The sequence below is a fragment of the Thunnus thynnus genome, chromosome 8 (assembly GCF_963924715.1).
Source record: "Thunnus thynnus chromosome 8, fThuThy2.1, whole genome shotgun sequence".
NCBI classification, from domain to species: domain Eukaryota; kingdom Metazoa; phylum Chordata; class Actinopteri; order Scombriformes; family Scombridae; genus Thunnus; species Thunnus thynnus.
The window spans coordinates 12,033,301-12,247,500 of NC_089524.1; the positions used below are offsets into that span (position 1 = coordinate 12,033,301).

Genomic DNA, 214,200 nt, shown 5'->3' on the forward strand with positions numbered 1-214,200 from the left:
TTTCAAAATCTGATGGGAAGACTTAAACCAGAGGTGTGGAGGCTGTTATAGCAGCAGATTAATGTCCATGGTATCACAATCATTGGTCACTATCACATGTGGAGAAAATGTTTAGTTGTCCACGTACTTTTGGTCAGGCAGTGTGTTCAGAGCTTTTTAGGAGTTATACTGTAGGTCTATATGTTCTTTTTTAAAGTAAATCCTAAAAAACATTTTGTTTTAACATTTAAAAGAAATGGAAAAAATGACAAGGATGCAGTAGAAGTACCCCTGGCTTTGTTTGTTCTGGTATTGAAAAGGCGACTTCACTGTGAGAATTAACTTCCCATAGTTGTAAAGTGAATAATTTTTTTAAATAAATGTGGGACGATTGCTGTGTCATCTTGAAAGGGGAAATGTTGTCACATGACTTCCTTTATATAGATGACCATTGCGGTTGTGTGCATGTTGCTCAACCTGGTGCTCTTGATGATCTGGGTCCCCCACCCAAACATACATTCACACACTGTAAGTCCTAGATATGGCAGGTCCCTGTATTATCAAGATCCTGCTGCTCTGTGCTGGGATCATTGGTGTGGCTGACTGTAAGTAACCTTATTTATTATTTCAAATAAAATATAAGGTGCTGAAAGATAAGATAGATAAAGTAGTATTAGTAACAGAACACATGCCTTTTGTATTCTTCTAAGGTGTTGTAAAAGTGTCTCTAAAATTATTCATACACATTAATGCTTTTTATTTAATTGCATTTTCTTGTTCTCCCAAATCCACAATGGGAACATATTTGTTCAACAGAGTATCTGTTTTATCATTACATATTTACAATATATAAAGCATATTTATTTTGGTGTTTAGTATTTGAATTTCTCTCACTTTGTAAGAAATGCAATCGATGTAGACCTTGGTAACTGTTGAAGACTCACCAGCCTTTAATAAATGCACTAAAGGAATGGCTGTTCCTATCTCAACAAGATGCCAAAAAACTTGTTCATGAGTTTATTTCAAGTAGATTGACTGTAATGCTCTTTTGACCGGTCCTCCAAAACAATCCATTGATAAACGTCAGTTAAATCAGAACTCTGCTGCCGGGCTTTTAACTAGAACAAGAAAGAGAGAACATATCACCCCAGTTTATGCTAACCTGTGCTGGCTCCCAGTGTCTTTCAGGATTGATTTTAAAGTTCTTTTACTTGTTTACAAGACTCTTAATGGTTTGGGATCAGCCGACATTACTAATTCTTTGTTGTTTTATAATCCTTCAAGGCTTCTTAGATTCTCTGCTGCCGTTTTTAAAAAAAAATACACACTATCAAACAAATAAGAAAATCCACAGCTCAGCTTTTTTTAACTTTGCACCAAAACTATGTAATTCCCTGCCAAAGGATATAAGAGATGCAAACTCTGTGAAATTTTTTAAATGACGATTGAAAACTTATTTACTCAGCACTGCTTTTAACTAACTGTCACTCTTCTATATTTTGTTCTTATCTTTTACATATTTTATTGTTCATATGATTTCCTTTGTTTTATTTCTATCGTTCACATATTCTATTGTTCTAAGCATACTTGTTCTTGCTATTAGCTGCCTCTTTTGTTTGCTATTCATTTGATTGATTGGTTTTATCGCGCAGTATTTACACTTCTTTATTTTCTTATTTCTTCACTCTATTGTAAAGCAATTTGAGCTACACCCCCTGTACTGTATTATTATTATTATTATTATTATTATTATTATTATTATTATTATTATCATCATCATCATCATCATCAACATTCTGTTATTGAACATTGTTAAACTTAAAATTTTTTTTTTTTTTTTTTTAATGTATCGGCCCTCAGACCTTCATCAGGAAATGTTGATGATTGATTTTTTGGTCACAGTTTATGATCCAATGCACCTGCCCAAAAAACTTTTCTCGAGTGCAAGAATTTTGTGTTACCTACAAGATTTTGGGGGTTTTATGACCATGACTGAAATCATCCAATTAAGTCCTGTGCTTTATACACCCAAACAGGTTTAATAAAACAGGCAAATGCAATAATGCTTTATACTTTTCTGTTTCGTAATTCCATGTTAAAATGTTACCTAATATATTACATTTAATTGTATTTGTGATGTTTATAATTTGCATTCTAATTACTCAATGTCGCGGGTTCGCTTTCAATGATGGCTCAGACGACGAGAAACTTCAGCGTGGTGATTTTTTATTCACACCAAGTTCCCCAAACAAGAGTGGCAAAAATATTTACAGTGCAGGAGTGGAAAAAACCCAATAACAAAAAAAAGTATTTACACGACATGTTTCACACTGGCAGCTCGTCACCCACATTGTTACTCGGCCACGACCAAAAACCCAACCAACCCTAAATGAGCAGAGCTCCCCCTTATATATTCTTAGTCCCTCCCCCGGGCAAACCAATTAACAAATTATAGTGTCCTACGTTCAAATTTGACATCCCAACAAATATAAATTCAAAATCAATGATATATTTCGCATAAAGGAAAAATGGCACTAATCACCCTTCATATAGCTATGGCCAAATACCCCCAACGGTCACATGACCCTCCTAAGCGCGCCACCAAGCGCTATTTATGGGGTGTCCAGGAAGTGCCTCAGTTTGGCCCATGCCTGGAGGCAACCAGAGGCAGCAGCAGCAGCAGGTAAGTGTATATGTGTGTGTGTGTGTCGTGTCAGCGCCGAGTGTGCACCCTCGAACGCCTAGCGTGCAGAAAAGAGTTTGGACAGTGGGGAAAAGTTTGTGGGAGTGCAGGACCGCGGGACACAAGTGTCACAGTTTTAACCGGAGCATGGCTCCGCAGGAACAGTGGGAGCGCTGCGCGCTGTGCGCTCCCGGCACCGGCGCTCTCTCTCCGGCCAAGAGAGAGAGAAATGCACACCGGTTAGGGCATGACGGAGTGTTCACGGGCGCCCCGTCACATTATCCCCCTCCTCCCCGAGGTTGGTGATGTGCGGCAACCTGGAGAGATAATCTGCCACCACATTGGTCTTGCCAGCTCGAAGTCTGATCTGAAACTGGAAAGGCTGGAGGGAGAGGTACCAGCGAGTGAGACGGCTGTTATGATCTTTCATGGAGTTCATCCAGGTCAGAGCGCGATGGTCGGTCTCCAAGTCAAATTCCCTCCCCAGCAGGTAGTATCTCAGACTCTCCAGGGCCCATTTTATGGCCAGGCCCTCCTTCTCCACAGTGGAGTACCTGGTTTCACGGGGCAGCAGCTTGCAGCTCAGGTAAAGCACCGGTTGTTCTTCCCCAGGATCACCCTGGGTCAGGACTGCCCCCAGTCCCACGGCAGAAGCATCAGTCTGGATCAAGAACCGCTGGCTGAAGTTGGGACTCCTCAGCACTGGAGAAGAGCACAAGCAGGCCTTGAGGGTTTGGAATGCGGTCTCGCAGTCCTCATTCCAGGCAACCGGGTTCCTCTGGTCCTTCGCTGTCAGAGCTGTCAGAGGAGCAGCGATGGTGGCGAACTGCGGGACAAATCTCCTGTACCAGCCAGCCAAGCCCAAGAAGGACCTCACCTCCTTCTTCGTGCGTGGGCATGGGCAGCCGCGGATGGCCTCGACCTTGTCCACCTGTGGTCGGACCTCGCCTTGTCCCAGCCGGTAGCCCAGGTACTTAGCCTCCTCCTTGGCCCACTGACACTTGGCAGGATTCAGTGTCAGACCCGCCTGCTGGATCTGGCCGAGGACTCGCTCCAGATGACACAGGTGCTGCTCCCAGGTGTCACTGAAGATGACCACATCATCCAGGTAAGCAGCACTGCAGTCCTCGCACCCCTGCAGGACGCGGTCCATCAGTCTCTGGAAAGTGGCAGGTGCACCATGGAGGCCGAAGGGCATCACGGTGAACTGGAAGAGGCCGGCCGGTGTCTGGAAAGCAGTGTAGGGGCGACTGGATGCTTCTAGGGGTACCTGCCAGTAGCCCTTGCAGAGGTCCAGGGTGGTGATGAACCTGGCCCGGCCAATCTTCTCCAGTAGATCGTCAATCCGGGGCATTGGGTAGGCATCGAACTCCGACATTGCGTTGAGCTTCCTGAAGTCGATGCAGATGCGGAGTGAGCCGTCCTTCTTCACCATGATGACTATCGGGCTGCACCACTCAGACTGCGATGGCTCGATTACCCCCAGATGCTGCATCTCCTCCACCTCCTTCAGGAGCTTTGCCACCAGGTGTTGGGGCACTCGATAGGACCTCTGGCGAACCGGCCCCCTGTCTTTCAGGTGGATGACGTGCTCCACCAGGCAAGTCTTCCCTGGGTTAGCAGCAAACAGCTTGGAGACTCGCTGGAACACCTGGCTCAGCTGGCTGCACTGGCTGACAGAGAGATGGTCGAGAGCAGGTTCAGAAGACTGTTTGAGGTCAGCTAGGGTAGATTCCTCCTCCCCTTTGCTGCCCACCTCCGTCACCAACAGGGATGCCACGGGAACCTGAACTGGAGCCTCCTTCCACTCCTTCAATAGGTTGACGTGGTAGATCTGCTTTGCCTTTTTCTTGTCCGGGTGGTGGATCTTGTAGGTCACAGGGCCCATCTTCCTGAGGACTGTGTATGGGCCCTGCCACTTAGCCAGTAATTTGCTGTTGGAGGTTGGCAGGAGGAGCAGGACCTTCTGTCCAGGCTGAAACTCTCTGTGCCTGGCCTGTCGGTCATACCATGCCTTCTGGATCTGCCAGGCCTCACGTAGGTTGACCTCAGCCTCGTCTTGGTACTTTGCCAGCCGGTCTCTCATCTCCAACACAAACTGGACCACACTACGATCGCTGGCGCTGGTTGCAGGAGCCTCCCAGGTCTTTAGCAGCAGATCCAGTGGCCCCTGGACATCCCAGCCGTACAGTAGCTCAAACGGGGAGAAACCAGTGGAAGCTTGAGGGACTTCCCTGTAGGCAAACAGCAGGAAGGGCAACCACTGGACCCAGTCCCGTCCAGTGTCGGCGATGAACTTCTGCAGCATCTTCTTCAGGGTTTGGTTGAACCGTTCGACCAACCCATCAGTCTGCGGGTGGTATGGGGTGGTCTTGATCGCTGCAATGCCCAACTGTCGATGGAAGAGCTGCAGGAGCCTGGAGGTGAAGTTTGTCCCCTGGTCTGTTATGATCTCGTCCGGAACACCAACCCTGGAGAACAGCTGGACAAGACACCACAGCACAGCATGGGCAGTGACAGTGCACAAGGGAAAGGCTTCAGGAAACCTTGTGGCATAATCGCAGACCACCAGAATGTACTGATGCCCTCTACTGCTTTGCACCAACGGGCCAACAATGTCCATGGCTATACGCCTAAAAGGGGTGGAGATAATGGGCAGAGGCTGGAGGTGGGCACGGTCTGATTGGCAGACATAGCAGGTTTTCTGGCAGGTGGGACAGGTTCTGCAGAAAGTTTGGACATCTGTATACATGGAGGGCCAATAGAGTCTGGAGGCTATGCGCAGATAGGTTTTGTTGCGACCAAGATGACCAGCCCAAGGCAGGGTGTGTGCCAGGTGCATTATCATTGGTCGACATGACCCAGGAACCACAAGACGCTTGACCCCGTCAGCCAGTGCATACAGGACATCCTTGTCAATGACAAAACATTCTTTTCCCTCCTTTGCCATATCCAGCCCCCCAACTGCTTTGGTGAACAATAGCTTAAGAGTCCCATCCTCCCTTTGCAAGGCCCCGATGTCCCCAGGCACCTTCCATATGTCCTTTGTTAGTCCCTCTTTACAGTCTGGCTGCCTGGTTTTAAGCCCCTTTTCAAAACACCGCTGGCGGCGAGACTTCCTCGGGCCCTTTGTGCCCGCCTCAAACAAACTGCTGTCCAGGGTTGAAAAGGGTTCTGGATCTGGTCCCTTTCTCTGCCATGGGTCGGACATCACCCCCGCTCTGGCCTGGGCGCGGGTGATCACCTGACCTGACAAACCCTTAACCCCGTCACTGTCTTTGGCCTCCACATCCAGCAGCACATCAAGTAGCACCGGTAAGTCCCATCCCAGTATGGCAGCTACCGGCAGCTTTTCCACCACCCCCACAGTCATCAAATAGGGTTGCTCATCCACGACCACAGTCAGTTCAGCAGTAGGGTAGGAATGGCTGTCCCCGTGCACGCACAAAATGTCCTCCTGTCTGCTATAGTCCACAATGCCCGTTGGCACTAAATCCCTACGGACCAGCGTCAGAAAGCTACCCGAGTCAACCAGAGCAGTCACAGGTTCACCATTGATGGTAATGTCTTTAAAACGCTGACGCCTTCCCACAGCCCTTCCATCCTCAGCGCGGGGAGTGTAGCATGCACCACTCAGTTTAGCTTTTCTGATGGGACATAGAGAAGCTTTGTGGCCTGCCTGCTGACAGTAAAAGCAGATGAGCTCCTTACTGGAAGTGTGCTGGCTGAGTGCAGAGCGGAGTTCTCCTGGCAGATGTGGGTTGGCTCTGGCTGCTGGTCTGGGCTGGGAAGAAGGCTGACGACCGGGACCACCTTGGTATGGAGCTGGGCCTCCTCTTCGTGCGTTGATGTACTGTTGCGCTAGCTTGGCCGCAGCTAGTCCATCTGTGGGCTTGTGCTCCTTCACCCAGGTGCGGATGTCTGCAGGAAAGACACGTAGAAGCTGCTCCAAAATGATCTGCTCGCCGATCTGCTCCTTGGTGTGCTGCACCGGACAAATCCATCATCGGTAGAGACCCTTTAAGCGGTGGTAGGTCTCTGCTGGGTTCTCCCCGGATGGCAACGCCATGGACCGGAACTGCTGACGATACGTCTCCGGCGAGATGTCAAACTTGGTCAGGAGCGCCGCCTTCAGGTCCGGGTAAGAGTGAGCCCTCTCCTCGTCCATAGCCGTGTAGGCCTCAAGAGCCTTTCCGGTGAGTAGACGCACCAGGTGACATGCCCACTCACACTCTGGCCAGCTCCATGTTCTGGCAATGTGCTCGAAGCGAAGCAGGTAATTTTCAATGTCCTCTCCTGCCAGGTACTGTGGGATCTTGGGGTCGCCATAGGGTCTGCTCTCAGGCCTAGGGGATTCCGCTCCGATGCTCACCCTGTCCCTTGATCCCTCCATAGGTGAACTGCGGCGTGGCCGAGGGGCTGGTGTTGGTAAGTCCAGCCTTAGGCTCATTGTCGACTCCTCAGATGGCGATGTGGCTCTGGCGGGCGCTGGGCTAGGTGCTACCAGCCTCTGCTCTGCCACCGGCTGTCCTAGTTGCAGGGTTGGCATCGAAGCCCGTAGTCCTCTGAGCTCTGCCAGAAACCCCTCCTCTCTTCTCTGCTGTCCCTCCAGGAAGGTCCTCATGACGGCCAGCAGCTCCTCTCCGGCACTTGGAGTTCCCGGAGCTGCCTGCAGGGCTGGAGCAGCAGCTCCCCCTCCGTCCTCTTCCTCTGTGGCCCAGGCTCCCTCATCTGCCGCTTCGTCATGAGCCACTTCTTGCTTATGTGAGCGCAGTCCAGTCCGTTTTCCAGAGGACCGGATGCGCCCCCGTCGACTGGCCATCCCACTTCTGACACCAAATGTCGCGGGTTCGCTTTCAATGATGGCTCAGACGACGAGAAACTTCAGCGTGGTGATTTTTTATTCACACCAAGTTCCCCAAACAAGAGTGGCAAAAATATTTACAGTGCAGGAGTGGAAAAAACCCAATAACAAAAAAAAGTATTTACACGACATGTTTCACACTGGCAGCTCGTCACCCACATTGTTACTCGGCCACAACCAAAAACCCAACCAACCCTAAATGAGCAGAGCTCTCCTTATATATTCTTAGCCCCTCCCCCGGGCAAACCAATTAACAAATTATAGTGTCCTACGTTCAAATTTGACATCCCAACAAACATAAATTCAAAATCAATGATATATTTCGCACAAAGGAAAAATGGCACTAATCGCCCTTCATATAGCTATGGCCAAATACCCCCAAACCAAAATAAACCATAAAATATCAGTCCATACGATGTTGATGGTATAGTCCACGGTCACATGACCCTCCTAAGCGCGCCACCAAGCGTTATTTATGGGGTGTCCAGGAAGTGCCTCAGTTTGGCCCATGCCTAGAGGCAACCAGAGGCAGCAGCAGCAGCAGGTAAGTGTATATGTGTGTGTGTCGCGTCAGCGCCGAGTGTGCAGAAAAGAGTTCGGACAGTGGGGAAAAGTTTGTGGGAGTGTAGGACCGCGGGACACAAGTGCGGGCCTGCAAAGAACAGTTTTAACCGGAGCATGGCTCCGCAGGAACAGTGGGAGCGCTGCGCGCTCCCGGCACCGGCGCTCTCTCTCCGGCCAAGAGAGAGAGAAACGCACGCCGGTTAGGGCATGACGGAGCGTTCACGGGCGCCCCGTCACACTCAATTAATCCACTCACTTTTTGCTTTATGCTATTTCATCTCTTCATTACCACAGCAATGCCAAAGCCAGCATGTACCGCAAAATGTCATGAAATGATCACGCTGTTGTCAGATGGAAACAGTGTGCTCTGAGTCACAGAAATATGTTTTCACACTCTTCTTAAAGTTTGTTTGACATTTAAATTGAATAATATAGATTTAGAGTGTTGTATTTGGGGGTCTAAATTGTAATTACCTGGATATTCATATGAACAGCTGCCTCATACCAAAAACAGTTCCTATCCTCAACAAGCTAAACAAAGACTGGCTACAGAATCAACAGGTCAAAATTATGTTGAATTATTGCCATGAAATGTAAAGTATATTTAAGTAGGCAAAAGTACCAATTCAGCAATGTAGAAAGTCTCCATTACAAGTAAAGGCCCTGCACGAAAAATCCTATGTAAGTAAAAGTACTTAAATATTAGCAGCAAAAGATACTTAAAGTATCAAAGTAAAAGTACTCATTTCATCTCTCTGACTGATATATTTTTATATATGACATCATTAGATTATTAATACTGAAGCATCAGTGTGTAAGCAGCATGTTACTGTTGTAGCTGCTGGAGCAAGTTTCAGCTACTTTATTTACAGTTGGCTGTGTGTGTGTGTGTGTGTGATGGGTCATCCCGTGGTAGTGATAGCAGATCGCTACAGCTAGTTTAGTCCAGTGGTTCCGAACTTAAGGTGGCCTGACCAGATAACTACATGGTAAACAGATCAAAACTATATTGAATTATATATATTAAACATGTAATTTGCAATTTAGTTTGAAAAGAAAGCTTTGTTAAGTACTATTCAAGACCTACATTTATGCAACTAATTTGCAATAGCTATTTTCATTCACTAGTAACATTCAGTGCCGATGCATGAAGTAGTGTGATGTTCATATAGTGCAAAGAAAAGATCTTTTCAAATCTTAATTTATTTCTTGGAATTTTCCCAATTTCTTTCTGTCCTAATTTAACCAGTTAAACTTTGACCTTCAAATTATGGGATGGTCCCAGTGATCATACAGCACATAATGTTTCTGCACATTATATTTAGTCATATTGCTTCATTCTGTATTCATTCATGATAATGAAATATATTCATGTTTTTGCTTTCTGTCTAATTTGTCTGAATGCCTACAAAGCAAGTTATGAACAAAGTCAGATTTCTGATTTCTGCACCGATGATGAGATTTGCTCTGTTCATTCTCTTTGTCAAGATATACTGTAAGAAAGAGGAAACATTACAACAATAGAATATCTCATTGCAGTTTCCGTGTATGGGGACAAAAAAAAAACTTGATCAATGTTTCTTATCATGTTGATGTGTTTTGAATGTTTAGTTTGGATAATTTGAATTACGTGATTCAAGGATCCGAGAATTTAGTTTGTATAATATCTACATGTATTTATTTTTGTTTTTGGGCAATCTCTCACTCAAACAAAGATAGTGTGGAGAATTTCAACGCAAAATTAAATTTTTTACAAAGTTTGGATTTCAAACAGTCACACTCATCAAGGTTGATAATAGCAGCTTTCTCCCTCACAGTAGGTTACTGGTAGTGATAGTAAGGAGGCAATTTGAACATGACATTGTCAGGAAGGTATTATTTGGTTCTTCTGGTTTTATGGAATGAAATGTGAGAGTTTATTATATAGTTTTCACGAGCAGGCCAAAAAAATTTTCATTAAAGTTGAATAGGTCACAATTTTCCCATTGTTGGTAAACTGAGACTTCATCAGCTCTATCTAGTTTAATATTTGGCAGTATGAAGTGTACTCTATAAAGCATCTAAGCTACCTATGATATTGTGCATCTTGTTTGCACCTTCATCAATATAATGAGCCTCTGATATCAATCAAAGAAATGCAGCGTTCCTTCTGGTGTCCATCTCAGATTGCCTATTAGGGGAGGGAACAGATGCTACTGTAGATGACAGCAAAAGCAGAAGTTCAACCAGGAGAGACCAACGTGATAATATAGATCATTACACTGTATAGTTTAAATATATTTATGATGCTGAATAAATTAGCCAAAAACGCAGCAAGACCTTTAATACTCAAAGTGAAAGGGCTGAATTGGCCATCTTGGTTGCTACTTTATTATGCAGAAATGTGGAAATTGCATTACAGGGTAGGTCCAAACAAACAAGGAAGTGTTTGATTTTTTATAACTAATACACAACCAACTGCTATTTCCACTATTCTAGCTTTATAGTCCTACTCACAGCTGCCCACACACCGTCACTCACTTTGTCAACCCTTTTCTCAAACGCCTCAATTCAGACACCCATTTCAATTACTGCATCTGGTAATCTGGTTGTTTAACCTCAGCTTTGCCACATTAGCATTGCATTTGGCATGATATTTTCCTGAAATGGAAGTTATGATTCATGTCAGGTAAGGCTGTTGCAAAATAGAGTATTTCTGCCAGAATGTGACCTCCATGATCTCCGTCCTCCAGCCAGTATCAATCCTGCAAACACCTCAAATGAGACCACACCCACAACCACTTCAACCAGCAACCAAACAGTCTCTCGGGCAATTAGCACTCTAACTCAGACCTCACCTCCAGTCACCCAGTCCAACACCACAGTGACTCCTACCACCAAAGGTTGGAATTTTCTCATTTATATAGGATTGCAATAAGATTGTGTTGTGCATACACTCGCACTGTGGATGAAAGGGTTACAAAAACTCTATAAGCTAAAGGCACATACTTTACCTTTAGTGTGCTTTGGGAGTATTTTAAATTACTTGTGTTGTTTAACTAAATGTTAATGTTTTTTGTATTTTTTAATTTCATGTGAATGTGTCCTCCACGCCCTGCACCAGCCCCTCCACCTCCCCAGTGTGAGTATCACTTTAAAAGATAATCCGTCTAATGTTGTTTTAATGTTTGTATGTCTCTCTTACTTTACAATGAATATGTTGAAAGTGGAGTGTACAGAATGATCCTCGGCATAGACAGGAAGATTTTCAACACCTGTATGAACAAGGTTAAAATAAATGGCAGGTGGTTCATCTTACTAACAGATTTTACTGTGTATTGTTTGTACAGGTTCTTACACTGTTACACCTATCAAGTTTGGCTTCCAGATCAAGTTCATAAACTCTCCCCCTGACAACTACACCATAAATGTTAAAGAAGAAGGCAAAAATGAGACTGGCATCAAATACCCTGCTCAGCGCTCCAATCCAAACATAACAACACATAATATCAGACACCTGAAGCCCTGTACTGTCTACAAGTATGATGTGACATTTGACCATGCTGGCACAGAAATACTCTGTGACCACAGCGATAATAAAACTACAGTGAAGACAATGGAAATGAGTGAGTGAAAATAATTCATACTGTTGTATTGTATTTTTCTTTTAATTTTGGAAATGAATGAAAATGGGAGAGACATTTGTGCATCACTTGTGTATTTCAGCTAAAGATGACATTAAACTTAGCAGCTGCATCCCTGGATATCTTTGTTACAAGAGTGACTGGAACATCAGCTTTGTGCAAATAAATAATATCGAAGCTGTGCAATGCCCAAATGACAATAAAACGTTCTGTATCAAACCTGGTTATCATGACATTTGCACAAATTTGACGACAACCTTCACTCAAGAAAAGTGTGTGAAGTCTTCCTTTAACCACATCCAACACATCAGTGCTGGTATGTATAATACAGTCTACCTGTATTTTTAAATGCATGTCATGTAGACCTCCTTTCATCATGTTTTATATATGTGCTTTTTTCTCTTTTTCAGCTGAATTTTTAAATCCAAGTGAAATAAATCTGACTCTTCCCACTAAACTTCCTGCAAAAATAGAAGCAAATTTTCCTCCAAACTGCACTGATCTCACCATTGATTACATCTGTTCTGGTAAGTGGTCAGACTGAAAGTAGAGAGACTTTGTTTGTCAGCAACATTATAAATGGATTTACATGGATAAAGATGATGATTCAAATCTGCATTTCCATTGTTTTGTACTCATAGTGTAAAAGAGATGAAGATGTAAAGTGGAGTAATTTTTGCAGGAGTAGAAAAACATATTTTTCTAGGTGGTGGTGGTGAGGTATTGCTTTGTGAGCTCTGTGAATCAGTTTTGAATAGAATATTGGTTTTTGCTTTGAATGTCTAAATCTAAAATGTTTAAAACTGATCTTAAATTCTGAGGTACAGATATTAGTTGATTGAGAAATGTTGTCACCCTTCTGTCTCCTCAGATTCTTACAATAAGAATTTGTCTGAGCTGGAGCCTTTCACAGACTACACCTGTACTGGTCAGATCAAGGAAAATGATGTCACCATTAAAAACAAAACTGCTATCAAGTTCAAGATTGACTGTGGTATGTTGTTGCAATGATAGCTTGTAATCTAAGATACTAAAGACCAGATTACTCAGTTCAGTGTTAAAGATGTGTGATGTGTTTCAACAGATCTTAATATAATAACACAAAGCATCTTAACCGATACCTCCATTGAGTTGAACTGGACAACAACCAGTCAGAAATGTCAAGAGGTCCTTCCCGAACTCAAGGGGCTTTCATATGACTGCAGTTGTCATCCTGTGGGTTCAACATCGGACAAGAAACATGCAAAACGTAAGTAAAATTTTAAAAATCTTTTCCATTTTAGATCAATGTATATTTTGGAGTCTTGCAGATGAACTTGCTGGTCAGTTTATATGACAAGTGAGATATACAATGAAGACATTTAAAACTTCCATTGGCCTCAAGTATATCATTTTTCCTTCTGTGCTCACATTTTAGTACATTGAGGGATAATAGGTGTAAATAAGCTGAGATGAAACGACAAGTCACACTTTGGTATAAGTTATTAATAAAAAATAAAATCAATTAAATATGATACAGAAATAATATTGAGATGAAAGAGTTTAATTACCTTTTTTCCATAGAAGAACATGATGAGAAACTGTGGTTACAGCTAAAATTGTTGCACTTCATATGATTTGCTGGTTATTTATTTGAAATAGTTTTTAGAAAGTGTGATATTAGTTGATTCTCTGTCTGTCAGCCATGTAGTACATAGTGTATACAAAAGTGTTACCTTGCAGGACCAGTCAGTGATCTACAGTCGCAGTGACACATTGATGATTTAGATATCTATATTCTTGTCAGTTAATGGTAACTCAACAAATGTTTCTTAACTATAGGTTCAGTCTTTTTACATCTCTATATATGTTCCTGTTGTTATTAAATCAGACACCAAAAGCAGCTAATGAAAACTAAACTGTTACATCTACAGTTAACAAACAGCGACCAGGAGGCACATGTCATTTTTCTGGACTGAAACCATACACCGATTACACCTGTGAAGTCCAACCCACCTACAACAACAAGAAGGTTGCCAAACCAACTAGAGACAGAGAGAAAACTAAGCCTGGAGGTAAGTAAACAGCAAACTGTCTTTGGAAAATAATACAGTCAACACTTATATAAAGTTATATTTAGTTCAAAAGGGCTAAAAAGGCTATTTATTATATAATGTTCAGAGTTGAATATTAAGTTAAGATGACCACGAGCCAGTAAAAGTAACAGTTTTAACAACAGCACTGAAACTGTGAATATTTGGGGAGAAAACTGACATCACGTATTGAACTACAGCTACATTAAATTATGCTTAATATGGTTTCTAAATGAATCATGTCAATTTTGGACATTGACTCAACACAAGATTTACTGTAATGAATTATTTAGTTATTATTTAAGAAAAGGATAGTAATCATAATTATAAATGCAATTTATCTTACTTTTTATCATAATAATAATGATAATTAGGAATGATGTACTTTATATCACTACTTGTCCCATCTTATTTTAATTAAATGGTGATAAATACTTATAATCAGACAACATCTCATTCCCTGATAGCAATATCAATACTAATAATAATACCAATATATAGTATATTGTATATTATATAAGAAAATGTATTTTATACATCACACACACACATCCAAACCTTCCTCTTCCTCTCTCCATCTTCTCTACTTTTCCTCCGTTTTTGGCTTCTGCCCTCTGACAGGCTCGTATTAAGACTCACCTTCTTCACATTCGACAACCAGTCAGTAGGATAAATGACAACCTGTGACGGTGACAGTCTGACAACCCCACTGAGTTTCAGGCACTCTGATTAGCCAGACTCCTAACACAGCTCCGGCCAACACATAACAGCTGTGTGGGATAAATGGAATAACAAAAAGTAAAATTTTGAAAGCTGTTTTAAAATAATTTCGCAACTCCATTTCAAAATTCAGTTATTAATTAATCGTTTAAAGGAAATACTGATGCCCAAGACAATCAACACAGTAACATTAATGAGCTTAATCAGTGTTAAAACTGCTGGTATTTTAAACTCAACAATCACTTAAACTGTGAAGCATAAAGTGTTGCATCTAAAGGAAAATATGTTGTTTTTTCAATCTCTTACAGTACCAGAAGATTTTTCCATGTTTAAAATAAGTGTTCCAGAGCATAATGTGATTAAAGTAACCTGTCGTGTGGAAGATTTCCGTGGACCTAAGGAGCAATACAATGCAACTCTTAGTTATAATAATGATGTCATTGAGGAGAAGAAATCCCGAAACAAATGTGAATTTACATTCAAAGATCTAAGCTACTCTACGACCTACGACGTGGAGGTTTGTATAATCCTACTTTTCATTTAACAGTGTTGTTCAGTTTATTCCTCATACTTATATGAGTTCCATAATTCCTAAGTTAAAGGGATGATCTGTCTTTTCAGGTGGTTGCTTTCAACGGACACCTCTCCAGTAAAACCAAGACAGAACGTGTTAGCACTTCCTGTACGTGTGGTCTTAATTAATGCCATAAATTGCTCAGATAAAACATTTCATTCAGACTAACCATACATGTCAATTTCTGCACATTTTAATCTTTGATATAAATGCCACCCCTTTGATATTTTTTTTTTCATAACTATCATTTTGCAGACAATGACAAAGCTCTCATTGGCTTTCTGGTCTTCCTCGTCATCCTCACATCTGTGGCTGGGCTTTGGGGCGTCCACAAGATCTACATGATGAAGCGCAGAAATTCCGAGTAAGGATAATTTTGCATCTTACCTCCTGCATCAGTTTGACTGTAACGTTGCCTCTGGCCAGTTTTACAGTTGTAATGAGTTTTAATTTCCTGTAGAGGAGAGTTATTGTTCCAGCTGAACTCAGTTCTTTAATCAAATTGATAAAGACAGAGGTGAAAAATTAAATATATGGTTTACCAACATGAATATGCACTATATACAGCAGAATACAAAATTATATGCATTTCTCTGAAGCCAAACTTCATTATGTATTTTCTCCTCAGGAATGTGTATGACGATGTGATGCTTGAGTCAACAGCCAGTGAGTAAACTTAAGCTATCCTGTTCTTCCTACATTAGTCTTAGAGTAGGTAGCAAACAGCAATTACTTTCAGCAGCTGCAAATGATTGATGTTTTTTTAGCTGTTAGGTTATGGTTAGGTTAGGTTAGGTCACTTGTTAATGGTAGGAAGTTCATCAGGAATTCTGTATTGTGTACAGTATTACAATAGCTTTTAATATAACTTGTAGTTTTAAAGTCACTTAGACAAAACCTTTTTATGTAGTAAGTATGAAGTGTACTGCAGTTTGACGAGTACCCACACTAAGTTGCAGTATTTCCTGTTTTTCTTATTTTCTGTTGTAGTTTATGCTAATGTACCTTAATGGCATCAGAATGAAAGAAGATGAACGCAGGCCTGGCGGAGCAGCCTACCAAATCATCATTTACTCTTACTGAGTTCTTCAGTAAGTTCAATAGTCGGCATTTTAACCTGTGAACAATGGCACTCAGTGCACTTAGAATTGATACTGGCTTGCTTAACTCTGTTCTATTTGCTTAAACTGATTGTGTTTTTGTTAAATTTGTCTTTGTTAAATTATACAGATATTTTTTATTGTTTTAATGTGCGTTTTGCAACAACTGGAAGAGTCCTATTCTCATTGACATTTTAATCCAATCAAATTTGGACAGACTATGACTAATAAAATCATATAACACAAAGCATTAGATCCTGACCACACTTAAAGGCATCTTCGATCATTAATGGCTTGTAACAGCTTCAATGTGCTATGCTAAAGTCAAAACTGGATCAAGCATTTGCTATTAACATTACCAGTGTTTGACTGGCAGAATACGCAAGTATTATAAAATCACACTTTTAAATCTACCTGTATAGCATGGCTTTTACATTATTTTAACTTGTACTTTATTTTCTGCTTTATTTCTGTTGTGATCATGTTGCCTATTAATATTTCAATGAAGAGTTTTACACATGCTAATCAACGCCAACTAAAGAAAAGTAAAGTAAGAGCAGTAGCATGTAGATTTCACCTCCAGACAATTATTGTTACAGGTGGAGTTTGCAGGTGTATGTTGTGGTTTATGTCATGTCTTTTTTTTTTAAACCATGTTTTGTATGTGTGAGCTGTAACATTTTATGTTTGTATGACCCTTATGAACCAATATAATATAAATTGATGAAAATGGACCATGGTATCACACCAGCCTCTACTGGATACTAAATGATGAAAAATAATTTAGCTTTTATCATTTGTTTCACATCTATAACCTGGGCTCAATGTGCAGTCTTCTCATGCACTTGACCACCAGACAAGTGAGGCCAAGTTTTAATTGTCTGGAGGAATACTGATTTGTTCAGAGTTTACTATTATAACAATAAACAATAAATATGTAGGTTTTCCCCCCAATGACACCCAAGAACACTGTTTATTCTTTTTAGTCATTGGTATCCCCATAATTAACAGTTACGCAGTCATTTGTTTAATGGTGCAGTCAGGCGGTCCTTATTGGCTTGTAAAGTAAGGAAATGTCAGATGACAATATCATATTTATGAGGTATTTGTGTTCAGATGGACATCTCTGTATGTCAACGAGTGTTCTTGTTATTAGTCTGGATTACGTTCTTGGTTAAAAAAAAAAAAAAAAGCGTGAACTGGTAGTTTACAGGTTAAGATACATGCTAGATAACCGCTACATCTGTGGTTTGATTCTGGCAGCAGCTTGATGCATGTCACCTCCCCATCTCTCCCCCCCTCATTCCCTGTCTGCTCTCGACTGTTGCTATAATAAAGGCTTAAAAATGCCCTCTAAAATGTTTAAAAAGAGAAATGTGTGACAAAAAAATGGAAGTTATATATTTACCATTAACCTGTACCATACATTCCACTTTTGCTGAAATTCAAGTAGTGTTAAACTTGTTTAACACTGGTATTTACAACTTTGCAAAGAGGCACAAACACAGCCTGGCTTACGAAAGTGGCTTCTTCTCTACAAAAGACACAACTGGTCTGAAGCTGCAGGTCTGAAACTGCTGCAGTGTCTCTTGTGTGTTTCTTGTGCCTCACACAAATGTTACCACGTGTGTTCTTTTGTATTACTGTATTTCTTGGCAAAGCAAGTGATGCCCTGTAGGATACGTGTACAATAAAAACACATTGTGTCTCAGATTTGTTTGAATAATTGGATGGAATATGCAAATTACCCATTAAAACCAGGTAAGAGCTCCAAGCACATGTCAAAAAGAAATTTGAAAGCTTTATTGCATTTAGTTAGCATACAAGGCAAATGGTGATTTTACATGAAATGTTCAGAACAACCAAACTGCCAATACAATAAATACCAATTGCCTATAGTGCCTACTAATTTTACTTTTAGGAAAACCCCTGGACTCTTCAATAACAACTTCAGAGGGCCTTTGGAAAAGTAAACTGAAAGAATTAGACACAGTAGGTCAGTGGTTCTCAAAGTGGGGTCCAAGGACCCCCAGGGGTCCTTGAGAGGGTTGCAGGGGGTCCCCGGCAAAAAATTGGAATCATTTATTTTCAAAATAATTCCATCCATAAGTAACATAATGACAGAATATGTGACTATTTTGGTCATGGGTTTCATACACTTTCTGTAATAAAACATCTAAAAGCAAAAATCTAATCAGATGGGGGTCTGTGGTCTAATTTGTGTCAGTTTAGGGGTTCAGGGGGACATTGTGAAAGAGGTCAATGTAAACGTATCTTTCAATTCAGTACAAAAGCATCACTTGCTTTAGTTATATATTCTTGAAAGTACATTTGAAACTTCAGAGGTTATTTGCCCCTAAACACTGGAGAATCTATTTTTGGTATTTCGCTGTTAAATACTACCAATTTCTTGAGGGACAAAAATAAAGTACCTAAAAAAATATTTAATAGTAATAGCTCCTAGTGAAGTCCCACGGTCGAGTTCTTGCTTCAGTTTGTTTTGTAGTGGTGCTGGAACCCACCTGGGAGCATGGATGTACATATTTTAGTTGTATCTTGTACGTGAATGGTAAGACCATGGATGTCTTAAGAGAACTGAATACAGTGTTGGAGGCGGCGCCCCGTTCTTTCCTATGGAAGTTGCTACAGTTTTTTCCGCATTGCTTCTGCATCTGTGGGGCCCATACAGCAAGCGGACCAGTGACTTTCGCCGGCTGAGCCAGCTACTTCTGGTTTAGCCCTCCAGTTAACTTGAATGGGGACAAAACAATTCATTCGTGTGGCTCTTATAGACTTTCAAAATGTTATCGGACTAAATAGATCAAATTCTGATAGTGAGACAAGTCATTTCGCAGGGGTTGTGACGCTCAAAAAAAAAAATTCACTCATTTACAGACAACTCTATCACAATGTAAGTCTATGGGAAAAAGTCTTTTTGGGCCCAATAGCATCACGTGACGTAATTACACAGTTTGGCCACTATGTCAATTTGGCTTCACATCCCAGCACTGGATAAGACACCAAACCCTTTGAAGATGCCTGGATACTGATCCACTACTGACTCTACACTGTTCTATGCATTGGCATTGATGCAGTACACCCTCTTGACTTGGCCTAAATTTTCACAACTTTGTCACGTAGCAGTGAGTCATCTCCCTCTGGAACTACTACAAACATGAGATGGTGTTCTTTTCCTTTAACTCTCTCTTTGTGTCTGCATATGCCTTTGGTGTTGATGAGCCGTCCATTGCAGAATTTGAGCAGAACAGATTTTGGATGAATGCATGGCTTTACCTTCATGTCTCTAATGTTGAGCTAATTTCAATCAAATTGGCCTTTCCTCCTGTGTCCAGCTTGAGAAGAAGGACAGCTCCATTTATATACAATGGAACTGTCCACTTGTCCTGCTCAACTCTGTTCACACTTGACTTCCTGTGCTACCATGCCCACGAGGAATACATCACAGAGAGCAGTTTCTACCACGGTGTACACATGTTCACCTCGGCTTTGTTTCCCCTTGGACAAGCATTGCTTTGTGTACTGATTCTGTCCTTTACAGTTGTTGCAGACTTTGCTGTAGGCTGGGCATTATTTTGGTGCCTCAGAAACACCTAGCGGCGAACACTTGGGCTAACATACTTTACTACTTACTTTAGTGAAATTATGCCAACACAGCCTGTGTCGTTATCAAGTAATATTAAACTTACTGAAATATTGCGACTATAGTCTGACTCATTGCAATTCTCAGAGCTGGGGAGAGCAGCAGGTAAGCCAACTGTCAATCAACACCCACATAACAGACATCAAAGCTAGTGTATGTCTTCAAATCTTATTAATGGAACAATAATTTCCAAAAGGACCACCAGCACACTTATTAAAGGGCCAGAATTTAGCGATTGAGACCATTAATAAGAGAAGTTGATGCTTTTTGAATGGGAACCGGCTCAGCCAGCAGAAGTCTCAAGTGCACATGCTCTATGGACTTTTTGGCTTCATGTGCCACTTAGCAACTTTCATAGGACTGAGCGGGTGCCATCTAGTCTGGAGTCCAGTGCTCATAATACATCCATGATCTTGAGAGGCACCTGCCTGCAGCAACATGGTGGCTGACAATCACAATGGTCAACCATGGTGATCAACCGTATGCAGGAAGTCATATGACAACATGTTACCGTGGTCAGCAATAAAGCTCAAAATAAAGTAAAGCTCAGGGCACAGCGTAAACGTTATTGAGAGGCTGTGTAATATGTTTGCTGTCATATAAGGGAAATAAAGTCTCTGTTCCTAAAACGTGTCAACGGCTCTTCTGCTATTCTTCATTGCAGAGTTCGTCTGGGCTATTACAAAGCTAGTTACCAGCTACGAGCAAGGCTAGGCAGGTTTGGAGCTGCATATCTGGAAAGGTCAAAGTTCATGTTTGTTCAAAGTTGTAACATAAGTTAATGAAGAATGTGTAAAAATCTGAATATCAGTTGATTTGTGACCTAATGATGCATGGAAAAAGTGTGTGATTTAATTCCTTGTGTTTTTTAGGTGACAATCAGTGTCCTGGAGGGCTGTGAGGGCTTCAGCAGGTTCTCTGCAGAAAAGGCCATACAATTGGGTATCAGGCCATATTAAAATCTATACTTAAAAGACTTATAAATGAAATGATATGTGGACCTGAGTGACTTTTCAAAAAGACGTACCCCTGGCTTTGTTTGTTCTGGTATTGAAAAGGCGACTTTGCTGTGAGAATTAACTTCTCACAGTTGTAAAGTGAATAATTTTTTTAAATAAATGTGGGAAGATTGTAGTGTCATCTTGAAAGTGGAAATGTTGTCACATGACTTCCTTTATATAGATGACCATTGTGGTTGTGTGCGTGTTGCTCAACCAGGTGCTCTTGATGATCTGGGTCCCCCACTCAAACATACATTCACACACTGTAAGTCCTGGATATGGCAGGTCCCTGTATTATCAAGATCCTGCTGCTCTGTGCTGGGATCATTGGTGTGGCTGACTGTAAGTAACCTTATCTATTATTTCAAATAAAATATAAGGTGCTGAAAGATAGGATAAATAAAGTAGTATTAGTAACACTACACATGCCTTTTGTATTTGTCTAAGGTGTTGTAAAAGTGTCTCTAAAATTATTCATACACATTAATGCTTTTTATTTTATCATTACATATTTACAATATATAAAGCATATTTATTTTGGTGTTTAGTATTTGAATTTCTCTCACTTTGTAAGGAATGCAATCGATGTAGACCTTGGAAACTGTTGAAGACTCACCAGCCTTTAATAAATGCACTGACCCATTAAATCAGAAGTCATGAGCCTGGACATTAGCCTACACTTAGACTTGAATTTTAAATCCCACATAGCTTTCTTTCATTTAAGAGATATTATAAAGGAATGGCTGTTCCTATCTCAACAAGATGCCAAAAAACCTGTTTATTTCAAGTAGATTAGACTACTGTAATGCTCTTTTGACTGGTCATTAATCCATTGATAAACTTCAATTAAATCAGAACTCTGCTGCCGGGCTTTTAACTAGAACAAGAAAGAGAGAACATATCACCCCAGTTTATGCTAACCTGCGCTGGTTCCCAGTGTCTTTTAGGATTGATTTTAAAGTTCTTTTACTTGTTTACAGGGCTCTTAATGGTTTGGGATCGGCCTACGTTACTAATTCTTTGTTGTTTTATAATCCTTCAAGGCTTCTTAGATTCTCTGCTGCCGTTTTTAAAAAAATACAAACGATCACACAAATAAAAAAATCCACAGCTCAGCTTTTTTTTAACTTTGCACCAAAACTATGTAATTCCCTGCCAAAGGATAAATAAATCAAGGTTAAATCAATCAGACTAGAACTGCAAAAGTAGCTGGGTTTATGACCACAACTGAAGTCATCTAATTAAGTTGTCAGTCCTGCTTTTTATGCCCAAACAGGTTTAATAAAACATAACAAATGCAATAATAATTTATACTTTTCTCTTTTGTAATTCCAGGTTAACAATGTTACTTAATATATTACATTTAATTGTTTTCGTGATGTTTATAATTCTACATTCTAATAACTCAATTGATCCGCTCACTTTTTGCTTTATACTGTTTCATTGTCACAGCAACGCCAAAGCCAGTATGTACCACAAAATGTCCCCTGTGATCGCACATACGCACATAATGTTCCTGCACATTATATTTAGTTATATTGCTTCATTCTGTATTCATTCAAATGGAAAAAATAGAAAAAAACCCTACGGTATGCTTGTTTCTTTGGTGCAAACGTTATCCTCTGACCTGTACCTCATACACCTTCACTGATATCACTGCAAAGCTACAGCAAGTTTAGATAGAAATGGATGTTTTAATAAAACAAACCCTGTTTGTGATGTGCATATATTTATGTTATTCTGTTTTATAGTCGTATACACCCCTTCATTACAAGTGTGTAAATATCTTTCTCTTTTGTTATCCCAGGTCAAGGTCCATCAGGTGAGTGACAACAAATGCATTTTACTAACATATACATACATATACGTGGTGCTACGTATACAAACATATAACATTCAGTTGTAATTCTAATGTTTATAATGTCTTGTTCTACCATCAGCTGTGCTTTACCATGTGCCATACCTTCACCTCAGCCTCCTTTTACCTCAAGCTCACTTTTCACTGTCTCATGTCTTCATGTTCATAGTAGCACCAAAGCTATGAGGGGCCCTTAGGGACATTATTCAGAATTTCCAAGCATATACATGTACTTTTCCTCTCATATACACATATGAAACCAAAATCATTCACATAGTATACTAAAAACAACACACATATACAAGTGAAATGCTTTTACATACACAACTGAAACACTCTCACATAAACAACTGAAAAATTATACGCTTACATACATGACTGAAACGCTCTCATGAAAACTGTTGAAAAGCTTTCACACATACTAGTAAATGTGCTAACCACACATGCATACAAGTGAAATGCTTTACATACACAACAGAAACACTCTCACACAAACAACTGAAAAATTACACGCTTACATACACAACTGAAAAGCTCTCATAAAAACAATTTAAAAGCTTTCACAAATACTAGTAAAATGTGCTCAAATACACAACTGAAAATGTTCCTTTCACATACACATATGAAACCAAATCAATTCACATACTATACTGAAAACCTCACAGACATACAAGTAAAATGTTACCTTTTGAATACAGGACTTTCACTTGTATAAAGTTGTCACACATGTTTTCCCATGACACATAATGTCACAAACTGAACTGGCTGACAGTACAGTAATCCTTGCTTAACATGATGCTGATGTGTGTGATGTGTGAGAGGAAAAGTACATGTATATGCATGGTAATTCTGAATAATGTCCCTATCTGCCCCTCATACAAAGCCAGCATTTTGTCCAAAACTATGTGAAATGAACACAGCCTTCAAATGGACATTATGTACCCTTTGCACAGAAAGTGGATACCCAAGTTCTGGGAAACCATCATAGTTGCCAAAATTAAGGAAGGTTTAACACCAAAAAACAACAACCCCCCCCCCCCCCCCCCAAAACACATCTAACTCCACCAACAAGACACAAGTAAACTGTAGGAGGAAACACTTACTACATGATAAACAGGTCAAAACTATGTTGAATTATTGGCATATACACTAACATGTGCATGTATATATATATACACACACATATACCATGATATATATATATCAGTCAAACTGGTGTCCATCTCACAATACTTATTAGGGGAGGGGACCGATGCTACTGTAGATTACAGCAAAAGCAGAAGTTCAACCAGGAGAGACCACCAGTCTTAAATATATTTATGATGCTAAATAATTTAGCCAAAAACCCAGAATAACCTTTAATACTCAAAGTGAAATGGCAGGAAATTATTAATGTTGTTGTTGTTAATGTTTCAAAAATACATGTATGAAATGGGTGTTCAGTCTATGGAGAAATAATATGTGTGTGTAAGAAGTTCTGGGCTGAATTGGCCATCTTGGTTGAACTTCTGCCTAATTATTTTACTATGCAAATAGAAACTGCATTACAGGGTAGGTCCAAAGGTTTTTTTCTTCTACATCTAATACAAAACTAAGTGCTAGTTCCACTATTCTAGCTTCATAGTCCTATTTAACTCTGTCTTACCTCCTCTGCTCCTCAGGGCTACTATTTGTTTGTTTTTTATCATTTCTTACCTTTTTAATTTTAAGACAAATGTGCAGTTGACATCAATGAGGAAAGTTAGACAAGAAGCAATAACAAATTAAATAGTTTAACACCATGAGAAGCAAACTGCTACATGAAACATCTTCAGTGATGTAGGAGATGTTATTGTGATATTGTGTCTGTCCTGATTTTTCGTATTCTTGGAATGTAGATGTTGTTTCAACCCTCTCACCTGCACGCACTACCACAAATTTGAACTCATCTACAGTAGTCAGCCCAACTTTCACCTCCTCAACTCCACGCACCACGGCAATTCCTGCCGTGACTTCAGACACGCCTGCAGCTGCCAACACACCTTCACTCACCTTGTCAACCCTTTCCTCAAACACTTCAATTCAGACCATTTCAACTAATGCATCTGATGGTAACGTATTCAGCCTCAGTTTACAGTTTTGTTTGCCACATTAGAGTTGCATTTGGCATGATATTTTCCTAAAATGGAAGTAAGGCATCATGTCAGGTAAGGCTGTTGCAAAATAGAGTATTTCTGCCAGAATGTGACCTCCATGATCTCCGTCCTCCAGCCATTACCAATCCTGCAAGCACCTCAAATGAGAACACACCCACAACCACTCTCACCACCATCCAAACAGTCTCTCAGGCAATCAGCAATCTAACTCCGACCTCACCTCCAACCACCCAGTCCAACACCACAGTGACTCCTACCACCAAAGGTTGGAATTTTCTCATTTATATAGGATTGTAATAAGATTGTGTTGTGCATACACTCGCACTGTGGATAAAAGGGTTAAAAATACTCTATAAGCTAAAGGCACATACTTTACCTTTAGTGTGCTTTGGGAGTATTTTAAATTACTTGTGTTATTTAACTAAATGTTAATATTTTTTGTATTTTTTGATTTCATGTGAATGTGTCCTCCATCCCCTGCACCAGCCCCTCCACCTCCCCAGTGTGAGTATCAGTTTAAAAGATAATCCATCTAATGTTGTTTTAATTTTTGTATTTCTCTCTTACTTTACAATGAATGTGTTGAAAGTGGAGTGTACAGAATGATCCTCGGCATAGACAGGAACATTTTCAACACCTATATGAACAAGGTTAAAATAAATGGCAGGTGGTTCATCTTACTAACAGGTTTTACTGTGTATTGTTTGTACAGGTTCTTACACTGTTACACCTATCAAGTTTGGCTTCCAGATCAACTTCATAAACTCTCCCCCTGGCAACTACACCGTAAATGTTAAAGAAGAAGGCCGAAATGAGACTGGCGTCAAATACCCTGCTCAGCACTCCAATCCAAACATAACAACACATAATATCACACACCTGAAGCCCTGTACTAACTACGAGCATAATGTGACATTTGACCATGCTGGCACAGAAATACTCTGTGACCACAATGATAATAAAACTACAGTGACGACAGAGAAAATGAGTGAGTGAAAATAATTCATACTGTTGTATAGTATTTTTCTTTTAACTTTAGAAATGAGTGAAAATGGGAGAGACATTTGTGCATCACTTCTGTATTTCAGCTGAAAGTGACATTAAACTTGGCAACTGCACCCCTGGATATCTTTGTTACAAGAGTGACTGGAACATCAGCTCTGTGCAAATAACAGCAAATAATATTGAAGCCAAGCGATGCCGAAATGACAATAAAAGGTTCTGTATCAGACTGGATTACAATGACATTTGCACAGATTTGAATACGACCGTCACTCCAGAAAAGTGTGCAGCGTTTTCCTTTAAGAAAAACATCAGCGCTGGTATGTATAATACAGTCTACCTGTATTTTTAAATGCATGTTATGTAGACCTCCTTTCATCATGTTTTATATATGTGCTTTTTTCTCTTTTTCAGCTGAATTTTTAAATTCAAATGAAATAAATGTGACTCCTCCCACTAAACTTCCTGCAAAAATAGAAGCAAATTTACCTCCAAAATGCATCAATCTCACCATTGATTACATCTGTTCTGGTAAGTGGTCAGACTGAAAGTAGAGAGCCTTTGTTTGTCAGCAACATTATAAATAGATTTACATGGATAAAGATGGTGATTCAAATCTGCATTTCCATTGTTTTGTACTCATAGTGTAAAAGAGATGAAGATGTAAAGTGGAGTAATTTTTGCAGGAGTAGAAAAACATATTTTTCTAATAACTGTAGTGACATAAATTGTGTCTTCTGGTATGAGAGGGAGGTGGTGGTGAGGTATTGCTTTGTGAGCTCTGTGAATCAGTTTTGAATAGAATATTGGTTTTTGCTTTGAATGTCTAAATCTAAACTGTTTAAAACTGATCTTAAATTCTGAGGTACAGATATTAGTTGATTGAGAAATGTTGTCACCCTTCTGTCTCCTCAGATTCTGACAATAAGACCAAGAAAGTGTCTGAGCTGGAGCCTTTCACAGACTACACCTGTATTGGTCAGATCAAGGAAAATGATGTCACCATAAAAAACACAACTGCTATCTGGTTCAAGATTGACTGTGGTATGTTGTTGCAATGATAGCTTGTAATCTAAGATACTAAAGACCAGATTACTCAGTTCAGTGTTAAAGATGTGTGATGTGTTTCAACAGATCTTAATATAATAACACAAAGGGACTCAACCAATACCTCCATTGAGTTGAGCTGGACAACAACCAGTCAGAACTGTTCAGAGGTCCCCAAACTTTATGGGCTTTCATATGACTGCAGTTGTCATCCACCGGATCAGACACATACAAACTGTGAGTAAAATTTTAAAAATATTTTCCATTTTAGATCAATGTACATTTTGGAGTCTTGCAGATTAACTTGCTGGTCAGTTTATATGACAAGTGAGATATACAATGAAGACATTTAAAACTTCCATTGGCCTCAAGTATATCATTTTTTCTTCTGTGCTCACATTTTAGTACATTGAGGGATAATAGGTGTAAATAAGCTGAGATGAGACGACAAGTCACACTTTGGAACAAGTCATTAATAAACAATAAAATCAATTAAATATGTTACAGAAATAATATTGAAATGATAGTTTAATTACCTTTTTAGAACAACATGATGAGAAACTGATTACAGCTAAAATTGTTGAACCTCATATGATTTGCTGGTTATTTATTTGAAATAGTTTTTAGAAAGTGTGATATTAGTTGATTCTCTAGCTGTCAGCCATGTAGTACACAGTGTATACAAAAGTGTTACCTTGCAGGACCAGTCAGTGATCTACAGTCGCAGTGACACATTGATGATTTAGATATCTATATTCTTGTCAGTTAATGGTAACTCAACAAATGTTTCTTAACTATAGGTTCAGTCTTTTTACATCTCTTTATATGTTCCTGTTGTTATTAAATCGGACACCAAAAGCAGCTAATGAAAACTAAACTGTTACATCTACAGTTAACAAACAGAAACCTGGAGGAGCATGTCATTTTTCTGGACTGAAACCATTCACCGATTACACCTGTGAAGTCCAACCCACCTACAACAACAAGAATGTTGCCAAACCAACTGAAGTTACAGAGAAAACTAAGCCTGGAGGTAAGTAAACAGCAAACTGTCTTTGGAAAATATTACAGTCAACACTTATATAAAGTTATATTTAGTTCAAAGGGGATAAAAAGACTATTTATTATATAATGTTCATAGTTGAATATTAAGTTAAGATGACCACGAGCCAGTAAAAGTACCAGTTTTAACAACAGCACTGAAACTGTGAATATTTGGGGAGAAAACTGACATCACGTATTGAACTACAACTACATTATATTATGCTTAATATGGTTTCTAAATGAATCACGTCAATTTTTGGCATTGACTCAACACAAGATTTACTGTAATGAATTATTTAGTTATTTAAGAAAAGGATAGTAATCATAATTATAAACACAATTTATCTTACTTTTTATCATAATAATAATGATAATTAGGAATTATGTACTTTATATCATTACTTGTCCTGTGTTATTTTAATTAAATGGTGATAAATATTGATAATCAAACAACATCTCATTCCCTGATAGCAATACCAATCATAATAATGATACCAATATATCGTATATTGTATATTATATAAGAAAATGTATTTTAAACATCACACACACATCCAAACCATTATAATTAACTTTATAATGTAGCTCCAATCATAACTGAAATAGGAGCCATGTACAAAACATGTATCATGAATACACAGTAATTATAGACCTCAAATTCCAACAACAAACAACAACAATGGTTATTCTCTGTTTTTTCACAATGTCTCAGTGAGCAGAAATCTACAAGCTTTAGTTAGTCCTGAGCTGTTTATAAATGAAGCACAGGTGCTGTGGTGTACAGTAGTAATTATAAACTTTTTTGTGTTTAATTATCATCAAATGGTAAATTTAAAAAAAAAAAAAAACTCAAAGTAAAATATAAAAATCATGCATTTGCCAAATGGTAATAGGTTTCCTTGTATTGTCTTTCAATAGACAATATTTAATTAATTCAATTAATTTAAATTAAGTAATAGATAAATTTCAAAATGGAACCAAAAACTTAACTGAAAGGCTTTTAAAATGTGCTCATTATTCCATTTACTTATGTGTTTATGACACTACACAGGTAGTTCTGGATATAATATGTTAAATCTAGGTGATTTAAGTACCACTGAGCCTTACAGTTGTACCAACTACTAACAGGCCACAACATATATTGAATTCCTTTGGTTGCCAATGAAGAAGAAAAGATGCAGGCCTTACCTTACTTCCTGCAGCATCAACTCTTTGGACTGGGTGTTTAGGGTCGGGCCTGGTGTCCTCCAACTGTGCCCTGAGCTCAGCGTTGGCTTCATGGCTAACCCAAAATACGTAAATGATGAGGGCTGTCATTCACCGTACATCATGGTTTCAACAATAGTTCCTTCCTATCAGCAGCACGCTAACCTTCATGCGTTTATTTCTCCTTCCTCTTCCTCTCTCCATCTTCTCTACTTTTCCTTACTTTTTGGCCTCTGCCCTCTGAAAGGCTCATATTAAGACTCACCTTCTTCACATTCGACAACCAGTCAGTAGGACAAATGACAACCTGTGATCGTGACAGTCTGACAACCCCACTGAGTTTCAGGCACTCTGATTAGCCAGACTCCTAACACAGCTCCAGCCAACACATAACAGCTGTGTGGAATAAATGGAATAACAAAAAAATCAAATTTAAAAGCCATTTTAAAATGATTTTACGATACCATTTTAAAATTCAGTTATTAATTAATCATTTAAAGGAAATACTGATGCCCAAGATGCCTAACAATCACTTAAACTGTGAATAAGCTTAAAGTGTTGCATCTAAAGGAAAATATGTTGGGTTTTTTTTTTTACTCTCTTACAGTACCAGACAAAGTTCCCAATTTGTCGTCAAGTTTTCCAGAGCATAATGTGATTAAAGTTACCTGTCCTGATGTGACAAATTTCCGTGGACGTGCCAAGCTATACAATGCAACTCTTCGTTATAATAATGATGTCATTGAGGAGAAGAAATCACAACAGAAATGTGAATTTACATTCAAAGATCTAAGCTACTTAACGACCTACGACGTGGAGGTTTGTATAATCCTACTTTTCATTTAACAGTGTTGTTCAGTTTATTCCTCATACTTATATGAGTTCCATAATTCCTAAGTTAAAGGGATGCTCTGTCTTTTCAGGTGTTTGCTTTCAACGGACGCCTCTCCAGTAAAGCCACAACAGCATCTGTTAGCACTCGCTGTATGTGTGGTTTTAATTAATGCCATAAATTGCTCAGATAAAACATTTCATTCAGACTTACCATACATGTCAATTTCTGCACATTTTAATCTTTGATATAAATGCCATCCCTTTGATATTTTTTTTGTCATAACTATCATTTTGCAGACAATGACAAAGCTCTCATTGGCTTTCTGGTCTTCCTCATCATCCTCACAACTGTGGCTGTGCTTTGGGGCGTCCACAAGATCTACATGATGAAGCGCAGAAATTCCCAGTAAGGATAATTTTGCATCTTACCTCCTGCATCAGTGTGACTGTAACGTTGCCTCTGGCCAGTTTTACAGTTGTAATGAGTTTTAATTTCCTGTAGAGGAGAGTTATTGTTGTTCCAGCTGAACTCAATTCTTTAATCACATTGATAAAGACAGAGGTGAAAAATTACATATATGGTTTACCCATTCTGTATGTAGCAACATGAATATGCACTATATACAGCAGGATACAAAATTATATGCATTTCTCTGAAGCCAAACTTCAAACTTTCTCCTCAGGGATGTGAATGAAGATGTGATGCTTGAGTCAACAGCCAGTGAGTAAACTTTAGTTGTCCTGTTCTTCCTACATCAGTCTTAGAGTAGGTAGCAAACAGCAATTACTTTCAGCAGCTGCAAATGACTGATGTTTTTTTAGCTATTAGGTTATGGTTAGGTTAGGTTAGGTCACTTGTTAATGGTAGGAAGATCATCAGGAATTCTGTATTGTGTACAGTATTACAATAGCTTTTAATATAACTTGTAGTTTTAAAGTCACTTAGACAAAACCTTTTTATGTAGTAAGTATGAAGTGCACTGCAGTTTGACCAGTACCCACACTATTTACCCACAGTATTTCCTGTTTTTCTTATTTTCTGTTGTAGTTTATGCTAATGTACCTCAATGGCATCAGAATGAAAGAAGATGAACGCAGGCCTGACGGAGCTGCCTACCAAACCATCATTTACTCTTACTGAGTTCTTCAGTAAGTTCAATAGTCGATATTTTAACCTGTGAACAATGGCACTCAGTACTCTTAGAATTGATACTGGCTTGCTTAACTCTGTTCTATTTGCTTAAACTGATTGTGTTTTTGTTAAATTTGTCTTTGTTGAATTATACAGATATTTTTTATTGTTTTAATGTGCATTTTGCAACAACTGGAACAGTCCTATTCTCATTGACATCTTAATCCCGTCAAATTTGGACAAGCTAAGACTAATAAAATCATATAACATGAAGCATTAGATCCTGACCACACTTAAAGGCATCTTTGATCATTAATGTCTTGTAACAGCTTCAATGTGCTATGCTAAAGTCAAAACTGGCATTTGCTATTAACATTACCAGTGTTCAACTGGCAGAATACGCAAGTATTATGAAATCACACTTTTAAATCTACCTGTATAGCATGGCTTTTACATTATTTTAACTTGTACTTTATTTTCTGTTTTATTTTTGTTGTGATCATGTTGCCTGTTAATATTTCAATGATGAGTTTTACACATGCTAATCAACGCCACCTAAAGAAAAGTAAAGTAAAAGCAGCAGCATGTAGATTTCACCTCCAGGCAATGAATGTTACAGGTGGAGTATGTTGTGGTTTATGTTATGTCTTATTATTTTTTACAAACAGATGCCATTTTTCTATGTGTGTTTGTGAGCTACATATAACATTTTATATTTGTATTTCCCTTATGAACCATTATAATAAAAATCGTTGAAAATGGAACATGGTATCACACTAGCCTCTGCTGTGTCTCTGGTATATAATTACTAGTGCATTGCTGTTATTATAATTAACAGTTACTCAGTCATTTCTATAATGGTGCATTATGGTGGCAATCCTTACTGACTTGTAAAGTGAGGAAGTATCAGATGACAATATCATATTTATGATGTATTTGCAGATGTCAGATGGATAGATTTCAGATGGACATCTCTGTATGTCAACAAGTGTTCTTGATATTAGTCTGGATTATGTTCTTAGTAAAAGTGTTACAGCGTTTCCTGGTAACTAACTGATAAAGATACATGCTAGATAAACGCAACATTTGTGGTTTGATTCTAACAGCAGAGTGATGCATGTCACCTCCCCATCTCTCTCCCCCTCGTTTCCTGTCTGCTCTAAACTGTTGCTACAATAAAGGCTTTTAATATAGAGGCTTTTTATATAGATATACTTACCATTAAGCTGCTACAATTTGCCAGTTTTCCATTAATTGCCAAAGTGAAACATTCCATCCTTTGCTGAAATTCAGGTAGTGTGAAACTCGTTTAACACTGGTATTTAAAACTTTGTCAGTGCAAAAAGGCATCAGGGATCTGGCTACGTGCAACAGAGAAAGGACCCAAAGGAGGCTCACCTGGAGGTGTCACCCTACTGCGAGATGCACCAAAACATCAAGGGGAGAGGTCGGGACAGGATGGACATAAGGAGGGAGAAAGCATCTGAAAGTGACAAAGTTATTGAGTACGAAAAAGAGCCAATACTAGAATGGGTACAAGTAGATTTAAAGTTAATTGTAATATAATTGTACAAAACTGTGACATGGACTTCACTTTATCTAATGCTAACACAGGTGAAAGGAATATGGGAAGGAATTTTTCACACTTATTTGTTGGGTGACATAATGACAAGTTAATGATCCCAGTATCTGGCCATTCCATCAAAGGTATATATTATATACACAGCCTGTCTTTCTAAGGTGGCTTATTCCTTACAAAAGACACCAATGGTCTACAGGTCTGAAACTGCCGGCATGGTGTCTTTGTATTGATTGAAGTTGGTTTCTGGTGTCTTTACTGTATTTCTTGGCAAAACAAGTGATGCCCTGTAGGGTACATATACAATAAGTAGTAAGTAAGTAGTAAGTACATCCTAAAAAACATTAAGTTTGAAGATTAAAAATGAATGAAAAAATGACAGGGATGCAGAAAAAGTACTCCTGGCTTTGTTTGTTCTGGTCCTAAAAAGGCAACTTGGCCATGAGAGCTGACTTTCCACAGTTGTAAGGTTTATTTAAAAATCATGTTTACATGGGCAGATTGTAATCTTGTTTTGAAAGGAGGAAATGTTGTCACATGACTTCCTTTATATAGATGCCCATTGTGGTTGTGTGCGTGTTGCTCAACCAGGTGCTCTTGATGATCTGGGTCCCCCACTCAAACATACATTCACACACTGTAAGTCCTGGATATGGCAGGTCTCTGTAGTATCAAGATTCTGCTCCTCTGTGCTGGGGTCATTGGTGTGGCTGACTGTAAGTAACCTTATTTATTATTTCAAATAAAATGCAAGATGCTGAAGGATAGGACAGATTAAGTTGTATTAGTATCAAAACAGATGCATTTTGTATTCTTCTACGACATTACATTAATGCTTTTTATTTAAGTGCATTTTCTTGTTCCCCCAAATCCACAGTAGGAACTATAGCCAATTTATTCTCTTTAATTAAAGTGACAAAAGCTGCTATGTTTCATACCACATATAGAGATTTAAATTTCACATTTCAATTTTTTTGGCTAAGTACATTCAAATATGTTAAAAATAGATGCATTTTGAATAAATTTTTAATAGATATACAGAAAAAGTAAAACATCAGCTCTGGAACATTATAAACAACTTAATCTAAATATCCAGTAAATACAGGTACATTACAGACACTTTTTTCCTACTCTCAAGTCTACTTCCAGTGATCAGCATCTCACTACAACCCTTGGTATGCGTTACTTTTCCATTATTGACTGTTGAAGACTCATCAGATTTTAATAAATGTACTGACCCATTAAATCAGAAGTCATGAGCCTGGACATTATCCTATATTCAGACTGAAATTTTAAATCCCACGTAAAGACGGTGACCAAAGCTGCTTTCTTTCATTTAAGAGATAAAAGATGCCAACAAAATGTTGAAAAAATTGTTCATGGGTTTATTTCAAGTAGATTAGACTACTGTAATGCTCTTTTCACCGGTCTTCCAAAACAATCCATTGATAAACTACTATTAATTCAGAACACTGCTGCCGGGCTTTTAATTAGAACAAGAAAGAGAGCGCATATCACCCCAGTTTTAGGTAATCTGCGCCGGCTCCCAGTGTCTTTTAGGATTGATTTTAAAGTTATTTTACTTGTTTAAAAGGCTCTTAATGGTTTGGGACCGACCCATATTTCTAATTCTTTGTTGATTTATAATCCTTCACAGCAGCTCAACCTTTTTTAACTATGAACCAAAACTATGGAATTCCCTACCAAAGGCTAGAAGAGATGCAAATTCTGTAAACATTTTTAAAACTTATTTATTCAACATTGTGTTTAACTAACTGTCACTGTTCCTTTGTTTTTTCTTATCTTTTACATATTTTATTGTACTTAGAATATCTGTTCTTGCTATTTGTTGCCTCTTTTGTTTGCTATTCCTTTGATTGATTGGTTTATCACGCAGTATTTGCACTTGTCTTAATTGCCTGTTTTTTTTGTTTTTATTTATTCTCTCGTTTCTTCACTTAATGTAAAGCAATTTGAGCTACAACCCCTTTATTATTATTATTATTATTATTAACATTCTGTTATTGAACATTGAAAAATTATGAAAGACCCAAAAATGACTGCGCACTGTTGATCACTTGTTCTCATTTTATTGACAATGTATCGGCCCTCAGACATTCATCAGGAAATGTTGATGATTGATTTTTTGGTCACAATTTATGATCTGATGCACCTGCCCACAAAACTTTTTTGAATGCAAGAATTTTGTGTTACCGGCAAGATTTTTTTTTTTTTTTAAATCAACAGACATCAGACTAGAACTGAAAAAGTAGCTGTGTTTATGACCATAACTGAAATCATCCAATTAACTCCCAACCGTTTAGTGTGTTGTGTTTGGGGGTCTCAATTGTAATGACCTGGATATTCATATGAACAGCTGCCTCACACCAAAAACAGTTCGTATCCTTAACAAGCTAAACAAAGAATGGCTACAGAATACACAGGTAAAAAATTACGTTGAATTATTGCCATGAAATGTTAAGTATATTAAGTTAAAATACTCCATTACAAGTAAAAGTCCTATATGAAAAATCCTCCTTAGGTAAAAGTACATAAGTAATAGCAGCTAAATGTACTTAAAGTATTAAAGTAAAAGTACTCATTTCATCTATCTGACTGATATATTTTTTATTTATGACATCACTAGATTATTAATACTGAAGCATCAGTGTGTAAGCAGCATGTTACTGTTGTAGCTACTGGAGCAAGTTTCAACTACTTTAAATACAGTTAGCTAGTTTAGTCCAGTGGTTCCCAACCTAAGGTGGCCTGACCAAATTACTCATGGAAAACAGGTCAAAACTATATTGACTTATAAATATTCAACATGTGATGTGCAATTGAGTCAAGTTCTGGGAAATTGTAGTAGTTACCAAAATTTAGTAAGGTTTAATGCAAAAAAACCCTCAAAAACACATCTAATCCACCAACTATACACAAATAAACTATGTGAGAAAAAAATTACTTCATGATTAACAGGTCAATTCACATATACCTTTTAGGGTGTATATATAGTTTTTGTGTATGAAATATGTAATGTGCAATTTTGTTTGAAAATAAAATGTTTGCTAAGCAGTATGAAACTCAAACCTCTCCCACCACAATCAACCTCTTGCCAAATATTATTCACTATTTAAGACCTACATTTATGCAACTAATTTGTAATAGCTATTTTCATTCTCTAGTGACATTCAGTGCCAATGCATGAAGTAGTGTGATGCTCATATAGTGAAAAGAAAGGAAAGTGATCTTCTTTTAACCATAATATATTTCTTGGAATTTTCCCAATTTCTTCTGTCCTAATTTAACCAGTTAATTAAACTTTAACCTCCAAATTATGGGATGGTTCCAGTGAGGGTAGAGTACATAATATTTCTGCATATTATATTTAGTTATATTGCTTCATGTTGTGTTCATTCACATGGAGAAATAGAGAAAAAAAAACCTACAGTATGCTTGTTTATTTGGTGTGAACCACATCCCCTGTCCTGTACCTTGTACACCTCCGCTGATATCGCTGCAAAGCTACAGCCAGTTTAGATGGAAATGGATGTTTTAATAAAACAAACCCGGTTTGTGATGTGTGTATATTTATGTTATTCTGCATAATACTAATATACACCCCTTCATTACAAGTGTGTAAATTTCTTTCTCTTTTGTAATTCCAGGTCAAGATTCATCAGGTGAGTGACTGCAAATAATTTTTCCTAATATATAACATTCAGTTGTAATTCTTATGTTTATTATGTCTTCTTCTACCATCAGCTGTGCTTTACTATGTACCATACCTTCACCTCAGCCCACTTTTCACTGTCTCATCTCTTCATGTTCATAGCAGCACGAAAGCCAACATCTTATCTAAAATTAGATTAAATGAATTCAGCCTTTTAACAGAAATCAATTTCACTAATCTGGATAATACTTTTTGTGATTTTCCCAATAACCCAAAAACCATTGGAACTGGAACAGTCCATTTGCTATATTATAAACTGCAATGTGTCAACTACTGAAACAATGTATTTAAGTGGTTTTATGAAATATGTCCAGGTTGCAAAAATGATTTAAATACTGTCACTCCCAGTGTACAGGGACAGTTGCAACATGTCAAAGATATACATAATTAATCAATCAAATACTCAAAATGAAAAAGATTATTTATCATTCATGTTATTGTGACTGTTAAAAAAAAAAAAAAGAATACCTTTTTTCACACTACATGACAAAAAAGAGCCATCAAATTATAATGCAAGATAATTATTTAATGGGTAGAACACACATCCTCAAAAAGGTTTAAACATGAAATCAAAATGGATTAGTTTGAGGACAACATTCAGTACAGGGTCACATGGCAAATGCAGTATGATTTGGCCACTGTCCTGACTGATTTACCCTGTTTAATGCCATCTGAAGCCTATCTATCTATCGATATCTATCTATCTATCTATCTATCTATCTATCTATCTATCTATCTATCTATCTAGTTTATGTAGGCCTTTAGGTTTTTAAAATATAAATGAAACTTGGTTCAGGGATGGTTGTAACAAGGTGTTACAACCGTCCCCGTATCACCAGCCATGTTTTGACCTCATGTGAACTAGCTTGACTGTTAGTTTGACACATGTTAGTCATTTCTATTTTTAGCTTACAAAACAGTGATTCTAATAATACTTGTTTGGATTACTAGACATTTGATCTCAGGACAGTATCCAAAAAATACATTTGATAAAAAAGTTAAATTTTTATCTCAAAAAAACACTTTTGCTGATAACTTTCTCTGGGAGTTTCAAATGTGGCTCCTTTTTTGTAAGTAAGAAGACCATCTAACTGAACATTTGCAGAGTTAGTGTAATCACTGTAGCTTGTTTCTGATTTGGAGGAATTCAAGGTGTTACAACAGTCCCATTTTACAACTGTCCCTGGTGTCCCCTACATAATGTGTAAAATAAAACCCACATTATAATATTACTAAATATAAGATAAAATAAAGTGAAAATACAATATATAGAACATGTACTTCACCATGTTTACACAACCTGTAAATCAGTGCCTAGGTTTCTGAAGCCATAAGCATAACAGAACCTCCCTCTTCCCAACGGACACAGACTCACCACCGGTCTTGATTAACCAAAATAAGCCTCTTTCAGCTTACCCCAGAAAGTCGTCCTACAGGTTTAATGGCACTGTGGGTCTTATCTGTGTCGGATGCAACCCAAAGCTGCCCTGGAAAGAAATCATCCTTAGTGGCACTGTGGGAGTTAGAAAACACATCACAGTCTTTTTTCTCAAACCTACCAACCATTGACCTCAGTACCCATGTAACATAAGACGGAAAATAAACCCACTTGATAATAACAATAAAAGCAAGATAAAATAAAGTGAAAATACAATGCATAGAATGTATACTTTAGTGGTGGTAATTTGAGACTTAATAAGCGAAAAACTTAGAAAATATTTCACCATGTGTACACAATCTATATATCAGCGCCTAGGTCTCTGGATACCCAAGTTCGGGGAATTGTAGTAATTGCCTAAATTAAGCAAGGTTTAACACAAAAAAACCAAACAAACAAACAAAAAAAACCACCCAAATACATGTCTAACTCCACCAACTACACACAAATGAACTATAGGAGGAAAAAATTAATACATGATAAACAGGTCAATGCTATATTCACCGGCCACTTTCTCAGGTACACCTGTGCAATCTGATGCAATCCAATACAGCAGCACTGCTATGAATCTACATTTATGAATCTTAACATTAACTAAATGTTAATATTTTTTGTATTTTTTATTCCTTTCTAATTTCTTTTGAATGTGTCCTCCACACTCTGCACCAGCCCCTCCACCTCCACAGTGTGAGTATCCGTTTAAAAGATAATCCATCTAATGTTGTTTTAATGTTTGTATTTCTCTCTTACTTTACAATGAATATGTTGAAAGTGGAGTGTACAGAATGAGCCTTGGCATACACAGGAACATTTTCCACATCTATATGAACAAAGTTAAAATAAATGGCAGGTGGTTCATCTTACTAACAGGTTTTACTGTGTATTGTTTGTGCAGGTTCTTACACTGTTACACCTATCAAGTTTGGCTTCCAGATCAACTTCATAAACTCTCCCCCTGGCACCTACACCGTAAATGTTAAAGAAAAAGGCCAAAATCAGATTGGAGACAAAGCCATTTCTCAGCACTCCAATCCAAACATACCACATAATATCACAGCCCTGAAGCCCTGTACTGACTACGAGCATGATGTGACATTTGACCATGCTGGCACAAAAATACTCTGTGACCACAGCGATTATAAAACTACAGTGACGACAATGGAAATGAGTGAGTAACAATAATTCATACTGTTGTATTGTATTTTTCTTTTAACTTTAGAAATGAGTGCAAATGGGAGAGACATTTGTGCATCACTTCTGTATTTCAGCTGAAGGTGACATTAAACTTAGCAGCTGCATCCCTGGATATCTTTGTTACAAGAGTGACTGGAACATTATCTCTGTGCAAATAAATAATATTGAAGCCGTGCAATGCCCAAGTGACAATAAAACGTTCTGTATCAGACCTGGTTATTATGACATTTGCACAAATTTGATGACAACCTTTACTCAAGAAAAGTGTGTGAAGTCTTCCTTTAACCACATCCAACACATCAGTGCTGGTATGTATAATACAGTCTACCTGTATTTTTAAATGCATGTCATGTAGACCTTCTTTCATCATGTTTTATATGTGCTTTTTTCTCTTTTTCAGCTGAATTTTTAAATTCAAATGAAATAAATCTGACTCCTCCCACTGAACTTCCTGCAAAAATAGAAGCAAATTTACCTCCAAAATGCACTGATCTCACCATTGATTACATTTGTTCTGGTAAGTGGTCAGACTGAAAGTAGAGAGACTTTGTTTGTCAGCAACATTATAAATGGATTTACATGGATAAAGATGGTGATTCAAATCTGCATTTCCATTGTTTTGTACTCATAGTGTAAAAGAGATGAAGATGTAGAGTGAAGTAATTTTTGCAGGAGTAGAAAAACATATTTTTCTGTAGTGACATAAATTGTGACTTCTGATATGAGAGGAAGGTGGTGGTGAGGTATTGCTTTGTGAGCTCTGTGAATCAGTTTTGAATAGAATATTGGTTTTTGCTTTGAATGTCTAAATCTAAACTGTTTAAAACTGACCACAAGTTCTGAGGTACAGATATTAGTTGATTGAGAAATGTTGTCACCCTTCTGTCTCCTCAGATTCTTACAATAATCCCAAGAATGTGTCTGAGCTGGAGCCTTTCACAGACTACACCTGTACTGGTCAGATCAAGGAAAATGATGTCACCATAAAAAACAAAACTGATATCCAGTTCAAGATTGACTGTGGTATGTTGTTGCAATGATAGCTTGTAATCTAAGATACTAAAGATCAGATTACTCAGTTCAGTGTTAAAGATGTGTGATGTGTTTCAACAGATCTTAATATAGCAACACAAAGGGACTCAACCAATACCTCCATTGAGTTGAGCTGGACAACAATCAGTCAGAACTGTCCAGAGGTCCCCAAACTTGATGGGCTTTCATACGTCTGCAGTTGTCATCCTGTGGGTTCAACATCGGACAAGGAACGTGCAAAACGTAAGTAAAATTTTAAAAATCTTTTCCATTTTAGTTCAATGTACATTTTGGAGTTTTGCAGATTAACTTGCTGGTCAGTTTATATGACAAGTGAGATATACAATGAAGACATTTAAAACTTCCATTGGCCTCAAGTATATCATTTTTTCTTCTGTGCTCACATTTTAGTACATTGAGGGATAATAGGTGTAAATAAGCTGAGATGAAACGACAAGCCACACTTTGGTACAAGTTATTAATAAAAAATAAAATCCATTAAATATGATACAGAAATAATATTGAAATGAAAGAGTTTAATTACCTTTTTAGAACAACATGATGAGAAACTGATTACAGCTAAAATTGTTGCATTTCATATGATTTGCTGGTTATTTATTTGAAATAGTTTTTAGAAAGTGTGATATTAGTTGATTCTCTGTCTGTCAGCCATGTAGTACACAGTGTACACAAAAGTGTTACCTTGCAGGAGCAGTCAGTGATCTACAGTCGCAGTGACACATTGATGATTTAGATATCTATATTCTTGTCAGTTAATGGTAACTCAACAAATATTTCTTAACTTCAGGTTCAGTCTTTTTACATCTCTTTATATGTTCCTGTTGTTATTAAATTTGACACCAAAAGCAGCTAATGAAAACTAAACTGTTACAGCTACAGTTAACAAACACAAACCAGGAGGAGCATGTAATGTTTCTGGACTGAAACCATACACCGATTACACCTGTGAAGTCCAACCCACCTACAACAACAAGAATGTTCTCCTATCAACTAAAGCTACAGAGAAAACTAAGCCTGGAGGTTAGTAAACGGCAAACTGTCTTTGGTAAATATTACAGTCAACACTTATATAAAGTTATATTTAGTTCAAAAGGCTAAAAGGCTATTTATTATATGATGTTCATAGTTGAATATTAAGTTAAGATGACCATGAGCCAGTAAAAGTAACAGTTTTAACAACTGCACTGAAACTGTGAATATTTGGGGAGAAAACTGACATCACGTATTGAACTACAGCTACATTAAATTATGCTTAATATGGTTTCTAAATGAATCATGTCAATTTTGGACATTGACTCAACACAAGATTTACTGTAATGAATTATTTAGTTATTATTTAAGAAAAGGATAGTAATCATAATTATAAATACAATTTATCTTACTTTTTATCATAATAATAATGATAATTAGGAATGATGTACTTTATATCATTACTTGTCCTGTCTTATTTTAATTAAATGGTGATAAATACTTATAATCAAACAACATTTCATTCTCTGATAGCAATATCAATACTAATAATAATACCAATATATAGTATATTGTATATTATATAAGAAAATGTATTTTATACATCACACACACATCCAAACCTTCCTCTTCCTCTCTCCATCTTCTCTACTTTTCCTCCGTTTTTGGCTTCTGCCCTTTGAAAGGCTCATATTAAGACTCACCTTCTTCACATTCGACAACCAGTCAGTAGGACAAATGACAACCTGTGACTGTGACAGTCTGACAACCCCACTGAGTTTCAGGCACTCTGATAAGTCAGACTCCTAACACAGCTCCGGCCAACACATAACAGCTGTGTGGGATAAATGGAATAACAAAAAATAAAATTTTGAAAGCTGTTTTAAAATAATTTTGCAACTCCATTTCAAAATTCACTCATTAATTAATCGTTTGAAGGAAATACTGATGCCCAAGATAATCAACACAGTAACACTAATGAGCTTAATCAGTGTTAAAACTGCTGGTATTTTAAACTCAACAATCACTTAAACTGTGAATAAGCATAAAGTGTTGCATCTAAAGGAAAATATGTTGTTTTTTTCACTCTCTTACAGTACCAGATGATATTGTCAAGTTATCGATAAGTGTTCCAGAGCATAATGTGATTAAAGTTACCTGTCCTCATGTGAAATTCTTCCGTGGGCCTAAGATGCTATACAATGCAACTCTTAGATATGATGATGTCATTCAGAAGACAAAGTTACAAAAGAAATGTGAATTTACATTCAAAGATCTAAGCTACTCTACGACCTACGACGTGGAGGTTTGTATAATCCTACTTTTCATTTAACAGTGTTGTTCAGTTTATTCCTCATACTTATATGAGTTCCATAATTCCTAAGTTAAAGGGATGATCTGTCTTTTCAGGTGGTTGCTTTCAACGGACACCTTTACAGTAAAACCAAGACAGCGCATGTTGACACTCTCTGTACGCGTGGTCTTAATTAATGCCATAAATTGCTCAGATAAAACTTTCATTCAGACTAACCATACATGTCAATTTCTGCACATTTTAATCTTTGACATAAATGCCATCCCTTAGATATATTTCTGTTATAACCATCATTTTACAGACAGCGACAAATTTGTCATTCGTCTTCTGGTCCACATCATCATCATCCTCATATCTGTGGCCGTGTTTTGTGTCATCTACAAGATCCACATGAAGAAACTCAGAAATTCCCAGTAAGGATAATTTCGCATCTTATCTCCTGCATCAGTGTGACTGTAACGTTGCCTCTGGCCAGTTTTACAGTTGTAATGAGTTTTAATTTCCTGTAGAGGAGAGTTATTGTTGTTCCAGCTGAACTCAGTTCTTTAATCAAATTGATAAAGACAGAGGTGAAAAATGAAATATATGGTTTACCCATCCTGTATGTAGCAACATGAATATGCACTATATACAGCAGGATACAAAATTATATGCATTTCTCTGAAGCCAAACTTCATTATATATTTTCTCCACAGGGATGTGAATGAAGATGTGATGCTTGAGTCAACAGGCAGTGAGTAAACTTTAGTTGTCCTGTTCTTCCTACATTAGTCTTAGAGTAGGTAGCAAACAGCAATTACTTTCAGCAGCTGCAAATGACTGATGATTTTTTTAGCTGTTAGGTTATGGTTAGGTTAGGTCACTTGTTAATGGTAGGAAGATCATCAGGAATTCTGTATTGTGTACAGTATTACAATAGCTTTTAATATAACTTGTAGTTTTAAAGTCACTTAGACAAAACCTTTTTATGTAGTAAGTCTGAAGTGCACTGCAGTTTGACCAGTACCCACACTAAGTTGCAGTATTTCCTGTTTTTCTTCTTTTCTGTTGTAGTTTATGCTAATGCACCTGAATCTTAATGACATCATTAAGAAGATCGTTGATGAACGCAGGCCTGACGGAGCAGCCTACCAAACCATCATTTACTCTTACTGAGTTCTTCAGTAAGTCCAATAGTCGGCATTTTAACCTGTGAACAATGGCACTCAGTGCGCTTAGAATTGATAATGGCTTGCTTAACTCTGTTCTATTTGCTTAAACTGATTGTGTTTTTGTTAAATTTGTCTTTGTTGAATTATACAGATATTTTTTTATTGTTTTAATGTGCGTTTTGCAACAACTGGAACAGCCCTATTCTCATTGACATTTTAATCCCATCAAGTTTGGACAGACTAAGACTAATAAAATCATGTAACATGAAGCATTAGATCCTGACCACACTTAAAGGCATATTTGATCATTAATGTCTTGTAACAGCTTCAATGTGCTATGCTAAAGTCAAAACTGGATCAAGCATTTGCTATTAACATTACCAGTGTTCAACTGGCAGAATACACAAGTATTATAAAATCAAACTTTTAAATCTACCTGTATAGCATGGCTTTTACATTATTTTAACTTGTCCTTTATTTTCTGTTTTATTTCTGTTGTAATCATGTTGCCTGTTATTATTTCAAAAAAGAGTTTTACACATACTAATCAACGCCACCTAAAGAAAAGTAAAGTAAAAGCAGCAGCATGTAGATTTCACCTCCAGACAATTATTGTTACAGGTGGAGTTTGCAGGTGTATGTTGTGGTTTATGTTACGTCTTTTTTTTTTAACCATGTTTTGTTTGTGTGAGCTATAACATTTTATGTTTGTATGACCCTTATGAACCAATATAATATAAATTGATGAAAATGGACCATGGTATCACACTAGCCTCTGCTGGATACTAAATGATGAAAAATAATTTAGCTTGTAACTGTAAAACAAAATTTTATCATTTGTTTCACATCTATAACCTGGGCTCAATGTGCAGTCTTCTCATGCACTTGACCATCAGACAAGTGAGGCCAAGTTTTAACTGTCTGGAGGAATACTGATTTGTTCAGAGTTTACTATTATAACAATAAATATGTAGGTTTTCCCCCCAATGACACCCAAGAACACTGTTTATTCTTTTTAGTCATTGGTATCCCCATAATTAACAGTTACGCAGTCATTTGTTTAATGGTGCAGTCAGGCAGTCCTTATTGGCTTGTAAAGTAAGGAAATATCAGATGACAATATCATATTTATGAGGTATTTGTGTTCAGAAGGACATCTCTGTATGTCAACAAGTGTTCTTGTTATTAGTCTGGATTACGTTCTTGGTAAAAAAAAAAATTTAAAAAAAGTGAAAGCGTGAACTGGTAGTTTACAGGTTAAGATACATGCTAGATAACCGCAACATCTGTGGTTTGATTCTGGCAGCAGATTGATGCATGTCACCTCCCCATCTCTCCCCCCCTCATTCCCTGTCTGCTCTCGACTGTTGCTATAATAAAGGCTTAAAAATGCCCTCTAAAATATTTAAAAAGAGAAATGTGTGACAAAAAAATGGAAGTTATATACTTACCATTAAGCTGTACCAAACATTCCACCTTTGCTGAAATTCAAGTAGTGTTAAACTTGTTTAACACTGGTATTTACAACTTTGCAAAGAGGCACAAACACAGCCTGGCTTACGAAAGTGGCTTCTTCTCTACAAAAGACACAACTGGTCTGAAGCTGCAGGTCTGAAACTGCTGCGGTGTCTCTTGTGTGTTTCTTGTGCCTCACACAAATGTTACCACGTGTGTGTTCTTTTGTATGAAAGTATTTCTTGGCAAAGCAAGTGATGCCCTGTAGGATACGTGTACAATAAAAACACATTGTGTCTCAGATTTGTTTGAATAATTGGATGGGAGATGCAAATTACCCATTAAAAGCAGGTAAGAGCTCCAAGCACATGTCAAAAAGAAATTTGAAAGCTTTATTGCATTTAGTTAGCATACAAGGCAAATGGTGATTTTACATGAAATGTTCAGAACAACCAAACTGCCAATACAATAAATACCAATTGCCTATAGTGCCTACTAATTTTACTTTTAGGAAAACCCCTGGACTCTTCAATAACAACTTCAGAGGGCCTTTGGAAAAGTAAACTGAAAGAAATAGACACAGTAGGTCAATAGTTATCAAAGTGGGGTCCAGAGGAGAGGAGAGGGTTCCAGGGGGTCCCCGGCAAAAAATGGGAATCATTTATTTTCAAAATAATTCCATCCATAAGTAACATAATGACAGAGTATATGACTATTTTGGTCATGGGTTTCATACACTTTCTGTAATAAAACATCTAAAAGCAAAAATCTAATCAGATGGGGGTCTGTGGTCTAATTTGTGTCAGTTTAGGGGTTCTTGATGTGAAAAGGTTTGAGAACCACTGCAGTAGAGCACTGTGATTCCTTGCATGAAGACAAAGAACAATCATATAAAGGAATGGCCATACTGTATTCCTTAGCAGTGTATATGTTAAACAACCCCTTAGTGAGGAAGTAAAGAACAACCTGGAGCCTTTTCTGTACATAAACAGAAAACGTAACCATTCATTGCCGTGCTCAATGTACAAATCTATGTTCAGGAAATTCAATCTGACTTTGCACTGCATATTACATGTTTTTAATCAACAAGTTCTTCTGCTTTGCCAATAAGGGACTGGTCACCAATAGCAATATACTTGAAAGAGGAATGGTCAAGAGTAATAAGTATGGGAGTAACAAATATAACAGTTTAAGTACATACAAACTGCATTTTATAAATGCACCAGGTTGTGAATATTGCTGATTTTTGTTTGTTTCTTTGTGTGTTTTTTCTTTCTGTATTTGCGTTTGCTCTTGTGTTGTGGTTTTTGGTATGTCTTGTCTTAATTGTAGGTCTTCGTACAGTATTATGTTGTTATTGTTGAAACTTAATAAAGATAAATAAATAAATAATAATAATAATAATAAATACATTTTTGATTTTTGAGTAAACCCTAAATATATTTAGTTAAAGATTTAAAATGAATGAAACAATGATAGGTACTGGTACTGAAAAGAAGGCGACTTCGCTGTGAGAATCAGTTTTCCGCAGTTGTAAGGTAAGCAATTTATTTAAGTTTCTGTGCGATGATTGTAGTCTAGTTTTGAAAGGGGGAAACAACACATGATTTCCTGTTTATGGTTTATCATTGTGGCTGTGTGCGTGTTGCTGCAACCAGGTGCACCTAATGATCTGGGTCCCCCACCCAAACAGACATTCACACATTGTAACTCCGAGATATGGCAGGTCCCTGTAGTATCAAGATCCTGCTCCTCTGGGCTGCGATCATTGGTGTGGCTGACTGTAAGTAACTTTATTTATTATTTCAAATAAAATATAAGGTGTTGAAAGATAGGATAGATAAAGTAGTATTAGTAACAGAACACGTCTTTTGTATTCTTCTAAAGTGTAAAAGTGTCTCTAAAATTATTCATACACATTAATGCTTTTTATTTACGTGCATTTTCTTGTTCTCCCAAATCCACAGTGTGAATACATTTTTTCAACAGAGTATCTGTTTTATCATTACATATTTATAATATATTAAGCACATTTATATTGGTGTTTAGTATTTGGATTTCTCTCACTTTGTAAGAAATGCAATCGATGTAGACCTTGGTAACTGTTGAAGACTCACCAGCCTTTAATAAATGCACTGACCCATTAAATCAGAAGTCATGAGCCTGGACATTAGCCTACACTTAGACTTGGATTTTAAATCCCACATAAAGAAGGTGACCAAAGGAGCTTTCTTTCATTAAGAAATATTGTAAAGGTACGGCCGTTCCTATCCAAACAAGACGCCGAAAAACTTGTTCATGGGTTTATTTCAAGTAGATTAGACTACTGTAATGCTCTTTTGACCGGTCCTCCAAAACAATCCATTGATAAACTTCAATTAAATCAGAACTCTGCTGCCAGGCTTTTAACTACAATAAGAAAGAAAGAACATATCACCCCAGTTTATGCTAAACTGCGCTGGTTCCCAGTGTCTTTCAGGATTGATTTTAAAGGTTCTTTTACTTGTTTACAGGGCTCTTAATGGTTTGGGATCGGCCTACGTTACTAATTCTTTGTCGTTTTATAATCCTTCAGGGCTTCTTAGATTCTCTGCAGCCATTTTTTTAAAAATACAAACGATCACACAAATAAGAAAATTAACAGCCCAACTTTTTTTAACTTTGCACCAAAACTATGTAATTCCCTGCCAAAGGATATAAGAGATGCAAACTCTGTGAATTTTTTTAAATGACGATTGAAAACTTATTTACTCAACACTGCTTTTAACTAACTGTCACTCTTCTATATTTTATTCTTATCTTTTACATATTTTATTGTTCATATGATTTCCTTTGTTTTATTTCTATCGTTCATATATTCTGTTGTACTAAGCATACTTGTTCTTGCTGCCTCTTTTGTTTGCTATTCATTTGATTGATTGGTTTTCTCGCACAGTATTTACATTTCTTTGTTTTCTTGTTTCTTCACTCTATTGTAAAGCAATTTGAGCTACAGTACACCCTGTACTGTATTATTATTATTATTATTATTATTATTATTATTATTATTATTAACATTCTGTTATTAAACATTGTTAAACTTTAAAAAAAAAAAAAAATCATGAAGGAACCAAGAATTACTGCACACTGTTGATCGCTTGTTCTCACTTTATTGACAATGTATCGGCCCTCAGACCCTCATCAGGAAATGTTGATGATGGAGTTTTTCATCACAGTTTATAATCCAATGCACCTGCCCCCAAAAAAACTTTTCTTGAGTGCAAGAATTTTGTGTTACCTATAAGTTTGTTTGTTTGTTTTTTAAATCAACAGACATCAGACTAGAGCTGCAAAAGTAGCTGGGTTTATGACCATGACTGAAGTCATCTAATTAAGTTGTCGTCCCTGCTTTTTATGCCCAAACAGGTTTAATAAAACATAACAAATGCAATAATAATTTATACTTTTCTCTTTTGTAATTCCAGGTTAACAATGTTAATTAATATATTACATTTAATTGTTTTCGTGATGTTTATAATTCTACATTCTGATAACTCAATTAATCGGCTCACTTTTTGCTTTATGCTGTTTCATTGTCACAGCAACGCCAAAGCCAGTATGTACCGCAAAATGTCCCCTGTGATCGCACATACGCACATAATGTTTCTGTGCATTATATTTAGTTATATTGCTTCATTCTGTATTCATTCCAATGGAAAAAATAGAAAAAAAAACCCTACGGTATGCTTGTTTCTTTGGTGCAAACCTTATCCTCTGTCCTGTACCTCATACACCTCCACTGATATCACTGCAAAGCTACAGCAAGTTTAGATGGAAATGGATGTTTTAATAAAACAAACCCTGTTTGTGATGTGTGTATATTTATGTTATTCTGTATAGTAGTCGTATACACCCCTACATTACAAGTGTGTAAATATCTTTCTCTTTTGTTATTCCAGGTCAAATTCCATCAGGTGAGTGACTGCAACTAAATTCTCTTAATATATATCATTCAGTTGTAATTCTAGTGTTTATAATGTTTACTTCTACCATCAGCTGTGCTTTACCATGTGCCATACCTTCACCTCAGCCTCCTTTTACCTCAAGCTCACTTTTCACTGTCTCATGTCTTCATGTTCATGGTAGCACCAAAGCTATGAGGAGCCATTAGGGACATTATTCAGAATTACCATACATATATATACACTTTTCATCTCACATACACATATGAAACCAAAATCATTCACATAGTATACTGAAAACAACACACATATACAAGTGAAATGCTTTACATACACAACTGAAACACTCTCACACAAACAACTGAAAAATTATACACTTACATACACAACTGAAACACTCCATGAAAACTACTGAAAAGTTTTCACACATAATGGTAAAATGTGCTCATATACAGTTAAAATGGTCCCATACAGTATTGTGAAATCCTTTTATATAAACTATTGAGTGTTCACAGTTACTATTGAAAATATATAATTTTGTCAACGGCATTTCAGTATGTTGTGTGAGAGGATTTCAGTTAAAACAAAAGACATTTCATTTGAACCACAAGGTGGCTGAGAAAGAGAGCACATGTTGTTCATTCGTTAGTGACAATGATGTCTGCTCTACAGCCTGCAAGTAGCCTAATAGAAGCAGATAAAATGTTTTACTGATGTGTTTAAAAATATAGTCCGCAATTTGCCTTAGAATTAATTTTCTAATATGCTACTCTATCAATTTATCTACAGTACTGTGCAAAAGTTTTAGGCACCCTAGATGTTTAGATTCTTATCCATTATGCAATACCCTCAGGGAGGTGTCTGATTGATCCCAAATTTATTCATGACATGACAATGACCCCAAGCATACAGCCAGCTAGAGTCATGAAGAACTATTTTCAGCATCAAGAAAAATGATGCGTCCTGCAACAGATGGTATGGTATGACCCCCACAGAGCCCTGATCTCAACATCATGGAGTAAATCTGGGATTACATGAGGAAGCACCTGAGATGGCCTAAATAATAAATCCACAGAGGAACATTCTTTCTCCAGGATGGTTATAACAACCTACCTGCAAGTTACCATGAAAAACTGTGTTAAAGTATAACGAGGAGAACTGCTGCTGCTTTAAAGGCAAAGTTGCTCACAGCAAATATTGATTTTATTTAGGTTTCTGCTGTTTACTCAACTTTGTAAGAAGTTAATTGATAAATTAAAACAATTTATAGCAATATTTTTGCAAGCATTCTCATTTTACTTTTAGTTCCTAAAACTTTTGCACAGTACTGTATATCTTACTGCTCTTCTTCTCTTACCAGTTCGTCACACTCTCTTATGTTACAGTGGTAGAGAATTGAAGATGAAATCTGGAAACTATCATTGGACCAACACAATGTCAATATTTAATTCTGGTTGTTGATTGGTTAAGGAGGACATCCTCCCTTTTAGCGTCATTGTACTTGTCTTGGCCAATCATAGATTAGCATGAAAAAAAATGTACATTAAAAGTACATTAAATTGATGTAAGAGATCCCGCCCTAAGGAGGACAGCAGGAGCTGTTGAAGCATTTTAATCAGAATTTCAATAATGGATTTTTTCCAAAGAAGAGAGAAATAAAATGATAGTGAAATTTAGTAATGGTTTATTTCAACCAGATATTCTTTTTTATATTTTGATCTCCCTCTTGCCTCTCAAAAAACAGAGGAGAAGCAACCTCCTCTACCTCTATGGACCAGCCTCCTCTGAGATATATATAAATATATAAATATATATATATATATATATATATATATATATATATATATATATATATATATGTGTGTGTGTGTGTGTGTGTGTGTGTGTGTGTGTGTGTGTGTGTATGTATATATATGTATATATAGTTATTTGTATATGAAACATGTAATGTGCAATTTTGTTTGAAAAGAAAATGTTTGCTAAGAAGTATGAAACTCAAACTTCTCCCACCACAATCAACCTCTTGCCAAATATTATTCACGATTTAAGCCCTATATTTATGCAACTAATTTCATTCACCAGTAACATTCAGTGCCAATGCATGAAGTAGTGTGATGTTCATATAGTGCAAAGAAAAGAAATTGATCTTTTTGAATCTTAATTTATTTTGGGGGGATTTTTTTCAATTTCTTTCTGTCCTAATTTAACCACTTAATTAAACATTGACCTTCAAATTATGGGATGGTCCCAGTGATCATACAGCACATAATGTTTCTGCACATTATATTTAGTCATATTGCTTCATTCTGTATTCGTTCATGATATTGAAATATATTCATGTTTTTGCTTTCTGTCTAATTTGTCTGAATGCCTACAAAGCAAGTTATGAACAAAGTCATATTTCTGATTTCTGCACTGATGATGTGATTTGCTCTGTTCATCCTCTTTGTCAAGATATACTGTAAGAAAGAAGAAACATTACAACAATAGAATATCTCATTGCATTCTCCGTGTATGGGGACAAAAAAAATCTTGATCAGTATTCCTTATTATGTTGATGTGTTTTGAATGTTTAGTTTGGATAATTTGAATTACATGATTCAAGGATCACGGGATTTAGTTGTAATAATATCTACATGTATTTATTTTTGTTTTGGGCAAACCCTCACTCAAACAAATGTAGTGTGGAGAATTTAAACACAAAATGTATTTTTAAAAAGTTTGGATTTTAAACAGTCACATTTCAGAAGGGCTGATAATAGCAGCTTTCTCCCTCACAGGAGCAAGTAGGTTACTGATAGTGATAGTAAGGAGGCAGTTTGAACATGACATTGTCTGAAAGGTATTATTTGGTGCTTCTGAGTGCTGATTGCCAACAGTCTCTCAGGCAATCAGCACTCTAACTCAGACCTCACCTCCAATCACCCAGTCCAACACCACAGTGACTACTACCACCAAAGGTTGGAATTTTCTCATTTATATAGGATTGTAATAAGATTGTGTTGTGCATACACTCGCACTGTGGATAAAAGGGTTACAAATACTCTATAAGCTAAAGGCACATACTTTATCTTTAGTGTGCTTTGGGAGTATTTTAAATTACTTGTGTTGTGTAACTAAATGTTAATGTTTTTTGTATTTTTTATTCCTTTCTAATTTCATTTGAATGTGTCCTCCACGCCCTGCACCAGCCCCTCCCCAGTGTGAGTATCACTTTAAAAGATAATCCATCTAATGTTGTTTTAATGTTTGCATTTCTCTCTTACTTTACAATGAATATGTTGAAAGTGGAGTGTACAGAATGATGCTCTGCATACACAGGAAGATTTTCAACACCAGTATGAACAAGGTTAAAATAAATGGCAGGTGGTTCATCTTACTAACAGGTTTTACTGTGTATTGTTTGTGCAGGTTCTTACACTGTTACACCTATCAAGTTTGGCTTCCAGATCAACTTCATAAAATCTTCCCCTGGCACCTACACCGTAAATGTTAAAGAAGAAGGCCAAGTCAATGTTCAACACTTCAATCAAAGCCCACTGTATATCAGACACCTGAAGCCATGTACTGTCTACGAGCATAATGTGACATTTGACCATGCTGGCACAAAAATACTCTGTGACCACAGTGATAGTAAAACTACAGTGACGACAGAGAAAATGGGTGAGTAAAAATAATTCATACTGTTGTATTGTATTTTTCTTTTAACTTTAGAAATGAATGAAAATGGGAGAGACATTTGTGCATCACTTCTGTATTTCAGCTGAAGATGACATTAAACGTAGCAGCTGCATCCCTGGATATCTTTGTTACAAGAGTGACTGGAACATCAGCTCTGTGCAAATAAATAATATTGAAGCCGTGCAATGCCAAAGTGACAATAAAACTTTGTGTATCAAACCTGGTTATCATGACATTTGCACAAATTTGAAGACAACCTTCACTCAAGAAAAGTGTGTGAACTTTAGTCTCACTCAACACATCAGTGCTGGTATGTATAATACAGTCTACCTGTATTTTTAAATGCATGTTATGTAGACGTCCTTTCATCATGTTTTATATATGTGCTTTTTTCTCTTTTTCAGCTGAATTTTTAAATTCAAGTGAAATAAATGTGACTCCTCCCACTGAACTTCCTGCAAAAATAGACAGAAAAAATGTACTTCCAAACTGCACTGATCTCACCATTGATTACATTTGTTCTGGTAAGTGGTCAGACTGAAAGTAGAGAGACTTTGTTTGTCAGCAACATTATAAATGGATTTACATGGATAAAGATGGTGATTCAAATCTGCATTTCCATTGTTTTGTACTCATAGTGTAAAAGAGATGAAGATGTAGAGTGGAGTAATTTTTGCAGGGGTAGAAAAACATATTTTTCTAATAACTGTAGTGACATAAATTGTGTCTTCTGGTATGAGAGGAAGATGGTGGTGAGGTGTTGCTTTGTGAGCTCTGTGAATCCGTTTTGAATAGAATATTGGTTTTTGCTTTGAATGTCCAAATCTAAATTGTTTAAAACTGATCTTAAATTCTGAGGTACAGATATTAGTTGATTGAGAAATGTTGTCACCCTTCTGTCTCCCCAGATTCTTACAATAAGACCATGAATTTGTCTGAGCTGGAGCCTTTCACAAAATACACCTGTACTGGTCAGATCAAGAGAGACAATGTCACCATTAAAAACACAACTGCTATCCAGTTCAAGATTGACTGTGGTATGTTGTTGCAATGATAGCTTGTAATCTAAGATACTAAAGACCAGATTACTCAGTTCAGTGTTAAAGATGTGTGATGTGTTCTTACAGATTTTAAAATTGAAAATACATCAAGCAACTCAACCAATACCTCCATTGGGTTGAACTGGACAACAACCAGTCAGAACTGTCAAGAGGTCCTTCCCAAACTCAAGGGGCTTTCATACGACTGCAGTTGTCGTTCACAGGATCGGACACATACAAAACGTAAGTAAAATTTTAAAAATCTTTTCCATCTTAGATCAATGTACATTTTGGAGTTTTGCAGATTAACTTGCTGGTCAGTTTATATGACAAGTGAGATATACAATGAAGACATTTAAAACTTCCATTGGCCTCAAGTATATCATTTTTTCTTCTGTGCTCACATTTTAGTACATTGAGGGATAATAGGTGTAAATAAGCTGAGATGAAACGACAAGTCACACTTTGGTACAAGTTATTAATGAAAAATAAAATCAATTAAATATGATACAGAAATAACATTGAGATGAAAGAGTTTAATTACCTTTTTAGAACAACATGATGAGAAATTGTGATTACAGCTAAAATTGTTGCATTTCATATGATTTGCTGGTTATTTATTTGAAATAGTTTTTAGAAAGTGTGATATTAGTTGATTCTCTGTCTGTCAGCCATGTAGTACACAGTGTACACAAAAGTGTTACCTTGCAGGACCAGTCAGTGATCTACAGTCGCAGTGACACATTGATGATTTAGATATCTATATTCTTGTCAGTTAATGGTAACTCAACAAATGTTTCTTAACTATAGGTTCAGTCTTTTTACATCTCTTTATATGTTCCTGTTGTTATTAAATCGGACACCAAAAGCAGCCAATGAAAACTAAACTGTTACATCTACAGTTAACAAACAGAAACCAGGAGGAGCATGTAATGTTTCTGGACTGAAACCATTCACCGATTACACCTGTGAAGTCCAACCCACCTACAACAACAAGAAGGTTTCCAAACCAACTGAAGTTAAAGAGAAAACTAAGCCTGGAGGTAAGTAAACAGCAAACTGTCTTTGGAAAATATTACAGTCAACACTTATATAAAGTTATATCTAGTTCAAAAGGGCTAAAAAGGCTATTTATCATATAACGTTCATAGTTGAATATTAAGTTAAGATGACCACGAGCCAGTAAAAGTAACAGTTTTAACAACAGCACTGAAACTGTGAATATTTGGGGAGAAAACTGACATCACGTATTGAACTACAGCTACATTAAATTATGCTTAATATGGATTCTAAATGAATCATGTCAATTTTAGACATTAACTCAATACAAGATTTACTGTAATGAATTATTTAGTTATTTAAGAAAAGGATAGTAATGATAATTATAAATGCAATTTTCTTACTTTTTTATCATACTAATAATGATAATTAGGAATTATGTACTTTATATTATTACTTGTCCTGTGTTATTTTAATTAAATGGTGATAAATATTGATAATCAAACATCTCATTCCCTGATAGCAATACCAATAATAATAATGATACCAATATATAATATACTGTATACTATATAAGAAAATGTATTTTATACATCACACACACACATCCAAACCATTATAATTAACTTTATAATGTAACTCTAATCATAACTGAAAAAGGAGCCATGTACAAAACATGTATCATGAATACACAGTAATTATAGACCTCAAATTCCAACAACAAACAACAACAATGGTTATTCTCTGTGTTTTTTCACAGTGACTCAGTGAGCAAAAATCTAAAAGCTTTAGTTAGTCCTGAGCTGTTTATAAATGAAGCACAGGTGCTGTGGTGTACAATAGTAATTATAAACTTATTTTAGTGTTAAATTATAATCAAATGATTGATTAAAAAAAAACTCAAAGTAAAATATAAAAATCATGCATTTGCCAAATAGTAATATGTTCCCTTGTATTGTCTTTCCATAGACAATATTTAATTAATTCAATTAATTTAAATGAAGTTGTTGTGGATTTTCGGCAACGGCAGCTAAATGTCTTTTCTTTTCCTTTCTTTTCTGGCTTTTTACCTGTTTGAATGACAAATTAGCTTTCTTTTCTTTTTCTGCAGCTTTCCTAGCTTTTTCTTCGTCGGCTCTATCTTTCTTTTCCTGTTTAACTCTTTCCCTTTCTCTAGCAGCCTGACTGTCTCTTTCCCTTTCTCTAGCTGCTATCTGCTCTTCTCTATTTTCTACTTCAGTCTGTAGTCTTTGTCCCTCAACAGCTGCGGCTAGTAAGAGAAACTCATCGTCAGTCTTTGCTTGTTGTGAAATGGTTTGATCAGTCATGTTAGCAGCTGAAAAGGGGTTTGAAGGTGAAAGTTGTGGAAAAATTGAAATCATTGTTTTGTTTGTGTGTGACTCTTGCAAAGGCACTCCAGCTTTGGATACAATGGTCAACAAAGTTTGTGGAGAGGGAGCATCAGTTTGCCGTTTTGCCCAACCGTATATGATAGCTTTGGAAATGGCCTTCACATTCTCACCATGCCTCTGTTTAATTTTCATCATTTCTGTAGCTCTGGTTTGCAACTCTGCTTCCAACATAGGCAAGTGACATGCTGTCACACATTTAACACAGTTCTCCACTGCTGCTCTGAACTCATCAGAAAAACGATCAACTCTTTTTTTATCCAGACTCACTCCACACCTCTGACGAGCAACAGTTAACCACACATTTACACAATCTTTCATATACGCACTATCCCAAGATGGATTTCCAAAATCTGGGTTAACATTGTACTCAGCAATCTGAAGCTTATCTCTATCAAACGCTCCTTCGTATGGCCATTCGCCATCTGTCCACTGATTCAAAATGGAAACACAAAAGTCCATCCTTTCAATCTACCAACAACTCCCGCCGGAGATTGTGGAGAAAACATCGCTCTATATTGTGCATCTGTGAGTGTGTGGGGGTTTGCTTCGGGAAGCTTATCAATGGCAGATTGACCTTTTACTTCTGAATTGGTGCGTTTGTTTCCTACTGAAACAGATTTGTTCTTTCTCTTGTGTTTTGGTGAATGAATTAATTTTGTAGTAGATTGTGTTCTACTCACTGCTTTAGACGTGTTGTTGCCCATTTTAACACATTTACATTAAAAACATCACACAAACAAACACATCAAACACAAAACAGACACATCAAAACTTTCCCAGCATCACCGAAGTTCTTTTTTTTTTTTTTTTTTTTTTTTTTTTTTTTTTTATTTTACACCTCTCTTCCTGGTGCAATAGCAGTGATCTGAAGCCAAACCGACGAAGCAACTCTTCGTCTTGTGTACACTGTTTATTGTTTGAAAAAATTTTTACCGGCGCCCGACTCTAGGACTTAGAATCCCAAGTCTGAAAACATTTCTCACAGGACACAGAGTGGATGATCCCCGATCTTGGCTTAAACGAAATAGGCCAAATCCTACCCCGAAAACGTCTTTTCTATAGTTTAAACCTCAGGTGGGTCCCCCTGTGCCGGACGTAGCCCGAAGCTAGCCCAGAAATCCCAGCCACTTTTGTGGCACTGCAGGAGTTAAGACTCACTCAACTCTGCCTTTTTTTTACCTCTTCACAACCACATGCTTTGCACCTGCTTATCACTGCACAGTTTCAACACATTTTCATGTGTTTAGATTCTTTAACCATCAGCTTTTTGCTTTTTTTTTTTTTTTTTTTTTTTTCACTTTGTGACCACCTTTAAAGTGAAAGTGATGCACAGTTTCTTTGTGATTTCGTCAAACGCAGACATGGTAAGGCACAACAATAAAATAAAATTATGCACTTACCACGTCTTTGTTGTGTTGAAATCCTGTTCGTGACGCCAAATTGTTGTGGATTTTCGGAGCTGATGCACTGGCAGTTGTCAGTTTGAAGAAGAGAAGACCAAACCAAACTTCGTATGATGATTCTGGGAAAACTTTAATGAAGAACCTTGCAAGGGAGAGCGACTCAAGGGACACCTCCTGTTCGTACGGTGTCCCCAAACTCGTCTGACCCTCACAGTCCAAAACCAGCCTTTAAGCCAATCATAGAAACTAGTTCGTCAGTTCCGAATCATAAACCTATGACCTAAATCTGTATCTTTGGTTTGTCTTGTTGCGTCTGATGATGACCTGCATTCTGGCCTTGGTTCGCCTGTGAGGCTCCTGGTTTATTAAACAACATGTGTTATCTTCTGTTTGAGAGAACAGAAGAGTACAGCTTGACATTCTGTTGTCCTGGTCAGTTATGGAATATCCATAACAATCCCCTCTTATTGATCAAAAGATCAATACAAATTACCAATTTATGACTGGACTGGTGGACTGTAAGGGCACAAACAGAGTAGAAACAACATCCGCACAACAGATAACAATTCTCACACAAAAGTAATACAAGAATCAACAATTGCATTGAACAAAATCAAAAGTAAAATCATCAAAACACATAATCATTTAAACACATAATGCAATAACAATAAAAGCAAACAATCAGTAAATTAGATAAAAAAAACCCCTCTTATGTACCCCTTTAAAACAACTGTCATGTGACCCATGAGTTCTGTCTTCCAACCACCAGGGGCAGTAGTGAGGCAAATCCTCAAAGAAGATCTCCTAGAACACCAAAGCGTTAAAGGAGGTCATTGACAGAGGTCACCAGTCACATGCGCAAACAACCTAAGACAAGACACTTCCTGCCTCTTACTAGATGAAATCCTAGCAACTTAAAGGGGAGTCATACAAACATTTGATTACATCATAACAATAAAACAAATCAATCACAAAGTGAAGTCTTCAACCCATGCACTTTGCGTACAGTAGAGGGCCATCACCATGGAGAGGTTACTAGCACATACGATGCATGGTGATGTGGAATCCATCCTCCTGGAGTGATCCTAGATTTTGAGTTTCCTCCTCCTCATCTGAAATGATCCTTCGTCGACGTGGATGAACTCTGCTTCGTCTCAAACAGTGTTTTATCATATGTAGACCACCGCCATCTACCTCGAGAAAAAGTAAAGTGTTGTAGAGTCCCAATGGGCTCATTGATTTGTCCGTATGTCCAAGATCTGGCTCTTGGTCTGCATTTTCTGGATCATTCTGCAAAGGGCGCCCCTGTCCATGGGGCACTGGGTTCATGGCACCGACTGTGTCATGAGAAGGAAAGCCTTTCCGCTCTCCTTCGCCTGGAATCAGAGAGACTCCTGTCTCTCTCTCATTTGGACCGACTTGACCTGTCCCCTGCCCGAACCTACTAAACAGGAGAGAAAAAAGGAGTAACCATCCGGTTACCTGCCAGGGCTCTGCTCTCCTCCGCCAGTGGTTGGGGGGGCCAGTCTGCACCTTGTGGCGTGGATCCATTCTGCTCTGCCTTCGACCTTCAGGGCCGTCCTAGTAGTCAGCAGCACCTGGTATGGACCTTTCCACCTAGGAGACAAAGACACTTTTTCCAGAGATTTGATTAATACCAGGTCACCTTCTCGAAAGGAATGAATTGGTTCTTCCGATGGTTTGGGGAGTCTGTCAGCCACCTGTAAATGATACTTTCTCAAAATCTCTGTTAGTCTTTTCACATACTCAGTCATGAACTCATCCGTCCAAAGCAGAGTAGCTTTGTGTGGTGTCAGTGGGGGACTTGTCCCTGTGGACATTGGTCTTCCCATCAGCACCTCGTGAGGACTCAGTCCTGTAGTTGCACTTGGTGCACTCCGAATGGAGTACAGCACAATCGGCAGTGCATCAGGCCATTTCAGGCCTGTGGCTAGGACTGTTTTGGTCAATCTGTCTTTGATAGTTGCATTCATTCTCTCAACTTGACCTGAACTCTGTGGATGATAAGGAACATGTAACTGCCACTTAAATCCTAAGATTTCTGACAGTCCCTGAGTGATTTTTGACACAAAAGCTGGACCTCTGTCGCTATCTATTCCCTGCGGCACTCCGTACCTAGGGATTACCTCTTTTAGCAGACACTTTACAACTGTTCTTGCATCTTCTTTTTTTCGTTGCAAAAGCTTCTACCCACTTCGAGAACCTGTCGGTTATGACTAGCAAGTATTTGAAGCCTTGTGAGCTTGGCATATGTACAAAATCTATTTGCATATTTACAAAAGGACCTGATGGGGGTTCTAAGTGGTCATGTTTCACTGTGCTATTCTTTTTTCTGGTCTGTTGACATATCATACAACTATCCACAAGTGTTTGTGAAACTTGAGTAATGCCTGGAGCAAACCACTGTGAGCGAATAACATCATTCATCACCCCTCTTCCAACATGCGCTGGACCATGCGTCACACTTGCCAGTACATGAAGGAGAGCTCGAGGGCAAACCGGTCGACCGTCAGGGTGGAGCCACAAGCCAGACTCCGCGTCAACTTTACAACCTTTACGCAACCAAAGACTTCGCTCCCTGTCATCAGCGTGATTTTGCATTGTCACGACATCATTAGCGGAAGGAACTGGAATTGGATTGGTAGGTTGTGTGGAGGCACATTGAAGTACCAAAGAGGGAGAGGAAAGTGCCGCTTGTTTGGCTGCAGTGTCAGCCATTGCATTTCCTCGTGAAACAGGATCAGTTCCATTCGTGTGAGCAGCACATTTGATGATTGCAAGCTGAGATGGGCGCAAAATAGCATCTAACAGGTCATTAACCAAAGTGTGATGCTGTAGTGGTTTTCCAGAAGATGACACAAAACCTCTCATCTTCCATAACTGGCCAAAATCATGAGCAGCGCCAAATGCATATCTTGAGTCAGTGTAAATAGTAGCCACCTTACCAGAAGCAAGAATACACGCTCTAGTTAGAGCATACAGTTCTGCTGCTTGAGCAGAGGTACCTGGAGGCAGTGCTTTTGCCTCTACTACCCCCCAATCGTTAACTATTGCATAGCCAGCTAGATGTGTGCTATCAGATGGTCTGCTAGCTGAACCATCAGTGTAAAAAATCAAATCAGAATTGGGTATTGGTGTCTGCAACAAGTCTGGCCTTGGGGATGTACACAGGTCAATAGTTGTGATGCAATCATGCTCATCATCTGTGTCAATCAATGGAAGGAGAGTAGCTGGATTCAATGGAGGTGAGCGTTTTAAAGTGATGTGTGGACTATGAAGAATGATTGCTTCATAGCCTGAACGACGTGCAGCTGTCATGTGTTGGGTAGCAGATGTGTTCAAGATGTGAAGTACTGCATGTGGAACGTGCACAACACAGTCATGAGCCAGTACAATTGGAGAAGATTTCTCAATCATGATGGCAACGGCGGCCACCGCTCTTAAGCAACCTGGCATGCCAAGAACCACAGGGGTTAGTCGAGAGGAGTAGTACGCAACTGGACGGTAATGAGACCCATGTTTTTGCACGAGAATGCCTGTAGCAAAGCCATCTCGTTCATGTACATGCAGATGGAACGGCTGATGATAGTCCGGCAGCCCCAATGCCGGAGCCAAGGTGAGAGCATGTTTCAGGTCCTGAAAAGCTTTGTTCATGTCCTCAGTCCACTGCACCTTGGGAGGAGCTGATTGCAGTGTGGCGTTTCGCAAAACAGAGTCCATAGCAGCATACTCAAAGATCCAATGTCTGCAATAATTCGCCATCCCCAAGAACGAGAGCATTTGTTTCTTGGTTGTGGGAGGAGGCATGTTAACCAGCAGTTTCAACCTCTCCGGTGACAACAGGCGCTGTCCATTTTTCAAAACATGACCCAAGTATGTCACCTCAGACCGACAAAATTGCAGTTTGGCAAGTGATGCTCTATGACCACACTCAGCTAGTCTCTGTAGGAGCAAGATGGAGTCCGTTCGACAAGCTTCCTGTGATGGTGAAGCTATCAGGAGGTCATCTGCATACTGTAGGAGAGTGGAGCCCCCTGGAAAGTGGAGGTCATCCAAGTCCCGTTTCACTGCTGCTGCGTAAACTGTAGGACTCTCGACAAAACCCTGAGGCAAACGCTGCCAGGTGTACTGTTTTCCTTTGAATGTGAATGCAAACAGATACTGGCTATCTGGATGCAACGGGATTGAGAAAAAAGCTGAACTCAAATCAATGACTGTGTAGTGTGTTGAGTTGGATGGTAGTGAAGCTAAAATCGAATTTGTGTCTGGCACAATTGGAGCTGTTGGCACTACAATGCTATTAATAGCTTGCAAATCTTGTACAAAACGCCATTCATCTGGGCGGTTTGCTTTTGGAATGGGTAAAATGGGTGTGTTACATGGGCTTGTTGTTTGAACCAACACACCTTGATCCAGTAAAGACTGAATTACACCTTCAATACCAGCAATTGACTTGTGTGGCAAATTGTATTGCCTGACCATTGGTAGTTTAGCACCAGGTTTGAGTGTGACTTCGTGAGGTGGAGCCGAATTCACAAAACCCACATGGTTTTTATGTTTAGCCCATAAAATAGATGGAACCTCTGAAAGCTCTGATGGAGGCCCATACTGTGTGGGGAGGGGTGGTTGTTGCAAAACAAACCTACTCTGAGGTAGCTGGATGTGCTCAGTTAAAGATAACATGTACAGCTCAAGGCCCAAGTGTGTTATTGTTTGAGTTTGAGGAGTCTGCGCAGCTCCTCTCAATGCCTGGCACTGTGCCACCATGCTTTCAAGCTGTTGTGGGTCACAGCCAGGAGAGACAGCTACAGTGATGTATGGAAATGAATCTTTATCATTAACCAATTTGCGCTGTGCGTCAGATAACCGAATTGGAATTGCACATCCCTGTGGACCAACAAACAAACATTGTTCACACTCCAACCCCTCTTGTGTATTCAAAAACACATCAGCTAATTGTTTGTACACCTCTGGGGGGTTAAATGCTGCTGTACAGTGACACTGTAGTACAGGCCTCATGGCAGACATCTGTGTTGCACATGCTGGTGAAATTTGAGCAATTTTTTGAATGCTAGATACTGTGAAACTGGAAGCCATGTTAAAATCAGTCAATGACCAACAATACAAACAATCAGCAATAGTTTTCAAAAACTGAAGTGCATGAGCAGCCTTCACATCAGGTAGGCTTAAAAACAATCCATCAGGTGTGCATTGAATGGTGGCATGTAGCTTGCAAAGTAAATCTCGTCCCATGAGATTAATTGGACTTTTCTCAGAAATCAGGAAAGAATGTTGCACATCTGAACCTTCAACAGTTATTTTAGCTCTCTGTGATAGTGGCTCAACAACAGGAACGCCGGAAACACCCACGGTGGTGACAAAATTAGGTGTTGGTGTACATACATGCTCATCAGCTTTAACAGTGGAAATTGTGGCCCCACTATCTACCATAATGTCAACTCTACTACCATTTACTTCAACAGGCATTATTGGATCTTCTGAAGGATCTTTTGAAAGTCGAATTACAGCTGCTTGAATGGGAAATGTTTTTTCTGATCCTGCCCCTCTATGGCCTCCCTATGCTTGATTGTAATATTGTCCATGATTCACATTATCAACATGTGGAGGAGGTGGTAGTGGTTGTTGTTGTTGTTGTGGTAAAGCAAGGGGGGCTGTTTGTTGGAAATTCCTTGTTTGGTGATCCTGGAATGGGTAATTTTGCTTGTTCTGACGACGACCACTTCTACACTCATTAGCCCAATGTCCCGCTTTCCCACATTTGTGACACTTTCCCGGTTTTCGCTTGTTATTGTTTTTGAAATGCTGTTGTCCACCCCCCTGTCGCGCATGCTGTAACATTTGTTTTGGGAAGGAGGCAGATTTGTCTTCAGCAAAAACTTCACACCTATCTAGCGCCATCATTTTGTTTACCGTTGCTTTCCAGTCTTTGGTTTGCCAATCGGTGACAGACAATTTGTATGCAGCTGCAACATTTGGTTTTAGATTTTGCACAAAGGTTGTAACAACAAAATATTCATTTCCTTCTCGTCCTATTCCTGCATTGCTATCCCAAGTACGTGTAAATCTGTTAACAAACTCAGGTACAGTTTCATATGCATCTTGGACACAGTGAATTACTTTATTAAAGTCAGTGCGCTGTCGTGCACATTTTCTTATTGCTGTTTTTGCTTCTTCATTTAACCAGTCAATCATGGTTCTATGAGGAGGCCACTGGCCATCCTCTGTCCGAGCAGGGAAAAGAAATTCACCTTTGCACAAATCCCACTCCGTTCTGTATGAGCCAGCAAGTAATTGTTCAACATCAGGTATCAGACAGTTATACACAGAGCATACATATCTTAACCATCCCCAGTATTCATCTGGGTTTGTGGTCGGATTGGGGGCATTTTGTGTCATTCCAACTATCTCAGCAGGAGTCCATGGTTTGCAGACAGCTGTGTTGCCAACCATGATTTTTGGAGCATTTATTGAGGTGGATGTAATGTTTAGAGGGGGCTCTAAAATGTTAGTTTTCGATCTTGTATGTCTTTCCAGATGTGAATGTGTCATTCTAGTTGTACCTCGTCTCTGTGTCATCTTTGGCCTGACTGCAGGTTCTGTGTCGTCACTATGGTCTGTGTCAGACTCCTCCCCCTTACCTCTGGCTCCTTGTAACTCAAGTTCTACCTCACTTTCTCCTGAGCTGTCCTGAGTGTCTATCTCTGTTTCTTCAGCAACGGCAGCTAAATGTCTTTTCTTTTCCTTTCTTTTCTGGCTTTTTACCTGTTTGAATGACAAATTAGCTTTCTTTTCTTTTTCTGCAGCTTTCCTAGCTTTTTCTTCGTCGGCTCTATCTTTCTTTTCCTGTTTAACTCTTTCCCTTTCTCTAGCAGCCTGACTGTCTCTTTCCCTTTCTCTAGCTGCTATCTGCTCTTCTCTATTTTCTACTTCAGTCTGTAGTCTTTGTCCCTCAACAGCTGCGGCTAGTAAGAGAAACTCATCGTCAGTCTTTGCTTGTTGTGAAATGGTTTGATCAGTCATGTTAGCAGCTGAAAAGGGGTTTGAAGGTGAAAGTTGTGGAAAAATTGAAATCATTGTTTTGTTTGTGTGTGACTCTTGCAAAGGCACTCCAGCTTTGGATACAATGGTCAACAAAGTTTGTGGAGAGGGAGCATCAGTTTGCCGTTTTGCCCAACCGTATATGATAGCTTTGGAAATGGCCTTCACATTCTCACCATGCCTCTGTTTAATTTTCATCATTTCTGTAGCTCTGGTTTGCAACTCTGCTTCCAACATAGGCAAGTGACATGCTGTCACACATTTAACACAGTTCTCCACTGCTGCTCTGAACTCATCAGAAAAACGATCAACTCTTTTTTTATCCAGACTCACTCCACACCTCTGACGAGCAACAGTTAACCACACATTTACACAATCTTTCATATACGCACTATCCCAAGATGGATTTCCAAAATCTGGGTTAACATTGTACTCAGCAATCTGAAGCTTATCTCTATCAAACGCTCCTTCGTATGGCCATTCGCCATCTGTCCACTGATTCAAAATGGAAACACAAAAGTCCATCCTTTCAATCTACCAACAACTCCCGCCGGAGATTGTGGAGAAAACATCGCTCTATATTGTGCATCTGTGAGTGTGTGGGGGTTTGCTTCGGGAAGCTTATCAATGGCAGATTGACCTTTTACTTCTGAATTGGTGCGTTTGTTTCCTACTGAAACAGATTTGTTCTTTCTCTTGTGTTTTGGTGAATGAATTAATTTTGTAGTAGATTGTGTTCTACTCACTGCTTTAGACGTGTTGTTGCCCATTTTAACACATTTACATTAAAAACATCACACAAACAAACACATCAAACACAAAACAGACACATCAAAACTTTCCCAGCATCACCGAAGTTCTTTTTTTTTTTTTTTTTTTTTTTTTTTTTTTTTTTATTTTACACCTCTCTTCCTGGTGCAATAGCAGTGATCTGAAGCCAAACCGACGAAGCAACTCTTCGTCTTGTGTACACTGTTTATTGTTTGAAAAAATTTTTACCGGCGCCCGACTCTAGGACTTAGAATCCCAAGTCTGAAAACATTTCTCACAGGACACAGAGTGGATGATCCCCGATCTTGGCTTAAACGAAATAGGCCAAATCCTACCCCGAAAACGTCTTTTCTATAGTTTAAACCTCAGGTGGGTCCCCCTGTGCCGGACGTAGCCCGAAGCTAGCCCAGAAATCCCAGCCACTTTTGTGGCACTGCAGGAGTTAAGACTCACTCAACTCTGCCTTTTTTTTACCTCTTCACAACCACATGCTTTGCACCTGCTTATCACTGCACAGTTTCAACACATTTTCATGTGTTTAGATTCTTTAACCATCAGCTTTTTGCTTTTTTTTTTTTTTTTTTTTTTTTCACTTTGTGACCACCTTTAAAGTGAAAGTGATGCACAGTTTCTTTGTGATTTCGTCAAACGCAGACATGGTAAGGCACAACAATAAAATAAAATTATGCACTTACCACGTCTTTGTTGTGTTGAAATCCTGTTCGTGACGCCAAATTGTTGTGGATTTTCGGAGCTGATGCACTGGCAGTTGTCAGTTTGAAGAAGAGAAGACCAAACCAAACTTCGTATGATGATTCTGGGAAAACTTTAATGAAGAACCTTGCAAGGGAGAGCGACTCAAGGGACACCTCCTGTTCGTACGGTGTCCCCAAACTCGTCTGACCCTCACAGTCCAAAACCAGCCTTTAAGCCAATCATAGAAACTAGTTCGTCAGTTCCGAATCATAAACCTATGACCTAAATCTGTATCTTTGGTTTGTCTTGTTGCGTCTGATGATGACCTGCATTCTGGCCTTGGTTCGCCTGTGAGGCTCCTGGTTTATTAAACAACATGTGTTATCTTCTGTTTGAGAGAACAGAAGAGTACAGCTTGACATTCTGTTGTCCTGGTCAGTTATGGAATATCCATAACAGAAGTAATCAATAAATTTCAAAATGGAGCCAAAAACTTAACTTAAAGGCTTTTAAAATGTACTTATTATTCCATTTACTTATGTGTGGATGACACTGCACAGGTAGTTCTGGATATAATATGTTAAATCCAGGTGATCTAAGTACCACTGAGCCTTACAGTTGTACCAACTACTAACAGGCCACAACATATATTGAATACCTTTGTTTGCCAACGAATAAGAAAGGATGCAGGCCTTACCTTGCTTCCTGCAGCATCAACTCTTTGGACTGGGTGTTTGGAGTCGGGCCTGGTGTCCTCCAACTGTGCCCTGAGCTCAGCATTGGCTTCATGGATAACCCAAAATATGTAAATGATGAGGGCTGTCATTCACTGTATATCATGGTTTCAACAATAGAGTTCCTTCCTATCAGCAGCACGCTAACCTTCATGTGTTTATTTCTCCTTCCTCCTCCTCTCTCTGTCTTCTCTACTTTTCCTCCGTTTTTGGCTTCTGCCCTTTGAAAGGCTCATATTAAGACTCACCTTCTTCACGTTCGACAACCAGTCAGTAGGATAAATGACAACCTGTGATGGTGACAGTCTGACAACCCCACTGAGTTTCAGGCACTCTGATTAGCCAGACTCCTAACACAGCTCCGGCCAACGCATAACAGCTGTGTGGGATAAATGGAATAACAAAAAGTAAAATTTTGAAAGCTGTTTTAAAATAATTTCGCAATTCCATTTCAAAATTCAGTTATTAATTAATCGTTTAAAGGAAATACTGATGCCCAAGACAATCAACACAGTAACACTAATGAGCTTAATCAAATTAAACTGCTGGTATTTTAAACTCAACAATCACTTAAACTGTGAATAAGCATAAAGTGTTGCATCTAAAGGAAAATATGTTGTTGTTTTTTTCACTCTCTTACAGTACCAGACGATTTTTTCAGGTTTAACATACGTGTTCCAGAGCATAATAGGATTGAAGTAATCTGTGGTGTGAAATTCTTCCATGGGCCTAAGAAGCTATACAATGCAACTCTTAGTTATAATGGTGTCATTCAGAAGACGCCATCAAAAACGAGCTGTAACTTTACATTCAAAGATCTAAGCTACTCTACGACCTACAAAGTGGAGGTTTGTATAATCCTACTTTTCATTTAACAGTGTTGTTCAGTTTATTCCTCATACTTATATGAGTTCCATAATTCCTAAGTTAAAGGGATGCTCTGTCTTTTCAGGTGGTTGCTTTCAACGGACACCTTTACAGTAAAACCAAGACAAGATCTGTTCGCACTTCCTGTATGTATGGTCTTAATTAATGCCATAAATTGCTCAGATAAAACATTTAATTCAGACTAACCATACATGTCAATTTCTGCACATTTTAATCTTTGATATAAATGCCACCCCTTTGATTTTTTTATTTTTTTTTGTCATAACCATCATTTTGCAGACAATGACAGAACTTCCATTGGCTTTCTGGTCTTCCCCATCATCCTCAAATCTGTGGCTGTGCTTTGGGTCGTCTACAAGATCGACATGATGAAGCACAGAAATTCCCAGTAAGGATCATTTTGCATCTTATCTCCTGCATCAGTTTGACTGTAACGTTGCCTCTGGCCAGTTTTACAGTTGTAATGAGTTTTAATTTCCTGTAGAGGAGAGTTATTGTTGTTCCAGCTGAACTCAATTCTTTAATCACGTTGATAAAGAAAGAGGTGAAAAATGACATATATGGTTTACCCATTCTGTATGTAGCAACATGAATATGCACTATATACAGCAGGATACAAAATTATATGCATTTCTCTGAAGCCAAACTTCACTATGTATCTTCTCCTCAGGGATGTGTATGAAGATGTGATGACAACAGCCAGTGAGTAAACTTTAACTGTCCTGTTCTTCCTACATTAGTCTTAGAGTAGGTAGCAAACAGCAATTACTTTCAGCAGCTGCAAATGACCGATGTTTTTTTAGCTGTTAGGTTATGGTTAGGTTAGGTTAGGTCACTTGTTAATGGTAGGAAGATCATCAGGAATTCTGTATTGTGTACAGTATTACAATAGCTTTTAATATAACTTGTAGTTTTAAAGTCACTTAGACAAACCTTTTTATGTAGTAAGTCTGAAGTGTACTGCAGTTTGACAAGTACCCACACTAAGTTGCAGTATTTCCTCTTTTTCTTATTTTCTATTGTAGTTTATGTTAATGCACCTCAATGCATCAGAAAGAAAGAAGATGAACGCAGGCCTGACAGAGCAGCCTACCAAATCATCATTTACTCTTACTGAGTTCTTCAGTAAGTTCAACCGTCAGCTTGTTAACCTGTGAACAATGGCACTCAGTGCGCTTAGAATTGATAATGGCTTGCTTAACTCTGTTTTGTCCTCACTTTGTTGAATTATACAGATATGTTTTATTGTTTTAATGTGCATTTTGCAACAACTGGAACAGTCCTATTCTCATTGACATTTTAATCCCATCAAATTTGGGCAAGCTAAGACTAATAAAATCATATTACGTGAAGTATTAGATCCTGACCATACATAGGCATCTGTGATCATCTCTTTGATCATTATTGTCTTGTAACAGCTTCAATGTGCTATGCTAAAGTCAAAACTGGATCAAGCATTTGCTATTAACATTACCAGTATTTGACTAGCAGAATACGCAAGTATTATAAAATCACACTTTTAAATCTACCTGTATAGCATGGCTTTTACATTATTTTAACTTGTACTTTATTTTCTGTTTTATTTCTTTTGTGATCATGTTGCCTGTTAATATTTCAATGAAGAGTTTTACACATGCTAATCAACGCCACCTAAAGAAAAGTTAAGTAAAAGCAGCAGCATGTAGATTTCACCTCCAGACAATTATTGTTACAGGTGGAGTTTGCAGGTGTATGTTGTGGTTTATGTTATGTCTTTTTTTTTAACCATGTTTTGTATGTGTGAGCTATAACATTTTATGTTTGTATGACCCTTATGAACCAATATAATAAAAATTGATGAAAATGGACCATGGTATCACACTAGCCTCTGCTGAATACTAAATGATGAAAAATAATTTAGCTTGTAACTGTAAAACAAAATTTTATAATTTGTTTCACATCTATAACCTGGGCTCAATGTGCAGTCTTCTCATGCACTTGACCACCAGACAAGTGAGGCCAAGTTTTAACTGTCTGGAGGAATACTGATTTGTTCAGAGTTTACTATTATAACAATAAACAATAAATATGGTTTTTCCCCCAGTGACACCCAAGAACACTGTTTATTCTTTATAGTCATTGGTATCCCCATAATTAACAGTTACACAGTCATTTGTTTAATGGTGCAGTCAGGCAGTCCTTGTTGGCTTGTAAAGTAAGGAAATGTCAGATGACAATATCGTATATTGTGTTCAGATGGACATCTCTGTATGTCAACGAGTGGTCTTGTTATTAGTCTGGATTACGTTCTTGGTAAAAAAAAAAAAAAAAGTGAAAGCGTGAACTGGTAGTTTACAGGTTAAGATGCATGCTAGATAACCGCAACATCTGTGGTTTGATTCTGGCAGCAGATCGATGTGTGTCACCTCCCCATCCCCCCCCCCCCCCCCCCCCCCATTCCCTGTCTGCTCTCGACTGTTGCTATAATAAAGGCTTAAAAATGCTCTCTAAAATATTTAAAAAGAGAAATGCGTGACAAAAAAATGGAAGTTATATACTTACCATTAAGCTGTACCATACATTCCACTTTTGCTGAAATTCAAGTAGTGTTAAACTTGTTTAACACTGGTATTTACAACTTTGCAAAGAGGCACAAACACAGCCTGGCTTTCGAAAGTGGCTTCTTCTCTACAAAAGACACAACTGGTCTGAAGCTGCAGGTCTGAAACTGCTGCGGTGTCTCTTGTGTGTTTCTTGTGCCTCACACAAATGTTACCACGTGTGTGTTCTTTTGTATGAAAGTATTTCTTGGCAAAGCAAGTGATGCCCTATAGGATACGTGTACAATAAAAACACGTTGTGTCTCAGATTTGTTTGAATAACTGGATGGGATGTGCAAATTACCCATTAAAAGCAGGTAAGAGCTCCAAGCACATGTCAAAAAGAAATTTGAAAGCTTTATTGCATTTAGTTAGCATACAAGGCAAATGGTGATTTTACATGAAATGTTCAGAACAACCAAACTGCCAATACAATAAATACCAATTGCCTATAGTGCCTACTAATTTCACTTTTAGGAAAACCCCTGGACTCTTCAATAACAACTTCAGAGGGCCTTTGGAAAAGACTGAAAGAATTAGACACAGCAGGTCAGTGGTTCTCAAAGTGGGGTCCAAGGACCCCCAGGGGTCCTTGAGAGGGTTCCAGGGGGCCCCCGGCAAAAACTGGGAATCATTTATTTTCAAAATAATTCCATCCATAAGTAACATAATGACAGAATATATGACTATTTTGGTCATGGGTTTCATACACTTTCTGTAGTAAAACATCTAAAAGCAAAAATCTAATCAGATGGGGGTCTGTGGTCTAATTTGTGTCAGTTTAGGGATTCTTGATGTTAAAAGGTTTGAGAACCACTGCAGTAGAGCACTGTGATTTGTTGGATGAAGACAAAGAACAATCATATAAAGGAATGGCCATACTGTATTCCTTAGCAGTGTATATGTTAAACAACCCTTTAGTGAGGAATTAAACAACAACCTGGATCGCCTTTTCTGTACATAAACAGAAAACGTAACCATTCATTGCCGTGCTCAATGTACAAATCTATGTTCAGGAAATTCAATCTGACTTTGCACTGCATATTACATGTTTTTAATCAACAAGTTCTTCTGCTTTGCCAATAAGGGACTGGTCACCAATAGCAATATACTTGAAAGAGGAATGGTCAAGAGTAATAAGTATGGGAGTAACAAATGTAACAGTTTAAGTACATACAAACTGCATTTTATAAATGCACCAGGTTGTGAATATTGCTGATTTTTTTTTGTTTCTTTGTGTGTTTTTTCTTTCTGTATTTGTGTTTGCTCTTGTGTCGTGGTTTTTGGTATGTCTTGTCTTAATTGTAGGTCTTCGTACAGTATTATGTTGTTATTGTTGAAACTTAATAAAAATAAATAAATAAATAATAATAAAAAAAATAAATACATAAAAAAAGGAGTAATAAGCAATAAATAGGAGTTATACTGTAGGCCTATTGTTCTTGTATGGTCATTGGAAATATTGCAAATTTAACAAAATAGAATATTAAAGTAATTTTGTAAAAGTTCCTCATTAAAAGAAAACAATGTTTAATGATTTTTGAGTAAACCCTAAATATATTTAGTTAAAGATTTAAAATGAATGAAACAATGACAGGGATGCAGAAAAAGTACCCCTGGTTTGTTTGTACTGGTACTGAAAAGAAGGCGACTTCGCTGTGAGAATCAGCTTTCCGCAGTTGTAAGGTAAGCAATTTACTTAAGTTTCTGTGCGATGATTGTAGTCTAGTTTTGAAAGGGGGAAACAACACATGATTTCCTGTTTATGGTTTATCGTTGCGGCTGTGTGCGTGTTGCTGCAACCAGGTGCACCTAATGATCTGGGTCTCCCACCCAAGCAGACATTCACACATTGTAACTCCTAGATATGGCGGGTCTCTGTAGTATCAAGATCCTGCTCCTCTGGGCTGCGATCATTGGTGCGGCTGACTGTAAGTAACTTTATTTATTATTTCAAATAAAATATAAGGTGCTGAAAGATAGGATAGATAAAGTAGTATTAGTAACAGTTGTTTTCTTCTAAGGTGTTGTAAAAGTGACTCTAAAATTATTCATATACATTAATGCTTTTTATTTAAGTGTGTTTTCTTGTTCTCCCAAATCCACAATGGGAACATATTTTTTCAACAGAGTATCTGTTTTATCATTACATATTTACAATATACAAAGCATATTTATTTTGGTGTTTAGCATTGGATTTCTCTCACTTTGTAAGAAATGCAATCGATGTAGACCTTGGTAACTGTTGAAGACTCACCAGCCTTTAATAAATGCACTGACCCATTAAATTAGAAGTCATGAGCCTGGACATTAGCCTACACTTAGACTTGAATTTTAAATCCCACATAAAGAAGGTGACCAAAGGAGCTTTCCTTCATTAAGAAATATTGTAAAGGTACGGCCGTTCCTATCCAAACAAGATGCCGAAAAACTTGTTCATGGGTTTACTTCAAGTAGATTAGACTATTGTAATGCTCTTTTGACCGGTCCTCCAAAACAATCCATTGATAAACTTCAATTAAATCAGAACTCTGCTGCCGGGCTTTTAACTAGAACAAGAAAGAGAGAACATATCACCCCAGTTTATGCTAACCTGCGCTGGTTCCCAGTGTCTTTTAGGATTGATTTTAAAGTTCTTTTACTTGTTTACAGGGCTCTTAATGGTTTGGGATCGGCCTACGTTACTAATTCTTTGTCATTTTATAATCCTTCAAGGCTTCTTAGATTCTCTGCTGCCATTTTTTTAAAAATACAAACGATCACACAAATAAGAAAATCAGCAGCTCAGCTTTTTTAACTTTGCACCAAAACTATGTAACTTTTTACTTTTTGCGTTATGCTATTTCATCTCTTCATTACCACAGCAATGCCAAAGCCAGCATGTGCCGCAAAATGTCATGAAATGATCATGCTGTTGTCAGATGGAAACAGTGTGCTCTGAGTCACAGAAATATGTTTTCACACTCTTCTTAAAGTTTGTTTAACATTTAAATTGAATAATATAGATTTAGAGTGTTGTATTTGGGGGTCTAAATTGTAATTACCTGGATATTCATATGAACAGCTGCCTCACACCAAAAACAGTTCCTATCCTCAACAAGCTAAACAAAGAATGGCTACAGAATCAACAGGTCAAAATCATGTTGAATTATTGCCATGAAATGTAAAGTATATTTAAGTAGGCAAAAGTACCAGTTCAGCAATGTAGAAAGTCTCCATTACAAGTAAAAGCTCTGCATGAAAAATCCTATGTAAGTAAAAGTACTCTTTTGCTGCTACTAATATTAGCAGCAAAAGATACTTAAAGTATCAAAGTAAAAGTACTCATTTCATCTCTCTGACTGATATATTTTTATATATGACATTATTAGATTATTAATACTGAAGCATCAGTGTGTAAGCAGCATGTTACTGTTGTAGCTGCTGGAGCAAGTTTCAGCTACTTTATTCACAGTTGGCTGTGTGTGTGTGTGTGTGATGGGTCGTCCCGTGGTAGTGATAGTAGATCGCTACAGCTAGTTTAGTCCAGTGGTTCCGAACTTAAGGTGGCCTGACCAAATAACTACATGGTAAACAGATCAAAACTATATTGAATTATATATATTAAACATGTAATTTGCAATTTAGTTTGAGAAGAAAGTTTTGTTAAGTACTATTCAAGACCTACATTTATGCAACTAATTTGCAATAGCTATTTTCATTCACTAGTAACATTCAGTGCCGATGCATGAAGTAGTGTGATGTTCATATAGTGCAAAGAAAAGATCTTTCAAATCTTAATTTATTTCTTGGAATTTTCCCAATTTCTTTCTGTCCTAATTTAACCAGTTAAACTTTGACCTTCAAATTATGGGATGGTCCCAGTGATCATACAGCACATAATGTTTCTGCACATTATATTTAGTCATATTGCTTCATTCTGTATTCATTCATGATATTGAAATATATTCATGTTTTTTCTTTCTGTCTAATTTGTCTGAACACCTGCAAAACAAGTTATGAACAAAGTCAGATTTCTGATTTCTGAACTGATGATGAGATTTGCTCTGTTCATTCTCTTTGTCAAGATATACTGTAAGAAAGAAGAAACATTCCAACAATAGAATGTCTCATTGCATTCTCCGTGTATGGAGACAAAAAAAAAATCTTGATCAATGTTTCTTATCATGTTGATGTGTTTTGAATGTTTAGTTTGGATAATTTGAATTACGTGATTCAAGGATCCGAGAATTTAGTTTGTAATAATATCTACATGTATTTATTTTTGTTTTTGGGCAAACCCTCACTCAAACAAAGATAGTGTGGAGAATTTAAACACAAAATTAAATTTTTTAAAAAGTTTGGATTTTAAACAGTCACACTCATCAAGGTTGATAATAGCAGCTTTCTCCCTCACAGTAGGTTACTGGTAGTGATAGTAAGGAGGCAATTTGAACATGATATTGTCTGGAAGGTATTATTTGGTGCTTCTGGTTTTATGGAATGAAATGTGAGAGTTTATTATATAGTTTTCACAGTTTTCACAAGCAGGCCAAAAAATTTTTCATTAAGTTGAATAGGTCACAATTTTCCCATTGTTGGTAAACTGAGACTTCATCAGCTCTATCTAGAGTAATATGTACACTTCTGGCAGTCTCAAGTGTACTCTATAAAGCATCTAAGCTACCTATGATACTGTGCATCTTGTTTGCACCTTTATCAATATAATGAGTCTCTGAGATCAATCAAACAAATGAAGCGTTCCTTCTGGTGTCCATCTCAGATCACCTATTAGGGGAGGGGACCAATGCTACTGTAGATGACAGCAAAAGCAGAAGTTCAACCAGGAGAGACCAACGTGATTGTTTGTTTGTTTTTTTTTAAATAACTAATACACAACCAATTGCTATTTCCACTATTCTAGCTTTATAGTCCTACTCAGCTCTGTCTTACAGAGCTCACAGCTGCCCACACTCCGTCACTCACCTTGTCAACCCTTTTCTCAAACGCCTCAATTCAGACACCCATTTCAATTACTGCATCTGGTAATCTGGTTGTTTAACCTCAGCTTTGCCACATTAGCATTGCATTTGGCATGATATTTTCCTGAAATGGAAGTTATGATTCATGTCAGGTAAGGCTGTTGCAAAATAGAGTATTTCTGCCAGAATGTGACCTCCATGATCTCCGTCCTCCAGCCATTATCAATCCTGGAGGCACCTCAAATGAGACCACACCCACAACCACTTCAACCAGCAACCAAACAGTCTCTCAGGCAATCAGCACTCTAACTCAGACCTCACCTCCAGTCACCCAGTCCAACACCACAGTGACTCCTACCACCAAAGATTGGAATTTTCTCATTTATATAGGATTGTAATAAGATTGTGTTGTGCATACACTTGCACTGTGGATGAAAGGGTTGCAAATACTCTATAAGCTAAAGGGGCATGCTTAACCTTTAGTGTGCTTTGGAATTATTTGAAATTACTTGTGTTGTTTAACTAAATGTTAATATTTTTTGTATTTTTTAATTTCATGTGAATGTGTCCTCCACGCCCTGCACCAGCCCCTCCACCTCCCCAGTGTGAGTATCACTTTAAAAGATAATCCATCTAATGTTGTTTTAATGTTTGTATTTCTCTCTTACTTTACAATGAATATGTTGAAAGTGGAGTGTACAGAATGATGCTCGGCATACACAGGAACATTTTCCGCTATATGAACAAGGTTAAAATAAATGGCAGGTGGTTCATCTTACTAACAGGTTTTACTGTGTATTGTTTGTGCAGGTTCTTACACTGTTACACCTATCAAGTTTGGCTTCCAGATCAAGTTCATAAACTCTCCCCCTGGCAACTACACCGTAAATGTTAAAGAAGAAGGCCGAGTCAATGTTCAGCACTTCGATCAAAGCTCACCGTATATCAGACACCTGAAGCCCTGTACTGTCTACGAGCATAATGTGACATTTGACCATGCTGGCACAAAAATACTCTGTGACCACAGTGATAATAAAACTACAGTGACGACAATGGAAATGAGTGAGTAAAAATAATTCATACCATTGTAATGTATTTTTCTTTTAACTGAAATGAGTGAAAATGGGAGAGACATTTGTGCACTTCTGTATTTCAGCTGAAGGTGACATTAAACTTGACAACTGCACCCCTGGATATCTTTGTTACAAGAGTGACTGGAACATCAGCTCTGTGCAAATAACAGCAAATAATCTTACAGCCAAGCGATGCCCAAGTGACGATAAAACGTTCTGTATCAGACTTGATTACAATGACATTTGCACAGATTTGACTACAACCGTCACTCCAGAAAACTGTGTGAACTCTTCCTTTAACCACATCCAACACATCAGTGCTGGTATGTATAATACAGTCTACATGTATTTTTAAATGCATGTTATGTAGACCTCCTTTCATCATGTTTTATATGTGCTTTTTTCTCTTTTTCAGCTGAATTTTTAAATCCAAGTGAAATAAATCAGATTCCTCCCACTGAACTTCCTGCAAAAATAGAAGCAAATTTACCTCCAAACTGCATCGATCTCACCATTGATTACATTTGTTCTGGTAAGTGGTCAGACTGAAAGTAGAGAGACTTTGTTTGTCAGCAACATTATAAATGGATTTACATGGATAAAGATGGTGATTCAAATCTGCATTTCCATTGTTTCGTACTCATAGTGTAAAAGAGATGAAGATGTAAAGTGGAGTAATTTTTGCAGGAGTAGAAAAACATATTTTTCTAATAACTGTAGTGACATAAATTGTGTCTTCTGGTATGTGAGGAAGGTGTTGGTGAGGTATTGCTTTGTGAGCTCTGTGAATCAGTTTTGAATAGAATATTGGTTTTTGCTTTGAATGTCTAAATCTAAACTGTTTAAAACTGATCTTAAATTCTGAGGTACAGATATTAGTTGATGGAGAAATGTTTTCACCCTTCTGTCTCCTCAGATTCTTACAATAAGACCATGAATGTGTCTGAGCTGGAGCCTTTCACAGACTACACCTGTACTGGTCAGATCAAGGAAAATGATGTCACCATAAAAAACGCAACTGCTATCCAGTTCAAGATTGACTGTGGTATGTTGTTGCAATGATAGCTTGTAATCTAAGATACTAAAGACCAGATTACTCAGTTCAGTGTTAAAGATGTGTGATGTGTTTCAACAGATCTTGAAATAACTCCACAAAGCAGCTCAACCAATACCTCCATTGAGTTGAGCTGGACAACAACCAGTCAGCACTGTCCAGAGGTCCCCAAACTTGATGGGCTTTCATACGACTGCAGTTGTCATCCTGTGGGTTCAACATCGGACAGGAAACATGCAAAACGTAAGTAAAATTTTAAAAACCTTTTCCATTTTAGTTCAATGTACATTTTGGAGTCTTGCAGATTAACTTGCTGGTCAGTTTATATGACAAGTGAGATATACAATGAAGACATTTAAAACTTCTGTTGGCCTCAAGTATATCATTTTTTCTTCTGTGCTCACATTTTAGTACATTGAGGGATAATAGGTGTAAATAAGCTGAGATGAAACGACAAGTCACACTTTGGTATAAGTTATTAATAAAAAATAAAATCCATTAAATATGATACAGAAATAATATTGAGATGAAAGAGTTTAATTATCTTTTTTCCATAGAACAACATGATGAGAAATTGTGATTACAGCTTAAATTGTTGCCCTTCATATGATTTGCTGGTTATTTATTTGAAATAGTTTTTAGAAAGTTTTATATTAGTTGATTCTCTGTCTGTCAGCCATGTAGTACATAGTGTATACAAAAGTGTTACCTTGCAGGACCAGTCAGTGATCTACAGTCACAGTGACACATTGATGATTTAGATATCAATGATCTTGTCAGTTAATAGTAACTCAATAAATGTTTCTTAACAATAGGTTCAGTCTTTTTACATCTCTTTATATGTTCCTGTTGTTATTAAATCGGACACCAAAAGCAGCTAATGAAAACTAAACTGTTACAGCTACAGTTAACAAACAGAAACCAGGAGGAACATGTCATTTTTCTGGACTGAAACCATACACCGATTACACCTGTGAAGTTCAACCCATCTACAACAACAAGAATGTTCCCCAATCAACTAAAGTTACAGAGAAAACTGAGCCTGGAGGTAAGTAAACGGCACACTGTCTTTGGAAAATATTACAGTCAACACTTATATAAAGTTATATCTAATTCAAAAGGGCTAAAAAGGCTATTTATTATATAATGTTCATAGTTGAATATTAAGTTAAGATGACCACGAGCCAGTAAAAGTAACAGTTTTAACAACAGCACTGAAACTGTGAATATTTGGGGAGAAAACTGACATCACGTATTGAACTACAGCTACATTAAATTATGCTTAATACGGTTTCTAAATGAATCATGTCAATTTTGGACATTAACTCAACACAAGATTTACTGTAATGAATTATTTAGTTATTTAAGAAAAGGATAGTAATCATAATTATAAATGCAATTTATCTTACTTTTTTATCATAATAATAATGATAATTAGGAATGATGTACTTTATATCATTACTTGTCCTGTTTTATTTTAATTAAATGGTGATAAATATTGATAATCAGACAACATCTCATTCCCTTATAGCAATATCAATACTAATAATAATACCAATATATAGTATACTGTATATTATATAAGAAAATGTATTTTATGCATCACACACACATCCAAACCATTATAATTAACTTTATAATGTAGCTCCAATCATAACTGAAATAGGAGCCATGTACAAAACATGTATCATGAATACACAGTAATTATAGACCTCAAATTCCAACAACAAACAACAACAATGGTTATTCTCTGTGTTTTTTCACAGTGACTCAGTGAGCAGAAATCTAAAAGCTTTAGTTAGTCCTGAGCTGTTTATAAATGAAGCACAGGTGCTGTGGTTTACAATAGTAATTATAAACTTTTTTTAGTGTTAAATTATAATCAAATGATTGATTTAAAAAAAAAACTCAAAGTAAAATATAAAAATCATGCATTTGCCAAATAGTAATATGTTCCCTTGTATTGTCTTTCCATAGACAATATTTAATTAATTCAATTAATTTAAATGAAGTAATCAATACATTTCAAAATGGAGCCAAAAACTTAACTTAAAGGCTTTTAAAATGTACTTATTATTCCATTTACTTATGTGTGGATGACACTGCACAGGTAGTTCTGGATATAATATGTTAAATCTAGGTGATCTAAGTACCACTGAGCCTTACAGTTGTACCAACTACTAACAGGCCACAACATATATTGAATACCTTTGTTTGCCAACGAATAAGAAAGGATGCAGGCCTTACCTTGCTTCCTGCAGCATCAACTCTTTGGACTGGGTGTTTAGGGTCGGGCCTGGTGTCCTCCAACTGTGCCCTGAGCTCAGCATTGGCTTCATGGATAACCCAAAATATGTAAATGATGAGGGCTGTCATTCACTGTATATCATGGTTTCAACAATAGAGTTCCTTCCTATCAGCAGCACGCTAACCTTCATGTGTTTATTTCTCCTTCCTCCTCCTCTCTCTGTCTTCTCTACTTTTCCTCACTTTTTGGCTTCTGCCCTCTGACAGGCTCATATTAAGACTCACCTTCCTCACGTTCGACAACCAATCAGTAGGATAAATGACAACCTGTGATGGTGACAGTCTGACAACCCCACTGAGTTTCAGGCACTCTGATTAGCCAGACTCCTAACACAGCTCCGGCCAACACATAACAGCTGTGTGGGATAAATGGAATAACAAAAAGCAAAATTTTGAAAGCTGTTTTAAAATAATTTCGCAATTCCATTTCAAAATTCAGTTATTAATTAATCGTTTAAAGGAAATACTGATGCCCAAGATAATCAACACAGTAACACTAATGAGCTTAATCAGTGTTAAAACTGCTGGTATTTTAAACTCAACAATCACTTAAACTGTGAATAAGCATAAAGTGTTGCATCTAAAGGAAAATATGTTGGTTTTTTTCACTCTCTTACAGTACCAGACGATTTTTTCAAGTTTGACATAAGTTATCCAGAGCATAATAGGATTGAAGTAATCTGTGGTGTGAAATTCTTCCATGGGCCTAAGAAGCAATGCAATGCAACTCTTAGATATAATGGTGTCATTCAGAAGCCGAAGCCACCAAAAACGGACTGTCATTTTACATTTGAAGATCTAAGCTACTTAACGACCTACGACGTGGAGGTTTGTATAATCCTACTTTTCATTTAACAGTGTTTATTCCTCATACTTATATGAGTTCCATAATTCCTAAGTTAAAGGGATGCTCTGTCTTTTCAGGTGGTTGCTTTCAACGGACACCATTACAGTAAAACCAAGACAGAAAGAGTTAGCACACTCTGTACGTGTGGTCTTAATTAATGCCATAAATTGCTCAGATAAAACATATCTGCATAAATGCCACCCCTTTGATTTTTTTTTTTTTTTTGTCATAACCATCATTTTGCAGACAATGACAAAGCTCTCATTGGCTTTCTGGTCTTCCTCATCATCCCCACATCTGTGGTTGTGTTTTGGGGCATCCACACGATCTACATGATAAAGAAATTCAGAAATTCCCAGTAAGGATAATTTTGCATCTTATCTCCTGCATCAGTGTGACTGTAACGTTGCCTCTGGCCAGTTTTACAGTTGTAATGAGTTTTAATTTCCTGTAAAGGAGAGTTATTGTTGTTCCAGCTGAACTCAATTCTTTAATCACATTGATAAAGACAGAGGTGAAAAAATGAAATAAATGGTTTACTTATTCTATATGTTGCAACATGAATATGCACAATATACAGCAGGATACAAAATTGTATGCATTTCTCTGAAGCTAAACTTCATTATGTATTTTCTCCTCAGGGATGTGTGTGAAGATGTGATGACAACAGCCAGTGAGTAAACTTTAGCTGTCCTGTTGTTCCTACATTAGTCTTAGAGTAGGTAGCAAACAGCAATTACTTTCAGCAGCTGCAAATGACTGATGTTTTTTTAGCTGTTAGGTTATGGTTAGGTTAGGTCACTTGTTAATGGTAGGAAGATCATCAGGAATTCTGCATTGTGTACAGTATTACAATAGCTTTTAATATAACTTGTAGTTTTAAAGTCACTTAGACAAAACCTTTTTATGTAGTAAGTATGAAGTGCACTGCAGTTTGACCAGTACCTACACTAAGTTACAATATTTCCTCTTTTTCTTATTTTCTATTGTAGTTTATGTTAATGTACCTCAATGGCATCAGAAAGAAAGAAGATGAACGCAGGCGTGACAGAGCAGCCTACCAAATCATCATTTACTCTTACTGAGTTCTTCAGTAAGTTCAACCGTCAGCTTGTTAACCTGTGAACAATGGCACTCAGTGCGCTTAGAATTGATACTGGCTTGCTTAACTCTGTTTTGTCCTCACTTTGTTGAATTATACATTATATGTTTTATTGGTTTAATGTGCATTTTGCAACAACTGGAACAGTCCTATTCTCATTGACATTTTAATCCCATCAAATTTGGGCAAGCTAAGACTAATAAAATCATATTACGTGAAGTATTAGATCCTGACCATAAATAGGCATCTGTGATCATCTCTTTGATCATTCATGTCTTGTAAGAGCTTCAATGTGCTATGCTAAAGTCAAAACTGGATCAAGCATTTGCTATTAACATTACCAGTGTTTGACTGGCAGAATACGCAAGTATTATAAAATCACACTTTTAAATCTACCTGTATAGCATGGCTTTTACATTATTTTAACTTGTACTTTATTTTCTGTTGTATTTCTGTTGTGATCATGTTGCCTGTTAATATTTCAATGAAGAGTTTTACACATGCTAATCAACGCCACCTAAAGAAAAGTAAAGTAAAAGCAGCAGCATGTAGATTTCACCTCCAGACAATTATTGTTACAGGTGGAGTTTGCAGGTGTATGTTGTGGTTTATGTTATGTCTTTTTTTTTAACCATGTTTTGTATGTGTGAGCTATAACATTTTATGTTTGTATGACCCTTATGAACCAATATAATATAAATTGATGAAAATGGACCATGGTATCACACTAGCCTCTGCTGAATACTAAATGATGAAAAATAATTTAGCTTGTAACTGTAAAACAAAATTTTATAATTTGTTTCACATCTATAACCTGGGCTCAATGTGCAGTCTTCTCATGCACTTGACCACCAGACAAGTGAGGCCAAGTTTTAACTGTCTGGAGGAATACTGATTTGTTCAGAGTTTACTATTATAACAATAAATATGTAGGTTTTCCCCCCAATGACACCCAAGAACACTGTTTATTCTTTATAGTCATTGGTATCCCCATAATTAACAGTTATGCAGTCATTTGTTTAATGGTGCAGTCAGGCAGTCCTTATTGGCTTGTAAAGTAAGGAAATATCAGATGACAATATCATATTTATGAGGTATTTGTGTTCAGATGGACATCTCTGTATGTCAATGAGTGTTCTTGTTATTAGTTAGGATTACGTTCTTGGTAAAAAAAAAAAAAAAAAAAAAGTGAAAGCGTGAACTGGTAGTTTACAGGTTAAGATACATGCTAGATAACCGCCACATCTGTGGTTTGATTCTGGCAGCAGCTTGATGTGTGTCACCTCCCCATCTCTCCCCCCCTCACTCCATGTCTGCTCTCGACTGTTGCTATAATAAAGGCTTAAAAATGCCCTCTAAAATATTTAAAAAGAGAAATGTGTGACAAAATAATGGAAGTTATATACTTACCATTAACCTGTACCAAACATTCCACCTTTGCTGAAATTCAAGTAGTGTGAAACTCATTTAACACTGGTATTTACAACTTTGCAAAGAGGCACAAACACAGCCTGGCTTTCGAAAGTGGCTTGTTCTTTACAAAAGACACAAGTGGTCTGAAGCTGCAGGTCTGAAACTGCTGCGGTGTCTCTTGTGTGTTTCTTGTGCCTCACACAAATGTTACCACGTGTGTGTTCTTTTGTATTACTGTATTTCTTGGCAAAGCAAGTGATGCCCTGTAGGATACGTGTACAATAAAAACACATTGTGTCTCAGATTTGTTTGAATAACTGGATGGGAGATGCAAATTACCCATTAAAAGCAGGTAAGAGCTCCAAGCACATGTCAAAAAGAAATTTGAAAGCTTTATTGCATTTAGTTAGCATACAAGGCAAATGGTGATTTTACATGAAATGTTCAGAACAACCAAACTGCCAATACAATAAATACCAATTGCCTATAGTGCCTACTAATTTTACTTTTAGGAAAACCCCTGGACTCTTCAATAACAACTTCAGAGGGCCTTTGGAAAAGTAAACTGAAAGAATTAGACACAGTAGGTCAGTGGTTCTCAAAGTGGGGTCCAAGGACCCCCAGGGGTCCTTGAGAGGGTTCCAGGGGGTCCCCGGCAAAAAATGGGAATCATTTATTTTCAAAATAATTCCATCCATAAGTAACATAATGACAGAATATATTTACTATTTTGGTCATGGGTTTCATACACTTTCTGTAATAAAACATCTAAAAGCAAAAATCTAATCAGATGGGGGTCTGTGGTCTAATTTGTGTCAGTTTAGGGGTTCTTGATGTGAAAAGGTTTGAGAACCACTGCAGTAGAGCACTGTGATTTGTTGGATGAAGACAAAGAACAATCATATAAAGGAATGGCCATACTGTATTCCTTAACAGTGTATATGCTAAATAACCCCTTAGTGAGGAAATAAACAACAACCTGGATCGCCTTTTCTGTACATAAACAGAAAACGTAACCATTCATTGCCGTGCTCAATGTACAAATCTATGTTCAGGAAATTCAATCTGACTTTGCACTGCATATTACATGTTTTTAATCAACAAGTTCTTCTGCTTTGCCAATAAGGGACTGGTCACCAATAGCAATATACTTGAAAGAGGAATGGTCAAGAGTAATAAGTATGGGAGTAACCAGTATAACAGTTTAAGTACATACAAACTGCATTTTATAAATGCACCAGGTTGTGAATATTGCTGATTTTTCTTTGTTTCTTTGTGTGTTTTTTCTTTCTGTATTTGTGTTTGCTCTTGTGTCGTGGTTTTTCAGTATGTCTTGTCTTAATTGTAGGTCTTCGTACAGTATTATGTTGTTATTGTTGAAACTTAATAAAAATAAATAAATAAATAATAATAATAAAAATAAATAAATAAAAAAATGAGTAATAAGCAATAAATCTTTTTAGGAGTTATACTGTAGGCCTATATGTTCTTATATGGTCATTGGAAATATTGCAAATTTAACAAAAGAGAATATTAAAGTAATTTTATAAAAGTTCCTCATTAAAAGAAAACAATGTTTAATGATTTTTGAGTAAACCCTATTTATTTAAAGATTTAAAATGAATGAAACAATGACAGGGATGCAGAAAAAGTACCCCTGGTGTGTTTGTACTGGTACTGAAAAGAAGGCGACTTCGCTGTGAGAATCAACTTTCCGCAGTTGTAAGGTAAGCAATTTATTTAAGTTTCTGTGCGATGATTGTAGTCTAGTTTTGAAAGGGGGAAACAACACATGATTTCCTGTTTATGGTTTATCATTGCGGCTGTGTGCGTGTTGCTGCAACCAGGTGCACCTAATGATCTGGGTCCCCCACCCAAACAGACATTCACACATTGTAACTCCGAGATATGGCGGGTTTCTGTAGTATCAAGATCCTGCTCCTCTGGGCTGCGATCATTGGTGTGGCTGACTGTAAGTAACTTTATTTATTATTTCAAATAAAATATAAGGTGCTGAAAGATAGGATAGATAAAGTAGTATTAGTAACAGAACACATGCCTTTTGTATTCTTCTAAGGTATTGTAAAAGTGTCTCTAAAATTATTCATATACATTAATGCTTTTTATTTAAGTGCATTTTCTTGTTCTCCCAAATTCACAGTATGAATACATTTTTTCAACAGAGTATCTGTTTTATCATTACATATTTATAATATGTTAAGCACATTTATTTTGGTGTTTAGCATTGGATTTCTCACTTTGTAAGGAATGCAATCGATGTAGACCTTGGTAACTGTTGAAGACTCACCAGCCTTTAATAAATGCACTGACCCATTAAATTAGAAGTCATGAGCCTGGACATTAGCCTACACTTAGACTTGAATTTTAAATCCCACATAAAGAAGGTGACCAAAGGAGCTTTCTTTCATTAAGAAATATTGTGAAGGTACGGCCTTTCCTATCCAAACAAGACGCCGAAAAACTTGTTCATGGGTTTATTTCAAGTAGATTAGACTACTGTAATGCTCTTTTGACCGGTCCTCCAAAACAATCCATTGATAAACTTCAATTAAATCAGAACTCTGCTACCGGGCTTTTATCTAAAACAAGAAAGAGAGAACATATCACCCCAGTTTATGCTAACCTGCGCTGGTTCCCAGTGTTCTTTTATTTGTTTACAGGGCTCTTAATGGTTTGGGATCGGCCTACCTTACTAATTCTTTGTTGTTTTATAATCCTTCAAGACTTCTTAGATTCTCTGCTGCTGTTTTTTAAAAAATACAAAAGATCACACAAATAAGAAAATTAACAGCTCAGCTTTTTTTAACTTTGCACCAAAACTATGTAATTCCCTGCCAAAGGATATAAGAGATGCAAACTCTGTGAAATGTTTTAAATGACGATTGAAAACGTATTTACTCAACACTGCTTTTAAATAACTGTGACTCTTCTTTATTTTATTCTTATCTTTTACATATTTTATTGTTCATATGATTTCCTTTGTTTTATTTCTATCGTTCATATATTCTATTGTACTAAGCATACTTGTTCTTGCTATTTGCTGCCTCTTTTGTTTGCTATTCATTTGATTGATTGGTTTTATCGCACAGTATTTACATTTCTTTATTTTCTTGTTTCTTCACTCTATTGTAAAGCAATTTGAGCTACACCCCCTGTACTGTATTATTATCATTATTATTAACATTATGTTATTAAACATTGTTAAACTTAAAAAAAAAAAAAAAATTATGAAGGAACCAAAAATTACTGCACACTGTTGATCGCTTGTTCTCACTTTATTTATTTATGTATCGGCCCTCAGAACCTCATCGGGAAATGTTGATGATGGAGTTTTTAGTCACAGTTTATAATCCAATGCACCTGCCCAAAAAAAACTTTTCTCGAGTGCAAGAGTTATGTGTTACCTATAAGTTTTGGGTTTTTTTTCAACAATCAACAGACATCAGACTAGAACTGCAAAAGTAGCTGGGTTAATGACCATTACTGAAGTCATCTAATTAAGTTGTCAGTCCTGCTTTTTATGCCCAAACAGGTTTAATAAAACATAACAAATGCAATAATAATTTATACTTTTCTCTTTTGTAATTCCAAGTTAACCATGTTATTTAATATATTACATTTAATTGTTTTCGTGATGTTTATAATTCTACATTCTAATAACTCAATTAATCTGCTCACTTTTTGCTTTATACTGTTTCATTGTCACAGCAACGCCAAAGCCAGTATGTACCGCAAAATGTCCCCTGTGATCGCACATAATGTTTCTGCACATTATATTTAGTTATATTGCTTCATTCTGTATTCATTCAAATGGAAAAAATAGAAAAAAAAACCCTACGGTATGCTTGTTTCTTTGGTGCGAACCTTATCCTCTGTCCTGTACCTCATACACCTCCACTGATATCACTGCAAAGCTACAGCAAGTTTAGATGGAAATGGATGTTTTAATAAAACAAACCTTGTTTGTGATGTGTGTATATTTATGTTATTCTTCATAGTATTAATATACACCCCTTCATTACAAGTGTGTAAATATCTAATCTCTTTGGTTATTCCAGGTCAATATCCAGCAGGTGAGTGACCACAAATACATTTTCCTAACATATAACATTCAGTTGTAATTCTTATGTTTATAATGTTACTTCTACCATCAGCTGTGCTTTACCATGTGCCATACCTTCACCTCAGCCTCCTTTTACCTCAAGCTCACTTTTCACTGTCTCATGTCTTCATGTTCATAGTAGCACCAAAGCTATGAGGGGCCATTAGGGACATTATTTAGAATTTCCATGCATATACATGTACTTTTCATCTCACATACACATATGAAACCAAAATCATTCACATAGTACACTGAAAACAACACACATATACAAATGAAATGCTTTTACATACACAACTGAAACACTCTCACACAAACAACTGAAAAATTATACGCTTACATACACAACTGAAACCCTCTCATTAAAACTACTGAAAAGCTTTCACACATTATGGTAAAATGTGCTCATATACAGTTAAAATGGTCTCATATAGTATTGTGAAATCCTTTTATATAAACTATTGAAAAGTGTTAACAGTTACTACTGAAAATACTAACCATACATGTCAATTTCTGCAAATTTTAATCTTTGATATAAATGCCACCCCTTTGATATTTTTTTGTCATAACCATCATTTTGCAGACAGTCAAAAAGCTCTCATTTGCTTTCTGGTCCTCACCATCATCCTCATCATCCTCACATCTGTGGCTGTGCTTTGGGTTGTCTACGATATCCACATGATGAAGCGCAGAAATTCCCAGTAAGGATCATTTTGCATCTTATCTCCTGCATCAGTGTGACTGTAACGTTGCCTTCGGCCAGTTTTACAGTTGTAATGAGTTTTAATTTCCTGTAGAGGAGAGTTATTGTTGTTCCAGCTGAACTCAATTCTTTAATCACATTGATAAAGACAGAGGTGAAAAATGAAATATATGGTTTACCCATTCTGTATGTAGCAACATGAATATGCACTATATACAGCAGGATACAAAATCATATGCATTTCTCTGAAGCCAAACTTCATTACGTATTTTCTCCTCAGGGATGTGAAAGAAGATGTGATGACAACAGCCAGTGAGTAAACTTTAGCTGTCCTCTTCTTCCTACATTAGTCTTAGAGTAGGTAGCAAACAGCAATTACTTTCAGCAGCTGCAAATGACTGATGTTTTCTCAGCTGTTAGGTTATTAGGTCACTTGTTAATGATAGGAAGATCATCAGAAATTCTGTATTGTGTACAGAATTAAAATAGCTTTTTATATTACATGTAGTTTTAAAGTCACTTAGAGAAACCTTTTTATGTAGTAAGTACGAAGTGCACTGCAGTTTGACCAGTACCCACACTAAGTTGCAGTATTTCCTGTTTTTCTTATTTTCTGTTGTAGTTTATGCTAATGTACCTCAATGCATCAGAAAGAAAGAAGATGAAGGCAGGCCTGACAGAGCAGCCTACCAAACCATCATTTACTCTTACTGTGTTCTTCAGTAAGTTCAACAGTCAGCTTGTTAACCTGTAAACAATGGCACTCAGTGCGCTTAGAATTGATAATGGCTTGCTTAACTCTGTTTTGTCCTCACTTTGTTGAATTACACAGATATTTTTTATTGTTTTAATGTGCATTTTGCAACAACTGGAACAGTCCTATTCTCATTGACATTTTAATCCCATCAAATTTGGGCAAGCTAAGGCTAATAAAATCATATTACATGAAGTATTAGATCCTGACCATACATAGGCATCTGTGATCATCTCTTTGATCATTAATGTCTTGTAACAGCTTCAATGTGCTATGCTAAAGTCAAAACTGGATCAAGCATTTGCTATTAACATTACCAGTGTTTGACTGGCAGAATACACAAGTATTATAAAATCACACTTTTAAACCACCTGTATAGCATGGCTTTTACATTATTTTAACTTGTATGTTATTTTCTGTTTTATTTCTGTTGTGATCATGTTGCCTATTAATATTTCAATGAAGAGTTTTACACATGCTAATCAACGCCACCTAAAGAAAAGTAAAGTAAAAGCAGCAGCATGTAGATTTCACCTCCAGACAATTATTGTTACAGGTGGAGTTTGCAGGTGTATGTTGTGGTTTATGTTATGTCTTTTTTTTTTTTTTAACCATGTTTTGTATGTGTGAGCTATAACATTTTATGTTTGTATGACCCTTATGAACCAATATAATAAAAATTGATGAAAATGGACCATGGTATCACATCAGCCTCTGCTGGATACTAAATGATGAAAAATAATTTAGTTTGTAACTGTAAAACAAAATTTTATCATTTGTTTCATATCTATAACCTGGGCTCAATGTGCAGTCTTCTCATGCACTTGACCACCAGACAAGTGAGGCCAAGTTTGAACTGTCTGGAGGAATACTGATTTGTTCAGAGTTTACTATTATAACAATAAACAATAAATATGTAGGATTTCCCCCCCAATGACACCCAAGCACACGGTTTATTCTTTTTAGTCATTGGTATCCTCATAATTAATAGTTATGCAGTCATTTGTTTAATGGTGCAGTCAGGCAGTCCTTATTGGCTTGTAAAGTAAGGAAATGTCAGATGACAATATCATATTTATGAGGTATTTGTGTTCAGATGGACATCTCTGTATGCCCCCCCCCCCCCCATTCCCTGTCTGCTCTCGACTGTTGCTATAATAAAGGCTTAAAAATGCCCTCTAAAATATTTAAAAAGAGAAATGCGTGACAAAAAAATGGAAGTTATATACTTACCATTAAGATGTACCAAACATTCCACCTTTGCTGAAATTCAAGTAGTGTTAAACTTGTTCAACACTGGTATTTACAACTTTGCAAAGAGCCACAAACACAGCCTGGCTTACGAAAGTGGCTTCTTCTCTACAAAAGACACAACTGGTCTGAAGCTGCAGGTCTGAAACTGCTATGATGTCTCTTGTGTGTTTCTTGTGCCTCACACAAATGTTACCACGTGTGTGTTCTTTTGTATTAAAGTATTTCTTGGCAAAGTGATGCCCTGCAGGATACGTGTACAATAAAAAGACATTGTGTCTCAGATTTGTTTGAATAATTGGATGGGAGATGCAAATTACCCATTAAAAGCAGGTAAGAGCTCCAAGCACATGTCAAAAAGAAATTTGAAAGCTTTATTGCATTTAGTTAGCATACAAGGCAAATGGTGATTTTACATGAAATGTTCAGAACAACCAAACTGCCAATACAATAAATACCAATTGCCTATAGTGCCCTACTAATTTCACTTTTAGAAAAACCCCTGGACTCTTCAATAACAACTTCAGAGGGCCTTTGGAAAAGTAAACTGAAAGAATTAGACACAGTAGGTCAGTAGTTATCAAAGTGGGGTCCAAGAACCCCCAGGGGTCCTTGAGAGGGTTGCAGGGGGTCCCCGGCAAAAATGGGAATCATTTATTTTCAAAATAATTCCATCCATAAGTAACATAATGACAGAATATATTTACTATTTTGGTCATGGGTTTCATACACTTTCTGTAATAAAACATCTAAAAGCAAAAATCTATTCAGATGGGGGTCTGTGGTCTAATTTGTGTCAGTTTAGGGATTCTTGATGTGAAAAGGTTTGAGAACCACTGCAGTAGAGCACTGTGATTTGTTGGATGAAGACAAAGAACAATCATATAAAGGAATGGCCATACTGTATTCCTTAGCAGTGTATATGTTAAACAACCCCTTAGTGAGGAATTAAAGAACAACCTGGATCGCCTTTTCTGTACATAAACAGAAAACTTAACCATTCATTGCCATGCTCAATGTACAAATCTATGTTCAGGAAATTCAATCTGACTTTGCACTGCATATTACATGTTTTTAATCAACAAGTTCTTAACCAACAAGGGGAAAAAGCTAGATATATGCAAGACAATACATTCCTTTCAACTACAATGTCTTCTGACATCTTCTGATGACAAACCTCCCACAACTATTAAACATCTATAACATCTTTGCTGGGAGGTTAGAACTGACAATGGTGATTTGACATTGTGAAAGAGATCAATGTAAACTTATTTTTAAATTCAGTACAAAAGCATCACTTGCTTTAGTTATATATTCTTGAAAGTACATTTGAAACTTCAGAGGTTATTTGCCCCTAAACACTGGAGAATCTATTTTTGGTATTTTGCTGTTAAATACTACCAATTTCTTGAGGGACAAAAATAAATTACCTAAAAAAATATTTAATAGTAATAGCTCCTAGTGAAGTCCTACCATCGAGTTCTTGCTTCAGTTTGTTTTGTAGTGGTGCTGGAACCCACCTGGGAGCATGGACGACTGGCTGTACATATTTTAGTTGTATCTTGTACGTGAATGGTAAGACCATGGATGTCTTAAGAGAACTGGATACAGCGTTGGAGGAGGCGCCCCGTTCTTTCTTTTGAAAGTTGCTACAGTTTTTTCCGCATTGCTTCTGCATCTGTGGGGCCCATACAGCAAGCGGACCAGTGACTTTCGCCGGCTGAGCCAGCTACTTCTGGTTTAGCCCTCCAGTTAACTTGAATGGGGACAAAACAATTCATTCGTGTGGCTCTTATAGACTTTCAAAATGTTATCGGACTGAATAGATCAAATTCTGATAGTGAGACAAGTCATTTCGCATGGGTTGTGACGCTCAAAAAAAATTATCCGTTCATTTACAGACAACTCTATCACAATGTAAGTCTATGGGAAAAAGTCTTTTTAGGCCCAATAGCATCACGTGACGTAATTACACAGTTTGGCCACTATGTCAAATTGGCTTCACATCCCGGCACTGGATAAGACACCAAACCCTTTGAAGTTGCCTGGATACTGATCCACTACTGACTCTACGCTGTTCTATGCATTGGCATTGATGCGGTACACCCTCTTGACTTGGCCTAAATTCACGTAGCAGTGAGTCATCTCCCTCTGGAACTACTACAAACATGAGATGGTGTTCTTTTCCTTTTACTCTCACTTTGTGTCTGCATATGCCTTTGGTGTTGATGAGCCGTCCATTGCAGAATTTGAGCAGAACAGAATTTGGATGAATGCGTGGCTTTACCTTCATGGCTCTGATGTCGAGCTAATTTGTCAAATTGGCCTTTGCTCCTGTGTCCAGCTTGAGAAGAAGGACAGCTCCATTTATATACAATGGAACTGTCCACTTGTCCTGCTCAACTCTGTTCACACTTGTCTTCCTGTGCTACCATGCCCACGAAGAATAAATCACAGAGAGCAGTTTCTACCACGGTGTACACATGTTCACCTCGGCTTTGTTTCCCCTTGGACAAGCATTGCTTTACGTACTGATTCTGTCCTTAACAGTTGTTGCAGACTTTTCCGTAGGCGGGGCATTATTTTGGTGCCTCAGAAACACCAAGCGGCAAACACTTGGGCTAACATACTTTACTACTTACTTTAGTGAAATTATGCCAACACAGCCTGTGTCGTTATCAAGTAATATTAAACTTACTGAAATATTGCGACTATAGTCTGACTCATTGCGATTCTCAGAGCTGGGGAGAGCAGCAGGTAAGCCAACTGTCAATCAACACCCACATAACAGACATCAAAGCTAGTGTACGTCTTCAAATCTTATTAATGGCACAATAATTTCCAAAAGGACCACCAGCACACTTATTAAAGGGCCAGAATTTAGTGATTGAGACCATTAATAAGAAAAGTTGATGCTTTTTGAATGGGAACCGGCTCGGCCAGCAGAAGTCTCAAGTGCACATGCTCTATGGACTTTTTGGCTTCATGCGCCACTTAGCAACTTTCATAGGACTGAGCGGGTGCCATCTAGTCTGGACTCCAGTGCTCATAATACATCCATGATCTTGAGAGGCACCTGCCTGCAGCAACATGGTGGTTGACAATCACAATGGTCAACCATGGTGATCAACCGTATGCAGGAAGTCATATGACACCGTGACACCGTAACATGTTAGCATGCACATAAAGCTCAGGGCACAGCATAAACGTTACTGAGAGACTGTGTAATATGTTTGCTGTCATATAAGAGAAATAAAGTCTCTGTTCCTAAAACGTGTCAACGGCTCTCCTGCTATTCTTCATTGCAGAGTTTGTCTGGACTATTACAAAGCTTGTTACCAGCTACGAGCAAGGCTAGGCAGGTTTGGAGCTGCATATCTGGAAAGGTCAAAGTTCATGTTTGTTCAAAGTTGTAACATAAGTTAATGAAAAATGTGTCAAAATCTGAATACCAGTTGATTTGTGACCTAATGATGCATGGAAAAAGTGTGTGATTTAATTCCTTGTGTTTTTTAGGTGACAATCAGTGTCCTGGAGGGCTGTGAGGGCTTCAGCAGGTTCTCTGCAGAAAAGGCCATACAATTGGGTATCAGGCCGTATTAAAATCTATACTTAAAAGACTTATAAATGAAATGATATGTGGACCTGAGTGACTTTTCAAAAATCTTCGGAATGAAATGGAACACCAATTGTAAGCTTAAGTTGCCTAATATCAGTGGGAGCAAATCATTGCTGTCAGGTTTCAAAATCTGATGGGAAGACTTAAACCAGAGGTGTGGAGGCTGTTATAGCAGCAGATTAATGTCCATGGTATCACAATCATTGGTCACTATCAATGAATATGTTGACAGTGGAGTGTACAGAATGATGCTCGGCATACACAGGAACATTTTCAACACCTATATGAACAAGGTTAAAATAAATGGCAGATGGTTCATCTTACTAACAGGTTTTACTGTGCATTGTTTGTACAGGTTCTTACACTGTTACACCTATCAAGTTTGGCTTCCAGATCAACTTCATAAACTCTCCCCCTGGCAACTACACCATAAATGTTAAAGAAGAAGGCCAAGTCAATGTTCAGCACTTCGATCAAAGCTCACCATATATCAGACACCTGAAGCCCTGTACTGTCTATGAGCATAATGTGACATTTGACCATGCTGGCATAGAAATAGTCTGTAACCACAGTGATTATAAAACTACAGTGATGACAATGGAAATGAGTGAGTAAAAATAATTCATACTGTTGTATTGTATTTTTCTTTTAACTTTAGAAATGAGTGAAAACAGGAGAGACATTTGTGCATCACTTCTGTATTTCAGCTGAAGATGACATTAAACTTGACAACTGCATCCCTGGATATCTTTGTTACACAAGTGACTGGAACATCAGCTCTGTGCAAATAACAGCAAATAATATTGAAGCCAAGCGATGCCGAAATGACAATGAAACATTCTGCATCACATTTGATTACAAAGACATTTGCACAGATTTGAATACAACCGTCACTCCAGAAAAGTGCTCGGTGTTTTCCTTTAAGAAAAACATCAATGCTGGTATGTATAATACAGTCTACCTGTATTTTTAAATGCATGTCATGTAGACCTCCTTTCATCATGTTTTATATATGTGCTTTTTTCTCTTTTTCAGCTGAATTTTTAAATCCAAGTGAAATAAAAGTGACTCTTCCCACTAAACTTCCTGCAAAAATTGAAGCAAATTTACCTCCAAACTGCACTGATCTCACCATTGATTACATCTGTTCTGGTAAGTGGTCAGACTGAAAGTAGAGAGACTTTGTTTGTCAGCAACATTATAAATAGATTTACATGGATAAAGATGGTGATTCAAATCTGCATTTCCATTGTTTCGTACTCATAGTGTAAAAGAGATGAAGATGTAAAGTGGAGTAATTTTTGCAGGAGTAGAAAAACATATTTTTCTAATAACTGTAGTGACATAAATTGTGTCTTCTGGTATGTGAGGAAGGTGGTGGTGAGGTATTGCTTTGTGAGCTCTGTTAATCAGTTTTGAATAGAATATTGGTTTTTGCTTTGAATGTCTAAATCTAAACTGTTTAAAACTGATCTTAAATTCTGAGGTACAAATATTAGTTGATTGAGAAATGTTGTCACCCTTCTGTCTCCTCAGATTCTTACAATAATCCCAAGAATGTGTCTGAGCTGGAGCCTTTCACAGACTACACCTGTACTGGTCAGATCAAGGAAAAAAATGTCACCATTAAAAACACAACTGATATCCATGTCAGGATTGACTGTGGTATGTTGTTGCAATGACAGCTTGTAATCTAAGATACTAAAGACCAGATTACTCAGTTCAGTGTTAAAGATGTGTGATGTGTTTCAACAGATCTTAAAATAAGGACACAAAACAGCTCAACCGATACCTCCATTGACTTGAGCTGGACAACAACCAGTCAGAACTGTCAAGAGGTCCCCGAACTTGATGGGCTTTCATACAACTGCAGTTGTCATCCTGTGAATTCGATATGGGACAAGAAACGTGCAAACTGTAAGTAAAATTTAAAAAATCTTTTCCATTTTAGTTCAATGTACATTTTGGAGTTTTGCAGATTAATTTGCTGGTCAGTTTATATGACAAGTGAGATATACAATAAAGACATTTAAAACTTCCATTGGCCTCAAGTATATCATTTTTTCTTCTGTGCTCACATTTTAGCATGTTGAGGGATAATAGGTGTAAATAAGCTGAGATGAAACGACAAGTCACACTTTGGTATAAGTTATCAATAAACAAAATCAATTAAATATGATACAGAAATAATATTGAGATGAAAGAGTTTAATTACCTTTTTAGAACAACATGAAGAGAAATTGTGATTACAGCTAAAATTGTTGAACTTCATATGATTTGCTGGTTATTTATTTGAAATAGTTTTTAGAAAGTGTGATATTAGTTGATTCTCTGTCTGTCAGCCATGTAGTACACAGTGTAAACAAAAGTGTTACCTTGCAGGACCAGTCAGCGATCTACAGTCACAGTGACACATTGATGATTTAGATATCAATGTTCTTGTCAGTTAATGGTAACTCACAAATGTTTATTAACTATAGGTTCAGTCTTTTTACATCTCTTTATATGTTCCTGTTGTTATTAAATCGGACACCAAAAGTAGCTAATGAAAACTAAACTGTTACATCTACAGTTAACAAACAGCGACCTGGAGGCACATGTCATTTTTCTGGAATGAAACCATTCACCGATTACACCTGTGAAGTCCAACCCACCTACAACAACAAGAAGGTTGCCAAACCAACTAAAGTTACAGAGAAAACTAAGCCTGGAGGTAAGTAAACAGCAAACTGTCTTTGGGAAATATTACAGTCAACACTTATATAAAGTTATATTTAGTTCAAAAGGCTAAAAAGGCTATTTATTATATAATGTTCATAGTTGAATATTAAGTTAAGATGACCACAAGCCAGTAAAAGTAACAGTTTTAACAACAGCACTGAAACTGTGAATATTTGGGGAGAAAACTGACATCACGTATTGAACTACAGCTACATTAAATTATGTTTAATATGGTTTCTAAATGAATCATGTCAATTTTGGACATTGACTCAACACAAGATTTACTGTAATGAATTATTGAGTTATTATTTAAGAAAAGGATAGTAATCATAATTATTAATGCAATTTATCTTACTTTTTATCATAATAATAATGATAATTAGGAATGATGTACTTTATATCATTACTTGTCCTGTCTTATTTTAATTAAATGGTGATAAATACTTATAATCAGACAACATCTCACTCCCTGATAGTAATACCAATACTAATAATAATACCAATATATAGTATACTGTATATTATATAAGAAAATGTATTTTATACATCACACACACATCCAAACCTTCCTCTTCCTGTCTCCATCTTCTCTACTTTGCCCTCTGACAGGCTCATATTAAGACTCACCTTCTTCACATTCGACAACCAGTCAGTAGGACAAATGACAACCTGTGACCGTGACAGTCTGACAACCCCACTGAGTTTCAGGCACTCTGATTAGCCAGACTCCTAACACAGCTCCGGCCAACACATAACAGCTGTGTGGGATAAATGGAAAGACAAAAAGTAAAATTTTGAAAGCTGTTTTAAAATAATTTCACAATTCCATTTCAAAATTCAGTTATTAATTAATCGTTTAAAGGAAATACTGATGCCCAAGAGAATCAACACAGTAACACTAATGAGCTTAATCAGTGTTAAAACTGCTGGTATTTTAAACTCAACAATCACTTAAACTGTGAATAAGCATAAAGTGTTGCATCTAAAGGAAAATATGTTGTTGTTTCACTCTCTTACAGTACCAGATGATATTTCCAAGTTTAACATAAGTGTTCTAGAGCATAATGTGATTGAAGTAATCTGTGGTGTGGAAGATTTCCGTGGACCTAAGGAGCTATACAATGCAACTCTTAGTTATAATGATGATTACATTCAGAAGATGGAGTCACAAGACCAATGTAACTTTACATTCAAAGATCTAAGCTACTCTACGACCTACAAAGTGGAGGTTTGTATAATCCCACTTTTCATTTAACAGTGTTGTTCAGTTTATTCCTCATACTTATATGAGTTCCATAATTCCTAAGTTAAAGGGATGATCTGTCTTTTCAGGTGGTTGCTTTCAACGGATACCTTTACAGTAAAACCAAGACAGCGCATGTTGACACTCTCTGTACGTGTGGTCTTAATTAATGCCATAAGTTGCTCAGATAGAACATTTAATTCAGACTAACCATACATGTCAATTTCTGCACATTTTAATCTTTGACATAAATGCCATCCCTTAGATATATTTCTGTTATAACCATCATTTTACAGACAACGACAAATTTGTCATTCGTCTTCTGGTCCACATCATCATCATCCTCATATCTGTGGCCGTGTTTTGTGTCGTCTACAAGATCCACATGAAGAAACTCAGAAATTCCCAGTAAGGATAATTTCGCATCTTATCTCCTGCATCAGTGTGACTGTAACGTTGCCTCTGGCCAGTTTTACAGTTGTAATGAGTTTTAATTTCCTGTAGAGGAGAGTTATTGTTGTTCCAGCTGAACTCAATTCTTTAATCAAATTGATAAAGACAGAGGTGAAAAAATGAAATATATGGGTTACCCATTCTGTAAGTAGCAACATGAATATGCACTATATACAGCAGGATACAAAATTATATGCATTTCTCTGAAGCCAAACTTCATTATATATTTTCTCCACAGGGATGTGAATGAAGATGTGATGCTTGAGTCAACAGCCAGTGAGTAAACTTTAGTTGTCCTGTTCTTCCTACATTAGTCTTAGAATAGGTAGCAAACAGCAATTACTTTCAGCAGCTGCAAATGATTGATGTTTTTTTAGCTGTTAGGTTATGGTTAGGTTTGGTTAGGTCACTTGTTAATGGTAGGAAGATCATCAGGAATTCTGTATTGTGTACAGTATTACAATAGCTTTTAATATAACTTGTAGTTTTAAAGTCACTTAGACAAACCCTTTTTATGTAGTAAGTATGAAGTGCACTGCAGTTTGACAAGTACCCACACTAAGTTGCAGTATTTCCTGTTTTTCTTCTTTTCTGTTGTAGTTTATGCTAATGCACCTGAATCTTAATGACATCACTGAGAAGATCGTTGATGAACGCAGGCCTGACAGAGCGGCCTACCAAACCATCATTTACTCTTACTGAGTTCTTCAGTAAGTTCAATAGTCGGCATTTTAACCTGTGAACAATGGCACTCAGTGCACTTAGAATTGATAATGGCTTGCTTAACTCTGTTCTATTTGCTTAAACTGATTGTGTTTTTGTTAAATTTGTCTTTGTTAAATTATACAGATATTTTTTATTGTTTTAATGTGCGTTTTGCAACAACTGGAACAGTCCTATTCTCATTGACATTTTAATCCCATCAAATTTGGACAGACTAAGACTAATAAAATCATGTAACATGAAGCATTAGATCCTGACCACACTTAAAGGCATCTTCGATCATTAATGGCTTGTAACAGCTTCAATGTGCTATGCTAAAGTCAAAACTGGATCAAGCATTTGCTATTAACATTACCAGTGTTTGGCAGAATACGCAAGTATTATAAAATCACACTTTTAAATCTACCTGTATAGCATGGCTTTTACATTATTTTAACTTGTACTTTATTTTCTGCTTTATTTCTGTTGTGATCATGTTGCCTGTTAATATTTCAATGAAGAGTTTTACACATGCTAATCAACGTCACCTAAAGAAAAGTAAAGTAAAAGCAGCAGCATGTAGATTTCACCTCCAGACAATTATTGTTACAGGTGGAGTTTGCAGGTGTATGTTGTGGTTTATGTTATGTCTTTTTTTTTTAACCATGTTTTGTATGTGTGAGCTGTAACATTTTATGTTTGTATGACCCTTATGAACCAATATAATATAAATTGATGAAAATGGACCATGGTATCACACCAGCTTCTGCTGGATACTAAATGATGAAAAATAATTTAGCTTTTATCATTTGTTTCACATCTATAACCTGGGCTCAATGTGCAGTCTTCTCATGCACTTGACCACCAGACAAGTGAGGCCAAGTTTTAATTGTCTGGAGGAATACTGATTTGTTCAGAGTTTACTATTATAACAATAAACAATAAATATGTAGGTTTTCCCCCCAATGACACCCAAGAACACTGTTTATTCTTTTTAGTCATTGGTATCCCCATAATTAACAGTTACGCAGTCATTTGTTTAATGGTGCAGTCAGGCAGTCCTTATTGGCTTGTAAAGTAAGGAAATGTCAGATGACAGTATCATATTTATGAGGTATTTGTGTTCAGATGGACATCTCTGTATGTCAACGAGTGTTCTTGTTATTAGTCTGGATTACGTTCTTGGTAAAAAAAAAAAAAAAAAAAGCATGAACTGGTAGTTTACAGGTTAAGATGCATGCTAGATAACTGCCACATCTGTGGTTTGATTCTGGCAGCAGATTGATGCGTGTCACCTCCCCATCCCCCCCCCCCATTCCATGTTTGCTCTCGACTGTTGCTATAATAAAGGCTTAAAAATGCTCTCTAAAATATTTAAAAAGAGAAATGTGTGACAAAAAAATGGAAGTTATATACTTACCATTAACCTGTACCAAACATTCCACTTTTACTGAAATTCAAGTAGTGTTAAACTTGTTTAACACTGGTATTTACAACTTTGCAAAGAGGCACAAACACAGCCTGGCTTACGAAAGTGGCTTCTTCTCTACAAAAGACACAACTGGTCTGAAGCTGCAGGTCTGAAACTGCTACGATGTCTGTTGTGTGTTTCTTGTGCCTCACACAAATGTTACCGTGTGTGTTCTTTTGTATTAAAGTATTTCTTGGCAAAGCAAGTGATGCCCTGTAGGATACGTGTAAAATAAGAACACGTTGTGTCTCAGATTTGTTTGAATAATTGGATGGGATGTGCAAATTACCCATTAAAAGCAGGTAAGAGCTCCAAGCACATGTCAAAAAGAAATTTGAAAGCTTTATTGTATTTAGTTAGCATACAAGGCAAATGGTGATTTTACATGAAATGTTCAGAACAACCAAACTGCCAATACAATAAATAAAAATATAAATAAATATTAATTGCCTATAGTGCCTACTAATTTCACTTTTAGGAAAACCCCTGGACTCTTCAATAACAACTTCAGAGGGCCTTTGGAAAAGTAAACTGAAAGAAATAGACACAGTAGGTCAGTAGTTATCAAAGTGGGGTCCAAGAACCCCCAGGGGTCCTTGAGAGGTTTGCAGGGGGTCCCCGGCAAAAATGGGAATCATTTATTTTCAAAATAATTCCATCCATAAGTAACATAATGACAGAATATATGACTATTTTGGTCATGGGTTTCATACACTTTCTGTAATAAAACATCTAAAAGCAAAAATCTAATCAGATGGGGGTCTGTGGTCTAATTTGTGTCAGTTTAGGGGTTCAGGGGGACATTGTGAAAGAGGTCAATGTAAACGTATCTTTCAATTCAGTACAAAAGCATCACTTGCTTTAGTTATATATTCTTGAAAGTACATTTGAAACTTCAGAGGTTATTTGCCCCTAAACACTGGAGAATCTATTTTTGGTATTTCGCTGTTAAATACTACCAATTTCTTGAGGGACAAAAATAAATTACCTAAAAAAATATTTAATAGTAATAGCTCCAAGTGAAGTCCTACGGTCGAGTTCTTGCTTCAGTTTGTTTTGTAGTTGTGCTGGAACCCACCTGGGAGCATGGACGACTGGCTGTACATATTTTAGTTGTATCTTGTACGTGAATGGTAAGACCATGGATGTCTTAAGAGAACTGAATACAGCGTTGGAGGCGGCGCCCCGTTCTTTCCTATGAAAGTTGCTACAGTTTTTTCCGCATTGCTTCTCCATCTGTGGGGCCCATACAGCAAGCGGACCAGTGACTTTCGCCGGCTGAGCCAGCTACTTCTGGTTTAGCCCTCCAGTTAACTTGAATGGGGACAAAACAATTCATTCATGTGGCTCTTATAGACTTTCAAAATGTTATCGGACTGAATAGATCAAATTCTGATAGTGAGACAAGTCATTTTGCAGGGGTTGTGACGGTCAAAAAAAATTATCCGTTCATTTACAGACAACTCTATCACAATGTAAGTCTATGGGAAAAAGTCTTTTTGGGCCCAATAGCATCACGTGACGTTATTGCACAGTTTGGCCACTATGTCAAATTGGCTTCACATCCCGGCGCTGGATAAGACACCAAACCCTTTGAAGATGCCTGGATACTGATCCAGTACTGACTCTACACTGTTCTATGCATTGGCATTGATGCGGTACACCCTCTTGACTTGGCCTAAATTTTCACAACTTTGTCATGTAGCAGTGAGTCATCTCCCTCTGGAACTACTACAAACATGAGATAGTGTTCTTTTCCTTTTACTCTCACTTTGTGTCTGCGTATGCCTATGGTGTTGATGAGCCGTCCATTGCAGAATTTGAGCAGAACAGATTTTGGATGAATGCATGGCTTTACCTTCATGGCTCTGATGACGAGCTAATTTGTCAAATTGGCCTTTGCTCCTGTGTCCAGCTTGAGAAGAAGGACAGCTCCATTTATATACAATGGAACTGTCCACTTGTCCTGCTCAACTCTGTTCACACTTGTCTTCCTGTGCTACCATGCCCATGAAGAATAAATCACAGAGAGCAGTTTCTACCACGGTATACACATGTTCACCTCGGCTTTGTTTCCCCTTGGACAAGCATTGCTTTGCGTACTGATTCTGTCCTTTACAGTTGTTGCAGACTTTGCCGTAGGCTGGCCATTATTTTGGTGCCTCAGAAACACCGAGCGGCAAACACTTGGGCTAACATACTTTACTACTTACTTTAGTGAAATTATGCCAACACGGCCTGTGTCGTTATCAAGTAATATTAAACTTACTGAAATATTGCGACTATAGTCTGACTCATTGCAATTCTCAGAGCTGGGGAGAGCAGCAGGTAAGCCAACTGTCAATCAACACCCACATAACAGACATCAAAGCTAGTGTACGTCTTCAAATCTTACTAATGGCACAATAATTTCCAAAAGGACCACCAGCACACTTATTAAAGGGCCAGAATTTAGCGTTTGAGACCATTAAGACGCGTTGAGAAAAATGATTGACTTAGTATTACAAAAGAGAAGTTGATGCTTTTTGAATGGGAACCGGCTAGACCAGCAGAAGTCTCAAGTGCACATGCTCTATGGACTTTTTGGCTTCATGTGCCACTTAGCAACTTTCATAGGACTGAGCGGGTGCCATCTAGTCTGGAGTCCAGTGCTCATAATACATCCATGATCTTGAGAGGCACCTGCCTGCAGCAACATGGTGGTTGACAATCACAATGGTCAACCATGGTGATCAACCGTATGCAGGAAGTCATATGACACCGTGACACCGTAACATGTTACCGTGGTCAGCAATAAAGCTCAAAATAAAGTAAAGCTCAGGGCACAGCATAAACGTTACTGAGAGACTGTGTAATATGTTTGCTGTCGTTTAAGAGAAATAAAGTCTCTGTTCCTAAAATGTGTCAACCGCTCTCCTGCTATTCTTCATTGCAGAGTTCGTCTGGACTATTACAAAGCTAGTTACCAGCTACGAGCAAGGCTAGGCAGGTTTGGAGCTGCATATCTGGAAAGGTCAAAGTTCATGTTTGTTCAAAGTTGTAACATAAGTTAATGAAGAATGTGTCAAAATCTGAATACCAGTTGATTTGTGACCTAATGATGCATGGAAAAAGTGTGTGATTTAATTCCTTGTGTGTTTTAGGTGACAATCAGTGTCCTGGAGGGCTGTGAGGGCTTCAGCAGGTCCTCTGCAGAAAAGACCATACAATTGGGTATCAGGCCGTATTAAAATCTATACTTAAAAGACTTATAAATGAAATGATATGTGGACCTGAGTGACTTCTCAAAAATCTTCGGAATGAAATGGAACACCAATTGTAAGCTTAAGTTGCCTAATATCAGTGGGAGCAAATCATTGCTGTCAGGTTTCAAAATCTGATGGGAAGACTTAAACCAGAGGTGTGGAGGCTGTTATAGCAGCAGATTAATGTCCATGGTATCACAATCATTGGTCACTATCACATGTGGAGAAAATGTTTAGTTGTCCACATACTTTTGGTCAGGCAGTGTATTCAGAGCTTTTTAGGAGTTATACTGTAGGTCTATATGTTCTTGTATGGTCATTGAAATTATTGCAAATTTGACTTAATATAATGTTAATCCTAAGTAAATCCTAAAAAACATTTTGTTTTAATATTTAAAAGAAATGGAAAAAATGACAAGGATGCAGAAGAAGTACCCCTGGCTTTGTTTGTTCTGGTATTGAAAAGGCGACTTCGCTGTGAGAATTAACTTCCCACAGTTGTAAAGTGAATAATTTTTTTAAATGAATGTGGGACGATTGCTGTGTCATCTTGAAAGGGGAAATGTTGTCACATGACTTCCTTTATATAGATGACCATTGTGGTTGTGTGCATGTTGCTCAACCAGGTGCTCTTGATGACCTGGGTCCCCCACTCAAACATACATTCACACACTGTAAGTCCTGGATATGGCAGGTCCCTGTATTATCAAGATCCTGCTGCTCTGTGCTGGGATCATTGGTGTGGCTGACTGTAAGTAACCTTATTTATTATTTCAAATAAAATATAAGGTGCTGAAAGATAGGATAGATAAAGTAGTATTAGTAACAGAACACATGTCTTTTGTATTCTTCTAAAGTGTTGTAAAAGTGTCTCTAAAATTATTCATACACATTAATGCTTTTTATTTAAGTGTGTTATCTTGTTCTCCCAAATCAACAATGGGAACATATTTTTTCAACAGAGTATCTTTTTTTTTCTTCTATTTTTTACATATTTACAATATATAAAGCACATTTATTTTGGTGTTTAGTATTTGGATTTCTCTCACTTTGTAAGGAATGCAATTGATGTAGACCTTGGTAACTGTTGAAGACTCACCAGCCTTTAATAAATGCACTGACCCATTAAATCAGAAGTCATAAGCCTGGACATTAGCCTACACTTAGACTTGAATTTTAAATCCCACATAAAGAAGGTGACCAAAGGAGCTTTCTTTCATTTAAAAGATATTGTAAAGGAAAGGCTGTTCCTATCTCAATAAGATGCCAAAAAACTTGTTCATGGGTTTATTTCAAGTAGATTAGACTATTGTAATGCTCTTTTGACCGGTCCTCCAAAACAATCCATTGATAAACTTCAATTAAATCAGAACTCTGCTGCCAGGCTTTTAACTAGAACAAGAAAGAGAGAACATATCAGCCCAGTTTATGCTAACCTGCGCTGGTTCCCAGTGTCTTTTAGGATTGATTTTAAAGTTCTTTTACTTGTTTACAGGGCTCTTAATGGTTTGGAATCGGCCTATGTTACTAATTCTTTGTTGTTTTATAATCCTTCAAGGCTTCTTAGATTCTCTGCTGCCGTTTTTTAAAAAATACAAACGATCACACAAATAAAAAAATCCACAGCTTAGCTTTTTTTAACTTTGCACCAAAACTATGTAATTCCCTGCCAAGGGTAAATAAATCAAGGTTAAATCAATCAGACTACAGCTGCAAAAGTAGCTGGGTTTATGACCATGACTGAAGTCATCTAATTAAGTTGTCAGTCCTGCTTTTTATGCCCAAACAGGTTTAATAAAACATAACAAATGCAATAATAATTTATACTTTTCTCTTTTGTAATTCCAGGTTAACAATGTTAATTAATATATTACATTTAATTGTTTTCGTGATGTTTATAATTCTACATTCTAATAACTCAATTGATCCGCTCACTTTTTGCTTTATACTGTTTCATTGTCACAGCAACGCAAAAGCCAGTATGTACCACAAAATGTCCCCTGTGATCGTACATACGCACATAATGTTCCTGCACATTATATTTAGTTATATTGCTTCATTCTGTATTCATTTAAATGGAAAAAATAGAAAAAAACCCTACGGTATGCTTGTTTCTTTGGTGCGAACCTTATCCTCTGTCCTGTACCTCATACACCTCCACTGATATCACTGCAAAGCTACAGCAAGTTTAGATGGAAATGGATGTTTTAATAAAACAAACCCTGTTTGTGATGTGTGTATATTTATGTTATTCTTTATAGTAGTCGTATACACCCCATTCATTACAAGTGTGTAAATATCTTTCTCTTATTCCAGGTCAAGGTCCATCAGGTGAGTGACAACAAATACATTTTACTAACATATACATACATATACGTGGTGTTACGTATACAAACATATATCATTCAGTTGTAATTCTAGTGTTTATAATGTCTTGTTCTACCATCAGCTGTGCTTTACCATGTGCCATACCTTCACCTCAGCCTCCTTTTACCTCAAGCTCACTTTTCACTGTCTCATGTCTTCATGTTCATAGTAGCACCAAAGCTATGAGGGGCCATTAGGGACATTATTCAGAATTTCCATGCATACACATGTACTTTTCCTCTCATATACACATATGAAACCAAAATCATTCACATAGTATACTAAAACAACACACATATACAAGTGAAATGCTTTTACATACACAACTGAAACACTCTCACATAAACAACTGAAAAATTATACGCTTACATACACGACTGAAACGCTCTCATGAAAACTGTTGAAAAGCTTTCACACATACTAGTAAATGTGCTAACCACACACGCATACAAGTGAAATGCTTTAAATACACAACAGAAACACTCTCACACAAACAACTGAAAAATTACATACTTACATACACAACTGAAAAGCTCTCATAAAAACCATTGAAAAGCTTTCACAAATACTAGTAAAATGTGCTCAAATACACATACTATACTGAAAACCTCACAGACATACAAGTAAAATGTTACGTTTTGAATACAGGACTTTCACTTGTATAAAGTTGTCACACATGTTTTCCCATGACACATAATGTCACAAACTGAACTGGCTGACAGTACAGTAATCCTCGCTTAACATGATGCTGATGTGTATGTGAGAGGAAAAGTACATGTATATGCATGGTAATTCTGAATAATGTCCCTATCTGCCCCTCATACAAAGCCAGCATCTTGTCCAAAACTATGTGAAATGAACACAGCCTTCAAATGGACATTATGTACCCTTTGCACAGAAAGTGGATACCCAAGTTCTGGGAAACCGTCATAGTTGCCAAAATTAAGGAAGGTTTAACTCCAAAAAAACAACAAAAAACCCCCCCAAAACACGTCTAACTCCACCAACTACACGCAAATAAACTGTAGGAGGAAAAGATTATTACATGACAAACAGGTCAAAACTATGTTGAATTATTGGCATATACACTAACATGTGGTATTCACATGTGCATATATATATATATATATATATACACACATATATATACCATGATATATATATCAGTCAAACTGGTGTCCATCTCACAATACTTATTCGGGGAGGGGACAGATGCTACTGTAGATTACAGCAAAAGCAGAAGTTCAACCAGGAGAGACAACCAGTCTTAAATATATTCATAATGCTAAATAATTTAGCCAAAAACCCTGAATAACCTTTAATACTCAAAGTGAAATGGTTGGAAATTATTAATGTCCACCTGCTCCTTTTCAGACATGTAGTATTTTTTGGTTTGTTTACTGAGAGTTTGTTTGTTGCTCATATTAAACTCTATTGGTCATTATTGTTTGTTTTTTTGTTTGTTTTTATGCATGTTTCAAAATACATGTATGAAATGGGTGTTCAGTCTATGGAGAAATAATATGTGTGTGTAAGAAGTTCTGGGCTGAATTGGCCATCTTGGTTGAACTTTTGCCTAATTATTTTACTATGCAAATAGATACTGCATTACAGGGTAGGTCCAAAGGTTTTTTTCGTCTACATCTAATACAAAACTAAGTGCTAGTTCCACTATTCTAGCTTCATAGTCCTACTTAACTCTGTCTTACCTCATCTGCTCCTCAGGGCTACTGTTTGTTTGTTTTTTTATCATTTCTTACCTTTTTAATTTTAAGACAAATGTGCAGTTGACATTAATGAGGAAGGTTAGACAAGAAGCAATAACAAATTAAATAGTTTAGCACCATGAGAAGCAAACTGCTACATGAAACATCTTCAGTAATGTAGGAGATGTTATTGTGATATTGTGTCTGTCCTGATTTTTTGTATTCTTGGAATGTAGATGTTGTTTCAACCACCTCACCTGCACGCACTGCCACAAATTTGAACTCATCTACAGTAGTCAGCCCAACCTTCACCTCCTCAACTCCACGCACCACGGCAACTCCTGCCGTGACTTCAGACACGCCTGCAACTGCCAACACATCTTCACTCACCTTGCCAACCCTTCCCTCAAACACTGCAATTCAGACCATTTCAACTACTGCATCTGATGGTAATGTATTTAGCCTCAGTTTACAGTTTTGTTTGCCACATTAGCGTTACATTTGGCATGATATTTTCCTGAAATGGAAGTAAGGCATCATGTCAGGTAAGGCTGTTGCAAAATAGAGTATTTCTGCCAGAATGTGACCTCCATGATCTCCGTCCTCCAGCCAATGTCAATCCTGCAAACACCTCAAATGAGACCACACCCACAACCACTTCCACCAGCAACCAAACAGTCTCTCAGGCACTCGGCAATCAAACTCAGACCTCACCTCCAATCACCCAGTCCACCACCACAGTGACTCCTACCACCGAAGGTTGGAATTTTCTCATTTATATAGGATTGTAATAAGATTGTGTTGTGCATACACTTGCACTGTGGATAAAAGGGTTACAAATACTCTATAAGCTAAAGGCACATACTTTACCTTTAGTGTGCTTTGGGAGTATTTTAAATTACTTGTGTTATTTAACTAATTGTTAATGTTTTTTGTATTTTTTATTCCTTTCTAATTTCTTTTGAATGTGTCCCCCACGCCCTGCACCAGCCCCTCCCCAGTGTGAGTATCACTTTAAAAGATAATCCATCTAATGTTGTTTTAATGTTTGTATTTCTCTCTTACTTTACAATGAATATGTTGAAAGTGGAGTGTACAGAATGATGCTCGGCATACACAGGAACATTTTCAACACCTATATGAACAAGGTTAAAATAAATGGCAGGTGGTTCATCTTACTAACAGGTTTTACTGTGTATTGTTTGTACAGGTTCTTACACTGTTACACCTATCAAGTTTGGCCTCGAGATCAAGTTCATAAACTCTCCCCTTGACACCTACACCATAAATGTTAAAGAAGAAGGCCAAGTCAATGTTCAGCACTTCAATCAAAGCTCACTGTATATCAGACACCTGAAGCCCTGTACTGTCTACGAGCATAATGTGACATTTGACCATGCTGGCACAGAAATACTCTGTGACCACAGTGATAATAAAACTACAGTGAAGACAATGGAAATGAGTGAGTAAAAATAATTCATACTGTTGTATTGTATTTTTCTTTTAACTTTAGAAATGAGTGAAAATGGGAGAGACATTTGTGCATCACTTCTGTATTTCAGCTGAAGGTGACATTAAACCTGGCAGCTGCATCCCTGGATATCTTTGTTACAAGAGTGACTGGAACATCAGCTCTGTGCAAATAAATAATATTGAAGCCGTGCAATGCTCAAGTGACAATAAAACGTTCTGTATCAAACCTGGTTATCATGACATTTGCACAAATTTGACGACAACCTTCACTCAAGAAAAGTGTGTGAACTCCTTTAACCACATCCAACACATCAGTGCTGGTATGTATAATACAGTCTACCTGTATTTTTAAATGCATGTTATGTAGACCTTCTTTCATCATGTTTTACATGTGCTTTTTTCTCTTTTTCAGCTGAATTTTTAAATCCAATTGAAATAAATGTGACTCTTCCCACTGAACTTCCTGCAAAAATAGAAGCAAATTTACCTCCAAAATGCATCGATCTCACCATTGATTACATCTGTTCTGGTAAGTGGTCAGACTGAAAGTAGAGAGACTTTGTTTGTCAGCAACATTATAAATGGATTTACATGGATAAAGATGGTGATTCAAATCTGCATTTCCATTGTTTTGTACTCATAGTGTAAAAGAGATGAAGATGTAAAGTGAAGTAATTTTTGCAGGAGTAGAAAAACATATTTTTCTAATAACTGTAGTGACATAAATTGTGTCTTCTGATATGAGAGGAAGGTGGTGGTGAGGTATTGCTTTGTGAGCTCTGTGAATCAGTTTTGAATAGAATATTGGTTTTTGCTTTGAATGTCTAAATCTAAACTGTTTAAAACTGATCTTAAGTTCTGAGGTACAGATATTAGTTGATTGAGAAATGTTGTCACCCTTCTGTCTCCTCAGATTCTGACAATAAGACCAAGCTGGAGTCTGAGCTGGAGCCTTTCACAGACTACACCTGTACTGGTCAGATCAAGGAAAAAAATGTCACCATAAAAAACACACCTGCTATCCAGTTCAAGATTGACTGTGGTATGTTGTTGCAATGATAGCTTGTAATCTAAGATACTAAAGACCAGATTACTCAGTTCAGTGTTAAAGATGTGTGATGTGTTTCAACAGATCTTAATATAGCAACACAAAGGGACTCAACCAATACCTCCATTGAGTTGAGCTGGACAACAACCAGTCAGAACTGTCCAGAGGTCCCCAAACTTGATGGGCTTTCATACAACTGCAGTTGTCATCCTGTGGGTTCAACATCGGACAAGAAACAAGCAAAGCGTAAGTAACAATTTAAAAATCTTTTTAGATCAATGTACATTTTGGAGTCTTGCAGATTAACTTGCTGGTCAGTTTATATGACAAGTGAGATATACAATGAAGACATTTAAAACTTCCATTGGCCTCAAGTATATCATTTTTTCTTCTGTGCTCACATTTTAGTACATTGAGGGATAATAGGTGTAAATAAGCTGAGATGAAACGACAAGTCACACTTTGGTATAAGTTATTAATAAAAAATAAAATCAATTAAATATGATACAGAAATAACATTGAAATGATGACACATTGATGATTTAGATATCTATTTTCTTGTCAGTTAATGGTAACTCAACAAATGTTTCTTAACTATAGGTTCAGTCTTTTTACATCTCTTTATATGTTCCTGTTGTTATTAAATCGGACACCAAAAGCAGCTAATGAAAACTAAACTGTTACATCTACAGTTAACAAACAGAAACCAGGAGGAGCATGTAATTTTTCTGGACTGAAACCATACACCGATTACACCTGTGAAGTCCAACCCATCTACAACAACAACAGTGTTCCCCAATCAACTAAAGTTACAGAGAAAACTAAGCCTGGAGGTAAGTAAACAGCAAACTGTCTTTGGAAAATATTACAGTCAACACTTAGTTATGGTTATATTTAGTTCAAAAGGGCTAAAAGGCTATTTATTATATAATGTTCATAGTTGAATATTAAGTTAAGATGACCACGAGCCAGTTTTAACCACAGTTTTAACAACAGCACTGAAACTGTGAATATTTGGGGAGAAAACTGACATCACGTACTGAACTACAGCTACATTAAATTATGCTTAATATGGTTTCTAAATTAATCATGTCAATTTTGGACATTAACTCAACACAAAATTTACTATAATGAATTATTTAGTTATTATTTAAGAAAAGGATAGTAATGATAATTATAAATGCAATTTATCTTACTTTTTACCATAAAAATAATGATAATTAGGAATTATGTACTTTATATCATTACTTGTCCTGTCTTATTTTAATTAAATGGTGATAAATATTGATAATCACACAACATCTCATTCCCTGATAGCAATACCAATAATAATAATAATAATACCAATATATAGTATACTGTATATTATATAAGAAAATGTATTTTATACATCACACACACATCCAAACCATTACAATAAACTTCATAACATAGCTCCAATCATAACTGAAATAGGAGCCATGTACAAAACATGTATCATGAATACACAGTAATTATAGACCTCAAATTCCAACAACAAACAACAACAATGGTTATTCTCTGTTTTTTCACAATGTCTCAGTGAGCAGAAATCTACAAGCTTTACTTAGTCCTGAGCTGTTTATAAATGAAGCACAGGTGCTGTGGTGTACAATAGTAATTATAAACTTTTTTGTGTTTAATTATAATCAAATGGTAAATTAAAAAAAAAAAAAACTCAAAGTAAAATATAAAAATCATGCATTTGCCAAATAGTAATAGGTTTCCTTGTATTGTCTTTCAATAGACAATATTTAATTAATTCAATTAATTTAAATTAAGTAATAGATACATTTCAAAATGGAGCCAAAAACTTAACTGAAAGGCTTTTAAAATGTACTTATTATTCCATTTACTTATGTGTTTATGACACTGCACAGGTATTTCTGGATATAATATGTTAAATCTAGGTGATCTAAGTACCACTGAGCCTTACGGTTGTACCAACTACTAACAGGCAACAACATATATTGACTGTCTTTGGTTTCCAATAACCAAGAAAGGATGCAGGCCTTACCATGCTTCCTGCAGCATCGACTCATTGGACTGGGTGTTTGGAGTCGGGCCTGGTGTCCTCCAACTGTGCCCTGAGCTCAGCATTGGCTTCATGGCTAACCCAAAATATGTAAATGATGAGGGCTGTCATTCACCGTACATCTTGGTTTCAACAATAGTTCCTTCCTATCAGCAGCACGCTAACCTTCATGTGTTTATTTCTCCTTCCTCCTCCTCTCTCTGTCTTCTCTACCTTTCCTAACAAAAAGTACAATTTTGAAAGCTGTTTTAAAATAATTTTGCGATACCATTTTAAAATTCAGTTATTAATTAATCATTTAAAGGAAATACTGATGCCCAAGATGCCCAACAATCACTTAAACTGTGAATAAGCATAAAGTGTTGCATCTAAAGGAAAATATGTTGTTGTTTTTTTCACTCTCTTACAGTACCAGACCAGATTTCCAAGTTGTCGCTAAGTGTTCCAGAGCATAATGTGATTAAAGTTACCTGTCCTGTTGTGGAAGATTTCCGTGGGCCGGAGAGGCTATACAATGCAACTCTTCGTTATAATAATGATGTCATTCAGGAGACGGACAAACAAAAGAAATGTAACTTTACATTCAAAGATCTAAGCTACTCTACGACCTACGAAGTGGAGGTTTGTATAATCCTACTTTTCATTTAACAGTGTTGTTCAGTTTATTCCTCATACTTATATGAGTTCCATAATTCCTAAGTTAAAGGGATGCTCTGTCTTTTCAGGTGGTTGCTTTCAACGGATACCTTTTCAGTAAAACCAAGACAGAACGTGTTAGCACTCTCTGTACGTGTGGTCTTAATTAATGTCACAAGTTGCTCAGATAGAACATTTAGACTTACCATACATGTCAATTTCTGCACATTTTAATCTTTGACATAAATGCCATCCCTTAGATATATCTCTGTTATAACCATCATTTTACAGACAACGACAAATTTGTCATTCGTCTTCTGGTCCACATCATCATCATCCTCATATCTGTGGTCGTGTTTTGTGTCGTCTACAAGATCCACATGAAGAAACTCAGAAATTCCCAGTAAGGATAATTTCGCATCTTATCTCCTGCATCAGTGTGACTGTAACGTTGCCTCTGGCCAGTTTTACAGTTGTAATGAGTTTTAATTTCCTGTAGAGGAGAGTTATTGTTGTTCCAGCTGAACTCAGTTCTTTAATCAAATTGATAAAGACAGAGGTGAAAAATGAAATATATGGTTTACCCATCCTGTATGTAGCAACATGAATATGCACTATATACAGCAGGATACAAAATTATATGCATTTCTCTGAAGCCAAACTTCATTATATATTTTCTCCACAGGGATGTGAATGAAGATGTGATGCTTGAGTCAACAGGCAGTGAGTAAACTTTAGTTGTCCTGTTCTTCCTACATTAGTCTTAGAGTAGGTAGCAAACAGCAATTACTTTCAGCAGCTGCAAATGACTGATGTTTTTTTAGCTGTTAGGTTATGGTTAGGTTAGGTTAGGTCACTTGTTAATGGTAGGAAGATCATCAGGAATTCTGTATTGTGTACAGTATTACAATAGCTTTTAATATAACTTGTAGTTTTAAAGTCACTTAGACAAAACCTTTTTATGTAGTAAGTATGAAGTGCACTGCAGTTTGAGTACCCACACTAAGTTGCAGTATTTCCTGTTTTTCTTCTTTTCTGTTGTAGTTTATGCTAATGCACCTGAATCTTAATGACATCACTGAGAAGATCGTTGATGAACGCAGGCCTGACAGAGCAGCCTACCAAACCATCATTTACTCTTACTGAGTTCTTCAGTAAGTTCAATAGTCGTCATTTTAACCTATGAACAATGGCACTCAGTGTGCTTAGAATTGATACTGGCTTGCTTAACTCTGCTCTATTTGCTTAAACTGATTGTGTTTTTGTTAAATTTGTCTTTTTTAAATTATACAGATATTTTTTATTGTTTTAATGTGCGTTTTGCAACAACTGGAACAGTCCTATTCTCATTGACATTTTAATCCCATCAAATTTGGACAAGCTAAGACTAATAAAATCATGTAACATGAAGCATTAAATCCTGACCACACTTAAAGGCATCTTCGATCATTAATGTCTTGTAACAGCTTCAATGTGCTATGCTAAAGTCAAAACTGGATCAAGCATTTGCTATTAACATTACCAGTGTTTGACTGGCAGAATACGCAAGTATTATAAAATCACACTTTTAAATCTACCTGTATAGCATGGCTTTTACATTATTTTAACTTGTACTTTATTTTCTGCTTTATTTCTGTTGTGATCATGTTGCCTGTTAATATTTCAATGAAGAGTTTTACACATGCTAATCAACGCCACCTAAAGAAAAGTAAAGTAAAAGCAGCAGCATGTAGATTTCACCTCCAGACAATTATTGTTACAGGTGGAGTTTGCAGGTGTATGTTGTGGTTTATGTTATGTCTTTTTTTTTTAACCATGTTTTGTATGTGTGAGCTGTAACATTTTATGTTTGTATGACCCTTATGAACCAATATAATATAAATTGATGAAAATGGACCATGGTATCACACCAGCTTCTGCTGGATACTAAATGATGAAAAATAATTTAGCTTTTATCATTTGTTTCACATCTATAACCTGGGCTCAATGTGCAGTCTTCTCATGCACTTGACCACCAGACAAGTGAGGCCAAGTTTTAATTGTCTGGAGGAATACTGATTTGTTCAGAGTTTACTATTATAACAATAAACAATAAATATGTAGGTTTTCCCCCCAATGACACCCAAGAACACTGTTTATTCTTTTTAGTCATTGGTATCCCCATAATTAACAGTTACGCAGTCATTTGTTTAATGGTGCAGTCAGGCAGTCCTTATTGGCTTGTAAAGTAAGGAAATGTCAGATGACAGTATCATATTTATGAGGTATTTGTGTTCAGATGGACATCTCTGTATGTTAACGAGTGTTCTTGTTATTAGTCTGGATTATGTTCTTGGTAAAAAAAAAAAAAAAAAAAAAAGAATGAACTGGTAGTTTACAGGTTAAGATGCATGCTAGATAACTGCCACATCTGTGGTTTGATTCTGGCAGCAGATTGATGCGTGTCACCTCCCCATCTCCCCCCCCCCCATTCCATGTTTGCTCTCGACTGTTGCTATAATAAAGGCTTAAAAATGCCCTCTAAAATATTTAAAAAGAGAAATGTGTGACAAAAAAATGGAAGTTATATACTTACCATTAACCTGTACCAAACATTCCACTTTTACTGAAATTCAAGTAGTGTTAAACTTGTTTAACACTACTATTTACAACTTTGCAAAGAGGCACAAACACAGCCTGGCTTACGAAAGTGGCTTCTTCTCTACAAAAGACACAACTGGTCTGAAGCTGCAGGTCTGAAACTGCTACGATGTCTGTTGTGTGTTTCTTGTGCCTCACACAAATGTTACCATGTGTGTGTTCTTTTGTATTAAAGTATTTCTTGGCAAAGCAAGTGATGCCCTGTAGGATACGTGTACAATAAAAACACGTTGTGTCTCAGATTTGTTTGAATAATTGGATGGGATGTGCAAATTACCCATTAAAAGCAGGTAAGAGCTCCAAGCACATGTCAAAAAGAAATTTGAAAGCTTTATTGTATTTAGTTAGCATACAAGGCAAATGGTGATTTTACATGAAATGTTCAGAACAACCAAACTGCCAATACAATAAATAAAAATATAAATAAATATTAATTGCCTATAGTGCCTACTAATTTCACTTTTAGGAAAACCCCTGGACTCTTCAATAACAACTTCAGAGGGCCTTTGGAAAAGTAAACTGAAAGAAATAGACACAGTAGGTCAGTAGTTATCAAAGTGGGGTCCAAGAACCCCCAGGGGTCCTTGAGAGGGTTGCAGGGGGTCCCCGGCAAAAATGGGAATCATTTATTTTCAAAATAATTCCATCCATAAGTAACATAATGACAGAATATATGACTATTTTGGTCATGGGTTTCATACACTTTCTGTAATAAAACATCTAAAAGCAAAAATCTAATCAGATGGGGGTCTGTGGTCTAATTTGTGTCAGTTTAGGGGTTCAGGGGGACATTGTGAAAGAGGTCAATGTAAACGAATCTTTCAATTCAGTACAAAAGCATCACTTGCTTTAGTTATATATTCTTGAAAGTACATTTGAAACTTCAGAGGTTATTTGCCCCTAAACACTGGAGGATCTATTTTTGGTATTTCGCTGTTAAATACTACCAATTTCTTGAGGGACAAAAATAAATTACCTAAAAAAAATATTTAATAGTAATAGCTCCAAGTGAAGTCCTACGGTCGAGTTCTTGCTTCAGTTTGTTTTGTAGTTGTGCTGGAACCCACCTGGGAGCATGGACGACTGGCTGTACATATTTTAGTTGTATCTTGTACGTGAATGGTAAGACCATGGATGTCTTAAGAGAACTGAATACAGCGTTGGAGGCGGCGCCCCGTTCTTTCCTATGAAAGTTGTTACAGTTTTTTCCGCATTGCTTCTCCATCTGTGGGGCCCATACAGCAAGCGGACCAGTGACTTTCGCCGGCTGAGCCAGCTACTTCTGGTTTAGCCCTCCAGTTAACTTGAATGGGGACAAAACAATTCATTCATGTGGCTCTTATAGACTTTCAAAATGTTATCAGACTGAATAGATCAAATTCTGATAGTGAGACAAGTCATTTCGCAGGGGTTGTGACGGTCAAAAAAAATTATCCGTTCATTTACAGACAACTCTATCACAATGTAAGTCTATGGGAAAAAGTCTTTTTGGGCCCAATAGCATCACGTGACGTTATTGCACAGTTTGGCCACTATGTCAAATTGGCTTCACGTCCCGGCGCTGGATAAGACACCAAACCCTTTGAAGATGCCTGGATACTGATCCACTACTGACTCTACACTGTTCTATGCATTGGCATTGATGCGGTACACCCTCTTGACTTGGCCTAAATTTTCACAACTTTGTCATGTAGCAGTGAGTCATCTCCCTCTGGAACTACTACAAACATGAGATAGTGTTCTTTTCCTTTTACTCTCACTTTGTGTCTGCGTATGCCTATGGTGTTGATGAGCCGTCCATTGCAGAATTTGAGCAGAACAGAATTTGGATGAATGCGTGGCTTTACCTTCATGGCTCTGATGTTGAGCTAATTTGTCAAATTGGCCTTTGCTCCTGTGTCCAGCTTGAGAAGAAGGACAGCTCCATTTATATACAATGGAACTGTCCACTTGTCCTGCTCAACTCTGTTCACACTTGTCTTCCTGTGCTACCATGCCCATGAAGAATAAATCACAGAGAGCAGTTTCTACCACGGTATACACATGTTCACCTCGGCTTTGTTTCCCCTTGGACAAGCATTGCTTTGCGTACTGATTCTGTCCTTTACAGTTGTTGCAGACTTTGCCGTAGGCTGGGCATTATTTTGGTGCCTCAGAAACACCGAGCGGCAAACACTTGGGCTAACATACTTTACTACTTACTTTAGTGAAATTATGCCAACACGGCCTGTGTCGTTATCAAGTAATATTAAACTTACTGAAATATTGCGACTATAGTCTGACTCATTGCAATTCTCAGAGCTGGGGAGAGCAGCAGGTAAGCCAACTGTCAATCAACACCCACATAACAGACATCAACGCTAGTGTACATCTTCAAATCTTATTAATGGCACAATAATTTCCAAAAGGACCACCAGCACACTTATTAAAGGGCCAGAATTTAGCGTTTGAAACCATTAAGACGCGTTGAGAAAAATGATTGACTTAGTATTACAAAAGAGAAGTTGATGCTTTTTGAATGGGAACCGGCTAGACCAGCAGAAGTCTCAAGTGCACATACTCTATGGACTTTTTGGCTTCATGTGCCACTTAGCAACTTTCATAGGACTGAGTGGGTGCCATCTAGTCTGGAGTCCAGTGCTCATAATACATCCATGATCTTGAGAGGCACCTGCCTGCAGCAACATGGTAGATGACAATCACAATGGTCAACCATGGTGATCAACCATATGCAGGAAGTCATATGACAACATGTTACCGTGGTCAGCAATAAAGCTCAAAATAAAGTAAAGCTCAGGGCACAGCATAAACGTTATCGAGAGACTGTGTAATATGTTTGCTGTCATATAAGAGAAATAAAGTCTCTGCTCCTAAAATGTGTCAACCGCTCTCCTGCTATTCTTCATTGCAGAGTTCGTCTGGACTATTACAAAGCTAGTTACCAGCTACGAGCAAGGCTAGGCAGGTTTGGAGCTGCATATCTGGAAAGGTCAAAGTTCATGTTTGTTAAAAGTTGTAACATAAGTTAATGAAGAAAGTGTCAAAATCTGAATACAAGTTGATTTGTGACCTAATGATGCATGGAAAAATGCGCGATTTAATTCCTTGTGTTTTTTGGGTGACAATCAGAGTCCTGGAGGGCTGTGAGGGTTTCAGCAGGTTCTCTGCAGAAAAGGCCATACAATTGGGTATCAGGCCGTATTAAAATCTATACTTAAAAGACTTATAAATGAAATGATATGTGGACCTGAGTGACTTTTCAAAAATCTTCGGAATGAAATGGAACACCAATTGTAAGCTTAAGTTGCCTAATATCAGTGGGAGCAAATCATTGCTGTCAGGTTTCAAAATCTGATGGGAAGACTTAAACCAGAGGTGTGGAGGCTGTTATAGCAGCAGATTAATGTCCATGGTATCACAATCATTGGTCACTATCACATGTGGAGAAAATGTTTAGTTGTCTACGTACTTTTGGTCAGGCAGTGTATTCAGAGCTTCTGCCTGGTAAACAGGAGTACTGTTACTTTAAAAGGAGTAATAAGCAATAAATCTTTTTAGGAGTTATACTGTAGGTCTATATGTTCTTGTATGGTCATTGAAATTATTGAAAATTTGACTTAATATAATGTTAATCCTAAGTAAATCCTAAAAAACATTTAGTTTTAACATTAAAAATAAATAGAAAAAATGACAAGGATGCAGAAGAAGTACCCCTGGCTTTGTTTGTTCTGGTATTGAAAAGGCAACTTTGCTGTGAGAATTAACTTCCCACAGTTGTAAAGTGAATAATTTTTTTAAATAAATGTGGGAAGATTGTAGTGTCATCTTGAAAGTGGAAATGTTGTCACATGACTTCCTTTATATAGATGACCATTGTGGTTGTGTGCGTGTTGCTCAACCAGGTGCTCTTGATGATCTGGGTCCCCCACTCAAACATACATTCACACACTGTAAGTCCTGGATATGGCAGGTCCCTGTAGTATCAAGATCCTGCTCCTCTGTGCTGGGATCATTGGTGTGGCTGACTGTAAGTAACCTTATTTATTATTTCAAATAAAATATAAGGTGCTGAAAGATAGGATAGATAAAGTAGTATTAGTAACAGAACACATGCCTTTTGTATTCCTCTAAGGTGTTGTAAAAGTGTCTCTAAAATTATTCATACACATTAATGCTTTTTATTTAAGTGCATTTTCTTGTTCTCCCAAATCCACAATGGGAACATATTTGTTCAACAGAGTATCTGTTTTATCATTACATATTTACAATATATAAAGCATATTTATTTTGGTGTTTAGCATTGGATTTCTCTCACTTTGTAAGGAATGCAATTGATGTAGACCTTGGTAACTGTTGAAGACTCACCAGCCTTTAATAAATGCACTGACCCATTAAATCAGAAGTCATGAGCCTGGACATTAGCCTACACTTAGACTTGAACTTTAAATCCCACATAAAGAAGGTGACCAAAGGAGCTTTCTTTCATTTAAGAGATATTGTAAAGGAATGGCTGTTCCTATCTCAACAAGATGCCAAAAAACTTGTTCATGGGTTTATTTCAAGTAGATTAGACTACTGTAATGCTCTTTTGACCGGTCCTCCAAAACAATCCATTGATAAACTTCAATTAAATCAGAACTCTGCTGCCGGGCTTTTAACTAGAACAAGAAAGAGAGAACATATCACCCCAGTTTATGCTAACCTGCGCTAGTTCCCAGTGTCTTTTAGGATTGATTTTAAAGTTCTTTTACTTGTTTACAAGGCTCTTAATGGTTTGGGACCGGCCTACGTTACTAATTCTTTGTCGTTTTATAATCCTTCAAGGCTTCTTAGATTCTCTGCTGCCGTTTTTAAAAAAATACAAACAATCACACAAATAAGAAAATCCACAGCTCACCTTTTTTTTTTAACTTTGCACCAAAACTATGTAATTCCCTGCCAAAGGATAAATAAATCAAGGTTAAATCAACAGACATCAGACTAGAGCTGCAAAAGTAGCTGGGTTTATGACCATGACTGAAGTCATCTAATTAAGTTGTCAGTCTTACTTTTTATGCCCAAACAGGTTTAATAAAACATAACAAATGCAATAATAATTTATACTTTTCTCTTTTGTAATTCCAGGTTAACAATGTTACTTCATATATTACATTCAATTGTTTTCGTGATGTTTATAATTCTACATTCTCATTACTCAATTAATCTGCTCACTTTTTGCTTTGGCGTTGCTTCATTGTCACAGCAACGCCAAAGCCAGTATGTACCGCAAAATGTCCCCTGTGATCGTACATACGCACATAATGTTCCTGCACATTATGTTTAGTTATATTGCTTCATTCTGTATTCATTCCAATGGAAAAAATAGAAAAAAACCTACGGTATGCTTGTTTCTTTGGTGCGAACCTTATCCTCTGCCCTGTACCTCATACACCTCCACTGATATCACTGCAAAGCTACAGCAAGTTTAGATGGAAATGGATGTTTTAATAAAACAAACCCTGTTTGTGATGTGTTTATATTTATGTTATTCTGTATAGTAGTCGTATACACCCCTTCATTACAAGTGTGTAAATATCTTTCTCTTTTGTTATTCTAGGTCAAGATTCATCAGGTGAGTGACTGCAACTAAATTCTCTTAATATATATCATTCAGTTGTAATTCTAATGTTTATAATGTCTTGTTCTACCCTCAGCTGTGCTTTACAATGTGCCATACCTTCACCTCAGCCTCCTTTTACCTCAAGCTCACTTTTCACTGTCTCATGTCTTCATGTTCATAGTAGCACCAAAGCTATGAGGGGCCATTAGGGACATTATTCAGAATTTCCATGCATATACATGTACTTTTCCTCTCATATACACATATGAAACCAAAATCATTCACATAGTATACTAAAAACAACATACATATACAAGTGAAATGCTTTTACATACACAACTGAAACACTCTCACATAAACAACTGAAAAATTATACGCTTACATACACGACTGAAACGCTCTCATGAAAACTGTTGAAAAGCTTTCACACATACTAGTAAATGTGCTAACCACACACGCATACAAGTGAAATGCTTTACATACACAACAGAAACACTCTCACACAAACAACTGAAAAATTACACGCTTACATACACAACTGAAAAGCTCTCATAAAAACCATTGAAAAGCTTTCACAAATACTAGTAAAATGTGCTCAAATGCACAACTGAAAATGTTTCTTTCACATACACATATGAAACCAAATAAATTCACATACTATACTGAAAACCTCAAAGACATACAAGTAAAATGTTACGTTTTGAATACAGGACTTTCACTTGAATAAAGTTGTCACACATGTTTTCCCATGACACATAATGTCACAAACTGAACTGGCTGACAGTAAAGTAATCCTTGCTTAACATGATGCTGATGTGTATGTGAGAGGAAAAGTACATGTATATGCATGGTAATTCTGAATAATGTCCCTATCTGCCCCTCATACAAAGCCAGCATCTTGTCCAAAACTATGTGAAATGAACACAGCCTTCAAATGGACATTATGTACCCTTTGCACAAAAAGTGGATACCCAAGTTCTGGGAAACCGTCATAGTTGCCAAAATTAAGGAAGGTTTAACACCAAAAAAACAACAAACCCCCCCCCAAAACACATCTAACCTCACCAGCTACACACAAATAAACTGTAGGAGGAAAACATTACTACATGATAAACAGGTCAAAACTATGTTGAATTATTGGCATATACACTAGCGTGTGCATATATATATATATATATATATATATATATATATATATATATATATATATATATATATATATACACACACACACACACATATATATATATATACACACACACACACATATATATATATATATATATATATATATATATGTGTGTGTGTGTGTGTGTGTGTGTGTGTGTGTGTGTGTGTGTGTGTGTGTGTATGTATATATACACACACACACACACACACACACACACACACACACATATATATACATATATACATATACCATGATATATATATCAGTCAAACTGGTGTCCATCTCACAATACTTATTAGGGGAGGGGACAGATGCTACTATAGATTACAGCAAAAGCAGAAGTTCAACCAGGAGAGACCACCAGTCTTAAATATATTTATGATGCTAAATAATTTAGCCAAAAATCCAGAATAACCTTTAATACTCAAAGTGAAATGGCAGGAAATTATTAACTTCCACCTGCTCCTTTTCAGACATGTAGTATTTTTTGGTTTGTTTACTGAGAGTTTGTTGCTCATATTAAACTCTATTGGTCATTATTGTTTGTTTTTTGTTTTTATTTGGGTTTGTTTTTATTTGTGTTTCGAAATACATTTATGAAATGGGTGTTCAGTCTATGGAGAAATAATATGTGTGTGTAAGAAGTTCTGGGCTGAATTGGCCATCTTGGTTGAACTTCTGCCTAATTATTTTACTATGCAAATAGAAACTGCATTACAGGGTAGGTCCAAAGGTTTTTTTCTTCTACAACTAATACAAAACTAAGTGCTAGTTCCACTATTCTAGCTTCATAGTCCTACTTAACTCTATCTTACCTCATCTGCTCCTCAGGGCTACTGTTTGTTTGTTTTTTTTATCATTTCTTACCTTTTTAATTTTAAGACAAATGTGCAGTTGACATTAATGAGGAAGGTTAGACAAGAAGCAATAACAAATTAAATAGTTTAGCACCATGAGAAGCAAACTGCTACATGAAACATCTTCAGTGATGTAGGAGATGTTATTGTGATATTATGTCTGTCCTGATTTTTCGTATTCTTGGAATGTAGATGTTGTTACAACCCTCTCACCTGCACACACTACCATAAATTTGAACTCATCTCCAGTAGTCAGCCCAACTTTAAACTCCTCAACTCCACGCACCAAGGCAATTCCTGCCGTGAGTTCAGACACGCCTGCAGCTGCCAACACACCTTCACTCACCTTGTCAACTCTTCCCTCAAACACTTCAATTCAGACCATTCCAACTAATGCATCTGATGGTACTGTATTTAGCCTCAGTTTACAGTTTTGTTTGCTACATTAGCGTTGCATTTGGCATGATATTTTCCTGAAATGGAAGTAAGGCATCATGTTAGGTAAGGCTGTTGCAAAATACAGTATACTGCCAGAATGTGACCTCCATGATCTCCATCCTCCAGCCAATGTCAATCCTGCAATCACCTCAAATGAGACCACACCCACAATCACTTCCACCAGCAACCAAACAGTCTCTCAGGCACCCGGCAATCAAACTCAGACCTCACCTCCAATCACCCAGTCCAACACCACAGTGACTCCTACCACCGAAAGTTGGAATTTTCTCATTTATATAGGATTGTAATAAGATTGTGTTGTACATACACTCGCACTGTGGATAAAAGGGTTACAAATACTCTATAAGCTAAAGGCACATACTTTACCTTTAGTGTGCTTTGGGAGTATTTTAAATTACTTGTGTTATTTAACTAATTGTTAATGTTTTTTGTATTTTTTATTCCTTTCTAATTTCATTTGAATGTGTCCTCCACGCCCTGCACCAGCCCCTCCCCAGTGTGAGTATCACTTTAAAAGATAATCCATCTAATGTTGTTTTAATGTTTGCATTTCTCTCTTACTTTACAATGAATATGTTGAAAGTGGAGTGTACAGAATGATGCTCGACATACACAGGAACATTTTCAACACCTGTATGACCAAGGTTAAAATAAATGTCAGGTGGTTCATCTTACTAACAGGTTTTACTGTGTATTGTTTGTACAGGTTCTTACACTGTTACACCTATCAAGTTTGGCTTCCAGATCAACTTCATAAACTCTTCCCTTGGCAACTACACCGTAAATGTTAAAGAAAAAGGCCGAAATGAGACTGGCGTGAAAACTGTTCAGATCTCCGATCCAAAAGTACCACATAATATCAGACACCTGAAGCCCTGTACTGACTACGAGCATAATGTGACATTTGACCACGCTGGCAAAGAAATACTCTGTAACCACAGTGATAATAAAGTTCCAGTGACGACAATGGAAATGAGTGAGTAAAAATAATTCATACTGTTGCATTGTATTTTTCTTTTAACTTCAGAAATGAGTGAAAATGGGAGAGACATTTGTGCATCACTTCTGTATTTCAGCTGAAGGTGACATTAAACTTGACAACTGCATCCCTGGATATCTTTGTTACAAGAGTGACTGGAACATCAGCTCTGTGCAAATGACAGCAAATAATATTGAAGCCGAACGATGCCCAAGTGACAATAAAACGTTCTGTATCAGACTGGATGAGAATGACATTTGCACAAATTTGACTACAACCTTCACTCAAGAAAAGTGTGTGAACTTTAGTCTCACTCAACACATCAGTGCTGGTATGTATAATACAGTCTACCTGTATTTTTAAATGCATGTCATGTAGACCTCCTTTCATCATGTTTTATATGTGCTTTTTTCTCTTTTTCAGCTGAATTTTTAAATCCAAGTGAAATAAATCTGACTCCTCCCACTGAACTTCCTGCAAAAATAGAAGCAAATTTACCTCCAAAATGCACTGATCTCACCATTGATTACATCTGTTCTGGTAAGTGGTCAGACTGAAAGTAGAGAGACTTTGTTTGTCAGCAACATTATAAATGGATTTACATGGATACAGATGGTGATTCAAATCTGCATTTCCATTGTTTTGTACTCATAGTGTAAAAGAGATGAAGATGTAAAGTGGAATAATTTTTGCAGGGGTAGAAAAACATATTTTTCTAATAACTGTAGTGACATAAATTGTGTCTTCTGATATGAGAGGAAGGTGTTGGTGAGATATTGCTTTGTGAGCTCTGTGAATCAGTTTTGAATAGAATATTGGTTTTTGCTTTGAATGTCTAAATCTAAACTGTTTAAAACTGATCTTAAATTCTGAGATACAGATATTAGTTGATTGAGAAATGTTGTCACCCTTCTGTCTCCTCAGATTCTGACAATAAGACCATGAATGAGTCTAAGCTGGAGCCTTTCACAGACTACACCTGTACTGGTCAGATCAAGGAAAACAATGTCACCATAAAAAACACATCAGCTATCCAGTTCAGGATTGACTGTGGTATGTTGTTGCAATGATAGCTTGTAATCTAAGATACTAAAGACCAGATTACTCAGTTCAGTGTTAAAGATGTGTGATGTGTTTCAACAGATCTTAATATAATAACACAAAGGGACTCAACCAATACCTCCATTGAGTTGAGCTGGACAACAACCAGTCAGAAATGTCAAGAGGTCCCCGAACTTGATGGGCTTTCATACAACTGCAGTTGTCATCCTGTGGGTTCAACATCGGACGAGGAACGTGCAAAACGTAAGTAAAATTTTAAAAACCTTTTCCATTTTAGATCAATGTACATTTTGGAGTCTTGCAGATTAACTTGCTGGTCAGTTTATATGACAAGTGAGATATACAATGAAGACATTTAAAACTTCCATTGGCCTCAAGTATATCATTTTTCCTTCTGTGCTCACATTTTAGCACGTTGAGGGATAATAGGTGTAAATAAGCTGAGATGAAACGACAAGTCACACTTTGGTACAAGTTATTAATGAAAAATAAAATCAATTAAATATGATACAGAAATAATATTGAGATGAAAGAGTTTAATTACCTTTTTTCCATAGAACAACATGATGAGAAACTGTGATTACAGCTAAAATTGATACACCTCATATGATTTGCTGGTTATTTATTTGAAATAGTTTTTAGAAAGTGTGATATTAGTTGATTCTCTGTCTGTCAGCCATGTAGTACATAGTGTATACAAAAGTGTTACCTTGCAGGACCAGTCAGCGATCTACAGTCGCAGTGACACATTGATGATTTAGATATCTATATTCTTGTCAGTTAATGGTAACTCAACAAATATTTCTTAACTATAGGTTCAGTCTTTTTACATCTCTTTATATGTTCCTGTTGTTATTAAATCGGACACCAAAAGCAGCTAATGAAAACTAAACTGTTACATCTACAGTTAACAAACAGCGACCTGGAGGAGCATGTCATTTTTCTGGACTGAAACCATACACCGATTACACCTGTGAAGTCCAACCCACCTACAACAATAAGAAGGTTGCCAAACCAACTGAAGTTAAAGAGAAAACTGAGCCTGGAGGTAAGTAAACAGCAAACTGTCTTTGGGAAATATTACAGTCAACACTTATATAAAGTTATATTTAGTTCAAAAGGGCTAAAAAGGCTATTTATTATGTAATGTTCATAGTTGAATATTAAGTTAAGATGACCACGAGCCAGTAAAAGTAACAGTTTTAACAACAGCACTGAAACTGTGAATATTTGGGGAGAAAACTGACGTATTGACACGTATTGAACTACAGCTACATTAAATTATGCTTAATATGGTTTCTAAATGAATCATGTCAATTTTGAGCATTGACTCAACACAAGATTTACTGTAATGAATTATTTAGTTATTATTTATGAAAAGGATAGTAATCATAATTATAAATGCAATTTATCTTACTTTTTATCATAATAATAATGATAATTAGGAATTATGTACTTTATATCATTACTTGTCCCGTCTTATTTTAATTAAATGGGGATAAATATTGATAATCAAACAACATCTCATTCCCTGATAGCAATACCAATAATATTAATGATACCAATATATAGTATACTGTATATTATATAAGAAAATGTATTTTATACATCACACACACATCCAAACCTTCCTCTTCCTCTCTCCATCTTCTCTACTTTTCCTCCGTTTTTGGCCTCTGCCCTCTGACAGGCTCGTATTAAGACTCACCTTCTTCACATTCGACAACCAGTCAGTAGGATAAATGACACCCTGTGATCGTGACAGTCTGACAACCCCACTGAGTTTCAGGCACTCTGATTAGCCAGACTCCTAACACAGCTCCGGCCAACACATAACAGCTGTGTGGGATAAATGGAATAACAAAAAGTAAAATTTTGAAAGCTGTTTTAAAATAATTTTGCAACTCCATTTCAAAATTCAGTCATTAATTAATCGTTTAAAGGAAATACTGATGCCCAAGATAATCAACACAGTAACACTAATGAGCTTAATCAGTGTTAAAACTGCTGGTATTTTAAACTCAACAATCACTTAAACTGTGAATAAGCATAAAGTGTTGCATCTAAAGGAAAATATGTTGTTTTTTCACTCTCTTACAGTACCAGACGATATTTTCACGTTGTTGCTAAGTGTTCCAGAGCATAATGTGATTAAAGTTACCTGTCCTCATGTGAACAATTTCCGTGGACCTGAGAAGCTATACAATGCAACTCTTAGGTATGATGATGTCATTCAGAAGACAAAGTTACAAGACAAATGTGAATTTACATTTGAAGATCTAAGCTACTCTACGACCTACGACGTGGAGGTTTGTATAATCCTACTTTTCATTTAACAGTGTTGTTCAGTTTATTCCTAATACTTATATGAGTTCCATAATTCCTAAGTTAAAGGGACGTTCTGTCTTTTCAGGTGGTTGCTTTCAACGGATACCTTTACAGTAAAACCAAGACAGCGCATGTTGACACTCTCTGTACGTGTGGTCTTAATTAATGCCATAAATTGCTCAGATAAAACATTTCATTCAGACTAACCATACATGTCAATTTCTGCACATTTTAATCTTTGACATAAATGCCATCCCTTAGATATATTTCTGTTATAACCATCATTTTACAGACAACGACAAATTTGTCATTCGTCTTCTGGTCCACATCATCATCATCCTCATATCTGTGGCCGTGTTTTGTGTCGTCTACAAGATCCACATGAAGAAGTGCAGAAATTCCCAGTAAGGATAATATCGCATCTTATCTCCTGCATCAGTGTGACTGTAACGTTGCCTCTGGCCAGTTTTACAGTTGTAATGAGTTTTAATTTCCTGTAGAGGAGAGTTATTGTTGTTCCAGCTGAACTCAGTTCTTTAATCAAATTGATAAAGACAGAGGTGAAAAATGAAATATATGGTTTACCCATCCTGTATGTAGCAACATGAATATGCACTATATACAGCAGGATACAAAATTATATGCATTTCTCTGAAGCCAAACTTCATTATATATTTTCTCCACAGGGATGTGAATGAAGATGTGATGCTTGAGTCAACAGGCAGTGAGTAAACTTTAGTTGTCCTGTTCTTCCTACATTAGTCTTAGAGTAGGTAGCAAACAGCAATTACTTTCAGCAGCTGCAAATGACTGATGATTTTTTTAGCTGTTAGGTTATGGTTAGGTTTGGTTAGGTCACTTGTTAATGGTAGGAAGATCATCAGGAATTCTGTATTGTGTACAGTATTACAATAGCTTTTAATATAACTTGTAGTTTTAAAGTCACTTAGACAAAACCTTTTTATGTAGTAAGTCTGAAGTGCACTGCAGTTTGACGAGTACCCACACTAAGTTGCAGTATTTCCTGTTTTTCTTCTTTTCTGTTGTAGTTTATGCTAATGCACCTGAATCTTAATGACATCATTAAGAAGATCGTTGATGAACACAGGCCTGACGGAGCAGCCTACCAAACCATCATTTACTCTTACTGAGTTCTTCAGTAAGTCCAATAGTCGGCATTTTAACCTGTGAACAATGGCACTCAGTGCGCTTAGAATTGATAATGGCTTGCTTAACTCTGCTCTATTTGCTTAAACTGATTGTGTTTTTGTTAAATTTGTCTTTGTTGAATTAGACAGATATTTTTTTATTGTTTTAATGTGCGTTTTGCAACAACTGGAACAGCCCTATTCTCATTGACATTTTAATCCCATCAAGTTTGGACAGACTAAGACTAATAAAATCATGTAACATGAAGCATTAGATCCTGACCACACTTAAAGGCATATTTGATCATTAATGTCTTGTAACAGCTTCAATGTGCTATGCTAAAGTCAAAACTGGATCAAGCATTTGCTATTAACATTACCAGTGTTCAACTGGCAGAATACACAAGTATTATAAAATCAAACTTTTAAATCTACCTGTATAGCATGGCTTTTACATTATTTTAACTTGTCCTTTATTTTCTGTTTTATTTCTGTTGTAATCATGTTGCCTGTTATTATTTCAAAAAAGAGTTTTACACATGCTAATCAATGCCAACTAAAGAAAAGTAAAGTAAAAGCAGCAGCATGTAGATTTCACCTCCAGACAATTATTGTTACAGGTGGAGTTGGCAGGTGTATGTTGTGGTTTATGTTATGTCTTTTTTTTAAACCATGTTTTTTATGTGTGAGCTATAACATTTTATGTTTGTATGACCCTTATGAACCAATATAATATAAATTGATGAAAATGGACCATGGTATCACACTAGCCTCTGCTGGATACTAAATGATGAAAAATAATTTAGCTTGTAACTGTAAAACAAAATTTTATCATTTGTTTCACATCTATAATCTGGGCTCAATGTGCAGTCTTCTCATGCACTTGACCACCAGACAAGTGAGGCCAAGTTTTAACTGTCTGGAGGAATACTGATTTGTTCAGAGTTTACTATTATAACAATAAATATGTAGGTTTTCCCCCCAATGACACCCAAGAACACTGTTTATTCTTTATAGTCATTGGTATCCCCATAATTAACAGTTACACAGTCATTTGTTTAATGGTGCAGTCAGGCAGTCCTTATTGGCTTGTAAAGTAAGGAAATATCAGATGACAATATCATATTTATGAGGTATTTGTGTTCAGATGGACATCTCTGTATGTCAACAAGTGTTCTTGTTATTAGTCTGGATTAGGTTCTTGGTAAAAAAAAAAAAAAGTGAAAGTGAACTGGTAGTTTACAGGTTAAGATGCATGCTAGATAACCGCAACATCTGTGGTTTGATTCTGGCAGCAGATTGATGCGTGTCACCTCCCCATCTCTCCCCCCCTCATTCCCTGTCTGCTCTCGACTGTTGCTATAATAAAGGCTTAAAAATGTCCTCTAAAATATTTAAAAAGAGAAATGTGTGACAAAAAAATGGAAGTTATATACTTACCATTAACCTGTACCAAACATTCCACTTTTGCTGAAATTCAAGTAGTGTTAAACTCATTTAACACTGGTATTTACAACTTTGCAAAGAGGCACAAACACAGCCTGGCTTTCGAAAGTGGCTTGTTCTTTACAAAAGACACAACTGGTCTGAAGCTGCAGGTCTGAAACTGCTACGATGTCTGTTGTGTGTTTCTTGTGCCTCACACAAATGTTACCACGTGTGTGTTCTTTTGTATTAAAGTATTTCTTGGCAAAGCAAGTGATGCCCTGTAGGATATGTGTCCAATAAAAACACATCGTGTCTCAGATTTGTTTGAATAATTGGATGGGATGTGCAAATTACCCATTAAAAGCAGGTAAGAGCTCCAAGCACATGTCAAAAAGAAATTTGAAAGCTTTATTGCATTTAGTTAGCATACAAGGCAAATGGTGATTTTACATGAAATGTTCAGAACAACCAAACTGCCAATACAATAAATACCAATTGCCTATAGTGCCTACTAATTTCACTTTTAGGAAAACCCCTGGACTCTTCAATAACAACTTCAGAGGGCCTTTGGAAAAGTAAACTGAAAGAAATAGACACAGTAGGTCAGTAGTTATCAAAGTGGGGTCCAAGAACCCCCAGGGGTCCTTGAGAGGGTTGCAGGGGGTCCCCGGCAAAAATGGGAATCATTTATTTTCAAAATAATTCCATCCATAAGTAACATAATGACAGAATATATGACTATTTTGGTCATGGGTTTCATACACTTTCTGTAATAAAACATCTAAAAGCAAAAATCTAATCAGATGGGGGTCTGTGGTCTAATTTGTGTCAGTTTAGGGGTTCAGGGGGACATTGTGAAAGAGGTCAATGTAAACGTATCTTTCAATTCAGTACAAAAGCATCACTTGCTTTAGTTATATATTCTTGAAAGTACATTTGAAACTTCAGAGGTTATTTGCCCCTAAACACTGGAGAATCTATTTTTGGTATTTTGCTGTTAAATACTACCAATTTCTTGAGGGACAAAAATAAAGTACCTAAAAAAGTATTAAATTGTAATAGCTCCAAGTGAAGTCCTATGGTCGAGTTCTTGCTTCAGTTTGTTTTGTAGTGGTGCTGGAACCCACCTGGAGCATGGACGACTGGCTGTACATCATATTTTAGTTGTATCTTGTATGTGAATGGTAAGACCATGGATGTCTTAAGAGAACTGGATGCGGCGTTGGAGGCGGCGCCCCGTTCTTTCTTTTGAAAGTTGCTACAACTTTTTCCGCATTGCTTCTGCATCTGTGGGGCCCATACAGCAAGCGGACCAGTGACTTTCGCCGGCTGAGCCAGCTACTTCCGGTTTAGCCCTCCAGTTAACTTGAATGGGGATAAAACAATTCATTCGTGTGGCTCTTATAGACTTTCGAAATGTTATCGGACTGAACGGATCAAATTCTGATAGTGAGACAAGTCATTTCGCAGGGGTTGTGACGCTCAAAAAAAATTATCCGCTCATTTACAGACAACTCTATCACAATGTAAGTCTATGGGAAAAAGTCTTTTTGGGCCCAATAGCATCACGTGACGTTATTACACAGTTTGGCCACTATGTCAAATTGGCTTCCCGGCACTGGGTAAGACACCAAACCCTTTGAAGATGCCTGGATACTGATCCACTACTGACTCTACGCTGTTCTATGCATTGGCATTGATGCGGTACACCCTCTTGACTTGGCCTAAATTTTCACAACTTTGTCATGTAGCAGTGAGTCATGTCCCTCTGGAACTACTACAAACATGAGATCGTGTTCTTTTCCTTTAACTCTCACTTTGTGTCTGCATATGCCTTTGGTGTTGATGAGCCGTCCATTGCAGAATTTGAGCAGAACAGAATTTGGATGAATGCGTGGCTTTACCTTCATGGCTCTGGTGTTGAGCTAATTTGTCAAATTGGCCTTTGCTCCTGTGTCCAGCTTGAGAAGAAGGAAAGCTCCATTTATATACAATGGAACTGTCCACTTGTCCTGCTCAACTCTGTTCACACGTGACTTCCTGTGCTACCATGCCCAGGAAGAATAAATCACAGAGAGCAGTTTCTACCACGGTGTACACATGTTCACCTCAGCTTTGTTTCCCCTTGGACAAGCATTGCTTTGCATACTGATTCTGTCCTTTACAGTTGTTGCAGACTTTGCTGTAGGCTGGGCATTATTTTGGTGCCTCAGAAACACCGAGCGGCGAACACTTGGGCTAACATACTTTACTACTTACTTTCGTGAAATTATGCCAACACAGCCTGTGTCGTTATCAAGTAATATTAAACTTACTGAAATATTGCAACTATAGTCTGACTCATTGCAATTCTCAGAGCTGGGGAGAGCAGCAGGTAAGCCAACTGTCAATCAACACCCACATAACAGACATCAAAGCTAGTGTACGTCTTCAAATCTTATTAATGGCACAATAATTTCCAAAAGGACCACCAGCACACTTATTAAGGGGCCAGAATTTAGCGATTGAGACCATTAAGACGCGTTGAGAAAAATGATTGACTTAGTATTACAAAAGAGAAGTTGATGCTTTTTGAATGGGAACCGGCTAGACCAGCAGAAGTCTCAAGTGCACATGCTCTATGGACTTTTTGGCTTCATGTGCCACCTAGCAACTTTTATAGGACTGAGTGGGTGCCATCTTGTCTGGAGTCCAGTGCTCATAATACATCCATGATCTTGAGAGGCACCTGCCTGCAGCAACATGGTGGTTGACAATCACAATGGTCAACCATGGTGATCAACCGTATGCAGGAAGTCATATGACAACATGTTACCGTGGTCAGCAATAAAGGTCAAAATAAAGTCAAGCTCAGGGCACAGCATAAACGTTATTGAGAGACTGTGTAATATGTTTGCTGTCATATAAGAGAATTAAAGTCTCTGTTACTGCAACATGACAATGGCTCTCCTGCTATTCTTCATCTCAGAGTTGGTCCAGACTATTACAAAGTTAGTTACCACCTACAAGCCAGGCTAATGTGACGGAAATGGGCCTAGAACCACTGGTTTCCTCACTATGGTTTGGAGCCGTGTATCTGGAAAGGTCAAAGTTCATGTTCGTTAAAAGTTGTAACATAAGTTAATGACGGACGTGTCAAAATCTGAATACAAGTTGATTTGTGACCTAATAATGCATGGAAAAAGTGTGTGATTTAATTCCTTGTGTTTTTCAGGTGACAATCAGAGTCCTGGAGGGCTGTGAGGGCTTCAGCAGGTTCTCTGCTGAAAAGACCATACAATTGGGCATCAGAGCATATTAAATATCTGTAATTAAAGGACTTGTTGAAATGATATGTGAACATGAGAGAATTTTTAAAAATCTTTGGGATGAAATGGGACACCAATTGTGAGCTGGGCTTATCGCCAAACGTCATCGGGAGCAAATCATTGCTGCCAGGTTTCAAACTGATGGGAAGACTTAAACCAGAGGTGTGGACGTCGCTATAACAGCAGATTAATGCCAATGGTATCACAATAATTGGTCATATGTAGAGAAAATGTTTAGTTGTCCACATTTTGGTCAGGTCGGGTATTTAGAGCTTCTGCCTGGTAAACAGGAAAACTGTTAAAAAGGAGTAATGATGATGATGTGATGTGGCGAAATGTATTAATGAATGTAAAGAAAATTACATGCTCTAACAAGTCATATGAGACCCAATACAAGATAATCTACAGACTACATGTAACCCCAGCGATTTGTTGTAAATATGCTCCCCATTATGTTTGAAATGTAAAAATAGCTTTGGTACATATAGTCATCTTATGTGGTTGTGTCCTAAAATTGCAATTTTTTGGCTCTCAGTCCAAAACGAGATAAAGAAAATATTTGGGATAGAAACCCCTCTAAATCCACATTACTTTATATTGGGGTTAGATACCAATCATGAATGCAAGCACAGGAACTTATAGAATTATTCTGTATACAGCACGACTCACAACATTACAAAAATGGTTGGGCGAAGAGCCCCCTAGTATCCTAACGTGGTATGAAAAACTTATATCCTTTTTGCCATTGGAAAGACTATCATATGTGTTAAGAGGCACTCTTGAGGAATTCACCAATAGCAATATACTTGAAAGAGGCATGGTCAAGAGTAATAAGTTTGGGAGTAACCAGTATAACAGTTTAAGTACATACAAACTGCATTTTATAAATGCACCAGGTTGTGAATATTGCTGATTTTTGTTTGTTTCTTTGTGTGTTTTTTCTTTCTGTATTTGTGTTTGCTCTTGTGTTGTGGTTTTTGGTATGTATTGTCTTATTTGTAGGTCTCCATACTGTATTATGTTGTTATTGTTGAAAATTAATTTAAAAATAAAAATAATAATAAAATTTTTTTAAAAAGGAGTAATAAGCAATAAATCTTTTTAGGAGTTATACTGTAGGCTTATATGTTCTTATATGGTCATTGGAAATATTGCAAATTTGACAAAATAGAATATTAAAGTCATTTTGTAAAAGTTCCTCATTAAAAGAAAACAATGTTGAATGATTTTCAAGTAAATCCTAAATATATTTAGTTAAAGATTTAAAATGAATGAAACAATGACAAGGATGCAGAAAAAGTACCCCTGGTTTGTTTGTACTGGTACTGAAAAGAAGGCGACTTCTCTGTGAGAATCAACTTTCCGCAGTTGTAAGGTAAGCAATTTACTTAAGTTTCTGTGCGATGATTGTAGCCTAGTTTTGAAAGGGGGAAACATCACATGATTTCCTGTTTATGGTTTATCATTGCGGCTGTGTGCGTGTTGCTGCAACCAAGTGCACCTAATGATCTGGGTCCCCCACCCAAACAGACATTCACACATTGTAACTCCGAGATATGGCGGGTTTCTGTAGTATTAAGATCCTGCTCCTCTGGGCTGCAATCATTGGTGTGGCTGACTGTAAGTAACTTTATTATTTCAAATAAAATATAAGGTGCTGAAAGATAGGATAGATAAAGTACTATTAGTAACAGAACACATGCCTTTTGTATTTGTAAAAGTGTCTCTAAAATTATTCATATACATTAATGCTTTTTATTTAAGTGCATTTTCTTGTTCTCCCAAATTCACAGTGTGAATACATTTTTTCAACAGAGTATCTGTTTTATCATTACTAAGTACTAAGCATATTTGTTCTTACTATTTGCTGCCTCTTTTGTTTGCTACTCATTTGATTGATTGGTTTTAATCGCACAGTATTTACATTTCTTTATTTTCTTGTTTCTTCACTCTATTGTAAAGCAATTTGAGCTACACCCCCTGTACTATATTATCATTATTATTAACATTATGTTATTAAACATTGTTAAACTTTAGAAAAAATTATGAAGGAACCAAAAATTACTGCACACTGTTGATCGTTTGTTCTCACTTTACTGACAATGTATCGGCCCTCAGACCCTCATCAGGAAATGTTGATGATGGAGTTTTTCAACAGACGTCAGACTAGAGCTGCAAAAGTAGCTGGGTTTATGACCATGACCGAAGTCATCTAATTAAGTTGTCGGCCCTGCTTTTTATACCCAAACAGGTTTAATAAAACATAACAAATGCAATAATAATTTATACTTTTCTCTTTTGTAATTCCAGGTTAACAATGTTACTTCATATATTACATTTCATTGTTTTCGTGATGTTTATAATTCTACATTCTAATTACTCAATTAATCCACTCACTTTTTGCTTTATGCTGTTTCATTGTCACAGCAACGCCAAAGCCAGTATGTACCGCAAAATGTCCCCTGTGATCGGACATACGCACATTATGTTTCTGCACATTATATTTAGTTATATTGCTTCATTCTGTATTCATTCCAATGGAAAAAATAGAAAAAAACCTACGGTATGCTTGTTTCTTTGGTGCGAACCTTATCCTCTGTCCTGTACCTCATACACCTCCACTGATATCACTGCAAAGCTACAGCAAGTTTAGATAGAAATGGATGTTTTAATAAAACAAACCCTGTTTGTGATGTGTGTATATTTATGTTATTCTGTATAGTAGTCGTATACATCCCTTCATTACAAGTGTGTAAATATCTTTCTCTTTTGTTATTCCAGGTCAATATCCAGCAGGTGAGTGACCACAAATACATTTTCCTAACATATAACATTCAGTTGTAATTCTTATGTTTATAATGTTACTTCTACCATCAGCTGTGCTTTACCATGTGCCATACCTTCACCTCAGCCTCCTTTTACCTCAAGCTCACTTTTCACTGTCTCATGTCTTCATGTTCATAGTAGCACCAAAGCTATGAGGGGCCATTAGGGACATTATTCAGAATTACCATACATATATATATACTTTTCATCTCACATACACACATGAAACCAAAATCATTCACATAGTATACTGAAAACAACACACATATACAAGTGAAATGCTTTACATACACAACTGAAACACTCTCACACAAACAACTGAAAAATTATACGCTTACATACACGACTGAAACGCTCTCATGAAAACTACTGAAAAGCTTTCACACATTATGGTAAAATGTGCTCATATACAGTTAAAATGGTCCAATATAGTATTGTGAAATCCTTTTATATAAACTATTGAAAAGTGTTCACAGTTACTTTTGAAAATATATAATTTTGTATAACGGCATTTCAGTATGTTGTGTGAGAGGATTTCAGTTAAAACAAAAGACATTTCATTTGAACCACAAGGTGGCTGAGAAAGAGAGCACATGTTGTTCATTCGTTAGTGACAATGATGTCTGCTCTACAGCCTGCAAGTAGCCTAATAGAAGCAGATAAAATGTTTTACTGATGTGTTTAAAAATATAGTCAGCAATTTGCCTTAGAATTAATTTTCTAATATGCTACTCTATCAATTTATCTACAGTACTGTGCAAAAGTTTCAGGCACCCTAGATGTTTAGATTCTTATCCATTATGCAATACCATCAGGGAGGTGTCTGATCGATCCCAAATTTATTAATGACATGACAATGACCCCAAGCATACAGCTAGAGTCATAAAGAACTATTTTCAGCAGCAAGAAGAATGATGAGTCCTGCAACAGATGGTATGGTATGGCCCCCACAGAGCCCTGATCTCAACATCATGGAGTTAATCTGGGATTACATGAGGAAGCACCTGAGATGGCCTAAATAATAAATCCACAGAAGAACATTCTTTCTCCAGGATGGTTATAACAACCTACCTGCAAGTTACCATGAAAAATTGTGTTAAAGTATACCAAGGAGAACTGATCTCCCTCTTGCCTCTCAAAAAACAGAGGAGGAGCAACCTCCTCTACCTCTATGGACCAGCCTCCTCTGATATATATATATATATATATATATATAGTTATTTGTATATGAAACATGTAATGTGCAATTTTGTTTGAAAAAAAAAAAGTTTGCTCAGCAGTATGAAACTCAAACTTCTCCCACCACAATCAACCTCTTGCCAAATATTATTCACGATTTAAACCCTATACTTATGCAACTAATTAAACTAATGCCGATGCGAAGTAGTGTGATGTTCATATAGTGCAAAGAAAAGAAATTGATCTTTTTGAATCTTAACTTATTTTGGGGGGATTTTTTTCAGTTTCTTTCTGTCCTGTTTCTTTAACCAGTTAATTAAACATTGACCTTCAAATTATGGGATGGTCCCAGTGATCATACAGCACATAATGTTTCTGCACATTATATTTAGTCATATTGCTTCATTCTGTATTCATTCATGATATTGAAATATATTCATGTTTTTGCTTTCTGTCTAATTTGTCTGAATGCCTACACAGCAAATTATAAACAAAGTCAGATTTCTGATTTCTGAACTGATGATGAGATTTGCTCTGGTAATCCTCTACGTCAAGATATACTGTAAGAAAGAAGAAACATTACAACAATAGAATATCTCATTGCATTCTCCATGTATGGGGACAAAAAAAAATCTTGATCAGTATTCCTTATCATGTTGATGTGTTTTGAATGTTTAATTTGGATAATTTGAATTACGTGATTCAAGGATCACAGGATTTAGTTGTAACAATATCTATATGTATTTATTTTTGTTTTGGGCAAACCCTCACTCAAACAAAGGTAGTGTGGAGAATTTAAACACAAAATGTATTTTTAAAAAGTTTGGATTTTAAACAGTCACATTTCATAAGGGCTGATAATAGCAGCTTTCTCCCTCACAGGAGCAAGTAGGTTACTGGTAGTGATAGTAAGGAGGCAGTTTGAACATGACATTGTCTGAAAGATATTATTTGGTGCTTCTGAGTGCTGATTGCCAACAGTCTCTCAGGCAATCAGCACTCTAACTCAGACCTCACCTCCAATCACCCAGTCCAACACCACAGTGACTCCTACCACCAAAGGTTGGAATTTTCTCATTTATATAGGATTGTAATAAGATTGTGTTGTGCATACACTCGCACTGTGGATAAAAGGGTTACAAATACTCTATAAGCTAAAGGCACATACTTTATCTTTAGTGTGCTTTGGGAGTATTTTAAATTACTTGTGTTGTGTAACTAAATGTTAATGTTTTTTGTATTTTTTATTCCTTTCTAATTTCATTTGAATGTGTCCTCCACGCCCTGCACCAGCCCCCCCACCTCCACAGTGTGAGTATCACTTTAAAAGATAATCCATCTAATGTTGTTTTAATGTTTGTATTTCTCTCTTACTTTACAATGAATATGTTGAAAGTGGAGTGTACAGAATGATCCTCGGCATAGACAGGTAGATTTTCAACACCTATATGAACAAGGTTAAAATAAATGGCAGGTGGTTCATCTTACTAACAGGTTTTACTGTGTATTGTTTGTACAGGTTCTTACACTGTTACACCCCACGAGTCTGGCTTCCAGATCAGGTTCATAAACTCTTCCCTTGACACCTACACCGTGAATGTTAAAGAAGAAGGCCAAGTTGATGTTCAGCACTTCGGTCAAAGCTCACCGTATATCAGACACCTGAAGCCCTGTACTGTCTACGAACATAATGTGACATTTGACCATGCTGGCACAGAAATAGTCTGTAACCACAGTGATAGTAAAACTACAGTGAAGACAAATGAAATGAGTGAGTAAAAATAATTCATACTGTTGTATTGTATTTTTCTTTTAACTTTAGAAATGAGTGAAAATGGGAGAGACATTTGTGCATCACTTCTGTATTTCAGCTGAAGATGACATTAAACGTAGCAGCTGCATCCCTGGATATCTTTGTTACAAGAGTGACTGGAACATCAGCTCTGTGCAAATAACAGCAAATAATATTGAAGCCGTGCAATGCCCAAGTGACAATAAAAAGTTCTGTATCAAACCTGGTTATGATGACATTTGCACAAATTTGACGACAACCTTCACTCAAGAAAAGTGTGTGAACTTTAGTCTCACTCAACACATCAGTGCTGGTATGTATAATACAGTCTACCTGTAGTTTTAAATGCATGTCATGTAGACCTTCTTTCATCATGTTTTATATGTGCTTTTTTCTCTTTTTCAGCTGAATTTTTAAATTCAAATGAAATAAATCTGATTCCTCCCACTGAACTTCCTGCAAAAATAGAAGCAAATTTACCTCCAAACTGCACTGATCTCACCATTGATTACACCTGTTCTGGTAAGTGGTCAGACTGAAAGTAGAGAGACTTTGTTTGTCAGCAACATTATAAATAGATTTACATGGATAAAGATGGTGATTCAAATCTGCATTTCCATTGTTTTGTACTCATAGTGTAAAAGAGATGAAGATGTAAAGTGGAGTAATTTTTGCAGGGGTAGAAAAACATATTTTTCTAATAACTGTAGTGACATAAATTGTGTCTTCTGGTATGAGAGGGAGGTGTTGGTGAGGTATTGCTTTGTGAGCTCTGTGAATCAGTTTTGAATAGAATATTGGTTTTTGCTTTGAATGTCTAAATCTAAACTGTTTAAAACTGATCTTAAATTCTGAGGTACAGATATTAGTTGATTGAGAAATGTTGTCACCCTTCTGTCTCCTCAGATTCTTACAATAATCCCAAGAAAGTGTCTGAGCTGGAGCCTTTCACAGACTACACCTGTACTGGTCAGATCAAGGAAAATGATGTCATCATAAAAAACACACCTGCTATCCGGTTCAAGATTGACTGTGGTATGTTGTTGCAATGATAGCTTGTAATCTAAGATACTAAAGACCAGATTACTCAGTTCAGTGTTAAAGATGTGTGATGTGATTCAACAGATCTTAAAATAACAACAACAACAATAACAACCAATACCTCCATTGAGTTGAGCTGGACAACAACCAGTCAGAAATGTCAAGAGGTCCCCAAACTTGATGGGCTTTCATATGACTGCAGTTGTCATCCTGTGAATTCGATATGGGACAAGAAACGTGCAGAACGTAAGTAACATTTTAAAAACCTTTTCCATTTTAGTTCAATGTATATTTTGGAGTCTTGCAGATTAATTTGCTGGTCAGTTTATATGACAAGTGAGATATACAATGAAGACATTTAAAACTTCCATTGGCCTCAAGTATATCATTTTTTCTTCTGTGCTCACATTTTAGTACATTGAGGGATAATAGGTGTAAATAAGCTGAGATGAAACGACAAGTCACACTTTGGAACAAGTCATTAATTAAAAAATAAAATCCATTAAATATGTTACAGAAATAATATTGAAATGAAAGAGTTTAATTACCTTTTTTCCATAGAACAACATGATGAGAAACTGTGATTACAGCTAAAATTGTTGAACTTCATATGATTTGCTGGTTATTTATTTGAAATAGTTTTTAGAAAGTGTGATATTAGTTGATTCTCTGTCTGTCAGCCATGTAGTACATAGTGTATACAAAAGTGTTACCTTGCAGGACCAGTCAGTGATCTACAGTCGCAGTGACACATTGATGATTTTGATATCTATATTCTTGTCAGTTAATGGTAACTCAACAAATATTTCTTAACTATAGGTTCAGTCTTTTCACATCTCTTTATATGTTCCTGTTGTTATTAAATCGGACACCAAAAGCAGCTAATGAAAACTAAACTGTTACATCTACAGTTAACAAACAGCAACCTGGAGGAGCATGTAATGTTTCTGGACTGAAACCATACACCGATTACACCTGTGAAGTCCGACCCACCTACAACAACAAGAATGTTGCCAAACCAATGTTAGTTACAAATAAAACTGAGCCTGGAGGTAAGTAAACAGCAAACTGTCTTTGGAAAATATTGTAGTCAACACTTACATAAAGTCATATTTAGTTCAAAAGGGCTAAAAAGGCTATTTATTATATAATGTTCATAGTTGAATATTAAGTTAAGATGACCACGAGCCAGTAAAAGTAACAGTTTTAACAACAGCACTGAAACTGTGAATATTTGGGGAGAAAACTGACATCACGTTTTGAACAACAGCTACATTAAATTATGCTTAATATGGTTTCTAAATGAATCATGTCAATTTTGGACATTAACTCAACACAAGATTTACTGTAATGAATTATTTAGTTATTTAAGAAAAGGATAGTAATCATAATTATAAATGCAATTTATCTGACTTTTTTATCATAATAATAATGATAATTAGGAATTATGTACTTTATATTATTACTTGTCCTGTCTTATTTTAATCAAATGGTGATAAATATTGATAATCAAACATCTCATTCCCTGATAGCAATACCAATAATAATAATGATACCAATATATAGTATACTGTATATTATATAAGAAAATGTATTTTATACATCACACACACATCCAAACCATTATAATTAACTTTATAATGTAGCTCCAATCATAACTGAAATAGGAGCCATGTACAAAACATGTATCATGAATACACAGTAATTATAACAACAACAATGGTTATTCTCTGTGTTTTTTCACAGTGACTCAGTGAGCAGAAATCTACAAGCTTTAGTTAGTCCTGAGCTGTTTATAAATGAAGCATACGTGCTGTGGTGTACAGTAGTAATTATAAACTTTTTTTAGTGTTAAATTTTAATCAGATGATAGATTTTTGAAAAAAAAAAAAACTCAAAGTAAAATACAAAAATCATACATTTGCCAAATAGTAATATGTTCCCTTGTATTGTCTTTCCAATTTAATTTAAATGAAGTAATCAATAAATTTCAAAATGGAGCCAAAAACTTAACTTAAAGGCTTTTAAAATGTGCTTATTATTCCATTTACTTATGTGTGGATGACACTGCACAGGTAGTTCTGGATATAATATGTTAAATCTAGGTGATTTAAATACCACTGAGCCTTATGGTTGTACCAACTACGAACAGGCCACAACATATATTGAATACCTTTGTTTGCCAACGAACAAGAAAAGACGCAGGTCTTACCTTCCTTCCTGCAGCATCGACTCATTGGACTGGGTGTTTGGAGTCGGGCCTGGTGTCCTCCAACTGTGCCCTGAGCTCAGTGTTGGCTTCATGGCTAACCCAAAATATGTAAATGATGAGGGCTGTCATTCACTGTATATCATGGTTTCAACAATAGAGTTCCTTCCTATCAGCAGCACGCTAACCTTCATGTGTTTGTATCTCCTTCCTCCTCCTCTCTCTGTCTTCTGTACTTTTACTCCCTTTTTGGCCTCTGCCCTCTGACAGGCTCGTATTAAGACTCACTTTCGCCACATTTGACAACCAGTCAGTAGGATAAATGACAACCTGTGATCGTGACAGTCTGACAACCCCAGTTTCAGGCACTCTGATTAGCCAGACTCCTAACACAGCTCCGGCCAACACATAACAGCTGTGTGGGATAAATGGAATAACAAAAAGCAAAATTTTGATTTTTTGAATTTTGTTTTAAAATAATTTCGCAAATCCATTTCAAAATTCAGTCATTAATTAATCGTTTAAAGGAAATACTGATGCCCAAGACAATCAACACAGTAACACTAATGAGCTTAATCAAGTGTTGGTATTAAACACTTAATCAAACTGCTGGTATTTTAAACTCAACAATCACTTAAACTGTGAATAAGCATAAAGTGTTGCATCTAAAGGAAAATATGTTGTTTTTTCACTCTCTTACAGTACCAGACGATATTGTCAAGTTGTCGCTAAGTGTTCCAGAGCATAATGTGATTAAAGTTACCTGTCCTCATGTGAACAATTTCCGTGGACCTGAGAAACTATACAATGCAACTCTTAGTTATGATGATGTCATTCAGAAGATGGAGTCACAAGACCAATGTAACTTTACATTCAAAGATCTAAGCTACTTAACGACCTACAAAGTGAAGGTTTGTATAATCCTACTTTTTCATTTAACAGTGTTGTTCAGTTTATTCCTCATACTTATATGAGTTCCATAATTCCCAAGTTAAAGGGATGCTCTGTCTTTTCAGGTGGTTGCTTTCAACGGATACCTTTACAGTAAAACCAAGACAGAACGTGTTCGCACTCTCTGTATGTGTGGTTTTCATTAATGCCATAAATTGCTCAGATAAAACATTTCATTCAGACTTACCATACATGTCAATTTCTGCACATTTTAATCTTTGATATAAATGCCACCCCTTTGATATTTTTTTGTCATAACCCTCATTTTGCAGACAATGACAAAGCTCTCATTGGCTTTCTGGTCTTCCTCATCATCCTCACATCTGTGGCTGTGCTTTGGGTCGTCTACAAAATCTACATGATGAAGCGCAGAAATTCCCAGTAAGGATAATTTTGCATCTTATCTCCTGCATCAGTTTGACTGTAACGTTGCCTCTGGCCAGTTTTACAGTTGTAATGAGTTTTAATTTCCTGTAGAGGAGAGTTATTGTTGTTCCAGCTGAACTCAATTCTTTAATCACATTGATAAAGACAGAGGTGAAAAATGAAATATATGGTTTACCCATCCTGTATGTAGCAACATGAATATGCACTATATACAGCAGGATACAGGTAGTAGGTAGCAAACAGCAATTACTTTCAGCAGCTGCAAATGACTGATGTTTTTTTAGCTGTTAGGTTATGGTTTGGTTAGGTTAGGTCACTTGTTAATGGTAGGAAGATCATCAGGAATTCTGTATTGTGTACAGTATTACAATAGCTTTTAATATAACTTGTAGTTTTAAAGTCACTTAGACAAAACCTTTTTATGTAGTAAGTATGAAATGTACTGCAGTTTGATGAGTATCCACACTAAGTTGCAGTATTTCCTGTTTTTCTTATTTTCTGTTGTATTTTATGCAATGTACCTCAATGGCATCATAAAGAAAGAAGATGAACGCAGGCCTGACGGAGCTGCCTACCAAATCATCATCTTACTGAGTTCTTCAGTAAGTTCAATAGTTGGCATTTTAACCTGTGAACAATGGCACTCAGTGCACTTAGAATTGATACTGGCTTGCTTAACTTTGTTCTATTTGCTTAAACTGATTGTGTTTTTGTTAAATTTGTCTTTGTTAAATTATACAGATATTTTTTTATTGTTTTAATGTGCATTTTGCAACAACTGGAACAGTCCTATTCTCATTGACATTTTAATCCCATCAAATTTGGACAAGCTAAGACTAATAAAATCATATTACATGAAGTATTATATCCTGACCATACATAGGCATCTGTGATCATCTCTTTGATCATTAATGTCTTGTAACAGCTTCAATGTGCTATGCTAAAGTCAAAACTGGATCAAGCATTTGCTTTTTTGTTCTTAGTAAAAAAGTGAAAGTAAGACCTGGTAGCTTACTGGTTAAGACACTTGCTAGATAACCACAACATCTGTGGTTTGATTCTGGCAGCAGCTTGATGCATGTCACCTCCCCATCTTTCTCCCCCTCGTTTCCTGTCTGCTCTTAACTGTTGCTATAATAAAGGCTTAAAAATGCCCTCTAAAATATTTTTAAAAAAGAAATGTGACAGAAAAATGGAAGTTATATAGGGATACTTACCAGTAAGCTGCTACAATTTGCCAGTTTTCCATTAAGTGCCAAAGTGAAACATCCCACCTTTGCTGAAATGCAAGTAGTGTTAAACTTGTTTAACACTGGTATTTACAACTTTGCAAAGAGGCACAGCCTGGCTTTCGAAAGTGGCTTGTTCTTTACAAAAGACACAAGTGGTCTGAAGCTGCAGGTCTGAAACTGCTGCGGTGTCTCTTGTGTGTTTCTTGTGCCTCACACAAATGTTACCACATGTGTGTTCTTTTGTATTACTGTATTTCTTGGCAAAGCAAGTGATGCCCTGTAGGATACGTGTACAATAAAAACACGTTGTGTCTCAGATTTGTTTGAATAACTGGATGGGAGATGCAAATTACTCATTAAAAGCAGGTAAGAGCTCCAAGCACATGTCAAAAAGAAATTTGAAAGCTTTATTGCATTTAGTTAGCATACAAGGCAAATGGTGATTTTACATGAAATGTTCAGAACAACCAAACTGCCAATACAATAAATACCAATTGCCTATAGTGCCTACTAATTTCACTTTTAGGAAAACCCCTGGACTCTTCAATAACAACTTCAGAGGGCCTTTGGAAAAGTAAACTGAACGAGGTAAAAGAATTAGACACAGTAGGTCAGTGGTTCTCAAAGTGGGGTCCAGGGACCCCCAGGGGTCCATAAGGGGGTTCCAGGGGGTCCCCCAGCAAAAGGGGAAAAATTTATTTTCACTATAATTCCATCCATAAGTAACATAATGACAGAGTATGTGACTATTTTGGTCATGGGTTTCATACACTTTCTGTAATAAAACATCTAAAAGCAAAAATCTAATCAGATGGGGGTCTGTGGTCTAATTTGTGTCAGTTTAGGGGTTCTTGATGTGAAAAGGTTTGAGAACCACTGCAGTAGAGCACTGTGATTTGTTGGATGAAGACAAAGAACAATCATATAAAGGAATGGCCATACTGTATTCCTTAGCAGTGTATATGTTAAACAACCCCTTAGTGAGGAATTAAAGAACAACCTGGATCGCCTTTTCTGTACATTAACAGAAAATTCACTCAATGTACAAATCTGTATTCAGGAAATTCAATCTGACTTTGCACTGCATGTTATGTTTTTAATCAACAAATTCTTAACCAACAAGGGGAAAAGCTAGATATATGCAAGACAAGACATTCCACTGAACTACAATGTCTTCTGACATCTTCTGATGATAAAAACAAACAAACATGTATTTAACATCTATAACATCTTTGTTGGGAGGTTAGAACTGACAATGGTAATCTGACATTGTGAAAGGGATCAATGTAAACTTATCTTTAAATTCAGTACAAAAGTATCCGTTGTTTCAGTTATATATGCTTAGAAGTACATTTGAAACTTCAGAGGTTATTTGCCCCTAAACATTGGAGAATCTATTTTTGGTATTTTGCTGTTAAATACTACCAATTTGAGGGAGTTCTGTTTTGCATCAAAACTAAAATACCTAAAAAAAAGTGCTTAATAGCAATAGCTCCCTTGTAATTACAACAAAATACTGAAAGTTTTGGTGCAATACAAATGCTTCTGTTTAGAGAGCGTCATAGAAGGTAAACATCACTGTGGGTGAACATGATAAATAATTAAGATGATCAATGAAATGGGAGGAAAAAAAAATTACTGTGGTGGGAGAGAAAAGTGATTTGAATGAACAAAATCTAGGACAAGAAGTACAACTGCAAACATAAATTGCAAACACTGTATTTGCAAGTCTCAGACAAATAACTGCTACAAACACACTATCAAAATATTCTGTTAACCATAACAAAATAACTTACATTTTCTTTCACCGTTAAGCTTTGAATTTGTATATAACAAATATTAAAGAGTATTAAATGTTAAAAAAAAACATGAAAAACATGGGCATACATGAACAATAACGCCAATGAACGGTTAACAGGCTATTTGATAATGTTAAAAGAGGATTCATAAGACACTGAAATAAAGCATTACCAATCATTGTTTACTTACTATACCTTCCATGCGGTATCATTGTCATTATGTAAACCAGTGGTAGTCAGTGCTGGTCATTTGCGACACACTGGTGTAAACCTATTCACTGTAAAAAATATATATATTACCAAAGAGTCACTAAAACCCTACAGTATTAAAACTATAGGAACTTCTTTGCTATGTACAGTAAAACAAAATGAGTCCCATTAGAGCTTGTTTTTTTGTTTGTTTTTTTCACAACAAGTCATTGATATACTTTACATAAAAGATACCTTAACATATATATAAACTGCTCTGCTCTCTTTTTGTGTGACTTTTCTCTTTGGTATCTCAACTGAGGACAGAAGTTAGGTAGGCACGCTGTGATTTTCACATGACGTGGACGGCAACACAAGGCAAGGATCTGCTATCTCTTCAACATATTTGTTACTTAACAAGACACATACACTGCAAACTTCCACAGCAACATTAACAATCACATGATTTCCTCAAAATAGACTAACTTTCTGATGGGTCAAATGCATCCACTGGATCAGTGGTTCCCAACCTAGGGGTCAGGACCCCCACAAGGGGTCGCTGGATTAATCAAAGGGGTCGCAAGATAAATTTTTGCTTTATTTCTTGTGGATTGCTGTGTTTTACCTCCTCAAGCCTCTAAAAGTTATTCAAATAAAACAAAATAAGTCCTCTTTATAGAGCTGCAAGGTTAGTCGATTTATCTATTAATCCATCGACAGAAGATTAATCAGCAACTATTTTTATAATTGAATAATCATTTTAGTCATTTGTTAAGCAAAAACAAAATTTAAAAAAAAGCTGGTTTCAGCTTCTTAAATGTGATGATTTATTGCTTTTCTTTGTTGAACATGATGATAAACTGAATATCTTTGGGTTTTGGACTGTTAATCAGACAAAACTAGACATCTGAAGATGTAAGAGAGCTTTATGGATATTTTTCGCTATTTTCTGACATTATGTGGACAAAATGATAAACAATGAATCAACACAATGATCTGTAACTTAACTGGTAGACAATGTAACATGTGACAAGGGGTCACAGGCCTAAAAGGTTGGGAACCACTGCACCCAACCATGATGGAGAACTAAGTGTTTTGATTTTTTTCATGTCTTCATTGTGATTTACCATCACTAATAATGAAACAAGACAAACCTCACACTCTAATAGAAATATATGTTGTTCAAATTGAACCAAAGAGGAAATAGTTTGGTGTCAGTGACTAAGGTAAACAGCAGATTTAAAACTGCTTTTGTTATAGTTTCTACCACTCCTTCTAGGCTGGCAAAAAAGAGGCGTTCTGAAATTTTCAAAGACAATACATAGGTGTCAAAATGACTTACATTCAAAGTGTTGTGGAGACATGTGTCCATGTTCTCCCCCCAGCACGTCTCTAGTCTACCCTCTAAATGATCCTTCCTTTCCTAATACATTCATTAGACATGATCACCCTGCCAGCCTTCCAGTACCAGGGTAAAAAGTGCAACACAACAACACTTCAACCATCAATAACACTCTGTTACGCCTCTCAGTTTTCTGCCACTGAGTGAAAATCTCTACACTCAAATTTTTGCAATTGCTTTCAAAGTTTCCATCATCTTTTTTGCACCATTTGCTGGCTACAGGTCTCATGAGACCCACTGAAAGCCTACAAACAAAGATTTTTTAAGAATATTTGCATTGAACTGTTTTGAGATTTGGAAGTAACACATAACATTTTTTTTTTTGGCTAATTTTACAGATTTCCAGTACATCTGCTTTAAATAACATCTGCTAGTAGCAGCAGCTGATGAACGGTGAGGAAATGTGTTTCAAAGCTATAGACACTGATTTTCAGTGCTGTACCATTACTGAAGTCTAGGGGATGGGGGGGGGGGGTCCATCTGACAAAAAAAGTGTAATCTCTTTAATCTTTCTCCTAGGGCAGAAAAGATTTTGACTGTCAGTTATGTTATATACTGTACCACCACCTTGGAAAAAAATCTGTTACATGTACAGCACTACTTATCACAAGGAGCTCTGGAGTAAGTTATTACATAAAAGCTGATAGATGTGTATGAGTCCAGCATGAAAAGCGAGGGAGGAGGTGGGGAGGTGTTCTGCAAGCTATAGTGTGTGTAACTCTGGGCTTAGCTGCCCTGTGTCATGTTCTGCATGTGTTTGGCAATGTCGTACACGTAGGTGATGTCCGGCCTCTTCTCCGGGTCGGGGTTGATGCACATATCTACCAGTTTCCTTAGCTGGTGGGGAGGGTGGGGTGTGGGGGGGTTGGGAGTAAAGAGAGAAATAATACAATCAATGACACTGTAGTGAGACTGCATATCTGAAATGAGCAGCTCCAGAGAAATAAACAAACCACTGGTAACAGAGACCTGCTCGTCTTTTAATGCCCTCTAAATGGGCTCTTTCCATAATAACAGTAACAAGGCAACAGGTAACCGAGCTGAGACAAAGACTGGGTTAACACACTAATCGCTTTTTGGTCTGCTGAATCCACTTTTACCCAAGCCTACACATGCATAGTCACCCACATGTGTATGTGCATGCACACGAGTGCGCGCACACACACACACACACAAGCACACAAACACACACTGCTGCCACTCCATTGCCATCCGGAGACAGCACTTACACTTGAAGCCGAGCGAAGCGGCTGATTGGAGCAGATAGATAGACAGGCTCGCAGGCGGAACAGCCACCGCCATCATTAAAAAAAAAGAAGAGAATAAAAGATGGAGAGGAAAGAAAAAAAAAAAAACATCTACGCAAGGTCGCTATGGTAACCGTCTGCCGACTTCCTGGCCGCTGTTGCGTGGCACCAGCTTGGACGAGTTCTCGTCAGCCGTTGTGTATATGTGTGTATGTGTGTGTCTGAGTGAGAGAGAAAGTGAGAGAAAGATGTAAATTCAGACAGTCTGAGAATTAGTCCCACAGAATGGAGATATTGGGGGGGGGGGGTATGCCAAAGAGATGCAGATATGTAAAATATTCATACGCTTCTTTGCATGGGGAGTGGGGTAGGGGAGTGGAGGGGAGTGTCAGGTGGAGGGAGGGGGGAAGCGAGAGCTAGTGAAGGGAGGCGTGGGGGGGAGCATAGACGGAGATGGTTAAATGACACAACAAAGATGAGCAGCTGACAGTTTGCTGCCGATCCTTCAGGAGCATTGTTTACATCCAGACAGGCGCTGCAGGCACCCCCCTCATCTCCATCTCTCCATCACCCTGTCTCTCGCTCTATCATTCCCTCTCTCTTTCGCTTTGTCTTCCTTTCTCCTGGATGGGGGTGACATGTGGGGCAATGCAGCTCAGTGTGGTGTGTGTGTGTGTGTGTGTGTGTGTGTGTGTGTGGAAAGGGATCTCTTGTAACAAATAATATACACTTGCACAATAGCTCATGCAAATACAAAAACACATAGAGGCTTAAAACAGCGAGCAATTAGCCTTTATCAACCTAATGAAGTTAATACCACAGTATAATGAAAGACCCTCTATGCAGGGTTTAGTGTTGGTTTAAGGACACATGAATAAGTAGAGCAACTTAAAACCAACCACTGTGGAGTAGAAGGCATGGAGATTAAAAACATTAGGTGCTTTTTGCTTAATGGACCATTCAATTCTTGTTTGTATGGCATTAAAAGCTACATAACAATGTATGTTTGATAAACATTAATACAGAGCTGATGTTCACTATAATGGCTTACACAACTCAAGCAAGTTTTAATAGTCTGCTAACAGGTCGATTCAGATATGAAATGACTTCCTGACTATGACTGCTCCTCCCAAAGAAAGAGTTTGGCATAAAACTCCATGTAAAATGGCTAATTGTTATTTTTACGCTTTCATTTTTATATGGATTAAACAAACAGGGTTTAACATGTTAATTCGTGAGCTTTAGAGGTGCTGGTACGAAGTTTTTGTTACCTTCAGACAGAGGCAGACTAGCCGTTTCCTTCTGTTTACAGTGTTTGTGCTACACCAAGCGGTAAGTAAAAGACAGTAGCCTTATATCTACTGGACAGAGATATGAGAGTGGTATTGATCTTCTTATCTAACTCTCTACCAAAAGGCGAATAAGTGTGTTTCCCAAAATGTCAAACTATTCCTTTCCTTTCTAAAATACAGCACTGTGGTTTTCAAAAAGGCTAGCTGTGATGTTTAATATGTCATTTAGAGTTGAAAAATGTATTGAAAAACATTTTGATAATTGATTAATTGTTTAGTGAAAAATGTCATGTTAGTTGCATCTCTAATGTCATTTCTACAAAGTAAAAGGGCTAAAGCACAGAAACCATTGGTATGGTTGTTTAAATAAATTAGACATGAGGGGACACCTCCAGCATTTTAACGATCTAGCAGTTAGATTTGGGTTATGCAGGGACTCTTTGTAACTATCAAACAAATATGATAACTTACAACACTTTAGAGCACCCATCAACAAAGTACAGTGTCATTGCTAAACAGTACACCTGTATTGCATATAGATATGTGCCTATGTTTCAGTTTTTGCGTGTGTGTACACTTGGACTTACTATTTTTTAAGAGAAAAGGACAGAAATGTTAGAAAAAATGCCACCCATACAAAGAGGGCATTGCAGACACAAAGCCATGCGCATTCATACATACGTCACCGGCAATCAGCAGCAAGCCAATCGTTAACCGCAGCCCGACTACATTACATTTTTGTGCACGAATAAGTCTACACAGAATTACAGCAGATGATTTAACATTTAGTTAGGGAAACATGACACTCTAGCCCATTTCGTTTCACCCCACTCTTTAGCATGGCCAGATGCTTTTGATATGTGCATTTAATTTTCAAACGGTCAAAATCATAGCCATTCTTTTGATCACAGAGTAATATCATACCGTACTGTAGCTCAGACAGTTGGCTGGATTTCACTTACATATAAAAAATTAACTATAATAGTCAATGCATGTAAAAATCTGCAATCTGGCACAGAAAAAGAGAAGCTGGCCACCGCTGTTTAAAACAGTAGTTCATTTCAAAAATATTAAGAATTTTCTTTTAAAGGTGTTCAGGAGTCCAGACTATCATGAGTCCTTTTAAAACACTCAGCAGGTCCCCGTCTACTTTGTGCCATAACAGTAAAAGGCAACTGATACAGTACTTACCTCCTCTGAGTAGTGATCTGAGGGAAGAGGGGGGTAGTCGCACTGTTCTATCTTCTTACAAAGGGAGTAAAGGTTCATCTTATCCCCGTAAAACGGACTCTGTAGGGCTGCCATCTGAAATAGAGATATGAAGAAACAGGAAAGGGACATATAGAGAAAAAGGGGGGAAAGACAAGAGGAAAGGGTGTGAGAGAGCAAAATTAAAACTTGAAATAGCCAATTAAATTCTCAAAAGGTGCTACACAGAATACTGCTATCAAAGTATATGACTTACTGATTAAAACAAAGGACTTGGTGTGAGAGACAAATGAAGCAAGACAAGACGTAAATAGGTTTAAAATTTTGTTAAAATATCAGATCAGTACTCGCTTATTTATATTTTTTGGAGTGGACTGGGTGGTGGTCTAAAATTGAAGTGAACCTAAACAGAAAAATCTGTTAAAGCTTTCCTTAGCTTATGTGTTTTCCTGTTAGTTTGCTGGCCCTTTCTGCTACACTGCTTCGAAAACTTAGTGAAGAGAACGAGAGGAAACAAACAGCTGAGAAAGGAAAAGAAGCATGAGAGAGGTGCAGGGATATGAGCAGAGAGAATTTTTCAGTTTGCTGGAGCAGCAAGAAAACTGTATCCTCTAGAAAACAAATGCAAGCAAGCATGGAAGAGGGAAGGCAGGTGGGAATGGTAACAAAGAGTGGAAAGGATAAGGAGACCTTCGCTGGTGGGTGGAAACAGGTGAAGAATCCCTCCAGTCTTTCTAAGAATAGAAAACTATACCATTTTACCTACTCGCTTCCTATAGTTTATATATGCATGCACAAGGTAAAGCCAGGAGCACACTTGCATTACAAACACATCTATATTCCTTTTTTTCTGATTCAGATTTTTTCAAAATACTGTGTTAGGCCAAATTGTACTAATAATAAATAAACATGGTTGGCCTAGCTGTCAGTGTTGATGATGATGAGAGCCGCTCAGACTCGAAGATGTTGGAGCTTGTTCACTTGTTTTCCATTTATTTAAATGAGAGTATTACATAGGAGGAGGTGTTGTGCAGGAAGTGTATAACATGATATCAACGCTTTTTTTCTTAGGTATTTCTGGGCAGAAAGGGCCTTGTCCATTTTCATGCCTTGCACCTGTTTTAACACAGGGTGTTGCTCACCACAAATGTGGCTGCACATCTCAATAATTTCTGTCTTCTGAAAGTCAGAAACTATCTTCTGGACCAATGTGAAAGCAGGACCCAAGGCCATTTATAGACAGACACCAGTCATTGCTCAAAGCTATGTGTTTTAATGATTTTCTTCACAGGTTCCATCTGCAGTCTGGCGTAACTAGGCTCGCCTTGGTTTATTTCATTATGAAAACTGTGAGGCTAGGATGTAATCTTGATGACTCTTTTTACATTTTTGATGTGGTAATTGATTGCTGAGGAATAATGAAAAATTGGAACAAAGAGTATGCGTTGTTATACAAAGACAAGATAAAGAAAAGAACAACACACATTTATCATGGTGGGCAAAATTAATTTTTTTTATACATTATAATTTTAACTTTTTTCAGGTGTCCCTGCGCTATACTTGGGGAATACATGTGTTTGACAGCCTGCTAATTGGTAGTGTGAAAGTAGATGAGAACAACTTCTCCACATATGGATCCAAATGGAATCAGTCCATACAGAATACAGCAGGTTAGTGTGAAATGTGCCTCCTTGCACACTCTCACGCACAATAGAGACACATTATGTCTGTGTAAATAGGACCATAACAGAAAAAAACAGCAGCATAATGGAGACAGTCTTTTACTTAGAACAGGGACAACCAAGCATATGCCATGCACTACTGAGCATATGAACATTTTCACTGTACCAAGTACAACACCAGGTGATTTCTTTGGGAAATGGTTGTCCACCTCTGAATCATAGAAACAAACTCATTAGAAAATTTAAGGCCACTGCTTGTAAAATACCAAAAAGATGTTGGTCAATTAATTGATCTTTGTCATGCTAACCTACAAAGCCACAGGAACTTCTCTAAAATACCAAAAAAAATATTTCCAAGAACAAACTGTCTCACTTCATAGCCATGAGAATAACCCACTGACATCGCCCAAAAGGTGGCTAGCATATCACAAACTTGTAGGCGGCTTCTTCATAGTCTTCACTGAAAGATGTGTCAAACACAGATGGTGCAGAGACAGAAAGGTTCTTGTTCCCTATCGGGCAGATTTTGACACAGTCACAGCTTCTAGTGGGAAATCAAGATGGTAGCAGCAGAATCTCAGTGGGCCATCTCTCCTCTGGACATACAGTACTATTCACTCATTCATTTACTCTCTTCATCAAACATTCACGTCGTAGTATATCATCCCAAAAACACACGTGAACACTAAGGAAAGAGGATCTCCTTCTCTCTCTCTGCCTGGACACCTCTCTCCCTCTGCTCCAACAATTACTACTGAGGCTGGCACAGCAGGCAGTTGACAGTGATGAGATGTGTGTGGAAATGCGTATTCCTGTGTGTGTCAGCAATGATGCACTTCCATTAGTATTGGAGTTTTGTATCTGTAGCATAAGATGCATTGACAAATGCACATACAGCAAAGCTTAAGCACAGGGGAACATCCTCAAATATGCATACTCACTGGAGTTAACACAGATGGCATTTCATGGTGTTCAGAGACAAACTTCAGGCAAAGCAGTCACGGTATGGATCCTCAAATAACTGCTGTGCCATCAAATACGTAACAGCTTTGTAATGAATGAAAAAATAATGTTGTCATGTAAAGTAATCATTTCTAAAACATCATGCTCATGCCTTAGTTAGCAGGGTCTTCGTAAATTGAAGTACAAAATGTACATTTGTGGAAATAACAAAAACTCTTCCCCAGTGGCTTAATTTCTAAAAATAAAAAGCACATCAAGACACAATTACCTAAGCTATCACTGTCCATGATTGACCTTCACACAACATCAACATTACAATTAAAATTCAAATTAAATTAGACTGTCTAATTACGGATCATACTAAATTGAAGCAATTAAATCACCACCTAATTTGCCATTCGCTGCAGCCTATAAATACATCATCAGTCCAGAGAGGCCAGAAAACTTCAGATTTTATCATGAGACATTTAGCACTAAAGGTCAAAGGACATCTTAATCGCTTTCGAACAAACAAACTGAGAGCTTCAGAAATGCAGAAACTAGAGGGCAGTGCCAGCCGGACTCAGGGAGTGAGAAGGGTATGAGTCTGTTTGGAGTGCCCATGTTTGCAACAAAACATGCTGACTACTCACTGTAAGAGTTCACTTCAATTACTTGGACAGAACCATGCGGGAAAAAACTCTTAATTGATTCATGACAAACATACGTACTGTACTGCTTTTTGATACTGTATAGGAGGTATGTACGTCTGCGGTGTTTATGTGTAAGGGCTAGTGAGTGTTTCTGAAAAACATAGATTTCACAGTAAGTGAGAAGGGAAAAAAGAGACGGAGAGAGAAAAAAAAAAAAAGCAAATAGACACCAGGAGGCAAAGGGTTAAACAAGACCCCATCGTATTTTCATGCATCTTCTGCTTTTGACAGATGAAAAATGTCAACTGTCCTGTTTGTATTTGGGAGTTTTTGCACTATTCATCTGCTTCATTAGTGCCTGCTGCTCCTAGCCCCTGACAGCTGCCAGCCCCCTGCTCTCAGCGCGCGCACACACACACACACACACACACACACAAACACACAAAAAGGTGCATGCCCACACACACACACACACACAAACACACACACTTACTCATTTTTTCAGACTGTGTCGTCGCAACGGGTTAGATGATTGACTCACTCTCTGACCTCTGAGGCCCTGGTGTGTGTGTGTGTGTGTGTGAGTGTGTATGGTTCATTGATATTCGAGAGACATACAATGCACACGCATGCCTGCTGTCTGTCTAAGGGGCGTGAGCTGCTGGTGGCAGAACACACGCACACCCTTGCAAATGCACACACACACACACACACACACACACACACACACACACACACACACACTGACAAACACACTCCCTCCTTTGTTCCTCTGCTCTTTTTCAGCTGGCCAGGTTGTGCTCTCCCCAGCCCAGGCATGTAAAGCCAGTATCCCTGTCCGTGTACAAAGTCTGGGTAGGGCCTTCCAGTTTAATTAACACTGATCCTGCTCTCTCTTTCTCTCTCTCTCTCTCCAGCTTCTCTCCCTGTACGCCAATTAAAAGGAGCTGTGAGAGGCTTCCGTCTTCTCCCTCCACCCCCCCCCCCCCTTATCCCTCGAGCCTTTACAGCCTGGGACCGAAGGGCTTCTCACACGTTCACACTTACTCATTTATAAAAACACACAAACATACACAATTATATGCACATGCTACATCAAAATAAATACACCTAAATGTTAACACATATGTACATGCTAAATATACATATAAATATGTATTCTCTCTCTCCTTGCCTCGCTCTCTCTGCCTAACACACACACACACACACACACACATACATACATAGATGTACATGTGAGGAAAGCATGACTTTTTTATGTGCTCATTGGTCCTTCATCCGGCTTTATGATGATATATTAATCAATGCAATAAGTCACAGTGTAGGGACAGTCATTAAAAATATACCTACACCCAGTGGAGTCATCACTCCTCTACTTCAATACACTAAAAAGGAAGGGAGAAGTTAAGACGATGAGAAGAAGAAGAACGGATGGATGAATGAATTAAAAGTGCCAGATTGTTCCATTGGACTGAACTTTTGAGGAAAACTGATAAAGAATCTGTTTTTATGTCCCCATCTCACTCCAGCCCATACTGAGTGATGGTATTTGAATTGTGAAATTTAAAAGGAATTGTTCAACATTTTGGGAAATATGCTCATTCGAATTGTTTGTCAAGAATCAAATGTGAAGATTGATACCACTCTCATATCTCTCCATTAAATTTGAAGCTACAACCTGGAGACAGTTAGCTTAGCTTAGCATAAAGGCTGGAAACAGGGAGAAACAGCTAGCCTGGCCATGTACAAAGGCAACCAAATCCTCCTACCAGCACCTCTTCAGCTCACTAATTAACATGTTATTTCTCTTTTGTTTAATAAGTACAAAAACCCAAGTGTAAAAATGTGCATTGGTTTTATGGGTCATGGTTATTAAGTTAATATTTAACAGAAAGCTCGTCATGAAAGCAAATAAGATAATTTCCCAAAATGTCAGATTGTTCCTTTAAAAAGCCTACCAATGCTGGTGTTTTAAAACATGGTTGTGAAATGGCTAATAAAGTAAAACTGAGTTGAAAGTTCTGTTCCCAAATGTTTTAAGTTGAAAACAGAGGTAGGAAGGACAGCATGGATATTAAGGCAGTTTAGGGATGAACAAATATATATCAAATGATAAACAGGTCTGAGATACTGTGCACAAATGGGTTAAGTAGCTTCTTAGATTTTAGCACAGCCAGATACTGAAAAACAATAAAAAGAAACACACAAACTGTATGAAAAGGTTAAAGGATACCCAGGCTTTGTTTGTAAAATCCCCACTTTCAAAAACATATAGAGAGCTAGCCACAGGGCAGTTTATCACATGCAAACGCCAGCTGCTGAGAAACCAAGCATTTTGGGCCTCATAAAACCAACATCAATACAAGAGGGGAGGGAGTGGAATGAGGCAGGAGGCATGAGACATGGGCACAGTCAGAGGTATGGATGGCTGAGCTCCATACAGGAAGGAGACACATTCCATTAAAGCTTTTCAAGATATTCTCCTCCTCTACTAACCTTTATACAAAACACGGCAACCACAACACATCCGTACAAGCGGGAAACCTACAGTGTGTGTGTGTGTGTGTGTGTGTGTGTGTAAAATGCATCTCCTTAACAGAGAACAGACTCAGCGAGCGCGTGAGAGTTACTAATACAAGTATGAGGCGGTTTTGACTGTGAGCAGGAGGAGAAAGAGCGCTAGGAGACTACGATCTCATCGACTGGCATGTGACCAAACTGCCCTCCTTACCTTTCCGGTCACCCTGGGAGACAACCCTGACGACTGCTGTTACCACAGTGCTGGGGGTTTGGGTGAGGGGCACAGGGCAGGGTCAGGTGATGTAATGAGGTTGGACACGGGGAGAAAGGGATCAAACAGAATGGAAGATGAAGATAGACGCAGATACAATGACCAAGTATTGACGGACGGACCCTTCGGACCCTAGCCCAACCCCCCCAGGCACGAGAATGAAAAATACAGGCTCTCTCAAATGAAGCCGTTTCACACATAAGGAATCAAACTCCCTGAGACACACAAACACACACAAACATATACCAGCGCAAGTCTCAGCCCCTACAATGTTCAGAGTGAAATCAATGAGTACCAAAGGGATCAAGCCTGGATTTCTATGTGAATTCCTTATGCCTGAAGGTTAAGTAAGGAAAAGGGAGCCGTACAGAGGGGAACTTAGCAGAGGGGAGGAGAAAAGAGCAGAGAGGAAAGAGGGAGAGAGTTTCCTGACACTGTGAATGCACTGTGGAGCCCTCTTACCAAGAAGAGTGGAAAGCATGGGTCTGTTCTTCAAAGAGAATATGCATGGTGTGGTGAGCACTGCTCTGGTAACAATAAGGTTGTAAAATCTTTATCTCCACAGGCTCCTTGCATGGCTCACCTTGACCTGTTGGTTTAAGTTCCGTCTCTGCTCTTGTACCTACAGTACTTTCTCTCTGAATGAGCACCCCCCCCTCCCCAATCTTTCTCTTCTCTCCAGCAATCTATAACCCTGCTCTCATAATTTGTTATTTTCTTCATCCACTTCTTCCCCCCTGCTCTTTCTATCTCTCCTCACCTTCTCTCTACCCCTTTCTTTTCATTCTCTCTTAGGACTTGTACTGCCTATTCCCTCACCATTCTCTATATTCCTATATTGCTCTTATACACATAACTAAACTTTTTTGACATTACATCTATATCCCCTTCATCTTCACTTCCTCAGGGAGCAACAAGTCGCTCTTTTTTTCTTTTCTTTTTTTTTTAACTCTCTAGCTCTCTAACTCTCTCCTCATCTCTGGCCTGACTCACCCTGTCTCAGTGCTCAGTCCAGGCTGTGACCCCTAGCTGTTATCCTAAGGGTGAAAAGCATAAAATATCAATAGACTGTGTCCCATCTGAAACAGTGAAACAATCAATGATCAGGCTGCACATGCAATACTATGACTATGAACAGCTTCCTCCAAAAAAATATTGAAAAAATTCAGAAAAAGCCACCATGGACAAAATCTTCAACCTTCAATCACACCGATTTAAGTTTTGTTTTTATACATTCAACTCTTTAGCATGTAGACATTGTGTCAGTGTAAAAACAGTGTCCAAATGCATGCCACTTGATATCACTATTAGTTTTCAACCAATCCTAAATCAGACTGAGTGAAAACTAAACCCCAACTCATCCTAACAAAATGAACACATCAAAATTAGCTTAATTAAACAACACTGTGCAGCGCTGGTGTGGTTATGCAATCATGATACCTGCAGAAACTATGCAACAAGAGTAATATAAACCAGCGCAATCTGGTTGTTATTACCAGTAAAAGTAGCATCCATGTAAACACACACATACACATATAAAAAGTACAAAAACAAATGTGACCTACAGCACCCACTGCTTTCAGCCAACCACAGCTCATTGTCGCAGTGCATTGTGGGGAGCAAATTAGCATGAAGGACTGTGGTCTCTGAGCAACTACGACCTGCGAGCTGAGCAGGCAGAGCAGTGAGGGAGGAGAAGAGGTTTGTGTGTGTATGTATTCGGTGTATGCTAAGACTGGCAAAGTGAAACATCAGATTGACTGCTATCATCCGTGTCTATCATTGTTCAGCTTCTTTCTCTTTTCCTCTTTGTTCCCTCCGCTGTGCGCTCCTCCCGGGCTTGTCTCCACTCATGTGGTCTACAGCAGGGTCCTGTGGTGTTTTGCTCCTGACTAATCAAACTAGTCAGTGTCACTGGGCGGCCTTATCTAAAACACATGGCCATGTCAGTTCCCCTCATTCCCCAGCTTTTCAACGTTCAACAGGTTCCCGAGCTAAAGAACTTTAACTCAAAGTGTCTTAAAACTCCAGCTCAGCCAGTACAGCAAAGATACCAGATAAAGACATGTGGCATACCATTTAAATATATTATTAATCTGTTATAAACTGTGTGTATTGTTTTATTTTACACATTATAACATGTAAGAGGGTATAAGTAGTATAAACATGGGAAAATGCAGGTATTCCATGTTTGTATATTTTTATATAAGTATTCTTGTTATATGTGGTATTGAGGACGGTTTGTTTGTTTATGTGTGTGTCTGAGCCAATGTGTTCTCACGTCACTCTTACAGTCGACTGCGGGGTGACAGTGTGTGCACATGTTCCCATAGTTTACCTCGTAGAGCAGGCATCCTAGCGACCAGATGTCAGATTTGAAGTTGTATCCGTTTTCATGTATCCTCTCCGGTGACATGTAGTAAGGAGTACCCACTGGAACACAGACGGTGGGAGGGAGAGAGAGAGAAAAGATAGAGTGAGAGACGAGAAAAGGACAGAGAGAGAGAGAGAGAGAGAGAGAGAGAGACAGGCAGAAAAGGAGAACAAGACAAAGAGAGAGCATTACCATTTTGCATTGCAAACACACATGCTTTCCCCAGTTCATCAACATCACTGACACAGCTCACATAGTACAGGGAAGCAGGTGAGGAATGAAGGTGTCATCTCTAACTGTGACAAGTTCAGAGGTTGGAATACTCACCGTTTTAGAGTACAAAAAAGAAAACTAGAGTGATTCATTAAAGTGTATTGCCTCTATTAATTCTTAGCGAGCTCAAGTAATGTGATATTTAATAAGGTTAGATATCTTCATGCACATCCATAGAGTGCATGCAATTGTAAAAGTACTACAAAGTGAAGCGTGTATATGTACAGCAGACATTCTTGCACACACAAAATATACATAAATCAGTTTTGATTACTGGGGTTTGGTAATGATCTGAAACAGTAGTCAGTGAATACGCCCGGGGAACAGTGGTGGAGCCTTAAAAGTTGGCCCGTATCTGGTTCTGGTTTTGAAACTCAAGAATCCCAAACTGCCTTGGCGACTGGCAGAGCTCCAGAGAATCAGACCTTCACCCAACTGGACACAAAGAGGAACCACAGCTCAACATCACATCCATAACACACTGCAGGACGCTTTGGAGATTTGCTGCATTCTTAGCCGAGTTTGACTGGCTGTTTTTTTTCATTTGCTTTCTGTTTACTGTGATTTCCCATGTAAAAGTCTATCAAGCACAACCAGCAGAAGTTTTATATTAATCACATATGGTTAAAGGATGGAAATTTTACCAGCGTGCTATCCTGTGCTGAGCAGTTTCTCAGCCTGTGCTCATTCCTCATCCTCTCTAGCAAACATGTGAACGGAGGCCTAGTGAAATAAGATGACAGCTACACAGGCTCTGCTGAGCGGGTGAATAATGTATATCAGTACCATCCCTCCACATGATAATGTTTGTAGGCTCCACAATGGATAAGATAGGCTGCTGGTGGACTTCATGTCAAAATAATAATCTTCATTAATTTTACTGATTAATTACCTGAGAAGCATTTGTTCCGCAAAATATTTGACTTAGATTACTAAATGAGTTCCTCATATTTGAACTGTTAAAGTGGCACTACCTGAATTCAACATTGATTACAATATGAGATAGTTGACTTAACATTGCCCTTTTTCATAATTTGTCTTCTGTACTACACCACGGACATGCACATTTAGTCCCACCAGCTCATTTCGGCTCCTCCCTCCATAGTTGTGGTTGTACACATTTATGAAATTAGCTTGTGTACTAATTGCTGGGATTCTGGATTTAAATCTTAAGTAGTACATGACACCACAGACTGAAATGGACCACTAGGGGAACCTTTATCATAACTCTGTTGTACATGTGAGGTAAAATAAAAATGAAGCTCAAAAAGCATGACTTGTTCCTTTAATGTTTGTTTTATTATTTCCTTACAGATAGAAAATCTGAGAATTTCTAAAAAGGCAAGATTTTTTTTAAAATAACCCAAACGCAGTCTTGCCCCTAGCCTACATCCAAAATGTGCAGTGGGAAACGAGTAGATAGAGCGAGGAGGAAGAGCCAGGGCAACTGGTAGTTGTTGAGTTTATAATACGCACCAACAATTGAAGCGAGCTCGGTAGGTGAGAACAGCTCTCAAGTGGAAAGAACTCAGGAGAAAAGTCTGCTTGCTGGAAAATTGTAAGAAAAAGTCGTAACTGCACTCACTCGCAGTACTCGTATGTGTGCACATGCATACACACACACACACACAAAATCTCCAGAGCCATTCTGCACATTAACAGGTCGGAGGAAACTCAACTAATGTAATTGCAATTAATAAAACTATTACAGCGGGGGCTATTAGATTTGAAGTCTATGGGAACTGAAATGAAAGCTAGCACTTTTAATTTTGGTGCCGATCTAATTGGGTTGAGAAAACACGCTTTTATCTTAAATGTGCGGTTTTGAATAATGAAGTGTTACCTGTCATTCCAAAAATAATCAGCATCTGCACAGGCAGAGAAGAAGCAAGAGAGAGCAAGTGGAAGAATAAACAGGGGACTGGGGATTGCTGTTTTAATTGGTCATCAGGTTGGTATTGTGGTTTGTGTGTGTGTGTGTGTGGGGGTGGGTGGGTATGTGTGTGCGTGTGCGTGTGTGCGTGTGAGCTGTGAGGTCTCATGGTGCGGTCTGAACAAGCTCCCCTAACATTCATTATTAGTTAATTAAAAAGAATCAGCCTCTCTTATGCTAATACTTGCATTAAAAAGGCAGCAGCGCCGGGCTCAGGCTCCTTCAGCATGCTAAATTAAGGGCACATTACTTATTCATGCAAATAAATTGAAAGTCATGTTGGGATTGATTTCCATTATTGTGAATGGCTATGACAACACTGTATCTTTCGCAAAACAGGGTAAGCATTGTTGTATAGGAGGTGAGATGCCATCTAGTATAAAGAATTATTCAAATCCCACACTTCTAAACCCCAGCTGAATGTACTGTTGAATGAAGCGAAACGGGTGAAGTTCTAAATACATTTATTGATTTGATTGCACAGACTTACTGGAATATCTTTAGTAGCACTTTAAACCTAAAGCTTTTACATGCCCATTTAAACACTGTGAAGTATTTCATAGGGAGTTCCCATTAATAGTGCAAGCCTTCTCTAATCTGCATTCTGTTACCAGTTTTACATGACTTTATTTTGAGTAGCAAGTGTGATTCTGCTAGAATCTCAAATGCCATGATTGAATTTCTCATTCAGGCCAAGGGCAGGAGTTTAGAAATCTCCTCTGCTCTATTATGTTTTAACAAATAAGATGAAAAGTTCTACACAGCAGCACAGACAGAATGGACTCATAGTCATAAGGCATTCTGTGAATTCCCTTATGAGATATGTATATATATATATTTTATTATCTAATATTATTTTCAGAAATTCCCACTCTCCCCTTGTACTATTTAACACAATTTAATACAGTCCTTACCCCTGCTGGCACTGCCTGCCCTGTGCCAACCATAGCCACAAGTAAAATTGATAACATCCATTCTGCTATTTCACTTCTTGCCTCCTTGCTCTGCTGTCCCAAGTACGTTTTAGCCTGTGGTCCTTGGTCATATTAAAGGCATAGTCTCCCACACTAAGCCAACTACTTGTCCCCTGGACATTGTTCCTACATGCCTGTTGAAGGAAGTGACACTGTAGGTCCTACAATTTCAGTCATCCTAAACAGTAGTCTAGCTAATGGTTCTGTTCCCTTTTGCTTTAAACATGCGGTAGTATATCCCATTATTTAAAAGCCTAACCTTGATGCAACTGTTCTAAATAATTTCTGGCCTATTTCCAAATTGCCTTTTTTATCTTAAGCCATGGAAAAAAAATAGTCTATTCTCAGCTCTTGTCATTTTTAGAAAATAACAATATTATGGAGAAATTTCAGTCAGGCTTCAGGGCACATCACAGCACGGAGTCAGCTCTACTTAAAGTCTTCAACAATCTACTACTGTCTCTTAACTCTGGTAAATGTGCCATACTAATTGTACTAGCCCTTAGCTCCGCTTTCAATACAGTTGACCATACTATTCTCCTGAACTGTCTCGGGCACCAGGTCAGTATCCAGGGTAAAGCCCTCCAGTGGTTCGCCTCCTACCTAACAGATAGATGTTTTTCAGTCACAATTGGAAAGCTTTTCTCCTCGTCTGCTCCCATCACCTGTGGAGTACCTCAAGGCTCCATGTTAGGGCCCATATTATTTGCCTCACACATGCTCCCTTTGGGCTCCATCCTTCAAAAGTACAAGATCTCCTACCATATCTACGTAGATGACACTCAGCTATACCTCCCATTAGAACCTGGTGATAATAATAACAACACAGTTAGGTCCCTCCTTTACTGCCTCCTGGATGTGAAATACTGGATGGCAAAAAAACTTAAATTCAGTTATGCTAAGACTGAAGTAGTCTTATTTGGGTCCTCAAACTCCACTGGGGATTCAGCTAATCACTCAGGGCCCTTGGTGCCTAACCTTCATGCCCATGCCAGAAATCTTGATGTCATCTTCTATCCAGCTTTAACATTTGACAAACAAATTAACACTGTTGTGAAAGGTTGCTTTTTCCAGTTAATAAGTATCGCCAATCTCAAACTGTTCCTGTCATTTAATGACCTGCAGATTATCATAAATGCTTTAATTTCCTCTCGGCTGGATTACTACAGTGCTCTTTATTTGGGAATTAGCCAGTCATCCTTGTCTCACTTGTGGTAGTGCAGCTGGTGCAGAATGCTGCTGCTAGACTACTAACTGATACCAGGAAGAGAGACAGCATCACAACCTGTACTGGCGTCCCTGCATTGGCTACCGGTCAAGTATAGGACTGAGTTTAAGGTTCTATTATTTGTTGCCTGGTCCCCCAGTACATCTCTGAGCTCCTCCACCCCCATTCCAACCTCAGATCTCTAAGATCCTCAGGCTCCTGGATGCCGCTTGATTGAGGCTAAGGGGTAAGGGCGATTGTGCTTCCGCAGTAGCCGCCCCAAAGCTTTGGAACAGTTTACCATTTTCCGTTAAGTGTTCCCCCTCTGTAGACACTTTTAAGGGTAAACTTAAGACCCACATGTTTTCTCAGGCCTTTGAGTGTCCTTAAGGTTTTATGTTTCACTTTTTACTCTTCTGTGTTTTCCAACTGTTCCTTTACTTATTTATTTGTGTATGCTCATGGGATAGTCTTGTTATGTTATCTCTACTGCTTTTTTGCTGTTACCATGTTATGTTATGTTTTTTATTTATGTTATTTCATTGTACAGCACTTTGGTCAACTCTGGTTGTTTTTAAATGTTTTATATAGTGCTTTATAAATAAACTTGATTTAATTTGATTTGTTTTTCTTAGTTTTCTATATGTTCGCCCCCACTTTGGCTCATCGCCTACCGCTCTCTGTTTCTTGACTTGCTTGCTTGCCTTTAAAAGATAACCAGCTCTTTATATATATGTTGAAATCATCAATTATTTCCAACATCAGCCTCCCTGAAGTCTTTCTGCTTCCATCTTCCCTCCTCTCTTTATTTCCTCCTCCCCCAGTTCTCATCGTTAACACCTTTCTCATTACAGGTGTTAATTGCAGGTATATTATACTACTTATTACTGCCAATTGGCTAGTCTCTCATTCCTTTAATGATTGCATCATTCTTTTGTTCTTTTTCACTTTCATCCAACACTTGCCATAACCCTACATACCCATCTTCAGTATTGAAAAGCTGAAAACGTGTAGTGGGTCCCAGAGTGTGGATGCATATATGTCAGTAAGTCTGTTGTGTCTGTCGGTGTACATGTATGTTGCAAATCTATGTGACTGTGCATGATTATCTGCTGTTGCATGTGTGTGTGCATGCATTCATGCCCATATACATGTTTATGAGCATGTGCATCTCTATGCATACATACATCTGTATAGGAGACAAAGAGTCTGTGTGTCTCTCAGCATGAGCAAGAGTATGTTAGAGACAAAACAAACTGTGTGTGTGTGTGTGTGTGTGTGTGTGTGTGTGTGTGCGTGCATGTGTGTGTGTGAGAGAGAGAGAGAGAGACTGCGGGCTGCTGAGCGGCTGAGTTGAAAGCCTGGGAGCTGACAGGCTGTATGCCTGGACCTCCATCTCAGCTCCACCACCCTGCTCTACTGTTCAGTTGGGTGGCTGGGCTCATTACAGACCCACGCTGGCACGCGATTGTGCACACACACACACACACACACATACACAGCTCTTCCTCACATTCTTTCTTTCTATCTCTCTCTCTCACTCTTGCTTTCCTTTTTCTCCTCTGTTTTTTCTGCCACATTGTCATATTCTCCTCTTACTCTGCTCTTTCTAACTTTTTTCTTTCACTCTGCTTTCTTTTTTTCCTCTTTTCTTCTGTCACTCTGTCACATTCTCTTTTCTCGCACCCAGCACATTCCACCTTTCTTTTTCTGTTTCTTTGTCACTTGTTCTTCTATTTCTTATGCTCCTTTCTTTTTCTGACATATTGCTTTCCCCTTTCTGTCTCTCTCTCTCTCCTCTCTCTCTCACTTTGCCCTTTCTTCCTTTCTCCAGTTCTAGTTTTCACACACCTTCATTCTCTCCATCTCTCTTCCCTTCACCTCACCTTCGTTGTTCTCTCTGACTAAAAGTAAAGGCACCAGAGGGACAGAGGGAAGGAGAAGTGAGGACAAGTAAGATAAAGAAATAGAGCGGGAAAGAAGGAGGGGAGACAAAGAAAGACAAAAAGGAGATCTGCTATTTGAAACAAACTGCAAAATATGTCAAGGGGAAAGTCACGGACAGAGGGGGAAAGGATGTCCCTTGTGTCAACAGGTCATGCTAACCTGCAGGGCTAGAAGTAACAGATAGCATTTCCTCTAGCTGTTGTAACAAAGTTGTTTTTTACTTACTTTTACTAAAGTATGTTTTATTATTTATTTCCATCTGCATCCATTAAAGAGCAGGAGCAAGTCACATGAAAAAGTCATGATAAACCACGTGAGAGTGTAACAGAAGAACGGTGCCATATAAGCAGCTGCAGAGAAGAAGCTGCTGGTGAGGCTGTGGGTACAGGAGGGCAGGGCTTGATGTTCAGCGAGGTGCCACTCAGCTGATGCTCTGTTCTAAATGTATACGTTCACCTGCGGAGGGTCGGGGGTGTGAGGGCGGTCGCACCTGGACCTTTTGTGAATTGTACAAAAAATGACAATGCAATAAAATTACAGATGATGCCATTATGGATTATGGTTAGCATTATTCTACTTTAGCATAGGTTTTAAAAAAAAGGTTGCATCTACTTTGCTCAATCATCGATTTAATGCTCCACCCAGAAAATACACTAAGTGATGTTGCGTGACCAACAGGTGCATGCTGGGTTTGGTAAAAATGGTTATGGTGGATCCTCCAGCAGTGACTTCTATGTTCACACAGGATCTTATATCTTCAGTGAAATGTGCATGACTGTTTTGCTGTTTTTGACAATGTCACAGTTGTGACTGCTTTGAGAACTACGGGTACAATGGGACAAGAGAGGTTGAATGGACTGGTTAAATTATGGATTGAGAATGACGGAGCAAAGGAATTTAACCTTCGCAGTGCACAAGGCTCACAGAATACCGCTCAGACAATAAACTCAGTGATGGTTGCAACACATTCTCCAGAGCACGTCAACAACCACTGCATTGGATGGTAACGTGGCATTGTGTGTGTGTGTGTGTGTATATATACAGTGTGCAAACACTGTGCAGACTCTACTTTCTATCCATCTCTCTCTCTATATATATATATGCTCAAAATGAGTTTTGTCTTCTCTGGCTGATTCTAGAAAGGCTATACTACTGAGGAAAAGATATGGAAATTATTGCTGTTTTTTAAAAAATGTAACACAGTAACATTTACTCAGAATAAACTCTAACTGACTTACTTTTACTTTTATCTAAGTACATTTTACACAAGTAATTTTACTTTTACTTGAGTAGAATATTCTAGGACTCTTTTCATCCCTGCTAACCATCTTGTATTGTAGAATCATCTGATTCTTCAGTGCAACACTATCAACTGAATACATCCTCATATGGTTAGGAACAGGTTTATTAATTACTGTGGTCACACACATGAAAATGTATCATTACAAACAACTTATATAGATGCTTATTTATGGTGAGTAAATGTTATGATCTCTGGGCCATTCTAAATCAAATGTATCTATGTAAAAAAAATATGTAAATATAAATATATGACTGGCATTTACTCTGCACTGGAATAAATATTACACTGATATGTGTAGTTTACTGGAAATGACTATGAGAAATGAATCTTTTTGCTTCAGATTAATGATAAGAGTAACCCCTCTACTAGTTTGGCTGCCTATCCTCTGTCAGCCTAAAGAGGGTGCTGTGGACTCAACGTTTAATGAGCAATCACAGACGTTTTCACCCCTATCTCCTGGCACTGCAGGCTGCTTAGTTGATAGGGCTTCTGTTGAGTTGATCATGTAATTCACACTTTTGCAAAAGGCTGGGCTGCTGCTGTACAGGGGCTGAGAATAGCACGCTGTTTGTGGTAATAACAGTTTGACGTAGGGAAGTGAGACAGTGCGAATGACAGTCTTTCTTATTTGTCTATGCAACTAGTTTTTCTACATTTTCCAATCTAAGTAGCAGCTGAAATTGCCTATAGGATGTTGTATAGCATCTTCATGTACCTCAATAAGCCAAGTTAAACATAGTGTAACATCTCCACTACGATGATTTGTGCCACATCTAATTGTATAATGTTGGCCATTATTATACATACTGGTGAAACCAAAAGATTTGTTTTTACACTATTTTAACACTATCAACACAAAATAACAAGCAATAAAGACACAAAAAGAGAGGCTGACTTCAAATGATCTGAATTTTTACAAAAAGATATACAACTTTGTAGTTTTTGTGGTTTTTATATTTGTAGTTTGTAGTTTTTGTGTTCGTGCTGTCATTAAAGGAGTTTAAACAAACACACATTGGGGGAATAACTTGTATGATATCAGAAAGTTTTGATTTTTCTTTAACCGATGACAATTACATGATTCTCGTAGGACATGCAATGACTTGTGGTCTTTGTTTACCTTTAATTCAACTGTCTAGAAACATGTTTCTGTTAGAGTTGAAATGTGTTCAGTGATTAAAGAGAAGACATAAAGTAAATGAAAGAAAATCGCTCTTGTGTGGTGGCATTTTTCACTGTAGAGAGGTTTTAGTGTTTTTACTAAATAAAAATTGGTAGCAATTTCAGTTTTCAAAAATACATCCATCATGTCCTGACTCTTTTACGACTTTGCAGCGTACGCACTGTGACGCTAACAAACAATAAGGTGCAGGAGTAGAGAGACTTTAACAATAGGGCACAGTGATGAAGGCCGGTAGGTACATGCAGTTAACAAATTGTTAAGAGGTAGGCTTGTGTTTTAAACACTAGGACACCTTTGAAGTAAGGTAGGTGTGTGAACGCGTGTCTGTGTGTGTGTGTGTGTGTGTTAAACTCCATGTCTCCTTTAAAGTGAAGCAAGCTACACTGCAAGTTTTCAATGACAGGACTAAGCTTGAAATAGTACAAATGCCTTGGTGTATTCCTTTGGAAATTAATTTTCACTTAAATGTTGTTTCACTCTGAAGTTATGGGCTTGACTCATAAAGATTTACAGTATGTGGCTCACAGTCATTAAACATCCGATGCATTAAAGAGGAATACATTTGAACATGTGGTACCATTCTGTCAGTTTGTCTCAGGTTTAGCACACCTATTTTTTGTGTAAAGTCTTAAACTAAGCCAAATGGACAAGTCCTAATTATTGTGGCAATTCTGGGCTTCAATTCTCACTTCTTTAGAAAAAAAAAAATTGTGTTATATGATTTTATTTCCTACAAGTGACAAACACACCCATCAATGCCAATAATAACCATGATTGTAAAGTTTGCCGGCTTGTTTTATGGCACGCAGTCACAATCAGAGCTGTGTGTCAAATGCCTCTGCCCAGTACTCATCTGTGTAAGGGTGAAAGGTCAAGGCAACAGGAAGTGGCTAAGTGGTCTATGAAGGCGCTAGGCACAGCCCCGGCCAGGCAGCATGACTACATGACACATGGCTCTGGTCTCACCAGGCCTAATGAAACACATCCAACTGCAGGTGATTACTGGGGGCCGCTTTTTGTGACTGTCTGTGTGTGCGTTTGTGTGTTCACAATTGTAGAGTGTGTGTTTCGGTGTACATTTCCAAGTATTTATAGACTACTGTGAATTACCTAGAGAGTGAGCAGCGGTGGTTTTGGAGCTGAAGAATCGTCCCAGTCCCAAGTCTCCTAGTTTCACTACTCCTGTAGCTGTGATGAATACATTGGCTGGCTTGATATCTAAAGAGGAGAAGTGAGGAGAAAAGAGAGGAGAAGGGGAGAGGGGGAGGAGTATATATCAATCTGTTGCTATAATATTCAAACAGACATTATTAGTGACAGGAAATTTGACCAGCAACATGGCATGTGGTGCAGACATATGATCATTAACAAAAACATTGTATGTCCTTCTTTAATTCAGAGAAAAATTTGTTTTTGGTCTTTGCTCAGAAAACCTGATTACATGCATAAAGTGTATTATCAAAAATATCAATTTCAGTTAATGTGGGCGTTAGCAAACCATTTCTGTTGCCATTTCTAAAGTAATGTTAATGTGACCCGCATCAAGCCTTTGAAATTTACTGCTCCCGTATAATTGTAAGCGGCTTTTGAATAGGCGGTCTCTGTTAAGTGGTCGTTAAAGCTCAGAGCTCAAGGTTCATTAGTGTCCCTGTGCCCTAATCAGAGTCAGTCCAACGGAAGTGCATCACCTGTAGCTCTGTGTGTGTGCGTGCGTGCATGAGTGTGTGCGTGACAGAGAGTGAGAGTGCAGCAGCCGATGCACATGAATCCAGGGTTGATTTGACTGGGTCCTATTGAAAGCATGTGGGGCCATAAACACTGTGTTTTCTGGTCTATGTGTTGTTTAACACCTACAGTTAAGCCTTCTGTCATATTCACATTCACACTCAAGAAAACAGATTTACTGACTTTTATTTTTAGGACTGAAGAGGACCATACTAGAGGTACTGTGTGTTTTATTCTGTTAACTAGGAAATGTGTGTAATCTAAATTATAGCAAAACATTTTCAAAGTATACTGCAATTTCTTAAGATTAATTTCCCATCTTCAAGACATCTGTTGGTTTCAGTTCAATTTAGTATGCTATGAAAATGAAGTTGCAGAGATTTTAAACTGATTTGAGACAAATAATCCATCACAGTGAACCACTGGTCACGTTTTTGTCAAAGATTTGCTATTGTTGCATCGTAATGCAGACACTATTTTGATAAGTCTCCCTGTTCAGAAACACATCTCATTTCATCAGGAGGCCAAGCACCCACTAGACAATGGGACATGTCCCAGACGAGCTGCAGAAGATTCTCCTTGTCCCTGTGCTCTGAAGATCAATACACACCTTTTCTGGGACATATATAAATATTATCAAACATGCATGATATTTTCTCGTTGGTGGGAAAGGACAGTGTGCTACCCCAGACTAATGATGCCTCTTTGAGTTTATGTCTTGCTCTGACATCCTGAGAAAATTACTGTCTGTGAATATAATTCTGGCAAAACATTGTCCACAGCAGACAACTCCAGTAAGGTTCACAAGTTTCTCCAAACAGTGTGTATCATTCATTAATACTCTTGAACTTTTCCAAAACTCCATGATGACTAAATTTACTGGTCCAGAGTAAAGAGAGTAGAGTAGATTATCATACATGTATAATGAATGAATAAGCCAATTTATTCTTCGTATTACTATTTATTTGGGTGTATGTTTATGTAATGTACTGTGTGTGTGTGTGTGTGTGTGTGTGTGTGTGTGTGCTACCTCTGTGCATGACTCTCCGGGAGTGCATGTGTTCAAGCGCACTGCAGAGCTGGACAAAGTACTTCCACACTGTTCTCTCTGGGATAAGCCTCCTTTGCTTCTTAAAGTGCTGCAAGGGAAATGCAAGCATGCGCGCGCACACGCACACACACACACACACACACACACACACACACACACACACACACACACACACACACACACACACCAAACAAACAAACATTAGCATACCTCAAAAGAGGGATCAAATAAAATATTTTAATAGGAATAGAAAAGGGTCTTGTGCAGCACGCAATACAATGTTAAAATGGTAGCAAAGTGTTTAGGTCTGTGTGTGCTTATACAGCATTCATCCCCAGCCTCGGTCCCCAGCTCTGTGACTCCACTTTTAATGGAACCCAGACCACTCTCCTCTCGTTCTCTCCCTTGCCTAACCGAGCCTCGTCTCATTTTCTCTATGGCCTTCAATGGAAAGCACATGCATTCTCAGGAACAAAGAGAAGAAATTTGTGGTACCTTTCAAAACTCTCCCATCTGGCACACAGCTCTTTTGTTAAGTACAGCTTCCAGTGGCACAACGGTTCCAATTGTTTTTTAGTTTATTTATTTTGGAGGGCTGAATGAGTTGATCTGGATCATCAAGTCTGTGGTGCTTCACTAGGAAAACCACAGCGATGACAGAGCTTTAGCTTAGACATGAAGGTTTACTGATCCACATTGACGAGAATCAACAGCTGATGATATAGTCGTCCTCAAATAGCAACGAGTAAAAAACTGAGAAGTTGTAAGAAGTTTGGATACCAGTTGGATTTTATGAAATGTCTTTGTGGCTCCATTTGCAAGAAAAGATGACCTATGACTAAAGCCAACATGCATATCCGGTACACGTGAAGAAAATTTAAGCATTTAGCATAGTTTCTTATGGTAAGATATATTCCTAGCTAGAACAATCAGACCTATAAAACCAATACATGCTGCAATATTTATTTACTAAAGGAAGAACATCACTGAGGACAGTTTAAAATGTGTTTATGATATGTCTTGACTGACTACATATGTGTATACTGTGTGTGTATCTGCATGTATATGAATATACAGGCGATGGACGACACAACAGGCTGACAACCTATTACAACAGGCTGTCTTGATTGTTGGTGCATCAGTCACAAACACTGCAGAAATGTGATAACGTGAGATATTTGCTAGGCAACGCTACAAATGACACCATCAAACCTTTCTATCATGATGAGTCAAAACCTCTGATGGTCTCAACAAGAAAATTAATGGTAAAAACAAATTATTTAGTATTTCATACACAGTATCTTCGTTGTATTGTAAGGGGTTCATATTATTTTGTCTACCGTAGATCGATGTGTCTGTGCAAATGCATTTTTCAAGATTTATTTAGACAACTACTGCTGATACTACTACTGATAAGTACCATTTCGAGAAGGTGTGTTCATGATTGGGAGATGTGCAGGGTCCTCCTGTGGTTGGTTAGGATGCAACCCTGGATTTTATAAGAGGATTCTCCTTTCTACAAGCCTGGTCCAAACTATCCTGCTTCTCTCCAACGTGTACTCTTATGAGGCTGCAATATTTACTGCATTACATCAGGGTTAAGTACATCTTGTAGGTACTATTGTAATGGAAAAACTTTCTATATCCAGTGAGGACAGGGGTCAAGGAGGAGAAAGGACAGGACTTGACTGGTGGATAGGTTTTCTGCACAAAGTGAGAGAGAGAGAGCCGAAGTGAAAGAATGAGAGAAAACAGAGAGAGACGGAGAGAGATAGATGGGGAGACAGAAAAACAGCGCGGGAGTGAAGGGAAGTGATGGAAGAATGCAGTTGACGATAAGAGATAGAGAAAATGGAGAAAAAGTGTGAGAAGAAGAAAGAGTGATAGAGGTAGACGGAGATGGAGAAAGGGAGGGATAGACCTTGGCCTACATCCAAACAAAGCCTCAGTGAGGAGCCATTCTTCCCTTGCCCTCCCATTTCCATATCAGAGGACTGTTTGATGTCAATGGGGGAGCACAAACACCACCACCACCACCACCCTCTTCTCCATGCCTTTAACAGCAAACACTGCACATGCAATATTCTGTAAGTGCATGCAAATCAAGGACCATTTGATTTCATTTGAATTCTGAGATGGTCAGGGAGAGAGTAATAGAGAATGAGGGAGGGAGAGAGAAAAGGAAGAGAGAGCAGTGTGGAGGACGAGAAATCAAAAAGAATAAAAAATGTTAAATTCATGCATCGGGGGTTCTGTTTTACATATGGGCACTGTACCAATGTGTTTACTTCACATTACAGCCCGGAGGGGGATGTAAGGGGGGGGATGGGGGCTATGCCCTAGCACACACCTCTGGACTGCCACTGTTTTATTAGGAAAACAAATCATTTAGATCGGTGTAGGAGACAAATGGTGCAGAGGAGAGGCATGTGCTTGTGTGTATGAATGTGTGTTGTTGTCAGCAGCCATAAGGAGATGACACAGTCTGAATGCTCCCAGCATCCTTGGTAGCTTAGCTTAGCAGTGACGCTCAATGGTTTGTTATCTTACCTCTTCAGGCTGCCATGTTGCGTCTTTGTAAAGTGCATCTCGGAACATTTGCGTGAGTGTGTGTTTCCTGGGTTGTGTCTGCATATTCTTTGCTTACACACTACACCATATGTATGTATTCAGTCTGTGTGTGTGTGTGTGTGTGTGTGTGTGTGTGTGTGTGTGTGTGCTGCATATATAACAGTATGTGTATGTGTGTGTGTGTGTGTGCTCAACCTGCCATGTTCACTCTCTTGTACAGCTAATCCTCGCCTCTCCTAATTTGCTGTGTTGAACTGTACGGATGTGGAGCTGCTGAGTATGACTGCAAACAGCTTGTCGAGCTGTGCTGATACAACGCTGCAGCATCATTTATGCATGGGAGAAGACCAGGCTTTTTACATGCACACCACTAATTTGCTATACTGGCAGGTTTTATAATAACTGAGGGTTTGGTCTAACTCAAAGACGAATAACAGGGTGAGCCTTGGATGTAATTGATTCTACGTTTGAATAACCATGTTCCCTTTTTTTTTTGCACCAATTTCAACAACAATGTCCCCGGACTAAAGAGCGAGCAGATCGCGGTTAAGACATGGTCAACTTGACACATTGCTTTATTCTAATGTAGATTTGGTTACATTTTTACTCAGTGTTGACTTTAATAGTTATACCCACAGTAATAAAGAATTCTCTTTTCTGAGAGTGATCTAGCCAAGATGAAAAGCTGACCAGATTTTTTTTATTTTAATTTTTTTTGAATGGCATGTTGCCAGTTTTTCACACAAACAAAATAATAATGTAACACGAGCAAAAAGACAATTAAAAACCTGAAATTCCCCCGCAAACTAACAACTATCTCACATTTATTTACCCAGATTTATCATGTAAGAGATATGAGGACAACATGATTAAAGATTAAATTTATGAACGTACAGACATCACGTGGAACTTTATGACCATTAATCATCATTTTATTGTTAGCAACTTCCTTTTTTACAGTCAAAGCAGCTGTCAGCACATGCTACTGGGATTAAATAAGGTTGCAGGAGGCCTTATAATATTTGGCTTTTGGTTTCAGTGTGGAATGTGTGATTAAGATTGACTCAGTGTCCAGGTAGTCAAAGCCATGAATCGACCACAAACCACAGACCTCCTGCCTCCACTTCTTCAGTTAAATAAGGCCACATCAGCAGTTTGTTGTTTCCAAACCAGCGTTCCTTTGTACAACCAGTTTGAGATACTGTGTTGGACTGGCTATTATTTACTGGCTATTATTTTTGTCAGATATTATCCCTCAAGGCCTGAGCATCTGTCTGAAAATAGTTATCTATTTATTTGATGTGGTATCAAAATACTTTAAACTGAACAATCTATAGTCCATCCAGAAGTTTATATTTTTTCCATGACTAAATCTGACTGGACATAAAGTTAAGTGGTGTAAAGGGTGAACAATAACAACTACAGGAATTACTTTTTTAAATATATACTACTACTACTATTATTTTCTGTCATGTTTGCCTTTATTTAATAGTTGACAGTATAGAGATAGAGAGGAAACATGAGTGGAGGGAGAGAGAGGTGTGACTGCACCAGAGGGAATCGAGCTAGGGATGTTTTGGTTATATGATATGTACCTTAAGTTAACCATTAGGCTACCAGGACATCCCATAAATTACATCATTCAAATATGTAATTTCCATTCAGTCAATAACTGGGGTCTTACTGATTTTCTTTTATGCTGATAATTGAATAGAATAAGTAAAAACTAAAGTAACGAGTATCAAAGGTGATGTCAAACTTTCCATGATAACAAATTAAACCAACAGATATTTTAGGTTATTTGATATGCCAATATATAGTCTAAATTGTGTCTCATGTCCTTTAAAGACAGTTTTGATCCTGTGTCCCTCTTTTTACATGCCAAATATGTGTCAAAAATAAATCATTTTTTGAGTATTTTTACATCAAATTTCCTGTCTTTTGTCTTCCTGTAAAATGTTTTCAAAGATTTGATGACTCATCTTGAACTCAGGGGCATATACATAAATGTATCCAAACAAATGTGATTTTTGGGCGACTAGCTAACAGCAGCCATCATATAAAACTGCACTTGACCACTTGGGGTCGTAGTAGCTAGCAGAGCAATATCATAGGGAGAGGTGTGTGTGTGTATGTGGCAATCAGTGGGCAAAACTTTGTTTTCATTTCCAAGGAAATGTGGATGAGGTCTGATTCATTCATTTCTCGCTCATCCTTCACTTGCTGATCTGACAACACGGTGAGAGAGGTGTGTGTGGAAGCAAACGGTCATCTACAGCTGCTTTCGAACTGATCCAATCTCAAGGATTTGATTTAAATCCCTCTTGATATTATACACCGTCTACTTATTCCATTTAATACGTCACATTAAAGTAGCTAAAGACTTTAACTTCCGTTTCACTGCAACTTTCAGCCTCTCGTTGTATTTTACGACAACATGAACTGTTCATGAAATGCTCTTCTTCCAGTAGTCTGGGCAAGAGTGTGAGGTGGTAGGGCTGCTGTTGTGTGACGTCCCTTACCTTGATCATACGTGAGAGGTCCCCAGCATCTGCTAGCTCCAGTACAATGTTCAGCTCATTGTCCTCAATAAAAGATGCATGGTACTTTATCACATTGGGGTGGTTCAATTGCTGCGGAAGAAAAAAAAGAAAGGTCAACAGAAGTCTTGTTGGTGACAGTGTTGTCGCATTAAGAGCATCCTTGGTCACACTACCTAATCAGAGTATAAACCATTCCTCGTAAAAGCAACAGACAGTGGTATTTTCCTGCAAACATGTTATACAACTTATATCAAAACAAACCTATCATCTTTGCAGCTGATAAAAAAAACTGCGGTTCATGTCATGGGTTGTGCAATGCACTGCACTTTCACCAGCTAATACCAATTAAAGCAAAACAGTTGAATCCATATTTGGAATCCATATTTGGTAAGTGTGGACCTAATGAGACGGTTTTGTCCTCAAGTGTGACAAAGCTGGGTGACATGTCACAACAACCCCTCTGTCTGTGATGACAACAACCCATGTGTGAGACACACACAAACACACACGCGTGCGCCTGACAGGCTGACAGGGCTGGCAGTCAGAAAAACAAGCATCCCGGGCTCATCTCTGGCTGAGATTCCTTCCTGTTGGCTGGTCAATAAGGCAGGAACAGCATTCCCTGTAGTAAACAAAAAGTCTCTATCCATCCAGAGCAAGAGGAGGGAAGGGAAATAGGGTAGGTGCGATGAAGGGAAAGAAACAAATGACACAGTGACACAGACAAGTAAAAGGAATGATGGAGACAGGGCGGGGTGAAAAGGTAGGGAAAGAGAACAAAGGTGAGGAAGGAAAAAAAAAAAAGAGCAGGAGAAGCATAAGGTGAGCAGAGTTAGTGTAAGGGGGAGGGAGAAGGGAAGAGAAAAGCAGAGATATGTGGAGAGCTGGAGACATGGAGCTGTGTGGCGTGGCGATGTCAAGGGGGGGGCTGTGATGCGAGCAGACGGAGCGGTGTGACACGCGTCCTCCACTCGGCTCGGCTCTGCTTTCTCTGCTGTGATTAAAGAAATGTTCATGCTCCGGATGATGCCGAGAAGAGGGGAAAGGAGAGCACAGTACAGTACACTACGCTACACTACACTCTCCACTCCATCTCTGCATCCCTCCACAATCCTCTTCCTCACTCGTTCCTCTCTTTCTTTCCTTGTGTCTCCATCTTTCCTTCTCCCTCCCTTGTCCTCTCTCTTGCCAGATGTATTTTTGGCTCAGAGTGGCAGTTCTACACGACTCCGCACTGTAGCACAGCCAGGGAGTGATGACAAGTCCCCCCCCCTCCCCAACTCCCCCACTCTCCCCCTCCCCCTTCCCCCCCAGCCCACTCTTCTTCCACAACTTGAACCTCAGGCGAAGGATATAGAGAAATGTAGAGATATGTTCACATGCAGATGTTTATGTAAATGATGGATGGAACCCGACTGCAATACAACAATCATTCACTGAGAAATATCACATAGAGGTTTGCATGATTATGTAATTACACACACTGGGTGAGACCCACAAGCGTGTGTAATTACTTAATCATGCAAGACTCTACGTGATATATTTGGTGAGCTGGTGATGTGTTTCAAAGAAGAACAAGATACTGACTAATGCAATCTGACAGTGCAAAATTAACCACTGTAATAAATTAGGTTATGGTATATTTATAAATGGAATAACATGCTCATAGGAATACAGTTGGTAGCAAGCTGAACAACAATGGCTGAAAGGATTTCTGCTACGTTCTAGTGTACTTTTGCTGAGGAAGATGAAGTTAAAAAAACCCATCACCAGTAGAAATTACACCTTGTGTTACACAACATATTGATCATTTTTAACTCACTGAATTTGAAAATGAGTACAATTTTGGGTTGTTTGAGAGCATTAGAGCAAAAACTAAATATATTCTATACTTATAAAAGATATATATTGCTCATAAAGAGACCTAAAGATTAAAGTGAATTTATTGTGTGTGTGTGTGTGTGTGTGTGTGTGTGTATCAGGTTAAATGAAGCTGGTTGCTGCCAGTTCTCTGTCTTGTCAGTAAACCACTGGTATGATCTAATCAGATGCAGAACACAGACACGCATCCACACACATAAACACACACACACACACACATTTACAGAAACGCACAACACACAAAAAGAAAGCAAACACACAGACATCATTACGGCTTTTCACTGCTGATTAGGGCAGATCATTAGTCTTCAGAATACAATCCAAGCTTGATAGTAACCACAAGCGAGAGGAATACACAGCTGTGGGATTTCAAGGATTGTGAAACTAGCAGACTGGCAGAGAGCAGGCTATTTCTGCAACCAACATTCCTATCGGCGAGGATTTAGACAAAAGGACAGAGTGAGAAATGAGATTCTCAAGTTGAAATCATCATGCCAAAACAGGAAAATACAGATGAATGAGCAGACACAAACACAGACAGACAAACAAACAAATAGGCAGACTGTTGAGAGCCAGTAAGTGAGTGTGCGCACGAGTATGTGTGTCATTCCAGTCGGTCCATGCCAGTGTGCCTCTCATTATTCTGATTTGGCTGTGTCTCCTGTTGGCCTGTCTAGCGGGGGGTAAGGCAGAAGGACTGTCTCTCTCTCACACTCGGCCCTTTATTATCAGGCTGGCTGGGCAGCGTAGGGCCGGGCATAACTTCCATGTTCACTAGCAATCAGCTTACAGGATGAAAAGATGGGAACAAAAAGCTCTGAGGGGGGGGGAAGACGAGGCAAGGAGAGAGGAAGGAGGAGTGATGTAGAGAGAGACATGGCAACTGTGCAATAGACAGAATAGATAGGAACGAGAAGAAGGAAAAAGACAGAAAAGTGGAATGGAGGAAGAGGAGCCATCTAATGAGAGAGAGCGAGCCATAAAAAAATCAGAAAGAGAAATAAAGGAAATGTGAGATGCATAAAGGAAATGAGAAATGTAGTCACCCGGTAGAGTGTGACATTTAACCCTGCCCTGACCCCTCTTATGAGGTCAGAGATACAGATCCAGGCAAACCCTGCTGTCTCGTGCCGTCAAGTCAATGATCTTCGACTCAGATTACAGCTCTCTACAGGGTCTCGCCTGCATCTAAGTATTGTTGTCTTTGATTGGCCCAAAGAGCCTCGGGAGCTTCACTGAAGTGTTTGAGTGGCACAAACTAATTGGTTTTGTTTTCTTGTTCTGCCTAATGTGAATGTGTGAGCGTGCGTACGCGCACAAACTGCCTGCAGTGCACACACATGCGGGAAGGCTGCATATAAGAAGGGAAACATTATGAGGGATACATGAATGCACATACACGTGCAAACAAACCACAAACACACATACACAACTTTGACACACATCTAGGGTATTGCAGACAGGGGGAGATATTGAAGATGTCATTAGTTTGTTCATCAGTATTTGAGAGGAGCCTGGCTGACACATGTTTAAGGTAGTTTGATAAATGAAAACACTTTATTGGAAAAGAAAGTGAAGCAAGAATACGGAGCGGGAGGGGGTAAAACATGAAGAGACACATGAGGGAGGCTGCTAAATTTCCATGCTGGTGCACTATTGCCCAGCTCTAAGCATTACAAAAAGATAAAAAGACAATAGTTTTGGTATTAAAAAAAGAGTCAATGTGAGCCTGGAGGGATGTAACACAGGCACATTCATGTGCGCTCACACACACTCACACACACTCTTGCTCAGAGACATAAGGAGACAGTAATACACATGTACTGTACAGTCACACACACATACTCATTCACATTCTCACTTGTGTGCACAAATACTCAAAACACCCTTCTGCATTCATAACCATGCATGAAGACGCATTGCACACACACGCATGTGCCCACAAACACAACGCACAAATCCGAGCCGTCTGGTGCAGATCAATTGTTTTCCTTTGGTGGAAGGTCTCAGCTGAGGCACCTTAAGAGAACAGAGCGCAGCGCATGACGCCGTCTCCCTCTTCTCTGGTTCTTTACCTTTAGGAGATCTATCTCTTTGATGCAATCTTGCCGAGCTTTGGCATCCATCAAGTCGAATATCTATCAAGAGATCAAAAGGGGAGAGAGAGAGAGAGACAGGACAGAGAGGGGTGTTATGACATATTCAAGAAATGGTAAGATGGAGAGATGGAGAGAGAAAATAAGAATAAAAAACACTAAACAGAAAACATGGTTGCTGTTATCTAGAGGGTGGCGTTGCAGTGTCTACAGGTGTTTCACATCTGAGTAACACGCACGTATACCTGTGTAAGGTGTGTGTGAGTTGTGGGTATGTGTGTACATGCTCAACCGAAGCAACATATCCTCCTGGTGGTGTGTGTATAACTTCACCAAGAGAACTGCAGAGTCATATTTTAGATAGTAGATTAGATTAGTCATATTGTACTTTTATTACCACACAACAAAACTGATAATAATTCACGTTTAGACGTCTGTATGTAGTAGTGGTTCTTCACCGTTGTAACGATCAACAGCAACGGAAAATGATACAGACTAATAGTCAAAAAATAAGAATCTTCTACTCTTTTCTTACATTTCTTTCTGATTTGCCTGGTTGAGTTTTTCATTTTGTGTTCGTGTATCAACAGTACCAGGGTGTGGATTCATGACTTTCTGTTTCTGTTGCTCCAGACTAGGGCTGTAAAGCTGTAGGTGACACATTTACTGTGACTCACCTGGACTTTCTTCAGGGCCACTGATGTGTTGTCTAGCAGGTACGTCGCCCGGTAAACCTCACTGAACTGGCCGCGACCAATCTTCTTCTCAATCTGGAAGTTAGCCAGTGAGTTATGGCCCATATCTGGCTGCAATGGTTTCTGAAAGACAAAAAAATAATCTATTAACGATCGTGCACACAGAAGAGAAAAACAAATAAAAACAAATGGTTTACAGACATTTCGCGTTAACCACGTATTTGCCTCTGAAGTCAAACTATCTCCACATTACTGAAAGAGGAAGAGATGAGGGCTGAAGGATGTTTGGTGAAACTATGGCAAGGCCCAGCGTCTGTAGTTTGTTTTGCTGAGAGGCTGCTCTAGGCTGCTGATGATTTGACTGGCATTAGGCTGATGTGTCATGCTGTGAATGGTCTTGAGGAATGTGCACAGCACACACTTAACAGCAGCATAACATAACCTCACTGAGCCTATAGACCGTTCTGTTATTATTTAAATAACACCTTGTTACTGAGTGGTTGTTACCTGATCTGACTTTTGACAGGAAGCCTGTCAGAAACCTTTTGTTACTACAGTTAGTAATTTCTTTTTTTTTTTTGGTATTTGGATTGATAATAGTAATTAGCTAGACCTTGAAATTCTATCTTGCATCTGCTCGGGAGGCCAATGAATCACCCTTGGCTCCACGGGTGCTGTTCTGGAGCTTAACAGCACTCTGACCTCTCTGTAGTGTAAAAGTGAAAAAACTCTGCCTACAGGGGTAAATAAAATATTCTATTACACAAATGCAGGCATCTAATCATTGCATCTAACTTGTTTTTTGAGTTCACTAGAATCCAGAGTACTCTTCCGTCCTTTGTCTGCCAAGTCATATCTCTGACAGTCTGGCACTGTGCCACAGACTACAAGCTTCCTTGTCTCTCCTCGCCACAGGATTGGCTGTGCAGGCTGAGACACTCACCTTCCACAATTAAAAAACACTCAAAAATAAACCAGAATGAGCCCCTTGGATATGATGTGTGAAAAAAAGCAGAGAGCAGGCTGCGTGACCTTTCCAGCTTTTGGTAAACTTGTACAAGGCGTCGGCGGGAGCAAACAGAAGGTGACAGATATCAGAATGCCACATGTCACCAGCGCTTCTGCCAATGTGGCCGTGGGAGAAGCTCAGGGGCAAGCGACTTAGGACAGAGGGAAGGAAGACGGAGAGGGGGAGAAGGTCAAATATTAATCTCCCAAGCACTAAAACACACAAGCAGGGAGTGTTATCACACTTGTTCACTTCACTTGCTTTAAGCAGTTTGACAGAGTTACCATGAGCACAGACCAGAGGCGATACAGGATTACCTTAACTGCCCAGCCACTACCAAGGAAGACTGGGAGAGTTTTATTCTGTGGTAACCTCAACTAAAATACAGAAAAAGGGAAAAACTGTGTGGTTTATAAGGCTGTGACTAACAATAATTTTTTATTATTGAACCAATCTGATGATTTTTTTTTTCAATTAGTATTCTAAATGTTTAATCTGTAAAATGTTAGAAAGTTGGGAAATTTCCCATCAGAGAAATTTAAAGGTAAAATCTTCAAATTGCTTGTTATGCCGCTTCAACAGGGCTAAACTCAAAAATATTCAATTTATAATGATATAAAACTGAGAAAGCAGAATCTTTTTTACAATTAAGCAGTTGGAACCAGCAAGTATTTTCTATATTTGCTTTTTGAACAACGTAACATTATCATTAAAAAAATGACAGTTGATTTAGTCAACTGACAGAAAATTTATCAACTAATTGTTTCAGCACTAGTGGTGACCTATAAGATCACACCTAATAATATATTTACGACAGTTGGAGCCTATACGTTGCTCAAGAGAAGTGCTGTCATTGCTTTGTCAATTGTCTGTACACTGACAGGACGAACTACTCAAAGACTGCATAATATATAGAAGAGTTAACCTAAAAATATATCATCAGATACAAACACACACATACACACACACACACACACACAGAGGGGAGGCACAACTGAAAACAGAATTGTTCACATATGTTTGGAGGGCTGGAGGGGGAAGGGGGAAACCGATTTGAGCATTTCATTGTTTTTTAAAGTTGACAGCCAAAGGAGGAAGCTTGAGCCAATGAGATGCCTTGTCCAATTAACACTGCCGAGGTGTGTGCATTTTTTCCAGCATGACAACGCCATCATCCCGAGCTGTCTGAGAGTCACTGTGACAGCGAGCATGACACACTGCTCCCTACCTTATTGTTCAGCATTACGGCAGCTCTACAAGAAGCTCTGAAGTGCTACAGTGTTTCACTAATAGCTCGTACGAAATGCTGTAACTAAAATAACACACTGTTCCACCGGTGACTTTACATAAAAATTAAACTTGCATAGAGGAGAGGCAAAATGTGAATACCTACAAGATTTGTCCTTCTGAAAAAGTGGCAATATTGTGCGATGACTTTTCATCATGGTGACAGAAGCATTTGTGCAAGGATGCAGGATGGACAGTTCGAGGTATATAGATTCAGAGAGAGAGAGGGAGAGAGGGAGAGAGAGAGAGAGAGAGAGAGAGAGAGCTAGAGAGAGAGAGCGGAGAGGACAAGAGGGCATTGCTTTCATTCGCTGCGTGGTAGCTTGACAAATGTTAGCATGAGCCTCTAAAGCGCTGTGACAACCGCCTGCTGAGAGCACAGTCTTGCTAATGTGTCCTGGCATGCCAGCCCCGTAATCACACATTTACATATGCAATGACCTACATTTGCATGTCAGATCGCACACTGTCCGGCATGATTAACAGTGGGCACCTCCCCATGTGGAGTCGCCCTGGGTGGCAGCAGAGGCCGTGCGAGGGCGGAGGAGAGGGCTGGAGGGAGGGCGGCTTTTTTGGCAGCCAAGGGGCCGGGCTGCCAGGCAGGATTATGTCAGCCAGTGGCCCCGGCATTAGACACTTCATTAGAGCTAATCTGTTTAGCAGTGGGCAGTGTATGTAAACTTCACAGGCCATTTGCGGCACCTCTTCGCCCCCTGGCCTGGCCTTCAAAGGGCAGCCAGGCCACAGCTGACTGACAGGCCGTCTCATCTGCCGCACACGGGTGTCACACAATCAGGAGCTCCCAGCTGAAACACAAGGCCCCAACAAACACACTCACACACATAAGGGGAAGTCACAGAGGAGTGACCCTGAATGACGCAGGGGTCAGCGTCTGAACAAAGCTGGGAGGAGAGGGTTACACAGACTACTGCTCATAAGGATCTAAACTTGATTGTGTAGAGGAAGAGTTGCCTAGTGGACTTGAACAGGTCTTGAGTGCCGTGTGTATCTGAATGGGTAAAGCATAGCACAAACTAAGGTTACCTGTATGATACTTTCTTGAGATGTTATGAAAGAGAAGGGAAAGAAAAAAATTTTGGATAAAAGCACCCATTAAAAAATTAACGATGATGCTTCGAAAGACTTTAAATCAATTAATTACTTGTTTCTTTCATATCTATTCATCACAATCCTCTGCTATATATGTTGAGACAGAAGAATAAAAACTAGTCATGTCATAATTGGCAGATGACTATCAATGCAGGGTCACATGTCAGATGTCAGACATGATCAATCACTCCAGGCTTATACTATAAATATAGGCTGAGACAAAGAATAATCAGCGTTCAGTACTTTGATGATTATCTTTTCTTTCCAAATTTTGATCTTTATAGTACAGATTTTCTTTTTTTTTTTTTTGACTTAGATTTCATGGCTGTACCATGTGGAGTGCCAGCTCTGCTTATTCTTTGCACTCATGTCATACTGGTTGGTGATAGGGACAAGCTGCAGGGGATGGAGATTAAGCGGCAGCCGTGCAAGGCATTATGGGTAACGTTTGTGAGGGACAGCGTGTCTTGGGTATAAAGGTGACACACAACCACCATGGGCAACTCACTAGCAGGGGGATTCAAAAAGAAAGGAATAGAGAGAGAGAGAGAAGAGGAGAGGAGAGGAGAGCGAGAGACAGAGACAGAGAGAGAGAGAGAGCAGACTGACAGCTCATGGGAGGAAGTGTGATACGGGCTGCCCAATAATGACACCATTGCCAAACACAACTGACAAGACACATGGAGAGTGGAAGAGGGAATGCGGAAGACAGAGAGAAAGAGGGAGATAGGGTGAGAGGGGGGTGGGGGGGAGACAAGCAGCAGAGGGCAGAGGGTGTGATGTGACAGCCCAGCAGTGCCAACGGCTGCCGCAGAAAGTCCAGCGGCGGTGGAGAGGTGCCGTCTCCCGTGGAGAGAGACAGGGAGGGAGGCAGGAACAGAAAGAGAGACACACTCAGTACGTCCAAACTAAGTCGGCTAAATCTGAAAAAGCATCTTTTTCTGTTTTGGCACATCATCCACACTGAAACAGTGTTTTAGTCACCCGAAAATCACGTTGCTGGTTTTTTTTGTTTTTCTTTTCTTTTTAAATAGAGAGTGGATCAATCTGGATGAGGAAATTGTAAGCTTTAGAGAAAAAGATGACATAAGATTAACTCAAAAGACAACCTTTTGTCACAGTAACCCTCTCTTTGAACATTAATTTTAAATGTGAATTTAACAATCACACAATAAAAGTGTTGTCATGTTGTTGAGCTGCAACAATTAACCAGCACCTATTTTGATAATCAAATATTTTAGTCATTAGTCGTGTGATGATTAGATGCCTTTCTGTGTCATATATGATAGTAAACTGAATATGGACTTTTGATCAGACAAAGCATTTGAAGACATCACCATGGGCTCTAAAAATTATTATTATTAAATTTTTTAAATTTTGTGACATTTCATAGAAAAAATGATTGAATCCGTTATTTGAGAAAACAATGGGCAGATTAATCAATAATGAAACTAATCGTTAGTTGCAGCCCTGGTTGTCATTAAGCTGTATTTCTGTTTATTTTGTCGAACCACACTGGGATAGTGACCAACGTTCAGCGCAGCAGCATATGAAGATTAAATCACTGTTTACAACTTTTTCCAATTGTCAAACAACAGAATAAAATATATATACGAATGTGAACAATTAAATCTTGAGCTTGGCTGTATCCAAAACCAAAACAAAGGTTTAACCAGCTGAGACAAAGCAAAAGGAACGGTTTGTCTTTTCCCACTGCTGGCCAGATGTTGGCTGCGACGCGTAGTTTTGTTGTTTGACAACCAAAATAAGGTGTAGAAGAAGAGAGATTTCAGGTGTTTTGGTGGACGGCAATCTCGAAACATTTAGTGTGGACAAATGTCATTTCACACGTAAGCAGTGTGTACAAAATTATACCAATTCGTAGTCTACATACTCTCCTAGAAAGGGAGGGCTACGAGGAGAGACAGACAGAGAGAGACAGCGACTGGCAGGCAGGGAGGCCCACTACTCCCACCCTCACCAGTCACCAGCCCCCTTGAGCATGGCACCATGCAATATTCATCCTCAGCCAGTCAGCCAGTGAGCCAGCCAGGCAGTCAAAGCGCAAGGATTCACCCCAAAGGTGCTTCTCCTTCTTCTCCTCTCAATCTGCTCCACAACCGCACCACCTTGTCTCAGCGCTTACAGACAGATCCATGTCTGTCAAACTCTGCAGTGACGATCAAAATCTGATCTGAGGGGCCTCCTCACCAACCCTCCCACTCACTCAAAGAGCAAATGCGCCATTAAAAATGCACATCTTACCAGCTCATCTCGTTTACCTAATGCATATGCATCATACCTTCGGGACCAAGAAGAAATTATATTGCAAGCGATACAGAATATCCTTCATCGCATATACAATTCAGATTTCTTCAGGAGGCTGGTGGGGTTTTTTTTTCCCCTGTGCTGCCAAGCAGACTGAACCTTGGGAAAGTGTGAAACAGATACAGGACTTGTTGAAAGACACCCATCTGGATGCAGGTTAGACAGCAATCTACATACTGTACTCTAACCGACTCGCTCTCTCCATCTCCCAGTAAATGTGAAATCAGTTCAGACGAGCCTCTATGTGAGTGGAAAAAACATGATGCAACGTAGAAAACTCACTGTACTACCAATAACATTGCCACAAAATCCTGGGCCTGGAATTAACACTGATGAAAACTGCTAGAAATAGATTGAAAAACAGTGGGAAAAAAAATCATTAAGCTTGAACAATAACACATAATCAACTGCTGGGAGATCAGTAGATCTAGTGTTTGTGTGTGGATGTGTAGGGGGTGTTGCTTAAAGTCAAATTAATCATTAGAGCTTTTATCTGACTTTCTTCTGTGTGCAACCCAATTATCCTTAATTTTGCAATTACAAATCTTAGAATAAATTAACTCCCTTGGTAATTCCAGTGTTAATGTTGCAGTGCCCTTGCATACACAAGGAAAACAACAACAGGCCTATTTTTAGTGTTGTTTCTTTTCTCAAAAAAACAAAAAAAAAAATCCACATTTACTCTAGGGCATATGGATGATCCTCCTTGTTTAAAGTTTATTCAATAGTTATGGAGGCAAAAACATCCTTCTGGAAAGAAATCAATGGGCCTGATGTTGGAGGGCGGTATTAAAATCCAACAGTGACCAGATCTGCACAGAGCAAACCTGAGTTGTATCGAACCAAAAGAGGCATGCAGGGAGGCCAGGCTCTGCCAGCCTCCAGAGCTCTGATCAATAGAAACAACTCAACATTCATCCACTGCTGTCTATCTCGCACACAGGCTGCAGTGGTCTGAAGGATGCTTGGACTGAAAGGTGCAACTTGATTGACGAAGAAGAGGGGGGGAAAAAAAAAAAAAGGTAATATAGAATATTTACAGTTGAAAATGTGAAGAAGGAGGGATACAATACTTGAAATGAATGGATGAAACACTTCCTCATTGTAAATGAACCTACAGGGAAACAGTTCGTAAGACCATATTCCTTATTTAATTTAACAACATTATTCACTGTATGATGAGATAAAACGTGATAGGACTTGAGAATAAAGGATTTTCTGGCATAGAAACCCTTAGCAACAGGGGTGGACAATGTCAGTATTTGTAGTTTTATAACACAATATCGATCATGATAAAGTACATCTGCAAAGAATTCAACTGAGAAATTGTTTCTAGCTAAAATAACCTGATTGTATCATTTTTAGGTGCTTCGATACCATTACTTTAAGATTTTTACAGTTTTTTTAACAGTAAAATCTAATACTACCATAAAGCAGATCACCTCACTGGTTTGCAACTTTCATATGACAAAAACTGTGGCAGAACACAATTTTCAATTATCTAACCACATGTGTCATCATATCGCCAATTCCTGTTTGCTGTTTGTCTGTGTGTGGAGTCTACCTGGGGTTGAAACACTGGCACGGCTGCTTGCTGTCCTTGTGGCTGGGTGTCCATATCCATGGTGTCAGGAGCTTGATCCTTTACACCTCTGAGAATCAAATCCACAAAACAGAACTTCTGGTTAGCCGTACTCAACGTAGATCATCAGACAAACATTCGGCGGTGATTTCCTTTTTAAAATACCACAGAAATTTAGTTCTCCCTGCAGAAAATAATAACCTCAATCAACTGGACAAGCGTTCTCTGTTGTTCAGCACCAAACTATCAAGTGCTGGTTGCTGCCACAGTTTGGTTGGTGTCCAGTTTCAGCAGAACTGGATCCCACGTCATGCCTGCGGATTTGACACTCTTTGTCTGGGTTTGTCTCAAGTTGCGGCATGGAGGAGCTACAGCAGGCAGCGATGTTAATCTGGACAAAGCAGAGATAATGCCACTCTATATTTCCTTGGCATTCCTCCAAGTAACGTCTCATTGGAATTCCTGGATATACCGGCATCTAAGTAGTTCCACTTCATTTTCTTTTTTCTGAGGAAATAGGTCACGCAGAGGTGAGCGTGTTGAATGCGGGTGTATGACACGGTGCTGTATAATTGCATTCTGGCATGTAGCCTAGAAGCAAGCTAATTGCATAAGATACTCCACCACCGGTTGCTTGGCTTATCACCGCACTTAAAACAAACAGTGCCATAATATGAAATGTTACCTGAATGAATAATTTACACAAATCTTTGAGAAAAAGTATGATGCAAAAATTATATTCACTCATGCAATTAGCTTATGATTACAGAGTCTCAACTCAACTCATGTATGTGGGAAGCACTCAAATTTTGACAGATGCTCCAGGATCAATTCCAGTACACACAACATGGTAACATAGTGTAACAATTAACACCAATTTACTCATAATTTACACAGAACGGAGTGCATGAATAACAACAACTATGTGTCATCCACAAGTAAACACATATATAAGGTGTTTGTATGTATTGCACATGCAGAATTAAGCTAAAGAAATGTGAACACACATTTGCTGTGCTGTTTGAGTGTGTGCAGACATGTGGGTGTGCACATGCATCTGCACACACACACTATGCTTGTGGGGAACATGGAAATAGCGAATGTTAGAAAGCATTAACGACAGAAGCTATCGACAGAGGCAGAGGAAAATAAACGTCCAGACTTTGCTTATTCAGTACTCAGGAATGGGACAAAGGAAATGGCCAAGACTATAACGGTCGTGTGCAGATCCAGATTCTAGTGCTGGATTTATTATTCTACCACAATCAGTTGTCTATTTGTCTAAAAAAAAAAAAAAAAAAAGTCTTATTTACATGAATACTGTACATGCATGCAAACACAAATGAACACACACACATTAAACTTCCACTGAGAGAGAAATGGAGACAACACACTTCACAGGAGGACATTTGCATGTTTTTTCCACCAGAGTGAAGGCAGTCTGTCTGCAGATCTGTCAGTCTGTCATTTGTGTATTACGAACTGTCTCTCGTCTCTGTCCCCTCTGACGAACAGACAGCAAGACCTCAAACCTCCCTGGCCAATTAAAAATCCCCCGGTACATTGAAGAGGAAAATGGCACTGAGGAGCTGTCTCCCCGCTGATGTCGTCAGTCCCATTCACTAAAGGTTAATAATGCTAATTAGACCTCTAGATATCTGCAAGGCACTAAGGGCATGTTTGTGTGTGTGTGTGTGTGTCCACATGTATGTAAGAAGGCATGTGTATGTGTGCGTGTGAGCTAACGAGAACTTTACCAATTCAATGGTTGTTTATTTTAGATTAGTTCTGCTTTTCTTTCCTGGGGTTCGCTGGCCTTCATGTGAGCTTTGAAGATCATAAAAATAAGTGTTTGCACAACACTTTTTCTCCTGGGATTGCAATGACTACATTGGGAATATTTTTACTGAAATTTACATTAAAAGGTTGTTTCAAACAAGTTTAAATCAATTCAAAGGTAAAGATGGTTTACAAATTGTAAGGATTTAAAAGCACCCGCTGCTTGAGGCAAAAAAGGCAAAAATAGAAAAGGATTGTTAAATGTTCAATCCTGAATCTTTCGGTTCGTATTTTCGAGTAGAAGGAAAAATAAGACTTTAATGTTTATAATGAAATTCTTCTGACAGACAGATATATTTTTACAAAGCATATCCAGAAAAATGTGCTCATTATATGTGCAGGTACAGTGTGCGCAGACAGAAAAAAGTGGTAGAAAATGTTCAAATGTTACTGTAAGCTGTTTTAATGTCTGAGTGACACGTCTTAATATGTGGAGCAAAATTCCTTATAATCATAGTACAACTTAACCTAGATCGTTCCCATGTGTCAACATGGGAACAATCCCATATGCTCCTTCCCATGAGTCAACCCAAAAAAAGTTAATAATATAGCCACAAGCAGCAATAATCAGGGGGTCCAAGCAGGTTGCGAAAAATCACAAAATTTGACATTTTTAGAGCAGAAGACCAGATACAGATGACTTCAGAAATTGAAATGATGAAAGAATTTTCACTCTAGGCCAAGCCGCTCTCAAGATAATTGCGAAAACGTAAACTTGATTATTACAGCGTCACCTTGAGGTCAGTGTGTGTCATTATATGTGCCTGAGTAGTGGATGGAATTTGCAAACCACCTGCCAATTTCTGGTGTTTCTAGGTCTTACGGTTTTTGCTGCACAAACACTTTTAGCAGAGAAGAAGAATAATAAAAAGAAACTATCCTGCCAGATATTTTATGACATGTCTATTTTGGTACAAACATTTATCCGCCAGTGTGGCGGATAGCCTTCCGAGATTTACTCGCCAAACGGAAAATCTACCCGCATTTGGTGCTTGGAAGGTCCCTGTATGGTTTCCACACACTTTCTCACAACTTGAGGCAATGACATCACATGTGCAAAACTGGGGTATTTTGTCTATTTAAACTTAAAACGCTTACAACAGTCAAAATGTTGGTGATAAAATGCTGAATGAAGCCACACACCATTTTGCTGGTTTCGGGTGTACTGTCAAATATTTTGGTGAAGTTTGATCAAACATTTGGCAAAACAGAAAATGTTGTGCATACAATACTAATTACAGTAAGACACTGGATTTCACTGCAGACTCACCGTTTGACCGATGAGAACACCATTTGAAACACTTGCTACCAAGTATTCAAAGAATGTCCATGTCAATTTTGGTATAATATGAATGAAGACTTGTGGAGATATATATGTTAATTGATTTTGCATATTTTGAAAAATATAGAATGACGGGCTTAATTGCTGAATTGACCATAGGTTGCAGTAAGGCAAAATTTTGTCACAGTGTATGTGCTGAAAATATTTCAGCTCTGTAGGACGTACAGGTGATTTATTTTGAAGTTTGGAGTGTGAAATGTCTAGAAGTTTCGATTGTTGCAATAAGCCACGCCCACTTTAATAAATCATTACCAAATTTTATGCGTTGGCCGAGTCGTGACCCTAGATCATGCAAAGTGAATTTTGTACGAATCCATGTAGCCAATTATGAGATATAAACTTTTCGCATTTGTGGCGCCCCATAGTGGCAGAATATCACAAGACTGTGTAGCGTAGCTTTAACCTAGCATCCGAACATGTGCACCGAGTTTGATTACAATAGTTTACACCAATTTTGATTTATGAGCATTTATGTGAAATTTAACTCAAAGACACCGGTCTAAAAATGTATCTTTTCAAAACGGATATTGAAATGAGCTCGATAACTTTAGAACAGCAAAGTCTGTATATGATTCTAACAGTTTTGGGACGACTGGCCCAACGGTTTCTGACAAGTTGTCAAAAATAGGATTTTAAGAAAACTGAGAAAAAGTCAAAAAAATTTGACATTTTTAGAGCAGAAGACCATTGGAGCAAAGATGCAGATGAATTAAGAGAGTTGTTTGAGATGACTGCAAAAACATAAACTTGATTGTTACAGCACCCCCTTGAGGTCAATGAGTGTTATTTTAGGTGCCTGAGTAGTGGGTGGAATTTGCAACCCAACTTCCAATTTTGGTGACTTTTGGTTTTGGTTTTGGTTTTTACTGCACTAACACTTTTAGCGGAGAAAAATAAGAAAGAGGAAGAAAGAAAACAAATACAATAGGACTCCAGCAGCGAGCTTCACTCCTTGGACTCCTAAAAATTGGCCTTAAAATGTCATTACTTCAACATGTAAACCTAACCAGAGGTTCCTATCAAACAAAAGAGAATAAGAACTTCAGTATTCTGCTATATCGACACAATCACTGAAACATTTTAAACATAATCACACTAATGAGGTTATTAGTTCAGCGTTTCCCCCACATTGACCACTCAGACTACTCAAATCTCAGCAGCTGCATATTTCTCTGTTCTTTATTTCTCTGTTTGGCATCTTCAGGTTAGGCAAACCCATTGTTGCTCACTTTGAAACTAACCCCCCTTCACTTTTCCAGCAGTTGGGGAAACAACAGACGTGACTTTTCTTGGTCTTGACAAGCTGCAGCATTTTTTTTAACTGACACGCTGTAGCCTTTACTGTACATTTACTTCCAGATTGACAACTTACTGCTAACCTTGTCCTCTGCTCCACTCGAATTCACCGTCACTTCTCTGCCGTTCGCTCTCTCACTCAACCACTCACTCACCTGTTACGCACACATATTACGCACTGCCATATTCCTTAAAAGGAGATACGCTACCGAGAGTTTCCCAGGCAATGACACAGCGGTTAACTCACGTTTCAGAACAGCGCTGCACAGAGGCTCCCAGATGCTATTTATTTCCAAATGAATGGATATTTGGCATTATTTTTGGCATAAAATAATATTTTTTTGGCCTGGCAGTGGCTCTCATTGGCCTGGCGGTCCACCAGGCCTGTACAATTATAGGGTAAAGACTGTAGTTAATAAAAATATTGTCTTTCAGATATTTATATCAGCATATTTATTTTCACATTACATGGGTGGTTGATACTTTAATGCATTAGGGAGGAACAATAATGTTAAGAAGTTCCTCATTAATATGCAAATTATGCAAAGTGTTCTACAATTTCATCAATTATTCTGTTAAAGGGAAAATTCTATATTGTGTTTGGCTTGAATTGGACCAACTACCACACACACCAAACACCATCAGCCTACCACATACTGACCTACTGTGTACAGTGATGACAGGATAATTTTTAATGATTATGATTTCATTAATTTTTAAAACCTATTATTAAGATGCCAATGATGATGATCAAATATTTATAATTAATTTGGCTTCAGGCCCTATTGAGACAATCTGGAAAAATCCTGGATCTGCACGGAGGGTTTTAATGCAAGGTGAAAATACAGCTTATTAGACACAGGCTGACTGGATGGCTGGTTGCCTGACTAGCTTGGTGTCGTGGCATTTTGATTTCGGTGTCACAAGGGCCTTACAAGTCATCCACCCGGTTGGCCTTCCTGCCTCTCCTTGTGATTCTTTGCACTTCAGCTTTGCGTTTTGTTAGATTGGGGCTGGCACCCTTACTCCTCTCTCTAACCCTCTTGTGTTTCTGACTGTCTACGTGTCAAAATAACCAGGGGGCATCTGAGCTCCCTGACGTTCTTTCGCCTCCCACATCCCACGTTAACAAGATCAATTAAGACTGCCACGTTAGATTAACACACGCCAGGAAACAGCACAATTAATGAAGCTAACTCAATCAAGAAGAGTTAACGAGGCGAGGTCACACACTTAAGGGCTCCCACTCGCACATAGTTCAAGCAAGGTGCAACCAATCAAAAGCCAAGATCTAGCGACTGGACAAATCAAACATAAGATTAAAGACTCAGATTGACTTAAGCTTTCATCATGTTAACCTTAAATCTACTAAATCCCTCTCTCCACAAAACCCTGCTCCACTGTTTCCACAGTTTCTCTCATAGTTCCACAAAAAGTCCTGCTCTCATCACAGGAAAGAATTTCTGACTTCCAAAACATTTGGTGGTCACAAACAGCAGTGGAAACTCAAGGTACAAGTCCGCCTGCCTTTCTGTCATGTGGCCGAGAAATGGTGGCTGGCTGGCAAGAATTTTGGCAGCAATGGGGCAGCAGCAGCTAAAAGCTAAATCCCTTAACTATTCATAGATGCATGCCAGAGCCCAGTTCAGAGCTCTGGTCTGAGACAGCTGCAAATATACAACAGGATAGAACTTTTGGTGTGCTGTAGGGAGAATCAATACAGGGTAAATATGTGGATATGCTACTAGTGTGTGCCTCAAATCCTAATAAATATATTTAAAGCTTCAAGTTTTACCATCAAGATTTGTGTTTTAGTGCCTTTGGTAGGACAGGATTAAAATGTGTGTGTTTTTAATCAATATCCTTCAATGATATACAAATTCAACACTAGGTTGAGAAGGCAAAAAGACCAGACCCATATTTTTCAGGGAGGGAGGGCTTCACAGGTTACACTACAAATGTTTCTACAAATTATCCATAACTGTGCTGGATGAGGATACAGTGTAAAGGTAAGTGAGCAAGCAAAAACTCTATATATATATCTCTCTGACAAACTGATGGTTGTTTTTTCTGAGGAAATGGGAAAAAAAAGTTTCCCATCCCATCCAGACCACCAACCACGCTGTGTAAACAACCACTGTTTTCTGACTATTTTCCATCTAAAATGAGACCCGACAAGCCCGACATTCCCACAGCAGGCCCAATCACACATAGCTATATAGATATAAGATAGAAGAAGGGAGAAACATAGTGACGAAGCACGAGAGGAGGAAAGAAAATGATATTAAAACCATTGAGTTATATTTTGTCTTCTCTGTCTTACACTTCCAGCACACACCTGATTTTTTTTTAACTGCACAGGAGCCGACAAATCAGGTGTGTGCTGCACAGGACACCTTATTTCTAAATATGGGCAGAAATATGAGCTTTTCACAGGTATTCTCACATCCCACCTTCCATCACTGCCTGTGTTATTTGCTCAACAACACCATTCTCCTCTATGTTGGCACCGATGTGACGCGGTGTGCCTTCAGAAAAGACACAGGAGGGCTGTGACCGAAATCGAGACTGAGTTTCCAGAACAAATATGCACCAATAGACAGATTCTTCCTACATTAGACTCAAAGTATCCATCAAACATTTACCAGGAAATGATGCTGCTAACTGTGCAAATGCAACATTTTATGTTCTGTAGCTTGTTTATTGACCTCTTGAGCAAAATAATTCTTTTACTTTATCATTTCCCCCATCATTTTGACAACCAGCTTCTTGCCCAACTTTAAAAAACGTGCTCTATAAAAAGTATGTATAAGTTGGCTTTTGCAACGTGGTGAACAACAAGTCATTCAACCATAATATGAAAGAGCATATCTTCAGTCAACTAGAGCAAAACTGAATGGGGGGACGTAAAAGCCAGCAGGGCACAGCAGGGATGGAGTAGGACAGAGTGGGACAGATGCAGAACTGAGAAAAATGTCAGTATGGAAAAAAAGAAGCTTGTTAGCCCTGATGTGTTCATGGTCCTGTGAGAGACGGTGTGGGGAGCTGTGCACCACAGAAGTTGGCAGTGGCTTTAGGTCCTCTTTAATCCCTATTTCCTCCTCTCTGCATTATTCATTTAAAATAGGAGAAGAGGAAAAACAAAGAGGGGACCGATTATAAAAAGGTGGATCAAGGCAAACTGGCAGGGAGGGGGGATGAATTAGGAAGCGAGGGGGAAGGGTCCTGGAAGTAAGCGGTCCCAAAGAGAAGAGTGCTAAATCAGCTCTCGATCCGAGGACAATAAATATGAACACAGACTGATGAGCTTGGGCCTGAGAAGGAGAGAAAAGAGAAGGGCAAGAAAGGGGGTGAGGAGCAGGGTTGGGGTGGATAGTTAAAAAAAAAAGAGAGAGGAAAAATATAATGTGACACTATCCGGCCCGGGTGTAGGATGTGAAGGAATCAAAGGCACCTTTGAGGAGCCAGAAGACGACAGTGAAAGTGCTGGAAGAGTGGTGTCCATGATTACAAGAAGTGGAGAAACCTTTGAGTCTGTGCTCATGAAAGCCCACCCCAGGCCTCGTCTGAAACCCCTGCTTGACTAACACTGATGATACAGAAAGAGAAAAAGAGGAAAAGAGAGAAAGAGAGCCACTAATGATGGAGGGGTCCAGATACTACAGACGCAGCGTACTCTCCAATTCATTTTAATCACTATTCAGAATCATTAGCCCAAATGTGCGAGCACTCGTGTACGTTGGACCATGAGCGGAGAGAGAGACAGAGAGTAGGAGAGGACCAATTACACCTCAGCATGTGAGCCGGTCTTTGAGGTCTTTGAGTAAGATCGTCCAAGACTTGGTGGAATACAAAATGAAGAGAGGAAACTTTATTGTCTCTCAATCTAAAATGAAAAAAAAACAGCATGAAGATAAAGGAGGAACCTTTAGAAATACGCTTTGCAAAGCCTGCCAAAGACACTACAGAGTCAAATCATTTAGACTTTCCAGTTTCCCAAATCTGGCTACAAAAGTATTAAGTTAATCAGGGAGCAGCTCAGCGTGAATCTCAACCAATCACACAGAGGAACCAAACAATAACACTGACATCAAACAGGATTCATTTTTCAGCAGTCACAACATTGGGCTGGATTAATGGCTAAGTCTCTTTCAGACTGTACAAAGTGTGTGCATGTCTCATCTCTTAGTGTGTTGGAGCGTACAGATCAATGTATCTGATCAAACATCAATGTGATTTTTCAGGCTCTTCAAATTCAGTGTGAAGGTGTGTGTTTAATGTGTTTGAAAGTCATGTTTGACACGCAGGTCTGCAGACTGATGTAAAAAAAAAAACCAAGATAAAAATAAAGTATAACATACACATATATGTGTATGAGTATGTGTGATATCTTTGCACAACTCAGACCTTCAGCCTCTCCCTCGTGGAGGGAGCACAGCGAAATGATGAAAAAGGGAATTAAGACAAAGAAAACTGCTGAGGTCTATAGGGACACTACAAGGCCGGTGATCCATAATGCTGCTTGCTAACTATTTATAGCCTTCTTTACATTTTTCACTTTCAGATTTTTATAGGCTAATGATTATTTCACTGCAGAAGTAAATAGCACAGCACAAACAGCCTGGGCTTCATGTGAGGCCTAAACTGATTTATTCTCTAACTATCCAAACAAACTAGCACAGTGCTCTGCTTCAGAGCGTGTACATTTCACCTACTGCAGCCTCTATGAAACACATACGCACTATCACCTGACCTTTCATGAGCCAGTAATTCCATTAACAACACTAGACTCTCCTCTGTCTTCATCTGTGTATGTGTGTGTGTCTGCATGCGCGTGCACACCTGCACATTTGTATTCCCTCCTATCTCAGTTTTCCTTTCGTATCCTCATCCACCATGTATAGTAAAGATGTCCGCCATCGAAAAAAAGAACTCAAGCACATGCAGGTGTCAGCCACTCTCCTCCCCTTTCTCCTTCTCGCTTGCTCTTGTCCTCGCCACCTCCTCCCCTTTGTGCTCCTCTGTGCTCTGTTGCTCCAGTGTGTTGTTGACATGAGCTGGCACGTGGCTAAAAGCCCGGGCCACCTCTCTGTTCTATTGTCCTGCCCACTCCACAGCAGCAATGACGACTCTCTCATAGCGAGAGGCCCTTTGTTGCCAGCCTGTCACTTCAGCAGGTGCCTTACAGCGAAAGGCAGGAGCCAGCCAGCCAGCCAGCCAGCCAGCCAGCCAGCCAGCCAGCCAGCCGGCCCGCGCCGCTTCGTTAGTGCAGAGCACCGTTTGATGTGCTCATTTCATGAGCCGGCGACGGCAGCCAAGGAGGATGCTAATAATCACTCGAAAAACAAAAACATTCCACTCAAGCTTGTAAAAGATAAACTCCAATTTCAATGATAAAAGAAGAGTGACAGACAGCCATGGTACCGGTTGAAAAAAGACCACCAGCCACACTACCCCTCTCTTTCTTTTCCTCATCACCCCCCCCCCCTTTTCCTAGGTAAAACCAATTCATACTGTCAATCACTGAGAATAGACAAGGTATATTGACAAATTGCTGACTGTGTAAGGAAAACAAAATTGTGTGGGCAAAGTATGCAAAAACAGAGCTGCATTTAAGACAGCTGTGTGATCCCTCAGAAACCAGCTCGGTGTGTGAAGGAGCAGGCTGTGTGAAGGAGAGAACCCCCCCAGGCGTTCAGGAGAGGGGACCCTGGGGGTTTGGGCTATGCTTGCACACCCTCACTACATTCACAGCCCTTCAAAATGCCATATCACCATCACACCTCAGTTAAAATAGAAACTGAATGCATAATATGTGAAAATCAAGAGCACTTAATTTTGGCAGGCTGATCTAACTGCAAGTGATGCCATAACTTTTTAGGATGTTCAAGGGAATGAATAGGCAGGACATCTAATACATTTTGAATGTATCCCCCCCATATCTAAGGCACGTGTTTGAAGCATAGATGTACTTCCAACTCCTGGCTAAAATTGGTCCGAGAACAGAATTATAACTTCTAGGGTGCCACATAAAGTTAAATGCACTATTATAGAGGAAATCTTTGAGACTATTAACATAATGTCCAGGCTGACTCAGAGACATGGAAATACACATGTGAAGTGTCTGGTTTAGGGTTGCAATTTTGATTATTGATACGCTAATCGTTTCTTGATAAGGTGATTAATAATTTGGTCTATTAAACATCAGAGAAAAGTGAAAAATGCCCATCTTAATACCCTAGCAACCAATGTGACATCATCAAATGTCTTGTTTTGTCCAACCAACAATCAGAAACCCCAAAATATTCAATTTATTGTAATGTAAGAAAAGAAAGGGCTATAAAGTCTTGTATTGAAGAACATAAAACTATAGTTGCAACGATTTTTTTCACAATTAATTGATTAGTTCTTTGGTTTAGTATATATAATAGTGAAAAACGTAGATCAATGTTTCCCATAGACCAAGATGACGTCCACAGATGTCAGTCCACAACCCAAAGATATTTAGCTAGTTTAGAAGCTGGAATCAGAGAATTTGGACATTTCCTCTTGAAAAATGACTCAAAACGATTAATCAACTGTAAAAATAGGTGGCGATTAATTTTCTGTTGATCAACTAATCGATTGATCAACTAACTGTTGCAGCTCTACATAAAATCGTCAAATGATTGCCAGGTCTAGCCTGATTTTTTTTCTAGGAGAAAGCAGTGCTGTCATTGTTGTTGCTGTTCAAATGTGGCACTTTAATGTGAAAAGCCCCAAATATGTTAGGATATTTGAAATTAATATATTCAGATTGAGCTCAGTGTATTATACGCTATTTAAACCTCTCTACATTGAACAATCTTTACACTGTAAGCCACCAGCAAAACAAAAGCAGCAAAATAAAGCTAAAGTCTATGATAATTTAGTTATTTGGTTATTAAAGCAGCAATTTAGGTATTTTCTTAGGAGCACACCTCTCAATTTATTTGAACCAAATATCCACACCCAAATTTGCACACCACAGCATAACGAAGATCCCAAGGCTTTAGGTTGCATTAGTGCCCCGTGGCATTCACGATGCAAAACAGAGCATTGCGCAGCAGAGCAGAGCTTCCAGTGCTGGAGGACCAATAAGGGCTTTGTTTGTTAGCCATGTCACTGACTGACCACCAAATTAGCTTCATCACCTCTGGCACCAGGATATCAGATGTGACATTCTGTACCACAGGGCGGGGGCCCAGTTTGTCTGCAAGGCTAGAGGGCTTATAGTTTAAAAAAAAAAAAGAGAGAGAGAAAGAAAGAAAAATGGGGACAAATGAGGAAATTTAATAAAAAAATAAAATGAGGGAATGCCTCACGCAGTTTTATGCTTGTTCTAAATAAAGGATTGTTTTACACAGCATTGCAACCAAGGGTCTGGTCTTCATCAAAACAGCTGTGTTTTCTGAAGCCTAACCTCGTGATCATGTTAACAGGAGTCAACACACGAGAGCATCATCTTCCAGGCAGCATTCAGACTCTGAAATTACATTTACCTCTGGTAATTTCGATAAAGGAGGTGATGAAGCAGGAGACAGAGAAGACATGGACCATTTGAACCAGAAATTGCATAATTCAAACAACCAACTGATAGATAAACTTGTAGCAGAAGTAGTGCTTTCTACCCTGTTATGCAGGTTCTAGGACAGCAGTGACAAAGCAACAACTGCTGATCCATCCCTGTGTTGTTTGGAGACGATGAGGCCTGTCATTTGAGTTTCTCATCTGTGAAACAACCATTAAAAAAAAAAACATCTGGTGAATGAGAGACCAGCAGTCTCTCATTCTCCCTTCAAGCAGGTTTTTTTCCCCCTTCTCCCTGGATAGTTTGAAGCAGTTAGCCAGCGTCAGCGTCGAAGTTTGTCTAAGAGGAAATGACAAAAGCAAGATGTCCAAATCATTAGTAATGTGAGAGGAGCAGTTCCCAGGCATGTCTCGTTACATAGCTGAGTGCTAACGTGAGGGCTAAGGGCTCGTGTTGGGGCTTTACTGGGCTCAAGCCTTATATGCTCCGAGGGGGGGACGGGGGAATACGACCACAGTCCTTCAGCATCTTCACCGTCAGTAATGGAAACATCTAGGACCCAAAAGAACCGTACCTCAACTCTGTCACTTTAAAAGGGGGAAAAAGCGATACAAAGTGCGGCCCACATATCGATGTAATACACGTAAACATGCACCCGAACAGATGCAGGCTCGCACAGAAATAAATGTCAAACTGGATGCATATACTGAATACATACTAATAGTGGGCCCATGAGAACATGGCTCCACAAAAATCAAGCTTGGTCTGGCTCTGGTTCGGTTTCAGCCTGCTGTGGCTTCTGCGGTGGGCCCTGCTGGCTGCCGCACACACACGCACACACAATCTCCTAACCAGATCCAGAGCACTACTACTCTATCGGAGGTCAAGTACAGTGCTGTCTCTGCATTCGAGTGTCGGTGTCACACTGCCAAGAAAGACAACTCCTTAGTATGAAACAGACAATAACGTGAATCTTTCAGTTGATTCCAGAAGCACAGTTCATCCTGGCTTAGGATCACATCACATTGAAATGATTTGCTTTGACCAAATATGTAAAATCTAGAAAGCAAAGCCAAATCAACAGCTCAAGGTTTCTTCAGGTTTTCCTTCAAGATTTTTTTTTTTTCCCCCTACCCTGCTGAAATTGAAATTTGAAAAACAAAAACAGTACGACGGTTAATAACAGTGATGCAGGCAGGGATGCGTTGTTCATTTCTAGACATATGGCTCTGCCTTGAAGGGTAGATGAGCCTTTGAGGAAAACTTGGACTGAAAATAAATCAGGAATAATGTGACTATATAAAAGACAGTCAACATGTTTTGAAATGGGTACTTGAGAAAACAAAATCTGCTGGCTCCTATTTCTTTACTTGCAACGTCTCTATTACACATCAGTATTCTAGGGAAAGAAAATATATGCTTTGTCTATTTTCGGCGCACAATAATGAAGTGAGAAATGAAGCTTATTCTGCTGTTTCTAAACTGCTCTAGCTACCTTAAGCCAAAAGTGCAAGCCAAATACCTCAAAAATGTACATTTGGACTCAAATAATTATCGAAACATAACCCCACATACCTGTGAGCACAACACATGCATAGGCAGACACACAAATGCACGCACACAAGAAGTTCAGCGTTTATTTTTATTCCTCAGGCACTCATCCTTCTTTGCATGAGTGCATCACCCGGCACACCGACAGAGCATCCGAGAATGTGCGCGAGTGTGTGTGTAAGCAGCTGACGATCAGAGAATAACGTTACCCCTAAGGGGTCGCACTTCTCTCCATCCTCGCCCTCCACCCCTATCCCTCCTCTCTACTTTGTGCCTGCAGGGATTTCCCTTTTCAGTTCAGGAGAGATGTCAGACCTGTTCCACCATCCCTCACACAGAGGCTGGACTCTGCCCTCCGTTCACCCAACATCTGTAAAACTCCACAAATCAGCCTCATTTCTAGATATCAGGGCCAACTGGGGCTTAACAAGGCCACAACTCAACATCAAACGCACCATTTGTTTATTTTAAACCTAATTCCCATTGGGATGTTAATCTCTGCTGGGCTCATATGAATTCAAAGACATGGAGCAAATGATGAGGAATCCCAAACTCTGTTTGACCGCTTAGCTGAACACTGGGCCCCTTAAAATGTGACTAGCCTGAAATTACAGAGTCCAAGTTCCAAAATCACACAAGACCTCTCACAAATACTCAGAGATGGGAACAGAGCCTGGAAAAGCAGGAAATAATCATGTGTCACAATCTTGTAAATAGATATCCTTGTCCAGCTCATAATAGCAAATAAAGTCTTAACCACTATCTTAATCCTGTCATCAAATCCGTCTCACTCCACTCTAAACATCGTATAATCAATTCCTTCCTTTCTTCTCTCCCATCCATCCCTCTCCAATCACACAACCGCGCTTACACTTTGTCACTCTTGCCACATCTTCACTCTGTCATCAGAAACAGCACAAATAATGAGAACCTCCTCATCTAAACTGTTCATTGGGCACAGAGGAGCAGTCTCTTAGAGGAGCAATCACACAAACTGCTGCCCTCAATTTATACTTGAGAGGAGCAGTTTGCATTTTTAAAAAGGCAAAGGTTTACTTTTATACCCATCAGAAAATAAATACTCAAATACTAATCCAAAATAATACAAGGAGAGTATGGTCCATGATGCATCATCATCAATATCTCCACACACAACCAAAATTAAATTTCAACATCACCAAAGTCTGACCAAATTCCTGTTGAAATTTAGGTCATTCATACCCCCAAAATGCCACCTAATATTCTGATTTGTGTTTTACAGCTAGAACTATCAATAGATATGTTTGATGATGCTTCACGCCAACATTTTACATGTTCATTAAATAGATATTTTCACCCAAAGAATCTTGTAAAAAATACAAGTGTAGGCTTATCTATATCACAAGAGAGATTTTCAGAAAATGAAAATGCCAGTAACTGAAACGGCAGAAAAAGACAGAAGGGAAGAAAGAGAGCAAGAGAGATGGAAAAAGAGAGAGAAAAGCTCCACAACAGGGGATGAAAGCAGCTAAACCAGAGAGGTCTTCCCTGCCTCCTTCACACATTAGAATATTAATATTAATGAGACTTCCTGTTTTTTCCCCCCTCTGTTTTTCCCCTCAGTCGATTTGAACATGAAAAACTTAAAAAGCGCAAATTCCAGTAGTTGCGTATCACAGTTTGACCCGGAGCCACACAGCAGACACCAACCATGACAGACTCGCTGTTCAAAGCAAGCGGGAGCTGCTTTCATCAGGGGATCCTGGTGTTTTTTTTACAGTGTGACACCACCAGCCCATGCCATCTGCCTTTTTCTAAAATCAGAACTTCAAGATGTGTTTCCTGCTTGTGCATTGTTTTTAGGTGGGCTTCACAACCAAGGCCCAGTGTCAGACAGGCCTTTGCTGCTATGCTGCTTGCTGACTGCTGTTTACAGCCAAGCCCCGCAGTGTGGCGCAATGTTAAATATTCACTGTTAAACTGTCAAGCCAGAACTGGTTGGGCGCCCAGCCAAGCATTCACAGTACAGTAGCGTCGGATTCTCCCCCTCTTCAAACGCAATCCAACCAAATGTATCACTTCTAAATCAGTCCAGCCTAGTTCCCTCCTCCCACCACACACCCACTTCCTAAAATGCCTAGACTGCTGAAAACCACTTTATTAAACCCTTTCTCCTCCATGCATTGTTCTTAACTTACATTTTCTTCATCATAAATACTGTGCAAAAATACATTAACACACCATCGTTTGCACTTAAAAAGACACCTCTGCTCTAGGCCTTAGTAAGCCGCTGCTGACTCTTGATGCCTGCCTTCAGACATCTGTAAAATATTTTTATTCGGTGCCCCAATACCGCACTGGCAAAGGTCTCTCATCCTTGGCTTGGCAGGACTTCTGACAGAGCCAGCCGGCAGCGCCATACAGGCCTAACCCCTGCTGCTGCAGCTTCCTGCTGCTCTGAGGGAGTCAGGCTGCCTGCCTCCCATTGACTGTGGGCCAGGCTGGGCAAGGAGGAGGAGGCTGAGAGGAGGCCCCGGGTAGAGAGGACCCCCAGGAGAGGAGGGCAGAGGCAAGAATGGCAGGACAGACTGAGAGTCATAGAGGTTGAGTGTAGGAAGAGGGAAGAAGTGGGGAAATTAAGCAGGGAAGAAGGGGGGGAAGAGAGGCAGTAAAAGAGGAAGAGGGGAAAAGATGGGTGGCACGGAAGTGGAGAGGGAGGGAGACAAAGGGCCTCGAGGGCAGACTGGGCAGCAGGAGTTGAGGGGAGCTTCTCATTATGACTCTTCTTCCTTCTTCATGCCCCTAGGCCTTGACCACAACCTCAAAGCCCCAGGCCAAACCAAGAGACCAGGGAGACCATGGAAGACTGCTGTGAGTCAGGGTACAAACACAGAGGGAAGGAGGGGAGGAGGGAGAGAGATGTCCCCCGCACCCAGACAGACAGCGTGAAACAAAGACAGACTGAAAAGAAAAATATATATATGGATTTCTCAATTAAGGTTTCCTGCCCACGATCAGAGTCATCTAAGACTATCTATAGATTTTACTACATAACACAGAGCCAGACCATTTTCAGAGTATATTCACATTAAAATCAGTAAAGCCAATCCAATTTTGAACGACTGAATAGCTCCACATTAGGAAAACACAGACTGCATGACACTCTTTCTTTTAATAGTTTCCTCGTGGAACTGTGTACGTGGATGGGATTTGGACAGTTTTACATTGCCAGCATGAAGAAAACAGTCTTAATACCATTTTCATCTAATAGCAGCCCGTACTAGCATGGTGCGCATGAAAAATTGTAGTTCTAACACATTAACCTTTTTTCAAAACCAAGTTTAAAACCAACAGCCAACATGCAAGGACAATGTGAATATCATTAATGTAAACTGTTTGCTGTTTGTTTGTTTTGCAGTTCACTTACTTGCAACATGAGAATAGAACAGAATAATAGAAAGGTTTCAATTGTTTTAACAGAGCTGGTGTATCCAGAATGCAATGGCTTACAAAAAAACAACGAATAAGGCGTAAAGGTTACTGACTAATTAAAACAAAAATGCCTTAAGGCTGATTTATGGTAGCTCACTCGACAGAAATGACATATTTTCAACAGAAAAAAGTGCCACTCAACACTTTCCTTTTACGTCGCGCACCTGGAGAATTTTGTTATGTTGCGAACACCATCATATTTTGTCACGCAGTGTGATTGGGTAGTGCTAACGTCGCCATGGAGATTGTAGTTTTCACTGAACTTCCTTATTGATATTTTGTTCTGTTACCTTAGATAACTTGTAACATCCTTGTTTAATTAGTCCCGGTTGGGATGATATAAGGCTGATGTAACTAAACAAGCCAGCTGGAGGATAGCATCTGGTGACATGGAGACACAACCGAAACCTTTCGCCAAAGCATGAATTGAAAACGTTGCATGACTCTTGAATTTCTGTTGAGCGACACTTGTCAAAAAGTGTCGAGCAACCTACCATAAATAAGCCTTTAGTGTGCCCCGATCCTTCTCTTGCAAATCAACCTGTGACGTCACAAGAAGAAAAAAAAATGAAAGTGAGAAAGAAAGACAGTGTGCAAGACAGAAAAAAAAATGTCCCTGGCTTTTCACACTAGAAAGGGGGAGGGTAAAACAGACAGTCTGTCAAAACAAGATGCTCTCATACAAATTTGCTCTCTTCTGCAGCAAATCCCATGTGAAACATTAAGGCTCATTTGTGGTGAGGCTGGAACAAACGCCCATAGCACAGTAAGCAAGCAACACACACACAAAAAAAAAAAAAAAAAAAATCATCTTCTCTCATTCTGTTCATGAGTGCAAATTCATATTGCTTTTGTCTCATCTCATGACAAATGCATACTGTCACTGTCACTGATGTGGTGTTTACAGTGGCATATAGCATCTTGTAATTATTCTGTGAAAGTGAATTTGTATCCTGAGGGATTCGTATTTTTGCATGTGGATAATCAAAAGAGAAAGAGAGGGAGAAGGGACAATTGGAGAGTGATCTTGAATAAAAAAACAATAGTGCTTGAGAGCCATCTTTCCAGGACAGTTCCCAATATGCCAACATGGCTTTAGTAGCTTTGTTTAGATAACAATATACAGCTGCATATTCCTCAACAGGCGGTAACCTGCAGGCGTATTTCTGATACTAGATATTAGATATCAGATATCTACAATATAATGCATGTGAAGTTAGTCCAGAAATAGCCCGGATAAGTAGTTTTTATGCAGGCTGCCACTGTATTAAAAGGTACTGACACACAAATACAAGGCCCACTTAATTAACAAACTGAACACAACAAAAGCATCAGTGTATTTAACAAATAAGCATTTTAGCTATATTACACAGCTATACTGGTCAACTCCCCATCTCCAATTAACTAAAAGAAGCTACAGCACACTACAGCAAAATGACATATATCATAGTCTTCATTGAGATATCTACCTACTTTCCATGTAGATTAACAACATTATTTCTAAGTACGCCCTGTCTGAACCTTTCCATTGTGCACTTTAGCAAGGCAGGCATAATGAAGCCGTTTATTACTTCCTCTTTGTTGAATACATTTTTTCCGCTAAAAGGCTCTTTACTATAAGTAAAAAAAATGCCTTCTTTGTTATTGTTTTAATGAATCCATTATTTGAATAGGTTCATTACTCCATTACATGTTAATAGAGTTGTTTCATATAGAGGATTTCACAGCTGAAGATGAGAGCATGGCTGTAAAAAAAAAAAAAAAAAAAAAAAGCATTTCAAAACAGCCTTTGCAGTGAAATAAATCACTGATATTGTGTGGTCATGGCATAAGCTGACCTGGGGTCACTGAAAGCGTTTCATAAACTTTAAACAGGGTCCTAGGTCAGTCATTTTTGTGTTTGCATGTATTTGTTGTCTGTTTCCCCCCAGAGCACTGTAGAGCCCAGTGAGAGAAAGCATCAATGCCACAGTGAAATTGAGAACTTTCACGTGACGTGAGGAGCCGCGAGGCATCCTCTAAGGATATTTGAATGCTTGAAACATCAGTGACCCTTCATAAGATAGAACGGAGATGGATATGAAAAATATTGACAGGCTGGCTATTTGAGGGGAGTGTAAGAAGCTGCTTAGACAGCCCACTCTCATTGCCAAAGACCTTACTCTAAACTCTACCAAACTAAGCCTGGAAAGGAAAGACTCAATTCGAAATTCTTCTGGGGAAGGCAACAAGCTTGTATTTTCTTTTTCTGTTTTTTTATTATTTCATATTAACAAAAAAAAATTGCAAGGCCGGAGCACCAAAGGAGCCTATATCCTAAGCAGTGATCTGCTACCTTTGCCAGCATCATTTCTGTACAATTCTTGGCCAAGGTCTTTGACATCATGCAAAAGACAGTGTTTAATGTAGCTCAAAAATGGCCTTAGGAAGCATCTTCCTTCAAATATGCTTTGCGAAAGAGAGAAAAAAAAAAAAAGGCGCTAACATTTTTTTGTTCTTTGTGTAAACCCAAAGGCAAGATGACTGTTAAAGTGGTCAGATGACAAATGTCTCATCTGATCTTTAATCCAGTAAAGGGGCCAGCTCCAGGGTTTAAAACAGGAAACTCTCACAGGATAGAGCGATCTGGTAAATTCCACTGCGCTAAATCACTGCTTTGGGTGCAGCAGATTTATCCACAACAATGAATGAGAATTTAGGTCTAACTCTGAATGTCTCAATAGTAGAAAGCTGCCGTTATGACTACACTGACCTGACATTGGCCAATATTTATGTTGTGAACAAAGACTATGTCAAAACAAGGGAAATGCTGTTGTTTCTTCTTTCTCATGAAATAATGGAATCGTAAGTGCCTCCACCAATAATCAAGTAAAATAAATTGTGCAGGGAAAGGGTCAAGTATTTTGATGACAAAGCTCCTTTTTCTATGCCTCTTTTTTTTTCAGGGATTGTCAGTCAAAGAGCCTAAACACACTGCTATCACGACTTTCTAGTCTGGCTACCTTTATTTAAATTCAAACAATAGAATAAGGCAAAAATAATTAAGTTTTGCTAATGTCTGTCAAAAACAATTCACCTCTAATCAAGCTGAAATTCAAAGTGGGATAAACTGGCACAAATCCCCAACCACAGACACTGATGCAAACATTTGGCAGCCATTTGCTGATCATCCGGTTCATGACACATTCCTTGATAGTCAACTTCACAGAGCCAGCCGGTGTTCATCTCCATCACCTGATGATGCTGGCAGACTAAAGCCTGTTGTCTTTGACGATGATCGAATGTGGCGACATAGAAGTGAGTAATAATTGGGTCAACAAGGTATGTCGGCTCCAACTAACTCTCGTCTGAATCATCTCTCTGCAGCGTAGCCAAATGTGATAGTGTGACGCCTGAAATATTTGGCTATGATAGGTAGCGACAGCGACATGGCATGAGTTAATGTTTTCAACCTACGTGTGACCCCCAGAATGGGTCGGCCAGGCTGCCTACATACTTGTATACTTCATCTGTGGGGTTTAATTTTAGATGTATTTTCTCCTAATTTCTTTTTCTATTTTATCTCTTGTCAAGTTTATTATTATTATTATGCTTATTGTAATTATTATGTGTATTGGAATGATTATTGTTACTATTGTTTTTATTATTATTATCAATATTATTATAATGTGAAAGATGAGCCATTACAAAGCTGTCCACTCAAGTCTGGACAGAGCTTTGGATGTAATCAGCATTTCGTGGTTTTGCAATAACCATTCTGACTCATAAGAAAAGCAGTGAGTCACACAAGTAACTTTTTTCCCCCCCAAAGAAGACTTCTTGATTTATTTTTCATTCAAATAAACCAACTCTTTACAACAAGCAGTAGCTCTCTTCCAAATAAACCCTGTCTTCCAAGCTATAACTCTTGTAGTGTTAACAGAAACAGAAACAGAAAGCTAGGAGCAACCTTCAAGTCTTTCCAGACAGATATGTTTCAGCATATAATACACACTTTAACTATATGGTTTACAAAAGCATACTGACATCATTTCTGCTGAAAACAACTCAATGGCTTTTAAGTATTTGTTTCAACAACTTGGTTCAGAAGAAATACTTAAGTGGTCTTGTGTTAGAATTTCTGTGTAATACCGTGACTGAATAGAAAGTATGTGTTAACTAGTTTGGTTGAAGTGAAACATATGAGGGTTGGAAATAACAAATGGATACATTCATATACTTGCTCTTAAGCTTTAACTTGATTTGATTAAGACTTAATTTGATTAAAAGATACCCTGACTAACTTGTTATTGTTGATTAAATAATTTAAGTAATCTATTGATTAACATTTGCATAAGTGGCAGCGTTTATTGTTTAATACTCACACTGGCTGATGTAGGGCTGGGCTATATATCGATATTGTGATATAAGACTAGATATCGTCTTAGATTTTGGATATCGGCATATCGTGATATGGCAGAAGTGTTGTCTTTTCCTGGTTTTAAAGGCTGCATTACAGGAAAGTGATGTAATTTTCTGAACTTATCAGATGATTCTAGCTGTTCTATTATTTGCCTTTAACCACTTAGTTACTATATCCCTATTACTGATGATCATTTATCAAAAAAATCATTGTGTAACTATTTTGTGAAAGTATCAATAGTCATCCCCACAATCAGGGCACAAAATCAGCACCAGCCACCAGCCAAATGCTGGTAAAATATGCAAATAGTAATCTATTGAGTGGCTGGTAAAATTTGAACATTCACTTGCCATTTGGCTGGTAGACAAAAAAGCTAATTTTGCACCCTGCCTACAATATTGTCACAATATCAATATTGAGATATTTAGTCAAAAATATAATGATATTTCACTTTGTTCATATCACCCAGCCTCAGCCAATGCATCAATCATGCCCACAACAATCTGCTGGACTCTCCACTTGTATGAGGTCTCGCTCTCAAATTGATGTTATCCCCACAAATAACAATTACTTGAATACCACCAGCCTCAATGAGCTAACAAGCAACTTGGTGAAAGACAAAGTCATTTAGCCTACTTCCATGTCATCACTTGCTACTGGCATGTAGCCATTTAAACTATCCTGTCTCTTTGCATGTTTTTATGCTTCTTCGCTACCTACAGTTCACGAATCAAGTTTCAGTGGGTTACCTTTGCCTCATCAGACATCTATCACCTAAATATTACTTCCATTAGCTCTGTTTTTCATTTTTAGCTCCCCCCCTTCATACACATAAACAGGGCCCTATAAATAAATTGTCAATGAGTGTGGCTGGACAGCTGAACGAGCACTGGCATTCAGTGGAAGCTGCCAGCTAAGCTTAACCTAAGCAGATAAAATGAAGCTATGCAGATTGCTCATTTAGCCAGGTATCTACCCTCCACCTGAGAGCATGTAAGGTATGCACATGTAGTCTGCCACCTTTGTAGTGCGTTAAGTTTATAGGATGCACATGAAACATGCAATTTCATGACAAAACAGGCACATGAAAGAGAGCATCTACCTAATAATTCTCTTTGACTTGGAAACACTCACTTTCCCTAAAATACTGAATAGATACACAGAGTAAAATAATCATAAACAACACATAAACATCCCTACACTGCAAACACACACACAAACATAAATCGGCCTTAGTGTAACAATACAGAAAAAAAGACAAACGTGATCTACATTGCCTCAGTCTCATGTTTAAGAGTAGAAGTTTAAGGCCTTATGAGGAAGTAATTGTGCCTCATGTGTACTGTAACATCATTGTAACAGTCACAGTAGCATGGCAATAATAAATGGCTAATCTATTTGACTACTGTCTTGTTTCCACCACATATTTAGCTAAATGGCTTTGTTACTATGTGTAGAAAGCTACGTTGTCATTTCGCACTCTGTAATAACACTACAGTGTCATTATTAACTTCAAATGTCAGCGGCGACTTTGTAAATTCAAGGTAGTGAAAGTTAGCAATGCAACATGCTAATAGCCTGAAACAGGCTAAGCTAGCTAGCGAACTTCGTAGAAACTTTTTCAAGTGACTGTCAAGGTCGCATCTGGACAACAACTAGTGACTATTATGAGCTTTCTATAACTGTCAATTCCCAAACAAGTCAAAAATAAAGCGAGGAAACAGTTTACAAGTGGCTCATTAGCCGTCCACTGTAGTACAGTTTCATAAATTCACTGTCAGCTGTCTGAGTTCTTACCAGGAAGTGGGACTCTGTTGCTAAGCTGTTCCTTCTTCACGTTGAGAGCTTCTCCTGATGGTTATGGCGGTCGTCTTTGTTTTGACTTTCCCTTTTCTTTCCAAGGGCGCTTCAAAAAGTCGACTCGTCGGGCCCTCTCTTCCTGCGTGGCACTGTTGCTTGAGCGCTGTAAAGTTTTGTTTTTTAAAGAGGGGGAGAGAGAGAGAGAGAGAGAGAGAGAGAGCCTCTACTGCGGCTGCTGCAGAGCCAGTCGAGATGTGTACGTGTTTTCAGACAGTCTCTCTCCACTAGGCCCCCCTCATCACACCGCACTTCTGACCCGTGTGCCAGTAATGTAAACAACCCAGCATTCCCGGAGCGCAGAGGAGGGGCAAGTGTCAAAGAGTGGAGGGAAGCTGTCAAATACCGCGAGATTCAACAGAGAAACTCCAACTCAAACCCACCCTTCTCATTTTACTCCACGTTTTTTTTTTTCCATTCCCATCAAATGTGATTATTTTCCTTGATATTTACTGAGTTAATTTTTTTTTACCTTCAGAAAAAGTGGGAGGAAAAAAGCAGTCTTAACTCAGGGTTAGAGTTATTGGGTTATTTGAGGGGAGATCTTACTCTTAACTTAAACTAAACTAAGACTCAGTTCTTCTGGGGAAGGAAACAAGACTTTATTTTCTTTTCCTGGCGTTTTATTACTTGGTAATAATAAAAAAAAATGCAGAGCCGGAACACCAAAGGAGCCTATATCCTAAGCAGTGATCTGCTACCTTTGCCAGCATCGTTTCTGTACAGTTCTTGGCCAAGGTCTTTGACATCATGCAAAAGACAGTGTTTAACGTAGCTCAAAAAATGGCCTTAGGAAGCATCTTCCTTCAAATATGTTTTGTGAAAGATAACAAAAAAAAGAAGCTAACATTTTTTTTGTTCTTTGTGAGAACCCAAAGGCAAGATGACTGTTAAAATGGTCAGATGACTTTTCTGTAGCTTTCATTCAGCATCCCAAAGTCTTCCTCAGCGGATATGTTATGAACGATGTGATGGTGGATTTGTAACTATGTGTGTGTGTGTGTGTGTGTGTGTGTGTGTGTGTGTGTGTGAAGGTAGGTAGGTAGGTAGTGGGGGGATGGGGAGTAAGTAACTTTACCACAATAATATACAGTAGAGACTTTTAATCCATACGCTACATCACACCATATGATCAAATGTCAATCTGAAAACACATTTTTAGAGCAAATTTTATATCAAATGTAAGCATACAATCTAAATACAGTTTAAGGTCATACTTACAGTAACAACAACTGAACCCAAACATTCAGAGTACAAGGTAAAGTGGAGGGAGCCTCTCACCAGATGAAATCAAAACAGGAAAAATAATTTATAATATGTACAGTATGTCTCTCAAACAGCTTGGGGGGAAAAGCTCTGATAACTACTGAAAGGACGTAGATGAGAAATCCTCATTTTATTCCAGTGGTTGCACTGTATTGAGTTGGGAAATCCAAAGATGATATTGGATTAATCTTACTGATTAATTGATGTGTACATAGCAT

At 38.1% G+C, this 214,200-nt stretch overlaps 6 protein-coding genes and 3 long non-coding RNA genes across 11 annotated transcripts; 6 read left to right on the plus strand and 3 right to left on the minus strand.

Moving 5' to 3' along the window:
• The first annotated feature begins 471 nt into the window (after positions 1-471).
• On the plus strand, positions 472-17,347 carry LOC137187559 (receptor-type tyrosine-protein phosphatase C-like). The gene is made up of 13 exons (XM_067596533.1): positions 472-584; positions 11,194-11,211; positions 11,420-11,695; positions 11,796-12,029; positions 12,124-12,240; positions 12,585-12,707; positions 12,798-12,962; positions 13,627-13,767; positions 14,814-15,022; positions 15,127-15,187; positions 15,335-15,443; positions 15,708-15,745; positions 16,070-17,347. Exons 1-13 carry the CDS (start codon positions 521-523, stop codon positions 16,087-16,089), a joined length of 1,575 nt encoding a protein of 524 aa, XP_067452634.1. The 5' UTR covers positions 472-520; the 3' UTR covers positions 16,090-17,347.
• LOC137188488 (uncharacterized) lies at positions 2,922-8,069 on the minus strand. Its single transcript, XM_067598144.1, is given in 1 exon segment — positions 2,922-8,069. A coding segment is annotated over 1 exon segment (4,563 nt). The 5' UTR covers positions 7,485-8,069.
• Positions 17,348-21,043: 3,696 nt separating the features above from the next.
• Positions 21,044-43,983, plus strand: LOC137187558 (receptor-type tyrosine-protein phosphatase C-like). The gene is made up of 13 exons (XM_067596532.1): positions 21,044-21,183; positions 25,321-25,338; positions 25,547-25,822; positions 39,118-39,351; positions 39,444-39,560; positions 39,938-40,066; positions 40,157-40,318; positions 40,970-41,116; positions 42,163-42,371; positions 42,476-42,536; positions 42,682-42,793; positions 43,076-43,113; positions 43,434-43,983. The coding sequence occupies exons 1-13, from the start codon at positions 21,120-21,122 to the stop codon at positions 43,457-43,459; spliced, it is 1,593 nt and encodes a 530-aa protein (XP_067452633.1). The 5' UTR covers positions 21,044-21,119; the 3' UTR covers positions 43,460-43,983.
• Positions 24,538-129,204, plus strand: LOC137187561 (receptor-type tyrosine-protein phosphatase C-like). Its single transcript, XM_067596535.1, has 14 exons — positions 24,538-24,789; positions 24,950-25,099; positions 38,519-38,536; positions 52,339-52,590; positions 76,328-76,567; positions 94,453-94,569; positions 94,954-95,082; positions 95,173-95,332; positions 110,531-110,679; positions 112,309-112,520; positions 127,716-127,776; positions 127,923-128,034; positions 128,317-128,354; positions 128,680-129,204. The coding sequence occupies exons 4-14, from the start codon at positions 52,587-52,589 to the stop codon at positions 128,703-128,705; spliced, it is 1,248 nt and encodes a 415-aa protein (XP_067452636.1). The 5' UTR covers positions 24,538-24,789; positions 24,950-25,099; positions 38,519-38,536; positions 52,339-52,586; the 3' UTR covers positions 128,706-129,204.
• On the minus strand, positions 57,308-66,471 carry LOC137187557 (uncharacterized). Its single transcript, XR_010929235.1, has 2 exons — positions 66,009-66,471; positions 57,308-59,079 (listed from the first exon to the last, which is right to left on the minus strand). It is a non-coding gene; the product is annotated as an uncharacterized lncRNA (long non-coding RNA).
• LOC137187563 (uncharacterized) lies at positions 87,558-88,533 on the plus strand. The gene is made up of 3 exons (XR_010929236.1): positions 87,558-87,791; positions 88,074-88,105; positions 88,416-88,533. It is a non-coding gene; the product is annotated as an uncharacterized lncRNA (long non-coding RNA).
• LOC137188430 (uncharacterized) lies at positions 112,833-115,129 on the plus strand. Its single transcript, XR_010929404.1, has 3 exons — positions 112,833-112,938; positions 113,221-113,258; positions 113,580-115,129. It is a non-coding gene; the product is annotated as an uncharacterized lncRNA (long non-coding RNA).
• Positions 129,205-135,070: 5,866 nt separating the features above from the next.
• LOC137188513 (receptor-type tyrosine-protein phosphatase C-like) lies at positions 135,071-145,808 on the plus strand. Its single transcript, XM_067598164.1, has 13 exons — positions 135,071-135,134; positions 136,296-136,310; positions 138,813-138,830; positions 139,039-139,290; positions 139,391-139,624; positions 139,717-139,833; positions 140,218-140,346; positions 140,437-140,598; positions 141,264-141,404; positions 143,264-143,472; positions 143,578-143,638; positions 143,785-143,893; positions 144,439-145,808. Exons 1-13 carry the CDS (start codon positions 135,071-135,073, stop codon positions 144,491-144,493), a joined length of 1,566 nt encoding a protein of 521 aa, XP_067454265.1. The 3' UTR covers positions 144,494-145,808.
• nek7 (NIMA-related kinase 7) lies at positions 145,518-213,010 on the minus strand. 3 transcript variants are annotated; one of them, XM_067596538.1, is made up of 11 exons: positions 212,657-213,009; positions 206,952-206,998; positions 189,392-189,479; positions 182,076-182,216; positions 181,378-181,440; positions 177,401-177,511; positions 172,287-172,395; positions 170,642-170,749; positions 160,676-160,770; positions 152,252-152,365; positions 145,518-149,358 (listed from the first exon to the last, which is right to left on the minus strand). In XM_067596538.1, the coding sequence occupies exons 3-11, from the start codon at positions 189,449-189,451 to the stop codon at positions 149,248-149,250; spliced, it is 912 nt and encodes a 303-aa protein (XP_067452639.1). In that variant the 5' UTR covers positions 189,452-189,479; positions 206,952-206,998; positions 212,657-213,009; the 3' UTR covers positions 145,518-149,247. The 3 variants fall into 3 exon arrangements, with proteins under 3 accessions (XP_067452639.1, XP_067452638.1, XP_067452640.1); XM_067596537.1 differs by lacking the exon at positions 206,952-206,998 and having other exon boundaries at positions 212,657-213,008; XM_067596539.1 differs by lacking the exons at positions 189,392-189,479; positions 206,952-206,998 and having other exon boundaries at positions 212,657-213,010.
• Positions 213,011-214,200: the final 1,190 nt, after the last annotated feature.

What these genes read in the sequence shown, in the direction of transcription:
- LOC137187559 (XM_067596533.1), top strand. Translation starts at nt 521, where the DNA reads ATGGCAGGTCCCTGTATTATCAAGATCCTGCTGCTCTGTGCTGGGATC. An exon ending in AGTGAAGACAATGGAAATGA is followed by an intron (nt 11,696 to 11,795) that starts GTGAGTGAAAAT and finishes TGTGTATTTCAG; the next exon opens with CTAAAGATGACATTAAACTT. An exon ending in GATGCTTGAGTCAACAGCCA is followed by an intron (nt 15,746 to 16,069) that starts GTGAGTAAACTT and finishes TTTCTGTTGTAG; the next exon opens with TTTATGCTAATGTACCTTAA.
- LOC137187558 (XM_067596532.1), top strand. Translation starts at nt 21,120, where the DNA reads ATGGCAGGTCCCTGTATTATCAAGATCCTGCTGCTCTGTGCTGGGATC. An exon ending in AGTGACGACAGAGAAAATGA is followed by an intron (nt 25,823 to 39,117) that starts GTGAGTGAAAAT and finishes TCTGTATTTCAG; the next exon opens with CTGAAGGTGACATTAAACTT. An exon ending in GGACAAGGAACGTGCAAAAC is followed by an intron (nt 40,319 to 40,969) that starts GTAAGTAAAATT and finishes AAACTGTTACAG; the next exon opens with CTACAGTTAACAAACACAAA.
- LOC137187561 (XM_067596535.1), top strand. An exon ending in AAGAAGTGCAGAAATTCCCA is followed by an intron (nt 128,035 to 128,316) that starts GTAAGGATAATA and finishes TTTTCTCCACAG; the next exon opens with GGATGTGAATGAAGATGTGA. An exon ending in GATGCTTGAGTCAACAGGCA is followed by an intron (nt 128,355 to 128,679) that starts GTGAGTAAACTT and finishes TTTCTGTTGTAG; the next exon opens with TTTATGCTAATGCACCTGAA.
- LOC137188513 (XM_067598164.1), top strand. Translation starts at nt 135,071, where the DNA reads ATGGCGGGTTTCTGTAGTATTAAGATCCTGCTCCTCTGGGCTGCAATC. An exon ending in CATTGATTACACCTGTTCTG is followed by an intron (nt 139,834 to 140,217) that starts GTAAGTGGTCAG and finishes CTGTCTCCTCAG; the next exon opens with ATTCTTACAATAATCCCAAG. An exon ending in ATGAAGCGCAGAAATTCCCA is followed by an intron (nt 143,894 to 144,438) that starts GTAAGGATAATT and finishes GGCATCATAAAG; the next exon opens with AAAGAAGATGAACGCAGGCC.
- nek7 (XM_067596538.1), bottom strand. Translation starts at nt 189,451, where the DNA reads ATGGATATGGACACCCAGCCACAAGGACAGCAAGCAGCCGTGCCAGTG. An exon ending in AAGAGATAGATCTCCTAAAG is followed by an intron (nt 177,512 to 181,377) that starts GTAAAGAACCAG and finishes TTTCTTCCGCAG; the next exon opens with CAATTGAACCACCCCAATGT. An exon ending in TAGGATGCCTGCTCTACGAG is followed by an intron (nt 152,366 to 160,675) that starts GTAAACTATGGG and finishes TCTCTATTTCAG; the next exon opens with ATGGCAGCCCTACAGAGTCC.